This window comes from Sinohyriopsis cumingii, chromosome 17, assembly GCF_028554795.1.
Source record: "Sinohyriopsis cumingii isolate HCF-2022 chromosome 17, ASM2855479v2, whole genome shotgun sequence".
In the NCBI taxonomy this organism is placed as follows: Eukaryota; Metazoa; Mollusca; class Bivalvia; order Unionida; family Unionidae; genus Sinohyriopsis; species Sinohyriopsis cumingii.
The window spans coordinates 33,326,426-33,614,783 of record NC_142977.1 but is presented as its reverse complement, the minus strand read 5'-3'; the positions used below and the strand labels follow the sequence as shown (position 1 = coordinate 33,614,783).

At 35.4% G+C, this 288,358-nt stretch overlaps 4 protein-coding genes across 5 annotated transcripts; 1 reads left to right on the top strand and 3 right to left on the bottom strand.

Annotated features, from left to right (window-relative positions):
• Positions 1–17,760: 17,760 nt before the first annotated feature.
• On the bottom strand, positions 17,761–133,573 carry LOC149778390 (plexin-B-like). Of its 2 annotated transcripts, XM_089939216.1 has the most exons (36): positions 133,416–133,571; positions 106,216–107,158; positions 78,871–79,077; positions 78,360–78,488; positions 76,806–76,909; positions 75,934–76,048; positions 74,743–74,902; positions 73,978–74,074; positions 72,391–72,490; positions 70,624–70,737; positions 67,142–67,243; positions 66,535–66,622; positions 65,519–65,676; positions 63,258–63,409; positions 61,685–61,790; positions 60,768–60,904; positions 60,393–60,566; positions 53,666–53,765; positions 52,575–52,805; positions 44,590–44,784; positions 43,583–43,826; positions 39,720–39,868; positions 39,235–39,347; positions 38,767–38,826; positions 37,132–37,206; positions 36,569–36,635; positions 35,463–35,618; positions 33,803–33,968; positions 33,175–33,348; positions 32,354–32,439; positions 25,757–25,831; positions 25,129–25,289; positions 23,705–23,852; positions 23,053–23,193; positions 22,205–22,279; positions 17,761–21,193 (listed from the first exon to the last, which is right to left on the bottom strand). In XM_089939216.1, the coding sequence occupies exons 2-36, from the start codon at positions 107,137–107,139 to the stop codon at positions 21,053–21,055; spliced, it is 5,424 nt and encodes a 1,807-aa protein (XP_089795342.1). In that variant the 5' UTR covers positions 107,140–107,158; positions 133,416–133,571; the 3' UTR covers positions 17,761–21,052. The 2 variants fall into 2 exon arrangements, 1 of the variants encoding a protein (XP_089795342.1); XR_016415497.1 differs by lacking the exons at positions 17,761–21,193; positions 23,705–23,852 and having other exon boundaries at positions 133,416–133,573.
• Positions 133,574–163,324: 29,751 nt separating this feature from the next.
• LOC149778389 (monocarboxylate transporter 4-like) lies at positions 163,325–238,139 on the bottom strand. The gene is made up of 8 exons (XM_089939213.1): positions 237,870–238,139; positions 215,464–215,519; positions 210,939–211,418; positions 204,415–204,531; positions 195,922–196,065; positions 187,094–187,358; positions 176,868–177,628; positions 163,325–171,039 (listed from the first exon to the last, which is right to left on the bottom strand). The coding sequence occupies exons 3-8, from the start codon at positions 211,279–211,281 to the stop codon at positions 170,879–170,881; spliced, it is 1,791 nt and encodes a 596-aa protein (XP_089795339.1). The 5' UTR covers positions 211,282–211,418; positions 215,464–215,519; positions 237,870–238,139; the 3' UTR covers positions 163,325–170,878.
• Positions 232,229–271,343, top strand: LOC149778388 (geranylgeranyl transferase type-2 subunit beta-like). Its single transcript, XM_089938329.1, has 10 exons — positions 232,229–232,272; positions 240,469–240,514; positions 241,553–241,660; positions 245,627–245,824; positions 247,954–248,059; positions 253,743–253,795; positions 259,755–259,865; positions 265,550–265,661; positions 268,452–268,540; positions 269,280–271,343. Exons 1-10 carry the CDS (start codon positions 232,229–232,231, stop codon positions 269,493–269,495), a joined length of 1,083 nt encoding a protein of 360 aa, XP_089794455.1. The 3' UTR covers positions 269,496–271,343.
• LOC149778387 (MORN repeat-containing protein 5-like) lies at positions 271,337–282,331 on the bottom strand. The gene is made up of 5 exons (XM_089939215.1): positions 282,259–282,331; positions 281,257–281,404; positions 276,555–276,666; positions 274,023–274,154; positions 271,337–272,254 (listed from the first exon to the last, which is right to left on the bottom strand). The coding sequence occupies exons 1-5, from the start codon at positions 282,303–282,305 to the stop codon at positions 272,169–272,171; spliced, it is 525 nt and encodes a 174-aa protein (XP_089795341.1). The 5' UTR covers positions 282,306–282,331; the 3' UTR covers positions 271,337–272,168.
• Between the last annotated feature and the right edge of the window lie 6,027 nt (positions 282,332–288,358).

Here is a 288,358-nt window from a genome sequence, read left to right as displayed (position 1 = left end):
ACAATATAGACTTCCATCCTATACACACGATATAGTAATCAATAACAAAACCCATATTACAATATAGACTTCCATTCTATACACAGGATATAGTAATCAATAAACAATACCCAGATTACAATATAGACTTCCATGCTATACACACGATATAGTAATCAATAAACAATGCCCTGATTACAATATAGACTTCCATCCTATGCACAAGATATAGTAATCAATAAACAATGCCCAGATTACAATATAGACTTCCATCCTATGCACAAGATATAGTAATCAATAAACAATGCCCTGATTACAATATAGACTTCCATCCTATACACAGGATATAGTAATCAATAAACAATGCCCTGATTACAATATAGACTTCCATCCTATACACACGATATAGTAATCAATAACAAAACCCATATTACAATATAGACTTCCATCCTATGCACAAGATATAGTAATCAATAAACAATGCCCTGATTACAATATAGACTTCCATGCTATACACAGGATATAGTAATCAATAAACAATACCCAGATTACAATATAGACTTCCATCCTATACACACGATATAGTAATCAATAACAAAACCCATATTACAATATAGACTTCCATCCTATGCACAAGATATAGTAATCAATAAACAATGCCCTGATTACAATATAGACTTCCATCCTATACACAGGATATAGTAATCAATAAACAATACCCAGATTACAATATAGACTTCCATCCTATACACACGATATAGTAATCAATAACAAAACCCATATTACAATATAGACTTCCATCCTATGCACAAGATATAGTAATCAATAAACAATGCCCTGATTACAATATAGACTTCCATCCTATACACAGGATATAGTAATCAATAAACAATACCCAGATTACAATATAGACTTCCATCCTATACACACGATATAGTAATCAATAACAAAACCCATATTACAATATAGACTTCCATCCTATGCACAAGATATAGTAATCAATAAACAATGCCCTGATTACAATATAGACTTCCATCCTATACACAGGATATAGTAATCAATAAACAATACCCAGATTACAATATAGACTTCCATCCTATACACACGATATAGTAATCAATAACAAAACCCATATTACAATATAGACTTCCATTCTATACACAGGATATAGTAATCAATAAACAATGCCCTGATTACAATATAGACTTCCATCCTGTACACACGATATAGTAATCAATAACAAAACCCATATTACAATATAGACTTCCATCCTATGCACAAGATATAGTAATCAATAAACAATGCCCTGATTACAATATAGACTTCCATCCTATACACAGGATATAGTAATCAATAAACAATACCCAGATTACAATATAGACTTCCATCCTATACACACGATATAGTAATCAGTAACAAAACCCATATTACAATATAGACTTCCATTCTATACACAGGATATAGTAATCAATAAACAATACCCAGATTACAATATAGACTTCCATGCTATACACACGATATAGTAATCAATAAACAATGCCCTGATTACAATATAGACTTCCATCCTATACACACGAGATAGTAATCAATAACAAAACCCATATTACAATATAGACTTCCATCCTATGCACAAGATATAGTAATCAATAAACAATGCCCTGATTACAATATAGACTTCCATCCTATACACAGGATATAGTAATCAATAAACAATACCCAGATTACAATATAGACTTCCATCCTATACACACGATATAGTAATCAATAACAAAACCCATATTACAATATAGACTTCCATCCTATGCACAAGATATAGTAATCAATAAACAATGCCCTGATTACAATATAGACTTCCATCCTATACACAGGATATAGTAATCAATAAACAATACCCTGATTACAATATAGACTTCCATGCTATACACACGATATAGTAATCAATAAACAATGCCCTGATTACAATATAGACTTCCATCCTATACACACGATATAGTAATCAATAACAAAACCCATATTACAATATAGACTTCCATCCTATGCACAAGATATAGTAATCAATAAACAATGCCCTGATTACAATATAGACTTCCATCCTATACACAGGATATAGTAATCAATAAACAATACCCAGATTACAATATAGACTTCCATCCTATACACACGATATAGTAATCAATAACAAAACCCATATTACAATATAGACTTCCATTCTATACACAGGATATAGTAATCAATAAACAATACCCTGATTACAACAAAAAAGTCATTAAGTGATTGAAAATTAGACACAATATCAAGCGTTCTTCGTGTAGTACAGCTTTGCTTGTGAGAAAATCAATTAGTAAATATATAAAACTGCTATCAAACAGTGATGAATATATATTTCGATTTAAAATTTCAAAAGAAATACTCCAAATGAAAGATGATTTCATATTTGGAATTGTTTATATACCACTATATTCCTTTAGATGAATATAATACTATTCAACAGATCAAGATTTTTGATGAAACTCAGGATGACCTTCTGGTCCGATGTCATGAAACTCAGCGTGATTTCTTGAAATACGATTAGAACAACCGGACTTCAGCTATTGACGATTTTATTTCGATATCAACCAGTACTGAAAACACTGATAATCAGCATCGGATTACTGAAAAGACGTCTTAATATTATTGCTATCCCAATAAAATGACATACCTGTGATAAAAACAGGCCAACTAACTACGACAATCGCGTGTCAGAACGTGTAGAAATTGCAATATGTGTATCAGATGACTTGAAAGAAGTTACTAATATTGATAAACAAAAGGAAAATGAGATTTTAGATGAAATTGCAGCAATTCTTTTTGATAGTGTTTAGGAAACATTTGCTTATAGGAATAATAAATAAAATTTTCATCATAAGGTACATAATTTATGACTCTATGGTCTTAAACTAAGTAATAAAATGAGCGTAAACCAACAAATTTTGTGTAAAATTCCATAAATAATATATTTCCCTAGATTACAAAAATGAAAATTTCAAAAAGAACTTACAGTGTTGTAAATTAAATTCAAAATAGCCCTCACAGTTTTATTACAAGTCCAAATTTATGAAGTTCCAGTTAAATGAAAGTGGTATTCCAAATAAATTCCAATATTGAATGTGCTGATTTGCCAGTAGTTTCGAACGTGCTAATGTGCCAGTGGAATGTAGCCCGTTGTTATCAGTCCTTTGATGTATCACAAGAATATAATCCAAAATGTCCTCGACTAAATTCACTATAATTCTCTGTCATCTCCATGGAAAATTTCGTTTCTGGAATGTTCTAAGGTCAGAATCAAGTCGGTATCTATAACACAAATTAAAAGTAAGTATGTTTACAATTACTAATGATCAAAATATTTATTTTATAATCATATATAAATATTAGCTATGTATTATGTTGCTTGCAAAATATATGTCCCTAGTCAGGTAGACCATTAACCTGATTTTGGACAAAGGTCAACTACAATAATACAATATACATAGCATATAATCATTGAAAAAACCAACACAGAATATAAATTAAATATGCATAACAAGTTAACAATTTTGGGTTTTTTTTGGGGTAGAGTGAGAGAATGTAAGCTAACTTAGAATAAATACTATACCACTAGAAAAATCACCAATGACTAAAATTCCTCAAGGTGAGAATGACATGCTTCTGCTATTAAAAATTACAATAAAACAATCAGAAAACTTTCAAACTTACATATCATGAAAACCCATGATAAACTAAGAAATTTGCAAACAGCATTTTCACAACAATACTGGTCAATACTGGACAATGTGACTATATCATATGAAGACACAGCTGTCGAAATGAACACCTTTCATGATTAATTTAGGAACATACAATCATCCAATGAGAATAGTGATAAGATAAGTGAACGTGATGAATCATTCACTATAGAACATTACACAGCGCTAAATGAACCAATCTGTTCAAAGGAAATACTTCAAATGCTGAGAAATTTGAAATTCAATAAGCCGCCTGGTAAAGATACCATCTTGACTGAATATTTGAAATGTACAGGAGAAATTTCCTTCCAGTTTTTATATGCTTTTTAACCTGATTTTATATGCAGGTGTTTCACAAACCAGGACCACATGGCTGATCAAACCGAGATTTAAAATAAGGGAGATAAATCAAGATCCTACAAATTATACACTACTGACTTATCTTACTAAGGTTTTCACTGCGCTCTCTCCTTACCAATACAATCTCGCTTTTTCCAGAAGAAAACAATTTACTAACTGAAGACATAGGTAGGTTTTCGTAAAAGGATACTCCACAACTGACATAAGTTTTGTCTTATATTACTTAATAAAGCTTTTAAATCGAAGATATAAAACACTGTTTTGATTTTTCTCAAAGTTTCGACAACGTTTGAAGAGCTGGCTGATGACAAACGTTGATTAACACTGCTTTAAATGGGAAAATAATACGTGATATTTATGAGATTGATTTATTGTATCTTCCACAATGGAAATATATCAGGGCTATTGACTTACCATGATGGCCTAAATCTTTTTCATGTGTTATTTTCCCTGTATCGAAGTGACATCTAAAATTATTTATTGAGCTCAAATTGTCATGGCATGGCCGTTGATTTACTCGATGAAAATATAATAAGATATTTAGATCTATTTATTTTACTCCATGCAGATCACTATATCATTGTATTTCAGATGATCTGAAAGATATACAAATAAATTTGACGTTTTCTTAATTACTTCCAAAAAACATGAACTTTCAATAAGCACATGCATAATGAAGTTTGGTTTTTGAGAAATCAAGAAATCGACAAAATTTGATTCGGAACTTGAAATTGTCCCAAATTATAAATATTTAGGAATGATTGCTACGAAGAATGGTGAATATTTAATGGGAATCAGTAATCTAATTAGTCGAGCCAGGAAAGCGATGTAACTTCGTAAGAGAAGAATACTTAATCATCAGCTAAAACTTTCTGATATGTTCCAATTTTTACATACACCGCTGAGATATGGGGTTCTGAAAACAAAATATAATAAAGCCGGTTTATTTAGACGTTCACAACCGTATGCTTAAAGTTCAAACATTCTATCCCCACGTATATGCTTTATGGCGAGCTTGGTAGGATCCCTTAACATTTACAAATAAAATGGAGTGTTATTGACTGTTGGGTAAATCTTATCAATGGCAAGCAAACAAAACTGTCTTAGATCATGTATCTAAAGAAATTGCAAGAAGATAAACAATGTTATAGGTAGAAGTAATTGATATAGATAATTCATAACATTAAATATTATTAAAATTATTGAGTTGTACGTTTTTGCAATTAAGCATAGCCTTCGAATAATACAAATTTCCGATAAAAGTGACAATAGCAAAGTAAATGAAACCACATATTCCCAAAAGCCTGTTGTTTGATAGAACTGGGGAAATCACCTCCCACCCCTCAAAAATCCAAAGTAAAAGTCCCGTTAAAGTGCTGGAAGACAGAACATAACAGAGCACCGCAAACTATTGAAAGGTAGAGCGTGCAAGTGAGTTCAATAAGGTGCGGTCAAAGCAGGACGTAAACTTCAAACGCTCTTCGAAGTGAACGTTTGAGTTTATCTGGGCAGCAAGTTTAAATTGACCCAATCATTATGTGATAAGAATTATATTTGTTGAAAAGAAAGATAGCCATGGTCTTACAATTGAATCGTTGAATTCTGACCACCACACATAAACTGTTGGAAACTTGGGGATAGTTTTAGAAACGTGATTGAAATCATGCAGCTAAGTATTCTGAATCAAGCTGTGTAAAAATGATTGAATGAAGATTCGTGCTGCTGCCATAAAAATTGTAATTCAGTATGGAATATTTTCGCAAAGTTTTATTGAATATTTTGTGTTTATGTCATCAAAATAAAAATAACGTTCGTATATCTCCGTAGATGTGTCAACCACTTGCATGAGAATGTGTACAATGTACCAGAGTGATTGGTATGAGTAGAAGCGAAAAAACACAATAAATGTCTTGACAGAACTCAGCCGCTTTTGTCTTGAATTTACGAATAGATTACACCATCCTTTAACAAAGTACAAGTTTCTTTGCATTAAGTATGCTTTGCACTAACTATCCTGCACATTTGGAGACCAAACACTTGCATAGTTCTTGAGATACACTCTACGCGCATCAGTACTCTTTTGAAGAAACAGCAATACCGGTCTGGAATAACATTTCATTCTTATTTAAGGAAATTCACCAACAGTATGTACTCATGCAGAAGTATTCGCAGTGTACTCATATTATAAAACCCATACAGTTTTAGCAGACACCACATATTCTCGTCCATATTTATCTCCTTTAGTACCCTTAAGCAATATATTTACTTCGAAACATTGTCAGTAATTACCCCCCCCCATTCTTGCATATAATAATAATAATAATAATGAGGACTTTGTATAGCGCCTAATCTTTAGAAGCTCTAAGCGCTTTACAACATTAGACAACACCTATAAGATAAAAAAAACATATAATAATATTATTACAAAAACAAACACCATGAAATTAGAAAAAACATTAAAAAATGAAAAAACATGCTGAGAATATTTCAGATAGGAAACATTATTAGATCTTTAAGTTTGTTCTTGCAGCCAAAATAAGTGAGTTTTGAGAGCCCTCTTGAATGTGATCCCTGTGTCTTTGTGTCTAAGTTCAGTGGGCAATTCATTCCACGTTGCTGGGCCTTGGTGTGCAAAAGAACGCTGTCCATGTGACTTTGTAATGAGTTACGGATTAACTCTGATGAAAATTAGCTGCGTTACCTCGTTTTTCCACGTGCTGTCTACCACAGTAATAATTTAGTTGTTTCATTAAGTAAATCCATAATTTCACTGGAAGTTTTTAGTTTAAACTTAACACGCACAAACCTTTTAGAACTTGGAAAAGGTCGACGAATTGCTCATATTTAAGTGAGGGAAAAGTGAATAAATAGAAACGAAAGGTTAAAGATTTATTTAATCATCACTCATCAAAATCATTTTTTGGGTAAATATATGCTTAATATGTAATAATACTTAAGAATTTTCAAGTGTAAAATGTATTGCTTTAAAAACAAGAGACTTTGCTACTATTTGGGCGTTTTCTTTAATTCATATACATTGGCTTTGTTCTACGTGTGTACTCTCCTTTCTTATGAAAATGATTTCAAAAACAATAATGGCATTGGAAATCCTTTTCACACATTAGTTTGTGCACTGTTTGAAAAAGCTTGGCCTTGTTTCGTTAGAATAACAACAGGTAGTGCCAGGCGCTATGTACAGTACATTGTTGTGCTCAGTGTTTAAACCTGGAACAAGCCTAAAATGTGCACCATGAATTCACCCCCGAGTGAACAGTAGTTAACTTCTACAGTTTAACTCCGAGTTAACAATAGTTAACTTCTAGAGTGTAACTCCGAGTTAACAATAGTTATCCAGCTACTGATCTTCTAGTACACTTCAATTTACATTGACCAAGAATATAGCGGTTATCTGTGCATATTGTTATGTATATTTAATTTCATTGTTTGTCCGTTAGTTTTAAATTTGTTTATTTCATTACATGTTATTGTAATGTAACAGTGTTTGCTGGATTTGACTTTGTCCAGCTTTGAGTTCATTTCTGCTTGACCTGATTGACTTTTTTTTAAAAAAAACTGTTTTTGTTTCATTTCTGTAAACAACTAATAATATATTCATTATTCTCTATGTGTATGCGCTTATTAACCGAAATATTATTCAGGTAAAGATGTTGACTTGGGTCTGGGGTTTGGAGATTCCAAAGTGAATTTTATAGGCTATTGTGTTGTAAGTAAACAAGGTTCATTAGATCATTCTAGAAGGATTTTTCCATTAGGTAATGGTTGTTTTTAGACAATGCTAATTGTGACCTGAGGTCAAGCATATAGCTATATTATCTTGTGACTGTGAGGATTTTACCATTCGTACTTTAACATATAGCACTTAAAATTGTATTATGTTGTGACCAGTTTGGGCAGAATTTTATTTTCTTCAAATTATTGAATTCAAGTGATTATGTTCTCTGGAAATACAAAACTGCTCCGACAAAATTCTTGGATAAAGACATTCACTAGAATTTAAACTGAATTCAAACCTGTAATATAATTTCCGTGATTCAAGAAGAGGATGTTGACACATCAGGACTTCGTAGGCTATAGCATACACTTTTTGATCTCTTCGGGACTTGAACTGAGTTTCATTCAGGACTTTTTATTGCTAGGACTTGCGTGTCTTTAATTCTTGGATTATTTTTGGATTTAATTTGCAATACCGTAAGTTCTATTTTCTCATTTGCACTATTGTGTCCTAGGGAAATAAATTATTTGTTAAATTTTACAAAGCTTGTTGTCTTCGCTCTTTTCTGTAACTTACTTTAAGAGCATATACTCGTAACAACATGCATTTATTAATTAGAAGTCCCTGAATTATGCCAACTGCTGGAATGGTCTTCTAATGTAACGAAATAAATTAAATAATTTTAGTTCGATGGCATCACGCCTGGAACCAAGATAAGGTGGACAGATGTCACATGATTTTCAAGTCACACAGTTAAGGTAATAGGTCAAAGATAATCAAACCAGATCATCTAATGTCGATATTTTGTATGACTTACATCAGTAGATCTTGACGAATTATTTTACCGACGTGACAAATTACAAATATATCACATTAAAATCGACATGTACACAGAAAGTACAATAAAACAGATTGTATACATGCAAATTACAACAATAACAACCGAAAAAGACAAAATATATACAGCATACACATACATTTGTAAAACATATTATAAATGACACGTATGTGTATATATGACACACCACAAATTGTTTTGCTGGTTTATGAAATTGTACCAAAACATGAAAAACGCCAAAAATATTTCCGAGCTGTATTGAAACAACCCCAATATATTTACAGAAGATCACATACATAGATGATTGCAACTGGTAGAGGTCATGTATTCAAACCATAGTGGTCACTGATATCAACTCAGTTTTAAAACCGCATGTTTAAAGGTTCAGTTGAAAACTGAATGTGCATGTGCTAAACATTTAATTCAGACAAAATTTATAAAATGTTATAGTGACATCAGAATAAATATTTTTCCTATAATTGTTATAATTATCATCACGAATCATATGTACGTCGCATCCTATTTCTTCGAAGCCATAAATGTACATTGATATTAAGATGGAGGAGTGGCATCGATGTAAGAGACGGGCACGACGAGATAAGGGTTTGGTTTCGTTTATGTGTGTGTGTGTGATTTCGATTTTTAACGTAGCTTTAACAATTTGTCTGCCATATCGCTAGGATACCTGCAGTGTAACAGTTTATAGTGATGTCTATCACTGGGACATCATGCCGCAGACATGTAGCATGATGTCCCACCCAGTCACATTATCTTGATACCAGGCCGACCAGTCCTAACATTAACCTCTTCATGCTGAGCGCTAAGCGAGGCAGCTGCTGGTACCATATTTAGAAGTCTTTGGCACGACTCGGCCGGGGTTCGAATCTGCGACCTCCCACAACGGAGGTGGACGCTCTACCACTTAGGCCAACGGAGCGGTCGGGTTTTGGGTTTAATGTCATTGTTCAGCATATTGTTGGCTGTAGATAGCGACCAGTATATTTGACAGAGTAAGAACCCGGGATACCTGCCAAGTTTTTATACATTCCCACTTTGGCCGATCCTAGTCTCGAAACAATATTATTATTTATTCTGCAATGCGCCGATGTAAGAATTAAGTTATTTTACAACATTAGTTGTTTCTAATATTGTTGTGATGCAGCCTTGGTCAATTTATCAGACGATGAATATTGCTTTGTGTAATCTGCCCAGTAAGGCAATTTATTAGACGATGCATATTGCTATGTGTATTTTACCCAGTAAGGCAATTCACAAGACGATGCATATTGCTTCGTGTATTTTGCCTAGTAAGGCAATTTATTAGATAATGCATATTGCTTTGTGTATTCTGCCCATTAAGGCAATTTATTAGACGGTGCATATTGCTTTGTGTATTCTGCCCGATAAGGCAATTCATTAGACGAAGCATATTGCTTTATGTAATCTACTCAGTAAGGCAATTTATTAGACGATGCATATTACTTTGTGTATTTTGCCCAGTAAGGTAATTTATTAGACGATGCATATTGATTTGTGCATTCTGCCCAGTAGGCAATTTATCAGATGATGCATAATGTTTTTATAATCTGCCCAGTAAGGCAATTTATTAAACGATGCATTTTGCTTTGTGTAATCTGCCCAGTAAAGCAATTTATTAGACGATGCATATTGATGTGTAATTTGCTCAGTAAGGCAATTTATTAGACGATGCATATTGCATTGTAGATTTTGCCCAGTAAGGCAATGTATTAGACGATGCATATTGATGTGTATTTTGCCCAGTAAGGCAATTTATTAGACGATGTATATTGTTTGTGCATTCTGACCAGTAAGCAATTTATTAGAAGATGCATATTGTTTTTATAATCTGCCCAGTAAGGCAATTTGAGTGCATGCACGTGACCTCATCTGATAATTAGCAAAATCAAGTTGTTCAATTTTTTAATCACTATTTTCTTGAAAATATCATAGAATAGTATTACTTATCTTGATTGCTAAGTAGGTCAAAGAAATCTTCAAGTCATATTGCCATTATTCCGTTTAAATATTATATATTTCTCTTCCTTAATTCCTTTCCTCGTTGTAAAACGTATCAAAGTATACACATGTTCATTTTGATTGTTTTGTTCCAAATATTTTGATATGTTTAAGTACTAATTCTGTAATAATAAAACGAACAAAGAAACAAAATAAAAGAAAATAAAAAAAATAAAAATGAAAATAAATATTATCAAAAGCTCAGTCAGTTAACCAGACACCGGTCCGGCTGAATGATGGCATTTTAACTTCCCAGCAAGAACAGAACATTAACAGTTATGATCGGTTGGTTTTGCACCCAGACGTTCGTGATGACAGATTCTGGACAGGTTCACCCGTGATCTGGTCAACTCCCTGTGACCTCTGAGACTATGCCCACAACGAAATGTACGCAGTTTTGTTGTATATTTAGAGGTACAATTAAATACTTCATTTTAGATATTTTTTCTTTCTTTTAAACCCTCACATTCTTAATCCTATGTTACAATAAACATACAATTTACAAAACATGACCTAGTGTTATGTATATTTAACTTACATTGTTTTTTATTTTTTTATATTTATTTTATTGCATGGCATTGTAATGTTACATTGTATGTTGGACTTGACCTTGTCCAAAATTTAGTTCATTTCTGCTTGGCACGAATTGAGTTTTATATTCTGTGTAAAGAACTAATAAAAAGCTAATTTATTTCCTATGTGTATGGATTTAATATCAGAATTATTATCAATAGAAGTAAACATGTTTATTTGGGTCTAGGTCTAGGTTTTGGAATTTCCTTAGTGTATTTATTTCATTATAAACATGATTACATCTGGTCTAGATAAGTATGGTGCTTACATCGATGATTTCATCATCTACAACGACACTTGAAAAGATCATTAAGCAACAATTCGGAAATCGGTTGACAGATTTACTGATGCAAATTTGACAATTAATTTATGTAAAAGTGAGTTTTGCCATGCCTGTGTAACATTTCTAGGACATGACGTGGACATGGACAAATCAAGCCTATAGATACTAAGGTCAATGGTATCTCTGAATCCCTTGTGTAACTGATGTGAATTTCGGGGGTGGTTGGACACTATCGGAAATTTTGTTCCAATTTTTCCATAATTGCTGAATCCCTGACAAATATATTGAGCAAATAAGCCAAGTTTCATGGTTTGAAAAATGTCAGGAGGCTTTTGATAAGTTAAATGCCATACTTAAAAGAGATCACCAGTTCTTTGAACTCCAATTTTCAGCCAATCATTCAAATTGTCTGTTGATGCAAGTGATGTTGGTCTTCGTGCATTATTGATTCAAGAAAATAATGGTGTAGATCATCCAGTGTGCTATTTTTCTAAGAAATTAAATAAGCAGCAGAGACGTTATTCCACAATCGAGAAGGAATGTTTGGCATTGATATTGTGAAGTCTGTATTAGTTCAGCTCCTTCTCTGATTATTGCGTTTAGTGATCACAGCCCCCTTACTTTCACTGGCAAGATGAAAAACAAAAATCAGATATTTTTTAAGGTGGAGTTTTCATGTTGCATGAATATAATATTGACATCAGGCACGTTAAAGGAAAAGACAATTTAATAAGAGATGCACTTTCGCGTGTATAGAAATATATTGTTTCCTGTATACTTTGTGTTATTTATAAGATTTCATCTTATGTATAAAAAAGTACATGTTCATTTGACTAATAGTAAAGAGAAAGCTTTATTGCGTAAATCCTTCTATTTCTTTACCAGGGGAAATGTTATGCATATTCAATTTATATTGTTTGATAACTAATTGTTTTAATTTTTTTTATATATATTTCATTATATGCTATTGTAATGTAACTTCGTATGTTGGGCTTAACTTTTCCGAAATTGAGTTCATTACTGATCGATCCGAATTGACTTTTTTATTCATTGTAAATAACGAATACATTGTTTTACCATACCAGAACGTCTGAGTATTTCGATGTGAATGATTGCGTGACCAAAGAAATTTAATAGCCGTTATCTGATGATAGGCTGGGTGTAGTGTGAGATGAGAGGGCTAAGGAAAATATTGTACTGTCTGGGGGACAGAACTTCTGGTTCAGTTATGTCCCGAGTCTCGAAGAGGGAGACGGAAGTGATACTAGTAGAACAGTCGGAGTCAACGAGTCTAGTCGGTGGAAAGAGTCGAGGAGGAGGAGGAATAGGAGTCGAGGAGGTGAAAGTGGAGAAGGAGGAGGAGTATAGAGAAGTCGACGGGGAGAAAAATTTGGAGAAAGTCGGGAGGAAGAGGAGGAGGAATTGGAGGGATATTAGAGAAGAATACACAGATGAATAGAATATAAGGACAGGTGGAAAGCTATCTCACACTACTAATCAAATGATGGAATAGGCTATCGAAGGAGAGTACTTGGGAAATTCTAATCATTTGACTATTGAATTGTCATTAATGTGTTATTCGTTGAATTACTTTTGTATATTCAATCTTTTAATCGTCGACATTGCTGACTGGGGGCTCAGAGCTCTACATCTATCTTTCACTAATTTAACTTCCAGCCAAAATCAAGCCTGGGTGGGACTTCTATAGTAATTTAAATAAAATATTGGGAGCACCCCACCCCAACCATAACACACATACCACAGTGGCTGCATAACAAACCCCGTCACGCCACAGCTTAGTTTACTTTATAAATATATATCTATATCTATACATAAATTACACATATTATATATATATATATATATATATATATATATATATATATATATATATATATATATATATATATAACACAGTTGTTAATACATGCATGAATAATTCATATATGTTCATATCTGTTTATAAATTCATGCATTGATCGTATCAGCCAAAGAAAGGTACGATTTTCGTATCTGTTAGTGAACTTAATGTGCATGTGTAGGATGAACGGTTATTAGTCTAAGTTGCCAGTAAGTATGCATATGTTACTTGTATCATAAATAATCTGATTTACGATCTCTTAGTACGAGTCTTTGTTAAATCCTAAAGATCCTGGTGTCGGAAGTGAGACTGGATTAGGCAGAGAGTTACCATTGGTTTCTGTAAGTCTTGACTTTTTTGTACTTATCTGTTTCAAACTGTGACCTTCCCGACATGATAATGCTAGTGGGGCAAGTGATATATATATATATATATATATATATATATATATATATATATATATATATATATATATATATATATATATATATATATATATATATATATATGTATGTATGTATGTATGTATATATATATATATATATATATATATATATATATATATATATATATATATATATATATATATATATATGTGTGTGTGTGTGTGTGTGTGTGTGTGTGATTGTGATGCAGTATAACTAAGAGAAAAAAGAAAAGAGACAGACGATAAGTGAGGCAAAAAGTGAGGGTGGATACAGGGAGATAGAGAACATGGATTATCTGACGATTGCCAATCCAAGATGAATCTTAAGATGATTCCTATGAATCGTTCATACATATTTCATTTCGTATATAAAAAAGTAGCGAATTATTGTAATCTGAAATCAGCATATACAGTTTTGCAGACCTTTATTCAGTTTCTGTTGATCGTCTAATTTTATAATTACTTAATTTTCACTATTTTTTTAGTTTGTCATCAACTGTTGTTATTTAAAAATATTCCGACGCAGGTAATACTATTTCTTAATCAAATTTAGTCAAGAAACCCTAAAGAATTCCCGTTCAAAAAGGTTATTAAATTTGTCACCCAAAATATTTTAATTTTTGGTACATTTTCTTTCTTCGTATTTAATTATTATCCAACCAAACAGTGTCAAAACATAGGTTTTGGTTTGACGTCCTGAATCCCAAAATTGCTAAGTACACTCTTTTTCTCGGAAATTTGTGTAAATATTATTCCAGTGGAAACCTGTTTTACATATTAATAAATGTCTATTAGCCATTGTGTTGGCAAAAGATGACTATTTTTGTTTGTGTTTATCTATGATGATGGTTTCAGTATAATGCATAATGTCTAAGTCACGGCATTTTTCCATAAATCCTTTATTTTGAAGAATTAGCTTTATATACATTATCAATTTATGACAAGAAAGGGTCAGAATCAGCATCTAAGATCATCATTCTATATGACATTATTTTATTATATATCTTCCTTTCCACTGATGAGTGGTCTTCAAAAGTTAATCACTGATAGTGATGTGTAGTGCCTGCCGGAGTAATTATTCATGTAATATATAGACTTGAATACTTTTTCATAAATATATTATTGTACCAAATATTCATTATTGATTTTTCGATTGGATACAGCTTTTTCAGATTTCATTCCCATGGGGAAATATTGTTAATATGGTCAAATAAATTTAAATGCAGAGCTAAAGGCAAATCGAAGTTCCTAATTGTCTTAAATAATACATTGAGAACCTCACTGTCTTGATCAACAACACCGATTGTCCGAAACCAAAGGTTTTTGTTCAAAGAGTAGCGGTTGCTATTGAAGTAAGGGACGCTCGGGAGTCGAGAGTATGACGATTTTTAGCTTGATTTTTTTGGAAAGAATAACGCTAGAATAGTATCTGATTAGCGGCAAGTGAGAAAATCAATTGAGATTGTTATACAGTCGATCAGCATTTGTCATTGTCACCGAGGCTAGGATACCGACAGCTATCGGAACCACTAACGGTCAAACAATAAGTCTGGTGCAACACTGGGTGTAAGGGTATTCTGGTAAAACGTAATCTAGTTGTGGAGATTGAATAATTGGTTGGAACTCCATATGAGCGATTGCACTGTGTTCCTGTAAGCGCGCGCGCGCGCGCGTGTGTGTGTGTGTGTGTGTGTGATTTGGATTTGAAAGAAGCTTTAAAGTTTTTGCTACGTCTGCAGTGTGGCAGTTTATAATGATAATGATGTCGAGCACTGGGGCAACATGCCGCATACATGTAGCATCATGTCACACCCAGTCACATTATCCTGAAACCAGTCAGACCAGTACCAACACTAACCTCTTAAAGCTGAGCGCATAGCGAGGCAGGGGTTAGTTAGTACTGTTTTTAAAAAAAAAAGTCTTTGGTATGACTCGGCCGGGCTTCGGACCCACGAATTCCCGCATCTGATTCGGACGAATTAACCACTTTGACTACCGGAGCGACATAAAGGTCTGCTGATATCGGCTTGCGTATCAAGTTCTATGCAAATTTTCAGATATTCAGTGCTAGGGTAGTACTGCTGTAGTTGACATTACATCGCTTTGCCGTTGCGAGATTAGAAATCGAGACCGGAGAACACCGACGCGCTAGGCAATGTCTCAAAGTTGGAAATGTCGAGGGTTTATGATTCCTTACAATGTCAGAATTTCTTTTTCCAACTCTATATGCGGTGGTCAAAACCAGGTCGCATGCGCGGTCGAGGAAACAACCACTCCGCAAATTGTAGGGTAAGAAAGTTGTGTTCGATATTTCGTGCGATGTGCGAGATGGATACCAGAATTAGAACGAGAGGTAGGCTGAGAATATTTCACGCAAATATGTTTTCAAAACGTTATATAACGAGGTCCGACGGAATGGTATTAAAAGGAGTATTGATCATAGAATGTAATGCGCTCATCGAGTCGGGTGGTAAGCTATAAGAATAACTCCAATACAGAAATTACCCTCTAGTGCCCTAAATGGCTGATAATACAACAATTAGATACGGTAAACGTAAGCCGAAGTTATTCGAAGATCAGCGTCAACAGATCGATGAGAGCTTACAAAGATGCTCAGACATACCTTGTCATACTGAGTTAGTACAACATGAGATACATGTAAGCACGTCAGAACCGATCAGAATCAATGGACGAGAGACAATCGAGGCGGGAAGTAAAACTGTTTGACATGAGGGTTGATTGAACCGTCAAACTACATGTATCCATCAAAAAGAATGTTAACAGGTTTTGCATTCTTCAACTGAATAAAACTACCTTACTGATGCGTAACTGATGCAAGATATCGACGTTTTTCCCCCAAGATTGGCAGAGAACCAATATATTTCGACATTAGATATCACTAATAGATATTGGCAGATGCCCTTCACTGATGATACCCTGCGCGTTAATGGCATTCGCTACCCCTAGAGGTCTGTAACAGTTTAAAGTCATGCCATTCGTTTTGACCAACATACTGTCGTCTTATGCACAAATTATCAAATGAATAGAAACGCAGATAGTTTTGTTGACATGTTCTGGTGTATACACATACCTGAGGAGAGCATATTAACGTGTTTATCAAGATGTTCAACAAACTTGATAATGCAAATCTCACAGCGAGACCCAGTAAGTGTTGCATCGCGTACTCTGCTTTAGAATATTCGGATCGCCTAGTGAGTGGGTTTTAAACAGTCGGAACCCCACCCCTACAAAATTGTAGCGATCACGGACGATTCTGCTCCACAAATCAAGAGACGGTTAGGATCTTTTCTTAGGTTAATAGGACTTTATAAGACATTCGTTGCAAATTTCACCGCTATAGTCAGTCGGTTCAGGGACTTGACTACAAAAGATAAACCATTAAAGTTTCTTGTGGTTCATGCAGGGCTTTTAACGCCCTTAAGAGAAAGGTAATCAGTGCACGAATACTAAAATTACTGGAGTTGAATAAATCATTAGCATTGAAGACTCGTGCCTCAGACCTTTGTTTAGAAGCAGTTTTGCTTCGTGTACAAGAGGGGTTCAATTTACCCGCCGCTGATGCGAGCAGAAAATTGTTTCTTCGGGATCAAAACTACTCCATGATCGACAAGGAGTGTTTGGCTGAGGTATGGGAAACCTATATCTTTTCAGAATGAACTTTGTCCGTGAAATGGATCACCAGTCGCTCAATTATTTTAACAAAGTTACAGCCAAAACGTTGACATTATGCAAAGAAAACCATGCTACATAATTACCATTTTTGCCTAATTAAATATATTTTAACAAATTGGAGAGAGAGAGAGAGAGAATACACATGGATATGGTGATAATCATTAGAGGATGTTACTCATGTGTTTGAAGAAAAGTATATTTAAAACATCCGATTCAAATATAGTTTTATTTCTATACAGCCAGTCATTTCGTGAACAAAAGGGCTCATCGGATGGGGAATATAAGGACTTCCCTAATACATATTTTGAATACCCCTGTTCTGTCTTTGACATGTCATCTTGTATTCAAATTGGTTTTTAATGACAAAAGACACTGTTGAAATCTGCATGCATAGACGCATTCTTTACATTCTATAGTACACTACAGTGGAGAAACGTTACAAGCAATTGTTCATATATTAATAGGAATAAGAACTTAAATGACATATTTAGGAATAAAAAACACAAAAAGTTGCTGATATAACAAATGCAGCAAGCAATTAGTAGAAACTTTCCGCACTTTTGGAAATAAATATGTGATATATTTTCGATATATTAGAAGTTGTTTGTGAGAAACAAGAGTAGGTATAACGATTCATTTTTTGCAGCGCCTGAATTTATTTACCTCTGTACAGAAAGCACATGTACACACAGTGAGGTGTTGTAATCTCAATAGTGAATTCTTCTAACATCAGTAGTGAATTCTGCTAAACTCAATAGCGAATTCTTCAAATATTGAATTCTTCTAACCTCAATATTGAATTTTTTAACCTAAATAAACGAATAATTGTATATTCAGAGATGTGACACCACATTCAGAACTATCGATATTGTCGGAACATGAAATATAAGTTTAGACATTGTACCGATAATTTCGATGATATTTGTGATGTTTTCTATTTGCATAAATTTTCTGAAACAGTCAACATTTACAAATGGCACAAATGTGTACTCCAAAATCGTAACAGCCATTTAATTCTGGGTGCCGTCAGATCTACTGGTCTAGTTGTGAAAATACGCAAACCTTTCCAGTATAAAATGCAGGACTTTGAGAAATGAATAGATTAAAAAATTCTGGTTAACCACATCAAAATAGAAGTTATTTCCAGGAACACTTTAAACAATGATAATTTTGTGAGGCTGTTTTGATCAATAAACTATTCTGTATGGTACATAGAATCTTATAAGAAGAACGCTTGATGGGTTCTGGATTAAACCAGAGAATTTCAGACAAAACATTATAAAAGTTTCTATCTTGAGATAGCCATATGTCAAATGCCGAAAAAGGCCTACTATTCATTATTATCTGGTTAAGTTCCCATATATGAAAAAATGTAATAAATGGAATTTAACATGGATACTCCAGAAGGATGACAACAAACTAAAAGTGCAGACATTAAAATATACTCAAAATTGACATTTATACATATACAAATATGGCTGATTTTTTTTTAATGCACGAGACCCTCTAGACATTTCAATCTAAAATCATTTTGATATCATGTAAATTTCAGAAATACCAGGAAATTTGTATCCCTTGTGTAATTCGTGTCTAGCTATACGACTTAAATCGATCCATTTGAAATGAATTTTAGCATAAACTTGCCTTATCGTTCTATCTGACAATTAACCACCATGAGAGTTTCGTTTTAAAACGTGATTATGGTAGGAAAATGTAGCACCCACAAGCAGCATTTATTATATGTTGTTTACGTAATATTTACAAGGATTACATACTACTTGGAAAACAATTAAATGGACGAAAGTCGGATTCTGAAATATTTTGATGCATGTCGCTGATTTAAAGGTAACTGTATGATATATGATAATTGTTAAACACTGGGAAATGAATAAAATAAACGTTGACAAATCCTTCACCTGTGAGTATAAACCAGTGAATGAAACCAGGAAGAGAAATGAAGCCACAAAGGAAAATGACCATACAAATCAACAATAAGTGTTACCCACTCAAAAGATCGGACACAGACTTCTAAGAAACAGGCACCACCAGAGACCACAACGGAAACTCAGACAAAAAGGGGGAAAAAGCAGAGAAAGACAAACTACTATCGATTAGATTTTGAAGAAAGCTTTTAAATGCTAATAGACAGTTACCAGAAATCACCGTGAAATATATGAAATATGCGAGATACCACCATACAAAGGGAAAGTGAACTAGTGGCATACTATAGCAAAAATAAAAGAGACACAAAAAGGACACAGAAAGGGTGGGGGAACAGAAACAAAAAGCAAATGATATTAGGTAAAGTAAAAAAGTAGAGAGAGAGAGAGAGAGAGAGAGAGAGAGAGAGAGATTTGCAAACATACAAAGAACAGTAGAATAGAGAAAGTATAACTCACAAATCTATTCTTTACATATACATTTTAGATAGCATTATCTATTGCCTATGGTTGTAAAGAACCAACATAGATACCAAGGAAACAAATATTTCATGCGATTGCTTTGAAATATGTCATATTTTGTTTAATTGTACTACTCATGATGGGATATTATGTTTTGGGTAAGCTAACATTTTCTCAGGGCAAATAAATTTTCCAGTCAACTTACTGTTATGAAATTTTAACAGCTGCAATACCACACATGTGGAAGAAAGTCCAATATTTGTAATCAATTTTAACAACTGTAACAACAGTCATGTGGAAGTAAGGTTATATAGCTAACGAAAAGTACACGAAACCTTTGGAAATATTTAGCTAATCGGGGGCACATGCATTCTGTTGCTGAAACCGATGTGATCTCAATAACACAATCATAGTACCATACTGTGAAACAAATCATTCACTAATATTTGAGTATTTGATAATAGGAGTCTGTAATCTTCGACTCATTCAAATTTGGTGAATTTGTAAATAGTCAGGAAACATCAATTAACTATTATTTTGTAGTAACCGTGACTTGGGGGTATATATTCAACTAAACATAGCGCATGAAAATGCATAACAATCTGCACATAGTTTGAAATGATTCTACCTTGGCAATTAAAAAACAAAATTAAACATGTTAAATGCTATATTGTTTCACAAGCGAACATACTTAGGTGCGGACAAATAACTTGACCTTTTAATCTGTATGATTTGGACACACATCATAATATGGACAGTGCTACAGCAAAGACTGTCAAAACATCTTTAATATCAGCGTATGTTCCTAAGAATAATACATTAACGATTCAAGATATCTATGGCACTCACAAAAGCAATGTGTGATTTACTATCAAGTACATTAACGATTCAAGATATCTATGGCACTTACAAAAGCAATGTATGATTTACTATCAAGTTCAGTCACTGAACAATACAGTGGCTACAAATGAAGTAATTCGAGATAAATGTCTGTAGAACCATATTTGATGTCAAAGAAAATTATATGGCAGTCATTATAAAGAACATCATCGTAACCGCTCCATCGTAAGTACACAGAGAGCCAATATAACTTTGTATTCCCTTAAAATGGTGAAGTAGCCTGTTGACCACGCGCTGGGAGTTGTGGTCCAACACCATCGTACACCTGATGTAATCTCTTAATAAGCTCTTGCGTTGGCACTGAGCACGATTTTTCGTCTGATCCTTCAAGGGCGGCCATCATCTACAAGTATATGTTGGGTAAATTGTTCAAATATAGCTGCCTCTGATCCCATACTAAGGCAGTGATATACTTAATGGATGTACGCGATAGATTTAAATCGTGTCTTACAAAAATGAGATTTCAATGATTCCTTGAAGAACTTAATCACGAATTTAATACGAAATGTTTCGAAACTGTGCCTGGACTTAATTTGTTAGTGTGAGTGCGTTGTATATTTAAGATAACTATATACATTTGAGTTTGAAATCATTATAAATTCAACATTTTTGCATTCAATATTAAAAAAGTGTCATCTTGATGTAATTTACTCATCGAATCCTTTCCAAAAATAAAACGTGGCTTTGAAAGAAAATAAATGATATCGAGTAAACGGTACAGTGCTCATGTTCTTAGATAAGTCAGACTATTCAGAGCATTCGCATTCATACCTTGATATAGCTAATCCCCAGAGAATGATTATTTTATAGCCCATTTGTGTTCGCATTCGTTAAATATGTATTTTTAAGACTCCGATTCGTATCTGTGTCATATTTACATAAAACTGTATACCTGTTTTGTTCCGAGTCAGCAAAAAGAACAAAAGCAAACGGCTATGTCGAGGCCGTCAGCAGTGATGTATTCAGAGGCAATATTAAACTAGTTCTCTCCCCCAGTCAGGAACAAAACACGAATGCGGTTTTGTATTTATTACCTAACCACCCCAACTTGTATGCTTTCATAATATATTTAGCTTTACGAAATGAATGAATGAATGAATTAAATAAATGAATGAATGAATGAAATTTGAAACGCATTAGGGTTTATAAAAGTTCTATTAACTGCATCTAAATATCTATTCGAGGAGTCAAAGAGGACACCTGAGTAATTCAAATTTGGGCGTGTGATACAGAAGTACAGAGTTAATAACTGTATCAAACACTAGATGAAACATGTAGGATTAAATGCATATGTAATACTAAGAGGTTATAATCACTTTTCTTTATAATAATTAATTGTTCGAAGAAGACTTACAGCTTGCTTGATACTGTAAGCGTACTTGTACAATTCCAGTAACGCTGACGATGGATACAGTTTGTCGGACACATTCTGGAAGAGAAAGTATAAAGATTCCATACACTGACACTATGTACACATCACATTAGTGTTCTCTGCATTTTGAACACCAACCATAATCTTTCCATACTTCTTGCATTCGACGCATAGGTTTTCTATACATTTAGTAAAAGGACAAGAAAATAATTAAATCAGATATTTACACAGTTATTTAGTAAGTAGTATAGTAAGAATAAGTATCCATGGAAGTAAGTAATATCATCAGGGTGTGTGTGTGGGTGGGTGTTTTGGATTTTTAACGTAGCCTTAGCAATTTTTCAGTCATATCGCTACGATGTCTGCAGTGTGGCGAGTTATAGTGATGTCTAGCACTGGGTATCATGCAGCAGACATGTAGCATGATGTCCCACCCAGTCACATAATCTGACATCAGACCGACCAGTCCTAACACTAACCTCTTAATGCTGAGTGCCTGATGCAGCAGCTGTTAGTACCATTTTTATAAGTCTTGGGTATGACACGGTCGGGGTTGAACCCGTGACCTCCCGCATCCGAGGTGGACACTCTAACCATTGGGCCACCTGACCGGTCAATATCACTATGTAAGTAGGTATCTAAGTACATTCATTAAAATCAGACAAGGTGCTGAAAGTAACTCTGCATTAAGACGGGTGTGTACCCTAACTTGTGATAAATTGTGATTTTTACATACTGGTATATTTGTAAAATCATTGAATAAAAGAATATTTTATTCCTCGGTAAACATATTTTTCGAAAGGTAAAACTGTTAAAAACGTATCCACTACCTTCGAAAGATCATTCAGGAATGAATTCATATCTTGATCACTGACTGAAGGTTTCTGTTTTACACTTTGGAAATATGCTCGAACCATGCCTTTGTATCGTGGTATATCCCTGGCAAATAGAAGCTTATTTGATGGTGAGTGCTGTAAAAAGAAGTTGAAAAGTTAGGTCAGTTGAATCAATAAGCAATACTGATTGTTTCGTCACGTGATTTGTTAAATGATATATGATTCTGTACATAGCCTATGTATAATTGTTACAGGGAATGATCAAGTATTGAGGGAGAAAAACTGGTGTCAAGAAATGAAAAACAAAACAGATCAAAGTTACCTCTCAAGATAAAAGAAATGGTTCTCTTGCGATGCAGTGGGGCATGAAATTTAGTTCAAGAAGTCAACAATGAACATTCTTTCGAAAATTGTAAAGATGGTCATACGCGTTTAGGAAATGCTATACAACAATGTTTTTCAAATAATCCAGGTATTCCAAAAACAAGATGGAAAACGCTACGACAAACATGGTGGATTGGAGTATGACATCTTCAGAGGAGTAAAACTGTAATCAGTTCGACTGTCTCCATCAATCGCTCATTATATCTCATAGTCGTGTTGAGTAAACTGTCTCATTCTTTATTTTTTAATGTATTTTACGCACCTTGCCTAGAACCAGCTCTGATGTAGAACAACTGTCCATTAACGTCTGCGCGATGACACTTAGGCAGGAATTCATTATGCTTGACTTATGGATGTCGAAGATAAATTCAGGGTTTTTGATGATATTTACCCAGAACCGCAATAACAAACTTCAAAAAGAAGAGATAAAATATCATTACACATCATGCGATTTTTGACAGATACAGAGGTTAGACATAGTGTCTAAAAGAACTATATAAGCTTCATGTATCAGAGTTGTAGCGCTTGATTATTCTGCATTGAGAAGATAAAAGTTAAGTTCTTATATTTCAATATTAATCATAATAAATATATTACAAAATTGAACGTTTGCCTTTATCATCGAGAAAAGCCTTTGCTAGTTATCGTTTTAGTATAGTTATTCAAATAGGCTTGATAAAAACTAGTCCTAACGAACCGATTTTTTTGCTTAAACAATACACTTTGCCGGTGTCATGTTTATCATTCTTTATTTTTATTTACTGAAATTCAGGTGGAGTGTGTGAATAAAGGCCAAAATATTTGGCCCAAGTCAGTAGATGCTTTTTCAAGCAATACTTTCATATTTTTACATTATTTTCCAATATTCAGTCCAGATACCTATTTTCACTGCAACAGTTTTGTGGAATACTATTTTTACCATATATATTCAATATCTCTTCTTTTTAAGTTACCATTGTCTCCACCCCCACCTGCATCGTAATATGTAATTGCTAAATCAATAATTTTCCGAGTATTTATAACATTCCTTTCTTGCTATAGAAACTAACGTTTGGTGCAAGCTAACCAAAAGTTGGATACTTTGAAGTAGTTAGTAATGTTGAAAAGAACGTTGGCACACAAATATGTAGAACATATAATACCACCCAGAACTTTCATCAAAATGTCGTGAAAAAACATTTAAAAACCAGACAGGTTTTAGATATGGACTTCCTGAGAAAATGTAAGATTTGTACGATGATTTCTTTTTATTCAAGATTTGTACAAAATCCTAAATTTATCTTTGAAAGAAGCCTTCGTAAAACTTTGAAGGGATCACTTGAAAGTTACTGCTGTCTTACGAACTTATCAACCTAATTAAAAGTTGTACATCCGCTACTGTGCAACTTAACTATAGATGACATTGCCAACATGTTTACAGTATAATATGTCAATGGGCTGTAGTAAGGACCCTTATCTATTTTGTATTAAAGACTAAAATAATAATTAAGTTGTGCTATTTAGGTAACTAAAACATCTGAGTCACGTTCAAAATTTGTATATCAACGACTAACAACCTATTCAACAAGGAAACACCCCAACATACACTTTGTCTCCGGTAACAAGACACAAAGGTTAATACCAAACAATGGGATGAACTTTTCTTGATAAAAGCCTGTTGAGCATCTAAAGCCCATTTCTACTTACCTGTTACATTTCCAGTTGTGAAGAACGTCAGGATCAGTAATGCCATGCTTTTGGGCACAAGACTCAAAGAAGTCAAATAAGTACTTAATTGCTATTGGCACCTGGTCATCAGCGGTCAGCATCTTTTCGAAGAAGTCATCAATATATACCTGCAGTGTTCCCTGTAGATGCAAAAATGTATTAAAATTGAATAACACCTTAGGCAGACACTGTAGTTTAGTTGGATGACCCAAATTTAAACTCATAATCCAGGTGAGACCCGGTCGGAAGAGCATTGGATCCCATTGATAGACAATATTATACTAAAATAATGCCTTTAAAAACCAAGCAAGCAGGAATGACGATTAATCCTGTTGACTAAATTAACTGACCAAGGATACAGGTAAATAATTGATCATCGTTCAATGAGGAATTTAATAACAAATAATTATGTCTGTCTCATTCGATATTGAGTGCCTGTCAATCATAATTTGACCAAACTTCATTAAGAATGGAAACGTTTCCAAGAAATTTACTGCTAATTCCTTCAATATGTAGAATACAGATCTTTTAAAAAACCAAAAATTATACTAAAATAGTTTAAGCATATTGGTCGTTTAAAATAACCTAACATACAAAATATAGATACCTTTGTGTTCAAAAGTGTTGGCAGAAAGAAGTCACTTGACAATCGCATTCCCTCTGTTTCAATGTGCTGTTTGGTCTGCAGAATAAAAACCCGTGTCACGTGTGCTATTAGATCGATTTTAGTAAATGCTTCATTACTAACAAAACAAAACAATCTGAAACATGTCCATGGAGGGTTTGTTTGTTTTGCAAGAATAAATAATTAACACCAAGCCTTCCCAAAAATTATTAAACATTCCTTGGAATGTTAAATAATCTCATTTAGAAGGTACTTTTGAATATATTGACTCAAATACAGGCGGTGAACGGGTTAGTAGTTCATCCATAAAATTTAGGAATGTTTGAAGGAAAAGTTTGTAAAATTTTCATTGCCGTTTTAGATTACATCCTTACCATGGCGGATTTCTAACAAGTAATAATCTTTACCGTAGCGGACTTCTATCAAGCAATACACTTTGCTCAGTCTTTACCGTGGCGGATTTCTATCAAGTAATACACTTTGCTCAGTCTTTATAGTGGCGGATTTCTATCAAGTAATACACTTTGCTCAGTCTTTATAGTGGCGGATTTCTATCAAGTAATACACTTTGCTCAGTCTTTATAGTGGCGGATTTCTATCAAGTAATACACTTTGTTCAGTCTTTATAGTGGCGGATTTCTATCAAGTAATACACTTTGCTCAGTCTTTACCGTGGCGGATTTCTATCAAGTAATAAACTTTGCTCAGTCATTACCGTGGCGGATTTCTATCAAGTAATACACTTTGCTCAGCAATACATGGCCTACAACGAAGAGTCCATATCAACTTTCATGGTAGTTCTAAGTTATATAAATATCATAATCAAGATTGTCGAAATAATGAAACGAAACTTAAACAAAACTGTTTTATAAATATAATAAAAATTGCAAATTAAGGCAAATTAAAGAGAATTATATCAAAGGTTCATAATCTCAAAAAGAATCAACAGGGAGGCTGGATAGACCATTAGGTCTACAAAATAGAGAACCCAATTAGAGAAGAAGTCAAAAATGGACATACAAGGTCGAGAAGGATAAATCAAGGCCTCTAACGCGTCAGGGAGGCTGAAAGGTAGATCCGTGCGATGTCCATCTCTGCTGCTGTTTATGATCGGGGAAGGAGAGGTGGTAGATCGTCATTGATTGTCTGCGTCGCTGTTTACAGCCGGGTGCTGGACCACGAACAGAATAATAGTCGCTGCGATGGCGACAGGCCTGTAATTAAATCGTCACTGTGATACTAATGAGTGATTCGGCGCTAACCATGGAATATCGTACAGCTAAAATAGCTCGGCAACAACTAGAGGCGATTTAGAAATATCAGCCCTTCCGTGATTCTGTCAAACAGCAACCGCAACAACGTCAGGAGGCCAGAGAGGGATTTCCGATAAGTTCAGCAGTACAGCAGAGTTGTCTAAACCCGTCACGGATGCTACTAAAGGTCATCTTCTCACGTTAGAGCCAACCGTTATAGCGGCTGAAAAATCGTACAAAGAACCAAAGCTACTAAAAAGATTATACGAGATCTTCCAACTGAAATAGCTGCTGCTCAACCATAATTACAAGAAAAAATACAAGTAATTGAGGGTATCGGCGATGCGAAGGATACTTCTGCATCAAAACCAAAACCAAAACCACCAGCCCGATTTATCTAAAAGGGTCCTCAACTACTTGAAGTGAAAACTATAGCAGTTGAAGCATTCGAGTATTCAGATCGTGATAAATTAATAGATCAAAACACCGCCAGTTTCTCGGAGAAAAATTGGGTTCCACTTGTATTTCGAATCGCTGGTGAGAATATGAATGATTATGCTATTGTTGCGAATTAAGTCGAAGAAGTTACAAGAGCGCCATTACTTGGAGATATATTATCGCCCCAAATCACAATTTAGGCCACCTAGTATTGAGGAAGAAGAAATAACTGCAAGTGGTCTTGCCATTTGTGGGTTTTTAGCTTACTCGCATTCCCACAATCTGTTTTGTTTTATATTCGCCAGATAACGCCAATCTAATTTGTTCTATCGCCGTTGCGAGACGAACGAATTGCAGAGTTTGTGTATCATCAGTGACATTAGCAAGAGAAATTCTCTTTGCCCACTGGAGTAATTTGATAAACCTGTACTCGTATTGCGTATCTTCCTTCTGATTTTTATTCCTGTAATGTTTCAAAATCACATGTGATTTTTTAAGCATTGAGTTGGTTAGTAAGTTGTATACCTGTATCATGTAAGTTTTCAATCGCAGAAATAATAGCATTATTTTCGTAATTCATTATATAATAAAAATATTTTTTAATAGAAATGATTGATGTATTAGCACAAAAGGAGATGCCCAGCCTCGGGTGATGCCGCTTGGCAGTATTTCATGGGGGTTAGGCATACTGCTACCGTAAGCTGTTATTGCTCGTATTTTATTTACGTCCAGCAGCCTTCAGCATTAATGTATGCATAGACACTACCCGCTTGTAAACCCCAGATAGTCAAATGAAATTCTAGCAGGTTCAGATGGTGATCTAAGCAACCTGACTTTCCCCGGGAATTATATATGCATATAGTCAGATAACTGAAACCGATCAGTATCTCACCAATGTTAGATTTCAAATTATACCTCACAACACATAACTAAAGCCCAGCCGTCCCCTAAACAATAGAGAAAAAACTTTCGTCATTACTGTGATTCGAACGTGTACTGATAAACTGATTAGGCAGTTAGAAACACTACCACTGTGCCACATTCCTAGTCTTAATTTTATGTTCTCGTAAGTTGTATATACGATTTCACACTGCTGAAAAAATGACGCAATCCTCTGGCACCTTATATGGGCATTGTTATTACTTATCAGTTTCGCCGAATCAATTATAATGGCGGCTTCTTTTGATACCAAAAACCTGGGCTTAATCATGTCTATAACGTGACTTATTACTATACTAAAACCAATCATATATGTTATTTGTAGTTAGTAATTTGTTACGAAACGTCGAATCGTAAATCGCTAGCGACAGTTGGGCCGCTTAGGGTCTATAGGCTAGACATGAAATAGCCCGTTAGATATATTGATGAGAAAAAAAGCCTAAGTCCCCTCATGTTCAAACACCAGATTCTACCCGGGGTTTAGGCAGCAGTATCAGACTTACAAAAAAGATATGCAAGCACAAGTCATGAAGGAACTCGTATCCTGATTTTGTGTAACGGTGTAACATATTCAGACAAAATCAGAACACGTTTGATTGCAAGTAATCCCGACTTCTTCCTCATCGATTTCCTGGAATAGGGGGCGTGTCTTGATGATAATTGCTACCGTACTGTTTAGCCTTAGCGGAGTTATCTTCATTGAATGCAACCAGTCAGATACACCTTTCGATGTATGATGTGAGATAATTACATTTTACCGTTCTACTGAATATTAAAATTGGGGACTGGTGGAAACTCTATTTCTGCCTGTGTATCGCTAGCCTCCTCCATCGTGTTTCACCTTTCTTACCATTCTTGCTCTGAGTAATAGCCTGAGGATTTCCTGAATGTATCAAGTCTATCGCAGGTGATGTGGTCAACAACAAGACTGTCATTGATCAAGCTGTTAAAGCACTCATAAATAAACATGTGCGAGTAATTTATTTTTTCACAACCAATGAATATGAGATAATCAGCATTACCAACAGGTCCAACGGGTCTTCTTAATCGACGGTTCCTAATCACACCAGCACGAGAGGTCTCGTAATTCTTCATGATGGGATGCCGTCTGAATTCATCGACGTTGTTTCCTTGCTCCATTTTTATAGTATATTTTATCTGTCTAAATTGTAATTCTATATCACTAGGAAAAATTATTATGTGGTTTGCTCGGTTTGCTTTGTAATAGAACACGAGTGATCCAATTACTTAGAAAATCTATTGCCTCCTTTATTGGACATGGACTGCTGCTAGTAGCCGGACTACTGATAGCAGTCTGACCACTAGTAGCCGGGCCAACATTTTTTAAAATCTTAATACCGTTTCCTAGCTCTGTATTTTCTTTCACCACACGCTATGCATAGTTTTGTTCGGCCTTTTACACCAATTTCATATTTCAAACATGGAATTGGCCCTAATCTACCGTGTATAACACTCTGCTATTGATAACCGCAAAATTATAATAACATCGTTTGCTACATGGGTTAGTTGATCCAATCATTAACCATTTGCAACTATTCTTTGCTCATTATGTCATTGTAGACAAACCTAGGTTGACGTCTAATTCAAAGATATGTTTGCCTTAATTATATAATAGAGGTGTTTGCAAGATGATCTGCGATCAAGACTTCGAAATCCATGTTCGATCTCGACAGATGAACCAAGACGGTCTGCGAGCACAAAATTTGGAATTACTCAATCATATCCACAAGGCCAAGAACGAGTTCACGGGTGATAATGCAGAGCATGTTTGGTCAACATTCAGAATAAGGGAAGATGATATTTTCACCGGTGCTACGATGAACGACGGACAATCATCAATTATCTAGTGGTCAGACAAAAATACTTTTTCAGAATAAAATGTGTTATTGCAGTCAGTGACGACGTTGACGTTGACATAACTTAGATTATCCGTGATAAAGGTGATCCTTGTTTGGGAATCACAGCACTGCCAGAGCATTGTTGTGTTAGATAGAAATTCGCGACCATGGATGCTGTTATCGACAGACCGTATTTCGAGCGTGCATATCCCGTGACTGCAGTCGTCTACGCAATTTATCCGTTAAAGGAACCTAATGTTGATGCTCTTCAATCAATGAGGAAGACCAAAATTATACTCAACTGCGTAGCCCAGAGAATCACAGAACGCTTCATGAACGCATTACGAAGAAATAGTCTTACAGTTCTACGACGCATAAAAAAGTGGGTGGATAACATCAGAGAAAATTTAGAAACGATATTGAAAATAAATTTAAATTCCCAAGTGAGGTAAGAACAATAATTAATGAGCGATTGTTTACAGCATTTATTAATCGAAGGGTTCTCCGACAGTAATAATTGACCATAACGCTCACGCATAGATGTCGAGTATAATAATATTCAGTCCAATTGCAACAACAATAATGGATTTGATTAATTTGTGCCACTGTCTGGTGAACTTTATCGTACTGAATCTCTTCAGAATCAGATGACCAAGTTTGCACTAAAATACACAGCCAACACATCTAGAAAAACAATTGCAGAATAATTGTTTTACATCTCATCTGACATCATCTCGATTGATATGGTTGCGTGTTAGCCTGGAAGCTTTCTTGGAATGAGTGAATTCAGTATGCATTTTGAGAGATCTGGGCATCCAACACATGAGATGACTCGATTTATGATAAATGATCCACTGCCAGCCAATGGATTTCGATTTAACTGGATTTGTCCAGGTCGAATCATTCGAATTTGCTGCCAATATCCATCCCGTCATCGTGGCTTGTTTTGTTATCATTTTAACGAATCAAATCAAGGGAAAAAATCTCATGGACTACTGCGCGAAGAATAAACTTGGTTGGGCTCCAATAGAGCTACTGAGATATAAACTTGATGCAAAGACAATCAACGACGATCTACCACCCTTCGTTCCCCGATCATCTACAGCAGCAAGGTCCAGCCTCCCTGACGAGTTACTGTCCTCGATTTATCCTTTTCGACCTTGTGTGTCCATTTTAGCCTCCTTCTCTAACTGGGTTCTCGAATTCGTAGACTTAATGGTCTGTCCAGCTTCCCTGAAGAGACTAAGAATGAAGGCAAGTCGTATCTCGTTCCGTGTGAAAATAGCCCACTGATAGCTAATCTAAATTAATTTGACCTCAGTCTGTCCATGGTCTGTATGCAGGATGAGTTCAACCGAGTTAAGCAAAAGTGCATCATATAAGGAAATAGAAACAAAGCAAATTTTGATAACAGTGTGGAAAATAACAAAACCTTAAGGTAGGCACACTTTAATATGAAATGATTAATGCGACTGTAATGTGTTTAGCGCATCCTAAAATACTTTAGTGTAATACATTAAAAGAAAGAGAACCGAGATATTTATCATTTCAGAAAATTTGGCACAATGAAGCTGATATATTTTATCTACACTATGGTGATATTGTTTTGCAGTATGGGCTTTGTTTTATTGGACACCTTTAGCAATCAGTAAAATATAAACCAGGTACCAGTTTTTCCACAATCTCTTAAGATAAGTCATCTATTTTTAAAGATGCATCCAATGATCTATTAGAACAGATGACATTAATATTTATTCTACAAGCACATATAAGTCACTCCTATGATAGAATACTTTCTAAGGAAATGTTTCGTAAATAATTTCTTTCCTGATTTAAGTTTATGAATTTGACCACCTCCCTTTATTTGGACATTTTCACGCTATGAATGAATTACATTTTTCCTTCTTTACGTGTTTATTTTTTTCCAGCATTAAGCTTCAGACCCACAATTTTGCACAAATTTACTATCATTATTTTCAGAATAAATAGCTATCAAAATATGCTTGTCTTGAGACATAAAAGTGAGATACATTGTTAAATAAAGTGGGTTTTTTCCTTCATTTTTATTTTTTATTGGAAGACATACATACCAAATGCCAAAAATGGGAACCACTGATCGTTCTCATTATCGTCTTCTGTCTTTTGATGGTTGAAGTGAAAATTAGCTCCGGTTCCACTACACGAACAAGAATGCAAATAATGTCATTTTATTATAATTTTCCATGACATACTTCAGGCAAGCAATGCTTCTGGTTTCACAAACGATTAGTTCCTTACAACCATTATTCTTAAACATTGTGGACAATGAAACCCCAGAAATGTAATCCAAAACCTTGAAACAAGATACGCTGCTGAGACTTTAATGGTGTCATCGATATTGGGCATGCATACAATTGTCAATGCGAGGCCAATCCAAAATATATTACAACTCTATCTATCTCTATTTTTTTAAAAATGGTTTGTGACACAAAAGAAGATAATAGTGTCAGCTAAAACTTTACATGAAAAGCTATTTTTACTTCAATTCTTCATCTGAAAGCTTAAAGTGTTATGATCTGAGTAACAAAGGCGTCTGCACCTACTTCATCGGAATGTTAATTGAAACATCATGTAGTCTGAAAAATAAAACCGTCTGCATCGACTTAATCAGCACGCTAATAGAAGATGGCATGGATAGCAAAATAAGAACATGGTGAGGAAGAAAAAAACCTAATTTGTTACGGGGTGTTATCTTTCAGTTTCTTGCACCACACACCTCTACTTCTACCGGTGTAGATATTATGCTGTTATGTTCTTTATAGTAGAACGTATTATTGCCAAGCTAATGTAACCTGCCAAATATAGTTTGTTATAAACAAATGAAAAACATTTAGCAAGCAATTTTTCTGGTTAGAAATATACTAAGCATTACCATCTTCCAACGCAATATCAGAAGAACGAATTTGACTGCTGAATGACAATCTCATTACTGCTCCATTAGGAATCCCGTAATGCCGTAGGGTGTTTAAACATTTCCACAATCCATCCTTCAAATTGGTATCGTCCTCGTCTTGTAGAGAGAGACAATCTTCTCCATCAATTTGCTCTGAAATAAGGGAAACGAGCTAAATGATTCTAAACGATACATGAACAGCAAGATTCTATACCGTGACCAGTGCGATGAATGTTCGATTGTCATTTGACATTTACATAACAAATAAACAAAAATGGGAAAATTAGTCTCTTACAAATATATCATTTTGGCATCGTGGTTACACCATCATGATGATTTGTCATTAAATGTAACGCATTTGTTTATTTGTCATTCAGTATTGCACAGTTGTGTTGATTTGTCATTAAACAGATTATTTAAATTATCTACAGCGCAACATAATGTAAATTGAAGAAATCTATGAATTAACTATTCTACGATTATTGGTGTTTGTTTTCAAGTAAGGCAAGTAAAAATCAACATTTTATTTTAACATTTTTAGATACATCTGCAAACCTTATCCAGACAAAATGTTGTAGAAAATATTAAATGAAGTGACTGTGCATACCAAGAACGGTTGTATGCACAGATGGCCGCTGTGAGTATGGAATGTTCTTGTAGAACGTATCTAATATCTTCATCTTTGCCTGTGAAATCGTGTCACAGTCCAGGACGGTGCATGTTATTGTCTTTTCCTCGTCGTCAGTTCGCATCCGGTGTTTTACTGTCATATTCTGGAAATGATCAACGATAAACAAGAAATTATATAGAATAATTGTGCTATTGGATTTGTTCATAACAATACCTTAACTAGAATTACCATGAAAATATTAACACCATATTTTGCTGTCAATGAAGGAGGCAATAATTTACCTTAGCTCGCACAGTAGACATAGTAATTAGAAGCACTTGAGATGACTTTGATTTCTCAATTTGGTGTTATAACACTTAGGGCAGCATATTATTGGCTTTATTATGCGGAGGAAATGGGTACAAGGATACACCAAGGCAGCCAACCTGGGCAGGTATCGATCCTGCAATGATGAATCTGACGTTTCTATCCTCCAGATGCCTGTGGTCTGTATTTTTAAAAAAGTACGTTTTTAAGTATTAACAATTCACTAAACAATGTTTTTCCTCAGTACGTGGAACAATTGTTGATGAGCAAACGGATAAAACTTTGAAGTCATTGTTCACTTTGGGAGTGTCTTAATTTTCCGGCATACAGGCAGAGAATCAGCAGGTACACTTTCATGGAGTATTCTTTTAATTTAGCATACAGGCGGAGAAAAAGCATGTACACTATTTTCAATTCATCAACATAGTGATAAAAAGGTAATATAATGTTCTGATATTGCACATATGTCACTGATGAACCTCAAAATAAAAGCGTTTTTTTTGGCGTACGATTCCTTCGAAAGAACATATTTCTCATTAACTGCAGCTAGACATAGAACTAAATGATAACGACTACAGTTATATTGCACCCTGTTGATCTATGTTCTTCGATTAAGGCGATTACTTTCTATATTATTTTTTTTCTTATGTACTAATACTGTAAAACAATAAAGTAAAAATTTACTTTCAACTTCCAGTCTTGTTATCTAGTTGATATCTTTCAATATATTTTCGTAGCTAGTATTACGATTATATGGTTTAAAACTAAGAACATAGTGAAGCAAAGCCATCAAGACTTAAATAAATGCTACAGGACAAAGCTTAACCTATATCAGGATCCAGTTTATTTCTGCATGTTGCATCGATTTTTGTTCTAATTTGAGTTTAAATACTTTTTCGGGGGGATAGAGGGTCCTGTGCAAGTTGAGTCAATGATTATAACATTTTGAAATCTTTTATTTGAGTGATGTTTATGTCAAAATTTAGATCTGCATATTCAAGGGTTTTCCCTCTATCCTACTCATGGCTATGGGTCGCCTATGCGGACAAAGCAACGATGACCTAAGAATTATATCAAACCTTCATTTGTCACCGATGCATGTGATATCATCTCAAGGCTAAATATTAGGCAATTGGAGCCAAAGTACGTTAGTCACGCCTCGCCAAAAATCGAAGTTTTATTATTTCTTGCTCTTACATTTTTACACTGGCTAAACCTAGCCGTGTATTAGTATGCCAGTGGGAAAATCCCTATGGTCCGATTTCTTTTGCATCATACAGCCAAAAATGTGGTAAAGGTGCTTTGAAAACCTGACAAACGTCATACCCACCAATGATCTCGGTTGAATATCTTGATCTCGCCCCGTGAATATTTTCTCTTCAGAAAGGGTGTATTTAGCACACCCAGTGATGTAGTCCACCGGTCCTTTTTCTACTTGAAATCTGATTGCTTTGTACAAGTAGAATAGCGCGGAACCCGTCGAGTGCTGAAAGAAATGAAAAACCAGCCAGATTCATTGAGTGCTAAAAGGGATGCCAACTTACAGCAAAATCAGTGAAAACCTTAAAAACTTAGGATATAGTATCAAAATATTAATTTGGGGGATTTGTGCATATATTATTTCTTTAGGTACAAAGGTGCTGACTCTGCACCATATAGTTAGTGTTACGATTCTATGGTCTAAAATAAATCCAAATTAAAAACTGAACGCAGCAATAAGTCTGATTCCACTTCGGATGTTAACAAAGGAACGAGTACCTTCAAAGTAAACAACAATTATATAAAAAGCTAAGACACAATAATTAGCCTGAATGTAGGTCAATTTCATTTCTAAAACATTCAAAATTTCAAGAAGAACAGGAAAGTGAAAAACTAATGTCCTACAGTAAGATTCAAATAAACATGTTTAACTCCAATAATAATGATCTTAATATTTAATCTATAATCACAGAAAAATATTGGATATTTTCTATTAAGGTCAGTTACAAAATACAGACATACACAGCATATAATTAAAGAGAAAATCCAACACACAACATATATCAAATATACATAACACCAGTATTTTGCTGAGCAACATATGCATATCAATGATAACATCTCACTCGTGAAACACTAGTGCACACATGTTTAAAAGTACCCACCACAAAGACCAATATTTACATAACATTTTACATTAATTATAAACTTTGATGAGGTTTATAAAAATGAATATCAGCAAAGAAATCATTGATTACAAGAAACATTAAGATGTATTGTTTATGTAACAGAAGCAAAAACAACGAAGAAAAGGAGAACCATTGGATAATGTTGTCACACAGTACAGTTTGACAATATCACCATCAGTCTGGAGAATCAAAATATAAACTTTGTTCGTCTCTTCATAAGGGATATACACAATTACGTGTTATGCTTCTATTATGCAAATTAACTCACCTTCAAGTAGTCGTAGAGACACAAGGACAGCCAGTGTGTCAGTAGTTTTTCTACAACACATTCAGACCTAACAGAGTAAAATATTCTTGCTTGTAAACATTTTCTTACAGATGAATGTGGACAGATCATTACAGTTGACAGATTATTATAGTTGACAGATTATTACAGCTGTGCCTAACATATTGAGAGCAAATGGCTGCTTATGTACTTGACATTGATTGTTATGCAAACTGCATTGACTCCAGTAGTATTAATCGTTCAATTACTCATTAAGGCGATTTTTCAATTTGTGGATAGATACATGTATATAATGACTTTTTCTTCAAATCTCACTATTTGGCTCCATGTGGCGCTCTTATGTCAAAAACTGACTCAAGGTACAGAAGTTATCAAGTATCCAGCAGTAACTATATTTCTCAACATAATTTCATTGAATAAATTCAACTATAATTGGATTGTAAATTTCCTGATACATTGATTAAATGTAGCATAAGCTAGACATTTCTATAGCTGTTCCTTACCAATTCATGTTACTTCAAAGATTTTAAAATTTAATCCAATACCTTCTCAATAAAATCTTTTCATTTCGCGAAGCCACAGCGTGGTCGATGAGCTCTTCCAGCAATGTTTTCATTACACTGGAGCAGAAAAATTCTTAGTATTAACTTGAACATGGATCACAAGTATATAAACAGGAGGAAAAAACAAAATGGAAGAAGATGACTTAAAAGAAGAATGGCAAAAGAAGAAGATGAAGAAGCAGGATGCAAAGGAGTAGACGGAGGTAAAGGAGTGGGATCGAAACGTGGAAGATAATATCATTTTCGGGAAATAAATCTTTAGTGTATTAGAATGTCATAAAAGACAATACAGTTAACTCTGGAATAGTTGTTTATAATTTAGCAATTGTTACGAGTCTATGCTTTCAAAAAAAGTAATAGAAAAGAGCAAATATAACTAAGCTTTATAAAATTCAAAAAATAACTTATTTTTCTAGAATAACAAAGTGAAAATGAAAAAGGGAACTTACGGTATTGTAAAATAAATCCCAAAATGATCTTAGAATTACAGACAATAGTACTAATAATTTAAAGTTCTGAATAAACTTTAGCAGAACCCAAATTAAGTCCAACACTAATGCTGTTAGTGTGCCTGGGGCGGCCAGTGTATACAATTGTTGTACCAGCAATCTTTTGTCGAAACACATATATATATCTCCAGGTTTCAATTCACTAAAAATCCCAGTGAATGTCACTGTGCGAGAATATTATTTTTCATGAGTAATCTATATTTCCAGAGAAAATTTGCTTGAATTGAGCAATTTCAAGAAATAAACTAAATCCCAAATGAGCTACTGGACACAATAATAATACAAATTGATTAGCTAGATCTTATTCACGAATGAATAATCTTTCCAGTAACAACATTATATAGTCTTCTACTTGACCTCAGGTCACAATTAGCATTTTCTATAAAAAAAGAACCCTGCATAATGGAAAATACCCTTCTTGAAAGTTCATAACGTTTAAAAAATAAAATGTTAGTTATTATTAAAATGTCTTTTACTAAAATTATGAAAAAATAACCTGAACAATGTTAGATACGCCGGATAAATTGTAGTGGAATTCCAAAAATCTAGAACCAAACCCCCAAAAAACATATTCATTTCTGTTAGTAATGATCCTGAAATTAAATCCATACACACAGAGAATATTTTAGCTATGTATTAATTGTGTACCGCATAAAACATATCAATAATTCAGGTCAAGTACAAAATAAACTTGATTTTGGACAAGATTAAGTTTAACATACAATGTTGCATTACAATAGCATATAATGAAATAAAAAAATTATAAAATAACTAGCAAACAATGCAGATTAAATATGCATGGCACAAAATCTAATAAAATTTCAAAATATTATTAAAACATACAACGAAGTTGAGAGTTATAATTTTCCTAATTAGCTAAGTGACAATATCATAGACTGACAGATTTAATCTTTTTTGATATCTCATTACAGGATAAGCTTGAGTGGATCGCTATAGTCACAAATATTGTCATCCAGTAGTGTAAAGAGATCATCCTTGATATCCTGGAGGGTAAAGAGATAATCATTAATAGCTTTCATCCGGCACGAATATTTATTTATAACGAAATAATTTGTCATCTACCAATACAGACTTTTGTAATGCTTACTCTGTAATGTATTGCATATTGTCCTGATTAACGACCACTAACAACGATGCTATCTCAGACCTGAAAATAAAAGTAAAGATGGCACAAATGTTTGAAATGAAAACTTAACTGACTTTGCTTCGAAAAAGGTCTCTGTAAACGTATACATGCAAATGAACTTGCCTTTGCCTTTTGCTCTGATATTTGCAGTTGATGAAGTTTTTGTATTTGCTTTTGCGCTGATTATTGAAAGTTAAGACCCCTACATCAGCGTAGATGATTAAAATTTGCTTTGATGCCGAGGAAGAATAGCTTCTAAAAGTTAAACTCAATAAGGTAATTGGAACCATTTACAATTTTTTACATTGTCAGTATTATACAAACAGTATATGTGTATCGACAGGACGTACTACTTAATGTTCTGCTGTGCAACAATTATAATTCCTGTGCCAATAGTTGTCAGTTTCATAACAAGAAATTACTACTTACTTCACTTTAATATCTGCTCCTTCGGTTTCAAGAGTTTTGATGAAGGTCAGGAGAAAATGCTTATTTCGTAGGAGATTTTTAAATATCTCTAATCCTCGATGGCTGGATTTCAGCTGAAAAAAATATTGTCCAGTAGATTTCAAAAGGTATATGTCAAGTTTGTTCGAGATTTTGCGAGCCTTTGAGCTTTCCTACGGAGCATTATGTACTGGATCGTACAAAAGGCATTCGTTATTACCAAAAAAAACAAGAACAGATTAAACATTCTTTAACTAAACAATATTGCAAAAGAAAGTATAAAATTATTTAATAAGCGAAAATCAGGGTTTCCAAAATATTCAGTTCTTATTGGAAAATTGCAATTTTCCCTCATGAGTATGGCACCTTTTGAATGAAAGAGATATGCTGATTGTTAATATGTCTTTATTTGCGATATGTCATATTTTCTCGCATCATGCACAATTGGTCTAAAAAGAAACACCTGCCTCTAAAATAGTCTGTTGCAAGACTGGGTGATCTTTGCGTCCGGGAAAAAGAAGGTTGTAAGTGAAGTTGTCATAATCTCTAACCAGGACATTGCCTCCTTCTAACTCATTCTTCAAGTCCGTCATAGCAGTTTGCAGTTCAGCAAATGCTACAATACAACGAAGAATATTATCATTTATTATTTTTTCAATAAGACGAATCAAAATATAAATATATGATGACGATTGAAAACAATAAGTATGATAAAACGACATTGACAACTTTAAATTATAACAACTTTATATTATAACAAACATTACAAAGAAACTAAATTTAACATATATAAAAATATTACCTGTTTATCTTATTTCACACAGTTCCAATTGACATGCAGCCTATAGTGAGACAAAACCACATTTTAACCTGTTATGTGAGATTAGTACATGAATAATAATTTTATAAATACACAAGTTATCTATACGCACAAATAACTATAGACACCAACATAGTCGACGACCTCGGATTTGATTAGTTCCAAATGACCTAACTGTGAATGCAAGCTACCAGACCTAACATTTAACAATGACACAAATGTTGAACAAAAAAACCTGGATACAAAACTTATCTCCATTTCTACCAAAGCCATGTGTTCCTCGTGGATCTTCCCTTATAATGAAAATACAGTCATATATTTATTTTTTTTTGTATTGCAAATTGTGTCTGAAATATAAAGCTCAAACTCCTCCCAACAAATAAGATACCTGATCATGCCAAGCAGTATAAACTATTCCTAAGCGAATTAAATTCCTTAAATATTTCATCCAGCGCATTTGTTAAAAGACCAGATGCAACAAGACTATTTTGCTTACATTAGGTACTAAACTGGATACAACATCTACAAAATCAGCATCAACTATGTTGCAATTTTTAAAATTGTTACATTTAAATATAACGACTGGAACGTTTAGGGCAAATAATCTGTCACACTGTATGCTTTGTAATTCTACGCAAAAGCGAAGACCCTGAACAAAACCAACATTTAATGCTTTGTCTAGGCTTTAATGCTGAACACCATTGAATGCAACTAACATCTATCCAATGCAGCAGATATCATGGAAAAATCGAAGAATAACCATTCATGGTTTTCTTAGAGATTGAAATAGAATCCAATAACAGCCCATTGACCCACTGAGTGTAGTAATAGCAGAAGAGATTACACAAATTTCACCTATTCAATAAATTTGTTTTCTTTTTTATCAATAGAACTACTGTACAACTCCTAAGTTTTTGGTTGCATTTCCTCCAGTGTTCAATGTATCTTACACGGCACGGGTCTATGTGGAGGGTCATGTCATGCTCTGGGGTATAAATGTCAAGTCCAGACACAAAAACTAATTTACCACACTCATCAAATAATGAAGCATCTTTGATATGTTTCGTTTAGTTACGATACAATTTTACTAACACGTTATTATACCATTTGTAAATGCTACGTTTGTTCAATTTTGGTATGTATTGAAATATTTAAATTTTAACAAATTCTACAATTTAACCAACTTTAGCCAAAATTTCCATCCACGTTGTTCGTGTAGAAGATAAATGATACAAAACTTCTTAAAACGTTACTAATGTAAAGAAAGTATTATTTTTGTGGCACTAAGATGGAATAGACAGTGTTTGAGATCCTTGTGTCTTATCCATAAATACAAATCAATGCGTAGTTTACAGTGGCCTAAACATTTCGCTTTAGAATCAAAAGGAGTGTAACAAGTATACTTTTGTCTTGAGTTCCAATTTCCAGAAGATGCTTAATCTGTTGAGTTCGATCTGAAAATCTAACAACTTCAGAACCCAAACGTTGGAATATTCCTCAGAATTAAACAAGCCAGTAGCATCAATGTATATCACTTTAGCTATACCTCAAAGGGTCAAGAAAGCACACTAAAATACCAATTATTCAAATTAAGTCTGAAACAAGTTCCGAGTTATGCATCAATGTAAGTACAATATGTGTATTTGCAAGAAAGACAGCTGACGTAAATCTGATACAATTTACGTTTTAATACAAAACGCTACATTTATACGCTTTCCATGGAATTATTGGAAACTATAACATCAATTATGATGATATGAACATGATTTCCAAGGAATTCTTGGAAACTGTAACATCAATTATAATGATATGAACACGATTTTTATAGGAATTCTTGGAAACTGAAACGCCAATTATAAAGGTATGAATATGCTTTCCATGGAATTCTTGGAAACTATAACATCAATTATGATGATATGAATACGATTTCCATGGAGTTCTTGGAAACTGCAACACCAATTATAATGATATAAATATGCTTTCCAACGAATTCTTGGAAACTGCAACACCAATTATAAAGGTATGAATATGGTTTCCATGGAATTCTTGGAAACTATAACACCAATTATAATGATACGAATACGATTTCCATGGAGTTCTTGGAAACTGCAACACCAATTATAATGATATAAATATGCTGTTCAAGGAATTCTTGGAAACTGAAACACCAATTATAAAGGTATGAGTATGCTTTCCAAGGAATACTAGGAAACTATTACACCATTTATAATGGTATGACTATGCTTTCCATGGAATTACTCACTTATATAAATAAAACCATAACCTAGCCAGTGTCATGGTTTCTTGGGAAAATAATGTATATAAATAAGTTTCGAGAGTGTCTGCACGATTTAGTGCCGTATATAAACGGATACCAAAACATCAGTTTTTTTGGTGACGTGGAGGTGGCCGTGGTAGTATGGGCACTGGAAAGTGCAGGCAGGCGATAGTTGTCTTATCTTGCATAAAGAGATCATAGGTTCGATACTAAGAAGAAACCCAGTATGGAACGAATTATTGAAATTGCTTGTTTAGTGTTAGGGTGTCAATATTTTGTAGTAATATTTGTTGTAATCAATGTCCCTAGATTCGTCAGCCATAAGGATTTTAATATCATCAACGTATAATATATATCAGTATATAGTATTAAGAGTAATTCTCCTTAGGCCAGTGCTAGGAGTCATGCTACATTACTCCCTTATTTAAATAAAACCTAACCTAGCCAGTGCCAAGTTTTCTTGGGACAAATAATGCATATATCTAAGTTTCGAGAGTGTCTGCACGTTCTACTGCCATATATGAAAGGACACCAAAACATCATTTTTGGTGATGTGGAGGTGGCCGTGGTAGTATGGGCACTGGAACGTGCAGGCTGGTGATAGCTGTCCAATCTCGCATAAAGAGGTCCTAGGTTCGACACCAAACAGAAACTGAATATGGAGCGAATTAATGAAATTGCATGTTTAGCGCTAGGCTGTCAATATTTGTAGTAATATTTGTAGTAATTAATGTCCCTAGATTCGTCAACCATAGGGATTTTAATATACATCCTCGTATAATTATATTAATAAGTATACAGTCTCAAGAGTAATTCTCCTTAGGCCAGTGCTTGGAAAAATGCTACATTACTCCCTTATATAAATAAAACCAATTATAAAGATATGAGCATGCTGAAAATGGAATTCGTCTAACCGGTAATAACATTACAACAATGCGAACACGCTTTCCATTGGACTTTTCTATACTGTAACATCATATGTTATAAATAAAATGTATGTGTAGAATACACGAAGCATGTTTGACCTATCACTTACCACTCGGCTAGCCTCGTTTCCTTAGAAGGAAAACTGTATCATTCTTGTGGATTATCAATCATACAGCATAACACTATATACATTTACTACATCAAACTATCAGGTAACGATACAGTGCACAGAGGAGCTGCATTATATCTACGAGCTCTGTACGCACACTGATCTCTAAACCTATCAAAGTGTTTCTGAAAACTACCTTCTCTGCACTGATTTCTGACTTCGCCTTCAATCCGATCCATCTGGAGCATGAAGTCCTTTTTCTGCTTCGTTGTTTTTCGTTTAATCACGATACATGCAATAAGCATCGACATTACCAACAGTACCACCACTAGGAAGACAGCAGATCCAGCGGCGATAATTATATTAAGTTTTGATTCTTCGTCTGACTGAAAACCGTAACGGAGACATCCAGCAAAGAAACTTATGTCGCCAATTTTGACCTGTGATGGTATATAAATATTTTGGATGAATATACTATTATGTCAACAAATTCTTCTATGTTTTGCAAGTGTTAAGTGAAAAAATATATAAAGACATACTGCATTTCAGATCATTAACATTTTTTTAACATTGTCAACTACTTCGTTGTCCTTTTATCTGAATTCGACTTTAGTTTTCATTGACACGTATGAAAACCATTCACTGCAACATTATTTTGTAACTGCTAAACGTTGTTCTTAACGAACCGCTGTAAATCGAGTACCTACACTTAAACATATACCCCATGTAACACTAGCCAGCTTAGCGAGTCCCTTTTTGTTATAATTGCTTGTAGACGTAATTAAGTGCACATGTATCATTATTCACTCTCCGCTTTAGGATTTACTATTTAAACATTGCCAAAACGTCGAATTTCTGAAATTTTCCAGTACTGTTATTGTTGTTCTTCTTTTTCTAGGACGTTAATAGAAGCATCAATATAATGCCTGCCATGGCCAGGTTTATTTTATATGAGAATACCAATTAGGAGTATCGCTATATTTGCGTGCCCTGGCCTGGTTTCAGTAGCGTCACTAGGGTTGGTGTCACCCAATGCCATGGACCTCCTTAGTGCACAAATATTCAAAAATTGTACAGACTATCATTTTGGTGTCACCCCCTCTGATGATCTCACCCGGTGCGGTTCGCACCCCCGGCATCCCCTAGTCACGCAACTGTCTGGTTATTTTACATGAGTCTATCAAATATGGATAATATACATACGATAATTTTCATATCAATTGCGGACGTTGATTTCTGCTGGTCTTCGGTAGAGTTGTCACAAGCAGCACCTTCAGGCTTGTCCGACGGCGGTCTACATAGTATTTCATCACTATTTAATGCTGTTACGTTGCAGGTACCATTTCCAACCAACACAGTAATATCACCCTTATCAGCGGCATCAGTTAGGTTGCTTCCCTAGAATTTAAGTACATGTTTTTTTTATTCAAAATCTGATATTCCAAACCTTCAATAATAATAATAATAAAACAAAATACAATTTTACCTGATTGCAAAAATTGGGTATGCCTTTATTTTATTTTTTTTAAAATTCTTTATGACTTTATATCTTTTAGTTACTTTATTATTAATATTCCATAGATCAGGAATTGTTATTTGAATTGCCCTGCTCATAGGTAATATACCTATTACACAATATGAGTGTAGGACGAGTTGTTGTTCCTAGTATCAATCGATAAAATCAAGAGCCTTCAAAGCTAGGTGGACTCGGGTCACAATTATTACCTCCGGTTAGGTACCCACGAATATTTTCAGTGTATCTTTTCCTCTCTCATTTTGATGGTGATATAATGGTTAAATTTAGGCATTGTTAGTATTGATTTATTATTATCCGGACACAAGGAAAGTTCTGTACTGAGAAACAAATGTAAAGACTATTTAGGAAAAAAATGTTTCATGAGATCTGTCAGTAGTATCTTCCAAAACGTTTCAAGTGGTATAAAATGTTTATCATTAATGACACATGAAATTTTCATTATATTGTGTATACTGAATTTAAAAAGTTAGAATACTGCAATTATAAATTAAAAAATTAATGTTTTAATAAAAGTTCAATACATTTTAAAAAAGAATTAATTTTTTTCTTCTCCCAGAAAATGCACATAATAGTATATGTTAGGTGAAACTCATTATTAACAGCATATATGTATTCCTACACCATATACAAGCTGCAACGGTCTATATGTTTGAAATTCGATCAGAGAAAATACCGTTCAAAGTCAGAATGGGGCCTTTATTCAAAACAAGTGAGTATATATTTCCCGCCGATCATTGCATTTATGTCATTAACGCTATTTATTTTGGTTCCAGTTAGTTAATGTATGTGTTTGTTATGGGGTGATTATGTGACTAACACATGTTTGCTTGTATTGTTTTCAGTAACTGTTTATAAACATAGTTATATGGTATTTTATGATAGGAATGAGATGAAAACTTGATAGTACAGGCCACTCAGGTTCTCATTTGTCATTTTAAATATCAGAGAATGAAACATGTTAAAACAAATATAGGTAAAAAGGGATAAAATATACTTTCCCCAAGACTATTTACCTTGGACGTAAGAAAACAGCAAAATAAACTAAGTCCAAAACAATGCATTCTTTTTTATTGTACATTTTTGTTAAGACATTGAATGTCAAAGTACTTAATTTCGGCATAAGCTGATATCCCATTCTTATGAACCATTTTACTTTATGTATTATTAATTTCTAATGATAGTGTTAACTGACACTCTAAACATTACATCATACATGTTCAAACAGATTGTTTGAATTTAACTTTGTATGTAACATGGTTACATATCACACATGAGCGAATATCCATATATCTGAGATTGTTTGGAATCGGAAGTTCACATAGGATCTCATTGTGCCGATAGTTGATATGTTAGGAATATATTTTGCCGTATACACTTAAAATATCCCAAACAGTATTTCGATCATGAATATGGTCATGTATGGAAACATATTTTAAGTTAGTGCTTTGACAGAGTGCAGTATTGTAGCATCAGCTGATATCACATTCCAGTGAAGCATTCAACTTAATAACTGATAATGGACACTCTTATAAATACAACAAAACTGTTTAATTAGACCACTTGAATTATGCTTCTCTAGTTTATCTTAATAAGCACATTGTTACGTATTCCACATATGCACATGCCAATCCTTGTCTACAAGTTTTTGGGATCGGAATTTCACATGTAATTTATGATATAGGATCTTTTAGTCCCTATAGTTGATCTGTGAGGTACATAATTGGCTGAATTCACTGAAAATATCCCAAAATATTATTTCCATCATGAATTAGCTTCCCTGTAGTAATATCTCTTGATTTACTGCATTGTCACTTAACTTCTCTCTATACTGATATGTACCAATTTTTGCACCAATAATCAAACCTCACCATCGCCATACTACATTAACTGTATGATAGCTAGTGCGCCTTATTAGTTATTTAGCCTGTACATGGGTGAACATAATCAAACAAACACTTCTAGAAACCTAATATACATTTGGTATAAATAGTCACTTTAAGGCATACCCATTGCTACCCATTTATGAGTGTGACTATGTCAAGTGTCATTGTTTATTCATGTGCTCGTACCCCTCGTGACATTTTTAAATCTCCATATATAACATTTTAATTTCATTTATGAGTGTGACTATGTCAAGTGTCATTGTTTATTCATGTGCTTGTACCCCTCGTGTCATTTTTAAATCTCCATACCTATAACATTTTAATTTCATTTACCTACATGTTCCTGATCTTTTAGATTAAGTGAGCATCCAGTTTGTTATCTGTAACAAGGTGGACGAGCTGGATTAGTTTGGAAGCTGTCCAGTAGTCAGGTGGTGATGTCAAATTTCATTAAGACATGTCCAATGCACCCGTCATAACTGACCAGGATTAGTTCATATTACCTCACTGATATATAGCACCTCAAAGACATGGCTTAGGTCTTTATGAGAGAGATGAGCACCATTGTTCAGTAAAGTAGAGCCTCACTGGAGTGGTATTTTCCTATTATATTGTGACAGTTTTGTTGGTATTTATACTGAAAAGCAATGCAGTTTTGCTAAACAAAATCCATGGTACTTGACCCATTAAAATAGAAACTTTGAGTGCGCTATTAATCATACTAACAATTGGCTGGGTACCTGACACAGAAAATATAGAATATATCAAGTATCACGCAAATTCTTTTGAAAAGTCATATTGCAATTTACTGAAAAAATTAAAGTGAGCTATCATGCGTCACAATCATTTTACAAAATGTTATACGTTGTAAGACCCAAGCTTCCACTTCTTTTAAATACCATTGCTTCCACTTGTTTTAAATACCATTAGTCTACTTTGAGGCTTAAAATATCTATGGAAATAAAAGATTTGCAAAAATATAATTTGTTAAATTCAAATGTTTCTTTAAAATTCTATAAAACATTATTTTATCAATGCTTCTATTTCAAACATATTTACAGTTAAAAATAATCTCCTATTACAATTAAGTGCTTACTGTATTAAAAAATTTGTGTAATTAAGGGAGATATAACAAATGTATTTTTGGCTTCTTAAGATCACTAGGCACAAAATTTGCACCTTGTAGAACACCAATACTACACACTTTCTCACATGTTTCACTCACCTTGTAAGGTATGAAATTTAAAAAGACTTCGTGTGTAAAGTTGAAGTTGGTGTGCTATGCGAATATAAAGGTTAGACTAAAATGGGCCATAAATAACTTGGCCTGATAGGAAATGGGCCATAAATAACTTGGCCTGATAGGAATTGGGCCATAAATAACTTGGCCTGATAGGAATTGGGCCATAAATAACTTGGCCTGATAGGAATTGGGTCATAATTATTACATCCGGCTCAGTACCCACGAGTGTAGTCCCAGTCTATTTTACATTTTTCCTCTCTCATTTTGGTGGTGATGTAAGAGTTCGATTTAGGCATTCATGGTATTGATTTTAATGTAATTATTAATTCGTTAGAATGTGAGCATTATGACGTGGTTGTCTGTGCGCATTTCGGCGACAGTGCACAGTGAGTACTGAGGCGTTGATGTTAATCCGAAAGTGAAATTTGTGAGCCACTGTACAGTACTTTGTTTATTGAACATCCTCTCAAACCAAGTGACAAATAATCTATGCCAAGAACTTCGGTGTAAATCCATCTTTAAAAGTATTTTAGATTAAGATATGATTTATTATAATTAGACACAGTGAAATGTTCAGTACTAAGAAAAAACTTTTGAGACTATATAGGAAAAATAATTATGACTTGTGTCCAGGTGTAGTAGGTTGTTTACATTGACCAGAAAGTGGAGACCAGTGTTTGAAATAGCTTCTAGTTAACTAAACTGTTCCATTTTTACTTTTACACAAACCTGTGGGATTTTGGCATATGCTTCTTCAATAGAAATCCGTGTTAGGACATTCAACTTCTAAGCACCCGCAGCTATTGTGATTAATATTTCATCTACACTTGCTCTAAATCCAGACCTGGCAAACTGACCATTATCTAAGCCTCGATTTGTGCATCATTTCTGTTTTCATCTTTGTATATGCGGAAGGTCTTAAATGCGCAATGGCATTTGTTTATAGGAAATAGACCGAAATGCAATATGCTGAATGGATCATACAAATATTCCTTTTTGTATATCTGTTGGATTATTAACATAAATATTAATACTGTGTTTGCTATAAGGTACATATGTTGATCATATTTCCTCAAATTGGAAAAAGGATTACTTTTGGCGAAAGGGAGATTCATTATACGAAAACAACCTATTACGTAAATGTAAATGTGGACTAGAATCATAAACCTTTTTTTCTTAATTTTCCAACAATACGAAATGAAACCATGCCTGGAAAACTGATACTGGCTTGCGAAATTAAATCATAAAACTGTTGCTTTCAATTTAAACTTGAAAGTCTATTATGATACTAATAAATTTATATATTATAAGCATAATAATACAATTGATTACAGACGTAATTTAAATTTGTAAATTCCATTCGCATCACAAAGACTGAGCCCGTTATGTTAATGTAAAATGTTATAACGGTTAGTATTCTATTTTATATTACATGTAAATAATGTTTTATTAATCAAGATATTAAAGAATGGAGGTAAGGAACGTGAAACGTAATTTACTTAGTTACTTATCATATATACTTGATTCATGTATGTGTGTTCTTGTGTATGTGTGTATTTGTGCATGTATTATTGTGTATGTTTGTGTGTATTTGTGCGTGTGTTATTGTGTATGTGTGTGTGTTCTTTGCTCTACTTGCCTCCACGTAAATCTTTTTCCAAAATTGTATCAGCATTTTACAACACAGTATTGTTGAATTAAAGCAAAATTTCGAAACATTTTTATACAAGGGAAATACTATAATTCTATTTCGCATAAACTGCTCCATTTCACTCCATGTAATAAAAGAACTCCATTGCGCGTGTAAGACCTACCGTTCTCTCTCTCTCTCTCTCTCTCTCTCTCTCTCTCTCTCTCTCTCTATATATATATATATATATATATATATATATATATATATATATATATGCTCTGTACCCTACACTGGTTATCCATTCGATCCAGAATCAAACACAAAACTTGTTCTCTGTGCTACGTTTCACTGTCGGACTCTAGTCTAACATACCTATCAGACCTCACCCATGTGTACACACCAGCAAGATACTTACGCTCCTCTTCTGACAATCGTATACTCATTATTCCCACTATGAAAACAAAGTCATATGGACAGCGTTCTTTTGCATAACAGGGCTCAGCAACGTGGAATGAATTGCCCACTGAACTTAGACACAAAGACACAGTGATCACATTCAAGAGGGCTCTCAAAACTCACTTATTTCGACTGCAAGAACAAACTTAAAGGCCTAATAATGTTTCCTACCTGAAATATTCTCAGTATGTTTTTATTTCTTAATGTTTTTCTAATTTCATGGTGTTTGTTTTTGTAATAATATTATTATATGTTTTTTTATTATCTTATAGGTGTTGTCTAATGTAAAGCGCTTAGGGCTTCTAAACATTAGTCGCTATACAAAGTCCTCATTATTATTATTATCATTACTGCGTTTAGTTCATTGACATGACAATATTCAAATGCTCCAGAATTAAAGCTTTACTATAAAATAATTTTCCCAACACTATCTGCGTTTTTGCACCTTATTGCTTTCCGACAATTGATGTTGTTAGTGTTGTGTTATTTAACTCAATATCTGAAATAAAATCAACATGTTTTATGCATGCATATAGTTTGCCTGTGTTTGTACTCGTACAAATAGGGCATACTATGATATTAATTTCTCAGCAGGGAGCTCCTAGTTTTGAAATTTCATTTTAAAACTGGCCATTGGATTCTTTTGCTTTATAAGATGATTCCAATCCTTCTGCAGTGCCTGCTGTACAAGGACGGAACTTCTCATGCATTCGGTGATAACAATACAGACTGTGTCAGGTGTATAGCATTCCAAATGAGAACACAATAAGCCCAAATGATTTTATCTTGCAAAAAGGGAATACGAGGTATTATAGATTTGTTATTGATACGAAAACGACAGAAATGCTTGGCGGAGCTTCATTTCTTATAAAATCAATGTCAGTGATAAACTAAAATAAACACTGAGTAAATATACAGCTGGAAAAAGCCTAAAAAGAACGCATAATCCTTATCTAGTTTGGTTTGGTTATGGTGAATTGATGACGCTGTAATGATTTCACTACATCACAGTCTATTTGAATCAAAATTCCATTAATCCTTTACCTCAGGCAAGCGTCTTTGGACGCCTCTAATCCATTCGCATGGAAGCGCCTTTTGACGCCTGCTGTAAACATCAGCCATTTTGATCTGGTTTTCGTAGCGCCACCTTCGGGGAAAACCCCACTATTAGATACTACATTCATTTCTGCGAATGACGATTACGTCAGATCACGTGGTCGCTGTTTATGCACTGGTTGATATCTGCTATTTAAAGTAACTGGGTCATAATCTCCACTCTCCAAAATGGCGGTCACGGATTTCATTCAGTATTTACAAAGTTTTCACAATTAGAATCACAACTATGAAAAATTCAATAACTCAGGTAAAGGTTCTGATATTGATGACATGACGATGAACGAGTTCACTCAAAATTTTAAAGCACATACAAAATTCTTCCGTGAAAAATAATTACACAGCTATAACAATCGGACTTTGATCTTAAATTTTTTCCACATATAATAGATGTGTACCAAAAATGTAAAATGGTTAAAACTGCTGTTAAACGTAACATACACTACATTGCTTAACAGTTCACAGGCAGGCCTATGCGTATGCTGTCGACTAGGCAACAGGTGTTCTATTTATAGCATGCTGCACTTTGTCACCATGCTCTATGAGGTAAAGGGTTAAGTCATTCAAGTCAAGGTATTTATTCAAAGCATGAATTACCTTTCAATAATGCCATTCAAGTCAAAGTATTTATTCAAAGCATGAATTACATTTCAATAATGCCATTCAAGTCAAGGTATTTATTCAAAGCATGAATTACATTTCAATAATGCCATTCAAGTCAAAGTATTTATTTAAAGCATGATTACATTTCAATAATGCCATTCAAGTCAAAGTATCTATTCAAACCATGAATCATAAAGGCAGTTGTAATACTGTTCAAAGTTTCGCGATTTGGCAGATAAATATATAGGTAACATGGAAAACTGATTTCATAATGAGATATACAATGCAGAACAAACATATGACCTTTTCTTCATTTGGATTATTTTACAATTGAATGAAGAACATAGGGAGGTGGCAGTGGAGAATAATTCGCCGTTTAAATTCTGTATTAGAATACCCAAGTTCATAATAATTATCAGTTATCTGCATACCTACCTAACTACTTACATACATACACACATACCTAAATACGTAGACAATCAGATAATCACTGATATGCTCTTCTAGATTTGTAGACGGTATATATATATATATATATATATATATATATATATATATATATATATATATATATATATATATATATATATTTGTGTGTGTGTGTTTGTCTATGTATGTATGTATATATGTATGCATGCATGCATGCATGCATGTATGTATGTATGTATGTATGTATGTATGTATGTATGTATGTATTTGACAACTTTGTGGAATAATTACCTTTATGCTGAGAATCTCTGTATTCGCCATAGGAGTTTTAAATTGGTTAATGATGGGGTCATCTAAATATGTTATCTCTGAAGATATGTTGTGGAAATAGTGTGTTAAGTTTTTGACAGACTCAACTTTGTCCATTATGAAAGCCACCCTAGGTTTATGGTCTTCTGAGCTCTTGTGTATGTTTCTCGGGCTTGGGCACACAATGGCAGTGGAGTTAACATTTGCACAGACCTTGAATGTCATAAAAAAAGATTGTGTACATATATGTATTGAAACAAATATAATTAAACATATTTGAGAGTTTAAATTCGTTCCAAGGAGGAATCGCCTAGTTCTCATGCACGAGAGCTCTAAACCACTCGGCCAAACACTAGTTCTCTAAATGGATTAGAGCGAGGTCGAATAAGAGGGCTCTAGGTTCACGAGAACCAGATTGCTAGATACATCCATCCATGAATGATGTAATTTTCATATTTTCATCTGCAGTAAAATATAATTGGGCTTTGAATAATAATGCAAGTCATTTAAAGATACAAGATAAACTGTTGCAAATGGGATGTCTTTTTTGAGATGAATTAATGATTGTTATTGTCCATAAATTTGGTCTATTGAATGAAAAGTGTGTGTGTATGTGTGTGATTTACATTTTTATCGTAGCTTTAACACTTTTATCATATCAATAAAAAGAAATATAGACTTCTAATAAATATTTTATTGAAGTATAGAAGGCACGTAGGAAAATTACTTATGCTTTCTGACCTTGAATTTACGTATATTCTTGAACAGTATATCAAATATCATCATGAAACATTCATGACTTTTAATCATATAGGAGTTGATAGTATCATTTAAAATTAGGAACTTACACTTTCTGCATATTAAGAAAAATTGCTAAATGGTTTTTTATATATATTTTTTTATTTTTACAAATGCCTATAATGTAAATCAAGTCACAAGGTCATTCATTCTTTTGATATATGTACAAATATTCTGATGAAGTAATACTGTTATATCGGAAAATATAGACTTCGTGTTGCTTTGCTTTCGGTTATGGTACAGTTTACATTCTGATAGGAAATGGTTATACTTACTCGTGTAGGCGTTTCTGTCCCATTGTTGTACACAAGATATATCATTGGTTGCTGAATAATGTATAAGTCTCCACCAGTAACAGTAATCTTTCTGCCACCACTGTCCAAAAAGGAAAGTATATTGTAAGCATTGAAAGAATAATAGTTATTTATTAAAATTATTATTATTATTAATTAATTATTATTAATAACATGATTTGATATAATTTTAATATCTTTTCTCATAAGCATTCCATGCAACCTGCTAATTGTAAATAAATCTTTCCGCATAGGTGAAAAGGTACGATCTTCTGATTAACACAGATCCATAAGTATTCTACCAAAAAGAAATCCTCAGAATAAAAGAGTGAGTACAAAGTTTTGTATGAAGTGTAAGCATAAGTCCCTCGAAAGTAGTGATGCACTACTGACAGAACGGAATTTGCGGGAATCCAAGAGAAGTTTATTTTGCCTGTCCTTTAAGTCCTTAAAACGTGGAGTATTTAACCATTTCAGATAAGTTTAAGAAACTCCATTATACCAGCAAAATATTTTCTTGTTTTACATATTTATTCATAAGTTCATAAGATACGTACAAGACAAAAAGCATGTAGCCTTGACCCTGATATCATGTGTACTAGATCACTAAATTCGTCTCAGATACTGTCAGTGTATATCCTTGTGCTTAGATTAATTACAGTCTTTATTATTATTTTAAAAAAATCAATTTTTTAAACATCTTCATTCAAGATATTCGTCAGAAATATTTACAAACTTGGTTTAATAACATCCCATCAATATTTGTATGTGTTATCAAACCCTGTGACACTGAAAACAATATCAGAGTGTTGCCTATAGACTCTTTCATCCGACTGCAACTCAGTACATATCAGATCAATATTCACTATGTTCATATTCATTTATATACGTAAAAGCCACTGTGTTCATTTTCATTTATATAAGTACAAGCCACTGTGTTCATATTCATTTATATATGTTCAAAGTGGCATATTCATTTACATATGTACAAAGTGGCATATTCATTCATATATGTACAAGCCACTGTGTTCATATTCATTAATATTTGTACAAGCCACTATGTTCATATTCAGTTATATATGTACAAGCCACTGTGTTCATATTCATTTATATATGTACAAGCCACTGTGTTCATATTCATTTATATATGTACAAACCACTGTGTTCATATTCATTTATATACATACAAGTCACTGTGTTCATGTTCATTTATATAAGTACAAATATAAATACAAGTCATTGTGTTCGTATTCATTTATATATGTATAAATCACTTTGTTCATGTTCATGTATATATGTACAAGCCACTGTGTTCATGTTCATTTGGATACGTACAAGCCACTGTGTTCATATTCATTCAGATATGTACAAGCCACTATGTTCATATTCATTTAAATATGTACAAGCCACTGTGTTCATATTCATTTATAGATGTACAAAGTGGCATATTCATTTATATATGTACAAGCCACTGTGTTCATATTCATTTATATATGTACAAGCAACTGTGTTCATATTCATTTATATATGTACAAGCCACTATGTTCATATTCATTTAAATATGTACAAGCCACTGTGTTCATATTCCTTTATATATGTACAAAGTGGCATATTCATTTATATATGTACAAGCCACTATGTTCATATTCATTTATATATGTACAAGCCACTGTGTTCATATTCCTTTATATATGTACAAAGTGGCATATTCATTTATATATGTACAAGCCACTATGTTCATATTCATTTATATATGTACAAGCCACTGTGTTCATACTCATTTATATATGTACAAGCCACTGTGTTCATACTCATTTATATAAGTACAAGTCATTGTGTTCATATTCATTTATATGTGTATAAATCACTGTGTTCATGTTCATGTATATATGTACAAGCCACTGTGTTCATGTTGATTTAGATACGTACAAGCCACTGTGTTCATATTCATTCAGATATGTACAAGCCACTGTGTTCATGTTGATTTAGATATGTACAAGCCACTGTGTTCATATTCATTTATATATGTACAAGCCAAAGTGTTCATGTTTATTTATATATGTTCAAAGTGGCATATTTATATACATACAAGCCACTGTGCTCATATTCATTTATATATGTACAAAGTGGCATATTCATTCATATATGTACAAGTCACTGTGTTCATATTCGTTTATATATGTTCCAAGTGGCATATTCATTTATATATGTACAAAGTGGCATATTCATTTATATATGTACAAAGTGGCATATTTGTTTATATATGTAGAAGTCATTGTGTTCATATTCATTTATATATGTACAAGTCACTGTGTTCATATTATTTTATATATGTACAAAGTGGCATATTCATTTATATATGTACAAGCCACTGTGTTCATATTCATTTATATATGTACAAGCCACTGTGCTCCTTTTTATTTATATATGTACAAGCCACTGTGCTCCTTTTTATTTATATATGTACAAGCTACTGTGTTCACATTCATTTAAATATGTACAAGCCACTGTGTTCATGTTCATTTAGATATGAACAATATAAAGTATAGAGAAATAAAATAACAAGTATGATTAAAGTTCTGCAGCAGCAAAATCTCTAAAGAGGTATGTTTCTCTATTCCACCAGTATCAAAAAACTTTGTTAAAAAATGTCTCAGTGAACTTGATACATGACTTGATGAGATTGAGCCATGACAAATTAGATCTTTTGCCTCTGCTATTGTAGATAGCATAACATTCATAATTAATTTAAGTATTGCAACTTCATCTGTACCCAAAATATGGAAAACTGCAAAAGTATCTGCTATTCACAAATCTGGTTCTAAGGATGATGCTGATAACTACCAACCAATCTCAAAACTACCAAACTTGTCAAAATTAATTGAAAAACATGTCCATGACTCATTCATGTCATATTTAACCAAATGCTTGCTTTTACACCCTACTCAATCAGGCTTTAGACAGAAACATTCATGTGAGACTGCCTTGATCTCCCTAACTGATAAATGGCTTCAAGCACTTGACCAAGGTAGAATAATAGGATCTGTGTTTGTAGATTTCAGGAAAGCTTATGACATGGTGGATCATGAAATCCTTTTGAAGAAACTGAAAATCTACCAGTGTGATAAAAGAACAATTAGATGGTTTACTTCTTACTTAAGTGAGAGAACACAACATGTTTACATAAATAATTGTTCTGTCTGAACCTGAAACAATTAGATATGGAGTACCACAAGGCTCAATTCTAGGTCCACTACTATTCATTTTATTTATTAATGACCTACCACTTTTACTAAGAGACTCAATATCATCTACAGATCTCTGTGCAGATGACACAACATTGTCAGATATCCAAAACACAAAGCATGAACTCGAAATTTCTTTACAGAATGCCCTAAGCAAACTGGAAAATTGGTGCACTAGTAATGGCATGGTGGTAAATACTGGTAAAACTAAAATATTACTTATCTCAATACGGCAAAGAAGGACAAATCTTGATAGTGATGAACTATGTCTGACAAGGAAGGATAAAAATTTGCATATGGTCTGTCATGATAGACTACTTGGTGTTCTGGTAGATAATAACCTATCATGGACTGAACATGTCAAACATATCAGTAAAAAAAGTCAATTCAAGTGTATGTCTTCTCAGTATGATAAGACATTTTCTCCCTGAAAGGCACAGAAAACTATTTTATAACAGTTACATACAACCCAATTTATACAGTATGGGGTAATTCAAATGATAAAAACATAGCAAAGCTTGAACATCTTAAAAGAGAGCATTTGGGCTAATATCAATCCAGAAAGAAAGCAGTGAAAATTTAACTGGTAGGTTAAAAATATTACCTATTATAGACCAAATCCTTTTGAGAAAAGCCAAATTAATGTACAGGATATCTCATAATAGTGCTCCTGAATATTTTCAATCACTATTCCAGTATAGGCTACCTGGTAATAACCCCCACCTGCGATCCATGTCTACCAAACAGTATAAAATTCCCAGACGAAATAAGGAGTTATTTAAAAAAAGTTACCAGTTGAGATTAGAAATGCCCACTCTATTTCCTTCTTCCAAACCCAATATATGCAGTGGCTTCAGAGATGCAGCTAAAATAAATAAATTCCTTTGTATGAGGGCCTCAAGGTAGATTAGCTTTTAGCTAATTGTGTTACCCACTTGAAATAAAGTCATTATTATTATTATTATGTAGAAGCCACTGTGCTCATATTCATTTATACATGTACAAGCCATTGTGTTCATATTCATTTATATATGTACAAAGTGGCATATTCATTTATATATGTACAAGCCACTGTGTTCATGTTTATTTATGTATGTTAAAAGTGGCATATTCTTGTATGCACATACAAGCCACTGTGCTCATATTCATTTATATATGTTCCAAGTGGCATAGCCATTTATATATGTACAAAGTAGCATATTCATTTAGATATGTACAAACCATTGTGCTCATATTCGTGTATATATGTACAAGCCACTGTGTTCATATTCATGTATATATGTTCATAGTGGCATATTCATTTACATATGTACATAGTGGCATATTCATTTATATATGTACAAAGTGGCATATTCATTTATATATGTACAAGCCACTGTGTTCCTATTCATTTATATATGTACAAGCCACTGTGCTCATATTCATGTATATATGTACAAAGTGGCATATTCATTTATATATGTTCAAAGTGGCATTTTCATGTATATGAGTACAAAGTGGCATATTCATTTATATATGTTCAAAGTGGCATATTCATTTATATATGTACAAAGAGGCATATTCATTTATATATGTAAAAGCCACTGTGTTCATATTCATTTATATATGTACAAGCCACTGTGCTCATATTCATGTATATATGTACAAAGTGGCATATTCATTTATATATGTTCAAAGTGGCATATTCATTTATATATATACAAAGTGGCATATTCATTTATATATGTACAAAGTGGCATATTCATTTATATATGTACAATCCACTGTGTTCATATTCATTTATATATGTACAAAGTGGCACATTCATTTATATATGTACAAAGTGGCATAATCATTTATATATGTACAAAGTGGCATATTCATTTATATATGTACAAAGTAGCATATTTATTTATATATGTACAAAGTGGCATATTCATTTATATATGTTCCAAGTGGCATAGTCATTTATATATGTACAAAGTAGCATATTCATTTATATATGTACAAAGTGGCATATGTATTTAGATATATACAAAGTGGCATATTCATTTATATATGTACAAAGTGGTACATTCATTTTTATATGAACAAGGCGCTGTGTTGATATTCATTTATGTATGTACAAGCCAGTGTTCATAAGTACAAAGAAGTACAAAAGGCAAGCAGTGACCATTTGACCTAATCCAATATCAAGAAGGTCTGGTTTTCAGACGTGCTGTTGCTTAGATGCGTATAATTTGATTTAGAATTAACTTACATATTGCCCAAGATGTTTAAGTAAACAGCCTAATATCAATGTCTCCATAAGATGAAGAGAGGTAGAAATAACATGATGTATGCAGTGACACGTCTGAAGATTGACCAGCATATTTTCATTCAATACAACTACATCGATGCAACCTTCAGTTCAGGAGATGAAGGCACAGACAGATTTTCAAGATGGCCATCCGGTAAGCCATCTTAGAAGGTAGATTGGCGTCATTTTAATATGAGACCAATTACATAAAGCAATCAGTATTTGGAACGAGAGACAATCAGTAGAGGAGAAGAGGCTGTCAGAAGATCACAACAACGGCCATTATAGCAGACATTTCGGTTGGTCAAATTAGCATCATTTTTACTTAGGACCAACTTGATGTTGCAAGAAGCATTCGTGTATAGACCCTAAGTCGCTACCTGTAAAGAAGGAGAAACAATAAAAGAAACTGAGATCGACGCAGTTGCAGCTATTGTGCCTTGTCAGATAAAAATCATTTAATTTTGAACACATTACATATCAGAATATCTGTTTCAGTGTAATTCCATATCAGTATGCCATCTATTCAAGAGAAGGAGCGATAACAATATTCTCAAGACGGCCGTAGAGTCACTTATTTGAACAGCAGCTCTTAATCGTTTTAAAGTGTGATCAATTGCATATGATAAGAAATGTTTTAGCGAAAACTCTTTGTCGATACGACCATCTGGTTAAGATGGATAGCAAGAACACGAATTTTAGTAAGGAAGTCTGTTCAGAACCATTTTCATATAGAGTCAACTACGTATTACGTTAAGTCTTATGTTGGAAGTCCCAATTCAATAGGCCATTCGTTCAAAGCACCAAAAAAAGAAACGATAGTTTTTTTGTCTCTGCTCAGTAGCGCAGAAACTCCAGATGAATATTACATAAGAATATATCTACCTTCATGGTGTATATGTTCGTCAGGACGACATCATCGATGAGTAAAACTTTTTGTATGGGGTAACAAAAAATTATTTATATCACTATTTTGGCACAAAAAAATTCACAGGAAATGAACCTAATATCTGGACTATTAATTTTATACAATTCCTGATTATCAGAAGAAATAATCAATGAAAATCTCATTGCATTCCTGTTTTGCAGGATTCTTAAATGGTCCGTAAAATTTTTCTTGATAATTATAACTTTTGCCTACTAATGACGGAGTAATTTTCCTTCACTTTATTTAAATTAGGATTACCCGTTAAAACTTTTGAGTGGGTAAATATTCCATATAGTAGGGTCGTCTTTGTACTCAAATGTTACGTTTTTTCCGATCTCAAGAACACCACTGAAATTCATGGACACAATATGTGCTGAAACATTTCCTCTGTTTGCTTCTGTCTCACAGGTGACGCTTGACGAAGTTTCTTGACTGAAATATACGTGAGCAAAATTTTTTAAATTTGACGAGTAGTTTAAATTTAGTAAGCAATAATCAATAATTAATGAAATTATAATAAATCAGTTTTTATTACGCAACATACAAATAATATAAATGGTATGTAAGGATATATTTGTTCATACAGGGGAATATATAATCGTTATATAATGTACAATATATAATCAAGCTAACCTAATGTTCCGGCAGATCATGTCTCCAATAATGACCGATACGTTATTCCCGGTGTCTAACAACTGGCCGGTAATTCTTACACGAGAACCACCAGATTTTGGTCCGAGATTTGGAAAAATCTTGGTTATGATAGGTTTCTGTGTTAAAAAAATAATATAATATAATATAATATAATGTAATATAATATAATATAATATAATGTAATATAATATAATATAGTTAATATAATATAATATAACGTAATAATATAATATAATATAATCATTATGATAATACATTATTAAGAATATATTCAGCTAAGTGCTTGGGGGAGACACAATCTGACTGTCAATTCATATTACTGGGTTTGCATATTTTCTTGATGTCTGTATTATTTTATCACTTAGTAATATTTGCAAATCGCTTCAAGTATCGAAACAATTTTAAAATCCTTAACATCAAGGATAATGAAAAAGTACATGCATTAATGTTTTCCTTTAAAAATAACACTTATCTAACGGTTTGGATAATGTGTTTCCAAATTTATCGTAATCATCCATGTACTTTAAATGAAGTATAATCGAGCATTTAGTGTGTGATGTGATGTGATGTGATTTTGATTTTTAACGTAGCTTTAACAATTTTTCAGTCATATCGCTACGATGTCTGTAATGTGGCAGTTTATAGTGATGTCTAGCACTGGAGCATCATGCCGCAGACATGTAGCATGATGTCCCACCCAGTCACATTATCCTGACACCAGGCCGACCAGTCCTAACACTAACCTCTTAATGCTGAACGCCAAGCGAGCATTTAAACAATCCTTGTTCTGTGTTGTCATAGTCAAGGGCGTAAATCCTAGGTCGTATTGTGCAACTCTGGGAATTAATAAAGGACAAAACAAATTAAAAAATGAAAGGAAAAGGAAAAAGGCTTACTTGAAACGAATATTGCTCTGTGAAGTTCACATTTTCTTTGCCTGGAAGGCTCACGGTAACACTGACTCGGGTCTGAGTTCCAAACGGCTCTAAACGACAGACTATCCTGTTTGGTAAAAAAGTGAAATGGAATAAATGAAACTTTGCAGATGGGCATTTTCTATATCTGAATAAAGTTCAAGTATCAAATAATAGATTTATTTATTAGATTTCCATATTAAAAGCTTTGATGCAGTAACTAGAGGATATCAAGGATTATTTATACGAGTAATTTTCGTCTTTCATGTTAAAATGACTTTAAGGAACATAAAAATCGATACTGAAACTTGTTTACATGTAACCAAGATTAACCACATAGGAATTCTCTTTTAAAAATCAAGTCTTTCATGCTGAAAAAAAACATTTTCACTCAATATGGTATAATATGTTCATTTAAGCTGGAAAATGATTTCATTCCACCTGGTAAAATGAAATACTAATGGTAATTTACACTGGGTACTATTTTGTGCCTGGACATTCAAAATTTTGTGCCTGGGACATTCAAAAGTTTGTGCCTGGGACATTCACAATTTTGTGCCAGGGACATTCTGCCTTTCATTTGTTACGTGTTTAGGCTTGAATAAACAGTAACACAGAAAGAGTGAGGACAACAAGCTTTTTAAAATTTAACAAACAATTTATTTTCCTGGAAAATTCTCTAGAAATGAAAAAAAGGAGAAGAACTTACGGTTTCAAGAATCAAGTCCAAAAATAATCTAAGAATAATCCACGAATTAAATTATAAAAGTCCTAGTAATAAATGTTATAATAATTTCAAATTCGAATCCTGATGTAAAATCCAAGATGGATGACGATGACGTATGATGTAGTCAGTACTGTGCTTATCTACAGTTCCTTGTAGAAATACAAATAATGGCACTCCGATGTTGGAAATCCAAATTAAATTAGTAAGCAATACCTTTCCAAAATTTCTTTGTGAGCACTCCTCAAAATATTTCCAGAGAATAAAGAATGAATCCTTTTGAAATCCAAATGATCTGAAGATAATTATAACTTAAAATCTGACTACAACAAATTAACTTGGCATCAGTGTGAAAAGCCCCAAAACTTAGAAATCTTTCTCGAAACAGAGATTATACTGTATCATAAGACGCAGTTTCGTAATTCCCCCAAGTTGCGAAATCAGAGGTGAGGGGGTTACATGATCATGTTTATATCACATACACAGAATATGGCTTTGATTAGACCAATGATTTTATTTCCAGAATAAAAATTTTAAAAAGTGTTTACTTCTTAACCCACGTAGTCCCATCATGACCTTGACAACAACCGATCAGTTTAAAATAAAACAGAACTTTGTTTACTAATTTTGAACCCAGGTCAGAATTTAGATCAACACCTGTTGTTTATAAACTAACAGGCAAGGTCAAACAATTTTCTGCAAAAGTATCATCTGTAGTGAAAAAAATACATTATAATAGAATACAAAATTTAAAACTAACAAACAATTAAATTAAAAATAAACCTGATTAAATCAGATATACATTACACAATTGTCACATTTTAAAGTTACCTTTTAGATGGTTTATATTCTTTCTCAATCGGCGAACATCGTTTTCCTCCAACTGTGACTGAATTGTTCACGTCCACAAATTTGACGCCTAAATTTTTTCCCTCGATGGTAATGACAGCACTGGCATTGAAATGGGCAGTCAGGGGTGTCACCTGCTCAAAGCATACATAAATAAATCAAGCGCTTATCTTGAAGAAAGAAACGAAATAACACAAAAACAAACAAAAAATGAATTCTTACTGTTTGTATTGTACATCATTTAAGTTCAAGATTGATTTACATTTACGTCTTCACCAAAGCTGGGATTCTATAAAGGCAGAAGTTCTAAAAACAATTGTACTTATGGTTCACTCTCTCTCTCTCTCCTTCAAGATACAAACCGTGGAACCATTGCAAAAGTGGGCGACATTGACTTCATTTTCAAATAATATATCACATTTTCAAATTTCAATAAACCTAGAACAAAATCGTTTGACACCCTTGAAACAAACATTTCACAGAAATCTATTTTTAAATAAGCATGTCGTTAATGTATTATAATGACAGTAATATTGATATAATGTCTACTTATTTCAGATTAAGCGCTTATGTAATATTGATCGTATGTGTGCTTATTCAGACTGAGCATTTGTGTAATATTGACCTAATGTTTTGTTTAGTTTAGACTGAGCATTCGTGTTATAAGGATCCAATGTTTGTTTATATCAGACATTGCATTTGTGTAATACTGACCTAATGTTTGCTTATTCAGACAAAACATTTTTGTAAAACTGACCTAACATTTGCTCATTCCGACATTGCATTTTTATAATATGGACCCAATACTTATTTCATATGGACCTAAATTTTGCATATTTCAGACATTTAATGTGTGCGTATCATGAACCTAATCTTTGTTAATTTCAGACGTTGCATTTGTGTTGTATGGATCTAATGTTTGCTTATTTAAGACGTAGCATTTGTTATATGGACATAATGTTTGCTAATATCAGACATTTAATTTGTATAATATGCACCCAGTATTTACTTATTTCATATGGACATATATTTTGCTGATTTCAGACATTGCATTTGTGTTATATGGACCTAATCTTTGCTGATTTCAGATGTTGCAATTGTGTTATATGGAAATAATGTCTGCTTATTTCAGACGTTGCATTTGTGTTATTGGGAATAATGTCTGATTATTTCAGACGTTGCATTTGTGTTATATGGGAATAATGTCTGATTATTTCAGACGTTGCATTTGTGTTATATGGAAATAATCTTTGCTTATTTCAGACGTTGTATTTGTGTTATATGGGAATAATGTCTGCTTATTTCAGACGTTGCATTTGTGTTATATGGAAATAATTTCTGCTTATTTTAGGCGTTGCATTTGTGTTATATGGAAATAATGTCTGCTTATTTCAGACGTTGCATTTGTGTTATTGGGAATAATGTCTGATTATTTCAGACGTTGCATTTGTGTTATATGGGAATAATGTCTGATTATTTCAGACGTTGCATTTGTGTTATATGGAAATAATCTTTGCTTATTTCAGACGTTGTATTTGTGTTATATGGGAATAATGTCTGCTTATTTCAGACGTTGCATTTGTGTTATATGGAAATAATTTCTGCTTATTTTAGGCGTTGCATTTGTGTTATATGGAAATAATTTCTGCTTATTTCAGACGCTGCATTTGTGTTATATAGAAATAATGTCTGCTTATTTCAGACGTTGCATTTGTGTTATCTTGAAATAATTTCTGCTTATTTCAGACGTTGCATTTGTATTATATAGAAACAATTTCTGCTTATTTCAGACGCTGCATTTGTGTTATATGGAAATAATGTCTGCTTATTTCAGACGTTGCATTTGTGTTATATGGAATTAATTTCTGCTTATTTTAGGCGTTGCATTTGTGTTATATAGAAATATTTCTGCTTATTTCATATTTTTAGTCATCATGATAGCCTTTAAAAACCGCGAATTGCACTAAATATCCCATTGTAATCTCACGTCATCAAGTTACACTACAAATCAGAGTTGCACTATAAATCTCCTAGTACACCCGCGCCATCAAGTTACACTGTAAATCACATAGTACATCCTCACACTAGATACAAAGGAGATAAATGAGAGAACTGTTGTGGCAACACTCAGAGCGTCATCGCTAAAGCTATATACTCGACCGCAAAATCATTTAAACATGCTCCGTCCATAAAATACAATGGCGTTATTCCTGGATATCAAATGTGCGAAAACATAAAGGTACCTGTGTGATGGAAGGTGGAGGACAATCATTTTCTTTACATGATGTCTTGGTTCCATATTGGCACGTGTTCCCACACCATCGACATTCATAATCGGTGGTGTAGCTCTTACATAGGCTACAGTCATTTCCAGCGAGGTTTTCACACTGATATATTTTCACTGCATTGAACAGAGTATGGGAAATGGATTAGTTTACCCGTGACTTAACATGCCAACATTTTAGGGGCTGTTAATGTTACATTTGTTAATTGTAAGACTTACTGACTTCACCCACGTACAGAACCAAAGATGGACAATAAATAAATGAGAGTTTATGACATTTAGCAGGCATTCTTGTCGTATAAATAATTAAAAAATTAGCATACGCAGCGAGTAATTCAGCACTGCAGTGGAAAACTAAAAGGAATACTGTTGAACAGCAGTGTGAAAAGAAATGGTGCACAATTTAAGTTTGTATAGCAATACATATTAAACACAGCGGAACAAAACGTGACAGTAATTGATTGAAATGGCTAAGGCAAGATACGGCGCATAAATGTCGTCAGAGCTCCATAAAAAGATGAAGTGAGTGGTTGCTGTAAATATACAATCAGTCCTGCATAAAATGACATTAGATACCTTCTTGAAAACAATACATTTTTAAAAAGGTGTCAATTTCCATAGATTAGATTATTATTGACATCAATCTCCATTGATTATATTATTATTTACGTCAATTTTCATCGATTAGATTATTATTTATATGTCAATTTCCATAGATATGAATATCCTTTACCTTTTCTAGCTAATTTCCTAACATGATACTATTATTCACCTTTCAAATAATGTCAATTTTAACTGATAAGATGAATTTTTGTCTTTCAAATAGCGGCAATTTCCATTGATAAGGTTATTTACCTTTCAAACAGTATCAATTTCCACAGATAATATTATTTACTTTTCAAATAGTGTCAATCTATAAGATAATTATTTACCTTTCAAACAGTGTAAATTTCCTTAGGTAGGAATATAATTTACCTTTTATTTCGCTGGTATTATTGATCTCAATTGAAATGTTGGGTGTTAGAAGTATATTCAGTGAGACAACAATAATGCCGTCAACGATCTGAAATTAAATTTCATAACTGATTGTACAATGACACCGGTTCAACTTTCGGGGATGAGTACATGACGGGGTGAATTAGCGCGCTGGCACACTCATGGCATGTGTTCAATTCGTACACAGAACGAGTTATAATTTTCTAATGCGTTTGCGTTTTTCTCTCTCTCTCTCTCTCTTTACCTAAAAAAAACAAACAAACTGTAGCAATATAAAATATTACAAATTTGATTACACCAGTTCGGTTATGATGCATATTCTGCCCATCATTATTATTATGTTCATATTAAATAATAGCTTTCATGTGCGATATGCATGAGTGGTTTCAACACTATCACGATAAACAATATATTCAAAACGCATACAATAAATGAAAAAAATTGGACAAGATATATAATAAATATGACAATTTTAATAGAATAAATACATTTTGCTGAGTAAACAAAAGGAAAATACACGTTAAATGAAAGTTAGTACATCGTATAACTCTGAAAAAAGTCAAGAAGAGTTATTTTTGTAACTCACCATTGTAGTGTTTACGGCAAATTTACAACGAACCATCGTGCTATTTAATCTCTCTCCGTCTCCATAGCCATTAATGAGATTAAGTTTACATTTGTAGGTGCCCTGAAAAGACAAAACTCTCAAATAACATTTCGGTCATTCAAAAAAGACACAGGTGATAACGTAATTAGTAGATTTTGCCAGACAGCAGTGTGTGTGTGTGTGTGTGTGCAGATTTCTACTATCATATTTAATTCTCGTTACAAAAATGATAAAAACTTTCTCTCAAAAGTGAGGATTGTAAAAGCTGGTAATCATCTGCCACCCACTCATTTTTGACAATTTTCCCCGACCCATTTGTTTCTACTGGGGGCTACTTTGTAATGAAGCCCATACCTATTTGTATCTACTGGGGGCTACTTTGTAATGAAGCCCATACCCATTTGTATCTAATGGAGGCTACTTTGCAATGAAGCCCATACCCATTTGTATCTACTGGGGGCTACTTTGTAACGAAGCTCATACCCATCTGTATCTACTGGTGGATACTTTATAACGAAGCCTATATCCAGTTGTATCTACTGGGGGCTACATTGTAATGAAGCCCACACCCATTTGTATCTAGTGGGGGCTAGAAATATCTGGGGTGACAGTCACTCGTTACCATCTTATTAGTTGGCATTTATGCCCCTTTGGTCACTGTAAACTTAGTCTAAGAATTAAATGGGAACAGTCAAATGTAACAGTTGCAAAACAGACAAGAAATACAAGACATATAATGATACGGAAAAGTCTTTGTACACCTTATACCGTATTTTCTGTATATTTTGTGTTTGCATAAAATCACTGTAAAGAGATTTGAAAAAGTACTTCAATATGAACTTTAATATATTTTCTTTAACATTTGTTTGCGTCACGTGTGAAATTATAAATGTCTTTGCTTGACCCACTGTGACGAGTAAATGAAACATCTAATTAGAATATGATGATCATCGAAATCTGTTGCTAATTCTGGGGTCTTTTAGAAATACGAATAATATCCTTGTCCTCATTAGTGATAGACAACTTAATGTTTTTATTCATTGCTACAGAAACTTCATAAAGTTAAAAGAACTGATGCTCTGATCATCCTTAGAGTATGAAGAACTGAGCACACTTTATCCTGCTCTGTAACTTTCACTGATTACCTGTTAGATCTAGACTCAAACACAAAATATATTCACTATGCTACATTTCGTTGACAGATTCCAGTCAAAAAATGTACGTGCTGTCAAATGACAAAGTACCTGGGGCAGGTGATATACCAGAGGGATTCTACAAAGCCATAGGCTCAAACCTGGAACAAGAACTGACTAAACTCTTTTAGTCAATGTGGACTCAAAGAACTACACCCTAGGAGTACCAAGATGTTTCCACTGTCTACATGCACAGGCATAAAGATAACAGACAATCCTGCGACAATCATCGGGGCATCTTCTTGCTGTCGGTAGCCGGCAACATCCTTGCCAGAATTCTACTGAGTGGCATTGTGCATCACCTTGATCAAAGGATTCTGCCCTAGAGTCCATGTGGTTTCACGGAAGAACAAGGGAACACAGATATGGTGTTAGATACTCATCATCTCCTGCAAAAATGCCAGGAATAGAACTCCTACCTGTACATGACATTTATCGATATGACAAAAGCCTTTCACAAAATCAGCCTTTGGTGATACTCGAAGATCATGGCAAAATGTGCTTGTTCAGAGAAATTCATTGTAATAGTTCAGCAATTATTTGATGACATGCTTGTTCGTGTCGAGGACGACGGTGAGTCATCTGAACCACTCCTAGTCTTCAGCGGAGTCAATCAAGGCTGTGCGTTGGCGACAACCATCTTCAGTATGATATTCGCTTCTATGCTTACTGATGTCTTCAGTGACTATGACGCTGAAATTGACATTACATACAAGACCAAAGACAAGCTCTTCAATCTGAAGAGACTATGGGCAAAAACAAAGTTACAATTCGATCTTACTTCTGCTGAGGATTGTTCCCTGAATGCCAAATTTAGGTCTGATATGCCTCTTCTCTTCGGCTTCCGATAACAACGTTGTCACAAACAATGCAAGAAAACAGAGGTGATACACCAGCCTGCATCAGGAAGGCCTTACATAAACCCTACATTCACAGTAAATAGTCAAACTTCCTTTTCCAGTGTGTTCGCCTATATCTGATGAAGCCAAAGCTAGAATTGCTAATACAATTGTGGTTTTCGGTAGACTACCGACAAATGTTTCGGAGCGTATAGGGTTCAGTTTGGAGAGAAAATTTAATGTCTACAAAGCGAGTGCATTGGTCATCCTGCAGTATGCCTGCGAAACCTGGACTTTGTACAGATGCCATGCCAAGAAACTAAACCATTTCTACTTGGGATGCCCGAGGAAACTAATGAAGAAACGATGGTAGGATAGTGTCCAAGACACTAAGGTTCTCACACGGGCAAATATTCTAAGCATCTACACTCTGCTGATAAAGTCACACATCATACTGACAAGCTACATCACCAGAAAGAGCATCTACCGCTTACATTGAGCTGAATGAGGTAAAACCATTCCGAATGAAACGCTTCAAAGATTCCTTTCAGTCATCATTTAAACACTTCAACATTAACTCTGAGTTTTGGGAAGATATTGCACATGATCGCTAAACCTGACGGAGTCTCATCCAGAATGGAGCTATAGACTTTGAACGAGCAGCGTAAATCTCATAACTGGTTGTTGTTGTTGTAGGGTTTAACGCCATTTTTCAGCACATGATAGGCTATACATGGTGGCCAGTATTAATGGTGGAGGAAGAACCCCGGGAAAACCCCGGAAAACACACCGACCCACGAGAAGCTACCGGCAAGCTTTCTCACATATCCACATTGGCCGAACCCGAGACTCGAACCCGCGCAGACAGAGGTGAGATGTCAGTAATCCGTAACAGAGAGCGCTTTAGACCACTCCGCCACTCGGGGCCCCCCTCATAACTGGAGCACATCCTCTATTGATCAAGCAGCCTCAAGTGATCTCCTGTCCAGTGTGCTACGGACAATTCAAAGCACAAATTGGGATAATCAAACAAATCATAGAAACCAAATCAGTGAAGTCGTGATCATCTACAAGCTCAAAGGAGGAACACAGTTTTCGGTTTGCAATACTTTAGTATTAAAGTAAAAAATTCCGGGTAATACTATATTCTGTCATTTTTTCTCTTGTTTGTAGGTGTTTTCGAATATATGGTCTCGTTATAAACTAATTCTCAGTAGATGAAAGTACGTATTGATGACTCACAAGCAGCCTTAGGTGAGTGGCTATTTATTATCAATAATCCCACTATGTATGTGATATGGTTCTCACATATTTAAATAGCATTCATACAAACAGATTAACTTATATAACAAAATACTCAACTATACCACAAGAATTATATTTAATTTGCTAAGATCAAATAAATCAAACGAAAGATGAAACAACATACGTCTGGGAAGTTTACTCCGTGGATATATCGAAAAACGTCCGGGATTCTATTGGGCACACTGATTACTCCTGTATTTTCAACATTTATATTTGGACATCCGTCGGTATTATTTACCTGTTGAAAAATATATTATCAATAATGTTATAAATAGAATGGGCACTCAGCTTAAATCTCCACCAAAATCTATTTTGTATTCTTTGATTTGTTTGAAAACACTAATTGCATAAATATAAACCCATAAATTAAAATGTGAGAAAGGAGGCATATGTTAAAGCTCTGCAAGAGAATACCTGATAATGTGAAGTTATTCTATGGAAACTCCAAAACAAAAATTGAAACTAAACAAAAATTCGGTCTGACACAACCCTCACCAAATAAAGAAGCAAATTTCAAATTATAGAAAAAACATGTTACACAAATCCGATAGAGAACTGGTACAATGCACATTTTCAAATTACGTACGATGTCACCCCACAAAGAGTAAATATATGAAAATAAAAGTAGATGAAAGACTATATCAAAATCTGTAAACTATACGAGTAGATGGGTTTGAGTCAGAAAAACAGAAGTTAATCAAATGAAATCAAATGTAGAACGATCTACGGAAATGTGTGTTTCTCTCTCTCTCTTTATATATATATATATATATATATATATATATATATATATATATATATATATATATATATATATATATATATATATAAAGCTTAGTATTGGAAAAAAGCGAAATCAAAAAGGTTTCGTAAAATTCAACAAATACAAATGATTTATTTCCATACAATAAACAGTGAAAATTGTAAAAGTGAACTTACATTATTATTGCTAATTAAATCCAAAATTGTCAAAAAGTTGTATCACTTTTTCCTAATGAAAAGTTCTAATTAAATTCCAATAAATGGTGTTCGAAGTAGGATCCAGCGCTGAAGAATTTGATGTTCTTTAACCTTTACTGTACTAATATATCTACAGTCTGAAGTGAGATGATATATCACGTTTTCCAATTAATCACACTAATATAATCCAGGATGTCCTTGTCTGAATAAGCTATAATTCCAAATTAATGTTTTTGTCCAAGTATTTTACGAAAGAGCACTTTGTTTTTCCAGTGAAAAATATCTGAGTAAATAATTTCACCCAAATCAAATACTGAACCCAACAAATACATGATTATGCTTCAAGATCTTACAGCAAGAATAAATAATTTCTAGAAACAAGATTTTTAAACCCTCTACATGACTAGGTCATAATTAGCATTTTCTGGAAATACTATGACTTAATGCAATTATCCATTCTAGAACATTCCAGAGTATTTTTACAAGATATTTTTTAAACTAAAAGTATAATAAGGCTGTAGTAAACATCAGGTAGGCTAGGTGAATTTTATGGGGAATACCAATGTCCTAGACACAGACCCAAATAAATAGGTTTACTTATATTGATAATGATACTAATATAGAATCCACACTCAAAGGGAAAGTATTAGCTGTGTATTATTTGTTTACTAAAATAAAAGTTAATGGTCAGGTAGAAAATGAACTTGTTGGTGGACAAGTCCAAAACAAAAATATATCTACAATATAATCATGGAGAAAAAAATAACAAATACATATAAGGCCAGAGAGTGAGAGAGAGAGAGAGAGAGAGAGGCATCTATTAAAATATGTTTTAATGTAAAACAAACAAAGCAATAAACATTTGTTTTCCATCGCTGGAACTTTAATTGTCTATTTTTTGTGCTAATGAATGATGATTTGTTGCTGTTACCATTTTGTCTCCGTCACTGCAAAGTTCATGTTCATTGATACACTTGTGTTCCATAAGACACCATGCGCATGAAAAATCAGTCCTCGTACACTGAGTACATCTATAAAAAGGAAATATTCCAGAATTGCTGTCAATGTTCAGGTATAAATGTAACAATATTTTAATAGAAATAATACATCAGATGAAACGACTATAGTCACACATACATACATACATACACACACACACGTACGTACGTACATAAGCAAGCAGTGATATTCTTGATCACACAAACTCTTTTTCTATATATCAAGCATCATTGCTCCAACTGTAGCCATTTACCAGCAGGCAAATTTACATATACACACTTTAGTCCCGTTATTAGGTTTACCGGCATAGATAAATTTGTCATGGTGCAAGTTGTTCTTTCTTTGAACAATTTTACTGCTTTAAGTTTAAAGAGATACCAAATGGATCATAGCTATTGCAACTTGTCAAGGATCCTGTCCTTGACAATATGGAATCGAATATATTTGTAATGAATTCATGGAACATGATATAGTATATTCTCAAACAATAAATATGTTTGTAACGAATTAATGGAAAATGATTTATTATATTCTGAAACAATAAATATATTTGTAACGAATTCATGGAACATGATATATTATATTCTGAAACAATTAATATATTTATAACGAATTCATGGAACTCGATATGAAACAGAGTGATGTGTAGAAAACAACGAAGTTAATAAGAACAGTATCATAGTGAACTAAAATAATGCTACAAAAGTTAATCAATGAAAATTCACAAAAATCGTTTCCCCTTAATTTAAAGCATAGTTTTATTTAGTATAGATAACCTGTCGACAGACGAGTAATGTTAACGATAGAAAACCCTGTCGACAGACGAGTAATGTTAACGATAGAAAACCCTGTCGACAGACGAATAATGTTAACGATAGAAAACCCTGTTTACAGACGAGTAATGTTAACGATAGAAAACCCTGTTTACAGACGAGTAATTGATACCTTCACTTTACTATCTGAAATCAGAAGCATTCCAACAAATAATTTTTGTTTGGCTAAAATTTGTAGTATTCTAAGAAAGGAAACCAAGCTGTTGATCAGGCGGAAGCCTGTTGAGTTTTCAATAGCCATTTAACAGTAAAAATCCTATCTCACTTTAAGCAACTTAATATTTAGTATTTTATTGACCCTGGTGAAGGATACTATTTCTATATTTTGGAGTATGCGATTTTTCAATATGCCCGAAGATATCGAATATCTATATGCAAATGGGGAGAGAATCCCAACTACGCATTCCATTTATAATTCAGAGATACCTTAACAAAAACCTTTACTTAGAACAATGTATATAAGCTTAGGTTGACTTCTTTCTGTGCGTGTTGTATATATTTATATAGGTCTGCTTCGGTCCGTATGTCAGTAAGTCTGTGTCTCCCTTTCTATGTGCATTGAGAGTCATAAGCATGTGTTTCAAATGTAGTTAAATCATAGTGATAGTACGATACTACGAAAATTAAGCGTTCAATATATGATTCCAACTCTTCTAAAAAAAATAGCACAAATAAAAAGAAAATACCTTGTCACGTGACTGCATTCATACACCGTCAGATTACCAGATACCAATGGATCGTCAGACCAGGTGGAGAAAATGCTTACATTTACCAAAATCAATCCTTTCAATAAATAAAATGCATTGTCAATCAAACAAATATAATTCACTGTCAGTCAGATAAATCAAATGCTCTGTCAGTCAAATAAATAAAAGGCATTGTCAGCCAAATAAATAAAATGCATTGCCAATCAAATAAATATAATGCACTGTCAAACAAAAAAGATAGAAGGCACTGTCAATCAAATAAATTAAATGCATTGTCAATCAAATAAATAAAAGGCATTGTCAATCAAATAAATTCTAAGCAGCAAATGAATGTCTTAATGAATTTTTTCATTGGACAATCTATCCATCGGTCCATCTACTTATTAATTCTACCATTCATCATTTAAACATCATTCACGTTTTAAGCAATTAATTGATAACCGGTCTCAACTAATGAATTGATTCAGGTGAAATTTATACTCATAAATGACAACTAAAAAGAAATTTTACTGTTAAATATTCCGAACCTGAAAATGACAAAATATCAACCAAAGATTAAGGACAAAAGTTAATTTAGGTTACAAATTATTAAAAAATATCATGTAGTAATTAAAATCTTTCTTCTCTAGCCTTTTCTTTTTCTTTAACATAATGTTACATACGGATGGAAACGGAGAAGAAAGGAAATGCAGGAGAAACACGCCATATATGTGAAATGCAATGTAAAATGTGTTATACCCATACCCTCATCAGAAAGGCTTGAATAGTTCCAAAGGAAGGGAAGATCACACGATGCAGTATCTTCTGAAATGGTTGCTGTTAAATTTTCGTCTGAGTATGATAGTTTACAAAAATAACTGTAGCCATTCGGTAATTGTTGGTTATGTTGTATCTTCACGCGCCTCTGTAATTATTAAAACGAATAAATTAGACATTATCACGTTTTGGAGGGTGATATACTAAAAGAATTTGACATTTTTGTTGTTGTGTCCATCTTTATTGTCAGTTGTTACAAATAACACAACAAATGCAGTAAAAACTTGAAATTTATGAAAATTTTGTATCATATATGAGTAGACTATGCCCTGTCCATTTTTGAATTTTCTGTTCGAATTGTTTTTATTTTAATCTATATAGTATTTTGGGGATTCGGGTGTGGCGATTGATGGCCCTATCACAGCTTTTATCTTAATTAAAATACAAGACTCAGTAAAGGATTACACAGCTTCAGCAATGGCAGCACTTTGCTTGCTTCAAGGATGAGTAGCATGATTGCATACACGCCATTAGCCTGATTGCATACACGCCATTAGCCTGATTGCATACACGCCATTATCATGATTGCATACACGCCATTAGCCTGATTGCATACACGCCATTAGCATGATTGCATACACACCATTAAAAGATCGACAGTTAATACAGTCAATCAGATTCTATCAATACAATGTCCAATCTACTGAAATACACTTGTAAGCTAATTCCTCAGATTTCGTTGTAAATAATAAATACATTGGTAAACATTCATACTACACATTTACATATTCTTTGAGACTTACCTACATAGTTGCATATTCTTTGAGATTTAAAATACACATTTACATATTCTTTGTGACTTAAACTACACATTTACATATTTACCCACCCTTCAGATTATTTTAGAAATTCCCGGTGTATATTTCTGCACATGCATATATTTTTGAGTGCCTTAACTCCATTAGTTTGGAGGATTCGAGAAAATAATTTACATTTACATATGAGAATTAAAAATGTATCTTTATGATGTCTTAATCTATTATTTAAATGTTAGAACAGTTGGAAAGCAATTCTTTAACTAATCCAATGCTCTGAAAAAAGAAAGACGATGGTGTATTGGCCTCCTCCTGAATATTTCAGAAGATACTCTTGCCTTAAACGAACTCTGCGATGTCTTACCTGTGTTGAATTTATGTGAAGTGCCGGTGGTGTAATCTTTCTCACTACTGGGCACTCTTGGTCTGCTGGTCCTTGCAACCATATCGTGGATTCACAGTCTTCAAGTATTCCACATCTAACCGCAGAAACAACATAAATATATTATTAGATATCACTTCGATTGCATTTGTAAAGAGCTTCCGGTAGTAAGAGCCTTACTTTTCATGACCTCTGATCTCTAGTCTTGTACTCTCAACCTTTTGAAGTTGTGTCTTTATTTTTTTTTATTTGCTGGTTTCCAAATTTTGAATGTCTAGTTGTGACTAATATCCACCCTTCATATTTTTTAGAAATGCCCGGTGTATATTTTTGCACATGCATGTATACTTGTGTGCCTTAACACCATTATTCTAGAAGATTCGAGAAAGCAACGTACAGAGAAGTGAAAATGGCTATCTTGGAATGTGTCAAGTCGAAACAAAGCAATGGCATTGCACTCTCCATATTGCGCCAAGTCGAAACAAATATATGAGATTGCACTCTCCATATTGGAAAGTGCACTGATCTCAGTGTTGAGATCACTTATCTAAATAGAGACACACATCTTTATGACTAGCAAAACTATCATTTCTTTAGCTAAATGACTTAGTTGGAGTAATGCTGGAACATTTATTATTTATGATGGCATTGAAAACCCAGGAAGATATTACATATTTACAATTTATTTAAATAAAGTAGTTTTTGTCTCAGAGGCAAAAGTTAAAATCATGTTCAAACGTTTAGAAGAAATGTAATACCTATACTCCGTGCCTACCAAAAGCAGTCAAAAATGCCTATATTGAGTCACATACTATATTCAGTTGTTTTGTTAAAATGTGAAATTATGAACTCACTTGTTTTGGAGAAGACACCAGCCACAGACTGCATGGTTTCCAGCTGCTATACAGGAATGGCAGTATTTGTACTCATCACAGTTGTGTAGCTGATACCTGAATATCTGCAATATTTGCAACAATAATAGTGTAATCGAAAGTTATTCACTAATTGATGTAAAGGAATGAATGTGACTCGACCCTTTTTTTTTGTATATCTATATGATGTATATTATTATCATAATAATATTTTTATTAATGTCATTTAGTTAATGACATGTTCCATTCATAAGTTCTATGGTCAAACTATAAGTGGAAGCAAACATCAAGTGATCCGACAAGGACAGGCGTTCTTGGAATGGAGGTTTCCAAAATATAGACCAAGCTTTATACAGCCAGTTTGAAAAACTTAGCTGCGCCCGTGTTTGGTGACCATGACCGTTCACATTTGTGAAGCTTGACAAATGGTCAGTGACACTGTGTCATATTCATCTAACCATCGTGCTTTAGTCTTACATTCAGCTATGTTCTAAACTGGAAGCAATTAAAGCATAGCTTCTGTATAATTTGATTCGAACTGAGCATAGGTTGTCTATTTATTTTGTATTTGATTTCCTAAAAATAAATGAAACCTTGTTGAAAGGAAGTGATAATGAGATTTTCAGTGTTATTCGCGAGATATCACTAGGAAGAAAGATAACTCAGTTACAGGAACAGTCATGTATCAGTTTTGCTGGAAACAATTTGAGAACGGAGCAACCATATTATTGTCTATGTTTCAAGACAGTCACATACGAATAGTATATTTCGCGTTACTATGTTTTTACCCCCTTCAATCTGTGAATTCTTTTATGAAATCACTTATTTGATTGGTGTGCAAGTTCTGGGCTTATTCTGATTGTAAACATCTAGTTTAAAACCTATATTTGCGGAGATGATAATATCTTACATTTAAATGCAGTTTAGAAATACATATATATTTTTTAATGACTTTCTTCGTAGATTTTGACTTCCATGCATCCATCAAGTACATCGACTTATGTGTTTGTTTCATTCTTGATTGAAAATTGTGGGGAGCACCCCATCATAAGTATTCTCAGTCTGGGTCTGCACAGGCTGTACCTGCATATGGAATTAAAACAAAATACACTATATACCTTGCAATTTATTTGCGTCAGGCTTATACGTTTTAGTGTTATCCCTTCAGAATGTACTGACATCATTGAGACTATAACGCCATTATGGGCATAACCTTAAAATAGCACAGATAAATACTCTTCCTTACTAAGACAAGTTTTAACCAAGTTTACATGAAAAATGTGATGTAGCATGCCTAGTTTTCAATCTAATTTTTTTAATCTTTGTCAAAGCTCACAGTGTCTCACTATAATTTGGGACGTCTTGTTTTCGTTACATATTCTTCATTTTTTATTTTTATTTTTTTTCTCTCCAGGCATTAGTTTGGTTTTCGTTGCTTAGTGATGAAAGCCGAAACGATTCAGGTCACCCAGGCTAGGTATTTCTCCGCATTGTTTCACACACTGACCCATTTAATGCGTACGATCTCATTCTTACCTTTGACTTTGAGAACACGTAGAAGTGTCGACGACCTGGATCAAACAAAATATCTCTTCCTGTTTTACTTGATGTCCCGAGATCAAACAAATTCAATCTTGACCAGGAACCATTTGTATTTTGGATAATCTACGACAGAAAGCGAAAAGAGATATACAAAGTGTTACATAACATTTTGATATTTTTTCCGTTTATCCTTTCTTGGTATCTTTCCTTTTATATCGATAGCGGAAACTAAATTTTGTCAATTTTCATAATCTTTAACAAAACTGGACAGGAAAAAAATGACAAATCGGAGCATTATTAATGTTGCTAAGGATACAGACCAATAATCTGATAGTTCCATGTTCTCTCTTTATAAACATTTTACACATATAAGCCCATTAATCGCATTCCAAATTAAAGTTAAAAATAAACGATAAACTAGTAAAAGAGAATATTGCCCATGTCAAAATTTAAAATATTAATAAGTAAAAAATGGTGTCTTGATATTAAGTAAAATAGATTATACCTCATCAACTTGTCCATCCAATGATCCCAATAATACAATAGTTCTTCTAGAGATGTGAACTACTCCTACAGTGGCCAACGGCTTAAATAAATTTTGTCCATCATATGAAATAACTTCGCCGACAGCAGGTGATTTACCAATAACTTTTGTGTATAATATTAGACCGGTGCACAAGTAGACAGAGGAGTTCGAATATGTGTCGTTTTGCTGTAATGATAAATTATGAATCTTCCAGATCAGTACGTGGGAAATATATGTATATCTGTATTCATATATCTTTTCGATATATTAAGAAACAGAGTGAAATTTAAGAAGCTGAAAGCAAAATCGAGCGTTCACAATCCTGTATTCTCCAAGTACCAACCATACAGTTCAGACTTGTTTAGTTTATTGGCATGTTTCTATATAGCTGTCACTTATGAATTCTGAATTCCAGTCAAATAGTAGAAGTTGACATTATTAAAAATTCATGTCGAAAACAGGTCAAGTGAGCCATACCGTAACCATATTTCCAAGACATTTCTCTAATCGTAGGCTAGTCATTGATCTACAATATATACCATTATCGGCTATTATTTTATACACTCACCCAAAAGCAGTATACTTTAAGCGAAGACCATACACTTGAATATGGCAATATAAATTGGCTAGAAACCATCAACCATAATTTTCGCTGCTTCTGCTACTTCGGCTATTGAAAATTAATGGAAACTGTACAACGTAGTATGTGCGAAAGAGAGAAGAATCAGAGATGATATCAGTTCTCATAAAAACAAAGCAGTGATCACGGATATTTGATCATTTATAATTTTATATCAAAGGCCATTGGTACTAATAAATTTACCTGCAAATTTGGTAGGCAAACGTTGCAAAACAAAAGTACATGACAAATAGCAGAGCCAAACAAAATTCGATAAGGTCCGAAACATTTGAGACTCCTAAGATTGAACATAATATACGAAAGATACAGAATTACCCAAACTTATGGAAGAGGAAAATAAAGAATCAAATGAACGCGAGAGGAAATAGCTGTGTTGATATTGTTGAACTTGAAAATTCAAATTTCATTTGTACACGCGTTTATTGACGTTCGACTTTAGTTTGTGAGGCAAAATTGTTTGCTTTAATCTACGTAAATAAAACTCTAAAATATCCAACTCTTTGTGTGAATTATTAAAATTTTCTTTGCTATTGTCTTTTCTTATTCGCCGTATCGTTCTTATGCTTATGGTAAGAATTTAAATACGGGGTTCCATGAAGGTCTAATTATCCACAGAATGTGTATATATAAACGTATTAGAATATATTAAAATTTTAAAAGATGGTTTTATGACATTTTGTATATTGAACTAAATAGATAAATAAAGAGTAATTAAATTATAATAATGAATGACAGCTGATAATTATTTCATGACACAATAGCTGCCATAAAGGTGTGAAATTTCAGGGCCGGACCAGGTCAAGTGGTGGTGGAAGGGTTCAAAAATTTCAAAAGAGCGTTGACTTTTCTCGAAAGAGCGCTAAATCAAAAGTCAATGTGTCTCTTTTCTAAAAGTGTGTATTATACCCAATAAATGTGCGCAAGAATAAAACAAGGGTCAAATTGCAAGCGACAAGTGACTGTACATTAGTGTGCAAAATTTTTATCCGGGGCTAGGTCCGAAAACCCTCGAATCCACTAACCTACCCACCCCCATCCGACCCTGATACTAAAGATTTTGATGCTGACAGTTATGCATTTTATTTGGATATATATATATATATATATATATATATATAATAATAATAATAATAATAATAAATTCATAAATGTATTCCTTATATAAAAAGTCAAACGGGTCATGTAAGTGCATGTACTGGTAAAAATTTAACAACTAATTTTAGGTCAAAAATTTAATCGTAATATAGTTCTAACAACGATTGTTGAGTGATCTGCATAATACTTGTCATAACAAAATGTCTAGACAAACATTATCGATCTCCTTGAGCTAATGGCAGTTCTGCATCAGACAAGGTCAAGAAACTTGATGTTGGATTGAACAGAGGGAATCAAAGTATAGTCACGTGAACAAGTCGCGCGCATTTTCATCCATCTCTTTCATGAATGTTCAAATATGAATAGGCCAAACGAGTAACATATCTTTTTGTATGTACATTTAATTTTTTAAATTGTAGCATGACATTTCTTCAAAACTTTAATCTAGCATAATTCAAAATTTAACTTAAATAAATCTGACTTTACTGCCGCATCTCTACTGTCTTTTACGTATATGAAAGAAGATGTTAGTATGGGAAAAATAGGTATTATGTATGATTATTTACCTCCAAGGTTTTGGACTTGTTTTCGCAAGCTTTGTTTTTAAATGACGACATTGTCGCGTCTCTGCATATATTTGTAGTACAACATCTTTCCAACAGTAGGCGCTCTCCCTGTTACGTCTCAGCGCGCGACAGATACCGATTAAACATGATCACCCTTCTTGGTAATTGCGTCTAAACTGGTGATGTAAGCTCTCACTGAATTTGCTGTTAAGCATTTCTCGAAGAATTTATACAATAAACTTCAGTGGAATTTTAATGAACAAGGAGCGAAATGAAGTGCATAAACGCCATTTAGAGGTATATGTAAATCCGATTTGCAGCAAAAAGTGACTCGGAGCTTGTGAGTTGTACTATAACAATGTTTTATGCTGATTCATTCAAAATGATGAACGTAAATAACCAAATTATATAATTTGATAAACCACGGATTATTTTGGGCATAATAATGAATTAGAGTATATAGCTTATTTCATAATCTCCAACAGAAATCGCTTTTTAAAAAAATCTTAGTTTTATCTGCGTACATGGCATAGTGAGACAAAAATAAAGATTTTAGATTTCAACTACTCTAACATTGTACCTTAGAGTCAAGCTATAAGTGTGCCAAACTTGTGTATCGTTATACCGGGATACTAGAATGTATGTCCTGCGATGCTTCGAATTATGACATAATCCGAGAAAAGAGAACACGGTTTAAAGGTTAGAAGAGAAAATATGATAAAAGGTCAATAGTATGATGAAAGGTCAATAGTATGATGAAAGGTCAATAGTATGATGAAATGTCAATAGTATGATGAAAGGTCAATAGTATGATGAAAGGTCAATAGTATGATGAAAGGTCAATAGTATGATGAAATGTCAATAGTATGATGAAAGGTCAATAGTATGATGAAAGGTCAATAGTATGATGAAAGGTCAATAGTCATGATAAAAGTAAAAGTTTACTATAATAAAGGACTTCAAAAGGTTACGAAATACAATTAATAAAATGGGATAAATGCAACAAATGAAGAGTTAGCATCTGATAATTCATTCTGAGGTGATGATAGGAGGCGAAGAGAACAATCGATAATGATTGCAACATTCCAAATATTCCGTCTTTAGTTCTGCTCTTAATGCTATTGACTGATTTCATGTATGTACCAGATTTAGCTCTTCTTCAACGATCCCTGATTTAAATCAACCATATTTCATCTACTTTACAAATCTCAAACGAATTACATGTACCTTAGAAATGCAACATGAAATTTTGAAATCTATTTAACGATCTTGTATGTCAAAACAACATTTGTAATTTGACAACACTTTGCACAAAGACATTGATAATGGTACAATCACTTTTCTCGTCTCTTTTATAGTACATTCTGAGAGAGCAAGAGCCAAATAACTTTTGCCAAAGCATACTGTAAGAAACAGTGCGTGCTGTCTTTTACATAATGCTATGGCAAAAGTAGTAGAGTATTTGCAGATTTGGGCTCATTAAACCTATTCTATTAAGTTTTTCCCACTTTAAATTGATTTTCTATTTTTTAAATTAATATGTGGCCATCCGTCTTGCGGATTCTGGGCCAGTCGTGATCAATGTTTTATAAGAAAACCTCGCTCTGTAGTCGTTTTTTTTAAACTGTGTACATATTTTGGATCAGGGGTCATCAAATTTTGTACGAGTTAAACATGGTTCACTACGCACAAAGAGTTGTTCTGGCTGACATTGTTTACTTCATATAGAATTTATGTAGCAACTTGTATTATTTAATTATATATTGTTGTCTTTCTAAACGTATGGTGTAGTTTTAGGCAGTTTGTGGGGACTCATTTTTATATGAAAAATAACTGTGGAGGAAACCTGGATTTGAATTCTTAACATTTTGGTTTAATGATTCGAGCAATTTGTCCATCCGATTAGTTTGTAATACTATAATTTCTAGAGTAAATGAGGATTAAATATATTTCCAGTCTGCTTACTAGGCAAATATTTTGTTATTAATAATAATTACATAAAGCAGTCGCTTCCAGGAATATAAAACATATCCATGTCCATTACACGTTTTATTTTATGACAGAGAAAAAGCTATTCAAGATATCACATATCATAAATTTATACAGTTTAATTATCTCCTAGAACAAACAAACATTTATTATATTCTAATACGTTACCGTGAGTCTGTGATATAAGAGAATCAGTTCCATATACATGTGGTTTTCGTAGAAAATTGAGGTTTATACGACCTAACTTTGCTAGTTCCCGCGGACAAGTGAAGGTCACTTGCACACTTGTATAAATATCTCGATCGCGTTTTATAACTCTTATTATTAACAATATATATATATATATATATATATATATATATATATATATATATATATATATATATATATATATATATATATATATATATATATATGGCTGTGATAGGTGTCTTTTTAAAATATATATTGGATAAGAAAGAAAAACACAATATGGAGAAGACATACAATATGCCATTAAGGAAGTATTTTAACACAAACAGGGCAAAATACATTTCGATGAAATACAGAAATTTTTCAACGTAAAGATTATGGAAATATTGGAGAAAGAAAATGTAGCATTTTTATTACCACTCACTCGGGCATAAGTTGAGCTATAGTGAAAAGATTTAATCAAGCTAATAAGTATAGATTGGGGTGGTGAGATAGTTTGCAACAAATAAAACAAGAAAATTAGTAGATAGATTAAAATATTGATTGATGGATACAATAAATCACGCTATGGGCCTCTAGACATGTCGCCAAATGAAGCCAACAGGAATGAAAATAGATCTAAATATGTGGAAACTTAGCTGACTATCTTTTAAGAGATGTATATAAACCTAATTATAAAATATCTGACTAAGTCAAGATCTGAAAATAGAAGACTTTTTCTAAAATCTATGTTCCTGTTTCTCATGGAAGGTATCTTTCTAATTTGAAAAGCAATTTGAGAGAATCCTATTCAAGATATTAAACTACAGACAAGAAATAGCATCACTTTTGGAACTTGGAATGTCAAGACATTAAGACCAGCAGAGAAAATCGATGAGCTAACCCGTGAAACTGGGAGATACCAACGGCACATCATTGGACTCTGCGAGATGCGCTGGAAGAATTTCGGAAAGAGATCAACAGATAAAGAACGCATGATTTTCTTAATTGGACACGAGGATAAGCATGAGCATGGGGTCAGATTTTCGGTACATATGGACATTGTGAGTGCAGTCATGGGTTGTCGACCAGTGTCTAAAAGGATGATTACCATCCACCTGAGGAAATCTGCTATGAACATCACCATCACAGAGGCTCATACCCAACATCTGATCATTTATGACGAATAAATGGATGGGTTCTACGACCAGATTCAGGCTCTTATTGACCAGACCCCCAAGGAGGATATTCTTGTTATACAGGGAGACTGGAACGCTAAGATAGGAGAAGATGTTCAGGAAGACTGACGAGACGCCTGTGGTATATACTGTAACAAACAGACCAGTGAGAGAGGACTGAGTTTCTTGGACCTTTCCACCTAAAATAACCTAGTGCTAACGAATACCCTTGGCCCCCACAAACCATCTAGAAGATAGACCTGGCACAATCAAGATGGAAGACACCACAATCAAACTGAATACAGCTCGGTGCGGAAGCGCTTCCGGTCTAGTGCTAACATTGCCAGAACACGTAGCTCTCCAAGAAGCCACCAATACATGCTACTGATGACTTTAAAACTTCATCTGAGTAACATCAACAAGCCACGACAGTTTAGGATCAGGATTGATCTTGAGAAATGTAATGTTTCTATGCGTGGCACAAACATTTGAGGCTTCACTAGGCGGCAAATTTGCACCGCTCACAATTATGGATGCTGAATAAACAAACACAAGACTTTGTGATCACCACCGTCAACACGGCAGTAATAGGCACAAAATGCGAGAGAGCCCAGGCAAACAACGTAGGATAAATAAGCCCCGGATCACAGCAGATGTCCTCCACCTATGTGATGTGAGGAGAGAACTGAGGAAGAGGCGGGGAGACCTTGAGGGAACCAAAATGAGCTTAGAAAGAGCGAAGGAAAACTAGTTACAGGACCAGTATAGGGAACTAGAGCAATGCCTGGACCAGAACAACAATACAAAGGCATACCAGTAGATGAAAAACATGACAACAGAGAAACGGCCGAGATCTATCACGATTCAAAACAAGGCTGGCGAGAGTCTCACATAAGACCAAGAGATACTTTACAGATAAATGGAATACAGTTCAGAGCTTTACAACCAGGAGACCTCTGGAGAAAAAGCTGTGCTAAACTTCCCATTGACCACAACAGATGCTGACCACCTGATTCCCCGGGAAGAAGTAGAGGCTGTAATAAGCGTAATAAAGAAAGGGAAGCCTGCTCGGGTAGATAACATACCAATAGAACGTGTTCAGAGAAGAGGAATCTCCTTGACAGATATTCTCACAACAGTCTGCAACAAAATCTGGCAAAACAGAAGAACGTCCCACCTCATGGTCCCAGTCTCTTTTCATCACTTTCCCTAAGAGACGGAATCAGGAGCTTTGTCAGAACTACCGAACAATCAGTCTGTTCATTCACTCAAACAATGTTACGCTTAATATCACCCTCAACTGACTGAAATCCCAACCAGAGTACATCATTGCCGAAAAAAAGGCTGGTTTTAGAGCATGACATAACACTACAGAACAGATCTTCAACGTTAGAATCCTCCGTGAAATGTATCTGCAGCATCAACAGGACCTCTGTTATGTCTTCACTGACTTCAAGAAGGCTTTCTACAAGATATGACATGTGGGGCGCCATGGGGATATACAAAATAAACGCAAAACTAATTAGCACCATATAAAAATGTATATATTATGTGTATATGTCTTTGTGTCGGTGTGCGCGTGCGAGTGTGTTTATGAGTTACAATCACACAGCAAATTAAGGTCTTCTAAAAGCAACGGATGTAAAAGAGATCGTGTTGATCAGGGAAATAATGAATATGACAGACAAACTGACCAAGTGTGCAAAACTGGTGCGAAACACAGCACCAGCGCTCTCTAAATCTACTGATCCAGTTTTCAGTGGCACAAAGCCTCAAAAGATAAATACACAAACGACAACATAACATAACACTCGAGTGCTATACAAAGTCAAAGTTGTGTTTGCTGTAGATAAGTACAAATAAATACAAAATAAAAGTTGAACGGTGTTGAGTGTTATTACTTTGTAGTGGTTTCAAGGCAGCAATGGATAATAACAATTTGAAATGTGATGACAAAATTATGTAATAAAAGAAGTATTTTAATATTTCAAGACGTCAGAAACGAAACAAAGACATTTATAATCAATTAGATACCAATTCTGAATGAGAAACAGGGTTTTTGAATCTGAAGAATATTGATTATTTCAATAAGATTCAATACAATGCCTCTCTCCTACTTAGCTTTTACATCAAAGCTATTAAATAAAATAAGTGATAGTCCTAAAACGCGAAATTATGTTATTATTTCTAAAGAATAAATGGGGTCATTGCTTACTTTATTCGAAACATTGACATCTATTGTATTTCTATTCCACCTACTGCCCAAAATACATAATCATACCTTAATATTGGGTTATCCAGGGTGGTGTATTATATCTGCATATAATTCATATATGGAGAACCAATTCAAATAGGAATTTATTGCATTGCAATCTGTAAATAAATTCACCGCCAAATCACTCCCTTCACAGTTCAATATTTGTGAGCCAAGAAATAACATTATTTTTTTTGAAACATACCACTTGCAGATGGTATTCAATCGTGTACATGTTTTCTTGACAGCAATACTAATACATATAAACTACTGAGTCAAGATAATTTTAATTTCATAAAATGTCAACCATTTACAAGGTAAGGACACAAATCACATACGAATACAGCTTTGCAATATCCTGTGTCCTTTTTAAGACTTCCTTTTTCGTGGGTAAATTATTATTATTATTATTATTATTATTATTATTATTATATATATATATATATATATATATATATATATATATATATATATATATATATATATATATAATTTGGCTTTTAAACTGTTGGTATAAAGCAATATGATAAACCAATACTATTGGTATATCAAACTGTGATCCGCCCATGGCGCAATAATACGTATATGAAAACATTCTGGCGAACGTATGCAGTTGACTCTGGATCATCGATGACTGTCTACACATTAATCATTAGTGTCGTATGAAAATAAAGATAAAAAGTATTAATAAATGAATTTGGAGTGAGAGAGAAAAGTAATTTGGGCTGGAATAAAACCTTGAAATAGAAATTACACCAAGTAACCTACAAGAACTTGGTTCATCGTAACGATATGTGTGCATTTTATTTGTGATTTAACTACAGTGTTTATTCATGATACAAAGTTGCAAATCATGTCCACATTATACAATAAATTTTTCGGTTAGCTGGTACACATACTGTGATATCTTTTACGTTTTGATGCTGCAGTTGATGTTGTTTCTTAAACACATTATGATTTTTTTAAAATCAATTATTATAAATTAAGTATGAAATATCCAAATCTCTCTCTCTCTCTCTCTCTCTCTCTCTCTCTCTCTCTACACCATCATAGCAAGATACGGTCTAAAATCGATGTAGTGACGAGCGGAGAAGATTTTCGTTTTTGTCATCCCACGATGTCTCTGGACTCATGAATGATGGCAACAGTTAAGTCAAACCAACCAAAGGTGTGTGTGTGTGTGTGTGTGTGTGTGTGTGTGTGCCGGCCGGTAGATGTGAATGGCGTCGGAAGTCAAGTGTCTGCAGTGCTCTACTTTCATCATTCAAACCATCTTTCATGTTGAAATCATCAGCGTGTATTATAGTGATTTAACCAATGTGAAGAAAAACTAGAAACTAAAAATACAAAACAATCAACTTGTCAATATGCAAAGGTGATTGTAAACAGCCACATAAGCAATTGAACTATATTTTGTAGCGGACACACTCGCGGATGTGAGGAATTCATACACTTGGCCAATACACAGCTGCCTGTAGTAAATCTAAGTCCATTCAAAGGGTAAATATATGTATTTTATGTGACATAAATAAGATAAATGTATAGTATCAGTGATATACCACTCGTTATATACAATTTTCACGAAGAGGGAACTTGGAAAGCCTTGCTTTCTTTAAATGAAAAATGTATGCATCTCGTGGTATATTATATATATATATATGTGTGTGTGTGTGTGTGTGTGTGTGTGTGTGTGCGCTTATATATATATATATATATATATATATATATATATATATATATATATATATATATATAATAAAAAGAACATTCACATTTTAAGTAGTTTAAGGAAATATTTGATCCATGAAAGGGAAATATTTTGTATTGTCACTGATAACATCACCTCTTCAGTACTCATGCGTCTTTCTTAAAGTTTAATATCCTTAAATGTTTTGACAATGTTTTGTCAGTGTTACGTACATCTGAAATAAACTAATATCCATCAGCATGTGGAGTAATCGCCATGTATATAATGGTTATACAATTCTATAATAATAATAAAAAATTAAACTTACGTCTAGGAAATTAACTATTCTATGCATGTAATGATTCTTTTTTTCTAATACGCATGTAGTGTTATCAAGGACAAGGCTCTTAAAATAGTATATCATTCAAAAAAGTAAAAGCAATTCCTTTCGTAATATAATATATTCCTTTTTTTAACCTAATATAGACCTTAAACTTAATAAATGTTAGGGTCCCCTCAACTTATGTGGTGATGTGGTTGGGAGACGTACCATAAAGGTATTTGTTCAAATGCCCATCTGTATGTTTTTTATTTGTCGATTTGTCTGCTGCCTTACCAACCCACTCAGTGATAGATAAAGGATGAGGGAGGGTAGAGCGGCCTTCGAACATTTAATATTAACTAATATGTTTTTGAATCCATATCAATGGGTTTTACAAAACATACAGAAAGAACAGAAAACAAACAAAAAAGTATTAACTAGATTACAGTATGTTGTATTCTACCTTACAAATAAATGTACCTTACAAATTTTGACAGGCTATTGCATTTTTGTATCACTGGTATTGTGAACACTATTAAAATCCCATGTAATGTGTAAACATAACCGTTAAGAAGTCCCGTGTTCTGCTAAATAACTTGGTGCAAGTTCAGTTTTATTGTTATATTCACTCTACATAGTCCACCGTATTCTCTCCCTTGTGCACGAGAGAGAGAGAGAGAGAGAGAGTGGAGAGAAAGATAGAGTGTGTGTGTATGTGATTTTTAACGTAGCTTTTACCATTTTTTAGTCATATCGCTACGATGTATGCAGTGTGGAAGTTTATAGTGATGTCTAGCACTGGGCCATCATGCCGCAGACATGTAGCATGATGTCCCACCCAGTCATATTATCCTGATACCAGGCCGACCAGTCCTAACACTAACCTCTTAATGCTGAGCGCCAAGCGAGGCAGCTGTTAGTACCATTTTTGCAAGTCTTTGGTATGACTCAGCCGGGGATCGAACCAAGGACCTCCCACATCCTGCACGCGCGCTCGCGCGCGCGCGAGAGAGAGAGAGAGAGAGAGGATTTCGATGAATTTCTGCACCAAGTTTTAGTTCATGTAGATAACGGGAATTATTAATTGTATCGTGATTTTATTACAACGCTAATGATTAATCACTGGAAATTGATAATAGAGTTAGAGAGTATATGTCATAACCTATTGTGGAAAAAAACTTAATAATGAAAATATTTATATAAGCGTATTTTAATGCGCCATGGGCGGATCACAATTTGATATACCAACAATATTGGTATCTTAAACTGCTTTATCAGCAGGTGGGGGTGGACCTGCCAACAAAAAAGTTTGCGGCCGACACATTTTTGTTACCTATCAATAAAATCTCCATTGTGGAATCAGACGCTTTTATGAACAAGGAACAATTTTTTGGGGGGTCAATGCGTTAAATTTACCCGAGACTCAGAGAGTCACCATATTGTAATCTGACTGGGGGAAAAAATAGAAAAAATAAGGGGTGAGGGGTGATCTACCAAATGGCGGACAGAGTGGGTTGAAAAAATGATTCAAAAAATAAATGGAACCGTTGGAATGACCAACGCATGGTAACATAAACTATATGTGACACATAGTGATGTTTTGTATGTTCTATAAAAATTGTATTTGATTTTTTAGTCAGAATATCAACAGATCATGACATAGCAAGGGGTAAACAGAGGAATATAGTGGCCATATCAAGTGAAAATAATGACGCAAAAAAATACATTACTGATGGAATGCCTTGTATGAGGGCGCGGTAGGAGAGATATTTATTTTGTGATATACTCAAATTTTCTGTTTTGGTTAAGTCTTTTTGACATGGCTGAATTTTGTATATTGTCTGCAGTAAATTGTATTGATTTGTAATTTACATCGGGTTGTTTTCCATTGGAATATAATGATGAAAAGTCTTTTATCTCTCTTGTCTCTAAATTTATTGACATAACTGGTCGTGATGTTCTTTTGCATTTGCCTTTTTTCACGTTTACTATTCTCACTTTGCGTGACAGGTTGTAAGTTTTCTAACCTATTATCTTGTTTATCAGAATTCTTATGATCAACAACGAGACCATCACTAATAGGACCATTTAAACACTCGAATATAAATCTGTATGAGCGATACGGTTTTTTTGTGTGGTTTTTTTGTGGTGCTTGTTGGAATTCCGATACCTATAGTGAAGTATTCCATCTTATGGCCATTTCCAAGAGGATTTCGAGACGACAGTTCCGTAATTAGTAAATATCGGATGGCATCTAAATTCATCAAAAGCAATATTTATTTCAGTTTGCTCCATTTATAAAAAATTATCTTCTTCTAATATGACATTAATTTCAGGAAAGGAACACTTCTCGAGATAATCTTTATATCATCAGTAGCATTCCCCCCCCCTCATAATTTCGTTTTAAAGCGCCATATATTTTCGTCGACACTTCAGACATGGTTGTGGTCCAATACGTCCAAGGCGAACACTGTCTATGTGATATCCACAGTACTCTTCACGACAATTTGTTTACAAGGTGTGACTGATCAGATCATGAGCCATCGACAACTGTTGTTTGCCTGATGCATATTATGTTATCGGATAAAGACCAATTGAACATAATACTTTTCCTAACTATGTAGACGATTAATCATACTGTTGCAAAACAACTGCAAGAACAGTATTTTAGTCTAACCGGGATAAAACCAGCTTTCCTAAGGTCAAAAATTGCACAAGAAAAATGACGAAATTAGATAAAAATCGTTATGATTAACAGCGAGTGAAATTAAGAGATTAACAAAAAAAAAATAGAACCAGATAAGAGTAGAGATAAGTTTTTTGAACGAGAACGAAAAAATTTATCGGAGATTGAACCATAACACACTACTAGATTTGATCTAGATAGATTAACCAGAGATAAGAAACAATTACCATTTGTGTTACAGTTACCTGGTCAACTTTTTAAATTGAAGGTGATGGGATATTTATTGATGCCACAATGGATGACAAACGAGCGTCTACTATTACTAACGATCTTGTTGATGACAGCAGTATATGTTCAGAATACAATTTATTGTCGAACGTATCAGCGAAGATGGTTCTACCTGGATTATTCGTGATAAAATCGACCCTGTCAAGGAATCACTGGGCCATAATGTTGTCATAATAGATATAAATTCTAAACCAGGTATTTTCACCGGAATCGACAAACCATACTACAATAATGCATATCCAGTGGCCGCTGTTGTTTACGCAAATGAATCGTTTAAATGAACCGGAAAAAATTGCTCTTGCTCCGGTGAAAACAGGCTCATTAAATTGCGTGGCTCAACGTGTAAGAGAGCATTTTTAAAACTCAAAACACGGAAATAGACTTACAGAATCAAGAATAAAAAGAAGAATAAAAATAGCACATTGGGAAAACTCTCTTATCAACGGAGCTAAGATAGATGACGTGATTATTTGAGAGAAAACACAAAATTCCAATAACTGTAAAAACAATAACAAATGAGATTTTGTACAATTCTGGTAAATACTGTATTAAGGGTGTTCGAATAATTTTATATCATCATAATTCACATACGTGGACCGACTCGGTGACAAAATTTGTACAAGATTATTCATGGATCCAGCCTAATTAGATTTTGTTGTCAAGGACAATGCGGCAAAATGTAGGTGTCACGGATAAATGCAATTATGCAAGATGGATAAAACGTAGGATCAATAGTTATCTACCACCAGGGCAATTTTCCTCAGTTTACTCATCTGAGATCATCGATGTTAGCATACTCGTCAAAAAAACCTATTACTGGTGATTAACAGGTTTCCTAATGACGTTATTAGAGTCGCCACAGATTCATTTTATATTAGTCGTTGTAAAATGGATCTTGTAAAACCATTTATGGATCATGCTGGCGATGTCTTTTGGGGTTCTTGGCGATTAAAACGTGAACAAATACGCAATTATCTCAACTCAGATGATGTTAAAGTACCTGATGTTTATTTTTGCAACTATAATTTATCAGAACCATCATCATTATCGTCAGTAAACAATCCAATCACGAGATATATCACATCACGGTCTATCTGAATGGTGCTGTTGGTTCTGGTAAAACAACACCTGCGATATATGTATTTAAAAACACTGACATGATTGTATTGACGCCAGCTCACCGGCTTGCCAAAGAGATGAGACAACTTGGTCTCAGCGCAGGCATGTATCATAATTTCATTAGATTACGAGGTTGTGCATGTACCCCCGAACGAATGGGTGGAAATATATCCCAAGAACAATTATCTGGGATGAGATTTGTACAATACCCAAATATGTTTTAAAAATGTTTCTTGATTGTTTATTAATAAAATCTACTGCAATTATCATGTGTGTCGATCATGGACAGCTTCCACCGTTTACAGGAGAATCACTACACGATTGGTTGATCAACTATCTTAACCACTATCAAGACGTTCTGTACGACTATCGATCACAGGATGAACAACTACGACAACATAAATCGTTAATCAGATTACAACCTGACAAACATTCAGTGTAAAAGACTGCGTAAAGTAATTTTAGAGACTCCAATGTCAGATTTCGGGAACTTATGGTGCCCTAAAGATCTAATAGTGTATCCAGGAAAAACGTCCCTGATTCACTTCAGCGTAAATTATTTGAGCTTCGCAAGAAAAAATATCGCGATCAACTAGTTCCATTAAGTTATCCACCAGTATATACACAAAGATAAAATATACTTGTTGATATTTCAGAAGCAAACGGAGTTTGCCGAAAACAAAATCTCGTTCTTAATGACATCGTCGAGGTTCCCGTAGAGGCTGTATAACAGGCGTTGTCGGCGTCGGAGACGCAAGATGCAGTCGCTCGACGACAAAAGCCGAACACATCGTGTTGGATTCTGGGATATACGGTAGCAATTCATTCCTCTCAGGGATTAACAATATCAAACACCAATATCTGTATTGGCGATGCTCGCATCGAATAGTCAAATTTAGTTTATCTGGCTGTTTATAGAGTTTAAAAAATATAACAGTTGCACAGGGTTCTCTACATGTTGAAGTTGCCAACAGTCACAAAGAACAACAGCGTCACTTGGAATTATCGACGTAGTGAAAAAAAAAAGCTGGTTATGCGCGAGATGACACAAAAAACAGCGCCCTTTGAACTGGATGTGGAATTTGTTATGACGCTGAAACAACGACAAAATAATCATTGAGCACGTGAGATAATTTACCGTAGACAGAATTGACAGTGCCTCGGCCAAACACACAAATATGTCTCCTTGACATGTCCCGAATATAACAGACGTATAGGAGCTTCATTCCATAACACGTGTGACTCTTGTTAGCGTTTCGTGTTTGCGCGTATCCGATCTGGTGGTAACTGGGTGTTTTTGGAATTGCCTATAATTGTTCACGTACAAATCCACGTTCAGGAGCTCTTAAATCTAATGCATAGATTGGCGGCTGTCTAGTAGATCTTAACCACGCTGAAAATTTTATGTGTTTTTACACCTCACACAGGATCAGTTGCTCTTGCTGAACCACCCTCAAGTTCACCAGCTTCATATAAATACATCACTAATAAATACATCATTATTACTTTACTACCCAACACTGGTTGTTGCAGCTGATATGGTAATTTTCGTCGAGGTATGTGTTATTGTTTTCGCAACTGCATCGGCAGGTTTCATATTAATTCAACTCGTGACCTCGTTGCTGAATACGGCCACCACATGAGGTAGTCTCGCAAACCATTCACAATATCTGTCCTGAATGCCCAGAGTTCCGCTCAATACTTCTTGAGCATATTGATGCCCCAAGAGTCGCTGTGCAAGTGTTTGATTCAATCGTTCAACGATTGCCTGATCGCGATGTATCGCGATGTATCCACGTCTGATTTTAAAGTTATGCTGTTACTTCAGCGCCGCTACTGTACCGAGAAAGTCTTTGCCAGAATCAACTTGTAGTAAATGTGACCCCGCAGGCCATAATTAGGCCCGGGTCCTAGCAAAATAAAGTGTTAAATCGTTGTTTAGACTTCAGCTGCTGTTTTAGACAATAAAGGTTTATCCTCTTTGCATCTACTTTGCAACATCGACGACAGTCAACGCGTATTTGTATGTGCGTCTTTTATGTACGTCATGTGGTAAAAATAAGATATCTACATGATGAACTTCGTTGGGTGCGCTGACATTAAACTGTCCATGTTGAATCGTTTTGGGACATGGAAGATAAATTTGACATTTGGCCTGTCGTGACAACCAATCTGTGGCTACAGCTAGAGTTACAACTGTTGCATCTGCCAGTTTTTAATTCCTGCCATACCTCTCCAATATCCTCTTGGACGTTAATAAATCGACTCCATTATGCAAGTCTTGGCGATTATTTTTCATCGCCGATCTAGTCAACTGTTTAGCGACTGATTTTCTCATGTTTTTAAATTTTTTTAAAGAATTCAGCGTGTAAACTAACTTGACATCCACGAGGTGTCGTTGTTGTAGATCTGGAGTTTAATACGCGACATCATGAATATGGCACGCTAGTTCACTCGCATTTACCGGAAATTCGCCCGGTTTCGGTTGATTTTGATCGTCAAGTCTAATACCAAGGCGAGTTCCAGGACTACAATAATTATATCCTGGAAGATGTTTCTCCCCAGATACTTAGCCCATGGTGTTCAGGGTATTTTCCCGAGTGCAACAGGAATACTCACAACTTATATTTTTGTGCCGCATTTTACACATTTACCTGTAAGTGCCGGCGTGTTATTTCTCAATGTGGTTCCTCTCAGAAATTTTGTACCAGTGACTGTCTTGCATCGAACACAATATAAACTAATGATTATCAATAATATTACATTTGTACAATATGAACGTGATTGACTTTTCAGTATCATGCGAGCAAACATCAGTCAAGCATCATCCAGTGTTACCAAATTCAATTTGAGCTACAATAATTGGTCCATCTGGGGAGGGTAAAACTCAGCTGCTGATCAACCTAATAAAGAGGTGGGTCAAATGGGATAAAGGTTTTAGTACTACCATCCGTGGATGGCCATCGATGCTATAATGTTCTTAAGGAATTTAATGAATCTTTAGCGGTTGAAGACGATGATATTGAATTTATCACAGACATTGATGAAGCGCCGTTCGTTGAGGATCTTAATGGATATATCAACAATTTAGTGGTCTATGATGATGTTATGGTTGACAAACAAGCAAAATCAGCCAGAATATTTTCACGGGGCAGAAATAAAAACACAGATGTCAATCACGTCATTCAGTGGTATGCTCAGATTCCCAAAGTGATCAGGGATAATTGCACATTTTTGATTATTTTTAACGGGGTTGAGACACATACCATGCTAAATATTCATCAGACATGGTGGCCTGGCGACATGGATATAGATAAGTTTAAAAACTTCTTTGCACATGCTCAGGAAAACCGGCATGGGTTTATATAAATTTACACGATTCAGCAACACGTCATCGGATTGGTCTAGATAAAATCTTTCGTTAAAGAAATACAATTATTGTATAATTAACCAGGAAAAGATTAGCGAGATTATCTCTACGATCGAACAATTTCAGCAAGATAGTCTCACGGTTCAACTCGATGTTGAAAAAATCAATGACGGTTTTTGAGATGATACAGCAGAGACGTGAAAAGGACACATATACACTTGCGGTTGAATATAGATTTATCAAATTACTCGAACGCGAAATGGAATTGTCGTTGGCGGATTTACACAGACAACATGAGCTAAATTTGTTGCATTGGCAAGTGCCACTGAGAAAATACGATCAGATTTGTCTCGGCAATATGAAACTCAAGCGGCTATAAGTGCACGTACGAGACAGCTAAAAAAGAACTTGTATTGGAATCTATTTAGATTCCTGCAGAATGAGAAGAATAGCCCAAAATAATTTTTTTTTTATGACAACAAAATATTAACGACTAAAAATGTTATTTTTTGTTGTCATTGGCTGAGACAGGCCGTTCAGGGTCTGTCACGCACATACAAACTAACGATCAATTCTTCACCACGTGTGTCCAATAAATTACTATTTTTTTTCGGTTAGACGAAATCGTATTCGCGGCAGCGAAGGATTTTGACATGAAAACGATGGAGTATGTCATCGTAAATAAACAGGATTAGTGGGCACCGACACAATTTAATGACCCGACGGGACATCCGGAGAAAAGCTATAAAGAACATATTCCTACGGGGCCTGCCCTTGTAATGCTTGCCCATAAGCGGTAGGGCGACCGTCGACTGCGTTACACACTAGATTTACAGAAACCATCGATGTTGACAATACCCGGCGATACATGATGACCGCCACCTGTTGGATCGTTGTCATATCGGATAATATCTGGAGAGTCTTTTATTTTCTTTCATACTGCAACAAATTTCGTAAGATATTCGTCAGCTATATCATTGATAGTCTGCTTCATCTTATCAGAATCAAGACTGGGTAGTTTAAACATATCCGATTGGTCCTTTTTAGTAATCATAAAATGATCATAAAATGATTAATGTTGATCGGGATCCTTCACACGTCTGGCTACCGCATAAACATGTAATGCTAAACGTGAAGCATCGCAACTCTGACCTCCTAGATGATTCATTATACTATTGATATTTGATCTAATAAATTATTTAGGACAGTCAAGTATACACTACTCAAACTTCTCTCTTAGTTCTCGCTGTTCTCTTTCGTACAACCTGTTGATGGCGCTGGCTATATTTTCTCCTTGAAGAAGTTTATTATCCAGATGCTGAAAATTCCCGAGTAGATCTTCATACTATGTAACTAACAAGCTATAAGGACGGTCTTCCGTTTAATAAAAATCATCTCGTTTTGGATGTTGTGTATTAAAAACAGTTGCTGTTTCCAGCGGCCATCCCAGCACAGTTCTGAACCGACGACTTGTATATGTGAACAGTGTAATTGGACTCCGCAGAATTCGCCGCCGATATATCTTCGAGGCACTCAACGTTGGTTTGATAGAGACCTTTGATTCTTTTCCTCTTATTGATTTAATTCTGCGTTGAAGTTCATCATTGATTTGTTCGATTTTCTATATCCTTTTGGGATGGTAACGAATTCTCAGATTGGGACTTGCTTGTCATGTTGCATTATGTTAAACAAATACCAGTGAATTATTAGCGTTTAATCTACCAAATGGCATCTTTCTGATATTTGGCAAACTATAATAAAGCCGTAATTGTGCCGGTGCAATTTCAAGTGACCCACCATTAGGAGCTTTCATCGAAGCTGGAAAACCAGTATTGAATTACTGCTGTGAGGAGGTCGCCGATATCATTGTAGTCGGCGGCGGCGTTCATTTTCTGATATATTTCTCCAGTCGTGTGGTTATTTCTGCGGTCATTAGTATTTATACGATGGATTCTAAATGTGGCTTTGGAAAACATGGCAACAGCATGTTTGCGTTCTTGTCAAATCGATACTAAATATCCCTAATTTCATCAAATTCATTGTCTGATATTGCACCGTCGTTTAACCCCACTGACAGTATCGATGATATATTTATACACGCATATGTCGCAACATTAATTATTTCTGTGTACTCAGGCAATATTTTACGGGTACATGTAGATATTTTTTCGCGATAATATTGAGGATACCAGCAACACCAACAACAAGTGAAACACGGATTCCATCCACAGACCGTATCACATGCGTCAATGTTAATGCACCGATAACGTCATTGTTTCAGCGACCAGCGAGGAAACCACGTATACAACATTGTCGATAACGATAATTCAGATGCGACATTGTCTTTGTTTTTTCATATACTCGTCTTTGATTTCTTCCAGCGATGCCTTCCACGCGCGTGCCTGATTTTGTGGGTTTGAGTATGTGTTTGCTAATTTACCAATTAAAGTGTTTGCGCGACGAATTCCAGACACCACCAATATGGTATCATTGCGGCTAGGGCTTTTTCTTCTGGAATCAGTGTGAATGATTCGACAGTGTTTTGATTTAACACAGCTGAGACGGTTCTGAAAAATGTATCGGTCGGAATGACGCCATTGATATCTCGCATATTCCTCAAATTTAATAACGCTTAACACAGATAGCCTATACACTCCGGTAACCTCAGCGGTATATGTGATAGAGCTGTTTTGCGGTGAACATGTTGCTGATCAAGACGTAAATGTGTATACCATTTGGATCAGCGGAGTCGTGTGAATTACACCTTCAGTAATCTTTTTCATTTTGTTGAGTTCAGTGTTTATCGAATTGATTCTTGAGTTGATGTTAGTGTGCTCATTGTTTATAATTTCAATTGTTGTTTTAACGTTGATTAGATCAACAAGTTGTGTATTAATTTTAAAGAGCTTGGTGTTGATCACCGTTGGATTTCCAAAGAAATTATATATGATCTATTTATGTTTCTACGAAAATTTGTAAACACGTTATATGATTAGTATAGTCAGATCTGAACGTGTTCATTCCATCATTGATTGTCCTTAACAAGGTCATCATTGAGATGCTGCTGTTGTCCATGTATTTCTTCGTTGCATCGTCATGGTTTGATTTAGGTTCTCTTAAATTAGCAATGCTATTTCCGCTCATGTTGAGATTTACAGTCATTGTATCACCGGCTTAAGCAACGCATTTACTGATCTCCGTTGTTATTGTCCTCGTACTTTTTTATAGCCACGTCATCGTCTGATTTTGTTTATCTCACATTGATAATTGTATTTCTGCTCATGTTGAGATCGCTATACATTATATCTCCAATTCTTCTAATACGTTCAGTAATCTCTCAATTGATTATAAGAAGTGATTCCTCTGAGTTTTTAATTTCACCGGTTTAAGTCAAAATCACTAAGTTATCTTTGGTCGCATCTGGAACTCTCAGAATACTATTTGTCAACGGTATTTTGCACGTCTTTAACCAGCCTTGCTGATCCTGTAAAATAACAACTTTATTTGTGCCAACATCTGAGAGACAGAAAAGATCAGTAAGTTCATCGCGGGTTGCATATTTGGATAAATCAATCCCACCCTGGACCTCGCCGCTAGGGGCTGTACGTAAATATCTACCACTATAAACTACTCATCTGTTTAAAACGACGGGCGATATACTGATGCACAACTTTATGAGGCGGTGCTGGTGACCTTGACACAGGATTAAGTACAGCAAGTACTTCGGGACCACATAATGGTAGATCCGTTATTGTCTGTGTCCATACAAAACCAATATATACAACTCCACGTGGATCAACCGCGTATCCAACCCAATGAGTACCTGGACCAGAACGTCCATCGAGAATAATGATGCCGGTTTCAACACGATTTTGGTTTTACCGGTGATTGAACACACATGGAAACACCTCTGAAGTTTTTATGTTGAATCGCCACGCAGCATCAAGGAAATCAAAATCAGACATGGGAAGCTTTAACGAAGCATCCCCGGTAGTCTCAGACCAAGACCGTACCGAGTTCCTGGTAATCTTAGACCCCGTCCCTTTTTTGAGGTGTTTATGCTGCATCTCGACGCTCCGTGTCCTGTTGCTTTTTCCATGGTCATACCGGCAGCTGTTCTAACAGCTCCAATTGTAGCTGCTTTTTCAACAGCTGCAGCCACTGCTGAAATTAGCGGTTTTTATCGCCGCTAGAAACGAAAATATATCGCCGGGGTGTTTTTGTGTGTTGCTGATCGCATTTGCAGAAAGATCAAATCGAACGACAGTTTGAGTTAAATTAATTGAACCCTGCAATGTCGCTGTTTTCAGAGGTATTTTTCACCAGAATTCATCTTTGATGCAAATTGTATTTTTTTAATCTGACCAGGTGTCAGAGTAACATTGACGTGATAACATGACGGTAGAATATCATGAATGATCAAATTACAGATCGCTTAGGATCCAATTACATGTTTTCAACAGACGTATATTAATTACTTGTATTCGTCCACCGAAACCTTCAAGCAACGTTCTTTTGGTCAAAATTGAGGATTATGTCTTCGGATGGTTCTTGACGTCCATTTAGCCTCAGCGAAATTGTAGACACCGCTAATCTATCAAACACCATTTAGTTTTCTGTCTGATCATTTTACCTGGTGTCATGCTGAAATGCCACGAATATGTGTCGTGGTGTTAAAATTCGCTGCTGTGATGGGATCTGCCATGAAAATGTTCTTATTGTACATGGAGCTGTGTCTGTGGTCATTGTCAGCCACGACAGTCTTTACTTACCGCCGTTATTCGTGAACGAGACTATTCGTTGTTCTTCTGTCAACGACGGCGTCATCGTTGGCATCAATAATGCTAGTTTTGTTAGTGTTACTTTACCATCACCACGCCCCATCAATCCCAGCACGCCAGATAGCATTGTTGTCTGTGGCCTATTAAACATGTCTACAAAATCCGAAGATATGCGACAGTGGTATCACACATGAAAATCCACCATCGGCGTTAATCTGAGATCTTTGTGCTGAAAATCACAAGTTGAAATTTGTGATTAACACTCTGGAGTGTCGCAAATGGAGCGACGGGACGTGATATCGTTCCATTTGCTGCAACGTCAGAACTAGCCTACGTTATGTGTACCATGAGGTGCTGCCTATCGTCAGGATGGTCAGTAATGCCTTTCGCTGACATAAGAATGGACCAGCGAACCGTGAATAGTCATCAGAGTATCTTGCAAGACCCATAATTGTCGTAGTAACAACAACGTTATCGAGGCATACTTCGATTTCTCTACTACCAAATATATAGCTTGCACCGTTAAACAACGCCATGATATCCTTGTAAAACGAATCCACCTCGTTCATTTGCTGCATATGCGGTATCATCATTTTTCACAAGTTTACTATGAACTTCCATAAATGCCTTGGCGGGCTTGAAATACCTTGATATATCTTGGACTTTTAATTCGATTCATCCACGTTAGTCTGGTTCTCGTGCTGCATAAGAATAATACTGATAAACACGTACAGACTTATCTTTAAGTATTGGTGCATCAGTGTCAAATGCTGGATCAGATATACATTTGAACATTTTTATTATATTCGCAGCTGTCTAAAACCATGTTCTAACACTGATCAATAAATGGTTGATCAGCGACGACGACGGGCCAGACCACTTCCCGCTATTAGGTATGCGGTTATGTTTTTTTCTTCTATCTCCTCGGCAGCTTGTTTTGCCAGAGATGGCCCACCAGCTAATTCTTTCTTCCGCTCATTTGAAGCTTGATTTATTGTTTTGGTGACACTTGCTGGCATCACTTCGGTGTTGGGCAGTTTTACTGGAATGCTTACTTCGGTGCTAGTTTTCGTCGTACTAATCTTGCGAGTCTGTCTTTTATCGCCGAGAATGCTTTATCAGAAACATTACCAACAGTGCCAATAGCCTTATCACGAACAACTTAAATGGCTTTCACGCCATAATTTTTTTGCAATTTGGATAGCTTTTGGGGCTATCCTTCTAAATAAACCTCAAACAACATCGCCGAGTCTATCTCTGTAGATAATTTTAAAAACCAGTCATTGTGAATTTATCACCCTGACGTTTTCATGTTCACGATAGGTATTATGTATAATTAAGTTATTTTGTTAAAGCCGATCTAATTGATCAATCGCTGTAGTAATCGTCGGTAATTTCATTGATCAGCGCCTGATAGACGCTACTGTCCATGTCGCCACCGATAAAGAAATACAGACAAATATCAGCTGCTTCATTGATTATTTCGTGGAAATTATTGCCGGCTCGTCTTCCATCAATCAAAATTTCCAGTCGATCAACATCAGCGAGGATGTTATTGGGACAAAGTTTATCTTGAATCACCAACGATTCAGCGATCACACTACCACCTTGTTTCCTACGACGTTGATCGCGAGTGCCAAGGTCACTTCCGGTTGCTATTTCCTCCCCTACAAGAGGGGTCCATGTTGTGATCTTTTGGCTATAATATATCTCCAAATATGTGCATTCTCTACTTATTTCTCAAAATCTTCAAATAAACGCTTAATTTCATCACTAATTTGACTTGTACCATGGTAATTTCGAAACATAAAACGAGTCAAGATTTTTTGTTGTTGATCATATCAGTGGTCAGTTGATCTAATAGTTCTCGATGAATTCGATATCCTGCAGCAGCAATCGAAGCATGGTTTTCTAGAAGTATTCAACGACCTTCTTCGGTAAATTGGGCAGGTAGTTTTTTCAACAGGTTCCGGTTCTTGTTTTGGTTCAACGAGATCACTTGTATCACCAATCTCAGCACGGACTTTATCGATACACTCTCTTGCTTATTGTATTTTTTGTCGTAATTGTGGTTGAGCAGCAACTATTATAGCTAAAAGTTCTCAAAAAAATACCTTTTTATAGTTCTTTTTGCTATTTTTTCGGTTGATTTGGCTGTTTGTTCGGTTGATTTAGCTATTTTCTCCAAGGACGGATGAAGATTTTTAGTGGCTTTTGTCATTGATTTAAATAACTGTTCTGTACCCTCTGTAAATTCCACATGAGCATCCTGGCGTTGTTGTAACTGCTGTTTTACAGAATCACGGACTGGAAGATACTTCTTAATTGCATCTAGTCGTTGCGAACTAGTTTTGCTGTAGGAGATTGCATAGTAAGCGCAAAATCACTCATTATTATTATTACAACAACGACTGAATTACAGATCACTAAGTCAGCATATATACAAGGTTTTACCGTATTACAGCAACGTAACGTATTTTTTAAAACTACAATGAATTACCTGATCTCAATTATACTCACAGTTGAGAAATTTCTCTGGTCACGTTACTGCGCTAAAAATACCTATGTGCTATTAATAAAACGTAGGTTTTCCCAAATGAGGTCGCTTGGTTGAGGTCACGTATCTGAGTGCGCTAATACCCTATGCGCTATTAATAACTTGCTGAGATTTTACAAGGAAAAAATCGATAATTGTATGCTAGCTAGAGAAATATGTACATGATACATTAAACATAAATTTTAAAATACGAGAATACTTAATAAATAAATTATATGATCTAAATACCTGTGTATGTTGAAGTTTTAATGTTTGTATATCGGTCTGTTCACCAATATAATATACTGATATATTCTCTGTGAAAACACCCATTTTGCACTAGACTGTTGACGAACATTCTCGAGTATGGTGATATCAGACCTGTTTCGCTTGACTTAATCTACACGTGGACTATATATGCGGATTATTATTCCCCCCCCCCCTCCGGCAATATACGTAGTATGAATTTGGATATATTATTTATTTATTGTAAATAACACTATTTATATATATTATTTCATCTGAATATTCTACAGGACTTGATAGTTATAAATTATCTAAAACATTATTGATTTATCGCTACTAGGGAATGGTATACTACGTGGGTTATCTCGAACTCAGCATATTGCTGGCGGATTAAACCTGGGGTTATTTAAGGTGGGGGACGCAGCCCAAGCATTCGAAAGTCATCCGGAAAACGTACTGTTAGATGACAATTTGCGCATATCCATCACCAGTCGAGACGGGGTGGTGGTGGTGGTGGTGGTGCGGTATTGCACCACCTCGGGATCGCCTGGGGGTTGGTATGCAAACAATTGTCAGAAAAAAATGCGTATGCTGTTCACCTTAGGCTGCTAGAAATTTACGGACAGCCTTCTGAATTTCTAGCATTTCGTTTCGTATGATAGAATTCACCGGGTGGTATGTCCATGTGACCATAAAGGGGAAACGCCTTCCACGCCCATTTATCGAAACATAGAGCCCAAAATAGCCAAAAATAAATATAGCCAGAAATACGTGGAAAATCAAAATGTAAAAATAAGTCTCATTGAAAGGTACCCCATGAAGGCAGAAATTGGAAAAATGAGAAAACGTCATTGAAGGATACCCCATGACGGGACCCCATGAATGGATATCAACTGGCACAAACAATAATAACTGGCAATAAATTTGCAACTAAACTGGTACAGACAACAACTAAAAACTCAGCCTTTACTGTCTATTTGTATTGCTTAAAATGATATAATAATTAACTATATACAAGTCTTTTTTTCACAACTATGGGTTACTGAAACAGAGCCTTGTATATTTTGTGAGTCAATTTCACCAGGTCGATTATTCCCACCTCTTGCTATGTCATGATTTGTTGATATTCTGACTAAAAGATCAGATAAAAATATGCACATTTTATAGCACATACAAATCGTCACGATGTGTCACATATAGTTTATGTTACCATACGCTGGTCATTTCAACGGTTCCATGTATTTTTGCGTCATTGTTTTCACGTTCTCTGTCCGCCATTTAGTCAGATCACCTCACGTCTTTCTGTTATTTTTTTTTAAGTTCAAATCACAATATGGTGACTTTGGATCTCATTTAAAGTTAGGTCATTCGCCAAAAAAAAATTGTCTCTTGTTCATAAAAGGGTCTGATTCCACAATGGAGGTTTTATTGATGGGTAACAAAAATGTGTCGGCCGCCATTTTTTGTTGATGGTCGGACCACCTCCATCTAGCTGCTTGCTGATTTATACCAACACTTTAGAAGCCATTTTATTTTTAATTATATATATATATATATATATATATATATATATATATAGAGAGAGAGAGAGAGAGAGAGAGAGAGAGAGAGAGAGGGAGAGAGAGAGAATTTTTCAGTTGTTGTGCGCCTTGTGTAATCTTATAAACTTATAACCACGTGTCATGCTGACTGTAGCTTGTATGGCGAGTGATGTCTTTGCCTGTAAGATGGTTGTATGAAACATGGGTGATGAAATAATACATCTCCCTCTACATTGACAGATTGATGTCATTAGAGACCTGACAGTTGCCCAGTCTCTATCAAGAAATAAAATAAATATATATATATTCGACTTGTTTGTGTTTAAGTAAACTGGAAATCTATATATCCGACTTGTTTGTGTTTAAGTAAACTGGAAATCTATATATCCGACTTGATTATGTTTAAGTAAACTGGAAATCTATATATCCGACTTGATTTTGTTTAAGTAAACTGGAAATTTATATATCCGACTTGTTTGTGTTTAAGTGAACTGGAAATCTATATATCCGACTTGATTATGTTTAAGTAAACTGGAAATCTATATATCCGACTTGATTTTGTTTAAGTAAACTGGAAATTTATATATCCGACTTGTTTGTGTTTAAGTGAACTGGAAACTTTGAAATCATTTGTTTATCACTGAAAAACTAAATCCCATATATTTTTCAAAATATTTTCAGATATGTCACCTCAAGTCCCCAATGCCCCTAAATACTTATTGATTATAGAAATTGCATTCAGAAAGTGGAATAAAATACAATTGAGTTTTAGCTTTTTATACCAATAACTTACCTGTTTACATGTTCCATTTGTTGTAAGGTATGGTTTCCAGTTGTTTTATACCAATAACTTACCTTTTCACATGTTCCACTTGTTCTTTTAAGGTATGATTTATAGTTGTTTGTTCCATTGAAGCATTCTTTAATATTATCCACCATGACTTTTTCAAAGTCAGAGTATTTAAATAAGCAGACAACAGAGCGGGATTCGTTTTCATTAGTAAACACGCCAACAAGCAATCCATCTGTCTGGTTAATCCTTGTGTATTGCATCGCTTTCAACACTTTATATCCCTCTCCATGACAACGAATTGGCATTTCAGAGTAGGCATGTGGAGCCTGTTGACAAACTTTAGACACGGTCGGTCCATCTTTTATTTGGTTCATAAAGTAGTAATCCAAATTTCCGATTGAGAACCCATAAACGAAGTTTACTACGTTATTTGCCAAGTCGTTATTATAGAGAATAGTATCTGCGGTGTATATGTCGCATTTCATCAGTCTTGTTTTGTCTTCTTTTAGCTTTGCATTGGAAATGCCTGCTGTTAAAATTACACTAAAGAGCTCGTAGGTCGAACCCATCCGAATACATCCGTCTGGTGAAAATAGGATAGGATCAGGTTTACTTCCAAGTCCACTCGTGTCTGTTATGTTTATGGATTCTATTATATTACTGTATATACTTATGTTCTTGAGATTTCTCATCTGGCAGCCTGACATGAATGCACATGTCATTAAGCCCATGTCTGTCGTGAAATTTGCAACTAAAAACAAAACATTCACGAAATCTTTCATCACCACAGACGAAATCCGTCCGAGTTCAGAGTCAAGGTGATGGGTTTGGTTTACTGTTCCAACATAAATATCCCCACATCGGGATGCAGCCATGTGTGATATGTTTGTGCCAAGATCCACGCTTGGTTTCTGCGTCTGTATGCTTCCTGTAACCATTGCCACCAGGACGAGAAAGGATGTGACCACTCGTGCCATCGTTAACATGTCATCAGTACGAGTTAATCTGTAATATTATTTTAGAAGCTATTTCAATGATGCAACCAAGAAAGTTACTCAATAAACATGTATGAGTTTGCAAATACCATTCTTTTCTTTTGTGATTCGAATTCGTAAAACCTGCCATTCTAAAAATCATGTTCTGCACAGTTGCTTAATAAATATCTTCTTCCTAGAAAATACCTCATTTAAAATAAAATATATCCATATCTTTTATAGCATTTAAATTACTATCTACATTTTTATATCACAAAAGCTTATTGTATGATGATGTATTTTCTCTCACCCGGCCTAAGCTGCAAAGTTTTCCTTTCTGTACTTTTTCCATTAAAAACTTTAGATCCCTTTTTGAATGGTAATATTTAACTTTTTCTGTATTTTATTATACATGTATATTTCAAAGATGGACGCCATAAAAAGGTATCCACCTTTTAAAAACGAAAACATCATGAGATCTCTTCTTTTTTAAACGGTCAATGATTCAAAGTTACAGTACCGTCTCTTTACAGATATTCCTTTTATAGTATTTCGTGGAATTTTAAAAGTATCGTCACTATTTTATGGAGTAAAGGTTGCAAGTGTTATATATTATTTTCTCCACATATTTCTTTTTCTTTTGAATTATTGAAAACCTAAACACAAAGAGCCTACACACAGGGCCAGATACGGTGGGAGTGAGGGATGTTCTGTGGTTTTCGGACCCCACCCCGTCTACTCCCACCCCAAACAAAAGAATGCACACACACACAAACTTACGGTAACTTCTCACTTGAAATTTGAACAATTTATTCTTGTGCAAGTTTATTGGGTATTACTCACACTGAGTTTATAGACTCACAGACTTTTGCTTTCGTGCCCTTTCGAGGAAAGTCAGAGCCTTTTTGAAATTTTGGAAACTTCCTACCACCACCATTTGACTTGTTTCGGTCCAGAAACATACGATTTTTTACACTTTGGCACAAATGATATTAATATTTAGAAAAACAAATTACAACAAAAACTACAAAAATGTCTGAAACAACAACGTGGGATTTCTGTTCAAGGAAATACGTGATCATTTCAGCAAGATTTGTACGAAGAAACTTCCACAAAGGTTATAACACGGACCCTGACTTCAATATGGACAAAACGTTTTTGGAACCGTACATTTAACAATCAGTTTATTTCCATAGAGGACTTTAAATGAACAAATGCATATAAATTGTTTCAGTAACCAATCATAATAGAAAAATGATTGCTTTCATTAGTTTGATTGATAAGATGAATACAATATTCTACTTAAAATATGGGGATTCTTTACAGTTTCGATACAGCTAGATAATTCATTATTTAATAATAATTGCGGTATTGCTGGTACGGGCAAAAGGGGTCTTGAATGCGCAATATTGAGGAGAAAGCAAAGCATCCTCTTAAAATATCCTTTATACTTGTAAAAGTGAACAACAATTTCAAAAATTTTATCGGTAAAAATACCAAATAAAACATTCCGATGCATCTGTTCTTTTTAGAAACGCAAGAATAAGACATCGTGGCAGAATTTCGTGGTGTAGTACAGGTGAAAAGGCCTATTCTGGAATATTTAAATTTTGAAGTTTTGCATTAAATCATATAATAAAGCAATTCTAGACTTTTCTTTCGGTAACAAATTAAGTCTGCTGAACCTATAAATATATCGTAACGACATCCACTTTGCATCCGTCAATATCTGATTTCACTGATTTGTAAAACGTCATATTCAGCTCTTTATAATTATATGATAGTGTTCTTTTGTTCGACACTTGTATAATTTATTCAGCCTTTTTGTATTATTAATTACTGCTGAGATCTATGAGATTTCTAGAAGTGCTGATTATTAAGAGCCAGATAATGTATATGCAGATCAATGGAATCCTTTTCTTTAAAAAATCTTTCTAGTTACAACAAAACGATTCACGACAGGCATTTTAAAACTCATTTGTATGCCACGTACAATGTGAGCATAAAACAAGGCTACCAAGAAAGAACCCATCCATTTATCCATCGTCTCATGGTGCCCGTGACCCAAGCTAATTATGAATCTAATGGAAGCATGATCTGAGATGAGAAGACACTGTGTGTGTGTGTGTATGTGTGTGTGTGTGTGTGTGTGGTTTGGATTTTTAACGTAGCTTAACAATTTTGCAGTCATATCGCTAGGATGTCTGCAGTGTGACAGTTTATAGTGATGTCTAGCACTGGGGCATCATGCCGCAGACATGTAGCATGATGTCCCACCCAGTCACATTATCCTGACACCAGGCCGACCAGTCCTAACACTAACCTCTTAATGCTGAGCGCCAAGCGAGGCTGCTGTTAGTACCATTTTTGTAAGTCTTTGGTATGATTGGCCGGGGATCAAACCCACTACCTCCCGCATCCGAGGCGGACGCTGTAACCACTAGGCCACCGGAGCGGTTGAGAAGGCACTGTTACTGGGACTGGGGACAATATAATTAGAGTATAGCAGGGTTAAAATCAATTTGGGTGTAGGCGATATGAGAGTATTCATTCATGGGTATATACCTACGTGTACTAGCAGTATACACTCGTTGTATTGATACCACTCGAAATAAGTGAATAATAAGGCTTCCTTGACATTAATGATGTCAGAAGTGGGATCAATAAAGGCAAAACGATTAACGTTGATGGATTCTAAGGGGAGCAAAAAGTAAAAGGCACAGATGAGACAGTATTAAATTGTACTTTGACAAAATGGAACAGAAACATTTAGCCATAACACCTCCAAACCTTTTTGGAGAAATTAGCATGAACGATGACCTTAAAGTCTGACATGAAACATGCATGAGGATATCTACAGCAAATAGATGGAATAATGCTAGAATCCGGGTCTACATTCAAGAACAAAGGCCATGGCTAAAGAGATTTGTTATGTTAAATGATTAAAAACTCTTTGAACATTAAGGACAGCAACACATGAGGGCTGTAAAGAAAATCTCAGTCGACCTCAATATGTACAAACCTTGAATTGTGATACTCGGATCGATGACAAGAGTCAAACCTTAACTGAAAGAATCGAGTTTTCACCAGGTGAAGCTGCTTCTCTGAGAACTCGGCCTCCTCCATTTCGAGGTCGAGGATGGGGCTATATAAAAGATTTGAATGGATGGGGTTGTGGTACGTTCTACGCCAAGGAATATGAGAACAACAGAGGGCATACCAGTATGGAACTGTATTCAGTGGGTAGGACACATTAAAAATGACAGTGTTTTAAAAAGTATAACCAAGGGGAACTTTTAAATAAAAGCCGGTCCACTTTCACTAAGGTGGTCAGGAAAATTCTACGATAACATTTCCCGAGACCATGACCGATGCAAGTGCGTATTGCAGACATCAACCAGACACAATAATTACCTCTGTAACAGCCAAGCCCAATATTTATTTATTCCAGGGAGACTGATTGGTCATATTATTACTCTATGGTCTTAAAATAAGTAATATAAAATAATGAAAACGAACGCATTTTGTAAAATTCAGCAAATAATTTATTTCCCTAGAATACAATGTAAAAAAGGAACTTGGGTAAAGCGAATTAAATTCCAAACAATACTAGAATTACAGTCACAAAGCCTAATGATTAAATTTCTGAATAAACTTTAGTGGCAATCCAAATTAAAGTCAACGCTAAAGGTGCAATGCAATCTACTGGAAAAATTGTTACGTGAAATCATTGTCAAGTGAGAAAAAAAAATTGCTAAGAAATCCTGGCTTTTGAACATAATAAAAAAAGGTTGAAGTACCGGCCCGTTCAAAAATGCAACTCCGGGTTAAAATGGACAGTGAGAAATTTTGGATTTTGGATTGATGGAGCCAAAACAAAACATTATAGATAGATACAGTGTGGGGGTGTAGTGGTTGTCTAGGGGTGGGGTTCTTCTTATAGACTTTAACGAATTATGAGAAGTTCCCCTGGTCCTTATTCAGAAGGTTAATTCTGGACACTATATTATTTATTGACTAAATATATTTATGGCTACGAGCCCCCAGTCAGCAATGCCGACAGTTAAATTAAAAGAAATACAAAGATGAAATTTAAACAATAACAATTTAATAAATGAAATTTAAAAGAATTTAAAGTAATCAATGTCTCTCTTTCACCCAATGATCCCTTTGATCATCATTTGAGTTCACAGTGTGAGGAGATTTTTCCCTTCTTGAGTGCTACTCATCTAAATCTCTTCGTTCCCTTGTCTTTCTCTCCTTTCGTGATCTCCACTTCCGCTTCCTCTTCTATTATCCTTGTTCCTTGCCGTTATCTTGACTTCCGGTTCCTCTTCTAGTATCCGGAACCCTTGACGATATTCCTTGAGGTCACCCGAAATTCACTCGGTATCTCTCACCGTCACCCGAAATTCTCTGAACTTCTCTCGTCCCCCGAAATTCTCTGAAATTCTTTCGTCCCCCGAAAGCTTCCTGATCGAAGCTATTTCATGAATTTCCTAAATTCCGCCAATTTTTACGAATGGCTAACGGAGTGTGTGTCACTGCGACTCTTAAACACCAACTGACGAATTTCAGGCTTGTACAAGTCTTATTCCAGCTTCTCGAATCAAGTCCCACCTACAACGCATCCCGATTGGATGGCGACGGACTCTGGTCATTTGATCGAACTGTCAATCATAAAATGTCAGTCTGTGTGTCCCCATGTACTGTCCAGCCTACCATTGTCGGCTTCCGGCTCTTTGAAGTTGTCTACGTCACGTGTTCCCATGTACAAAGATTCCCGCCAGATTTCCACTCAAGAGCTCAAACAAAGACTGGGTTACGTAAGAGGATTAGCCAACTTAGGCACTTGGAAAAACAAAGCTTACCTGGCTCCACTTACAGACTTATAAATACATGTATAATACAAGGGGTTGGGGTAAAACATCACATCCCCCCACGCTTGAGAATAAAATCAGGATTTTATTCACTCAAACTAAAAAAGCAAAAGTGTTACACGATATAAAGAACAAAATCAGCAAAATGAACTAAATGCTAAACTGAGTATGAACACGAAAATATAACAAATGATCTATATCATTTCGGCGCTTCTACTCATGAAATCTGCGCCTACGTTTTCAGATCCTTTCACGTATCTGATCTGCATCTGGTACTGCTGTAAGAACAGCGACCATCGCATCAATCGACCATTGGACAACTTTGCCTGCGCCAGATAGGCGAGTGGTTGGTGGTCGGTCTCCAATATGAACTTACGTCCATATAGGTATCGCTCGAACCGTGATATGCCGAACACGATTCCGAGACATTCCCTCTCCGATACTGAGTAATTCTTCTCGGCAGCAGACAACTTCCGGCTGCCGTATGCGACAGGAAAAAGCGTCTTGTCATGCTCCTGGAGCAGTACTGCTCCCAGTCCCGTGTCGCATGCATCGGTGCGCAGAACGAATTCTTTATCCAAGTCCGGTAGACGAACAACTGCGTCGGATGTAAGTCTATCCTTTAGCGTTTGGAATGCGTGCTCACACGCATCTGTCCAAACGAACTTACTCGGGGTCCGTTTCTTGGTTAGGTCAGACAACGGGCCCGCAATCGCGCTGAAATTAGCGACATACCTCCGGTAATATCCGGCCAGTCCCAGGAATGACCTCACTTCCGTTTTCGTGGTGGGGCGTGCGGCGTTTCTCAACTGCTCCACCTTCGACTTCTCTGGAGACAGCGTGCCTTGGCTCAGGGTATGTCCTAAATAGTCTAATGTCCTGAAACCAAGGTGACATTTGGAAGGGCGGGCTGTCAAGCCCTCCTGACGTAGCCGCTCCAAAACGTCAGCTAACAGAGCGAGGTGTTCACCCCATGTCTCTGTAGCTAACAAGAGGTCATCCATGAAGTTGTGGACACCCCTATCGCGCAAGGGCTCCAACAACTTCCGCATCATTCTGGTAAAGACGCTGGGCGCGTTTTGTACCCCGAACGGCATCACCAACCATTGGTATGTCCCGTCGGGAGTAGCAAAAGCAAGCTTCGGTCGGTCTTCTTTCCTTACCGGAATTTGCCAATACCCCTTGGACAAATCCAGTTTGGAAAAATATTTCGCTTTCGAGACCGAAGCGAAGATATGTTCGGGGTCAGGTAGCATTTCAACTTGAAATTCTGTCACCTGATTCAGCTTCCGGTAGTCGACGCAGAACCGATGGGTGCCGTCCTTCTTCTGCACTAAGACTACTGGTGAGCTGTACGGAGAGTCGGCAGGTTCGATTACTCCCAGAGCAATCATCTGCTCGATTTCTTCCCTTACAACTTGTCGTTTCGCGTGGGGCAAGGGGTAGGGTTTACGCTGAACTGGTCGGTCGTCCACCATCTTTAACCCGAACTCGACAAGCGTCGTCCTCCCGGGTTTTTCTGTTAGCACGTCGGAATATCCGGCCAGCAAGGTCTCTATCTCGTTCCGCTGCCCTTCAGTTAACATGGGGTCACACTCCACGTCCGACGGAGTCTCGGCCCTCGTTAATGGACAGCTCGGGACAGTGTTAGCACCTTCCGTATCGCCTTCGATATCCTCGGTGACTATCGCTGCGACAACAAAATCGCTGGCGGTCTCCCTTTCCCGGTACCTCTTGAGCAAATTGGCATGGTACAATTTCTCTTTCGTCGGTAGCTGTATCCGGTAGGTTTGACCTCCGACCTTCTTGGTGACGACGTATGGACCCCTCCAGGAAACTTGCAACTTGTTGTGTTCCTGGGGCAACAACAACAACACTTTGTCCCCTACCTCAAACTGACGTGGTTTTGCGCGCTTATTGTAATTTTTCGCCTGTTGCGCCCTAGCTCGTTTGAGATTTTCTTGCGCGAGAGAACAAACCTCTTCCAGTTTGTTGCGCAAGTCCGCGACGTACTGGTAGGTAGTGCGTACTTCCTCTACAGCGTGGTCGTCTGTCCACAGCTGTCTCAGTACGGCGATTGGGCCGCGTACGGTTCTCCCGTACAAGAGTTCAAAGGGAGAGAACCCCAAACTCGCTTGCGGTACTTCCCGGTATGCAAAAAGCATGGCCGGAATATACCGGTCCCAATCCTTGGGGCGGCCTTCGCACAATTTCTTGAGCGTGTTTTTCAAGGTCCCATTAAACCGTTCGACCAATCCGTTACATTGGGGGTGATACGGTGTAGTCGTGAGGTGTTTAATCGACATGAGACGATTCACCTCCGCCATCACACGACTCATAAATTGTGTTCCTTGATCGGTCAAGATCTCGTCGGGCACTCCGACTCTTGACCAGATCGCAAACAGAGCTTCCGCGACGGTTTCCGTGTCAATGTTACGCAACGCAACGGCCTCCGGATAGCGTGTAGCATAATCGACAACCGTTAAAATATATCGATTTCCGTGCGCAGACGCGGGTTTTATCGGTCCGATTAAATCCATGGCAACACGTCTAAATGGTTCATCGATAAGGGGCGTACTCCCCAAAGGGATGGGTCGCTGATCCGTTTTCGGTGCCATTCTCTGGCATTTGTCACAGGAGAGACAGAACCGTTTTACGTCTCCCTGGACCCCTGGCCAGTAAAACTCTTTTACAAGACGGTCACGCGTCTTAGCAATTCCCATGTGTCCACCCATGAGACTCTCGTGTGCAAGTTTCAGTACTTCGCAACGCTTTTCCTTTGGCACGACGACTTGCTTGAAGTGTTCGTTGTGTTTCCTGGCGTGGCGATACAAGATTCCCTTCTTGTAGACAAACTTCACCGCGCCGTTCGGAGTTTCCCTTTCTGTTCCCGCTTCTGCGTGTTTGTGCAACTGCGCCAGAGTTGCGTCCTCCTGTTGCAGCTTCCTTAACTCCGCTGGAATAACATTACTAACCGGTGTCGATGTAACTTGGATTGGCTTTTGTTTCGGCTGTCGACTCATGGCCCTGGTTTCAACAGCACTCACTGGCATAGGTGTGCAGGTTTCGGGGTTCGGCTGGGGTAACACATAACGGCAACCCAATATGACGTCATGTGATAGCCCCTCCAAGCAAGCAGCTTCAATTTTCCCCTTCACGTATGGTGAATCGAGGTCAATGACAGCTACTGGTAATGAGTCACGCGCGCAGTTCGCGTACTGAACTTCTATTACCTCCCCTGTATAGTCCTCCGGCTTGACATATTTCTTGTCGACAAGCGCGGGGACGCTGCACCCAGTGTCATACAAGATGGTGGCGCCTTCACCATTGACAGTTGCGGCCGCAAGGTTGGCTGGGTTGCGACTCGCTTCCGGCACACATTCCTTCTTAGCTACGACATTCACCTGGGTCTGCCTGCCCTTGGGACAGTCCCTGGCAAAATGCCCCAGGCGCTTGCAATTAAAACATGTCGGCGGCCCTCGCCGACTTGCAAGTCCTGGTTTCGTGGGTGAGGCCTGTCCAGGTCGATAGGCGGCAGCCCTACCTGTAGGTGCCCCTCCGACCTTCCCGTCGCCCTGACGGTTACGGACAGCCGGCTCAACCTCCCCCATACGACGCGACTCAGAGGGTCGGGGTCGGTCAGCAACCCCGGAACCTCCACTCTTCGAGTGCGCCTGCTCGTATCGCTCCGCCATGTTAGCGATCTCTTCGAGCGTCCGGTGTTCTCTTTCTGCCAAGAAAACTGTCAACTCGCGACGGTAAGTACCCAGGACATGTTCCTTGAGTATTACCTCGCGTAGCCCTTCGTACGTGCGTTCGACTTCGGCCATTTTCATCCACTTCTCAAATAAACCTCGAACACGGTTGTGGAATTGAGAGTGGGTCTCTGTTACCTTTTTCACCGAGTCCCGGAAAAGTTTCCGGTAAGTCTCGGCGGTCAGCCGATAATGGCAGAGAAGCGCCTTCTTGAGGGCAGTGTAGTCATCAGCCTCTTCTGCAGTTAAGCCGTGGTAGACTTCCCGAGCTGCACCTTGCAAAAAGGCTGAGACACTAATGGCCCAGTGCTGTTCAGGGACCTGATGAGCGCGTGCGAGTTTCTCAAACTGGACGAGAAAATCGTCAATAGCCTCCTCCCTATCATTGAAGCGTGACATGTTGATCTGGACTATCCGGTGGTCGATGAAAGGTCGGCCGGTTGTTCCAGAGCTTGTACTGGCGTCGTCCCGTCCGTTGGTCCTAGCTTCAACTCTGACCTTTTCCATCTCCAGAGTGTGAGCGAGTCTGGCTAGCTCCAGCTCTTTCTGGGCGTCTCGGTCCGCTGCTATCTTGGCTAACTCTTGGTCCGCTGATATCTTGGCTAGTTCTCTCTGGGCTTCTCGGTCCGCTGCTATCTTGGCTAGTTCTCTCTGGGCTTCTCGGTCCGCGGCTATCTTGGCTAACTCTTGGTCCGCTGCTATCTTGGCTAGTTCTCTCTGGGCTTCTCTTTCCGCTGCTTTTTCGGCCTTCCATTCCTTGATCCTTTCTTCTACAAAGGTTGCCAGGCGATCTCCCTCGTATCCAAGATCTTCCGACCCCATGGCGCGGTATTCCTTTATCATTTGTCGTTCGGTAGCCATTATACTAATGTAAAGTGATACCTTGTCTCAAAATTCAAACAATATACAGATATTTGTAATACCAGTTTAAATACTTACCTGTCGACAACAACTAGTTTCGTTCAGGTAAGATATTTGTTCGATATCTGCTTCACACGTACTGCTATGAATGGAAGATCTACAAAGCCTGCACATATGACAATAAAAATACAAGATGAGAAAATCACAAAATTTCAAATACAAAGAATGGAAAATATCTCACACTGTTCACTAATACTTCTACCAATAACTTTAAGTCCCAAAATAATATATATGTCTAATTCATATCCCGGACGAAGCGCCCACTGTGGGGGTGTAGTGGTTGTCTAGGGGTGGGGTTCTTCTTATAGACTTTAACGAATTATGAGAAGTTCCCCTGGTCCTTATTCAGAAGGTTAATTCTGGACACTATATTATTTATTGACTAAATATATTTATGGCTACGAGCCCCCAGTCAGCAATGCCGACAGTTAAATTAAAAGAAATACAAAGATGAAATTTAAACAATAACAATTTAATAAATGAAATTTAAAAGAATTTAAAGTAATCAATGTCTCTCTTTCACCCAATGATCCCTTTGATCATCATTTGAGTTCACAGTGTGAGGAGATTTTTCCCTTCTTGAGTGCTACTCATCTAAATCTCTTCGTTCCCTTGTCTTTCTCTCCTTTCGTGATCTCCACTTCCGCTTCCTCTTCTATTATCCTTGTTCCTTGCCGTTATCTTGACTTCCGGTTCCTCTTCTAGTATCCGGAACCCTTGACGATATTCCTTGAGGTCACCCGAAATTCACTCGGTATCTCTCACCGTCACCCGAAATTCTCTGAACTTCTCTCGTCCCCCGAAATTCTCTGAAATTCTTTCGTCCCCCGAAAGCTTCCTGATCGAAGCTATTTCATGAATTTCCTAAATTCCGCCAATTTTTACGAATGGCTAACGGAGTGTGTGTCACTGCGACTCTTAAACACCAACTGACGAATTTCAGGCTTGTACAAGTCTTATTCCAGCTTCTCGAATCAAGTCCCACCTACAACGCATCCCGATTGGATGGCGACGGACTCTGGTCATTTGATCGAACTGTCAATCATAAAATGTCAGTCTGTGTGTCCCCATGTACTGTCCAGCCTACCATTGTCGGCTTCCGGCTCTTTGAAGTTGTCTACGTCACGTGTTCCCATGTACAAAGATTCCCGCCAGATTTCCACTCAAGAGCTCAAACAAAGACTGGGTTACGTAAGAGGATTAGCCAACTTAGGCACTTGGAAAAACAAAGCTTACCTGGCTCCACTTACAGACTTATAAATACATGTATAATACAAGGGGTTGGGGTAAAACATCACATACAGCATAGTACCAGCTTGATTTCTAAGGACAGTGAAAAGTTTACTCAAAAGACTATTAAACTCAAGTGAAAACCTATAGGCTCATTCGAGGAAATATCTCACTTATCTGAAAACTAACCAGAACAGTAACTTTGCAATGAAAACTTTCAGAATAAAACCGCTAAATTTAATGACCAGGACCTTGATATCGACTAGAACAAATATTCTGCAGAACAACAAGTCAAAATACGTCTAAGTCTTTACTCGTACAGTGATACTATACTATTGCAAAAGCTGAGGATCTAGGAAGAATAGACATGGCGAAGCATAGGATGGACGCTGAAGATAGTCCACCAATTATAGAGACCGTACAAGCATCCTGACTCTTAGAGAGAGGAAGACACAAATCAAGTGCGCGATTTATTTTGTGTAATACGGCCTTCAACCAGTCCTTGGTCAAGTCATGTCATACTAGTCAGGAAACCAGACGGAAAACATCGTTTCGAGGTAAACCATCGCTATTAGAATTTCGTTTGCAAGAAAGAGGTATATCCCTCTACCCCCCCCCCGAAAAAAAAGTGCTGAAAGCTTTCAACAACTGTCAATACTTTATTTGTTTAGAGTGTTTGAAATTTGAATGGGCATCAACGGGTAGTAATTATGGAAAAAGAGAAAACTGCATTTGTTTGCTCAGAAGCTTATATGTGTTTAACACAATGGGAATCAAACAGTGCACTAATCCACGAACCTGCCAACAAATTAGGGATCTACTACTAGCAGGAACTCAGTAGAAATGTGTTCTGGTATGCATAAATGATATTGTAATCTTTTCTTCCAGCCTTGATGACCACGTGCATCATTTACAGAAAGTGTTTCAGAGACTAAGAAAAGCATCTTCCAAATTAAAACTGGCCAAATATACAGTCTTCAAACAAGAAGACTAGTTTTTCGGACATTTGTAATTAGTTTTCGGATTTATGTTTCTGATGACAAATTTATGGTCGTGCTGAAGTTTCCAACACCCTTACATCAACAGACTTTACGTAGTTTCCAACACCCTTACATCAACAGACTAAACGTGGTTTCCAACACCCTTACATCAACAGATTTTACGTAGTTTCCAACACCCTTACATCAACAGACTTTACGTAGTTTCCAACACCCTTACATCAACAGACTTTACGTATTTTCCAACACCCTTACATCAACAGACGTTACGTAATTTCCAACACACTTACATCAACAGACTTTACGTAGTTTCCAACACCCTTACATCAACAGACTTTACGTGGTTTCCAACACCCTTATATCAATAGACTTTACGTTTCCAGCACCCTTACATCAACAGACTTTACTTAGTTTCCAACACCCTTACATCAACAGACTTTACGTAGTTTCCAACACCCTTACATCAACAGACTTTACGTTTCCAACATCCTTACATCAACATACATTACGTGGTTTCCAACACCCTTACATCAACAGACTTTACGTAGTTTCCAACACCCTTACATCAACAGACTTTACGTGGTTTCCAACACCCTTATATCAATAGACTTTACGTTTCCAACACCCTTACATCAACAGACTTTACTTAGTTTCCAACACCCTTACATCAACAGACTTTACGTAGTTTCCAACACCCTTACATCAACAGACTTTACGTTTCCAACATCCTTACATCAACAGACATTACGTGGTTTCCAACACCCTTACATCAACAGACTTTACGTAGTTTCCAACACCCTTACATCAACAGACTTTACGTGGTTTCCAACACCTTTACATCAATAGACTTTACGTTTCCAACACCCTTACATCAACAGACTTTACGTGGTTTCCAACACCCTTACATCAACAGACTTTACTTAGTTTCCAACACCCTTACATCAACAGACTTTACGTTTCCAATATCCTTACATCAACAGACATTACGTGGTTTCCAACACCCTTACATCAACAGACTTTACGTTTCCAACACCCTTACATCAACAGATTTTACGTAGTTTCCAACACCTTTACATCAACAGACTTTACGTAGTTTCCAACACCCTTACATCAACAGACTTTACGTAGTTTCCAACACCCTTACATCAACAAATTTTACGTATTTTCCGACACCCTTACATCAACAGACTTTACGTAGTTTCCTACACCCTTACATCAACAGACTTTACGTAGTTTCCTACACCCTTACATCAACAGACTTTACGTGCGTTTCTCGGTCTTGCCTCGTATTACCGCAAGCTTTTGAAAAGGTTCGCAAATACTGCACAGACACTGACTCGGCTTTTGAATAATAATGTAACCTGGGAGTCGAATGATAATTGTAAAATGGTCTTTAAAAATTCTAAAACATAAACTGACAGTAACTGTAGTGATAGGTTATCCGGACGGCTAAAGACCATTGATTCTGTCTTGTAACAGTTCTGGGTTTGCTTTGGAAGTTGTTTTGGCCAAAAAAGATAAAACTAGTATCGAAAGAACAATAAGATATAATAGCAAGCAATTAAAGAAAAATTACAAACATTACTCTGCAGCTGAAAGAGAAATTCAAGTAGTAGTTGGGATATAAACTTTTAGACAATACATGTTGGACACAATTCCACGGAATTAACATGTCATTTCCCGTTAAAATGGCTTATAGGAATGAAAAATCCGAGTGGTGGCTTAGAAAGACGTTCACGTTCCCCTCAGGAATATGAAATGACAGTGGAATATAGGGCTGGAAAATATCCTGGAAATTCAGATTGCCGAGAGTGGCGATTTAAATGGAGACGACAAAAATGGGAGGAAAACTGAAAAAGTTACAAGACATTAAAACAGGCTTACAACTACAAAGAGTCTGTGAATTGCATGAGAAATTCAAAATATAAAACCGTTAGGAGTTTCTTGTGTGGTAATACCTTGCCCGAGAATAGAATAATCAAAATAAGTACCTGTTTTAATATTGGTTTTATTTGCCCAGTTGGATAGGCTACTTTTACAGAGTTATGAGTATGTCACGTTTGCCTGCCCGCGATTATGTAAGTCAGGAACAAAGGAATGGGTTAGCGCAATGCGTTTGTCGACCCTGCACTGTTACGGCGATTTTGTTTGTACAAGAATCCTTCGTTAGGTGTTATCGCTCGCATATAGATATTAAAAGCTTTGCTCTAAGAACAAAGGACCCTCGATGCTATTGTAAATCTCTCCGCTTGACAGATGACCTGAGGCGCGTCTGTTAAGTTGGACCGACTGGGGGTAGAATTGATATCAAATCAGAACTGAGGAAGGGTGGGGCCATCAATTCGAATCAGAACTTAACAGTCATTTGAACTGATAACGAATTAGTGATTTGTAAGCCGTCGTACTGGTAAAGCAGAATATACTCACTCCGAGAGAGCCACTCGTGATTTGGCGGGAAAACTCTTAGTACATTCTAAGGACAGAAAGCTTCGTAAAGGTCAGTGAGTTATTTGCTCGATTGTTGCAGAATGTTACGGCATTGTAATTGTAATTAAGTGCAGTATGTATATTTACTTACTAGAATCGTTAGCACGTAGAATTACCCTTGTATTGTTTAATTTACATGCGTACTTGAGAAATGAGCTATGATTATGTAGATTGCTCGCTTGGCAGAATTAATATTGTATTTCGCTATTTAGTTACTTCGTAGTAAGCTAGTATATTTATTCATGTGATATTCTAGATTTTGCCATTGTGAATTAAATGGTTGCTTGTAAAATGGCTGCAGTGTGTAAATTTAAATAATATGAATATTTGAATATTTGTGTACACTTGTGGGAGTGTAATGTACAGAAATGCGTCGTATTATTGTGATATTGTTGAGAATAATGAGATTAAGAATATATATATATATATATATATATATATATATATATATATATATATATATATATATATATATATATATATATATATATATATATATTGATGTGACGCAATTTAGTGATTTCTGTATGATAAGTAGGATACCGCTCTTATTGCAACGTTGTTTCTATAAGAACGTGTGTGTTTTTCGATGTGCATGAATGCGTGACCAAAGATGTAGATAACCTTGATCTGATGATTGATTGATTGTTGATTTAGTGTGAGCGAGATGGCTAACACAAATACTAACGTCCTTGTGTTTTTCGTAGGAAGCTTTTGGGGACAGAATAGTGAAGTCCCAAGTCTCAGAGAGACAGGATAGAAATAGGCGGAGAACGCCGGAAGGAGAAGTAGAGAAAAGAATTAGGCGGGGAACAAGCCTCGTTGAAGGAAAGAGAGAAAGAAAAGGAGGAGGAGAAAGAAAGAAAAAAGGGGAGGAGGACAGGAAGAATCGGAAGGAGGAAAGCAAGTGGCGTAGTAAACTCAGATGAGTAGAAACCAAGTACAGGGTAAAGCCATCTCACACTAAAATCACGTGATGAAATAGGTTGTCACATGGTCGAGAGGAAGTAGACTGGTTGAGAAATTAATATCGTTTGATTTGTATTAAATCGTTATTCTTTGGATTTCACCTTTGTGTTCTTAATAATTTAATTGTCGGTATTGCTGACTGGGGTCTCGGAGCTTTACCTCTCTCTATCACTAATTTCACTTCCTACAAAAACGAGCCAGGGTGGGAATTCCACAGTAATTCAAATAAATATTGGGAGCACCCCACCCCAACGCATAACAGTGAGTCACATAGAACTTCACAGAGTACCTGAATAAAGCTAAGGGATCACGGTAGATCCGTTATATTATATGATTATTTTCACAGTTTTCTCTTAGGGATTCGTGCTTATCTCAAAAAAGGTTAGGGTTATAGTAGCTGTCCTGTGTGTGTTTGCCATCCGGCTACATCACACTCCACGTTGACGCAAGCTTGGAAACTCGTATAAATAAAATACAATAATGTCACATAAACGTTGCGCTTTAGCTCTTGGTATTCAGTACAGTTCCCTTCTTTTTCTTGTTACGTATATCTGATTTAATTCATATTGTAGTAAATTTAGAGTATGTGCACTTGGTTGTAGTGCCCCGTTTTAAGCAATTCTTAGATTTGTGTGATTACTTGTTTGATTATTGGAATTCGGCGCCATGGAAATATTCCTGGCCCGAACTAATGAGCTAATTAATAGGAGCAAACGTCAAGAAAATTTATGGTGGCTAGCGATGGGATATGTGAATAGTTATGTGATATGTTGAAAGTGTATTATGTATAGAACAGGCTATTCCTTCGCAATTTGGAAAGAAAGATGAGTCCTATAAAATTAAAAAAAAAAATCATAAATATTAAAAATAGATATAAATGATACAACACTTTTAAAAATTATTTTCATTATTTCGCAATATTTAGTCTGCGAAAGTAGTTAGATTTATTTGCTCTTAATAAATTTGTTTAATTTGAGTACATATGTCCAGTCGAGACGGAATATTTTATCTAGGACGTAATGTCAGCAGTGATGCAGCCAAGCAAGTGAAACTGGAGATGGCTCTCGGATAAACGAACGCGGGTCAGTCACAAGCATCGTGTCACATTGCTGAGACGTGGATATAGAATTGGGCAAAACGACTGATTATTCCCGAGATAACTAAGCTGAAATGGTCTAACGTTATCATAGTTTATTTGGCAATGAAATTCTGTGCATTCCCGATTCATGAGTTTGGCTGTATAATTATTAAATAATAAGAGAAGAACCGTGCGTAAGATCGCGTGTTTGATACCCCCCCCCCCCCCCGAAGTAGCATAAACACAGATTGGACCAAAATAATCGTCCATCTCGCTCTATTTACGTATTAGTAAAACCTCATTATTTCTGTTTTGACAGATCTGCTACTTTCTCAGTGAACTGAAAAGTACACACATTGGTCTGCGTACTTGTGACTAGCGACCATTAATTGGTTTAAAATAAAAAAAAAGGTATTTGAAACCTCCCCCCTCGCCGTATTGTGTTAAGTCGATGAGTTTAATATTGAATTTATTAACATTTCGTAACGGATTTGGCGAAACAATAACAACAACAACAACAACGAATACTTCTAAGCCTGTTCTAAATAGCAATTGGTAGTTGCAAAGTTTCTTTTAAAGTTCATCGCGACAGGCTAATAGGGAATTATTATAAGTTTTTATAATGGCTACTGGCAGAGGTACGCCTACCTCTTTAATTGATACGCCTTTACCACAGTCTGTTCACTGGCGACTGTTATCGCCCTTGTCGCCTACTATAGAGAGGCAGATAAAACATGTGGACGTAGACAGTAACGTCCAGTTTCTTGTGACCTCGACTCCGTGCGAGGCCAATAAAGTTGATGGCGATGCACGTGCATTTGGTGGCAAGTCGGATGATCTGAAGTTCGAAACTTTAAAGGAGGGTACGCCTGAGAACGTGAGGTCTGACGCTTACAATCGAGCTACGTATCCAATATCGAAAAGACAGTTAAGTCCGCCCACTGATAGTCTGCTAGAGACTATAGATACCCTCATCATAGAAAAGTTCGAAACATTAGGAACAACCATAGATAATTTGTTGAGAGAAAAATCGGTCGGGAGCCACAGTGAGATAAACAATGGAAAAGTGACGTCAGGCTCACGTGTAACCAAGGGAGATGACACGGGAAAAACAGGGTGTAGTGCCCCTCTGTCTCCAACTCGAACAAAGACAAGAGTTAAAGCAGACACTTACGATGGTTCGCAACCTTTCCTAGAGTATATGACACATTTCGAACACTGCGCAATGATTAACGATTGGAGTGAAGCTGAAAAAGGGTTGCGCTTAGCTGCGTGTTTAAGGACAGATGCTCTCCAAGTCTTAACAGATCTCCAAGTCCAGCCCGGTCAAGTGGAATTTGAGAAGTTGAAAGCTTCCTTGGAAGCTCGCTTTGCGCCTCGTAACCAAGATGAGTACTACAAGGCACAGCTCCGAAGCTGTTTCAGGAGAAGGGGGGAAACACTCCCTGAATTAGGTCAAACAATACAAAGACTGGTTTCGTTGGCATATCCCTGTTGCCCACCTGATATTCGCGATAGGCTGGCAAAAGACCACTTCTTAGGGGCGGTACAGGATGAAAATCTGAAGCTTGAAATTTGGCGTCATCGCCCTAGCAGCTTGCAAGAAACCATCAGGGTAGGGGTCGAATGGGAGGCTTTCCTGCGTGCTGGTGCAAGGCAGAAGCCAGTAAGTTCTGCTAGTAAGGATTATGAGGAGTCTGCAGACAGGTGTAAGGAGAGCACATATAAAACTACAATAGAACAACTTGAGGCAAAGATAGAAACATTAGTGGAACAAAATAAGAAGTTGAATAAACAACAGCAGGAAACATTAGATCGTTGGCACCAGACGGAATGTAGGCAACGCGAGTTAAGGCGATCAGGGGTTCAGTGCTTGAATTGTAACAGATGGGGTCATTACCAAAGCGAATGTACTAAGCCTCTCAACAAATACAACGAACAGTGGAGAAAAAGAGACCAACAAAAAGGGGACTCTAAAAAGATAAGCAGTACAGACATTTCCAAGCCTGTACGTTATTTAAACGAAGAACCGGGACTGTACACACAATGTCTTGTTAATGGGGTGGAGCTCGCTTTGCTGGCAGACACCGGTGCTGCCGTTTCCATTATCAGCAAAAGGCGGTATGAAGCACTATGTCATCGAAAGCCAAAACTCAGCACTGTGGATAGCCAACTAATCAGTGCATCCAGTAACAAAATTGAAACTTATGGTCAGGCTGAATTTTTGATTGCTTGGAAAGGCGTAATGTTTTCGTCGTTGCTGACATTAGGCCTGATGGAATACTTGGGTTAGATTTTTCCGTCTGCATAAATGTGACATTAGCATAACACAGTGTACACTGCAAATGTATGGACTAAAGCTCCCGTGCTACTTTGCGGGGTCTTTAGGCTGTCGCCGTATCACCTTGGCTGAAAACATCATTGTCCCAGGTGAGAAGGAAATTATCACGCGAGGTTGGATGGCAAATGCCGGCTGTGGAATGCTAGCTACCGAGTCAGTGCTTGAGCCTCTATCATCATTTAGACATGAAACAAAAATCCTTGTCGCACGAGCCGTCATCAAGACTGTAGACGGAACAGTGCCAATACGGTTGCTAAACCCGACTAAAGAGGCGGTGAACTTGCAGGCTGGTGTTTGTTGTGCTGAAGCCAGTGCAGCCATATCTACACAAAATGTCGATTGTTCCAGACAGGATTCGAACAGCAGTCTACCGTTGTATTTGTCTGAATTATTTGAGAGGTCAAGCGTCCATTTGAATTCAGATCAAGCAGCCGCCCTAAGCAGACAGTTAAGCGCATTTCGCACAGTGTTTGCTAAAGATGATGACGACTTGGGCAGAACAAACCTTATCAAGCACGCTGTCAAGACAGGGAATGCCGCGTCAATTCGAGTACCACCTAGAAGATTACCGTTCCAGCTACGATAGGAGATTGACATACAAGTGGACGACATGCTGAAAAAAAAGGTTATAGAACCGTCCATAAGCCCCTGGGCTGCCCCTGTGGTATTGGTGACAAAAAACGATGGGAGGAAGAGGTTTTGCGCGGACTATAGGGCGCTAAATGCAGTTACAGAGAAGGATGCGTATCCTCTTCTTAGAATCGATGATAGTCTGGATTCGCTGTCTGGTATGAGCTGGTTCTCGACATTAGATTTGATGTCGGGATACTGGCAAGTTGAACTTGAGCAGGCTGATCGGCCCAAGACAGCGTTTGCAACGCGAAGGGGTCTCTATCAATTTAACGTCATGTCGTTCGGTTTATGCAACGCGCCAGGAACCTTTGAGCGACTAATGGAAGCCGTCCTAGCCGGGCTGCAATATGATGTTTGTCTGATTTATCTCGACGACGTGATAGTTTTCGGAAGCACGTTCGAGCAATTGCTAGAAAGACAAGCACGGGTCTTTACCTGTCTTTTAGGGGCCGGCCTAAAGTTGAAACCCAGCAAATGTACACTCTGTGCACGAGAGGTTCGGTATCTGGGTCATACTATTTGAGCGGCCGGAGTTGCCACTGATCCTGAGAAAGTAGCTGCTGTTTTGAAATGGCCCACTCCGAAATCAGTAACCGCAGTGCGGAGGTTCCTTGGGTTTTGCAGTTATTATAGGCGGTACGTAGGTCACTTTGCTGAAATTGCAGCTCCCTTACACCAACTAACGACAAAGAATTATGTTTTCCGCTGGACAGGGGAACACCAGGCGGCATTCGAAAAACTACGCAAAGCGCTTGCCTCTGCACCAGTGCTCTCTGTACCGGATTTCAATAGCCCCTTTATACTTGACACAGATGCGAGTGGTGAAGCCATAGGTGCTGTCCTGTCCCAGAACATAGATGGGAAAGAAAGAGTAGTAGCTTACGCTAGTCGGTGTCTGGACAGGACCGAACGCCAGTATTGTGTCACTCGTCGTGAGCTGTTGGCCGTCGTACATTTCATTCGCCATTTTAAGACCTACCTTTATGGCAGAAATTTCAAGGTACGCACTGACCACAGTAGCCTGCGATGGCTCATGAGCTTCAAAGAGCCAGAGGGACAGTTGGCTCGTTGGCTGGAGCATTTGTCAGAATATGATTTTGTGATAGAACATCGCCCTGGAACTCGACATGCCAATGCTGATGGTTTGAGTCGCTTACCGTGCAACGGGTACAAATACTGTAGCAAATGTACCGTGGGGTTTTCCGCTATACGGCTAGACAGTGGGATACATTTCGGAGAGATACAGAGACAAGATGCTACTTTATCACGAGTCATTAGTTGGGTTGAGGCACAGAAACGCCCTGCTTGGGAAGAAATATCTGGGAATAGTGCAGACGTTAAGGCTTTATGGGGGGCATACAAATTATTAGAGATGTCAGACGACATGCTTGTGCGAGCTTGGCTAGATCGTGCCGGTAAACCAGTTAAAAGATACATCGTCGTACCATACAGTTGGCGGAGAGAAGTCCTAAAACAATGCCATGATGGAGCCGCCGGGGGACATTTAGGTGTTGACAAAACGCTCAGTAAAGTGCGTCAACGTTACTATTGGCCCGGTATGAGGGATGATATTCGTGACTACTGTGCGACGTGCTCCGTCTGCGCTCAGTACAAAAGTCCCAAACAGAAGCGCCGAGCGAAACTTCAGGGCATAACGGCTGGGGAAGCAGGAGAGCTGGTAGCCCTAGATATTTTGGGACCTCTTACGAAAACGAAAGAAGGAAATGCATACATCCTTGTAACTGGAGATCACTTCACTAAGTGGACTGAGGCGGTGCCTCTGCCTAATATTGAAGCCACTACGGTCGCAAGAGCGTTGCTGGATAATTTTATCTGTAGATTTGGCGTGCCTCATGTGCTGTTATCTGACCAAGGCCGGCAGTTTGAAAGTGCCGTATTCAAAGAGCTGTGTGTAATATTAGGGATTAAGAAGACGCGAACGTCTCCCTATCATCCACAATGTAATGGGATGGTGGAACGGTATAACAGAACTTTATGCCAGATGCTAGCAGCATACGTGGATGATAAACCAGAAAATTGGGACCAATACCTTTCTCTTACGAGCATGGCATATCGTGCATCTGAGCACACTTCCTCCGGATTCACCCCGAACAAGCTAATGCTGGGCCGAGAAGTGATTCTCCCTACGGATCTTCTAGTTGGCAAAACACCAGACGAGGCCCCAAAGAATCTGCCTCGATTTGTGTCGGATTATAGAGAAGCAATGTGGGAAGCCAACGACGAAGCCCGAAAAAAAATAGGCACGCTATTCGGCATCAGAAAGTCGCTTATGATCTCAAGGTTCATGGTCAATCTTTTAGCGATGGTGACCTAGTGTGGTTGCACCATACGCTACGAAAGAAAGGGAAGTCACCTAAATTACAGGTCAAATGGACTGGACCGTGGCGGATTGTTAAGAAAGTAACGGATGTTACATACCTGATCGCAAGAAGCAATCATAAGGCGACTCAGATTGTTCACTTCAATAGACTAAAACCATGCTTGGTGCGACCAGAAAGTGAAGGTACACACACCGATAGCCACGAAGATATACACGTTAGTGATGATGATACCGAGGAGGAGGAAGAAGTATTGCCATATCCAATTACGGCTCAAAGAACTAAACTAATGGAACAAAGAAGGGCTGGGTGAGGAAGTGTCACATTGTTGTGACAAGTTACAGACGTGTTTTTAAACTGAGTACAGTTATTTCATGAACTTATAGCACTGACCGGTGATAAACTATGGGTGGGTAATAATCGTGTCCCCGTGATTATTAAATTGGTTGGGTACTGACAAATTGTCATAACGGGTTTGAAAACCAAGGCCACGCAGTTAGAATCATAATAATCTGCGCCCGTCGGCTGTGTAAATAGTGTGATTCTAGTAAATTAATTATGTGATGACAGATGTCCAATCTTTTTTTGTATTATGTTCCTATGGATAAGATGTATATGTTGATCGTGTGCAGAGTTAATTCAAAATAGTTGTAGAAGTTGTTTGCTGCTTGAATCCATAGTTTGGTAAATTAGATCTATTTGTTTGGTTTGTGCTTGGTGTGAAGCAAAGCTACATTATGAAGAGAAGAGGGTGATTTTATGATGATTATTTGGAGATTAGTGGACTGTTTTTTTTTTCTGTCACTGTAGAGTTAGTACAAGTGGTGAATAGATGATGGAAAAGGCAGTGTCACGTGCGCTCGGTGGATGACAATGTGTATCGCGTCAGTTTGGCGTTGAAGTCATGGTTGACTTGTATTTGAGGTTCGTAAGAGACGTGTTCTTCTCTGAAAAGCGCATTCTCTAACCTCGTTGTACACAGGAAGGTCCGTGTGTTTTCTTGTCATTGAACTGCTAAAGACTTGCCAGTTGAGAATTGCTTCGTACAGTGTGTGTTAAAAATTGTTCACTACCATCCTGACAATCATAATGATTCGGTGTGGTTTCCATCATGCGTAGTTTGATTTGTCTACTTGGATGGAAAAGTGTCCATTTGGAAAACATGTCAATTAATTAGCAGCATGAAGTAATGACATTGCACACCACAGTTTAGTGAATCGTTTATATGATGGTGTTCTAAACGTTTGCTTTTGGGAGTACGTTTTATTTTATGGCTATGTTTGGACGCTGCAGCATTAGTTCATTAGTGGTGAGTTAGTTGTAAGAAGATAGAATCGTCTGACACAGACTGAGACGAAAAAAAAAGAAATATGTGTACGCGCATAACAAGGTCTATTTGGAGACGTGTATCCTGGTGGGAACGCAAACTCCAGACCTGAGTTATTTTTGGGTAAACAGGAATGGTCCTGTGTTACATTTACTGTCTTGTTGTTAGAGACCTATGTATAGAAAAGTCTTTCCTGCAGCGAATTCCGAAGATTGTTTTTGTTTTGAGAGAGTTTGAACCCGAACAGCTTGTTGGAACATTTTCATGTTAGATTCAACTTGGTTAAATTGTGTTTATTGTTGACATTTAGGTTACTTATAAGCAAGCAGTGGATTCAAACAGAAAAAGAAAAAAAAAAAAGAGTTAACTTATGGATGTTGAGTGAGAGGCTATTAGGAACAAGTCCATTGATTCAGAGTTTTGTTTTAATCATCTTTGGGAATCATTAATCGGTTGGGTGGTTGATTTTGGGGAAAACAATCAATTTTGATTAGACCACAGAAGTGTGACGTTTGTGTCACTCGAGGTCGAGTGATCTTTTTAAAGGCGGGAGTAATGTAGTAAATTTAGAGTATGTGCACGTGGTTGTAGTGCCCCGTTTTAAGCAATTCTTAGATTTGTGTGATTACTTGTTTGATTATTGGAATTCGGCGCCATGGAAATATTCCTGGCCCGAATTAATGAGCTAATGAATAGGAGCAAATGTCACGGAGTGAAGTGTTAGTGTGTTTCCATGATGTCCTGGTTCACTAGTAGTGAATTCCGACCAAAACCGAATGAATGTCCCTGTCGTAAAATAGTACATATTAAAATCTAGTGGTATACATTGGTAGCGTGACTGCAAGGACAGTACCTACGGTACTAAACCGGTAAATTGCACAAGGGCATAAATAAAATGGGACTTGACAGACACCGTTTATGTCGCCATGTGGGCGAATATGGTGCAGTTATATCGGCGAAATGTGCCTGGAAAGCATCATTGACTGGCCTAAGGTGGCGGAGTTAAAGTAGTTCCCATTGTTAGGGAGTATTCATATATGTTCTAAGGCGTGAACGGTTGGTGGTACGGAAACATAATGAAGCCAAAACACACAGATGTACGGTTGATAGATAGTTGGCAGTTTGGTTTATCTGTGGTCTTGCATTAATTAGAGGAAAATTTAGGTATAGAATGGACACGTCGGGCTTTCTGATTTACAACTGAGGTTGTATGGAAGTCTTTGGAAAGTCGGGGAAACTTATGACTTCTAGCGAGAATCGCGCCAGGGTTTGACAACCGCTCGGTCAAGTAAATATCCGTGTGCGTGTAACAATATTTATTTTTATTTAATTGTTTGTCAGTTTTAAATTTCTATTCTATTATATGCTATTATAATGTAAATTTATTCACTGGAGATGATATTTTTCCAGACAATTGGTTGACCTGAATAATTTTTTTCATAAACACCATGTGTTGGCCTTGATTTAAAATTAGTAAACAAAGTTCTATTTTTATTTTAAAATGATTGGTTGTTGTCAATGTCATGATGGGGCTTTGGGTTTAAGATGTAAACAACTTTTTTATGTTTTTATTTCAATGGGAACATTATTGGTCTAATCAAGGCCATATTCTGTGTACGTGATATAAATATGATCATGTGACCCCCCCTTCTGATTTCGCAACTTGGGGGAATTTTGAAACAGCGTCTTATGATACAATATAACCTTTGTTTGTTTGTGAGAGAGAGATCGAAATCAGTTTGGGGCTTTTTATACCGATGTCAAGTTATTTTGCTGTAGCCAGATCTTGAGCTGTAATATTCTTCCGATCAGTTGGATTTCAAAAGGATTAATTCTTTATTCTCTGGAAATATTTTGAGGACTGCTCACGCATAGATTTTCGAAAGACATTGCTTACAAATTTAATTTGGATTTCCAACATTGGAGTGCCATTATTTGTATTTCTACAAGGAACTGTAGATAAGCACAATACTGACTACAGCATACATCATCATTATTCATCCTGGATTTTCCATCAGGATTAGAAATTATTAGAACATTTATTACAAGGACTTTTGCAATTTAATTCGTGGATTATTCTTAGATTATTTTTTGGATTTGATTCTTGAAACCACAAGTTCTTCTCCTTTATTCATTTTTACAGTTTTTCCAGGAAAATGAATTATTTGTTAACTTTTAAAAAGCTTGTTGTTTTCACTCTTTCTGTGTTACTGTTTATTTGAGCCTAAACACGTAACCTTCTAAATTACAGAAATTGTTGATTGTTGGAACAATGTTGTCGCTCCGAGTAGGAGAGTCGCACCTGATCAACTGTACATCGGAAATCATCACCTTGAATCCCGGAGTATCCGAGTGTAAAGATGAAGACATATATAGTCTAACTACGTCGACATTACAGTGTTTTATCTTCCTGGTCTCTGCGTTAGTATATATCTCGATTAAGTTGTTTTATTTGACTTGCACACATCTACTACTACGAATACTCTCTATTATATTAATGGCTGCGTACATTTTTAATAAAAAAACGACAATATGCAAATTGATCAAAAAAATCGTAGAAACAGCCCAACAACGATTGAAGTATGAGGCCCAAAGAACAGAATGACACTCGGTAACTAAACCTTACAATTTTAAACGGATTTGTTCGTGCCCGATCGACGGTTTTCGAATATCTCTACAGCATAATGAGGTCACCAATGTAAACAGAAGTGAGCAGATTGACTGTGAAGTCGGTTAACAAAAATGGCGCGACCTGCTACGGTCAATTGACTCAGTGCGTCATGGGAAAATGCCCTTGGTTCCTATCCCTCGACATGATATAGCCAATACCATGGTAAAAGTGCTGCTGAAGTAAACAACAACAACAACAAAAAAAAAAAAAAAGGAAAAATCTCAATCATTTCATTATAAGCGATGGATGACAGCTAATGTGTCCTGAATACAAGGTTATTTACTGCGTATTGTCCAAGTGTGGTTATCTCAATGTGAGAGCAATTGGCTAATGGAAGTTTCACTGAAATTTTCTCAGGGACTTATATATTAATATTCGATACACAAGCAACTGTTATAATGTAACATGTACAGACTCAAATGGTCATTATAACTTCTACATTTTTAATAAGCTTTATTAAACTATTTTACGTATTTACACAACTCTTTACCGACTGAAAAATAATTTAATTTCATACGTTATATTAATGAGTACGCTGGCCTATCACCGCTCTGACGATAGATAAATTGAATGCGCTGCTGCACCTGCAGTCTCAAATGTGCTAATGTGCCAATGGCTTAACATAAAACTTAAAAATAAAAATGAAGAAAAGCGCTCACCTATGATGGTGTCAATGCCTGGTTTTCTTTTCCATCATGTTCCTTGTAGGTATTACTCTACGTGCGGCAGTATGTGTGAGAATATTACACACCACCTCTCAAATATATGATTCATATCCTATATCTTATTGTTCAACTGTAAATACCGTATAAATAAACATGGATAAACATGGTCTAGCTTTTTTCTAGTGTTCCCAATGAGTCAATGACCTATGGATCCAATTGTCCTTTTCTGTTGGCACTTTGAGGTCTTAAGACGAAAGGAAGAGAGGATGACAAAACAGGGAGAACGGTAAATGTATGAATGAGTAAACGAGTAAATCAGTCAATTACGACGAACCAGGAAAGGAAGGACGGAAGAAAGAAAGGATGACAAGACATGGAGAAAGGAAAACGTATGAAGGAGAAAATTAGTAAATCTGTCAATTATTTAATTTGCTTTTTAATGAAATGATTAATATTCATAGTAATTAATACTATATTCATAGTAATTAACACTATATTCATAGTAATTAATACTATATTCATAGCAAATACAAAGTGATTTTAATTCATTTATGCTAAGGAGAACTCGTTTTTATCATGCAACCAATAATTAATGTTACAATGGACTAATTAGTCCTCAATTTTCGGAGATATCGGATTTTGTAGCTGCTGACACTGTATGGTACTCTGTGATTTATACACTATTCCTTACATAATCCTCGCTGTCTTTTAATCCAGGTTAATCTCCTGTATTGTAATGGATGCAATCAAAATATTTTTGACTTTCCTTTCAGGATCGATTTGCGATTTTACGTCTGGTGATTTATTTCGGAAACGATCATGTGCCTTTTGTGTCGCACGTGATATATTTGTAGCATGGTATTGGTCGAAATATGTTAATAGTGACATTAGTAATCAATACAAGCCGAGTTGTATTACAGAATTAACATGGGTATGGCCATATTCCAATTTATCTCAATAACAACGCTTATTTTTTAGTTATATATGCATTTTGTTGCATAAGGAACGAAATACACGGCTACAATCTCCCACGGGTACAGTGTAAATCAATGTCGAAGACCGTGAGAGGGACTTTTCACATATCAAGAAGGATGAAGAATGCAAAGAAAGCAGTGTTGTTAAATGAAGAAAGAAAAAACACCAACAAAAAACATAACAAAACAAAAACAAAAACAAAACAAAACAACAACAAAAAACCCAGAAAAAAATAAAACAAACAACAAACAAGCTTCTTTCTTTTCTATTTCTTTTGATGGAAAATCACAGCAAATAGAATTTGCACAAGTCGGCATGTTATCCTATCCCATATGTTATACTCCGGTATGGCACTGGATGTTATAGTATCCGATATGGCACGGCATGTTATAATGTCTGATAAGGCACGGCATATTATATTGTCTGATATGGTACTGTATGTCCTATTGTCCGATATGGCAATATTTAGCGAGAATCAGAAACGTCAAGCATACACAAGTACGAAGGATTTACAGAAATTTTAAAATAAAAGTTATCAACGGGTTGAATCAAATTTTGTAAGTTAAGACAACACAAAGAGAAAATTCAGTTATAACTGGACATACAACTTTATTATATATATACCTCATCCATCCCATGCATAATCTGAACAGTACTCTAACTGTTGGAAGGTTTATAGGATCTAAACCAGCAACCATTAACTGCTTTAACTGCCACACCACCGAAGATCTACACCACGTATTCAAAATATGCCCAAAATATCAACCCACTAGGAAAATATTTATCAAAAACCAAAAAGAGATTGGATCACCACACACATACCCATGGACTCTAATAAAAATAAACAATCAGCATATAAAAATATAAATAAATTCATAGACTCAGCAGGACTTAGGAACAAAATATAATTACTATCCTCACAAAACCAAAAGACCCAGTAACTAGCTAAATAAAGTTAAAAGCCCCCACATAAAAACCCGTAACATATCATTCAATTTTATAAGAATATTAATAAATAATTCACTTACGAAGCACCTATCAAAAACTAAGGAAACCGCAAAATCGGATGTCCTAGATGTCGTTAACGAACCGAGTAATCAGCTAGGACTCCAGTTCTAGATGTCCTTAACAAACCGTGTAATCGGCTAGTACTCCGGCCTCTTGCTAAATAAAGTATAAATAACATTCAATCTCTAAAAACATTAATAAATAAATAACTTAAAGAGGCAATATCTAAAAACTTATAAATAACATAACATAGGAAGCACACCTTAAACACTTCGACTAATAATACCATAATAACCTTGTTGCAAATCTCTCTTCATACATGATTTCTACTAACAACCTCTATAAACAGCATAGAACACCACCACCCTTTTTTTAAGAACATTTTTAAGAAGAAAAAAAAGAAGAAAACCCAAGAAACACCAGCAAATGCAACAAGAAACCAGCGATGTGAAGCAACCAGGACCGTTCCCGAGCTCTCCTTCCCACTAATGACAGGCAACCATTCAACTGTAGGGACCTTTATGGACCCACAGATTGAGGCCAAACTATCATGGTTCCTTGAACCCATAAAAGCCTGGGGGAGGTGGCAGCATTCCCTTCCCCAGGAACAACTAGCAGGCTGCGGTGCAGTCAGAAAAAAGTGGCACATGCACAATTGTGCGTACGCCACTATAATTAAACTCAACAACAACAACAACTCTAACTCCCTCACAGTTTAATCAGCAATGGCCAGAACTATCCTTGAGAAAGATCGTTGTCGTGGAACCGGACTAAATACAAGAAATACTAAATGTTCTCCGTAGTAGTACATATAGTTATTGGCTTATCCTGTCTATATTTTATTTTAATGATGGGAATACAACAGATGGTTTACAATCAATCCAGGAAGTATGCTAACACTTTAGAAGGAAGATGTTAGGATGTGTCTACTTACGATAAGAGTAGTATTAGCGTGCCATGTCTCAAATCTTCTCCAAATATGCCCTGAGTAGAGTCTTCCGGTTTTCCCTGATGTTATATTCCTAGCTGGGATGGTATAGGTTCTATTACTAGTTTCATAACTGATATTATTCCAACACCATTCAGAAAACTTTGTACTTACACAAACTTTAGTCGAAAAGAAATTTTGAAATTGTCCAAAACGTGTATATGTGTATTTTGTTTCCATAAAAAAAATCGAGCAGTGGTTCCCAACGTGGGCGGTACCGCCCGTTTGGGGGGGGGGGGGGGGCGGTGGGATTAGCCGGGGGGGGGGGGGGAGGGCGGGCGCTAATGCTGATTAGTGCTTTTTACGGGGTAATGAGGTGGCGCTGAGGATAGCCAGGGAGGCGGTCGACCAAAACGGTTTGGGAACCACTGAATTAGAGCTTTTTTTAATAAAAACAAATATGTGTAAACTGGTCATAATACATAACTTGTCTTGTCTATTACGTTAGTCTTATTTCGTTCGTTTTCTCGTCAGTCTAAAGCGCTTACCGTTCCGGATCACTGCCATCTCACCTCTGTCTGCGTATGTTCATGTCCAAGGCTCGGCTAGCGTGGGTACGTGGGAAAGTTGCCAGTAGCTTCTCGTGGGTCGGTGGTTCTTTCGTGGGTTTTCCAGGGTTCTTCCTCCACCAGTTATACTGGCCGCCATATATGGCCTATCTTGTGCTGAAAAATGGCGTTAAACCCTAGAACAACAACAACAACAAATTCTCGTCAGTCTGCATTAAATACAGTACTTTTTTCTTTAAAAAAAATCCAGTTTAAATGATGGAAAATCAGGTGAAATTTTAAAACAAAGTATCCATGATCCTGATATAGGCCTAGAAGAGAACAACGGAAAACAGTATAAAAAGGATAAGAGGTTAGTTCAATTTTGATACAAATTGTCTACTAAATAATGTTCTAAAGTCAAAGGCAAAATAGAAAAAAATATGCACTAAATTAGCAATACTAGGCATAATACCGCCGTACAATAAAAGACACAGAGGAATTATAATAATGCAAAAATATATATAAACTGACCTTACAAAATTTCACTTTACTTACCAAAAGTTAAAAACAGGAATATTAGATAAGGTGACAAAACGTAGAGCTATTAGCGCCGGTAGAAACGTATTGACATGACCATGCTTTCAGAAGAAATGAATAAAACAAGAAGTGAAGGATGGTCACCATTGCTATTGTATAGAAGATTAGATCAGTAAAATTTCAATTCAGTACCATAAAAACGTCAAACACATATTTCAGTCGAAATCCTACATCGATATGACTATAATTCAGGCAAAGTAGTGATGACGCTATTTTAAGGATGGCAACCTTAGAGTCTATATTGGAGATTTGGTGGCACCATTTTGAGATATGACAAACTAAATCTTAGGGTAAACTGTATGCCAGGTTTAATGAATTGACTACAAGTACTTCAAAAGGCGTAGTTATAACAAACAAGTGCTAACGGACGAGAAACATATGGATGCAGGCCCATCCCATCAGCTCTTCTGGTCTTCAACCAGAAAATTGAGAAACTTTTTGAACAATTTTTGATTACATTGCAATAAATCTCGTGCTTGTTGTTCGTCCTTTTAGTTGGAAGATGAAAATGACAACACTAACTGGTTCGGTTTCTGTGAGTACCTAAGATGTCCATTTCTTCTGAGATTTCATCAGTAGAATGTGGATGCTTGCATTGCTTACTCGTGTGAGAACCTTAATGTATAGGACTATGTCTTGCCATGGTATCTTCATCAGTTTCCTCGCGTAGCAAATATGAAAATGGTTTAGTTTCTCTGTATGGCGAGTCTACACTGTCCTGGTTTCTCGTCGGCAACATAATAGCGTTGAAGACATTCATTTCCGTTTGCAGAGTAATGCCTCTGCGTACCCACACATGTGCGCATAGTCTGCTAAAAGCCACACTTGCTTTAGCAATTATGGCGTTGGTGTCATCGATGTGGACTGCATGTAACTGTGTGCTGCAGAAATAGGGTAACTTGTAAAATGTCAGGAGGGTTTGGTCATTTACTGTGGTGGTAGGCTTTATGTAAGGATTTCCTGGAGCTTGAAATTTCCGAAAGAGGAACATAAATATTACATACTCTGCTGCATGGCAAACTCAGTTTTACATTCAAGGAGCAGTTGTCGGTAAATAGGAAATCACGAACAGTCGCTTACTACAACTTCGTCTTTGCCTGTAGTCTACTTAGATTGGGGAACTTGCCATCAGTACAGTATATGATGCTGGTTCCAATCTCATTGTCACAGCGGGCATCAGTTAGCAAGGCAAAGAAAGCTATACTAAAGAGCTTCGCTGGACTCCTTTGGTGACTGTGAATGCTTCAGATGACATTCAGTCTTCCACGAAACGAACGAGCATGCCATCATGGAGTCGTTTAACTATTACGATACATTTTGCTGGGCAAAATAATTTGGTATAGTCTTTGAACGGCTCCAAGGTTTTCTGTCGCAAAGTTTTTGTAAGGTCGACGAATGTCGTTTACAGGTTTGAATGCTCTCGGCATTTCTCCTGGAGGTGACGAGCTGCAAACAGGATGCATATGTTTTCTTGTCCTATCCTGAAGCAGGCAAAAACCCTTGATAGATTTGCTGCACAATGTGATTCAGCATATTTCTAGCAAGGATAGTGCCAGCTATTGACAGCAAGGAGATGCTCCCAAGGGTATCACATAATTATATATTGCCTTTCCGTTTGTTAAAGTAGACGACGAATGCATCCTTTTACTCATAGGGTGTAGTTCCTTGAGTCAACATTAAGTGGAAGAGTTCAACCAGTCTCTGTGCCGTATGCGTGCCTCCGCATTGTAGTTTTTTGATTTTTCAGTTTCAGTGAGCGTTGGAGGATCAACAAGTGAAATGATGATTTTCACGTAGGGCAATCAATCAGTTGCCTCCTCAATGATTGCTCACTGTTGATTGAGGATGCTTTGAAGTATTCGACCTATATTTGAAGTATCTTTTCTCTGTCAGTGAGCAGCTTCGTGCTGTCAGCTTGAACAGTATCTTCAGCGCTTCAAAGAGGCTCCTCACGTCATTCCTGGCAGCTTGTACAGTATCTTCAGAGCTTCAAAGAGGCTCCTTGCGTCATTCCTGTCTGCGTAGGATAGAAACGTTTCTGCCTTGATGCTCAGTCCTATGTTTTGCAACTGTCTGAGTTTTCATTGGAATACTTTTAATGTTAATGAAGGCTGCCTTCTTGGATGATGAAGATCTGGTTTTCAAAATGACCCGATTTATCCATTATTTCTCCTTCAGAAGTCTCTGTATGATAGCATCGTTCTCATCAAATCACTATTGATGTTTACATGTGGTGAAAATGGGGGTTTTGAATGCAGTTGAGTATACAGAGCCTCTAAAGGCTGCCCACTTTTCCTCGACATTCTCGAAGTTCATATCACTTTTAACTATCTGGCTGCACAGTTCTTGAACAAATGTCTGTTTCACATTCTCCAGCTTCATTTTAGAGACATTAAGCTTTTCGGACACGTTTGTGCGCTGGGGTCGGGATATTGTGCTTAGAGAATATGACCCTGTGATCAGTCCGGCATTCTCTAAGTCTCATAGCCTACGATATTCCTACATCCTCTCTGTCTCTGAACTTGAGATGTCAATGCTTTTAGCGTGGTGAATCCAAGACAGTTTGTATCGGTTTGGCATGCGGAAGACTATGCTGGTGATTAGGAGGTCGCATTCATAACATTCTCGCAGTAGGAGGACTCCGTTTTTGTTGTATTTGCCAAAACCATTTTTGCCAACGATACCTGGACATGTATGTTGAACTCTAGCATTGAAGTCAGCAAGGGTGATGAACTTGTCTGACTTCGGTACTTCTGCGATAAGATAATACCATCGATGTTCTTGCAGGCTAAAGATCACCTTTCATGAAGAAGAATGGGACAAAATACTTTTGGCTGTCACAGAACATGTAAACCCTAACATCTCCTGCCAGGAGATTCCCCTGCTGTAGTCTGGAGCCAACAGCTCTGCCTTACTCTTGGATAGTTCCAAATCCCTGACAAGGTCATTCAGTTCACCTTGTGTTATGATCTGTGGTTCAGAGGCGGCGAATGGGAGAAAATATGGGTCATGTGACATTGATGGTTCAGGACAAGAAATTTCATCCTCTTCCTCAGGAAACGGCAGTCCTCCTCCGTGGAGTACTGGGCGTTTAACTGATGCAATGTTTAGATAATACATGGTCCACTTTTTCATTTTTTAACACCTTTCCGAACTGAAGGCATCATACAGAAGTAATAACTGGCACAGTAAAAGGCGTGTATTTCCTTATACTGTTCAAACGCAGGCGAAGATGTGTTGCACAATTTTTTCAGCATATGTGTGGGGTCCACCTCTTGTCACGGTCTCCAATTTTGCAGCCACAATAAGGATGATAGACCTTGTTAACCATAGTGATTATACTGCGCTTTTGTGATGCAAAAATCACTTCACCACAAACATAGCGTAAGTTATTTGCATTGTTCACACAAGTACGAGGCATCTCTATTCACTTTGGCTAAATAGAAGTGTGTCCCTTTGAAACATCAAACATTGACAAATAAAAGAACAGGACACTGTATGATTTCTAGTACTTATATAGGTAATTTGTTCCGAGTGATATAAGCTTAGGTAGGATTGCATCATCAATGACTTATAGGACTAACATTTTGCAATTCGTTATCATGTGTGACTCAATATCAGCTACAGACTGCATCGTTCATTGTTTTGCCTAAAAAGCAAATACTGTCCAACCCAGTCATATGCATATTCACAGAGGCAGTCAAAGGCGTATTTTAGCCATTTCAGGTTTAAATGGAGATTCTTTCCCTTTATAACTCACTTATTCTTTGCCATTCCCAAGTCAAGGTTCGTATATACTGACCCAGTATCATATCTTTAGAACCAGAGCAATCAACAATTTTACGCATCATTTTCGATCTCAGTGACCCAGAATTAGTTGTTGTTGTTGGGTTTAACGCCATTTTTCAGCACACGATAGGCTATGTATGGCGGCCAGTATTAATGGTGGAGGAAGAACCCAGGAAAACCCAGGGAAGAACCACCGACCCACGAGAAGCTACTTGCAAGCCAGAATTAGTAAAGTTTGACTACATGTATTTCGGAAGCATTTTGGCTTTAGTCCAGTGTACGTATTGGCGCACGGAATGAGGTATGAAGAAGGTCATTTACCAAAACTACAGAATCGCAGACAAACGGTCGTCATAGCTATTGATTTAGCCTTTTATATGGAATAGATCTTTGCTACCTCTTCGTCATTCATTACTGCCATTCCCTCAAGGGTCAGATAGTGTTCAATGCATTATTTGGCCGCATCCGAACAGTTAATTTGTGATAACATCTCACACTGCAAGGTTATTTGTGAAGAATGACAAGATATGTCTCATTGTTCTAGTACATGAACTTTCTCGGTCGGTACGTTATCATACAGTTCATCCGGTACCATATCAATATATATGTCGCTTATTGTAAGCTGTTATGCCATGATTATTATTAGTTTCCGATGACTCGCCATGCGTTTAACTTTAAGTGACCTAGAAATGAAATAAGTTGAAGCTGAAAGCAAAAAAGCATTGCAACTGATGTACAAAATATGCAGGTCCCACATGCTAGCAAAGATGGCAAGATATTGGCGGGTCTATGTGTAGGAGCACCCTGCCAAAAACGTTCTCCCGTTAACCTCCGTGCGCTTCGCGTCTTCCGCTAAGGAATGTGCCATTTGCACTTTCTTTAAGGTCAATAAACATAAATGACTGTACAAATATTATAGCATTATTGTAGGCAACGGTATAATTAATCTCTGGAGGTGTGATATCCCTCACAAATGTGAGAAGGGAGTAATTAGACCGGACAAACCTTCCACACTATAATAATGAAGTTATGTTGTTGCTGTGGAATTAAAACCATATTTCAACATATGCTAGATTATACATGGCGACCAGTACATCTGGAGGAAGGAAGAACCCAGGTAGAACAATGAACCCACAGGAAGCTAATGCCAAACTTCTCACATAGCCGGAGACTCGAACTCACGCATACAGAGGTGAGATGTCAGTGATCTGTAGTAATAACAAAGGTATATATGCAAAACAAGGTATACAACCACCAATAGAAGATAAGCAAAGCAACGCTCATACGCTGTTGTCAGAATGAGGTGAGCTTTCATTAAACTCAAAGAGACTGATAGATACCGAGCTACTTACATCATCAGAATCCGGCGCTAAAAGAAGAGGCGGAACTGGAATCTGATGTGAGATATTATTGGCCTAAACAAGGCACTTGAGACGTACTATGGTGCGCATTAGCTTGTCATCGCAAAGACCAGAGAGTTCGATGAACATTTGGCCGCAAGTGGAAAAAACTGACAGAAGCAGAAGTAGAAATTACATACCAGAATATACAAGAGATCATTACAGATATTGAGCTTGTATGCGATCATCAGCTAACGATAGCCAACGATTTAAGAGGGGCACATTGCAAACAACTGTGTGCTATTTGGGAGACCACAAACTCAATTACTAATGCAGTGGCTTCAAACACTCTTCAGGTGATTGTACGGGTGTTTGCATAAGCGAGTGAATCAAAGCTATCGTTTCTGCTTTTCTGGATACTGTTTTTGTATTGCTTGTTGACCAGATTTCGACTGATCAAGCATGCATGCTGCCCATCCATTTACTGCATTAGCACCTGTGAATAGTGGTAAAATCTCATTTCAGTTGAAAAATAGATTGTTTCTGGAAATGTTCTTTTTGGACTAGAGAATAGTAATACATTCCAAATTTAGTGTGGTGAATTTGCCTCTAATATCAGATTATATTGAAATTAAATTCCATAGAAGAAGAAAAAAACTATTCGTAGGTGGTCTTGTCAATAGCATTGTTAAATGCATTCTAGCAGGTCTTGACTTGAAGAGGAAGAGGGTGACACATCTCTTTGAGAATCCTAAGTTTGAAGGCTATTGAAACCAGTTGAAACGATCTTTCACATGTTGGACATTTTGAAAATAAATGTTATTTGTACAGCATAAAGAACAACTTCATTAGAAAAAGCGAGTTATAAACAATTATTATCGACGTGATTGTAAAACGAGCATTCGGTCATTAGAAAGCTCAGTTCCCTATCCCATCCATGAGGTTATCTCTATGCAAAACTGTATTTTTCCCCCTCAAATTTTGGAGGTCCTTGGTAACTCGCGCCCTCGCTAGTTAGCGCCGTCTATGCTTGTGGACCCCGTTGTGCGCGAGTTATCGAGGGAGAGGTGAATTAGGTCAAAACATATTGTATCGCGGTGTGATACAAGAACCCACTCGTCTATTATTTTTGCACAATTTTGTATTGTTATATCTCGTGTTGTAAATTGCCCTTAGTGATTCTAACATAGAAAAGTCCAGAATATTTCTTAGATTTTGTGTTAAGTGTCTGTTTTGTATGTATGTAAGTTGTTGTACAATGCCTTTTCTCTTGACGATGAGCGTCTTTAGCTCGTAACATTGGAAAACTTTTGAATTTGAACTGTTATCAATTTATCAATGATGTTATAAAACTAAATAAGGTAGGTCTATAATAAATTTTGATCAACATCACTATGCAATATACAGCTGATTTAACATTTTATATCTTATTGCTGGTAAAATAATAAAATTAATTTTGAAGAGGTAAAAAGGAATGAAGAACTTCAAGGAACAAAACATTTACCAATTAAACTATTATAGTATAAAATAATAAAAACATATTATTTAAAAGTCAATCATATCTTTCAAGGCAATTCCATTTAAAGTTGATATTCCTTATGCTTTTAATTTAGCTTCAATTATTTGCAACATAAAATGACAATTCATTAACGATGGTGTGAAAAAGCGTTATGACTATGTCTTAAATACAAGGAGAAAATTTAAGTGACACTAATGATATTGTGAATTACATGACACATGATCCTAAATTTTCTGTCACAGCACCAACATATAATATGTTCCGAATGAATTCCAATAGTCTTGAATGTATTGATAAAGATGCAATCCAGAATGTTTTTGAACGTTCACAATAACGATGTAGTGTAATAATTAAAATGCCAATAACCATTTTAGTAATTCCAATGAATAGTTTAAATAACTAATTCCTCTAAAAGAATATCTGATATCAAAATCACAACCGCATACTCTGGCCATGGATGGAATCCCACAGACTAAGAATTGAATTCTTTATTTATCAAATCCCTATTTATATACATTTTCACCTGACCTAAATGTGAATTATTCCTACGTAAAGTTCTAATCTAATTATAAACATGACTGGGCTTGGACTGTTCCGAACTCAAACTTATGCAAACATTCTTTCTACATTATATAAAAGTAAGCACGCAGAAAAATTAAATATCTATTACAATAGGTAATTGGCTATAAATATTGGTAACATAAATTGATAATCTTTCGCGATGAGGATGCAACGGTAATTATCTTTAAATATTGGTGACATAAACTGACAATCATTCAAGATCGGGATGGAAAAGGAAGTCAACCCGAAGATCAGCAATATCAAAATTGTTTGTCCATGTCACCGTTTGGTATTTATGAATAATGGCAGAGATATAACTAATTCTTAAAAATGTTACGCAACATTAAAATATCTTTCTTTACATATCAGTCGTTTATATCGAAATAAGAATTAAAATGAAAAATTTGATATTTACACATTTGTAGTCTTCTACATTAGTTCCTCATCCAGTTAGTATTGAATAAAACTCCTCTACTGATGGTAGCTCAGTTTCATTATATCTTTAAATAAAATCCAACCCTGAAATTCCTGCTTCCATCCATCATTTAATTTCATGTAACATTTTGATCGCTTAGATTTCGGTATTTTAGCATTGGGAGATAGTACACACTTATAGATCTAGACAAATTTTAAACACCAAAGCTAAAACGATCCAGTTTTGTGCTGATCGAGTTCTTTAGAAACCTTGTCATAATTAAGCAATCTCTTTAATCCTATTGGAATTCTGATCACACAGTTGAGGAAAGGTCGACAGCTAATAAACACCAATTTAATGTCTTTTCAGGTTTTAAAATAAGTAATAGAAAAGAGTGAAAGGCAACAAGTTTTGTAAATTTCAACAATTAATTTATTTCCTTAAAGAGAAAATGTGAAAAAAGGAACTGACAGTATTGCAAATTAAATCCCAAATAATCCTAACAATTAAAGTTCTTAATAAACTTTAGTGGGAATCCAAATTAAGTCCAACGCTGAAGTTGTTGATGTGCATGTGGTGACCTGTATTGTGGTGTTGTACCACCAGTCTTTAGCTGAATCATAATAACACAATTCCAGGTTTGAATTTACTATAAATCCCAATGAATCTCTAAGTCTAAGAATCTTATTTTTATGAGCACTCTGTTTTGCCTGAGAAAAATCACATAAATAATCTGAATCCAAATGAATTGCTGGACACACCAATAATACAACTGATTCGGCTAGATCATTAAGCTTAAATTAATATTTTACCAGTAACAAGATTTCATATTACTCTACTTGACCTCAAGTCACAATTAACATTTTCTAATAAACACTAGTACCTAATGGACAATTTCAATCCAGAATGTTCTAAATGTTTATAAGATAAAATGTTAGTTGCAATTAGAAGGTCTGTTGGTAACATCATAATATAGAACCTGTAATATGTCAGGTATGCCACGGGAATTTCAATAACCTAGAGCCAGCCCCAAATTAACGTTTACCTCTATTAATAATAATCCATATATTAAAACTATTGAGAATATTTTAGCTATGTGCTAGTTGCTAGCAGACTAAACAAATCAATAATTCAGGTCATGTAGAAAATAAACCTGATATCGGACGAGGTTAAGTCCAACATACAATGTTACATTACAATAGCATATAACGAAATAAACAACAAACCATGCAAAATAATATACATAAAAATTCCCCTCATATAGAAGAAGAAAGATTTATGTAATAAAGCTTTATTCCACTATAAGTCAAATATAAATGTGACAACAATTACATAAGACGAAATCTTATGAATGGCACAGAGTACGATATTGTCCAGAAGAGTTCAGTTCTGTTTGACTTGACTGATTTTTTTAAATAAATTTGTGTTATCTAGTTCCTGATTTTGTTTCAAAATCAGTGACAGTTTTAGTAAACAATTTTTATTACATTTTTTTAATTATCCTTCTCAGAGTAAGAACCATTAAGTTTATTCAAGGCCACAGCTGGTCTACGTGACATCAAGCATGTATGAATTGATAAACTTTTATTTTTTTCCCGAATGATGAACTCTTGACCCGCATCCGAGAATCTGTTTTGCGTTTCAGTTAGTCTTATAACTGATGTAATGATAATAATTCTATCAGTCGTACCTTAACACTTGAGACGTCAAGTTCTTTTATGTTATGTCCAGTTTAGACCGAGTTTTTATTTTCTTCAAATTATTGAATTTAATTGAGGGTTTTCCCTGGAAATACATAAGTGTTCTGATAATTCTTGGACAAAGACATTGGATTGTATACAGAATTCAAAAACTGGAATAATATTTTCTGTGATTCAACAAGAGACTGTTGACAAATCAGTACAACACTATTACAGACGTCATCGCCTTCTATTTTGGATTTTCATTCGGATTTGAACTGTGATTCACTTAGGACTTTTCATTCGTAAGACTTGTGTTTTGATTCTTGGATTATTTTTGGATTTAATTTGCAATACGGTAAGTTCATTTTTTCTCATTGTTTCACTTTTTCTTCTAGAGAAATAAATTATTTGTTAATTTTTTTTTACAAAGCTTGTTGTCTTCACTCTTTTCAGTGATTCAATAAGAGAATGTTGGCACATCAATACAATGCTGACTATTACATAAGTCATCGCCTTCCATCTTGGATTTTCATTGGGATTTGAACTTTGATTCACTTAGAAATTTTCATTGATATACTTGTGTTTTAATTCTCAGATTATTTTTGGATTTAATTCGCAATACCGTAAGTTCTTCTTTCTTATTTTTAACTTTTTCTTCTAGAGAAATAAATTATTTGCTAAATTTTACAAAGCTTGTTGTCTTCACACTTTTTTGTTACTTTTTTGAAGAGCATATACTAGTAACTCCTCTTAGAAATAAGACCATATGGAATAGGCCTGTCTTGATTCTGTTTGTTTTTCAATTTGTATCAATTGGAAATAACGTGCTCTTCCTTCTTGCAATAGGTACACATAGGTAGGAAGAGACAAGGACTTCTGATCAATCTTATCAGAAATTTGATTCCTACAAGTTGTGCCATTCTGAAATTTTAAAGTGGTCGTATTAGGCTTAAAAGGCTTTTTACCAGAAGACTGCATAATGGAATAGTTACACAGAAAAAACAACTTTATGAGCTAAGGAATAACCATCAGCTGTACAAGCAGCATTTTCCAAATTTTTGACCTTTTTCTCATCAACTAAGTTTTAACGTCAGTATGAATGCAAATCTTGAACTCTTCAACTAATGAGTTGTCCGAGATTTTCGTAATCCTGGCCAAGTTTCTTGGCTAAGCACCATCCATCAAATAACTGCTCTTTTTCTTTTGCAAATTCAATATGGGTTTTCCAGGTTCTTTTTTTTATAGTTCCTAAACTTTTGTTGATAAACCTTGGGTACCAACTCATAACCATTCATGATGCATTCCTTAACCAGATCATAATCAGCATTTTACCGTACTGACAGGGAAGGGTAGACATCTCAAGTTTTGCCAAAAGTGCATTTTGTAATAAGGCTCCCTTCAAATTTTCAGCAATTTTTTTTTTAAATGAGAAAAATGTTTATCTACTTCATTTTCTTTAAAAGAGGGTGCTAACTAATATTCTTAATAACATCAAAACTTGAATTTGTATTTAAAGTGGGATCTTGCTGTTTATTTGCAGCTCATTTCTTTTAATCTAAGCTGATATTTCCTTTCTTCCTTGTCTTTCTTTCTGCATCTGCATTTTTTCTCTTTTCCTCTGATTACAATTTTCTTCTTTATGTAACTGCATTTGCATCTCTCTCTCTCTCTCTCTCTCTCTCTCTCTTGACTCTAATTCCATCTTGCAATTTAACTTCAATTCCTTTACTTACAAGTTAGGGTCTGATACAGACATACTAATCAAAGCAAAAGCACTTTTATCAAAAATAATTCTTTCCCATCAAATACTGGACCAAACTTTTTTTATTTCTTACTTCATTAGAGAAGCCTTTGCCTCAGATAGATCAATTTCTGGCAAGCTTGTGCAATTCATCCCTTTTCAAGGGGTCAAACTGTTCTTGGGTAGGATCTGAAATAAAGTTCTCCACTTTAGATGGCATTGTAAAAGCTTGATGGTTTCACTATATACTTCTGAAATGTGACATACCGGTAATACCTGGGACTTAGAAAATACCAAAACAAGGTGAATCTAAATTTTACTGGACCAGTCAACATGGTTTCAAATATTATGTCCATTGCAACATCATTAAAGTATGAATATTAATCAGCAATACGTCCTAACCCTTTGTAAATGTGATTGTGAATCATGTGAAATGAATGAAAATCTTGGTTTCAAAGATAGGGTACATAATGGTAATCAAGACAGAAAGTTAGTAGTGAAGTAAAAACTCAACGAGTCGACACACACAGACTGGCATAAGGATGAGTATTAATTTCAGGATTATATGCATGATCCTGATTCCAATAATGGATTCAAACGAAAATGGGCATGGACTTCAAACAATACCAAATCCGGTTCACACAACATGAACAAGGTGTTCCTATCTCTGGTACAATTCTCAAGGCCATGGCAGAGAAAATGGCAAAAAGCATGGATAATGACTCTGATTTCATTGCATGCCATGGATGGTTATGGATATTCCACCTCCAACATGGAATAAAACAAAATTGATTGTCAGAAGGGATATGCACAGCGAATCAGGCCAAGCAATGTGAAGTGATACTCGTCAAGTGTCACATACTGCAAATATAATATTTCCATTTTTTTAGATCCTTCAAATTGATGTTTGGTAATGAATTAACCTCTGTCAATTTGTTTAACATTCTACTGTAACTAAGTCTATTTATTTATCTATCAATCAGTCAAGTGAATGAAGAATAAAATAATGAAAACAACAAAAGTTTTGACATTCAATTCTGAAAATTAATGTCAATCTTTTGGAAAATAATATATCTCATTTAATTTTGAATGAACAATAAAATTAGAATGCATCCAGTTCAATATAAAAAGCAGTGACATAATAAACAATGTGTTTAGTGGTACACATGTTAAGTGTACAGAAATACGCAGGGGTTTGTTAGACAGAAAATTAGGAGTATCCATCAATGAATTGAGGGCTCAGGGATCCATATGCAGCAATATAGGTTGGGCACCCACCCACCCCAGTCCTCAACTCACTGACATACTCCTGAGTTTCTTTGTAACAAGCCCTGTGCAGAAACAATGTGGAATGTTTTAATGGTCTCACTGATAGAGTTAATACTGAAATTAAAGGTAATTTATTAAGAAATACTGAAATTAAAGGTAATTTATTAAGAAAAACAAACTATACCATTACAAATAAACATTTATTCAGTTTATTTCAACATAATTACAAAAAGAATTTTCAACAATGTAACCTGCCACCCAGCTTACTCTAATTTCACCTCCTTCTGTTGATTTCCATCTCTTTATTTGTTTTATATAGGTCCCTTGCTAACTGGAGCCCTCACTTACAGTGCTGTTTTTGGACCTTGTTGTGCATGAGTTACTGAAGGAGTGCTGTAAGTAAACACTTAAATCTGAATGACTTAGATTTTGGCACAGTTTTGATTATCATAAAATTGTGTGCTTTACTGACATGATTTAGCAGTTTTCTGTTTGATTTTTCCATTTCATTAATGTTATATTTATAGTAATTGGTAGCCTGATTACAAAATATGTGAATAATGAACCATGAGGAGTTTTTTGCACGTGTGTATAATGAGATTTTATAGCCACATCTTTTATGTGTGTGTGATTTGGAGTTTTAACGTAGCTTTAACAATTTTTCAGTCATATCACTACGATGTCTGCAGTGTGGCAGTTTATAGTGATGTCTAGCACTGGGGCATCATGCCGCAGACATGTAGCATGATGTCCCAGCCAGTCACATGATCCTGACACTAGGCCGACCAGCCCTATCACTAACCTCTTATTTTTAGATTGCATCTATGGGTGAATATCCCACTTTAGAAGTCCCTTCCCTGGGTCCCATGTATGTTTTAATGGAACAGCCCCAATCAGTAACAGTTATTTCAGTCAATTAATTTCATCCATTTAATAACGGTACAACAACATTTATCAGCTTTTTAAAATAAGTCATTAACCATATCAAGTAACATATTTTCCATCTCAATTTCATCATGACATGAAAACAGAATCATCTATCCACCTGTGAATGATTCTTTGCTCACAAAACAAATTACAAATGGACCCCAAAAGATGCTGGATGTGACACTTCATGCAATACCAAAACTACTCCAATAACCAATTACCACTAAACACCTACATAAAAATCTGTTAAATACCAACTGATTATAAAAATAACAATTATGGTATATAATATTTTTTTCATACAATTATTCATTCAGAAAATAATTTCTAAAAATGTAATAAATTACTATGCAAACAACCATAAAATCAGAATACAACATGACATATAAAATAGAACAAAAAACGTTCCACATAATAAATGTTTTGAAAAAAAAAACATGCTCAGATCACTCTCTACAACAGTGATCTGGATTTTTGGTAAGGGAACTTTGTTTTGAGTTACTGAGGTATATTCCAGCAGGAGTATGTCACAACAATACATAAAAAGGGGTATGTTCCAACAGAAGTATGCCATGACAGTACACAAAAAGGGGTATGTTCCAACAGAAGTATGTCATGACAGTATACAAAAAGGGGTATGTTCCAACAGGAGTACTGGTATGTCATGACAATATACAAAAAGGGGTACGTTCCAACAGGAGTATGTCATGACAGTATACAAAAAGGGGTATATTCCAACAGAAGTATGTCATGACAGTATACAAAAAGGGGTATGTTCCAACAGAAGTATGTCATGACAGTATACAAAAAGGGGTATGTTCCAACAGGAGTACTGGTATGTCATGACAATATACAAAAAGGGGTATGTTCCAACATGAGTATGTCATGATGGTACGTAAAGGGGTATGTTTGAAAAGGAGTATGTCATGCCATTACAAAAATATGGGGCATGTTCCAACAGAAGCAGGTTATAACAGCACAAAAAAGGGGTATGTTTGAACAGGAGTATATCATGACATAAAAAAAAATGGGGTATGTTCCAATGCAAACAGGTTATGACATCACACAAAAAGGGGTATGTTCCAACAGGTGTATGTCATGATAGTACGTAAAAGGGGTATGTTTGAACAGGAGTGGGTTATGAGAACACACAAGAAAGGGGTATGTTCCAAAAGGAGTGCGTTATGAGAACACACAACAAGGGGTATGTTCCAACAGGAGTATGAGGGGCCCCGAGTGGTCTAAAGCGCTCACCGTTCCGGATCACTGCCACCTCACCTCTGTCTGCGTGGGTTCGAGTCCAAGGCTCGGCTAGCGCAGGTACGTGGGAAAGCCTGCCAGTAGCTTCTCGTGGTTCGGTGGTTCTTCCCTGGGTTTTCCAGGGTTCTTCCTCCACCAGTTATACTGGCCGCCATGTATAGCCTATCTTGTGCTGAAAAATGGCGTTAAACCCTAGAACAACAACCAACAGGAGTATGTCATGATAGTACATAAAAGGGGTATGTTTGAACAGGAGTATGTGATGATATTACAAAAATATGGGGTATGTTCCAACAGGATTAGGTTATGACAGCACAAAAAAGGGGTATGTTTAAACAGGAGTATATCATGACATTACAAAAATGGGGTATGTTCCAACAGGAGCAGGTTATGACATTACATAAAAAGGGGTATGTTCCAACAGGAGTATGTCATGACAGTACCAAAAAGGGGTATTTAATGATGTGAAAACACATTATAGATGTAAATGAATGCCAACAGTTGAAATACATAATGTAGCAGTAATCAAAATAAGACACCTGTTTAATGGGATATATTGCCATCAATGTGAATCATGGGACTGTAGTATACTGAGAGGGATTACAGTGAGAGACCACTGTTACACATAATGGTTAAGGTTGCCTTGTAGTGAGGCAGGTTTAAATCTATGCACTGTTCAAAATAATATATATCATGAAAAACTACAGTCTGAAAGTGTATTATTGAGTCTACATTTCATGGCATTAACATTGGTCAGGGTCTAAGGAATAAATTAAACCAGATTCAATCAAAAATGAGAACAATGACTATATATGTGGCACTGAGATCAATGACTATATGTACTGTATTAAAATCAATGACTATCAGTGTTGTACTAAGATCAATGACTATATCAGTGATTACTAAAATCAATGGGGGTCCCCGAGTGGCTGAGTGGTCTACAGCACTCACCATTCCGGATCACTGCCATCTCATCTCTGTCTGCGTGGGTTCGAGTCCAAGGCTCAGCTAGCGTGGGTACGTGGGAAAGCCTGCCAGTAGCTTTTCGTGGGTCAGTGGTTCTTCCCTGGGTTTTCCAGGGTTCTTCCTCCACCAGTTATACTGGCCACCATGTATAGCCTATCTTGTGCTGAAAAATGGTGTTAAGCCCTAGAACAACAACAACTAAGATCAATGACTATATCAGTGTTGTACTAAGATCAATGACAATATTGGTGATGTACTAAGATCAATGCCTATATCTTTATTGTACTAAAATCAATAACTATATTAGTGATGTACTAAGATCAATGCCTACATATGTGTTGTACTAAGATCAATGACTATATATGTGTTGTACTAAGATCATTGACTATATCTGTTTTGTACTAAGATCAATAACTATAACGGTGATGTACTAAGATCAATGACTATAAATGTTGTACTAAGATCAATGACTATATCAGTGATTACTAAGATCAATGACTATATCAGTGGTTACTAAGATTAATGACTATATCAGTGCTGTACTAAGATCAATGACTATATCAGTGTTGTACTAAGATCAATGACTATATCAGTGTTGTACTAATATCAATGACTATATCAGTGTTGTACTAAGATCAATGACTATATCAGTGTTGTACTAAGATCAATGACTATATTGGTGATGTACTAAGATCAATGACTATATCTGTGGTACTGAGGCATTTCATACTGAGGGAACATTTGTTAACAATCTTAATAATGGATCACACAAACAAATGATGATGATGACAATGAAGATCATGATGATTCAAATGTAACTCAATAAAATGTGGACTAAAACTAGAATTAGAATACAAATAATGAAAAACAGACATAAATTTCAAGAAAAAAATGGAAGTTTACATGGACTGTATATTAATGTTGGTTTCTTATGATCACAGCATGGAAATCAATAACAATATATTTATTACAGATCCCATCATAACACAGTCCCTGATACAACATTGGTATGGACATAGATCCCATTATAACACAGTCCCTGATACAACATTGTATGGGCAGAGCTCCCATCATAACACAGTCCCCGATGGTATGGACATAGATCCCATCATAACACAGTCCCTGATACACCATTGGTATGGACACAGATCCCATTATAACACAGTCCCCGATGGTATGGACATAGATCCCATAATAACACAGTCCTAGATACACATTGTATGGACACAGATCCCATCATAACACAGTCCCCGATACACCATTGGTATGGACATAGATCCCATTATAACACAGTCACCGATGGTATGGACATAGATCCCATTATAACACAGTCCCTGATACACCATTGGTATGGACACAGATCCCATTATAACACAATCCTAGATACACATTGTATGGACATAGATCCCATCATAACACAGTCCCCGATACACCATTGGTATGGACATAGATCCCATTATAACACAGTCCTAGATACACATTGTATGGACATAGATCCCATCATAACACAGTCCCCGATACACCATTGGTATGGACATAGATCCCATTATAACACAGTCACCGATGGTATGGACACAGATCCCATTATAACACAGTCCCTGATACACCATTGGTATGGACACAGATCCCATTATAACACAATCCTAGATACACATTGTATGGACATAGATCTCATCATAACACAGTCCCCGATACACCATTGGTATGGACATAGATCCCATTATAACACAGTCACCGATGGTATGGACATAGATCCCATTATAACACAGTCCCTGATACACCATTGGTATGGACACAGATCCCATTATAACACAGTCCTAGATACACATTGTATGGACATAGATCCAATCATAACACAGTCCCCGATACACCATTGGTATGGACATAGATCCCATCATAACACAGTCCCCGATATACCATTGGTATGGACATAGATCCCATTATAACACAGTCCCTGATACACCATTGGTATGGACACAGATCCCATTATAACACAGTCCTAGATACACATTGTATGGACATAGATCCCATCATAACACAGTCCCCGATACACCATTGGTATGGACATAGATCCCATTATAACACAGTCCCCGATGGTATGGACATAGATCCCATTATAACACAGTCCCTGATACACCACTGGTATGGACACAGATCCCATTATAACACAGTCCTAGATACACATTGTATGGACATAGATCCCATCATAACACAGTCCCCGATACACCATTGGTATGGACATAGATCCCATCATAACACAGTCCCCGATATACCATTGGTATGGACATAGACCCCATTATAACAAAGTCCCTGATACACCATTGGTATGGACACAGATCCCATTATAACACAGTCCCTGATACACCATTGGTATGGACACAGATCCCATTATAACACAGTCCTAGATACACATTGTATGGACATAGATCCAATCATAACACAGTCCCCGATACACCATTGGTATGGACATAGATCCCATCATAACACAGTCCCCGATATACCATTGGTATGGACATAGATCCCATTATAACACAGTCCCTGATACACCATTGGTATGGACATAGATCCCATTATAACACAGTCACCAATACAACATGGGGGCCCTGAGTGGCCGAGTGGTCTAACGCGCTCTCTGTTACGGATCACTGCCATCTCACATCTGTCTGTGTGGGTTCGAGTCTCGGATTCGGATGGGTATGTGAGAAAGCTTGCCAGTAGCTTCACGTGGGTCGGTGGTTCTTTCCGGGGTTTACCCAGGTTCTTCCTCCACCATTAATACTGGCCGCCATGTATCACCTATCGTGTGCTGAAAAATGGCGTTAAACCAGACAACAACAACAACAACAACTGATACAACATTGGTATGGATATAGATCCCACAATACTGGTGAAATTCTTCTAAATGATGTATCCAAGTTGATCCATAAGATGACCTCATCGATATCACTCTATTTGGTTTATGTATGTACAATGCTTGCTTATGGTAAACATCTAGTCCAGTCACTGTACTTATATCATGTATGTATAATGCCTGCATACGGTGAACATCTAGCCCAATCACTGTACTTAGTTCATGCATGTATAATGCCTGCATACAGTGAACATCTAGCCCAATCATTGTACTTAGTTCGTGTATGTATAATGCCTGCATATGGTGAACATCTAGCCCAATCACTGTACTTAGCTCATGTATGTATAATGCTTGCATACAGTGAACATCTAGCCCAATCACTGTACTTAGTTTGTGTATGTATAATGTCTGCATATGGTGAACATCTAGCCCAATCACTGTACTTAGTTCATGTATGTACAATGCTTGCATACAGTGAACATCTAGCCCAATCACTATATTTAGTTCATGTATAATGCTTGCATACGGTGAACATCTAGTCCAATCACTGTACTTAGCTCATGTATGTATAATGCTTGCATACAGTGAACATTTAGCCCAATCGCAGTACTTAGTTTATGTATGTATAATGCCTGCATATGGTGAACATCTAGCCCAATCACTGTACTTAGTTCATGTATGTATAATGCCTGCATATGGTGAAGATCTAGCCCAATCACTGTACTTAGTTTATGTATAATGCTTGCATACAGTGAACATCTAGCCCAATTACTGTACTTAGTTCATGTATATATAATGCCTGCATGCTGTGAACATCTAGTCCAATCACTGTGCTTAGTTCATGCATATATAACGCCTGCATACAGTGAACATCAAGCCCAATCACAGTACTTAGTTCATGTATAATGCCTTACTTAGTTTATATATGTATAATGCCTGCATATGGTGAATCACTGTACTTAGTTTATGTATGTATAATGCCTGCATGCAGTGAACATCTAGCCCAATCACTGTACTTAGTTCATGTATGTATAAGGCCTGCATACAGTGAAGATATAGCCCAATCACTGTACTTAGTTTATGTATAATGCCTGTATACAGTGAACATCTAGCCCAATCACTGTACTTAGTTCATGTATGTATAATGCCTGCATATGGTGAACATCTAGTCCAATCATGTACTTAGTTCATGTATGTATAATGCTTGCATATGGTGAACATCTAGCCCAATCATGTACTTAGTTCATGTATGTATAATGCCTGCACACAATGAAGACCTAGCCCAATCACTGTACTTAGTTTATGTACGTATAATGCCTGCATATGGTGAACATCTAGCCCAATCACTGTACTTAGTTCATGTATGTATAAAGCCTGCATACAGTGAACATCTAGCCCAAACACTGTACTTAGTTCATATATGTATAATGCCTGCATATGGTGAATGTCTAGTCCAATCATGTCCTTAGTTCATGTATATATAATGCTTGCATATGGTGAACATCTAGCCCAATCATGTACTTAGTTCATGTATGTATAATGCCTGCATACAGTGAAGATCTAGCCCAATCACTGAGCGTACTTAGTTTATGTATAATGCCTGTATACAGTGAACATCTAGCCCAATCACTGTACTTAGTTCATGTATGTATAAAGCCTGCATACGGTGAACATCTAGCCCAATCACTGTACTTAGCTCATGTATGTATAATGCTTGCATACGGTGAACATCTAGCCCAATCATGTACTTAGTTCATGTATGTATAATGCCTGCACACAATGAAGACCTAGCCCAATCACTGTACTTAGTTTATGTACGTATAATACCTGCATATGGTGAACATCTAGCCCAATCACTGTACTTAGTTCATGTATGTATAAAGCCTGCATACAGTGAACATCTAGCCCAATCACTGTACTTAGTTCATGTATGTATAATGCCTGCATATGGTGAACATCTAGTCCAGTCATGTCCTTAGTTCATGTATATATAATGCTTGCATATGGTGAACATCTAGCCCAATCATGTACTTAGTTCATGTATGTATAATGCCTGCACACAATGAAGACCTAGCCCAATCACTGTACTTAGTTTATGTATATATAATGCTTGCATATGGTGAACATCTAGCCCAATCATGTACTTAGTTCATGTATGTATAATGCCTGCATACAGTGAAGATCTAGCCCAATCACTGAGTGTACTTAGTTTATGTATAATGCCTGTATACAGTGAACACCTAGCCCAATCACTGTACTTAGTTCATGTATGTATAAAGCCTGCATACAGTGAACATCTAGCCCAATCACTGTACTTAGCTCATGTATGTATAATGCCTGCATACGGTGAACATCTAGCCCAATCATGTACTTAGTTCATGTATGTATAATGCCTGCACACAATGAAGACCTAGCCCAATCACTGTACTTAGTTTATGTACGTATAATACCTGCATATGTTGAACATCTAGCCCAATCACTGTACTTAGTTCATGTATGCATAATGCCTGCATATGGTGAACATCTAGTCCAGTCATGTACTTAGTTCATGTATGTATAATGCTTGCATATGGTGAACATCTAGCCCAATCACTGTACTTAGTTCATGTATGTATAATGCTTGCATATGGTGAACATCTAGCCCAATCACTGTACTTAGTTTATGTATAATGCTTGCATACAGTGAACATCTAGCCCAATCATGTACTTAGTTTATGTATAATGCTTGCATACAGTGAACATCTAGCCCAATCACTGTACTTAGTTTATGTATAATGCTTGCATACAGTGAACATCTAGCCCAATCATGTACTTAGTTTATGTATAATGCTTGCATACAGTGAACATCTAGCCCAATCATGTACTTAGTTCATGTATGTATAATGCTTGCATATGGTGAACATCTAGCCCAATCACTGTACTTAGTTCATGTATGCATAAAGTCTGCATACAGTGAACATCTAGCCCAATAACTGTACTTAGTTCATGTATGTATAATGCCTGCATATGGTGAACATTTAGCCCAAACACTGTACTTAGTTCATGTTTGTATAATGACTGCATACAGGGAACATCTAGCCCAATCACTGCACTTAGTTTGTGTATGTAGAATGCCTGCATACGGTGAACATCTAACCCAATCACTGTACTTAGTTTGTGTATGTATAATGCCTGCATACGGTGAACATCTAACCCAATCACTGTACTTAGTTCATGTATGTATAATGCCTGCATATGGTGAACATTTAGCCCAAACACTGTACTTAGTTCATGTTTGTATAATGACTGCATACAGGGAACATCTAGCCCAATCACTGCACTTAGTTTGTGTATGTAGAATGCCTGCATACGGTGAACATCTAACCCAATCACTGTACTTAGTTTGTGTATGTATAATGCCTGCATACGGTGAACATCTAACCCAATCACTGTACTTAGTTCATGTATGTATAATGCCTGCATATGGTGAACATCTAGCCCAAACACTGTACTTAGTTCATGTATGTATAATGCCTGCATAACATGAAAATATGTACATATATATATAATGCCTGCATACGGTGAACATCAAGCCCAATCACTGTACTCATTTCATGTATGTATAATGCTTGCATACGGTGAACATCTTGCCCAATCACTGTACCTAGTTTATGTATAATGCTTGCATACGGTAAACATCTAGCCCAATCACTGTACTTAGCTCATATATGTATATTTCCTGCATACGGTGAACATCTAGCCCAATCACTGTACTTAGTTCATATATGTATAATGCTTGCATACGGTGAACATCTACCTCAATCACTGTCCTTAGTTCATGTATAATGGCTGCATACGGTGAACATCATGCCCAATCACTGTACTTAGTTCATGTATGTATAATGCCTGCATATGGTGAACATCTAGCCCAATCACTGTACTTAGTTCATGTATGTATAATGCCTGCATATGGTGAACATCTAGCCCAATCATATACTTAGTTCATGTATGCATAATGCTTGCATATGGTGAACATCTTGCCCAATCACTTTACTTAGTTTATGTATAATGCTTGCATACAGTGAACATCTAGCCCAAACACTGTACTTAGTTTATGTATGTATACTGCTTGCATATGGTGAACATCTAGCCCAAACACAGTTCTTAGTTTATGTATAATACTTGCATACGGTGAACATCTAGCCCATAACACTGTTCTTAGTTCATATATGTATAATGCTTGCATACGGTGAACATCTAGCCCAAACACTGTTCTTAGTTCATATATGTATAATGCTTGCATACGGTGAACATCTAGCCCAATCACTGTACTTAGTTCATGTATGTATAATGCCTGCATATGGTGAACATCTAGCCCAATCATGTACTTAGTTCATGTATGCATAATGCTTGCATATGGTGAACATCTTGCCCAATCACTTTACTTAGTTTATGTATAATGCTTGCATACAGTGAACATCTAGCCCAAACACTGTACTTAGTTTATGTATGTATACTGCTTGCATATGGTGAACATCTAGCCCAAACACAGTTCTTAGTTTACGTATAATACTTGCATACGGTGAACATCTAGCCCATAACACTGTTCTTAGTTCATATATGTATAATGCTTGCATACGGTGAACATCTAGTCCAATCATGTACTTAGTTCATGTATGTACAATGCCTGCATATGGTGAACATCAAGCCCAATCACTGTACTTAGTTTACGTATGTATAATGCTTGCATATGGTGAACATCTAGCCCAAACACTGTTGTTAGTTCATATATGTATAATGTCTGCATATGGTGAACATTTAACCCAATCAATGATGATAGTCTGTTGCATAATGTACTGGAGGATCCATGTTTATGCTGTTCACTACAAAACATAGGTGTTAGGAATGAGCAATGTAGACCTTGATCAGGTGGATTATTAACCTGCTAACACAGATCAGTGTATATGCTGTTCACTACAAATCATTAAATTTTATACAGAAACAACATATACCCTGATCAGAAGGGATATTGACACAGATCAGTATCTATGCTGTTTGCTACAAATCATTAAGTTTTCTACAGAAACAATGTAGACCCTGATCTGAAGACATATTGACACAGATCAGTATCTATGCTGTTCACTACAAATCATTAAGGTTTATACAGAAACAATGTAGACCCTGATCTGAAGGCATATTTACACAGAACAGTATCTATGCTGTTCACTACAAATAATTAAGTTTTCTACAGAAACAACAGAGACCCCGATCAGAAGGCATATTGATACACATCAGTATTTATGCTGTTCACTATAAATCATTAAGGTTTATACAGAAACAATGTAGACCCTGATCAGAAGGCATATTAACACAGATCAGTATCTATGCTGTTTACTACAAATCATTAAGTTTTATACAGAAACAATGTAGACCCTGATCAGAAGGCATATTGGCACAGATCAGTGTCTATGCTGTTCACTACAAATCATTAAGTTTTCTACAGAAACAATGTAGACCCTGATCTGAAGGCATATTGACACAGATCAGTATCTATGCTGTTCATTACAAATCATTAAGTTTTCTACAGAAACAATGTAGACCCTGATCTGAAGGCATATTGACACAGATCAGTATCTATGCTGTTCACTACAAATCATTAAGTTTTTTACAGAAACAATGTAGACCCTGATCTGAAGGCATATGGACACAGATCAGTGTCTATGCTGTTCACTACAATTCATTAAGTTTTCTACAGAAACAATGTAGACCCGATCAGAAGGCATATTGACACAGATCAGTGTCTATGTTGTTCACTACAAATCATTAAGTTTTCTACAGAGACAATGTAGACCCGGATCTGAAGGCATATAGACACAGATCAGTATCTATGCTGTTCACTACAAATAATTATGTTTTCTACAGAAACAATGTAGACCCGATCAGAAGGCATATTGACACAGATCAGTGTCTATGTTGTTCATTACAAATCATTAAGTTTTCTACAGAAACAATGTAGACCCTGATCAGAAGGCATATTGACACAGATCAGTATCTATGCTGTTTGCTACAAATCATTAAGTTTTCTACAGAAACAATGTAGACCCTGATCTGAAGGCATATTGACACAGATCAGTATCTATGCTGTTCACTACAAATAATTAAGTTTTCTACAGAAACAATGGAGACCCCGATTAGAAGGCATATTGACACAGATCAGTATCTATGCTGTTCACTACAAATCATTAAGTTTTCTACAGAAACAATGTAGACCCCGATCAGAAGGCATATTGAACAGATCAGTGTCTATGCTGTTCACTACAAATCATTATGTTTTCTACAGAAACAATGTAGACCCCGATCAGATGGCATATTGACACAGATCAGTGTCTATGCTGTTAACTACAAATCATTATGTTTCCTACAGAAACAATGTAGACCCCGATCTGAAAAAAATTGAGTTTTTTAAGCACTTTTATAATTTAATTCTGAAGTATTCCAGGAGAGAAAATTGTTTTTCCTTTTTAATATTAAATAACAAATACGAAATAAAAATTCAAAACAGATTGAACTAATGGCATACAATATTTGAATAATAATAAGATAGAAACAACAAATATTTCAGTGGCAATACTATTCTGAAATGTTTTGTTGCTTTGGTTAGATTGGGGTGGGGTCACTGATTTATTGGTGTGCATTAAGAGATGCACAGCACTATTTTGCTTTTGTTGGGCTTAGCCTCCTTAGAGGTTTTTTTGTCTAAAAGGCACTGATGACTTCTAAGACACATGAAAATAAAACGTCTTGTCAAAATACACAACAACCTCATTCACAAGACCGCATGCAGGATTTCTCTACTTAGAGGGTGTTATTCATTATATTTCTATCTTATATCATCCCTTCATATTTTAATTACAGATTATTCAGTATTTCTATCTTATATCATCGCTTCAGATTTTAATTACAGATTATTCAATTTAATCACTAAGTTTTGTTATTTTGTTAATCAATGTCTCTTGTTTTATTGACATTTCATACAGCTTAATAAATTAATTTCTTTACATCCATTTTAAATTTTGTCTGCAAGGGAAAAACTCCATTGTACTCACCACATGTTAACATTTCCTTAATAGGCAAATTGGCATGGAAAGGATGCTTTCTATTAAATTTAGTCAAACTGTATTGAATAGTGTTTCTTCTTTTAAAGTTCATTAAATTGTTTTCTGTGCTTAGCAATGACAGCAGAGCAGCATCATTTACCTGAAAGCTTTCTCTGCTAGGAAGCTTTATCATTAATTTAGTCCAATTTTATTTAACAGTGTTAAATAAATCTTTCAAATGTTTTTCTATTTTTAGTAGTGGCAGCCATATTTGATGGTGGATTGGCATCATATTAACAAATTTTAAGTGCTTAATGCCAGGATGATTTTCTGTTAAATTCTGAGGAGTGGATTTTGAAAAGTTGTAAATAACAAAAGGGAATGGATGACACATGCTAAATGAGACAATAGATGATGAATGATCCACAATGAAGGAAGAACAAAACCATAAGTTCACTTGGATTTATTGCCAAGTGAGTTAAAAATACATGATTCTCAATGTCATCAGAAATATCTGGATAAAATGTAATGAACTTTTGATAAAATTAGGCATAGAAATCTCCTGTTCAACCCCTTGTCCAACACATGCAAGGGTCTAAGTGGTTCCTCATCAAATTCAAGTTGTTACCTCCAGGTTCTCCTGTTTCCTACACATTACATGACATATAAAACAACCGGAGTGCATGCATAGGTTGGTATAACTTCTTGCACCTCTGATGTAAAATAAACCTTTCATAATTAGCTAGATATCTGTCGATAAAACAAAGATGTCACCACAAATGCATTGCATTTTAAGGACAAAGTTTAACAGAGGTAATAAACTCATACAAATTTTGTCTGAAAATTGCAAGCCTCAAACATAACATTGCATAGTATAGGGTTTAACTGCCTATCAGCACAACCAAAAAAGTTCTAAAATTGTAAAGATAAAGGACTGTAACAAAAATGTTAGCATGCCAAAAACCCTCCACACAATGTAAACACATAATATTACAAGATAAAATATAAATGGTTAAGATATTAAAATTCTGGTATATACAAACATCACCAAGATGGTAGCTTGTCCTATTGTAAAGCCTTGTATTAAATTTGCTTTTAGTAGCAAGTTATCGAGTGGAAACAAAATTTATAATGGGGAAGACATGATATGAGTTTGTTTGTTTATTTGTGGGTTTAATGTCATTTCTTAGGACATGATAAGACTATACATGGCAGCCAGTATAATTGGTGGATGAAGAACCCAGGAAGAATTTTAAGCTACTGGCAAGCTTACTCATATATCCATGCTGGTCAAGCCTAGACTCCAACTCACTGGGACACTGTAAAGAATGATCTGTACAGGCTAGTGCCTTAGACCCACCTGAAGCCCCCATGATGGGGGGAGGTGGTCTTAATGACATAACATTGTGTTAAGTACGGGCCATGGCAACAATGTATGCTTTCTCATTAGATATTGTTGGATCAGCAAAAAACAAGGGTTCCATGAACACTATGGATCACCTGCAAACATCATTAGGATCAAAATTAACTCTAAATATACAAAACGTAACCAAAAAAATCTTCACAGTGTCTTCCTATATCTTACTATTAGTTTACAAAAACAGAAATGCAAATGCTACAGGGCTCTCAAGCTTTTTAGGTAGCACATTCCAAATGGCTCAGACCATGAATTTTCTGTAGACACTAATGTCAGTATTTGAGAAAACAAAGTTTTTTATACACGAAGGCCCAGTATACAAAATATGAACTTTTTTTAATTGAATTCAGCGCAAACTTTCTGAACAGTCAAAATGGTGTGCATCACAGCCTTTCTTGAGATAAATGTGACATGAGAGGGTACCAGTCAAAGTTACTTTAATGAACAGTATCATACATGGTAGGCATGACATAATTTTGGCCTGCTGTAAACAAATTAAAATCCTCTAAATACAGAAATACAACCCATACAGATGAATCTGCTGGTGAAAATCTCAGAAAAATTCCATCCTGATATTAAAGTTAATGGCCCAATCTTAAAGCATTAAACATGATATTCAATGTTCCCTGCCTTTGAGACTGGTACCCTGCTTAATTATTACTCACAGGTTAAAGTGCAATATATTTCAAAAAGAGTATTCTTGATCACACAAGAACAAACTATAATTATTATCAGCATTTTAATAAAGTCAACAATATCCAAATTTTCAAACAAATATAAATATCTATTTAACAAATGTAAAACAAGCATATTATATGTGTCAATCTACAATTCAGACATAAAGGATATAAATCCAAAGAAAAAAATGGACAAAACTGTTCCGTACAATTCAGATCCTCTGGGAAAACAGAGCATTTATTGATGAAATAAACATGCTGACAAATAAGTGCCGATCTGAATAACTAGATATAAAGAATATAGAGTGATAGACCAATATAGACTTATACTATGTGATCCTTGGATATGTAGCTAGAGAATGAAATGACAGTTATATACACTGAGTCAATACAGCTTTTACTCTCCCCATCATACATATTTTTCAAGCAAATAAGAACACCAATTAAAACATTTCTTGAAACAAATGACAAAATAAGCTCAACTAAATATTTGTCAATCAATAAAACTCATGAAAACAAATAAACATATGTAGAGACACAACAATGAGATCACCATGTCTAGTATTAAAATGGACAGATGTATGGACATGCATTTGTACTGACAAACAACAATGAGTTCATGTGTCTAGTATCAAAATGGACAGATGTATGGACATGCAACTGTACAGACAAACAACAATGAGATCACCATGTCTAGCATCAAAATGGACAGACGTATGGACATGCAACTGTACAGACAAACAATGAGATCAAGTGTCTAGTATCAGAATGGACATATGTATGGACATGCATTTGTACTGACAACAATGAGATCACCTTATCTAGTATCAGAATGGACAGATGCATGGACATGCATTTTGTACAGACAAACAATGAGATCACCATGTCTAGTATCAGAATGGACAGATGTATGGGCAGGCATTTATTATTTTATACTGACAGACAACCATGAGATCACCATTTCTAGAATCATAATCGACAGATGTATGGACAGGCATTTGTACTGACAGACAACAATGAGATCACCATGTCTAGTATCAGAATGGACACATGTATGGACATGCATTTGTACAGACAAACAATGAGATCACCATGTCTAGTATCAAAATCAACAGACGTATGTACATGCATTTGTACTGACAGACAACAATGAGATCACATGTACAGACACCAAAGTAATCACTGCACTGAGCTTCTGCATAAGAACTTGACAATACAAGAAATGTCTCTGATTAAGCACAGAGTTGAACCAAGGGTATAGATTGATGTATGAATTTATGTTTGTACAGACATACACCAATATGATCATTGTGCTGAATTTCTGCCAAAGCAAGTTTGACAAAAGAAAGATGTCTATGATTAAACACTCTAAAACATTTTGTTTCCAAAAACTACAAAGTTTCTAGATTAATAAAGATATGGACCTGTATATATCTCAAATATTCTCAGCATGTTTTTTATTTTTTAATGTTTTTTCTAATTTCATGGTTTGTTTTTGTAATAATATTATTATATGTTTTTTATCTTATAGGTGTTGTCTAATGTTGTAAAGCACTTAGAGCTTCTAAAGATTAGGCGCTATACAAAGGTCTCATTATTATTATTATTATTATTATATATCTCAGTTTCACTTTATTGTGAGTAAATCTTATACAAAAAATTTTTTGTATACATAGTTCTTATTAACATATAAGAAAACTAGATTTATCTAAGAAAACTAGATTTATCTAGAAGTGACACCCCACCACCACATTCTCTGCTTATGTAAAGACTCCTCTTGAAAGTACCCCTTGTATTTGGTTGTAATAAATAAGACTCAAAATGTACAATAATTTCTTGTGTGTATATATAGCATGCACTATGACAGACAAATGCCCTATGCTCTTTCATTCTCAATAGTTATATTAATTATGCTACACTTTGTTTCCATGTTGTGTGTAATCTGGTTTTTTAATGCAGCTTTAACAATTTTTCAGTTATATCGTTATGATGTTTGTAGTGTGGCAGTTCATAGTGATGTCTAGCACTGGGGCATCATGCCGCAGACATGTAGCATGATGTCCCACCCAGTCACATTATCCTGACACCAGGCTGACCTGCCCTAACACTAACCTCTTAACACTGAGCACCATGCGAGGCAGATGTTAGTACCATTTTTACAAGTATGAATTGGCCGAGGTTCAAACCCACAACCTCCCGCATCCAGGGCTGATGCTCCAACCACTAGACCACCAGAGTGGTCTGTTTCCATGGTAACAAGAATACAAAATGCAGAAAATTCAAATTACCACAGGTACTCTCCATGCAAATTGCCTGACATATACTGTATGTACCAAGTTTCTTTCAAATACCTTGAATGATTTGATGTGCTCTAGATATGAACTGTTTATAGACAGACAGACAGACAGAGAAACAGTCAGACATAGCAATAGCCATATCTCTCTTAATTGCATACAGTGTGGGTGGGGTTAATAATGTATCATATCAACAGCAATACAAAATCTGTAATTATTTTATAAACAAACAGAATGATTTTTTAGTCATCATTCTACAACATAATCACTAAAAATATCCCATGAAAAAGATTCATTAGATACAAATATCAGAGAGTTCATAATGAAATCTTTCCACAACACAAGGAACATTAACACTCATCAACATTTTTCTAGAGAATCATAGAACTAGTTCCATGAATTTCAATATTAATTAGTCTAGCAGATGGCATGTAGTGTACAGGTTCCCATTTATATTGCAAATGTGAATATGAATTACTGTTTTCACTAATTTTACCTTTTCTTGTTAATATAAATAACTCTTGCAAATATATGCTGCTTCTGCAGAACATGGTCCTATGAATGGCATTATAATTATGTAACACTATGCTTAGCCACAGGACAGCTTGGTATGAGTACATGTCTTAGGCACACAGTAATATAGTATCAGTTATAGTCAAACAGCAAATGATGTTGAGGATACATAATTTTTGAAAACTATACATGGAATCGTAACCTTTACACCATGGACAGTGCCACTGCAGACAAGACGGTGCAACCTTTAGGCACATTCACCTCGTCCTCTATAACTCATGCCCGGATAACTCAAAAACCCACTCATAGCACATGGACAGTAATGTATTCAATATTTTTCTCTCTAAATTACCAAAAGGATCGGCCCCTATTTATTGAATGTGTAGAAAATCACAATAAAAACTAATAAAAGGAACTCTGGTATACAACTCATTTTGTTACTGAATATAGCTGTTAGTGCCCGAACTCAACATTATGAAATTCTAAACTTTTAATAAGAAGTCATATATTTTGCTAAATTGTTATATTTTTGTACCAAATTAAATTCGCAGAACACGGTAAATAAGAATATTGGTGGATAATTCCATCCATTTAAAATGCCAGTAATGTCTACTGGTGGCAGCACTTTGAGAAATAAATACTATTTAAGTTTTGTCAAAGAAATGTTTTGTTTTAGTTCATAATCTTTAAAGCTGCTTTCAATGTACCCTGTAATGATCATAAATGCTATAAACCTTCTTCGAAGGTGAAAAGTGTCAATCTATTGTCACAACTATCTCTTTGAGAATTTCTGAGAATCTAATTACCGATTTTGTTTTGATTTCCAATTTGCAGAAACTCTGTTATATTGTTACTATCGAGTAAAAGTAGACATGCTTTGTATCATTGTTACGAAATGCCCGATATGGCTCATTTAGTCTTCCATACTTTTCATATAATCAGGTTGTCTTGTTTCACGCGCCGTAATATTTCTGTAAATGTAATTTTTTGTCGTATCGCGTGAAGCTTTTATTGCTCGCGCAGCACGTGCGAAATAATATATTATTGCGCACTACTATATATATTGGGTAGAGATATTGAAGGGCACAGCCAATATAGAGGGAAGCTCTAAATATATTCAGCTGTCGGGCAGGTGCCATTGTAATTTAGTTAGAGCCAAACAGTTGGGTGAGTCGAATGTTTTTTAGTCAACTCTTTTTATTATTTACAATAATTATTCAGTTTCGCAAAAGCACATTCATTGTTGTATTATGTGGTCACATCGTTTATCGTATTTGCAATTCAGTTTATTAAGATATACCTAGGCAATGTGGTAGCGAGTTAATTTCATCTAGTCGCTATCACGACTAATTTCAAAAACATATTATGTATGTATTAATGTCATAGCATTATGTATATTTATTTTTATTGCATAGCATTCCTATGTCATACTTCGTACCTATCGTATATTCTTAAAGTAGTTGCAACAAAACCCATTCCAATTAAATTAGACTATTGGAAAGGTGTGTTTATTTTCCATATTCAGCTCGCCGGTTATGAGCAGACGGATGGGCTTGTGGATACCATGACGTCTGGTGTACCATTACTAGTATAACCCACCAATTCAGTGCCAACGTACGGGTACAAGTGCGGAGGGGAAAGTGACCGTGCCAGAGAGAAGGCCGTGTCAACCTGTATTTTCCAATCAAGTAGTGATATGACTACAAGTAAAACACAATAACAAGTAGTGTATTGACTACAAGTAAAACACAATAACAAGTAGTGTACTGACTACAAGTAAAAGCATAATAACAAGTAGTGGTTTGACTACATGTGAATTGTGACAGTAGTGTCTGACTACATAAATGTTTGCAACCAGTAGTTGATTATATAGGTTTGCAACAAGCATTTGTTTATATGAAAGTTTGCTAGAGATATTTGTATACATGAAGTTTATATAGAGTTGCTAGAACTTTTTGACTACATGAATGTGACCTAGTAGTCAAAGTATATTTCATATGTGTTTTATATTCATTTTATATGCTTTTCTGTGTTATTTTCATATCATTAGTACCAGTGTTTAATATATTGTCATTTGTCATCCATGAATATGTTTATTGTTTCTTTAAAACCCTGCCCGGTCTCAAAGGGTCAGCTCGACTACGTTACACTCATGATGTTCATTACATCTTTTGTATCAAATCAAATAATGGGGAAATACTAATAATAAGTAAAATGTTTAAAGGCTTGCAAATCATACACTTCTTTATCAAAAACACTTTAACAATGGAACCCATAAACGCTGACTGCATCATTGTCAGAAGAGAGCAAGAGACAACCAGACACCGAGAAAAAGGTTTTAAAATATTTTGAAAAATATTTCTATAAATTTGCAATAATCATGATGCCGATGTAAAATTTCCATGCATTAACCATAGTTCTCAGTGATAAGATGAGCAATATTTCATTTAACAATTCCGATCATAATTTTGTCATTTTAAGGAAGTAGTAAAAAATTGTCCACATCAGCCACTGCATTATACATGGGTTTACAAATTATCAGGGCACACTGAAATGAGGGAGTGTTGTATATAGATCATATGAAATAAACATTTGGGTGGCAGCCTTACCATACATAGAAAAATGTGTGAAACAATTTGGACTTTAAATACGTTTAATTTGCTGGAAATCTTGGGTATTTAAGAAAAAGACGTACTCTAAATAAAGCTTTCAAACTGAATGATACTGGATAATGTATATGTAACTGTTTATCATGTAATAACAAAATTGAAACCGCCTTTTTTGATACAGTTTGTAAGCTGAAACACACTACCCTGGAATGTATAAGTAATGGAAGCAACTAAACTTATGATTTCCAAAAGCTTATGTGTTTCATGGACAAAAATAAGAGAATAGCTGGACTCTTACATAGGTTCATGTGGATTGGAATATGTCATTTGTGGCACAAAAAATTATTTTGGAAACATTTCTAGCATTCTTGTGTAACTATTTCAGAAATCTCTCTCTCTCTCTCTATCTCTCCATGTGATTATGATTTCTTTCCTTCATACTCTCTTCTTGGTATTGTTATCCTTTCATCTTGTTGTCAAGGTTCCTTTGGTTCATGTTGTTACATTGATTTCCGTTGCTGTATCTTTACTTCTTGTATCACTGCATATTTTCCAGACATTTCCAGCTAGTAAGATAAATGCCCCAAGCATCATTCCAACACCTCCCAAGTAAAAGGCACCATCATAGATACCAAAAAAATCTTTGAGGAAACCTAAAAGAACATAAAGTTAGATTACAGTATATTGTGTATCATAGTGAGGTAATTTCCATGTGCTTTTACTTTTGCAGCTTTCATGGTCATAACCAGAGTTACTCATATTCAACATTACAAAATTTGGCGAGTGCACAATTTTTTCCACCACAAGTGATAACATGTTCAAAACAAAGAAACATACAATGTGTGGAATATTAAAACTCGTTAATGTGTAAAATTAAAACAATGAAATTTCTCCCATTATACATTTATATAGTAACTACGCATTATTTTTGTATTTGGTAATAGGAGCCTTCTGTATATACCCATTAAAAAATATAGGGCAACTGAAAACTGAAAAGAACGTGATCTGTATAATAAACCTCACGGACCCTGATTTACCGATGCATTATGTGACAGCAGGTCAGGGTCAATGCTTTTTGCAGTAAGTTGTGGCTTGTAAGTATACTACTGCACACTTGCAGAGTTGACTTTTAGTTTTGCACTTGTTCAACCATGCAATTAGCACCTACAGCACTGCACATTTTTAGAACCGACAATTGTTTTTGCAATTATACAATTATGTTATATACCCGTAGTTACCTATACTACTACACACTTTTAGACTTGGCTTCATCTTCCTCATGCTTTTGTGCAGTTCTTCATTTTTACATGCTTTAATTTTTACCTTTAGTTGGGACAATATTGACACTATTGAGCTTTGGTGCCATAAAATCTCACCCCCACCCCCACTATTAACTGAAACATAATGTATATATCCAATAAAATAATTTCTACTATGATGTGTGTAATATGATGTGAAACCTGTATATTGTGGATGTGTAAGGACCACAAAACTGTGTCCTTTAAAGACATGTAGCCATTATATACAGATAAAATTAGTATACAATATTTACAACACTGTTTCCAAAGCTGTGTCCTTTAAAGACATGCATCTGTTATATACAGATAAATTTAGAATGCAAGATTTACAACAATGTTTCCAAAACTCTGTCCTTAATAAGCAGGGTTGTTTTAAATTTGGATAGCATGATGAAGACAAACAGGGTGTACTAAATGTCCTCTTGACCTTTGGGGATTTTAAATATGGTGAACATATTCTTACATTGAGTTGGAATAACATTAAATATTTTAACTTTCAAACCATGCCCTTCAAAGACTAATAAATAAATACTAAGAGCACCTGCCCCAAGAATATCTATGTTATTTAATCTATATTAATGGGTCAAAATACATGTCAGGCATACAACATTCAAGGCAAATTTCATGCAGCGAAAGGGGTTGGGGGTTGGAAAGTGCTTGTAGAAGATTAAGAAAAAGTTCACATGCATCTCTGCATTCTGATGGAGTGCCAGATTTATGTAGAAAATAGCCGTGCACACCAAGCTTTCTTTGGGATCTGTGTCTATCAATTAAAGAAGAGTCAAGGTGTTACTGATAAAGTAGTGCATGGAGAAAAGAAAAATAGCCTAAGCTACAATGAGCTATGTTCTCCAAGCCTCTGTTACATGTCATAATTTGGTAAGCTCTTCTGTGAGCAAAATAAATATTTGGAGTAGTTGTTGTTGTTGTTGTAGGGTTTAACGCCATTTTTCAGCACATGATATGCTATACATGGCGGCCAGTATAAATAGTGGAGGAAGAACCTGGGAAAACCCTGGAAAGAACCACTGACCCACAAGAAGCTACTGGCAAGCTTTCTCACATACCCCCATTGGCCGAATCGGAGACTTGAACCCACGCAGACAGAGGTGAGATGGCAATGATCCGTAACGGAGAGTGCTTTAGACCACTCGGCCACTTGGGGCCCCTAATATTTGGAGTAAAATAGATATGTTTCATATTCGATGAAACTAATCATCAAACATTTGATTAGGCTAGCATTATGCATCATGTTCCAAAACATCAGAACTAGGCGCACAATCCTAGTGTACAGGCTGCCAGTGAATGGCAATGGGTGACAAACACTAACAGTCAAGAGAAGGCATTCAACGCATGCAAAGCAATTTTGTTTCTTCTTCATGGACATTATCCAATTATAATATATAAAGAGGAATCAGCATTAAAAATCCTGCCATTCATCTCTAGAGTGGAAGTGAATATTATGATATGTTGGGTTCCTTCTTCAAATACATTACCTGATACATTACAATTACAGGTAAGAGGTGGATGGAGCTGCATCCCCTCACCCAGGGAGTTGACTCTGGTCTCCTAACACATCAGAAGCAGCTTCAAGTCTTGTGTGAGATAAAGGCTAAGCTTAAGAAAGATCAATAAATGGACAAAAACAGACAAATTCAGCTACTAGTGGGAGCAGAGTAGCCCACATCATGAAGAAAGCTCTTAAGTGAATTGGGATGAAGTCTGTTGCATTGATGAGATAGTTTCCCATAGGTTAAACTGATTCCTTTAAAATGAAAGGTCTCTGAGACACAAAAGGAAAATGTTGCCAAACACATCTGAGCCAAAGTCAACTTTCAGAAAATTTTCGGATAAAAAACATCCTATGATTTTCAAGACTGCACTTGTTTATTGTCTAAATTTTACATAATTTTTTCAAAGTCCATTAAATATTTTCTCGTTTGTAGAGTAAGTGTGTTTCATGTTTACTGCTTTCCCCTTATTATACCAACAGTGTAGCTAGTAAACTTTTTGCATCAGTATGCACACTTTTGATATTTATCAACAGGCTCTCAAATGTCACTATGATGTCTTTAACAGTATCATCTATAGTGTAAACTTAATCCTCCCTCTTTAGTTACGGCTTTTACATTTCAAATTATAAAACAGTTAACATACACATAGCAACTTCATCTACTATAAGGTGATGGCCATTTAATTGTCAGGGTAGAGGGGTGGCACCATGGCTTTCTTTTGAGCTGAGATGTTTTCTTTTCTTTTATCCCAAGATAACTAATATTTTTTCCAAACGCTCCAGTGGTCTAGTGGTTAGAGCGTCCACCTCGGATGCAAGAGGTCATGGGTTCGATCCCCAGCCGAGTCATACCAAAGACTTACAAAAATGGTACTAACAGATGCCTCGCTTGGCGCTCAGCATTACGAGGTTAGTGTTAGGACAAGTCTGCCTGGTGTATCACTATAAACTGCCACACTGCAGACATCATAGCAATATGACTGAAACATTGTTAAAGCTACATTAAAAATCCAAGTCACACACACACACATTAATATTTTTTCCAAATGATTTCATGAATATAATATGGTGTTACTCCAAATGATATCATGAATATAATATGGTGTTATTCCAAATGACATCATGAATATAATATGGTGTTATTCCAAATGACATAATGAATATAGTATGGTGTTATTCCAAATGATCTCATGAAAATAATATGGTGTTATTCCAAATGATATCATGAATATAATATGGTGTTATTCCAAATGATATCATGAATATAATATGGTGTTATTCCAAATAATATCATGAATATAATATCGTGTTATTTTGCTATAAATCAGAGGAAAATATTTTTCAAACTGTTGACAGGTAGAAATTAAACAAAAAATTGTCAAGCCCCTGCCCAAAAATATTAAATTGTTGGTCCCCAATTTAATTTTGGCATACCATGGTACATATCAAGTAATGTTCAGCAATACCGCAGAACCCAGCTTTACTCCTAACTAAAAGCAGGCTTCAGTGTATTAAACTGGGCCATCTAAACTTCATTGTTGAAAAACTGTTAAACTCTGTAAGATAATCCATACAATATTATTATTATTATTTATTAGTAGTAGTAGTAGTAGTTTTAGAAGTAGTAGTAATTACAGGGTATAACAGTACTGTCAGCAGAGCACTGGTCATATGGTGCCAATTAAAAGTAAAGTTCTAAAAATGTAAATATAAAGAACTGCACAAAAAAGAGGAAACTAAAGCCTTCAAAAACCTCAAACAAAAACATTCAGTACTAAAGGGTAAAATTTCCAAGAAAAGAATTATTAAATTCTGTAAAAGGTACAACAAAATAAATGATAAATGAGAAAACATGCAGAAATGAACATTTTGCATGAAGAAAAGAATCCCTTTCTTGTTTTTTTTTAATGAAGTACTACTCCATTTCTATGGGGGTGATAATTTCAATTAAATCACCATGAGATACTATAAAGACACCAATTACCACATAACCAGTGCATTTAGACACAAAGACACCATCAACCACTTAATCAGTGGTGTTAGACATCCATAAATAAAAACACCATCAACCACCTAATCAGTAATGTTAGACATCCATAAATAAAATCTCCATTAACCACTTAATCAGTGCTGTTCTACATCCATAAATAAAGATACCATCAACCCCCTAATCAGTGCTTTTAGACATCCATAAATAAAGACAAACCTAATCAGTTCTTTTAGACACCCATAAATCAAGACACCATCAACCACCTAATCAGATCATTTAGAAACCCATAGACACCATCACCACCTAATCAGTGCATTTAGACACCCATAAATAAAGACACCAATGACCACCTAATCAGTACTTTCAGACATCCATAAATAAAGACACCATCAACCACCTAATCAGAGCATTTAGACACCCATAAATAAAGACACCATTGACCACCTAATCAGTGCTTTTAGACACCAATAAATAAAGACACCATCAACCACCTAATCAGAGCATTTAGACACCCATATATAAAGCTATCCAAAGTATATATAGTAACTTATCAAAAGCTCTCATGGAACTAATTGCACACCAATGAATTATTGTTACACTGTATATATTTAAAATCTTAAAAGGGAGCACAACTCTAGAACGAGAGTTAATGAGACGGACTTATGTTCCAGTGGCTGAAAGAAATGCCAAGAAGTCAAGAAAAGATCGTTTATACTTTTAACTGCAGTGTTGAAACAATCTATGATAATTTTAAGCAATATCAAGATTATTAAATTAGCCACTGTGGCAGCCATATTGGAAGATTGGTGCCATTTTCATTCAGGACCAATTAGACATCATTGAAAGTCTTCTGGTTAAAATTCCATGTTAATATAATGATCCATTCAGGACGAGTAGTTACAGTAAGATTTTTATAGTCTTATAATAGACACCATGGCAGCAATATTGGAGACTGACCAGCACCAGTTTAATTTAGAACCAACTAGACATCACAGGGAGTCTTACAGTGAAAACCCCATATCATTATGACTTTCCATGAAGGAGGAGTAGTGATAACAAGATTTTCAAGATAGTGCCAATATTGGATGATGGAATGGCAGCATTTTTATTTAGATCCAATTCAATATCATAAAAGGTCATTTGGTGAAAACCTTGTATTATTATCAGTAGTGATAACATGATTTTCAAGATGGCCACTGTGGCAGCCACATATAAGGCCAGATCAGCAATATTTTCATTTGGGACCAACTAGATATCATAAAAAGTCTTCACATTTAAACCCCATATAAATATGCCATCCCATAAGCTGTTGGTTTATGACCAGTCAAGCTAAGAACACTCTTGAAAACAAAGCCAAACACACATTATGTAACAGGCATTGTTACTCTTGGTGTCAACCTAGTGTTAAAGTTTGTGTGCTTGCTAATGTTCAAGTTTTTGGTTAAGTCCAAAACTCATTTTGTCGTGACTAAGAGAAAGTTGATAGGATGAAGCTTAAAATGAGGAATACATAGTTCCCTGTATAATACCTGTACTGTACATACAGGACACTTTATTTCTGATTGAAATATCTTTCTTAAATAATTATAATTAAATTTGATACTAGTCAAAATGTATGAACCCAGTCAGGGCTAATTTCTAAATTTAAATTACAAAAAAAAATTAAAACAGCCATCTTACCTGAAACTGGTGGACCAATAAGAGTGCCAACTCCCTGGAACCAGAGAAGAAGTCCAAAAGAACTAGTGAGCTTATCAACTCCTAGGATGTCGATGATGATGATAGACTTCTGGGATACATATGACCCGATCAAAAGTCCATAAAATGCACAAATCAATGCAAACCCTGTAAATGTACTGACAGAAGGAATCAGTAATGAGACGGTTCCAACAACAAACATAATTCCATTATATATAAGTAAGCGATATTTCTTCATATTCTTCAGATCAAGAATGAACCCAGCTAGAATTCTCCCTACAGCATCCACGGCACCAGCAATTGAGACTATGTATGCAGCTTCCAATTCTGTCATTCCACGTTCTTTTATTAGTGGAGGTAGAAATACAAATGCAACATTAAATGCCATTGTGAACAATGATATTGCAATGCATAATGAAAGAAATGTCACATTTTTAAGCAGCGATAATTCCAACAGTGGTTTCTTTTTCTGTGGTTCTAGATTTTTTATGGCAATAAATGTTTTGGCAAGTTGAATAGTTTTTGCCAACCTTGACTTTTCTCTGATATTCTGTAAATTCCCTTCGTTAGATTTCACATTTCCACCATTCCTACCTATAACTAGAATATCATTTTCATTTTCTGGAGGCATTGGCTTAATACAACAAGATTCAGGTTTGGCTGAATTTACACACAATTCAGGTTTAACTGTTTGAAGTAAGTGTTCTTGCTCTGCATGACTGTTGCCATTCTTCTCTTCTTTTCTGAAATGTAAGGGAAATTACAGAATTGATCAGAAGATTGCATAAGCAGGACAGCATATACGGTCTCATAAATAACATGCCTTACATTGCCTGACAAGCAGGATAACATGGACAGTCTTATAAATAACATGCCTGACATTGCCAGACAAGCAGGATAACATGGATATTCTACTAAATAACATGCTTCACATTACCTGACAAGCATGATAACATGGACAGTCTCATAAATAACATCCCTTACATTGCCTGACAAGCAGGATAACATGGATAGTTTCAAAATAACATGCCTTACATTGCCAGACAAGCAGGATAACATGGATAGTCTACTAAATATCATGCTTCACATTACCTGACAAGCATGATAACATGGACAGTCTCATACATAACATGCCTTACATTGCCATACAAGCAGGATAACATGGACAGTCTCATAAGTAATATGCCTTACAGTGCCTGGCAAGCAGGATAACATTGATATATTTATAGTCTCATAAATAACATGCCTGACATTGCCTGACAAGATAACATAGTATCATAAATAATATGCCTTACAATGCCTGACAAGCAGGATAACATGGACTGTCTCATAAATAAAGTGCCTTACATGATCTGACAAGCAGGATAACATGGATAGTCTACTAAATAACAAGCCTCACATTGCCTGACAAGCAGGATGACATGCATATCCTAATAAATAACATGCCTTACATTGCCTGAGAAGAAAATGAAAAAAAAGGGATGCTAATAAATATAAGAGAATACATCTTAAAAATATTTGCCAGCTTGAAAAGTAGGTACAACAAATTTCATGTTGCAAATATCACAAGAACTGATATATCCATTTTCAATACACAGGTTTTTGAAATTTAAGACCTAAAAATTATAGCAAATTTTGTACACCAAGATCTCATCTTAAATATCATTTCTGAAGAGCAGGATCTACATCTTATTTTTTTTTTTAATGTTGTATCACATGATAATTACACAGGAAAATTCCAATACACAACAACTGCAAAGACACTGATCTGCTGATGCATTATGCAATGGAGGATCTGGGTTTATGCTGATTACAGTTGCAGAAAAGAATTAGACGCCTTTAATCAAAATACTGTGACATTTTTCATTAGATTAAGGAAACGACTATCAAATGCTATTTGATTTAAATCCAATTTCAAATAACTGTGCATTCCAAATTTATATTCTAGTCATTCACAATGACATAAAATCTCTATAGTTCACATTTGTGACTAAATGATCTGCACAAGCACAGTCAACCAGTATTTAACTTGGTTTTGACAAGTTTTCATGGCTGCTAAGGAATAACCTTTTCCCTTCAGACTTTGGAACACTATTGATCCCACCCAATAAATCATGGCACTGACAAACTAAATAAACTACAAACTAAGACACAAATGGCAGGGGAGCGTGGTTATGTTTTGTTAAGTATTTAGTTTCACTGCTGTTGAATAATATAATAATAATAATAATAATAGTATTAACTGATTCCTCAGATTCAGGAACTATTTACCTCATTTTCACTTTTATTCTAATTACTGTTATTGAATTATAAAATAAACATATTCTTAGTCCATTAGTCCATTTACTTTTAGAAGTAAGTCATCATATATAGTTCTTAGTAGGGTATCTTACATTTGTGAAAGTTGGACAGATGCTTAGGTACTTGGAAAATATTTATTCATCATTTACTTCATGTATATGCATCAAGTTCAGCATATTTCCCAATTAATAATTTCCCAAGTAGCAATATGCATATGGTAGGAAAGTGTTCAAGTCACTTTATTATAAAAACTAGAGTCCAGCTTGGATTCAAAATGTGAAACAAAAGAACCATATACATTGGCCCAAAGCACTGGGGTTTCAGATGAGATTTTGAATACAAAATGTAGATTTCAAACAGGTTATTATGACTTTGAACCATGGAATTAAGTAATGATTGTGCATATTTTCTGCTAATATATATATATATATATATATATATATATATATATATATATATATATATATATATATATATATATATATATATATATATATATATTTCACAGTTTACATGCTTGCACAGGTAAATACTACAGGAAATTCTGTGAAGTAAAGCTTGAATAAATAGGACATAATAATGATCTTTAATTAATCACCAACAATAACTTTATGAAATGAAGCCAAATAATGAGTGGACACATTATTTTATTTGCCTCAAACAACAGTCAAACCACGATATCTTGATTATGTAGGGGATGTCAACAAATCTTCAACATAATAGGGTCCCAAGTTATCAGGGTTTAGTTGTTGAACCTACTGCAGAACAATGATTACACATCTGAAGTACCAAAAATGAGGAGTTTTGTTTCTAAAAAGAAATGGAATTTCTAATCCACAATACAAATAATAATCCAGTCATGCCAGGTTGCAGAAAAAAAATTGGCAGTCTCTTAACATGGTTCCCATGCTTTTCTAAAGATAAATTTCCAGTTCATTTCCAGGATGAAATTAATTTTTTCAAGGTTTACATATGACAATTACTGAATGGAATTAAAGAACATTTAGACTATAAAAGTTTCATTTTCTAAATCTAAAGATGGTTCTCTTTCAAGACTCTCCAAAATATCTAAGCCAGAAAAGATGATCATGTAAAAAACCACGAATGCATCACACATAACAAGTCTGATTATATTCCTACAACGTGGTATGTAAAGTCATTTCAAATATACAAAATAAAAATTCTAACTTTTTTTGCTGACCTGCATTATGCTGCTAAGTGGGAACAACATAATGAACATATATTAGTTCTGCTTCATTCTGTTTGCACTAAAGAATCTGTAATCATTGCACACACATCGACAATATATATATAACAATGGAATGGTCACCATGGCTTTTTTAAATACCATTTGTGCTTTTATTTACTCTTGCTAAAAACAAACTAAAAACCATGTGTTTGTTGGTGGGAGGAGGGTATCAGCTTGGTTTGGAATTTAAGATTGTAAGTCATGTGATCTAGCATGCTGAAGTTGAAGGCTTACCCTCACACCAATTATGGAAATACTTTAAATATTAGGGGCCCAGAGTGGCCGAGTGGTCTAAAGCACTATCTGTTATGGATCATTGCCATCTCACCTCTGTCTGTGTGGGTTCGAGTCTCAAATTCAGCCAATGTGGGTATGTGAGAAAGCTTGCGTGGGTCGGTGGTTCTTTCTGGGGTTTTCCCGGGTTCTTCCTCCACCATTAATACTGGCCGCCATGTATAGCCTATCGTGTGCTGAAAAATGGCGTTAAATCCTACAACAACAACAACAACTTTAAATATTTACATTATAAGTGAACTGTGAACCAAAGTTGTTATTTGTGTATGGATTAAGTTAGTGACTGACTTGTGACGATATTGGAATGGGATTACACTATAGTTTGTTCCACAAAGCATCATGAAATTTAGGTTATCTCTAAGTCTGTCAATTTTCAGGATAGCATCATTAAATTTAGCTATAAGTACTAATTCATTTAAATAGTGTAAAACGAATTAGGTATTTTTAGCTACATTTAATGATGCTGATCTGACAACACAGTGGAACCCCGCTATAACATGCCCTGATTTAACGCGAATTCGGATATAACATGGTCGTGGCATGGCTCCCGAAATTTTGTATATTCGCACATTAAAAAAAATTTTTTTTCTTCTCCAAAGTACATGAAATAGTGTATAAATAAATCAGTTTCATTATGGAGAGGAGATCGCGTATGGATTCCAATTTAATATGATCGTGATGTGGTTCCTGAAATAGGGTGTAAAACGTTTATTATCATTTTGGGGGAAGAGTTTGTGTATAAATTTTAATATAATATGATCGTGACGTAGCTTCTGAAATTTAACAATAAAACCAGGTTTTTAAAGTGTTATGACAAAAAGAAACATTATTGGAAATGTTACTTATTACTGATCCAGTAAAAAAAAGAAGCTGCCAGCATGTTTGCTGGGCTTGGTGGTGTTATTAGACGCAATCAGTTGACCAGTAAATAAGGTCCGCTTTATTAGCTGGAAATTGAAAGGGTATGAAATTGTACATGCGTTCAGCTTTTAAAAAAAATATATAAAAGTAACTCATGACATTTGCAGGCCAACTACACTCAGTTCTTGGGTTTTACATGTGCATGGGGTTGGCTTATGAACTCGTTATTAATTTCCTATTTTTTTATAAAAATATTTTACAGTTATGGAAAAGCAAGTTCACAAATGCAATTCGTTCTCTGCACTTTGTGCAAAAAAACTGATTATCATTTTGGGGAAGAGATTGTGTACGAAATTGAATACAATAAGATATATTGTGGTGTGGTTCCTGAAATTTTAAATACAGTGGAACCCCGCTATAACGCGCCCCGCCATAACGCGAATTCGGATATAACGCGGTCGTAGCATGGCTCCCGAAATTTCGTATATTCATTCACACATGGAGAAAAATAAAAAAAAAAACAAAACAAGAAATTAACTTCATTTTGGGCATGAGATTAGTTGTGACTTTTAAAATAATATGATCGTGGCATGGTTCCTGAAATTTGAAATTCATTTACGTGTATTTTTATCGGACCGTGAAAATATTTGTTTAACGTACGAGAAATAGTGTGTAAAATGTGGAAGAATTCGCGTATGACTTTTAATAATAAACGATCGGAACTTAACAATTTATCCAGGTTCTTTAAGTGATTTTGGAGAAGTGATCGTGTATGAATTCTAAAATAATACGATATATATAACGTACGAGAAATAGTGTGTACAACGCTTGGCTTCTGAAATTTATCAATTTGAACAGGTTGTGGTGAAGCTCCGCATTCTACTCTAGAAGAGAAAACTGGTTTCATTAGGTTTTTGAATTGTTAAGCCGAAGTAAACATTATCGGAAGTGTTACTTATTACGGATCCATGAGTAAAGCCAGTAAATCGTCTTTGTGATTGTCTTCCATGAATTCTGTATACAGTCGTTGCTCAAACAATAGCCGACATGGGCTTCTTATTTAACTGCAATCACAGCCAAGCAGCAGACAAAGCTGTGGTTGATACAAGAGTCGCACAATTTAATAAACATCAAAGGACGAAAGCCGCCAACATGTATGCTGTGCTTGGCGGTGTGATCAAACAACAAACAGTTGAAAGTAAATAATATCCAATACAGACACCGTATGTAGACCCGGGAATAGCTGCATGCAATGACCGTACGATATCAGACGGCAAGTAAATGGTTTCAATATTTTGTTCATCCTATATTTTACACGACGAATTCAGACTATTACAAAATTATTGAATATTTTAAATCTGTACGATTTTCAATGAACTTACATCCATTATGGATGAACTGCATGCCACGACGGCACGGTAGCATACGGTGTTGATACACTTTTCATGATATAGCGATAGTCTGGTATTATCGGTCAATCTGTATTATCGTTCAAACAAATAAAAATTAGTAAATGTTTTTAATGCACAGTAATAACCTATAAATATATTAGCCATCGATTATTTTGAATATATCTTAATTAATGCATTCCAGTTAATATTCATCTGATGATAAGCCGACTTTTGATCATTGTACATGTATACACGTATATGTTCTCGGAAACAAAGTTAAATATTGTAAAACCCCGCATTAACGCGACCCCGCTTTTACCGCGATCCGATTTTATGGACCCCGATCATCGCGTTATAGCGGGGTTCCACTGTACGTGCATATTTTTCTTGTACCTGGAAAAAATACTTTTTTTTAAAGTAAGAGAAATAGTGTGTAAAACGTTTATTATCATTTTGTGGAAGAATTCGCTTACGAATTTGAATATTATAAAATCGTGGCTTGGCTTCTGAAATGTAACAATTTCACCAGGTTCTTGAAGTGTTATGCCAAAACAAACATTATCGGAAATGTTACTTATTACTGGTCCATGAGTAAAGCCAGTAAGTTGTCTTTGTGATTGTCGTGAATTAATTCTGTATACAATCATTGCTCAAACAATAGCCGACATGTGTTTCTTTAACTGCGTACACAACCAATCAGCAGACAATGCGGTGGTTGATAAAAGATTCTCACAATTTAATAAACATAAAAAAATGAAAGCCGCCAACATGTTTGCTGGGCTTTTCGGTGTTATTAGACGCGATCAGTTGACCAGTAAATAATGCCCGCTTTATTAGCTAGAAATTAAAAGGGTATGAAATTGTACATGCGTTCAGCTTTACGTTTTTCATTAAAAAGTGATTCGTGACCAATGCAGGCCTACTGCACTTAATTCTCGGGTTTTACATGGGTATGGTGTTTGTTTATGATCTCATTATTAGTATCCTATTTTTTTTATAAAAAATAATTTACCATTATGGAAAAGCAAGTTCACAAATGCAAATCATTCTCTGCACTTTGTGCCATGATTAGTAAAGTAGTTATCACCATGTTTCTTTCGATAGTCACAAAATCTGAAGTAAAAGTTACATGTACGCTGAAAGCATGTGCTGATTTGTAATTATTCTGTTGTAGTCATTCAAACGAATAGGCTTACAAGCGTTAATTATTGGAAATTTGCAATGGGTAAATGTACATGGAAACGCATATGAGAAAATTTTAGCAGTATGAAATTTGTACAGACACCGATCATATATCCTGTAACGTAATGAACCGTACACATGCTTCGTCTTGCTTAACCAAATTTTGCTGTCAATTTTTTCCATTGAATTCAGACACATAATGATGTGTGACAAAATTATTGAATAGTTTAAATATGTATGCAATTTTTGCAATGGAATTACATATTTTATGGATTAATTTCAAGCCCTGATGGTATGATATCAGATGGCAAGTAAACGGTGTTGATACTATGTTTATGCTACATATTAGATGTTGAATTCAGATACAATGATTAGGGGAAAAATACTGAATATTGTAAATCTGTGTGCAATTTTTCAGTGGAATTATATGCATTATAGATGAAGTGAATGCCATGATGGCACGATAGTAAACGGTGTTGATACCCTATTCATCATATACCGTAGACATGAATACATGTATATGTGCCAATGAGTTTTTCTCGCAAAAAAGTAAAATACTGCAAAACCCCGCATTAACGCGACCCTGATATTAACGCGATCCAATTTTGTGGACCCCAATTATTGCGTTATAGCAGGGTTCCACTGTATACTGAGTTATAGATAAGATGTTGTGTGGAATTAAATGTACTGTCATGGATATTGACATGTGCCACTGTCCATTATCAACACAGCTCCTGTAAAGGTCAGAAATGCATTCATTCAATTTCCTTTCTTAAAGTATTGTTTACAACACAATTTTCTTCACTCTATGCAAGTGATAAACCATGCATTGATGCGATTAGTTGATTAGCATTTGTACCGGTAAAAGTTGGTATTGTACTGACTTTTTCCATCTTTGCTGGTACGAGGTACTGGTAGTTGTGGAAATGCCAGATCATTTGTTGTAAAATTTCTCCGAGATGGTCATTAAAAATTCCATTTCATCCATTTCACTTCAGACCAAAATTTATGCTTGACATAATGGGGTTTTATCGACTTAACAGGGATCGAGATAAGCGAGGAAAAATTAGTATAACAAAGAAGGACTTTTTCAATGCCAGACCAAAACACTCTTCATACAAGGGTTCTTGAGATGACCGAATTCAAAATAAATGAGTTTGACTGTATTTAAATGGTTACTTTGGTAGTATGTGCCCTTGGCAACTGTGACAGAAAATCACTACTTTTATTTTTCCCCCTTTACTAAAATTAAGATTTATGTTATGCCTACTGCCAAAATGATATCTCTTGACTGCATAAACTAGTCTAGTTTTTTTTTTAATTCTTGAGGTTTCCTAATTGGATTGTTTAAAATTACTTGTATTATATTCTGTATTATGTATTTATTATATTTTAGCAAAATCATGAAACTGAAACTTAAATGATGTCACCTCGCAATAATTTTATATACAAGTACTATGATCACTGCTGCTGCTGAGTAAGTTTTCCAGAGACATTTACAATGGTCAATTGAACTGAACAGCTGCATTAATATCTGTAACATAAATTTCAATATTGGGCTGGGCTAACCATTAAGACTGGGATACTCATCAACATTGGGCTGGGCTAACCATTATGACTGGGATACTCTTCAACATTGTCAATATTGGGCTGGGCTTACTATTAAGACTGGGATACTCATCAACATTGTCAATATTGGGCTGGGCTAACCATTATGACTGGGATACTCATCAACATTGTCAATATTGGGCTGGGCTTACCATTAAGACTGGGATACTCATCAACATTGTCAATATTGGGCTGGGCTTACCATCAAGACTGGGATACTCATCAACATGGTCAGTATTGGCCTGGGCTTACCATTAAGACTGGGATACTCATCAACATTGGGCTGGGCTTACCATTAAGACTGGGATACTCGTCAACATTGGGCTGGGCTTACCATTAAGACTGGGATACTCATCAACATTGGGCTGGGCTTACCATTATGACTGGGATACTCATCAACATTGGGCTGGGCTTACCATTATGACTGGGATACTCATCAACATTGTCATTATTGGGCTGGGCTTACCATTAAGACTGGGATACTCATCAACATTGTCAATACTGGGCTGGGCTTACCATCAAGACTGGGATACTCATCAACATGGTCAATATTGGCCTGGGCTTACCATTAAGACTGGGATACTCATCAACATTGGGCTGGGCTTACCATTAAGACTGGGATACTCATCAACATTGTCAATATTGGCCTGGGCTTACCATCAAGACTGGGATACTCATCAACATGGTCAATATTGGCCTGGGCTTACCATTAAGACTGGATACTCATCAACATGGTCAATATTGGGCTGGGCTTAATATTAAGACTGGGATACTCATCAACATTGTCAATATTTGGCTGGGTTTACCATTAAGACTGGGATACTCATCAACATCATCAATATTGGGCTGGGCTTACCATTAAGACTGGATACTCATCAACATGGTCAATATTGAGTTGGGCTTACCAATAAGACTGGGATACTCTTCAACATGGTCGATACTGGGCTGGGCTTACCATTAAGACTGGGATACTCATCAACATTGTCAATATTGAGCTGGGCTTACCAATAAGGCTGGGATACTCATCAACATGGTCGATACTGGGCTGGGCTTACTATTAAGACTGGGATACTCATCAACATTGTCAATATTGGGCTGGGCTTACCATTAAGACTGGGATACTCATCAACATTGTCAAATAACTATACTACTCTTGATGTTTTAGATGCAAATGCTAGGTTTATCTTTCAGCTGAAGAAAATGTGAAACTCACTGAAAACCTAACGAAAAAGCAACCTTTTCATTATTTTAAAATAATTCCCAACAGATGATCCATGATACTGCTGTAACAGAATTTACTAAGTAAGCTGAATAAATTTTACCTAGTTTGACTTATTGATGACCTGACTGGAACAACCGGTCTGAACAAAAAGGCAGCAATAACTGCATTCAAAGTAACACCACTGAGAATTAAGCATGCTCCTTGGAATCCATAATGGACAAACAGTACCCCAAAGAGTGGTGGAATGAGAAAGGTGCCCAGTCCAACCCCTGCAGCTGAGAGCCCTACTGCCAACCCCCTTTTCTTGTTGAAGTATTGTGACACGATGATTAGGCTGGGTGCATAAATAAGACTGCTTCCAAATCCTGTAATGAAATAATTGTGAAGGGACTCATTAAATAATAATTTGACTGCAGCTGTACATTCAAGCATTTGACAAATATTGTTAAAATAATTTTTAAAGTTTAAATTCTAAGTTAATAAAAGACTCTCCAAAACAAATTTATACAATATATCTTCTCTGGCATTTTAAAAAAATTGGTGTAAAATAAGTTGTCAGTATATATATGTATGCATGTACAGTATGTATGCTGTATCAATGATATACCATGAGATATTTACATTTTTCTTTAAACGGAAACAAGGCTTGAAGAATGATATTGTAGGTTACTTGGTCCAATTTAAGTTTCAAGGCTTTTTTATCCTGTCCCAATTTCTTTTTCTCTCTCACTCCATATTTCTGCATAGTTTGTCCCTTGTGCATGAGAGGGGAGGAAAAACAGAAAAGAAGGGATTGAGATTAAATTGTGTACCCTGTTAAATTCATTTAGAAAACAGGGATTATTATTACTCTTTATTGTCATTTTCATACCTCACTAATGATTAATGAGTGGAAATTCATCAGTGATCTATAGGAATATACCCAACAGCACACAGTTCCAAGAATGTTCATGTATGCGCATTATCGCGCCATGGGCAGATCACAATTTGATATACCAATAGTATTGGTATATCAAATTGCTTTATACCAACACTTTAAAAGCCATGTTATTTTTAATGTATGTGGTATATATATATATATATATATATATATATATATATATATATATATATATATATATATATATATATATATATATATAGAGAGAGAGAGAGAGAGAGAGAGAGAGAGAGAGCGAGAGAGAGAGAGAGAGAATTATAAATATACACCAGACAGAACAGAAAGTGCTATCCCTGGATTCTACAGAAGAATGCTTGATAATAGTAGGCAGAATTAATATTTTAATACAAATAATACTATCATGCAGGTTAGAGAATTTTTAATTTGTACTCTACAGAGATTCAAACCCAGGTCCATGAGTACTAAGCACACATCACCAAAAAATGTTGTTACTCAATCTATGTTATATGCACTCCTGTGTAGCAGACACACATTCATGATGACCTAGAAATTAATTCTCATGTATCTACACAGTCATTATGGATTCAAATGAAAGAAATCAAGGTATACAGAATTAATTACAGAGAATTATAAATATACACAAGACAGAATGGAAAGTGCCATCCCTGGATTCTACAGAAGAATGCTTGATAAAAGTAGTCAGAATTAATATTTTAATACAAATAATACTATCATACAGGTTAGAGAATTTTTAATTCGCACTCTACGGAGATAACCTGTATGATAGTATTATTTGTATTCATACATATATATATATATATATATATATATATATATATATATATATATATATATATATATATATATATTGTAATAAAGAATAATGCAGTGAAACTGTGACCACTTAAAGTGACCCAGACTATTGTCATTTGTTTCTTTTAGGTCACAGGCAAAATAATCCCTTCATTTCAGGATTTTACAACTTATCTGATGAAATTGTGAGTGACTTTTGATTGAGTAGTCAGAGCTTTAGGATACCTAGTGACTAAACGGATTAATCTGCTAAGTGAATTATGTCTGAGTTATTGGAGCTTTAGCATACTTGGTAGTAAAGGATCTAAATTTCAATTTAATTAAAGCTAAGATTCTGAGTAATGATGTTTGAAATTTCCAAATTTAAGTGTAGCAGCAACCTGATGATATATATAATAAGTACCTATTTTTTTGTAACCTAACAGTACTAAAAGATAAAAGAGAAAAAGTACAGATGTCAAAATTTGTTAAAAGATATATAAATAAAAAATAAGCACAAAAAAATCCTTGAGATATAGCCCAATTTTGAAACATAAACCACATCCATAGAAAGTCAAGACTCTCTTTGGCGATATATCATCATAGAGATCCTTAAATGAATTCATATTTAAAACAAAAATAAACAACTTTTGGAACACTGGGAGGAAATTATACACTCCACAAAAATGTGTTCAACTGCCAGTGGCATGGTATCCACTCTGGTCAAGGTTCACATTTTAAGAGGCATGCATGAGTCAGGTACTGTCCTGTATAATTTTGGCACAGAAGTGCCTCATTTTTCAGATGTGTTCTGATTTGCATAAGTCAGATATGTAAGAGTATGGTATCTAAGCATTTTTAAAGTAAGAGTCAGGTATGCATAAGTAACATATGTAAGAGTCTGGTATGCATTAGTAACATATGTAAGAGTCTGGTATGCATTAGTAACATATGTAAGAGTCATGTATGTAACAGTCTGGTATGCATGAGTGACATATGTAAGAGTCATGTATGTAAGAGTCTGTAAGAGTGTGGTATGCATTATTAACATAGGTAAGAGTCATGTATGTAAGAGTCTGGTATGCATTTGTACCACAGGTAAGAGTCATGTATGTAAGAGTCTGGTATGCATTAGTAACATAGGTAAGAGTCATGTATGTAAGAGTCAGGTATGCATGAGTGACATGTAAGAGTCATGTATGTAAGAGTCTGTAAGAGTCTGGTATGCATTAGTAACATGTAAGAGTCATGTATGTAAGAGTCAGGTATGCATGAGTGACATATGTAAGAGTCATGTATGTAAGAGTCTGTAAGAGTCTGGTATGCATTAGTAACATAGGTAAGAGCCATGTATGTAAGAGTCTGGCATGCATTAGTAACATAGGTAAGAGTTATGTATGTAAGAGTCTAGTATGCATTAGTACCATAGGTAAGAGTCATGTATGTAAGAGTCTGGTATGCATTAGTAACATAGGTTAGAGTCATGTATGTAAAAGTCTGGTATGCATTAGTAACATATATAAGAGTCATGTATGTTAGAGTCAGGTATGCATTAGTAACATATGTAAGAGCCATGTATGCATTAGTAACATATGTAGGAGTCATGTACATATAAGTCAGGTATGCATTAGTAACATAGGTAAGAATCATGTATGTAAGAGTCAGGTATGCATGAGTGACATGTAAGAGACATGTATGTAAGAGTATGGTATGCATGAGTAACATAGGTAAGAGTCATGTATGTAAGAGTCTGGTATGCATTAGTAACATAGGTTAGAGTCATGTATGTAAAAGTCTGGTATGCATTAGTAACATGTATAAGAGTCATGTATGTAAGTGTCAGGTATGCATGAGTGACATGTAAGAGTCATGTATGTAAGAGTCTGTAAGAGTCTAGTATGCATTAGTAACATATATAAAAGTCATGTATGTAAGAGTCAGGTATGCATTAGTAACATATATGAGTCATATATGTAAGAGTCAGGTATGCAGTAGTATCATATGTTAGAGTCATGTATGTAAGAGTCAGGTATGCATTAGTAACATAAGTTAGAGTCATGTATGTAAGAGTCAGTTATGCATGAGTGACATGTAAGAGCCATGTATGTAAGAGACAGGTATGCATTAGTAACATATGTTAGAGTCATGTATGTAAGAGTCAGGTATGCATTAGTAACATATGTTAGAGTCATGTATGTAAGAGTCAGGTATACATGAGTGACATGTGAGAGCCATGTATGTAAGAGTCTGTTATGCATGAGTGACATGTAAGAGCCACGTATGTAAGAGTCAGGTATGCATTAGTAACATATGTTAGAGTCATGTATGTAAGAGTCAGGTATGCATTAGTAACATATGTTAGAGTCATGTATGTAAGAGTCAGGTATGCATGAGTGACATGTAAGAGCCATGCATGTAAGAGTCAGGTATGCATTAGTAACATATGTTAGAGTCATGTATGTAAGAGTCAGGTATGCATTAGTAACATATGTTAGAGTCATGTATGTAAGAGTCAGGCATGCATGAGTGACATGTAAGAGCCATGTATATAAGAGTCTGGTGTGCATTAGTGACATAGGTAAGAGTCTGGCATGCATTAGTAACATAGGTAAGAGTCATGTATGTAAGAGTCTGGTATGCATTAGTAACATATGTAAGAGTCATGTATGTAAGATTCTGGTATGCATTAGTAACATAGGTTAGAGTCACGTATGTAAAAGTCTGGTATGCATTAGTAACATATGTAAGAGTCAAGAATGCAGGAGTCTGGTATGCATTAGTAACATGTAAGAGTCATGTATGTAAGAGTCTGGCATGCATTAGTAACATGTAAGAGTCATGTATGTAAGAGTCTGGCATGCATTAGTAACATAGGTAAGAGTCATGTATGTAAGAGTCTGGTATGCATTAGTAACATATGTAAGAGTCATCTATGTAAAAGTCTGGTATGCATTAGTAACATAGGTTAGAGTCATGTATGTAAGAGTCTGGCATGCATGAGTGATGTGTAAGAGTCACGTATGTAAGAGTCTGGTACGCATTAGTAACATGTAAGAGCCATGTATGTAAGAGTATGGTATGCATGAGTGACATGTAAGAGTCATGTATGTAAAAGTCAGGATGACATGTAAGAGTCATGTATGTAAGAGTCTGGTATGCATTAGTAACATGTAAGAGTCATGTATGTAAAAGTCAGGATGACATGTAAGAGTCATGTATGTAAGAGTCTGGTATGCATTAGTAACATGTAAGAGTCATGTATGTAAAAGTCAGGATGACATGTAAGAGTCATGTATGTAAGAGTCTGGTATGCATGAGTGACATGTAAGGGTCATGTATGTAAAAGTCTAGTATGCATTAGTAACATATGTAAGAATCTGGTATGAATAAGTGACATATAAGGGCCATGTACGTAAAAGTCATGTATGCATTAGTAACATATGTAAGAGTCATGTATGTAAGAGTCTGGTATGCATGAATGACATGTAAGAGTCATGTATGTAAGAGTCAGGTATGCATTAGTAACATGTAAGAGTCATGTACGTAAAAGTCTGGTATGCATGAGTGACATGTATGTAAGAGTGACATGTGTGAGTCAGGTATGAAAGTCTGGTATGTAAGAGTGACATGTAAGAGTCAGGTATGCATGAGTGACATGGAAGAGTCATGTATGACATATGTGAGAGTCAGGTACATAAGAGTGACATATGTAAGAGACATGTATGAAAGAGTCTGGTGATGTAAGAGTCAGGTATGCATGAGTGACATAGAAAAGTCAGGTATGTAAGAGTGACATATGTAAGAGTCTGGTATGTAAGAGTGAGATGTAAGAGTCATGTATGTAAAAGTCTGGTATGCATGAGTGACATGGAGAGTCAGGCATGTAAGAGTCAGATATGAAAAAGCCAGGTATGCACATGGTTGATATGCATGCATTAGGTATATAAGAGTCAGGTACACATGAATCAGGTAGAAGTCGGGTATGCACAAGTCAGGCATGTAAGAGTTGGGTATGCATGAATCAGGTATGTAAGAGTCAGGTATGCACAAGTCAGGTATGTAAGAGTCAGGTATGCACAAGTCAGGCATGTAAGAGTCAGATATACATGAATCACGTATGTAAGAGGCAGGTATGCACGAGTCAGGTGTGTGTGTGTGATTTGGATTTTTAATGTAGCTTAGTTTATAGTGATGTCTAGCACTGGGACATCATGCCGCAGACATGTAGCATGATGTTCCACCCAGTCACATTATCCTGACACCAGGCCAACCAGTCCTAACACTAAACTCTTAATGCTGAGCGCCAAGCGAGGCAGCTGTTAGTACCATTTTTGTAAGTCTTTGGTATGACTCAGTCGGGGATTGAACCCATGACATCCCACATCCGAGGCAGACACTCAAACCACTAGGCCACCATAGCGGTTGTGCATGAGTCAGGTAAAATCTGAGATACTGCAAGGCTTTTAGTAGAGAAAATGAATCAGAAAAGTCAATGAAAATTTTTTGGGATACATTTCGAAGTCGTTCAAAGATTTCAGTATGGCTGTTATTTCTGTGGCAAAAATGGATGCTTGATACAGTAACTGGCTCAGGAAGATACTATGGAGTGTTTGTTGCAAAAGTACCAATAAACCTCTTAGAAAACAAATGCATTACTTTTTAATATTGGATTCCATCAATACATTTAAATTTGACACAGGATGCCATTAAATTAACAAGTGAATATTCATCCAAGTAAGGTACATTCCCAGACAAAGGTCCAATAGCAGCTGAGTGGCTTTTCCTCTGCTGAATTTGATTGGTAATGCAAGCCAAGAGACAAACACTACTGCACTTTATCTGCACTACAATCCCATCCTCTCACCATAGAGTCAACTTGATACATACATTGTCCATTTCACATCTGTACAATCTCAGTGACTCAGATTTGACAAACATGCAAATTTCACACTCAGTCCTATTAGGATTAATGTAATGAGCTATTGAGAATCATTATAGCTACTGTTTTTTGTCTTCTTCCTCTTAGCATTATTCTGACACTTGGCTTGCATGTTGGGTTATGAAGAAGTTATGTCCCTTGAATTAAATGGTGCTCTAACTTGTTGAAATTTTTGCATCATCCTTTCTCTGTTTGAACAAAGAAAATTGGATGTATGACCATGATAGCCAGCTGTATGACAATGATAGCCAGCTGTATGACAATGACAGATATCCGACAATGATAACCTGCTGCATGACAATGACAGATATACAACAATAATAACCAGCTGTATGACAATGACAGATATATGACCATGATAGCCAGCTGTATGACAATGACAGATATCCGACAATGATAACCAGCTGTATGACAATGATAGATATAGGACAATGATAACCAGCTGTATGACAATGACAGATATAGGAAAATGATAACCAGCTGTATGACAATGACAGATATAGGGCAATGATAACCAGTTGTATGACAATGACAGACAGATATATGACAATGATAAATAGGTGTATGACAATGACAGATACAGGACAATGATAACCAGCTGTATGACAATGACAGATATACAACAATGATAGCCAGCTGTATGACAATGGTAGGCAATTATATGATAAGCATAGCTAGATATATGACAACTAGGTTAATTACACATCCTAGGTAGAGAATACAAAAAAAAAATATTTTAAAAATAAAAAACTGGGACTAGTGAGTTTGAAGGAAAGTCTGATGATCAAAATACAAAAAACTTATTTATAATAGAAAAATTTGGGATGCTACCACAAGTTTTAAACCCACAACCTCTTGTATGGCAGCTGGACACAGAAAGACAAATGTTAGTGTCTATGAGACAATAATGAGATGTATGACAATGACGGAGAGCATATATGACAATGATAGCCAGATGTATGACAATGATGGAGAGGATATATGACAATGATAGCCAGATGTATGACAATGATATACAGCATATATGACAATGATAGCCAGATGTATGACAATGATGGAGAGTATATATGACAATGATAGCCAGATGTATGACAATGATAGAGAGTATATATGACAATGATAGCCAGATATATGACAATGACAGAGAGCATATGACAATGATAACCAGATATATGACGATGACAGAGAGCATATATGACAATGATAACCAGATATATGACAATGATGGAGAGCATATATGACAATGATAGCCAGATGTGTGACAATGATGGAGAGTATATATGACAATGATAGCCAGATGTATGACAATGACAGAGAGTATATATGACAATGATAGCCAGAGCCAGATATATGACAATGATGGAGAGTATATATGACAATGATAGCCAGATGTATGACAATGATGGAGAGTATATATGACAATGATAGCCAGATATATGACAATGACAGAGAGCATATATGACAATGATAGCCAGATGTATGACAATGATAGACAGTATATGTGACTATGATAACCAGATATATGACAATGATGGAGAGTATATAAGACAATGATAGCCAGATGTATGACAATGATGGAGAGTATATATGACAATGATAACCAGATATATGACAATGATGGAGAGTATATAAGACAATGATAGCCAGATGTATGACAATGATGGAGAGTATATATGACAATGATAGCCAGATATATGACAATGACAAAGAGCATATATGACAATGATAGCCAGATATATGACAATGACAGAGAGCGTATATGACAATGATAGCCAGATATATGATGACGACAGTGAGTATATATGACAATGATAACCAGATATATGACAATGACAGAGAGCATATATGACAATGATAACCAGATATATGACAATGATGGAGAGTATATAAGACAATGATAGTCAGATGTATGACAATGATAGAGAGTATACATGACAATGATAGCCAGATATATGACAATGACAGAGAGCATATATGACAATGATAACCAGATATATATCAATGATAGTGTATATGACAATGATAGCTAAGGTATGTCATGATTTTAGTGCAAATGGTACAGTCTTGGATCTCACTTCATGTACATTCCATTTCATTAAACTTTTTTGGAAGGCCTCCTAGTTAATAAAAACAAATAAGAGCCAAACTTGTAAAATGTTTGGGACATTGTCAGATAGGGATTTAAATCAGAGAAATTTAGTACATTTACCCACATGCTTTCAACAACAAATTTCTGTAATTAATTAGCTAGTTAAATTTATTTATCAAATTGTATAACATCACACTTCTGGCTTACCTCCCAATAGTCCATAAAGAATGTAGACAACTGTAAGATTTGTTGCATAACCGGTGACCAAAACACCCAATGCAAACAGTAAACTTCCAACAAATACCACAAACCGAATAGTAAACCGGTGGCACATGGCACTGGCAAGAGGACCTGTTAAAGAGAAGAAAACAAAAGTGACCAGAATATTTAAACTATATTAATTCCTGTGAAGGTATTACTTTTTGCGACTTCCAACTCAGACTATGAGATCAAAATGTAGAAAAACTAAATCTAAACCTGAGTACAATCATGAATGCCAAAGCCTTCATCCTTAACCAATTATTCTTCACAGTTATAAAGACTATAGAGATTTTTACAAATTACTTTTGAACTCAGAATTTTAACTTTGCTAGAGACTTTTGCCCAGATATATATTCCAAAGTATTCACAGTAACAAAAAACTAAAAATTACAATGGTTTCAGTATTTACAAATTCTTCCGATGAATACTTATTTGCATAAAATCCAAGCCAATGATACTGATAAATGTATAGTTTGCAATGGCTCACCAGAAACAATGGTGCATTTATTTTTGGGAGAGTAGCATCATTAATAGATAATGGAGTGATGTATTTCACTGGATTCGATATGTACTAAATACTACTTACTCCAAACGTCAAAATGGTTTTATTTGCAGAAATAGATTAAGAGCTTTTGAATCAAAAACCTTTATATTTTATTCTTCTATTTACCAAGTACTACGTATATATATACAAGATGAAAAGAGACATACCTACATTAAATGGCCTTAAAAGCTTGCTGAAAGAATACTGTATGTGAGAAAAATACATTGCAATGAAAGCATACAGAACAAAAGTTTCATGAAAATTTGGAAACTGGGGGGAACCAACACTTCTTTCCAAGCAAAGTTACATTTTGTAATATGATCTATATACACAATTTTACAAATGTGTAGAGACCAGAACACAATCACTGACTCACATGCTCTCCGTCTGTCTGTCTACCTGTATTTCTATACTGTGTTGTGATGTATTGTATTGTATCTATTGTATGGTAACTTTACATTTCAGACTCCTGGCTGGCTGTGGTGTGGATAGATGCAGCCCAGAAATATTGCTTTATATGATTAAACATTACGTGCTGATATACTTTCCAGACAGATTGACTTTACTGATAACTTTGGTTGTATATCAACATAGCAACTGTTTATCTGACCAAGTTCACACACATACATGATGTCAACAGATAACACAGATGAAAGAATCAACACAAGTGCTGCAAATGTTTGAGAAAATACAGACGAAAGCGTTTGGATGTCATTGCTAAATGTTTCTTCGCCCTTAAATTGTGAGTGCTCAGTCAAACTACACAGGTAAAGGGCAAGTTTAAATAAGTTAAGAGTTAGCACTTTAGAAAGGCTTAATATCTGAACAGTGAATTTGAGGCCTTGCATCGGTAAACATTATATTGATCGAAGGAGAAAAACATAAGCATCTCCATAAAGAAATGTAAAGGAAAAGACAAAGATGATAAACAAAGTGGTCAAGGACTTGAAGAAAAGTAAATTAAGAACTGGCAATGCTGATCAAATAATCTTGTAGGCCCTATCAGAGTACCTTCAGAGTCATGGACAATAGGTTTCATCATATACCTAAAGAATCATATACATTAGGTTGCATCAATGACTTTCAGAGTTATAGACTATAGGTAACAGTATGGACCTTCTGAATCATATACAATAGGTTACATTATCGACTTTAGGAGTGATATACAATAGGCATACAAAATATGTGTTTCCATCAGTTGGCCAGAAGTTCATAGTCATAGACAATAGGTTACATTATAGACCTTCAAAGTCGTAAACAATAGGTTACATTATAGACCTTCAGATTCATAAACATTAGGTTACATTACAGACCTTCAGAGTCATAAACATTAGGTTACATTATAGACCTTCAGAGTCATAAACATGAGGTTACATTATAGACCTTCAGAGTCATAAATATTAGGTTACATTATAGACCTTCAGAGTCAAAAACAATAGGTCACATTATAGACCTTCAGAGTCATATACATTAGGTTACATTATAGACCTTCAGAGTCATAAACATGAGGTTACATTATAGACCTTCAGAGTCATAAATATTAGGTTACAGTATAGACCTTCAGAGTCATATACATTATGTTACATTACAGACCTTCAGAGTCATAAACAATAGGTTACATTATAGACCTTCAGAGTCATAAACATTAGGTTACATTATAGACCTTCAGTGTCATAAATATTAGGTTACATTACAGACCTTCAGAGTCATAAACAATAGGTTACATTAGAGACCTTCTGAGTCATAAACATTAGGTTACATTATAGACCTTCCGAGTCATAAACAATAGGTTACATTATAGACCTTCAGAATCATAAATATTAGGTTACATTATGGACCTTCCGAGTCATAAACATTAGGTTACATTATAGACCTTCAGAATCATAAATATTAGGTTACATTATAGACCTTCAGAGTCATAAACATTAGGTTACATTATAGACCTTCAGAATCATAAACATTAGGTTACATTATAGACCTTCAGAATCATAAATATTAGGTTACATTATGGACCTTCAGAGTCATAAACATTAGGTTACATTATAGACCTTCAGAGTCATATACATTAGGTTACATTATAGACCTTCAGAGTCGTAAACAATAGGTTACATTATAGACCTTCAGTCATAAACATTAGATTACATTATAGACCTTCAGAGTTGTAAACAATAGGTCACATTATAGACCTTCAGAGTCATAAACATTAGGTTACATTATAGACCTTCATAGTCATAGACAATAGGTTACATTATAGACCTTCAGAGTCATAAATATTAGGTTACATTATAGACCTTCAGAGTCATAAATATTAGGTTACAATAAAGACCTTCAGAGTTGTAAACAATAGGTTACATTATAGACCTTCATAGTCATAGACAATAGGTTACATTATAGACCTTCAGTGTCATAAATATTAGGTTACATTATAGACCTTCAGAGTCATAAACAATAGGTTACATTATAGACCTTCAGAGTCGTAAACAATAGGTTACATTATAGACCTTCATAGTCATAGACAATAGGTTACATTATAGACCTTCAGTGTCATAAATATTAGGTTACATTATAGACATTAAGGCTGAAAAAAGTGTTTCTGGTCAGCAGATCATCCCTATTTCTCATTGGTGACCCTAGCACTTTTTTACCCCATGGTAAAATAAAAACAATGACCTACCCACCCTAATTTTAAAACCAGGACAATAGGAAACATATTTTTGGGAGACCTTAGATTTCATCATAGTCCTTCAGAATCATGGACAATAGGTTCAGAGTCATTTACATTAGATTGCATTATAGATCTATATAGTCATATATATATTAGGTTACATCATTGAACTTCATAATCATAAGCAATATGTTCCATTATAAACCATCTGAGTAATATATATTAGGTTGCATCACTGACCTTATGAGTCATATAAATTTGGTTATATCAAAGTCCTTGTGAGTCATACACATTAGGCATAGTAAAAAAAAGTTCCAGTCAATTACAAAATGAAACAATCCATCAGATTCCATTGCTTTAATTTAATTTCAGTACTGACTTCCTCTGAAGAAAGGTTCTTTGCTTTTAGTGAAGACTGTAGTTGGCTTTTTTTATGAAGGGTGCATGCATTTTTCAAGTCACCACTAAAGGACAGCTTTGGAGAACCAAAAACATGCCCATTTCTTATTGTGACGGTAACATGAAATAATTGTACTGCATGAGTGAGACTGATTTTTTCCCCATTTGCCCAGCATGTTTTCATAACAAGTGGTGCTTCAAAGGTAGTTTTTTCTTTGAAATTTCAGCAAACTAATTTTTTTGGTACATTTTTAAAAATTGAATTGGCCATCATATGGTCAATTGTAGTTACTGATCCTCCCTGCTATTGAATAGATATGTACGATCTTGCTGGGATTTTTGTGGTTATTTTTACATCTGTGGTAGTGGACAAATGCTGCCTACAACACAAAGCTTCAGAAATTAAGAGAAAGGGTCAATCGACAATAGAGATGCAGGTGTTCTGGTCTGATGACAGGGATTACTACAGAAAATGTGAATGTTCTGAAGGATTTATTTCAGAGAGAAAAGAAGAGGAATTTTACTTACCATCTACATACAAATGTCAGTCTATGTAAATATATTAATAACTTGCAATTGGCCGAAAATCTGACAAAAGATAGATTATGAGATAATGCCTCATCCGGTTGATCTCTGCTACCAGAAATGTAAATTTAAAAAAAGGTGATATATTAAAACATACAGTACTCATGCTAGATGACTACCTAATCTCCTTAAAACGATCTAGTTAAAAATCCATCATTAAAAAAAAAAATTCAAAAGGGTTGATTTAAATTTTGACAAAAGACATTCAAAATTATATACTGTTGTATAAACAAGGACTGAATTATTTGTAAAATCAACTTGTCTTGTAATTCATTAAACCAGTCCTCAAACCTGTATTGATACAGGGGCTCATATCGTTTTTAATATATAACAGACAACAATTCATCATCTCAGCTTTGAGATTCAACAATTTGGACTACAAATTGGCTTAAAATGAATAGCAGTCCATTTTCTAATCAAAGTTTCCTCCGAATATTTCCAACCCATTTTTCATATTTGAACATTTAGGTTGGGATTTGGGGTCATTGCAACTGCATATTGAAATTTTGGATTTTGCCATCATCGTGTGGCAGCAACATATGGTAGTCACTTACCAACAGGCCTAGAAAATTTGAACTAATGTTATATCAACTCATACCTGCATGAAATCAATATGAAAATGATTTATTTTCTCAGAAATAGCAAGTATTATAATTGTTATGTCATTAATTTGCTGACAGACAAGACGAAACTATGGTGTAGATGAAACCTGACCCAGTACTCACCATTTACATTACTAGTCACATGACTTCACAAATCTCAAACGACGATATCAGAAGTCCATAGGTCACGTCATATCAACAACAAACTCCATTTTAATGCTGTTGTACAGAAATTCAATCACAGTGTATATTAAATGAAAGTCAGATACTTTTGTATAAACCAGCAATCTGGCCAGTCTGATTTATCAAGCAGAGAGCACATTTCATAATTGCTGATACAACGGAGAGGCACATTTATAAGTCAGAATAATGCTTACTTATCAGACGGAACTAAATTAGGAACAACTGTGAGCTACACTGATGGTGACTCACCACAGTTTACTCATTTAAGATCTTTGATGTTCGTGTATGCTTCAATAATCTTATTATCAATGATAAACAGATTTCCTGATACCGCAGTTCAGAGTTGCCACATATTCACGTGGTAGTCACATGATACAACAAAACTCCATAAGTTGTTCTTGGAATACATAAATATGGAGAATTTTGTGCTTTCATTTTTGTATTTTTATTAAAACCATTATACGACTTTCATTTAATGCTTTTTTCTTAATTTCTCTACAACATTTGAAAATGTGGGCTTGTTAGATTTGTGTACTCATGCAACTAGCAATGCAAATCGTGAGTACCAGGCCACATTTCATCAAGGCCATAATTTTATCTTGTCTTTCAGCAGATTAAAGACATAACAATTTTAATACTCACAATATCTGGGAAAATAGGTAATTTTTATATCGATTTCATGCATGTCTCACTTGATCTAACAAAGTTTAAAGTTTGATATGCCATCCGGTAAGCAGCTGCGCTTTGCCATCACCATGCTGGCCTCTTGTGATGCTAGACTGGTTTTCATACCTTCCATGTAAGGAAAGATACAGATATCGAGCTGACTTTGAAAATAAAAGTCTACTAGATGAATCTAATCCACTCGTCATTTGGATTGACTTAGCAAATATGTGTACTGCAAGCAACCAAATGATCCATACTGCACCCTCCAAATATTCTGGCTAGAACTCAATAAATTTAACTCACGATCAGTTTAGTTAGGACTCAGTTACGTGATTGTTTCGGGCGTCAAGTGGTGGCAGAAAATTCCCAGGTTATTCCTGACTTTCATCAATATTTGCGAAATTCAAAGACTTTTCACAATCAGGAAAAAATTATCATATCTCCCAACTTTTTTCTGATTTCCCTGTAGTGTGGGAACCCTGGTGTGGTTAAATATTAGGATCATTATCAATGAAGGTCAATATGTTTATTGGGGTCTGGGTCTTGGACACTGGTATTACCCATAGATAAGCCTGTTGTAACTGATGTTTACTATGTTCTTTATTATAATTTTAGCAATAGACCTTGTCTTGTTGACAACTTTGAATGTTCTAGAATACAAAATTCCATTATGTGATGGAGTATTTCCAGTAAATGGTAACTGTAAACTGGGTCAAGTAGAGGGGTTTTAATACTTGAGAAATTACTCATTCTTGCATTTAACATCTGAAGCAGAATCAGTCCTATTGTTGTGTTCAGTATTTCAGTTGAGTGGAATTATTTACTAATTTATTATTCAGTGGAAATTCCATTAGTGCTCATCAACAATAATAATCCTGGATAGAGACATTAACTTGGAATTATAGTGAATTCAGACAAGGACATCTTGGATTATATTATTGTAATTCATCAAAAGACTGTTGGCACATCTTCACATCAAAGATCACTATAGACATATCAACAAATTCAGAGCTGAAGCTTTTTTCCAACACCACTGGGATTAGAACTTTACTCATCTGGTCTGGTGATAGAACTTTTTGGACTATACGGGATTTAATTCACAATACTATAAGCTCTTTTTAAATTTTAACTTTGTATTCTAGGGAAATAAATTATCTTTTGAAGTTTATAAAATTTGTTGGTTTGCACATACACAGAATTCTATTTTATTTATTTATCTGGGAATTACATGGCACAGACTGAAATACACATATATTTTTCAATGCTTGGGTTTTCAAAGCATTTGGAATTTTCAATTTCTATTAAACTGAAAAGTTCACCACCAAATTTATTGGAAAAGGTCCATTTATAAAAACTTGACAAAAAATGTATAGTTTTTATTGTTTTAATCTTCATACATTTCAGTGTATTATTCACACAAAATCTAATCATGTTTTTTTGATATCTGTAAAGTCAGCTTAACAGACTGCCTTCTATGGTCAATATTAATGAATGTCATTTAAAATGCAATTAATTCATCCAACAATCTTAATAATTTCACAAGCATGGGCATATTCTAGATTTGTATCAGTTTAACCTGTCACAGTCTGAATAATTTGACATGTATAGCGTATTTCAAATCTGCATAGTTTAACTCATTAACCCCTGGCACCAAGTTTACATGGCAGGAGGCAGTAGCCTACTGCCGAGCTCTGTAGCATCAAGGTCATGTAAGATACACTAAAGTGGGTGGTATTATAGAAAGGTAGACAGATGTAGCTCTACAATGTTACCAAATAATCTGGACGTTCTAGTTGCACTACAAAATACAGATGGAAAAACCTCATATTTGGGACCCAACATTTTTTCCACCCAAAATTCGCCCGCATTCGGAATCTGATTTTTGTGTCTGGATTTTAGACTTTTTGGCCTCATATCTAAGGCTGACTGGTCTCAACTGCACAAAGACAGGTGAACCTTTGCAAAAAGTAGGATAAGATGGGCATTTGGAATAAAGCAAAAATGATAGGTCCGTTAAGCGGAAAAAAAAACAAAAAAAGAATTCCAACTTAAACCCAACTGCTCAAGCACGAGTGAAATAGCCTATGAAAAATTATGTTTCTAACACAACTAGGAACTAGGTTAATGGAAAATCTCTTGGAAGTCAATGTATTAGGATGTATTCTGAAATAGCCTCCTAAAATGCGTTTCTTACTCACATTTCAGGCAAAAATGACAAAAACCTCCAGGGGTTAATGAGTTAACCTGTCACGGTCTGAATAATTTGACATGTATAGCATATTTCAAATCTGCATAGTTAAACCTATGTCAGTCTGAATAATTTGACATGTATAGCATATTTCAAATCTGCATAGTTAAACCTATGTCAGTATGAATAATTTGACATGTATAGCATATTTCAAATCTGCACAGTTAAAGTGGTGACTTCTAAAAATGGAACTAACAAATGCATAGCTAAGTGCCAAGCAGTAACAGGTTAATGTTAGGACTGGTTGGCCTGATGTCAGGTTAATGTGACTGGGTGGGACATCATGCTACATGTCAGCGACATGATGCCCCAGTGCTAGACATCTTTTCAAACTGCCACACTGCTGACATTGTAGAGATAGAACTGCAAAATTTGTAAAGTTACGTTAAAAATCCAAAACGCACACAAGCACACACAATACTCATTAGGATGTAGTCATACCAAATGATGTTTCATGATGGTCACTAAGACATATAGCGATAAAGAATACAAAAATGCATCCTAATATACCCTAATTTATTGAAACAGAAACAGAACATTTAGTTACCCATCATGAGTCGAGTTGTGGAAAATATTGCACTGACCCAGGCAGTGGTACTTGCCGATTGACCAAACCTATCCCGCAGTTCAAGGAAGAGAACTCCAGATGATCGCTCAAAACCACCTAAAAAATAAGAGCACCATGAATGGCACATTGTATGCCTGCCCCATAGTCAACAGTCCTCTACATACCATATGCCTGCCCCATAGTCAACCGCATGATTGCCCCATAGTCAACAGTCTTCTGCACATCATATGCTTGCCCCATATTCAACAGTCCTCTACACATGTCTGCTTGCCCCATATTCAACAGTCCGCTACACATCGTATGCTTGCCCCATAGTTAACAGTCCTCTACATACCGTATGCTTGCCCCATAGTCAACAGTCCTCTACATACCGTATGCCTGTCCCATATAGTCAACAGTCCTCTACATACCGTATGCCTGCCCCATAGTTAACCATATGATTGACCCATAGTCAACAGTCCTCTACATATCATATGCTTGCCCCATATTCAACAGTCCTCTACACATCGTCTGCTTGCCTCATATTCAACAGTCCTCTACACATCGTCTGCTTGCCCCATATTCAACAGTCCTCTACACATCGTATGCTTGCCCCATATTCAACAGTCCTCTACACATCGTATGCTTGCCCCATAGCAACAGTCCTCTACACACTGTATGAGACCCCACACTGCTCAAAATTGATCATCTTGGTCCACAGGGACAAGTTTTTGCCATTACTGGAATTGAAAGATCATCTTAAGGGTCTCATAAACAAAACAAGATCAGCTCTTGAAAAGACACAAGAGATCAAGACTAAACCGTCTTCCTCAGAAGACAAACTTGACTTAAAAGGCATTTGAACTCTATGCCCAACTAAATGAAAAGTCTGGGATGGTATGAGGAAGGATTTGTCATTTTGGACAAGGAATCCTAGGCAACATGAGTAAAACAAGAGGTTTCATGTCTTGGTACAAAAGTTGGCGCTTGTGGAATGTTGTCCAGGACATTGAAGTTGTTCTAAGTGTGACACAAATGAAGTCCAAAGGACTGAAATTCTGATCAAACGCAAATACCTTGAACTGGTATCTGGTCTCCCTAAGTGTTAACATAAACAATTTCATGGAAAATCTGCGAATGAGAATATGTGGGTACACATCCTTAAAGGCTATGCTTACTCACATATCCAACCTGAATGCGGCCAAAAATTGTAGCAAAGAAATTGTTGACAGTGGGTAGGATCACTTAACATGATCTTACGGCCCTCATAGAGTCTGTAAGAGCCATTTACTATCAGGGCAGCCTCTCCCATTCCATGATGAAGCGAGGAAGCTTTACTCCACAAGAATATCAGGAAAAGGCAGTATCAACATGACATGCTTTTCTGTGAGAAGTCTATAAAACAGAACATGCGAGTCAAAACCAGTCTCTAATTCACTTGTTTCGTCTTCTTTGGCTCTGAAAACCTAGGCTCTTGCTAAAACAAAAGGCCTTCCTGATAGGATTCCATCATGTTCTCAACATGAAAGTGAAAGCTGGGCTCTGAATCCTGCCCATTTCCCAACCTCCTCTGTCTAGCTGTGGAATAGGAGTTTGAATGAGATGGTAGTGGTGATTGTGACATGAGAATGGACTTATGATGATCTTCTGGCAGTGTTGATAAGGACAGGAATGCAGAAATTGAGATTAATGGAAATAATGTTTGGGAATGGAGCATGGGCATTAATATGCCCATTTAGTGCACATGCAATGCACAAGATTGAATCCTAGGTATGTCTGACACCAGAGTTACTAATAATGGTGTCCAGATTATGCTCAGATAACCGAAATATTGCTGTAAGACAAGTAGTGTATGAAGCCAATTTGCTGTGAAGTTACAAACCAAATGCTACATGTAGATAAAGTATTTATGGTACACGCATGTAGAGGAAAGTTGTAACATTGCCAGGCTCATAATATCCCTGCTGACAGCTGGGACTTACGTGTACAAGACCAGCACATTTTTCTTGGTTGAAGTTCGACTGTACAAGTCATCATTGTGAGAAGAAATGAAAAAATGCTTTCCGATTCTTGGGTGATGAATAAGCTTTCCAAGCAGTGTCAAGACTGTGGTTACTATTTGAAATCATGCTGTTAAGTATTCCTTCATTATACTGTCCATATGTGCCATGAATTATACTACTAAATACATGATACAGTATTTATTATAGATGCAGGAATTCAATATGAGGTAAATAATGGAGCAAGAAAAGGCCAAACCAGGAAGGCTTGTTCAAAGGCTGAACATAAAGCCCAGCCCTCCCTTGGTACAGAAGAATTATGGAATAAAACTGGTGATTGTGAGTACCAATCATCTTCAAAACTTAAAAGAATGGGATAACAATGAAGCCTCCTGCAAAGAAAACAATGACTGAGGTGGTGAAAGTGGTTGCCAGGGTTGTTATTTGAGGCTTTTAGTCAATCCATTATGGGACATGGTGGCCTCCAGATGTTCACTGTGAGTGTCATGAAGTGTCCAAGAATGGTGATGCATGTCCAGAAATGGGGAGTTACTGTAACCAGTATTGGCTTACAATGGAGCTGGCACAAGTGATGGACCTGTCCAGTGTCAGTCTTCCGTGTTTACACACTACCCATACTGAATTGTGTGGAATAATGATTAACATAATAGTTTGCTGGGTAGCCACCAAAATTAAAACTGGGCTGGACTTGGCATGACCAAGTGATGAATGCTGTCTTGGGTCCAGAACGGTGCATGACAGATGGTTCCATATTCAAAATGTGGCAAACGAAATGTCCAAGACATTTCCAGTTGGTCAACATAATAAATTGGTACTGACCTTTAGTCTGTGCTGTCATGGTATGTTCTGGTTGTGGCACTGTAGATGATGTGTGGTGAAACCTGCACTGACAAATGTAGTCATTGCATGATCTTTTCCTGAATGGACTATCATTCAACCACCAGAGACCAATTCTTGAAGAAATTGACCAACAATTCTCTTGGCATCCACACCATTGTGTGTCTATGTCTCTTGACTCTCTTTTTTTCCTGGGATAAAAACTGCTTGGAACAAATTTGCAAGCATACTTCAACCTGTGCCCTAAAAAACTTTGACAGATGGAGTGATTATCATCAGCTTGCTTAGATCACTTGTACACCCTACTTCTAATCCAACCCATTGTTGTTGCTATGTGTTGACAAGTATTTTGGGGTGGGTGGGATAAAACTAACTTTAATTATGCAATACTCACCCACTGCCATTGTATAGCCTATTCTTTTCTCATGCTGAACATCCTCATCTGTCCCACAGAGTTGTTGTTGTCGTTGTTATTGTTATTGGGTTTAACATCATTTTTCAGCACAAGATAGGATACATGGCAGCCAGTATAAGTGGTTGAGGATAAACTTGGGGGAAAAAACCACCAACCCACAAGAAGCTACTGGCAAGCTTTCTCACGTAGCCACACTGGCCGAGCCAGAGACTCAAACCCAAGCAGACAGAGGTGAGATGGTAGTGATCCGTAATGGTAAGCACTTTAGACCACTCGACCACTCAAGGCTCCCCAACCCACAGAGTGAAAATTGTTAATAAGACATGATCCACTAACTTATCTCGTATGTCCATATTCAAAACTGTTATCTTTTCATATATGATGATTATGACAAAACATAGAGCAGGGTCGGGCATTTGACAATAGCGATGGATTAACAGCAGCAATACATAACAAATGACTACTATGTAGCTGACTTTGTATGTACTAGGCAATGTGATAAAACTGATCAAAAACTGAAAAATGGAATGTCCTCACTGTTCATGAGAGTGATCCACATTACTGAATATTGGTGCCTCTCTGAGCCACACATGATGCCAGAAAAAAATGTCTTCACTCTCTTGTGCTAAAGAGCTGAGGCAGAAGGAAGGGAAGGTAGTAAGTGATGGCCAAAACGCAACCTTCATGATGTCCTTCAAGGAAGAATGATTAAAACATTCTTATCAGGCAGTCACAGCTCAAGCTTTTAGTTTTGTAAAAGAGATGTATATATCAGTAAAGGAATGACAAGTCCTTTTGATGGTAGAGACAATCCCATGTGAGATGATGCAAGCTAAAATATCAATGGAACCTTTATGGTGGCCTTAAGATAGAAACAGTTTCCAAACTGGACATACAATCCTATCTTATTGATCTCAAGCAGAGACTCGACAGAGATTGGAGATCTCCATAGGGAATGGGACTCTTGAAGGTAACTGATGTTTTGCTAAAAAATCTCAGACAACAAAGGAGATAAACAGATTCATAATTCCCATCAAACAGAGACATCTTTTGTCAACAGACATGGCATGAAGCCTACTCCATCTTCTTGCAATGCCAAGGTAAATAATTATAGCTTTAGTGGAAGGAAGCATCACTCAATGGTTCAAATGGTTCATATGGGGTTTTAGTTAAAAACCACAAAACACAAAATAGGTTCCATCCAGGCATAAGAGAGCAGAGGACATGTCTCTGCAGCTCCAAATACTTAACCAGATCAGCAAGGTGTGACTTCAAAGCAACTGTTGTGCCCTGAGTGAATTTAAGCATCTTGGAAATGGAAGCTCCATAGTCCTTGATAGCTGATACTGAACATTTTTTGTTCTTGAAAAGAAACAAAATGAAATCAGCCATGGAACCCACAGAGGGCCAGCTAGGACAATGCATTTATTATTGCATCAATCACACAAGATTCTCAGCCTGGTATCAAAAAGACCTTGGATGCTGCTGTTGTTATTATGGGTTTAACACAATATTTCAGCACATGATAGGCTATACATGGCTACCAGTATAACTGGTGGAGGAAGCACCTAGAAAAACTCTGGAGAACCACCAACCCATGGGAAGTTACCAGCAAGCTTTCTCACATACCCACACTGGCCAATCCCAAGACTCAAAGCCATGCAGACTGATGTGATATGGCAGTGATTGGTAGAGTGAAGTGCTTTAGACTAGTAAGCCACCTGGAGCCACTACAACAGATGTAAAGTTTCTCATGGCCTGAATGATGCAACTGGCAACCTGGCTTAAAAATCTTGTACTGGTAGATTGATCACTTGAGATGAGTAAAGTGTGAAGGTGGAGAATGTGCGGACTATTATGTAGGAAGGAGTACATGTGTTGTGAGGTAGGGACCTGGGTTGATCTATCAACAGGCATTGAACATTGTTTAACCACAATTGTTTGAGCCAAAGAGAAACTATGAGAATGATATGAGCAGTGGAAATTCTAACTTTTGAAGAAGTTAAAGTAACAGTGTGTGCATGAATAGACAATTCCACTCACAGCTGAATGCATTCAATGCCAATGCCCTCCAGTTTGGGACTAGAGAAACACACAAATGGTGTCAGTTGTTCAGCCTGGTCACAAACAGGTCCACCAGAAGCTTTCTCCATGGTGAGAAAAGAGACTATTATGGAGAAGTGTAGAGACCATTCCATGAAGACTGATCTGCCTGTCACTATGCACAAATACATTATTCTTTGCCAGGAAGTGGAGGAGGTTGCAGACCTCCACAAAGAGAGAAATGGCATGTGAGCTTCCTTGATATTGGACATACACTACAGCAAACATGTTGTTTTTGGAGATCATGATACACTGACCTCTTCCTCTGTTAATATACCTGTGCAAAAGCTCAAAATACAACCTTCATTTCTAGACTATTGATGTGAATGGATAATATGTCCAGTGTACAATGACCCTGGAGAATTAAATCCTTGGGTTCTAAATGAGTGTCCCAGACATAATCTAATGCACTGGGCAAACTGACAGGAGTGGGAATTGGCTGCATGCATGTGGACCCCGGACAGGAATCTGTCATGATTCATCCACTAACTCAAGTGGTGATGAAAAGCTGCTCCAAATGAAATCAGATTTGACTAGAGAATCCTGGTGTGCTTTCCCCTTTGTGAGAAGAAACTGTAGATGGCATATATGGATATGCAAAACTGTAGATGGCATATATGGATATGCAAAACTGTAAATGGCATATATGGATATGCAAAACTGTAGATGGCATGTATGCATATGCAAAACTGTAGATGGCATATATGGATATGTAAAATAGTGGATCATGATCAGGTAATATCTATGAAGATGAAAGAATAGGTCATTTAAACATGTCATGCCAAACAAGCAAATTTCATTGACCAAGCAACTGTGTATTGCCCTTAGATGACAAATTTAAACTGATCACTGAAATGTTACATAGCTGGCCCATTCAAAATAATAAATTCAGTTTACCTGTTCTACTTTCCTTATAATTTTAAAACGTTTCTTCCCAGTGATATCCTTGATAAAATAGTTATCAAACTCAGAACATGAAAATTGCAATTTAAATACTTTATTACATTACATAAACATACCCATGTAATTATTAGATCACATTCAATTAATATACCCATGTAATTATTAGATTACATTTCATTAATACAGCCATGTAATTATTAGATTACATTTCATTAATACAGCCATGTAATTATTTGATAACTCACCTAACAAGATATGGATCAAAGCTGAACCAAGCACCACAAACCATCCCCAGCCCCCGTCTGGAGCTGAAATTTTGTTTGGATCCTCCTCTGTTGTATTGGCTGTTGTAGCAACTTCCCCTCCATTATTGTCAGAAGTTGTGGATTTCACTGAGTGTTCCACTTCGTCCTTTCTATCAAGCAGTTCTCTGTCTTCAATGAGAACTCCATCTTCACTTTCCTCTGTTGGAATTGTAACAACTTCTTTGTCTGAAAAATCTGCCTCGCTAGTTTTCTGCGCATTCCTTTTATCTGGTCTATCCATTACCATCACAACATCACTGCACTCACAACTGTTTCCTTCCATTTGTTTAGAACAGCTCAGAAATACTAGAAATGTTATATTTCCTCACTTATTATTTAATAACTTAAATCAAGTTTTTCTTTAAACAAATTCAAGACTGATGTTTATTTGCTAACATATTGCAAACTCCTGGAATTTGCCTGCAAAAAAAACAACATAGGAATTATGAAATTCCCTCACCATAATGCTTTCCATGTGATTTAGAGTATAAAGCTGTACAGTGAGACTGCCTTATAATGAAGTACATGAAGAATATTTCCTCATTATAAAACTGTCCATGTAGGCGATAGAGTATAATGATGTACATTTAAACTGCCTGATAATGAAGTTCATGAAGAATATTCCCTCATTATAAAACTGTCCATGCAGGCAATAGAGTATAATGCTGCCTGATAATGAAGTACATGAAGAATATTCCCTCATTATAAAACTGTCCATGCAGGCAATAGAGTATAATGCTGCCTGATAATGAAGTACATGAAGAATATTCCCTCATTATAAAACTGTCCATGCTGGCAATAATGCTGTACAGTGAGACTGCCTTATAATGAAGTACAGAAGAATATTCCTTCATTATAAAACTGTCCATGTAGGCAATAGAGTATAATGCTGTACAGTAAGACTGTCTGATAACGAAGTATATGAAGAATATTCACTCATTATAAAACTGTCCATGTAGGCAATAGAGTATAATGCTGTACAGTGAGACTGCCTGATAATGAAGTACATGAAGAATATTCCCTCATTATAAAACTGTCCATGTAGGCAATAGAGTATAATGCTGTACAGTGAGACAGCCTAATAATGAAGTACATGAAGAATATTCCCTCATTATAAACTGTCCATGTAGTCAATGGAGTATATTGCTGTACAGTGAGACTGCCTGATAATGAAGTTCATGAGCAAGTATATCCTCATTATAAAACCACACAAGTGTGCCATGGAGTGAGGCTGCCTTATAATGAAGTTCACGATAAAGTGTTCTCTCATTATCCTGTCCTTATATGCCATAAAGCATATTGCTACACAGTGAGACTGCCTTTGAACGAAGTATTCCCACATCATAATACTCTCCATGGAAGACGAAGCATACTGTTGAACACTGAGACTGCCTTATAATAAAGCACATACTAAATTATTCCCTCATTATAACACTGTCCATGGAAGCCATGGAGTATACTGCTATACAGTCAGACTGCCTCATAATGAAGTACATGATAAGTAGTCTGTTATCATGCTGTCCATGGGAACCATGGAGAATACTGCCTTATAGCAGAGTGCCTTATAATGAAGTACATAATACAGTATTTATAGGTTACTGCATTTGGATGGGAAAATACGAGTTTTTTGGATGGAATATTGCACGATCTTGGGAGTGCAGTATATCCATCCGACAAAATGAGTTCATATTTTCCGATACAAATGCAGTAACATTTTTATTATATGCTCATTTTCTTATTCTACCCAAGGCTTAATTATATAAACAAAATACACTACAAGAAACATCGTAAATGAATGTATGCCATATTCCAAACTAAATACACAAGCGCAGATTTAACGTTACACAACATCATTATTAATGTGCACATAACTCTGCCTAGATAAATTTGAACTTAGTCACACGCTCGACATAACTTTCGAAAGAAAATGGCATGTCTAGTTAAAATTGAAATTTGCAGTCATATTGTGAATGAATGCGCATTGCAACAACCTTTCCATCTGATCTGGAATGAATAGATTTTGGTATTTTGTTTTGATTCAACGAAAGTGTGTGATTTTGGACTGGATTCATCTGTGCAAATTGTACATGAAATACACTGGATTGAAGTGGCGTGGGAGAAACATGTTTACATCTGCAAGTGTGTTTGTTCTGTCATTGACTATCTGAAATCATGATGTGGGAAAAATATGAAGTGTTTCAATTGCAATTATCAAAAAGATGCTATTGAATTTAACGTTTATTTCATTTTGAGTACAGTAAGGAAGATGTAATTGCACTTGGAATATAGTCGAAATTACAGTACAATTTCGAAATGTGTAATCAAGCTTGAGAACTCATGACATGGCTCATGTAATTCGGATTTGCAGAACTAAGAAAGTTCATTTTGAGGAAATTCTGGATGTAAAACTAAGTACATGTTTTTTGCCATTCTTATTACCAGCTAAAGAAGACAGTTTATGCCTTTATAGCTTGCATGTTATTTGTAGGTACCAAGCAAATTTATGAAATCTGGTGTCTATCGCAAAATCTGAAACAATGTATCAAAATGTTAACGTGGAATGTAGCAAAACAGCTGGTATGGTGCAGTCCATGAAACATCTGCTTTAGTTCATTCAGAAACAAATTTAATCAACCAAAACGTATTGTGCCTACTATGCGAATGTACATGATTTGTTTACAAAGTAGTTCTTAATACACTATTGGGCACATGTGTCCTGCGCGTTAGTACAATATGAAGGTGTGCAATATTGTAAAATATTGAACCATTCTGATAATGTAAAGTTAACGGTGAAACAAATGAGCATATAATAATCCTACATTATATCACAGTCTATGACAGCCATAGAATATACTGCATGATACTAAGAATGCCTTATAATAAAGTATATAATATAATTTCACTACCACTTTATCAAACTGGATCAACAAATATATCTTATAACAGGAACTGTGTTATAGTGAAGTGCCTTATTGAGGGCATACTGAAATGCAGTCATATTGGGTGAAAATGGATGCTTTTGACACTGTGGCTAATGTGGAAATATGTAAAGTAACGACAAGCAGTTTATGGGTATTTCATGGTATTTATGGCTGAGAAATTATCGTTGAGACTGACAATATTGTCAACCAAATGTTTGATAATGAGAAAACTTTACCCTTTGTTTAATTAGACACTTCGTAAATACCTGGTTACTTTAATGAAATAAATTTTTGTACCATGAACCAGATACTTTTCATAGTTACAACACAGCTATAAACAGACCATGAGGGACAGTAACTACTGACATCACAGAGAGGAGACATTCCACACTGTAAATCATCTAAAAAACCAAACTCATCCAAAATCAATTTCAGCTTCAGTGTTTCAAAACAAGGGTCTATTGAATTTTTCTTTTAAATATTTCTTTTTAAGAGCAAGTCTAAGTGGAAGCACTTTCAATTTGTCTATTAATATTACTGAGGAATCAAATCTGTTTAGTAAATCTGAGGATAAAACTGAAAAACATTTGCACAATAAAGGTATACATATCACAGTGAGCAGCAGCTGTTTTGACCGATGTCAGTTTAGAATTACATTGTGTCACAATGTTGTTGAGACTGTTCCATTGCTGGAGAACATGCAGGGAAGTGTATGTTGGTTTACATGTTAAATTCTTGTGACTGTTCAATTAGAAAATTAAGAGAAGAAAACAGAACAATATTGTTAGAATTATCTTGCTTAAAAATCCAATCCTCATCTTTCAAAGATACCAAATCTTCATTTTCAAAAAAATATATGCTTAAATTAACACCTTTAAGTTCAATGCATCAATAATTTCTTGCGTTAAATGAAAACATAAAAATATTGTTTGAATGTACTGTAAATTAATGAGCCTTTTTGGTATAGAAATGAATGCATCAAATACTGCTAGTCTGAAATTTGCCCTGAAATTTTCTTGGAAGAAGAATGTGTGTATTCAGCAAGTAGGGTGTAATAAAAAGGGTCACTTACAGTCCAAAGCCTATGTTCCATTTTAGAAGTAAGGAAAAAATTAACTTTCCTGTGACTGCAGTTTTAGTCCATTCATAAGTCCTTAATGATATTTTTATTCAAAACTGGAAGGTAAATCACCATATCTGCAGTGCAGACAGACCGATGACACAATGACACTGTATATCTCTAAGCCTAGCTCCCGCTACACACATGGGGATTTTTCAGAGAGTTGTACAATATCTTTCACAAAAAAGCCAAAATTCATTTTTTATGCATACATGAAAATAGTGTAGGTATATTCATATGCCATATCAAACACATTCTTCACGCCCACTCAAAACAAAATTCATATGTAGTATCGTCTATGTACCTACTTTAGTTTATGCCAAAACTGAACAGTATGCATTACGTATGTTTATTCACTAAATGGCATATTTTTCTAGTAAGTTAGTAACAACAATTTAGAAATGAAGGAAAAGATTATACTGACCAACTTCTGAGACATAAGATATATCCTCTACCCAAAGCACAGCTGTCCATCATCAACTGAAAGAAAGGACATGTAATGTAGTCTAACAGAATTTCCTCACATGATTTAGTTTCTTCATCAAGTATAATGACTAATATACAGCATACAAGTACACATATATTCTCAAGCAATTCTCAACTACATTCCATCAGTGATGGACTCTTATTGATGTGTTGTATACCCTCATATTTAAACTCCTTGCACACACACTGATGCATCTGAAGACTTTTGTTCAGTACAGGACAATGCTAGAGAATGCTGGAACGAGTCCCTACCATGCTGTAACCAGAGAAAAATGTGATCTGATGTAACACAAAAATTCCAATCAACTGAGTATACTGGATGATATCAATGTCCTACTTGTTGTAACCCTAGATGACCCAAGCCACCATATCTATCGGTTACAATGCAGGACAAGGTGAGAATGGTTATCACTGCATCGGAGGTAATGGCAGTACTCCACATCCAGCTATTTATTGTAAGATTTAAGCACTTTAGGTTCCTCTTGCTTTCACTGGATTCACTATTTTTCATACAGCATCAATTTAGGTAGATTTTTTGGTTCCTTCAAACAAGAAATTTAAAGACCCAGCAAAAAATAACCCTTTTGTGAAAATATAAGGTCTCCTTCACTAATTTGTTAAATCAAGAAAAATTTAAAGTTTTCACAAATATAAAAATAATATTTATGAAAATAAATAATTAACAGTATCACATGCTAATAAGGCACCTACTCAGTTATATATATATATATATATATATATATATATATATATATATATATATATATAACATGCAGTATCATAAGGGCATAAACCCCAAAGGTCATTATAAAGCATGCAGTGTCATAGGGCCTCAAGGCCTCTACTAGGTTATCTATACAACATGCAGAATCATAAGGTCCTAAAACCACTAGTAGCATGCAGTGTCATAGGGCCTCAAGGCCTCTACTAGGTTATCTATACAAAATGCAGAATCATAAGGTCCTAAAACCACTACTAGCATGCAGTGTCATAGGGCCTCAAGGTCTCTACTAGGTTATCTATACAACATGCAGAATCATAAGGTCCTAAAACCACTACTAGCATGCAGTGTCATAGGGCCTCAAGGCCTCTTCTAGGTTATCTGTATTCTTTACAAAAGTTATGAGTAGAAAACTGGTTTCAATACTTTTTAAGAATCTGGGACTCTTCTAAAAGGGGTCAAATGAAAACTCAGTTCCAGTTAAAATATCTCACATGCTGGTAGTAGAGTGGAAATGGAATAAAATAAATTAATTACAGTACTTACATTCAATATACACAGATTTCACATGCAAGTTTAACTTGAATACAGTAAATTAATGGGCACTCATGAAGGGGTGTAGTCAGATAATAAAATCATATGCACTGACAGATTAAAGGCCCAAATAGGGTTAACATTTTATGGATTTTGCATAATCACGTTAGCTTGCAAATGTAGTTCAAGCTTTTATGAAATCACATATTTCTTGTCAACTTATTTAAATGTGAAATATGGATATTTTCATTTAAAGTCGTATACTTTAAAGTTATACATTTGATAATTATCAGCCCCAAGCCTGTTATTCCTTGAAAATTCTTTTGCATAATTCTCAGTTTATTTTTTTGCAAGAGTGTTCATCTTATTCAAGTTGGAGTATGGATTACCTCCTCCTGATACGTGTATGGTGTAACTTTGTAAAGATAAACTCACTAAAGCACACATATAATATTCAAGATTTTGTCTTAAATTACAACATAAAGAGTAATTTTCTAAATTAAAGAAAAAGGAATGGCCAACAAACACCACTTCATATACCCAACCCATTGCTATAATCAATGGGAATGACTATTAATACTACATATAGCTAACCTACATGTTATTTGGCCATTGATAGCTATGCCATTATACTAAATTGCAATGACTAACTCCAACTACATATAAAACATAAATATTATTTAGCCACTGATAGCTATTATAAATGGGAATTAATAACACTACTACATAACGGCCAACTTACTTTTATCCATTGATAACTACCATAAATGGGAATGAATATTATTACATATAGTCAACCTACATGCTAATTAGCTACTGATAGCTATAATAAATGGGAATAACTAACACAACTACATATAGCCAACCTACATGCTAATTAGCTACTGATAGCTATAATAAATGGGAATAACTAACACAACTACATATAGTCAACCTACATGCTAATTAGCTACTGACAGCTATAATAAATGGGAATAACTAACACAACTACATATAGCCAACCTACATGCTATTTAGCTACTGATAGCTAACCCATTATAGTAAATACAGTGATAGCTACAATAAATGGGAATAACTAACACAACTACATATAGCCAACCTACATGCTATTTAGCTACTGATAGCTAACCCATTATAGTAAATACAGTGATAGCTACAATAAATGGGAATAACTAACACAACTACATATAGCCAACCTACATGCTATTTAGCTACTGATAGCTAACCCATTATAGTAAATAGTGATAGCTACAATAAATGGGAATAACTAACACAACTACATTATAGTCAACCTACATGCTATTTAGCTACTGATAGCTAACCCATTATAGTAAATACAGTGATAGCTACAATAAATGGGAATAACTAACACAACTACATTATAGTCAACCTACATGCTATTTAGCTACTGATAGCTAACCCATTATAGTAAATACAGTGATAGCTACAATAAATGGGAATAACTAACACAACTACATATAGCCAACCTACATGCTATTTAGCTACTGATAGCTAACCCATTATAGTAAATACAGTGATAGCTACAATAAATGGGAATAACTAACACAACTACATTATAGTCAACCTACATGCTATTTAGCTACTGATAGCTAACCCATTATAGTAAATACAGTGATAGCTACAATAAATGGGAATAACTAACACAACTACATTATAGTCAACCTACATGCTATTTAGCTACTGATAGCTAACCCATTATAGTAAATACAGTGATAGCTACAATAAATGGGAATAACTAACACAACTACATATAGCCAACCTACATGCTATTTAGCTACTGATAGCTAACCCATTATAGTAAATACAGTGATAGCTACAATAAATGGGAATAACTAACACAACTACATTATAGTCAACCTACGTGCTATTTAGCTACTGATAGCTAACCCATTATAGTAAATACAGTGATAGCTACAATAAATGGGAATAACTAACATAACTACATTATAGTCAACCTACATGCTATTTAGCTACTGATAGCTAACCCATTATAGTAAATACAGTGATAGCTACAATAAATGGGAATAACTAACACAACTACATTATAGTCAACCTACATGCTATTTAGCTACTGATAGCTAACCCATTATAGTAAATACAGTGATAGCTACAATAAATGGGAATAACTAACACAACTACATTATAGTCAACCTACATGCTATTTAGCTACTGATACTAACCCATTATAGTAAATACAGTGATAGCTACAATAAATGGGAATAACTAACACAACTACATATAGCCAACCTACATGCTATTTAGCTACTGATAGCTAACCCATTATAGTAAATACAGTGATAGCTACAATAAATGGGAATAACTAACACAACTACATATAGTCAACCTACATGCTATTTAGCTACTGATAGCTACAATAAAATGGGAATAGCACAACTACATATAGCCAACCTACATGCTATTTAGCTACTGATAGCTACAACAAATGGCAATGTTAATGAAGTAAATGATGTACAATGATGTGAAGAATTACAGCCATATACTATGAACATATGCAATGTCTTTATAAAATGCATCAGGTGTATTTTAGCCCTTTTTGTTAGTATAAAGAGGAATTAAGTAATAAAAGCCTTATTTTGTCAAAATGTTTCCTAGACAACTCTTTCAGGATAAATTGTCAAAAAGTCTGTAGTAAATGTAGAAAGCCTTTAAAATATCACTAGAACATGATATAGTTCTTACAAATATGGAAAACCTTTTGATATTACAAGACATTTCTTACAAGTATGGAAAACCTTTTAAAATATTACTAGATAATGATACAGTTCTCAAAAATATTCAGCCAAGTTCTGCATTATAACTGATACTTGTATATCTCTCCTTAGTTATTTGGCAAAACAAAATCAAAAGCAACCAGAAACATACTTTCAAACTCATCTTGGCTCTTATGGATTGGCACAACATATTTGTCTCTCTTTTAAATTTAGTATGGCTACACATATTTTGAACAAAGTTTATATTTATATCCAGAATTTCAAACCTATCATCTTAAGATACTTTTGAGTGCAAAATCTCCAGAGCTGCAAATGAACTGATACAAGTTTATGTTGTTTATGCAAAGAGGCTACATAGAGAGAAAAAAGTCTTAACAAATATTTGCCATTTTGAGAGAATGAATACACCATCAATGTTCTGTAATGGAATATCAGCCCTGTTGTTCTTTCCTACTTCATCAAATAGTCTGCAAAATGTCAGTCCTATTCTTATTTTTTATTAGTAACTTTTCGTGTATTTTGGCCTCAGGTTTTAACAGCATCCAGTATTACCAGAATAATCCAGCCTGATTGATGATTTAATTTTACTCAATCATTGTTAAGGGTCAAGTTGAATGACTATATTCATAAACTAGAACAATAGTGAGCAACTACTTTACATAAATATACTCCAACTCCACCAATATCTCACTGATATACCCCTGCCCCTCTTATATCTCACTCATATACCCCTGCTCCTCTCATATCCCACTCGTATACATAATGGAGATAAATCTACAGAAGCAAGCACAGACCTCATATCCCACTTGTACACATAATGGAGATAAAAGTACAGAAACAAGCACAGAACTCATATCCCAATCTTATACATGATGGGGATAAATCTACAGAAACAGGAACAGACTCCTATCCCACTGCTACACATGATGGGATAAATTTACAGGAACAAGAACAGAAATCATATCCCACTACTACACATGATGGGATAAATCTACAGGAACAAGAACAGAAATCATATCCCACTACTACACATGATGGGATAAATCTACAGGAACAAGAACAAAAATCATATCCCACTACTACACATGATGGGATAAATCTACAGCAACAAGAACAGAACTTGTATCCCACTTCTACACCACAGGTGCTCGATGTCAGCATGATGTTGAGCAAAACAAAACAATAATCTGAAGGAAACAAAATCATAAAGTGACAAAAATACCTTAGATTTTTTTCTCAAGATCATGCTTGCATCAAGCACCTGTGTCATACACATGATGGGTATAACTCTACAGGAACAAGAACAGAACTCATATTCCATTACTACACATGATGGGGATAAACCTATAGAAACAAAAACTCTTCTGAAAGTAGTATCAGTACTGTGATTTCTTTTTGTGGGTTTAACACCATTTTTCAGCACAACTGCAAGCTATAGATGGCAGCCAGTATATCTGGTGGAGGAGAACTCAAACCCATGTGGACACTGATCTATAAAATGCAGTGCCTTATATCACTCTGCCACTGGGCCCCACAATGACTTAACCCCATACATATATTCTAATGATGACTATTATATGTGCAAAGTTTAACAACAATCACAAAAATTCTGCCATACTGTGCAAGTCAAAAAGGGCAATAACTCTTGCAACAAATGAAGGAGCCTAAAGAATTGTCAATATGTGCATAATTATAACCATAATGTAGTTTCACGACCATAAAACAACACCTGCAAAAGAATAACACAATTGTGAGGTCTACTATACGTGATTTGCATCTTCAAGTGATGGTCATAGTATTTACAAAGTTTCATCGCAGTCAATCAAACACCGCAGCACTTGCGTATATACTCACTTTTAAGACAACATTGACCCACCCACTTCTTGTTTTCGGGCTAAAAAAATTAAATCCAATAAAATCTATACCGTTTGATTTTTTAAATCAATTTATACGACAAGTCTAAAAATTTAGTGATATGTAACATATAATCCAATTCACACTATCCCGTAATGTTCAGTCCACGCGTCTTACAAATAATCAAAGAAAGTTAAGTCCGCATTTTTGTGATGCAAATTATCCTACAAATTTCACTACCTGATGTCGTCGTTAAAATTTAAAAGAATTCATCATCATTGTCTGATAAAGTTCCGAAATCATCTGCTGTCGTCTAGTCATCGTAAATATCGTCTTATTTCATTTCCTCGGCTTGACTCTCATATGCGAGTGCTTATGTGGAGACTGAACACGTGCTCGGTAAATAACACTTTGATCATACGGTCGGCGAAATTTTATTAAAGGCTGCAGATGTCCATGTGATTGTTGCGGCAAGGTCACAGGGAGTTCAAATAACCACACTCTGTTCAATAACGGCCATAGCGAATGCGGGGGTCCGATTTTAGATTATTTTGGCGGCTTGCCCGAATTTACGCGCGTCCTCCTGTAGCACGTCATTTGGAAATAAACTTTTAAACAAGCTTTATATGATACTGAACTTAAAAGTTTCGTCCATCGCTTTAAAATTACCTTCTAGATATATTTTAAAAAATTGAAGAAGAAAAAAAAATACTAACGCGCGGGGCCCCTGTGAGCATGGGGTCCGATTGGGCCAACTCGGTCCAATCGGCCGAAGACCGGCCGTGCCTCTGTTACTTTGCGCGGCACGTGGGAAAACAGAGGGTCTTTTCTGTAAATGATACCATGGTATTTAAGGTCAAACATTCAACGGAAGCTATAGACCTCTACAGTATGGAAGGCCGTTGCCGCCAAAATTAAAACAAAATAAGTAACTTTCAAATAAACCAAGTTTAGATTCGCAAAACTGTGTAACCTACTGGACAAGGTGATGATAGTTACCATCACCTGATTCTTTCTTTGTCCCACAGACTAAAAGAGCAAAATATATTTAAGCCGGAAAAAAATATATACAGATGGAAGACTTGGTATAAAATCTTCACCGACTATTTCTAAATACAAATTATATGGGTGGCAGTTTTTACACATATTCAATTCAATACAGACCTCTCTATTTATTTAGAAAGGTCTCTAAATTCGATTAGAGACCTCTCTAATTCCATTACTGAGCTCTCCAATTCTACTATAAACGTCTGCAATTCGACTAAAGAGGTCTTCAAATGCGACAAAATATTCTAGTCTTTAAACGAGTTAGGTCTATAACTCATATATATAACTCTCTAATTAAATCGTAGAGAGAGGTCTTTAGATCTCTCTAAATTGAATTAGAGGTATCTCAAAATAAATAGAGGTCTCTATTGAACTGAATACATGTAAACATGGTCGCCTATATCATTTGGTTTACTCAGGTCATATCCTTCTTCTTGCCTTACAAGAGTCTAATTTCGTCATCAGAGAATTCTTCAAAGCGAATCTGGAAAATCTTTGGAATAAATTTCAACATGTCATTCGTTATAAATATCTAGTTTTAGAAACAAAAATAATATGTCTGAAGGATTTTCTTCCCAATAAAAGGTCTAAAAACAGAGTTAATCACCCACTCTAGTGAGTCAGATAGCGGTGTTCGATTGGATGAATGTCAGTGATGACGTCAATTTGAAATCATCAGTGAGATTTTAATTTGTTGCCAAAATAAAAATCATCCATATGGCTAGTATGCAGAGGAAACCCATAATCAAGGGTAATCCATATAGCTCTCTCTCTCTCTCTCTCTCTCTCTCAGTTTTCTGCACCAAAATGATTTTTATTTTCCTTTTTTTTTTCTTTCTTCTTTCTAGGCGATTTTAAGGAGAAAATGACAAATTTCAGGGTTCTTTCAAAAGCGATAATTTGATGAAAGACACAATATTGCAGTTGAAGGTACGTGAGCAAATATTTTTTAGTTACCGACCTAACCATGGCTACCTGCATAAAATATGACGATCGTTGCAAAATTGTTAAATGCAGTGGAAAAAAAAAACAACTTATTTTCTCATACAAAATTTTCAGTTTAACTGTTTAATCTCAAATTCCAGGACATTTTATAACAAAAAGTAATTTTCAAGGTTTCCGTGATATTTTCGTTGAATTAAAATTCTAATTGCATTCCAGGACCTCCTTAAAATTGAAAGGGCGCGGGAACCCGTTCTCTGTCTGTCTGTCTCTTTCTCTGTCTCTCTCTCAAAAAAGGTTCAGGATTTAATGAAAGCACACCAAAAGCAACTGCAAGACCCTCTACACATTCACTGGCTGATTTATGAGGTTGTAATGAATTGAACCGAATTGATTAAAAACGAAAAATAAATGTTACACAGCCATTTGAGTTTACTTACAAAAAAAACTTCAAAATAACTGTTTTCAATGATGTTGCCCTATTACTTATTATGGAACGTGACAACAATTCGGCTGCAGGCCCGGCTATAGGGCAAGGCGAACGAGGCAACCGCCTTGGGCTCCGCGCTTCTTCGCAATGCAACTTTTTTGCTCGGGGCCCCGCGCTCATCGCTTGCTGCATTGGGCCCCGCAAATCCTAGGGCCGGGCCTATTCGGCTGCTTCATTTAACAGCATTACAGCGTTAGTTATATCGATTTGTTCCCACCGGATGCGCCATGTTCAAATGTTCTGAGCTCTTGGCTTTATAAGTGTAATCTTCCCTTACAATGTAGGAGCACCATATGTTCTTTTCGTAAAGCTGGTCATTTGACTATGGTGTGTCGTTCATGTGTCAATATTGCTTGCTTTTGTGTGTTGTATATGCGTTTGTTTCTTTACATTTTCTGCTGAAACGTTGTTTTATTTTACTTTAGCTTAACTAGCTTCATTTTTGTTTCTTTCATTTAATACATTTGTTTCCTTCATTTAATACATTTTATTTCGTGTTGCTTGTTTCATTCGAGTTTTGTCTGTTTCTTTTCGCATTCGTCTGTTTCGCTTGTGCCTCGTTTGTTTCATTTGAGGATTGATTTTATTGTTTTAAATACAGTTTATTTCATTTGGTGTTTGCTTGTTTCAACAGTAATGTTTGGGGGGTTTCTTAGACATTGGCATGTATCGTTTGAACCAGATTTGTTTTATTAGAGCATTGGTCTAATTGTGTGATCTTTAATGTTGTTATTTTACAAGCACGCTTGTTTTATTTCAGCTTTTCCTGGTTTATTTGAAAGTTACTTATTATGTTTTAATTTCATATTTCTGGCGATAGGTTACCATACTATTTAGCACTAAACATGCATTACATACGTAGCTCGATCAAAAGGAGTGTGAACTTGAAATTAAGTGAGCGCTGCCATGTAGGGTCACGTGCACTGGCAGAAAGCTTGGGAAATATCATTTGGGAATTAAATATAACTTATCTAAAGGGTAAATACTTATTAAATCAAAATATTTATTGCATCAAGAAACGGATAAACACCGTGCATACCATATATGCATAAATATGAATAGTGGCATGAAAAAGTAAAAAAAAAAAAAAATGTTTTAAATGATTGTTTTTTTTTTTTACTGCAAACATCTTCCATACTACCACTAGATTTATAAAAAAAATTGATGTCGCACTTACAAGAAGCTCCATATCTTGCATGAATATAATTTTCGGTACCCCCACCTCCACCCCCCAAAACCAAAACAAACAAACAAAACGTCGATTTAAAAGCTAGTACATATGGTAGTTCTGCTACCATTGTGTCAGACAATACAGACAAAAAGAGCAATAATTCCGTCAAAAGTTGCATCAGCAAAATGGTTTCCATTGAAGTGTACATCTTCTGTCAATGACCATAATATTGATCAAATTGTATGACAATCTATCAAAAACGTGAGACGGGGGGGGGGGGAATGGGCTAACGTCAATAAGATTGTTTTATATACGGCTCTAAGTTATAACATAAAATTGGACATTATAAAGAACTGTGGCAGTGAAGTCGTTTGCCACTATGCCCATCTTCATGTCATGACCATAATTTTTACCAAGTTTCATCGCATTCCATAACAAAAATGCTGAATTATTGTATTTATGAGTACCAGACAGACGGATTGACAGACAGATATGAGGAATGCAATACAAACATGGGACTATAATTCCATCATCTAAGTCCAGCATAAAGTTAGCATTTCTACAATTTTTCAAACATCTGTGTGACATGATATGAGAACAGTATAGTAACCACTTAATCAGATAATAATAAAATTGTTGTTGGAAACATTTTCTATAGTATTATTATAGGCATGATAGATAGGGGTCTTTCAAATTGCCAAAATTCTAGTTCAATAAAAATAAGGTTCAATAAAATCAATGAGGTTAAAAAAAAATCATATCTGTTCATTAAAACAGTACCTCTTTATTTTAATATCTACAAGAACTCAATATTCATTCCCACCATTCAGAAACTTCTTCGATTTCAAAAATAAAAATACATAATTCCCTTTATATGAAATGAAGGCAACGTCTGCATGTGAAGCTGATTAAGAAATGTCTTGGAGTTTTCTTGGGAATCTAACGTGTATATCCATGACTGACAATTCTGGAGGCGTAGCAAAAACAAGACTTTCAAGATGGCTACCATGGTGGCCATATTGGATGTCAGATCAACACCATTTTCATTCAGGACTAACTAGATGGCAAAATTCCCATGTTGATATCATTATCAATTCAGGATGAGTGATGATAAGATTTTAAAGGTGGCCACTGTGGTGGCCATATTGATTGTTTTGAGTGGAACCATTTTCATTTAAGACCAACAATATATTATATAAAATCTTGTGGTGAAAATACCATGTTAATATGACTTTCCATTTGGGCTCTCATGTGGCCCGATCTGAGGTCAGATTAGCACCATTTACTTTCAGAATGAACTAAGTATCATAAGTAGTCTTCTGGTGAAAACTTTAATAATACAATTTTCAAGATGGCTGCCATGGTGACAATAATTGATATCATATCATATATCAGTGCCATTTTTATTTACATGTAGAATCCACTTGACATCAAAATATGCCTTCTGGTGAAAACCCCATGCCAATATGAATTTCCATCTAGGAGATGTAGTGGTAATATTTTCAAGATGTCCATTCTGGTCATATTGGATATGAGATTGGTATAAATTCTACTGAAGATCAACTAGACATAATAAGAGGTCTTCTGGTGAAAACACATGACTTTCCATTAAAGAACAGTAGCAATAACTAAACTTTCAAGATGGCTGCTGTGGTGACCATTGTGAATGTCATATCAATACCATTTTTGTTTAGGAAAAATCAGACATACAAAATCTTGTAGTGAAGACTACATGTTGATATGGCAATTCATTCAGGAGGAGTGGTGATAAGATTTTCAAGATGGCCACTATGGTGGCCATGTTGGATGTCTGAGTGGAAACATTTCACTTAAGACCATCAAGACATCACAAGAAATCTTCTGGTGAAAACACCATGCAGATATGACTTTCCTTTCTGGAGGAGTTTCTGTAACAAAAACAAGATTTTCAAGTCAGCTGCTGTGGCAGCCATATTGGATGTTCAAGCAGCACCAGAAGTCTTTTAGTAAAATCCCCATGTCACACCACAAATGTTCCCCCTGTGACCCTTGGTTGCCATGACAGAAGTCTTTTAGTAAAATCCCCATGTCATACCACAATTGTTCCCCCCGTGACCCTTGGTTGCCATGACAGAAGATAATGCATATAAACACCTGCCATACTTGCCAGGACTTGGACTTTCCACCTCGGGTTAAAAGTCTGCATAATATGGAAAATATAGACAATAAAATGTCTTCAGAAAAGGCAGTTCAGGGAAATATATCATAGAAACAAGTCAGCTGGATTGGTGAGATGTCTAAGTTGCAGAGGCAAAGTGCACATATCAAGAGTTGGGGGTTCCTAGGTTTGCGTCCTAGTCAAGTCATATATGTTTCCATTGTGACAATTAAATTCTAACATTTTTTAAAATATTTTTTTACTCATTTGTTTCCCATGTAAGATGTTTCATCACCATCTAAAGAGCTTACTACAACCAATATGTGGAAAATAATTTTAATTTTTTAATGCAGTAATATTTTAATTTTAGCACAGTAATATTTTTTAGCTGAGTGACTATCAGTTTTTCTAAGGTGACTGTCACTGGTTCAGGTGACTTTTAAAACAATAATACCAACTATGACAAGCCAGGTCCAAACTTAACACAGAAACAGATGCTCTTTGACTCCCAAATTCCATGTCACTCATTGGAATTTAATCCTAACATTCTGGGCTGGATAAATGAAGATGTGAAATACATTTCTAGGTATGAATTAGAATAGAAAAGGACTAAATCAGATATGGCCATTCATTGCCATATCAAACATTCAGCATTACAATCATTAGTATTCCGATGTACAGAATAAATTCCTAACATGACTTAAATAATTCATTAAATAATCAATGAAAACACATAAAAAGACCAAAACACCTATAGAATATATTACTTAAATCTTTTTAAAAGCATCAGAGGCATTCAGATCAAATAATGTTGCTATGGTTACATTATCTGCTGCACTACAGACACCTGTCATTCTAAAGGTGTACAATTACTTAAGACATATATGACAAATACCATTACTAACTAGGTCATCTTCATTGTGTACATCCAACATTTTACATCATAAAAAGGGAAAAGTGTTGAAAACACACATTAAAGTACATAAACTTCAGTTTCTTTCTTGTGACAACAGCAAACGGCCGCTGATGACTATTCTGCCTCAAAGCCTTATCTGCAAATGGTCACTTCTTGCTGTTGCTGTAGTAGGGTTCAACGCCATTTTTCAGCACACGATAAGCTATACATGGTGGCCGGTATTAATGGTGGAGGAAGAACCCAGGAAAACCCCAGAAAGAACCACTGACCCATGAGAAGCTACTGGCAAGCTTTCTCACATACCCACACTGGCTGAATCTGAGACTTGAACCCATGCAGACAGAGGTGAGATGGCAGTGATCTGTAACAGAGAGCACGTTAGACCACTCGACTCAAGGAAATGGCCACTGATGACTATTCTGCCTCACAGCCTTATCTGCAAACTGCACTTTGTAAGTGAAGATGACTATGAACATCACTTCATTCTTCATTTCCTCTCTGACCCATTCGCCTTCCAAGTGCATATAAAAGTCATTTTTACAAAGAAACTGTCCCAACCAAAATCAATTAGCAATCCTATCAAAGGACACTTGCACTAAACATTGCTGGTTGTGACACACTTAAACAATTTCTTTCAGTGCAATGACACATTTAAGTGTGTTTTTTTTTTGAAAAGGAATAAAAACAATCATAAGATCATGAAGAAATATCAAGTTAAAATAAAAAAAGAAATCTGGATATAATGTTTCATTTTTATTTTATGTAATTTATATTTGTTATCAAGCAAATGATGCTTCTTGTGTCAGTTAGTTTTAAAATTGTGTAGGTACTAGTACCTTTTCAAGGCAATTTGTTCATAAAATAAATATTTTCAAATACATTGCAGTGCTGTATAAACTGATCCTATGCTTTTGCTCTCACCCTGCTCTTTGTTTTTTACTGACCCCACATGAGTTGTTTTTTATATGCGCACCAATGTTTTCCATAACTCTGATTATATGCAATCATATTCAGTAATTTTTTACAGTTTACTTTCATTATACAGGTTCTCAATTTCATCTATATTGTGCTGAAAAGTTCTAAAAGTTAAACGGTCAGTATAGTTATTTTAAATTTTCCCTCATGTTGAATTTAATTAAATGGGGATGCATCTTTTAGACATCTTATTTTAAAGCCTTGCATAGCAAGCAAGTACTGGTAAAGTAATACAAAAAGATTATCAAACTTATTAAAGAATCCTGGCTGCAAAGTCAAGTAAGGGTAGTCATTCAGACTTTGATTTCAAAAGCATCAAATTATTACCTATCTGTTTAATCATTTCATTTTGTGAAATGTGTAATTGTTGTTGGTTAGTGTGGGGACTGGGGGTGTTGGCTGGTGGGGTTGATTGGCAGATTGCACCTTCTTACAAGGTGTTCACTTTATTTGGTTATCATTATCTAGAGGGTGATCACCCTCGGTGTTGTGGCCTGGATTGAGTAAATATTAATATAAAGTGTGAAACTTATAGACGGAATAAATAGAGATCTTAGCATATATATATAGAACAGAATGACATGAGCCCCCATACATGAAATACAACAATTTAATCAATTACATAAACAACTGTGATAATACGTTACATTAGGAAGATACACTTCTCTTTTGAAATAAATCATTCACCGAATTTCAAACACAAATATACTTATATAAATAGCTGATCTGTTTTAAATGATAGAATTGGTTCATCATAGAATTGAGTGAACAATCGAAGTCACTGCCTTGCAAAACTTCATAGCCTGCTTATTTCTGGTTCACTCCAACTTCACGGTGGCTGTTCTTCATGGTCCTTTCACTTTTTTCTTCTCCAAACTCTCTATCGTCTCGCCTCTTTCAGCCCTCAAACTCTGTGTGGGTAGGTGGATATGTAAGTACATAGATACGTAGATACTTGGATAAGTAGGTACGTGGATATGTCAGTGGAGCTATTTCCCTATTCATAAAAAACTGAGAAGCAACCTAAATTTTCTGTCAGATATCCTACTGGGAATAGATCATTACTCCCCTCTTGTTATGTCAGATATCGTCCTATTGGAATTCAAATAGATACCAAAAGCTATCTGGTCAAGCCAAACATGGCAGACCATAAACAAACCAAGTTCATAAGATTATTGCACTTCCTAATGGCTATTTCATCACTGACTTGCATTAACACCACACAAGACCTAACAGTTCTGTTCTCATCTCAATTACACAAATGAATGAATAAAATTCATTACATGTATTAACTATATTATTTTCAGCGAATACACACATTCAAGTCTTTAGCATACTTTAAATCATACTTCATGGCTTAACAACATTAATTTCAGTCAATACGCACTCAAGTCTTTATCATACATGAAATCATCTAAGATCGTAGAATTCACAAGGATTCTCGTAACTCATATCAACTAAAGCAATGCATGAAATTCTTCCTATAACAATCAAGACGACAAATTCAAACAATCTGTCAAACTTATATAAAGAAGATCATTGTACGAATTCAGACAGATGAACTCAAACACAAAACACAGTTATACTCATATCAAGAAAATTGATCAATGGATTTAAACAAATAAATTCATGCAAATATAAGCAAATAAATTCAAGCAAATCATTATATTGGTATCAACTAATTACACGAGATTGATGCAAAAACCTTGTGCTTTCAAGCTTTGCTCACTTCAACTGCTAGAACTGTGTCCATCAACTTTCCAGACATCTAGACTCTCGGATAAATGTTTTATGAGAGAATTTCTTCTAAATTCAATCTTGGAGTCTCCTACATTTTTTTCCCTCTTGCAGGAAAATGTAGACTGACTAAATTTTTCGATGAGGCATATTAAAACCAAGAAATTTCATGTGGGAAACATGCCCCTTATATAGTGTAACCAACCAGGATTCAATATATCTACCACCTTTTATAACTAAGCACCAAAATTGTGGTCAGCCTGACTTCTAGATTTCCAAAAAACTGATTCTGGACAATTTCAACTCTGACATGTCAATACAAAGAATAACTTCCTCTCATGACACAGACATTAAAAATCATTGCAGTATAGCGATTTAACATGCACCTGTCCCCATAAATCTAATTAACTGTTCTCTTGCCCAAATTAATATGCGCGTTACAGATCGACAGAAATCTGCAACCTTACAGTTAGTGTCATTAAAATCCTGAATATGAGGTATGTACTGCTATCCCACAACAAAACCACATTATTTTTTCATGTTTCAAAGTGGAATTTAAAGTTGAGTTGATATTTCATAAAATATAAGTTTTCAAAGCCCCCCCCAATGATAAGCTTATTACCATTTCTTTTTTGAAAAGTTTAAATTCCGTACATTTTCATCAGTTTTTAAAATTAATGGTTCAAAATAAGTTCTAATTTCTGAAGTTACATCACTAAATTAATATAATTCAGAATATCTTTTTTTCCCCTTCAGTATTTGAGTTTTGGTCTAAAGGCTTTCATGTTACTATTTTCCTTATCACTCTTAACACTGATGTTAACAGCTATCTATGGCCCAACTGTATGTGCAGCACTACTCAACTCCATGTGATTGTACATCTGGGTCATGACTGTGCTATCCTTAACAAATTAAGCACATCTGCTATCATTAAACTAAAAAACTATACTAAAACATCTTAAGAATGACACTGTTAAGTCAAAGTTTACATTTTAAAAAAACAATTTTTCAAAAAGCATTTTTTGAAAAGATTGATAAAATTCCTGATAGTCAGATTCACCTCATTACATCAATGTTGTCAAGAAAAAAGTTCTGATATTACCTGCTACTGTTCAATTCAAACTGCTACAAAATGACATATTTTGATAATTATTATGCAAAATGTTTTTCAGATTTATTTCTGATGCCAATTAATACAATTTTATGATAATGTAGTATAAATATTTCATTTGGATTGTGAAAGTCATTTTCTAAGATCAACAGATCTATAAATTAATACAATATGTTGCAGTCAACATACAGTAGATGTGGCATAACCACAGCAAGTACTTTTTCAGACACTATGATTTAGTGGTAATTTGTGGACTTACATTGGCCCAAGTCCAACCTTGTACTTTGAGGCAGTGAATGCTGGCTGATTCGGACAATGGCTGATTCTGCCCAAAGGCCAGGTTCATTCTACTATGTGACGTAAGAAAAACTATGGAACACACATACCTGATTCATTTAATAGTTATAAAAAAAACAACTAAATATTAGAATACTTTTTAAAGACCAGTCAATATAGTCAAAAATAAATTGACTGCATTGACTTTTTTTTGCTGTTAACAATTTGCGGAATATTCAATGATACATTATGATTTCAAAAATAAGTATATGGTGCTTTAAAGAAGGTGAATTAAATACATCACCCCATTTTCACTTTTTTCTATATAAAGTCACCCCATTTTCACTTTTTACTATATAAAGTTTATTAGGACCATTAGTATGTAGTACACAAAATAATTTATACAATAATCTAACATACCAGACCAGTATGTATAGACTAATACTATGTAACCAAAGCATCATCGAATATATTGGACCAATATATATATATATATATATATATATATATATATATATATATATATATATATATATATATATATAAGAACAGATGCTACTGCATGGACCAAGTTTTCATGATCTTTTGCAGTTAGCAATTTGCATACTATTAAATGATTTAATAAGAATTTGTTGTTGTTGTTGTTGTGGGGTTTAACGCCATTTTTCAGCACACGATAGGCTATACATGGCGGCCAGTATTAATGGTGGAGGAAGAACCCGGGAAAACACCGGAAAGAACCACCGACCCACGAGAAGCTACTGGCAAGCTTTTTCATATACCCACATTGGCTGATTTAATAAGGATTAACAGAAAACAAATATTATACTGTGTTTCAAACAAGGATATCAAAAATATATTTCATCTTTCAATTTTTCAAGTGAAGTAATACTACCATTTTTTTTTACCATTGTCTCTGTTTTAATTTTTACAATGTCCACTGGATTTGCAGATTATGGAATGTACTGCTGACATACGATATTGTATTGAATTTGATAATAAATCTGACAAGACCCAGTGTAAGGTTTTAGTATATATATATATATATATATATATATATATATATATATATATATATATATATATATATATATATATATATATGTTATTTAGCACTAATAGAATATATGTACAGGATAAATAATAATAATAATAATAATAATAATAATAATAATAATAATAATGACTTTATTTAAAGAAGAAGCTGACTTGCTCAAGTGACCAATCTTCCAGGAGGCTTTCTACTATGACATTTGCAAACACACAAACAAGTTTTGATAACGCACAATTTTTACAATAAAAGGCAGTGTCTTTAGACAGCAATTTCTATTAAAAACAAGACAACTGATCTACTGCTACAATAAAATATGCACAAGGCTTCAATGATTTATATGAATAGTAGTAACAAACATGTGTATTTTATTTTATTTTGTTCACAAGATAAAGCAATGAGTTAACTTTTTATGACCTTATCAACTTGTATTTCCCATCAGAAGATATTGTCTATCATGATATAGTTTTTCATTTTCAGGCTGTTGTATATCCATTTCTTTTATCATTACTTTGAAATCATTTTTCTCAGATTTTACTCTTGCTCGACTACCTATGATCATGGCTTTTGATTGTCTGTACATCTTCATATATTCACACCAGTCATTTATTTTTACCAAATCTTTATTTAATTTAGTGTTAATCTCATGGCCTGTTGATCCAATGATATATGATGTCATGTCATCAGCAAAGATGTTGGTGGTAGATAGATCAATGTGATATGGTAAATCACTGATATACAGCAGAAAGAGCATTGGTTCAAGAACACATCCTTGTGGAACACCTGACTTAATCAGGTTTATTTAAAATAGAAACAATTTAAAATAGAAACATGGTACTGTCTGCATTCAAGATAGGTCTGAAACCAAGTTAAGCTTTCATGATTATCTTGATATATGCTGAGCTTCTCCAGCAGGATTTGTGATATACAAGGTCAAAACCCTTTGTAAGGTCACAAAACACTGCCTACAAGGTTACCTTGATCTATTCCTGTCAAACAATCATTCACCATTCTAGTTAGTGAAGTCTGGCATAAAAAATCTAACAGAAACATTAACATACACAGACCAATATATATATATATATATATATATATATATATATATATATATATATATATATATATATATATATGTATATGTATATATATATATATATATATATATATATATATATATATATATATATATATAGGGAGAGAGAGAGAGAGAGAGAGAGAGAGAGAGAGTGAGAGAGAGAGAGAGAGTGATGTGATGTGATTTGGATTTTTAACGTAACTTTAACAGTTTTTCAGTCATATCATTACGATGGATGCAATGTGGCAGTTTATAGTGATGTCTAGCACTGGGGCATCATGCCGCAGACATGTAGCATGATGTCCCACACAGTCACATTATTCTGATACCAGGTCTATCAGTCCTAACACTTACCTAGTAATGCTGAGCGCCAAGCGAGGCATCTGTTGGTACCATTTTTATAAGTCTTTGGTATGACTTGGCCGGGGATTGAACCCATGACCTACTGCATCCGAGGCGGATGCTCTAACCATTAGGCCACCGGAGCAGTGCGAGAGAGAGAGAGAGAGAAAGATGTTGCTGCATGAGTCCTGTTTCTAAGATTTGTGTCAGTGTTAGTAAAAGGGAAACTGAGCTGTTTTACAAATCTTTCATCATAGATTTGCCAATGTAAGATAAATAGTCTTCATTATTTCATTGCATTATATATATATATATATATATATATATATATATATATATAACAACCTGCATAAAACCCCAGGATTTTGTTTCATTAAAATAATGAAGATCAGCATACCTAGGAAATAATGAGAAATATAATATTTTAAATAAATCTAGATGTCACATTTAAATCCAGGATCCAAATAAGCCTGGCATTCAGTCCTAATCAGCCCATAATCTGGGTCAAACTGGCCTGTAATTTGGGCTGAATTTGCCTGGTCCGAATCAGCCATGGTTCAAATCAGCCTGTTACTGATGCAGAAATCTCCCATGATGCTTTATGTTGATTAATAATATTCAGTGCCAACATTAAAAAGAGGGCTGCCCATTCCTGTTTTACCAATTAATGCTGTGAAATTACTGCTCCTGTCACTTCAATAAGTTAAAGATGCAGTATGTTGTATTTTTATATTGTGCATACATGCTTTGTTATTAATTTTATTTCTGATTAAACTATCATTATATCTGTCTATAAGTTACCCTACCATGAACATATATCTCAAACATATTTATATGGATTTTTTTTATTAGGTATGCTGGCATGATGACTATGTCATAAACATCCATCGATACATCTATCCATAGATATTTGTTTTCCAATCTGGTATCTTATATATTAAACAGAAGTCAACAATAACCTTGCATATTCAAATTTTAAAAATATACTCAATATCTTCTTATAGTTTAAAGAGTATTTCTTTTGTGTGACTTTTCTAACTTTTTCTTCTAAAGAATTTATGAGATTACACAATTGTCCCAGCAAACATGTTCTAAAAAGTAGTATGTATATATGCATAGGATTTAATGGCATGTTAGCAGAATATTGGTTATATAATGATTACAAAAATGCAATGAAATGCCAAAAAAAGTTAAGCAAACAAGGTAAACCCAGGCATTTTCATAGGTCAGTTTACATGGGGCCCATGGCAGGCTTTCCTAATCAGCCGAGAGCTGGGTGATTTACCTGGCTTAACCTTTACTTTACACCCGGCTACTTAAAAAGAAAACCATATCCATAGTTGGGGAGGTCCCCCAAACCCTTTGGCAACTCACCCTCCACCTGTAAATCTCATGGAAGGCCCTGCATGGACGTGGGGATAACTCCACTCAATCTGACTAAAATGGGAAACTTACAAGTATTAAATATCATAAACTCTCACTTTTGGCAAAGATGCCAACACAATTTTAGATATTCAAATATTTTAGATGTCCCAAGAATTAAAACCTCAACATATGCCAACAAATCTTTTAGATATACATCTGCCATTCTATGGCTGCCAAGTCGCTTTAGGGAGCAATCAGATTTTAATTCTATCTTGGAATGGTAATGTCCAAAAATGTAATATATGTTTAAACCGCCCCAACCCCACCGCCTCCATAATAACAACAGCCAATGGTTGTGTTCGTGTTTTTGTTTATCTATCCTTATCTTATGCACTATCAAGTACCCTACTTTCTGTTCTTTACTTAAGCTGTACTCTTTTTCTAATCCTAATTTGGTGCTTCATTTAATTTAGACTTAAATTTTCACCAATGACTTTTTATGTGAAACTATCCTAAATTGTTAATTTAATTTATCCAGATTCTAAATAGACTTTTAATCACTGCTTATTAGGCACACAAAAAGTTGTTTCCACTTGACTGACCATCTCTGTGTGTTGATGCTGACCCTAGCCCTTTTTTTCCCCCAAAGGGTTAAAAAAAAATTAAATAAGAAAAAAACTGATGACAAATTCTAAAACTGAGTTGTATATCTAAAATTGAGCAGGTTTTGCACAATACTTGAAGCGCTTAATGTATGTTCTCTCTCTCTCTCTCTCTCTATATATATATATTATATATATATACTAATCATTATAATATATAATGTTAAAAAAAAAAAAACTACTAGTACCTACCCTAATTTTAAAACAAGTGCGATAGGAAACACAAGATTTTTCTTCCTTAAAATGCTTTGCTTGCTCATGTTTCAAGTTTGTGATGAGTGTGTTAAGTCCAATTACGTTAATGTATTATGCTGTGTTTGTATGTCTTGCAAATCATACATTATGTAATGACTGGTTTGTTTTATGTACTGTCAGTAAAAAGTTCACTTGAGCTTATGTTGAATTGTTGTTTTAAATCATGCTGATGTTAAATGAATCTGATCTTAACTTCAAAATAAAATTTACCTTTATTTGAATTTGGAATTTCCCAGTCAAACTTGGAAAGAAAAATAAATTTGGAACTTGGAATGGGGCCCATATTCATCTGCAAAACTGACTAATGAAAGTCACAGAAACCCTTACAAATAAACGCACATATGGAGTACCATACGGTAAAAGATAAATGGCAATTCGTTAACAAGTTTATAAAAAAAACTGCAACGTTGTTTCAATGCACTTGTGGATTGTGTGTGTGTGTGTGTGTGTGTGTGTGTCTGTGTGTGTGATTTGGATTTTATCGTAGCTTGTGGTTTAATTGAAAGATACTAAATTACCTTCGTTTGCGTTCTATTGTTATGATCTATTTTTATCTCTTAGGCCTACTTCCGAGGAAGTTAAAAAAAGTATGCTATTTTATGTAATATCTTTTAGTAGAGGTTACATTTTAAGTTTTCTTTACTGATACAGTTTCAAGCATACATCTTAAACTGGCACACTACGTGGAGAAAAAAAATTAACAACAACAACAACAACAACAATAATAATAATAATAATAATAATAATAATAATAATAATAATAATATTATTATTATTATTATTATTATTATTACCATTCGTTCTCGAGCTTGCGTCATCCTCGAAAACATGTTACTAAACAATAATCTTTCGGATGAATATATGGGGCGCAACAAGTAGAGAATGATTTATGATATATCTGCAAAATAAAAAGCAAATGTACACAAATACCTTGTAAAATTTTCACCGACGTCAAAAGAACAACAACTGTCATCTTGATTGCAGTTTGACATTGAGATCAAAGGGAAGTGACTCATACCACTAAATTTATCGTTTGTACGTAGTTTTATTTGGAGTAATGCCCTTGTCATTTCATTTTTGTTCGCCTGAACATTGTTATAATCAATATCTTTTGGGTTTGTTAGTTTTTTTTTTATTATACACAAATCAAGTTTACTTGCCTTGAATCTTAATGGAAAGACGCTAACTTTGTGCCACCCGACATGGTAAGAGAAAATTAGTATTGAATATTTTTCTAAAATGTTTGGCTAAAACAATCTGCCTTGATGATGTGATGCAGGGGGTGGGGTGCAAGTAGTCCTACAATGTAAGACGCATCACCCGATATTTTTGTTTGGGGAATGAAAAAACATAGGTAGCATGTGATACGTCTTACATTGTAGGACCAGGGTGCGAGTAGTTCACCAGTGTAAGACATCAACCCGGATATTTATATTTTGGGTCACCGCCGTACTGCCTAAATAACGGCGTTGTGTAGCGTGTGTAACCTCTTTTTCGACAGGAAACTAGAGGCCATATTGTAGGACTAGGAGTAAGACGGAATTTGATCAAAAAACAAGGCTGATTTGGACCATGTTATGATCTGAATCGGACCATGTTATGGGCTAATTCGGACCATGTGTACTATACTATTAGGTTTCGTCATGGAGTTAAGTGTGATATTTATATTGGTTTCAAATATATCTCTCATTATTACCAGATACACTGAACAGGTCAAATCTGAAACAGAACCCTGATTTTATTAGATATTGACTTTGCTTTGTATACAAATGAAATAAAATGATACTGTTTAGGGCATAAAATATGTTTCCTATTGCACTGTTTTTAAAATTAAGATTGGTATGTATTGTTGTGAAACATTATATATATATATATATATATATATATATATATATATATATATATATATATATATATATATATATATATACACTGTTGTGAAACATTATATATATATAAATATATATATATATATATATATATATATATATATATATATATATATATATATATATATATATATATATATATATAATGAATAGTATATATAATGTACCGCACTTCTAGTACCGGGTTAAATGCAGTTGTTGTTGTTGTAGGGTTTAACGCCACTTTTCAGCACACGATAGGCTATACATGGCAGCCAGTATTAATGGTGGAGGAAGAACCTGGTAAAACCCTGGAAAGAACCACCGACCCACAAGAAGCTACTGGCAAGCTTTCTCACATACCGACATTGGCTGAATCCGAGACTTGAACCCACACAGACAGAGATGAGATGGCAGTGACCCGTAATGGAGAGCGCTTTAGACCACTCAGCCACTCTGGGCCCCGTTAAATGCAGCTAGATGAACAAATCACTTTTAGGACTTTAGTTTTCTTATTGTGGTTTTTGCTCATGGGGGAAAAAGTATAAATAAACACTGCACTAAATAAAATGTATATAAAAAAATCAACCACTCTGGTTGCCTTGTGGTTAGAGAGTCTACCTCAAATGCGGGAGGTTGCGGGTTTCGAACCATGGCCGAGTCATACCAAAGACTTATAAAAAATGGTACTAACAGCTGCCTCCCTAGACACTCAGCATTAAGAGGTTAGTGTTAGGACTGGTCGGCCTGGTGTCAGGATATTGTGACTGGGTGGGACATCATGCTACATGTCTGCGGCATGATGCCCCAGTGCTAGAAATCACTATAAACTGCCACACTGCAGACATTGTAGCAGTATGACGGAAAAATTGTTAAAGCTACATTAAAAAAGCAAAAACTGAATTATATTTTATACTATGAAAAGAAAATCTTTACCATCTACTGCAGCTTATCTCCTTTCCTGATTTTTGTGTGTTTAATATACCTAAAGAACATATACTGAGTATATTTTGCATATCCGTTATAGTTGAGTGAATTTGGGTGTTTCCTGTAACAGCTAAGCTTTATATACACAAATACAAATGAGCAATCTAGAAAGCCTAAACACCTGTCAAATATAAATATAATTTTATTATACAAACGGTAAAATAATGATTATGAAATCAAAAAAGGTTTCCTCATCACAAAATTGCATAATTAAAATTGCACAATCTGCACATCAAATTAGAAACTTTACTGTATGCAAGCAATGGATAGGGTCCAGTATACACCCAATCGAACGATGAAGATGCTAGATGCACAACATCCCTGTTTCTCTACTTCCCATATTAATAAACAGCCTTTTCAGTCTCTCAGCAAGTTTACACAAATCTACTTTAAATCAAGTCTACTTTAAATCAGGTTTATTCCCTATGACTCTATATAAAACCATGTCTCCTCTCTATAAGTTTGAAAAGAATTCGTTTCTACAAGTCTGTTTGAAAACAAGTCTGCTTGAAAACACGCCTACTTTGTACAAGTCTACTTGAAACACATTTACTTGAAAAACAAGTCTACTCATCTGCTCTCGACAAGTTTATAGATAGATTAGTTTTACTTGAAAAAAACTTATTTGAGGTGTACTACCAATCCCTAATATGAATTATCGTTTTGCTTTTCAGGAGATCTTTACTCATCTTCTCCCAAACAGAGACCAACTTTCTCATAGTAAGCTTGTATCAGTGTATATATGATTGAACCAAGTCACATGACTTCCGGTGATGTATTATCTATCAGGCACCTCAGAATCTACACTACAAACACTTATGGAAAAAGTGAAAATCTATGTCCATAGCTTGAAATAATTACATTCTGGTACTAAAATTGCTTTAATGAAGCTAATGTTGTTCCTAAATGAAAATGGTGTGAAGTTGGCATCCAATATGTCCATCACAGCAGCTAATCTGAAAATCTTTTTATCGCTGAAGAATGTCAAAGATGGTTTCAACGCTCATAGTTAATATGAAGAAATGGTCTTATCATGAATTTCTGGAAATTCTATATTCATCTGCTGCTAAAGACTGACTATCTCAGCCGAGTTAGGATGCGGGTATATGACAGTTAATAGGTGTACAGTTTGAATAACTAAATAAATATTCATTGTTTCTTTTTTCTTTCTTCCTTTCTTTGTTTTTACCAAATTCCATTTTGTTGTTGTTGTTGTGGGGTTTAACGCCATTTGTCAGCACATGATAAGCTATACATGGCGGCCAGTATTAATGGTGGAGGAAGAACCCGGGTACACCCAGGAAAGAACCTCTGACTCACGAAAAACTACTGGCAGCTTTCTTACATACCTATATTGGCCGAATCCGAGATTCAAACCCACGCAGACAGAGGTGAAATGACGGTGATCTGTATCGGAGAGTGCTTTAGACCACTTGGCCACTCGGGGCCCCAAATCCGTTTTGAGTTTGTGTATTACATGAAGGGCTTGAATAGTAACATTCTTTTTTTTGTGAGTGGGGGAGAATGTAGAAGTGGGACAAAAAACTTCATGTAGTAATTTGCTTAATATATCAAGAATATGTACAGCTGCCTCATTCTCTCCGCTGCCATTGTGGTTGTGATGAGGGTTATTTTGATGATGATGATGATGATGATGAAAGAATTTTCTAACAACAAACAAAAATGATGCTTTTAATGAAATGTCTTGAAATATTATTTGAGTATGTTGCTGAATAGCTTTATGAAATTATTTTGCAGGGCAGTCCAGTAAAGGATGTGACAATATCGGAGAATGCCCCCAAAACCCTACTTCTCCAGAAACACTGTGACTACATAGCAGCCTATGGAAGCAAGAAGGATGAATATGTAACTAGCATAATATTGATATAATCATTCTGCATTATTTTAGCAGTTTAATATAGAGTAATTGCTCAAAACAGAATACATTTTGACAAGGTTTAAATTTCAGTTTTTAGAGGTTTTTGCTTTACTGTTGGTATGACAGACATGGAATGATGTATTTTATACATAATGAGATGTGTAAGCAGATCATAAGTGATATACTGTAATGTTTTTCTTAAGATTGGAAAGAGATCAAGAGAGAATTTGTGTGTGCCTGTGCACAATAAGGAAGCACTCATATGACAGAAGCTTGTTGTTTGACAGCTTAACATGCTAATGAGAACAAATGCTAATCGTGGTCACTGGAATACATCTGTGTTAAGATATTTCTTTTTTAAAGCTAATTGAGTGAATATAACATCTAAAATATACTGTTTTGTTACTATCCGTTTCAAGTTTCAAAAGTCAGGACACAGGTCTGGTCATTAATTCAAAAATAGCAAGGCAACCAAGTGAAACGAATACTTCATAAAATGAACAGCTTGGTTTCAAAGATACAGACCACTGGACAGTCAATTTTCAGAGAACTGACACTTAGAGATATCTGCAAGATGATAAGAAGTTTCACTATTACTTTAAAGAAATCATAATATCAATATTGTACTAACTGAACAATACAAATATTAAGTTTTGATGTAGAAGATCATCTCAAGAAATAAATGTCTCTAGTTTTTGAGAAAAGGATTCTTATTTGGTGGTTTATCAACAGATAGTCTAGTTCCTGGCTACCTGGACTCCTGACTTGGTACTATACTTATCTATTAAATACCACTCCAGGAACCAGACTAATCAACAAAACAAAAAGCAGTGATGTAATACACAGATGTTTTCATGTTGTTTAAACCAGTTGGAACAATCTTTCACATGTTGTACATTTTGAAAATAAATGTTATTTATACAGAATAACGAACAACTTCATTAGAAAAAAACGCGTTATTAACAGTTATTATCAACATGATTGTTAAACAAGGATTTATTCATTAAACAGCCCAGTTCCCTAACACACACACACACATGCACGGTTTTTTCAATGTATAAGCAGAATTGTTTCAATTTTTAGAGGTCCCTCAGTAACTCAGACCCTCGCTTATAGTGTGGTCTATGTTTGTGTACCCTGTTGTGCACGAGTTATCGAGGGAGAGGTGTATTTATTTCTTAAAGTTTTTCCACCAGTAGGCATTAGTGACATTCACAGTGTTCAAAAGTTTCTCAGAGATAGTTATTTACAGTGTACTGAAAGTATTTTGTGTGAAGAAACTGTAACAAAATATAAGACTTTTTGATATAAGTTGAGAATTTCATGATGTTGATTCAGATTTCTGGAAACTAATGACTGTTTTCGATGATAATGTGAGCAGGATATGATTATTTTCTTTCTCATCGAATAAATAAGGGTAAATTCTTTAGGCATATTCTGGAAAAAAAATGGGATTCCTGCCTGCCCCTGTGTTGTAAGACGGTTTGTGAGCTAACTGGCTGCAAGTTATAGAGGGGGCAGTCTACCTTAAAAACCAACTCATCATTAAGGTGCAAAGACTTTGGATTAGTCTGTTGATTGTCCTAATCCATGTCATGCACATATTGTTTTTACCTCATGATCCCTTGGGCCATCTCTGGGTCAGTGACTCACTAATAAGCCTATGCTAGTATTAGCTCACCAGAGATAATCAGGCCCAGCATGTAGCTGATTAATGTAAAAATATCAAGATTAAACTGTATAACCAGTTGATAAGTGTAAAAACATATTAAGTACTAATTAATGTAGTAACAGTAACTCTCAAGAAGGTCAGATCCAAAATAGGCACATACAGTTCCATTTATTTTGGAAAAGCAGTTCACTGTATGTACTTATTATTTCAATACCACTCATTATGCAGGGAAATGCTTGGAATACTCCAGGTCTTAACATTTGGCAAAATGCTGCAAGCATTTCATGAACAGGATTATTTTTTTATATCAATTTCAATTTTTTTATGTTTTTAATGCAGTCTTATTGTTTGAAAACTTAATATGTATAAAAAAATGGTGACTTTTTCAAGGCCGTTAAACCCTGTCCATTCTTGAGTACCCTTTTGCATTAGTCTGACTTGAGTCATATTTACCTATGTACTGCAAATGGTGGTTGGATACATTCAACCTTGGAATATAACTTGACATGGTTTAAGTATGAGTACTGCAGCCACAAATTGTCATTCTTCTTGTGCTGGTTCTGTAATTACAATGACAGACTTGCAGTCAGTGGGTTGCAGGTTCGAGTACTATCCAAATCAGCCCATTTCACAGTAGTATCCCCACACAAGGCACTTTACTACTGCCCAGACCAACACAGCTGGCACTTGTGTCTCCAGATGAGACACTCTGCTACTGCCAAGAACAACCTGTCTGGCAGTTGTGGTGTCTCCGCACCAAGCACTTTACTACTGCCCAGAGAAACCAAGTTGACTGTTTCCACACAAGGCACTTTACTTCTGTCCAGACCAACCTAGTTGGCCAATGTGGTATGTCTCCACTCAGGGCACTGTACTACTACCTACAGCAACCTAGTTGGCCATTGCGGTATGTCTCCACACAAAGCACTGTACTACTACCTACAGCAACCTAGTTGGCCATCGTGGCATATCTCCACACAAGGGACTGTACTACTACCTACAGCAACCTAGTTGGCCATTGTGGCATATTTCCACACAAGGCACTGTACCACTACATGCAGCAACCTAGTTGGCTATTGTTGTATGTCTCCACACAAGGCACTGTACTACTACCTACAGCAACCTAGTTGGCCATTGTGGCATATCTCCACACAAGGCACTGTACTACTACCTACAGCAACCCAGTTGGCCATTGTGGTACATCTCCACACAAGGCACTGTACTACTACATACAGCAACCTAGTTGGCTATTGTTGTATGTCTCCACACAAGGCACTGTACTACTACATACAGCAACCTAGTTGGCTATTGTTGTATGTCTCCACACAAGGCACTGTACTACTACCTACAGCAACCTAGTTGGCCATTGTTGCATATTTCCACACAAGGCACTGTACCACTACATACAGCAACCTAGCTGGCTATTGTTGTATGTCTCCACACAAGGCACTTTACTACTACCTACAGTAACCTAGTTGGCCATTGTGGTATGTCTCCACACAAGGCACTATACTACTACACCCACCCACTCCCAATATGTCATAGTTGCATATTACAGCAACCTAGTTGGCCATTGTGGTATGTCTCCACACAAGGCACTGTACTACTACCTACAGCAACCTAGTTGGCCATTGTGGTATGTCTCCACACAAGGCACTGTACTACTACCTACAGAACCTAGTTGGCCATTGTGGTATGTCTCCACACAAGGCACTGTACCACTACAGATGGCAACATAGTTGGCTATTGTGGTATGTCTCCACACAAGGCACTGTACTAGTACATACAGCAACCTAGTTGGCTTTTGTTGTATGTCTCCACACAAGGCACTTTACCTCTACTATTGTCTCAGTACTAAACCATCTTTATGTGTTATTTATGCCAATTCAGGCAATGTTGCAGGAAAAACTATTTTGAACGACCAAACTCACAGACATAGTTTGGGTTTGCAAAAATCTCAAATATGCAACTATGACATATTGGGAGTGGGTGGGTGAGGAACCATTATCCAGCACTACTGAAAGGCCTCCTTCAGAGGAATATCTTGATTTCGGAATATTTTAGCACTTACTAATGCCATCTGCAGAGTATCAACAAGCACTTAACAGTTTTAAATAGAAATGGTATGTAGTAAAATTAATATTTACTGTAGCTGACATAGAAACTATGTCCTGTCCAGAGATGGGTAAAAATTTGCAATACAAGTAACAGACTGTATTATAGCTTAGAACAGTTTTAAAAATCAATGATAATATCTGGAATTGTTTTCTCATTGTTTCAGGAATATTGTATGACAGAGTATCTGCGCATGAGTGGAATCTATTGGGGTCTGACTGTGATGGACCTAATGGGTCAGCTGGACAGAATGAACAAACAGGAGGTGCTGGACTTTGTACAACAGTGTCAACACGAGTGTGGTGGGGTGGGAGCAAGCATTGGTCATGATCCACATCTACTCTACACTCTTAGTGCTGTACAGGTAATGAAAAGATGTCTGACAGTCCATCGTTGAAGAGAGATAAAAAGCTGGTTTAGACAGAATCTGTGTGAAAAACTGACTCAGAATGTAAGAATTCATTTAATAGATGACATAGCAGATCTATCTGACTCATGTAGATTCATGTTATTTTTATGCACATTAATATTATTAGCTTAAGTTATTGGAGTACAAACTCTAAATTTTTTTCATTGCCATTTTCTTTTAAATTAACCAATGGGGATATTTTGATACTCTGTCAGTCCATTCAACCAAATGTCTCAAATCTGCTGGTCTGAATAAACATAGTAATACACATGTTCATATCACCGCCACAACTTTATCAACTTATTATACATTCATCACAGCCAGACACACTGTATATGTAGTAGATTATTGTATATGTCTCCAGTATAATGGCCTTAGATAGAGACGGTTTATGTCCCCTGTTTGATGGCCTGAGTTGCATAAGGTTTATGTCCCCTGTTTGATGGCCTGAGGTACATAAGGTTTATGTCCCCTGTTTGATGGCCTGAGGTACATAAGGTATATGTCCCCTGTTTGATGGCCTGAGGTACATAAGGTATATGTCCCCTGTTTGATGGCCTGATATCACCATTTATCTCACTTCAATTTAATCCTGAAATATATTACCAGCCTTGTCATATTATATAACTATTGAGTAAAAGGTCAAGGTGACCATCTATATGTAAATGTATTATCACAGAAAAGGAGATTTAAATGACAGAAATTACCTAAAATTCTCCTTAGAAGACCTGTAATTTGAAACTAAATTAAGGTGGACATAAGTCCATTAAAGTACAAAATGTTCACTGAAAGAAATTAGTCGGATGCAAAGTCATGAGAGGTCATCACCATTAAACATGCTGGAAGAGACCTAAGTGGTCATTTCTGAAGCATTGTTTCAAAACACAGCTAGGAAATGTCATACTTCTTACCAGAATTATTCTATAAATGGTAATTTGTATAAACTTTATATATGTAATTGCAATGTGCAAAACACTCCAACTAACATAGTCAAATCTACACACTGCACCCCCTCCCCCCCCTTCTTGGCAACAGTTGATATATCTGAATATGTGTTTAATATAACACTGAAAGTCACGCTGGTTGTAAAGTTGATTGCGCTTGCTTATGTGGAGCCACTGCATTGTTGTAGATGTCTGTAGGACTCATGGTACTAATTCAGTTCCCATAGTAAACCTATGTAAACATCATGATATTCAAACTTCAATAACTAAATTTCTGAGTGCTCATGATCAAACCTGTATATTTATTAGTATAGATGAAACCTGGATGACAGGTTCTTTGTAGAGAAAAGGATATGAGCCACTGCATTTTCTGGACCTACATGTGTTTGAAACGTGCTTTCAATTCCGCATCAAAGAGTCGGGTACTAATTTCAGTAATGAGTGTTCCAAACTGAAGACTGTTAAAGGACTGAAATTCCATCAAGAAAACAATGTCTCTAATTTTTTTAAGTTACAACTAGGATAAGCTCTTACAAGAATCTTTTCCTTCAAAATAACTTTCATTATTCAACTAATCATGGCCACCCGACCCATATATACTCTATTTTATGTTTACCCATTTCCAGACTGGTTCCTATTTCTCCATTCAGTTACTACTGTGTGTCCTTTCTTACCTCTATTTTTTGGCCCAAGGTAGATGAGGTTTAGGTACCATGGTTCATAATTTGAGGTAGGTAAGGTAATTAGGAAGAGGGGAAGTGTGCTGCTGTTTTTAAATTAGCCAATAGAAAGCTTTGGGAATTTCACTGATAAGCAGTCAAACCTACTGTAGTTTAAAGCTAGATGCCAGAGATTACTCATGTCATAATTATAGACTTTGTAAATCCAATGATTTGAATAGGGATATCACCATTCCATGAATGAAAAAATGAAAGCAAATAGGTGTTTAGATGGATTATGATTTATGATGAGCTACTTGAAGTAAAATGATTCTGACAGTCCTTAAGCTGAGTTAACTCTATAGTAACTACACTTCTCTGCTGTTGTCTTCGGAATCCCTACCATTAACGAACTAGGGCTTCCCCCCTACCCAGTCCAAAAGTAGGTCTTAATTATGTGAATGACTGTATTTGATTTCAGATAGTAACACTGTATGATGCTCAGGACACCTTAGATGTAGATAAACTTGTACAGTTTGTAAGAGATTTACAACAAGAAGATGGCAGCTTTGTAGGGGACAAATGGGGTAAGAGTCAGTTTTACACTTTGGTGTTTATCTTTTTAAATAATGTCTTAAAGTAATAAAATGACAGTTTCCATTGTTGCCATTAATTTTTGAAAGCAGGAAAAAATTCAAACAGAAATATTTGAGAGTTATAAAACATAGATTTGATTGTAAATCTATTTAAATTTATATCTTGGTGGCATAATCTCACCACATACAAGTTAATAAAATGACATAGTCCAAATGACATAGTCTATAGGTTTTCTTTAACTCTTTCTCAGTTTATTCCAAACAAACTAAATGCTTCAATAATTGAAACTCTTTTTGATTTGAGCACTTTTGTTTCTCTGGTGTGTACATTACTGGATCACTTCAATAAAAGAAAATAATCTTCATTACCTCTAGAATCCAGCTCTTCCCTGAAAGCTGAAATTGTCATCTTTATTGTCTGTTAACCATATAGATAAGTAGAGAAAACTCTTACCCATTACCCCTCCCCCAACACACACTATCTCAAGGTGACTAGCCTATTCGTTCAGTACCAGCATTGTGCATGATTTTAAATTAAAATGACGATCTGAAATCTAATATGGCCAGCACAGTGGCTATCTTGAAAATCTTGTTATCACTAATCCTAAATGAAAACTGCTCCAGTTGCCTAGTGGTTAGAACATCCGCCTTGGATGAGGTAGGTCGTGGGTTCGATCTCTGGCCAAGTCATACCAAAGACTTAAAAATATGGTACTAACAGCTACCTCACTTGGCGCTCAGCATTAAGAGGTTAGTGTTAGGACTGGTCGGCCTGGTGTCAGGATAATGTGACTGGGTGGGACATCAAATTACATGTCTGCGGCATGATGCCCCCAATGCTAGACAACACTATAAACTGTCACACTGCAGACATTGTAGCGACATGACTGAAATTTTATTAAAGCTACGTTAAAAATCTAGATGACACACACACACACTCCTAAATGGAAAATCAAAATTGGCTTGTTTTTTTTTTTTTGCAGAAGACTTCTAATGATGTGTGTTGGTGTTAAATGATAATTGGTGATGTCTGGACATAGAATATGGCCACAACAGTTGCCATGTTAAAGAATGGCTACCATTAGACCGATAAATCAGCCCTTCACCCGTGATGAAATTGATTTTCGGGTGAGGAGCTGATATCACCTATTCCCTAAAAGCTGTAATTATCTGCATCCAAATTTGGCTGGACACATCGATGTATATTTTATACACTTAGCAGTATTTCTTGTGGCTGTGCAGCTACCATTGGCTGAAGGGTTCTTTTGGTGACATGTAGATTATATTTCCTGAGCAAATCATATGTTTGGTGACTTGTAGTAAGCATGGAATAGTACAACCATCTATCCTGTGGCCATTTTGAATTTTGTACTTGATATGGCTGTTACCAATTACTGGTATGTGTCTAAACAGTACGCGGGTTTGTGCCGGAATGATTTGCATGCAGCAGAATTGCATATTTTAATGAACAGGTGACATCAAACCCACAACATCATCCATCAGGATCATCACAGATTTGTGGGGTTGATTTATCGGACATGGCTACCATGACATTCACTGTGAAAATCTTGTTATTGCTATTCCTACAAATGGAAAATTACACCAGCATGGGGTTTTCACCAGAAGACTAATTATGATATTTAGTTGGGCCTTAATTGGTGCTCATCTGATCAAAAGATGGCAGCCGCAATAAACGTTTTGAAAATATTTTCACCAATTCTCCTGAATGGATGGTCATATCAAGATGAGGTTATCACCAAAACGCTTCTAATGGTGTTTGCTTTGTCCTGATTGAAATTAATGCTGATCTTATGTCCATTATCTCTGCTTGTCATGTTGCTCAAGAATATCAGAGATGGTATCGTCGCTCAACAGTTACAAAGAAGAAATGGTCTTATTTTGAATTTTTGGAAATTCTTTTAGGACAGTAAATTCTCAGTCACTTTGAGGTACTCGTGTGGTTTTTTTGGGTCAATATTTGTGTGCAGTTGTTTATTATTTTGACCTTGTTCTCCAAAATGTTGGTGTTTGTTGTAGATTGTTTATGCACATACACTACTGTTTTTTATTGCTTGTTTAAGTAAGAAGAGTTGTTACATATGAACACTTTCTGGTTGTTATTGTTATATATGAACACTTTCTTGTTGTTTTTGTTATATATGAACACATTCAGGTTGTTTTTGTTATATATGAACACAGTCTGATTGTTTTTGTTATATATGAACACAGTCTGGTTGTTACTGTTATATATAAACAATTTCTGGTTGTTTTTGTTATATATGAACACTTCTGGTTGTTTTTTATATGAACACTTCTAGTTTTTTTTATTTATATGAACATTTATGTTTTTTTAATTATATATATGAACATTTCTGGTTGTTATTGTTATATGTGAACACTTTCTGATTGTTCTTTTTATTTGGACACTTTCTGGTTGTTTTTTTTTATATATATGAAAACTTTCTGATTGTTTTTGTTATATATGAACTCTTTCTGGTTGTTTTTTTATATATATGAATGCTTTCTGGTTTTTGTTATGTATGAACACTTTCTGGTTGTTATTGTTATATATGAACGCTTTCAGGTTGTTTTTGTTATATGTGAACACTTTCTGGTTGTTATTGTTATAGATGAGCACTTCCTGGTTGTTAATGTTATATATGAAGACTTTCTGGTTGACTTGTACCTGCAGTGTATTTGCAGTTAGGGGGATTTTGGCCCATGGTTTTGTGTAAGACCTTGTAAAGAGAAATGGGTCAAGTATTGGTTGATGGAATTTAACATATTGGGTCGTCACCCTATGTTCATCACAAATTTCTAGTAGTGGCTTGGAGTTAATGGGAGGATATCCTCACTTATTCTGGCAGCCTTTTGGGTGCAAGCCTCCATGCATGACCAAAAATGACATTTGGACATAGGTACTTCCATCCTTTTGTTCTTTATGCTCATGTCCCAGCTGTTGACCATCTAGTTAGCTAAACAGGCTGCTGTAACTTTTACTTGGTGACCAGAAGTCCATTATATGAGTGAACCATATACCAGCCAGTCCGATCATGGTAATTCAGAGTCATGGAGGGATCCTTTTTGTTAGTCCAACTGTTTTACCGTACATTCCGTTTTCAAGCTGACTATCCAGCAGGTCATGGAAATCAGATGTTCAGCCAATTGCCTAGCACACTTTACAGCTGGCTGTACGTGCAAGACAAGCCATGTTGTTTGCCAATTGAGTTTGCAGGCCAGCTATTCAACTTCATTATTGGCAGTGCTTTAGCGATTTCACTGAATTCACCCAGATTAATTGTTTTGCAGTTTTTTTACCCATGTATTGCTGTCATGGGTTATGTGACCATTCGTGGTTATGTCCTCATATTAAGAGAACAGTTGATCCTTCATGTGGGGAATAATAGAGCCATTCCTCCCTCTAAAAGTGTCCATAGTAGAAGTTGAATGCATACCCAGTCACATTACTGTTGAACTTTCCCATACCTCCCCACAAATTTGAGCATCCTCATTGTTTTATCACTGACCTTTTATAACTGGCAAATACGTTTGATGGGCAACCACCTAACAATGCTAAGGGGATGTAATGAGTAAGAGTTTCTTCCCTTTGTCTATATAGTATGTACATGTATGGAACACACCAACTTTTTCATCTTTCTTGGAATGTCTGAATTAGAGAGGTTGCAGAGTTATTTCATAATGTTAATGTCATTGGGCAATGATTTTCCAAGAAACAAAATTTGCTAAAGCATTTAATTTCTACCTGTATGTTTTTGATTTATAAGGAATCTAGATAAAGTATATGCTTGAAGATGTCAATTAAAAACGATGAATTATTATTCAGAATCAGACACTTTAAATCAAGATGGTAATCACATGCAGAAAATAAATTGACTTTTGTTATTTTATTCATTATATTAGTGTAAAAAAATCAGAATCTACAATTCCTTTTTTTAACAAGAATGGTCTTAATCACATGAAATTAGACTATTTATCTATTTAGGAGACTTGCTGTTATTACTGCCTTTCTTTCTTTTGCTCTCTCTCTTCATTCTTCGGTCAATAATTCTTATGTTTATGCTGTCAGATCTCATCAATCATTCTTATGTTTATGCCGTCAGATATCATCAATCATTCTTATATAATATGCTGTCAGATCTCATCAATCATTCTTATTCAGTATTCTGTCATATCTCATCGACCATTCTCATATGATACGCTGTCAAATATCATCAATCATTCTTATATAATATGCTCTCAGATCTCATCAGTCATTTTCATATGATATGCTGTCAGATCTCATCAATCATTCTTATGTATTTATGCTGTCAGATCTCATCAATCATTCTCATATGATATGCTATCAGATCTCATCAATCATTCTTATATAATATGCTCTCAGATCTCATCAGTCATTTTCATATGATATGCTGTCATATCTCATCAATCATTCTTATATAATATGCTGTCAGATCTCATCAATCATTCTTATGCAGTATTCTGTCATATCTCATCAATCATTCTTATGTTTGTACTGTCAGATCTTGTCAATCATTCTTATGCAGAATTATGTCGTATCTCATCAATCATTCTCATATGATATGCTGTCAATCATTCTCATATGATATGCTGTCAGATCTCATCATTAATTCTCATATGATATGCTGTCAGATCTCATCATTAATTCTCATATGATATGCTGCCAGATCTCATCAATCATTCTTATGTAATATGCTGTCAGATCTCATCAAATATTCTTATGTATTTATGCTGTCAGATCTCATCAATCATTCTCATATGATATGCTATCAGATCTCATCAATCATTCTTATGTAGTATGCTGTAAGATCTCATCAGATATTCTTATGTATTTTTGCTGTCAGATCTCATCAATCATTCTTATGCAGTATGATGTCGGATCTCATCAATCATTCTTATATAATATGCTGTCAGATTTCATCCATCATTCTTATGTTTATACTGTCAGATTTCATCAATCATTCTTATATAATGTACTGATATAATATACTGTCAGATCTCATCAGGAAGCATAAATACTCCAAATTTATATAGGTATATTGTGAATTATTTCATTGTGGTTATATGCATAACAAATAGAAGCAAAAAGACCTGGTTTAAAATGTAAGCCTAAATGCTTATTATCAAGATCTTACAGTATAGTGGTAAAGAGAGTTCTGATTAATGAAACTTTGTTATATTGAAGTAATTCTATGGTGTCAGAAAAGTGTTATAAATTTTAGCCATATTAGTTATAGTCCTACATTTTCATGGAATGCTGGAAAGATGCTTATTTTTTAGGCTCATCTTTATTTTCATGTGTACTGTTTTAAGTAGTCAACCATTTCTTTTATAATTTGATATTGTTTTTGTTCACTGGCTTTATAAAGAAAAAAGATATATCCCAATGCTTTCTTTGTTAGAGTTTAAATATTAAAGTAGCCCTGTAAAATAGATTGGAATTTGTTAATACATCATATGCAAACAAAAATTTACAAAGAAAAAAAAAAACATGTAATGAGTTTGTTCAGTGCAGTAATTTCAACCATAGGGGCTAATAGGCACATTTTAAAATTCCAGAATGAAATGAAAGATTTAAATGAAAATGTAAGCAAAGTTTTCATGTGTGTATTCATTTTTTATGTGATACTTACAGGTGAAGTTGATACAAGATTTTCCTTTTGTGCTGTGGCTTGTCTTGCCCTTTTGGTAGGTATCTGAGAGTAGATTTTGATTGCAGTTTTCACATGTACTTGATGGCTTAAAGGTTTTACATATAATTTGGTATGATCCTGACTCTGTCATGCATTGTGTGTTGTGCCTTTTTTTCTGCATATGTCAGTCTGCCATCCAACATGGCCACCATTACTAAAAATGAAAACCTTTACACACTTATCTCTGACCAAATTTGACAGAGATCAAACTGCAAGATGGTCTTTCAGTTTTTTTTTATTATAAAAGATGCATCTTAACATGAAATATGACTGCCATTACCAAATATAGAAAACTTTGAAATTACATTTCAAAAACCACTCAACAGGATTTCGTCAATTTTAACAGAGTGCATTCACTGTATGAAGGCCTTGAATTTGTAAAAATGATGCTGAGCCATCCTTTTACAAAAAAGGAATGCTTATTAATTAGGCCTAAAAAATTGCTTTTCATAGTTTAACAGAGTGACGGAAAGCATCCTGGGATGAAACCCTATTCTTTTTAACAAATCTGTTGATCTATGATCCCATATGGCCATTATTACTAAAGCTAGAAAAACCTTTACATTTCTTATGAAACACTGCTCAACAGTAAATTTACAGGAAAGTATAGTGACATGAATAAAGGCCACTTTCTGCCCCCTCCCCCCTTTTATGACAGAAAGAAATGACACCCCCCACCCCGAAATAGGCTTGTGATATAGAACTTACAGCCAAGATTGTGCTGTTGTACCACGAAGCCCTGTACATGCATGCACAGTGTTTAAACTGAAAGGAAATAGAGGAGTTGTCACCCCACCCCATAAAAGGCCTGTCCTTCTGTTCCAATGTATGCTTGTCTGCCCTTCTCAGTGCCTGTTTGAATTGCAAAATTTTACCATCTTTATAAATATGCTGTCATTTTTCCCGTGCCTTATTAGTTATATTGGTGGTTTTAATTGTTTCTCAGACTTGAATTACTTGCTTAATTGCTTTAAAGCAAAATTACATTCTACTTAATTTAAACTCCAGTTGGTAAGTTATGTCTTTGTCAGAGCCTGTCATTAAGATCAGATGGCATTGCCATAAGCAGTCATCTATCACATTAACCACAAAGATGATTTCATTTGTTTGTTCTGCAACATTAAGCATCAAAGTCTAAATATTCAGGCAAAAGTCATTTGTTTTAGAAATTGTATTAAAATAGCCAGTGCATCTATAAACCTTGCCATTATGAGAATGGCTGGTTGTTCAAGGGATTCAAATCTTTGTTACAGCCATCCAGAGTGAAAACAATTGACTTTCTCAGATTGAAAATCAGAAATGAAAATTAGCAAATTAGCCAAGAACAACCAATCAGTAACATACTGCTTTTAGTAAACAACACCTTGAAGACATTTTCTAAATTTCTTTATGGAATTGAGCTGTTGCTATTTGTCTCTGCCAGCCATATTACATGATGCATGACGCAGTTGTCAGCCTCAATTTGACATGGAATGAATAGATATTGAGAAGCTGTACAAAAGTCATGTACTTGGCAAACACAACTAGAAACTTTTCTTTGTTCCCTAATATATATTATTATTGCTTAATAATTGTTGTTTTCATGTATACTGCTTACATGGCATCATTTAAGGAAAATGTGTACAAGGTAACAAGTTCACTGTACAAATTATAAGCTGTACAAAGTAACAAGTCCACTGTACAAATTGTGAGCTATACAAAGTAACAAGTCCACTGTACAAATTGTGAGTTGTACACAGTAAAAGGTCCACTATTTAAAATATCAGTTGTCAACTTGTACTTATTTATTTTGATTCAATATTTTAAGAAAGAAAAAAACACATGGTTAGCTTTGATTTATTTCATTTTCTATATGAATTAAACTAGTTTGATTACAGTTTTTGAAAAAGATATAATGGTAAATTTCCATTTTAAAAGTATAGTTACCATTATGGCATCACACCTCCCAACAACTGCCATTTCTCCCAAAAATGTGCCCTTAATTTCCCCACTCTGTGGGGCTTCAAGTGGCCGAGTGGTCTAAAGCACTTTCCATTACAGATCACTGCCATCTCACCTCTGTCTGTGTGGGTTTGAGTCTCGGATTAGGCTGATGTGGGTATGTGAGAAAGTGTGCCAGTAGCTTCTCATGGGTTGGTGGTTCTTTCCGGGGTTTTCCTGGATTGTTCTGCCACCATTAATACTGGCCTCCATGTATAGCCTATTGTGTGCTGAAAAATGGTGTTAAACACCACAACAACAACAATCCCCACCTCTTTATGATTTTCTGGCTGACACACAGACACAATACATGATCATTTTCAGACTGTGTTCATGTGTCATTTAATGTACAAATGAAACTTTTATAATTATTTTGTTTATAGATTTAATCCATACAAAAAATAACAGTTGAATACAAGCTTATATATTGGGAATTATGGAATATATGAGAGTTCAGCAACTTAAAACTGGAAATTATGGGCACAGGCTTACTCCTTAAGTGAAGACTTGCTTAACGAACACAGGCTTACTCCATGAGCAAAGATTTACTCCATGAGCAAAGACTTACCTTATGAACAGTCTTACTTCATGAGCAAAGACTTACTCCATGAACACAGGCTTACTCCTTGAGCAAAGACTTGTTCCATAAACATAGACTTACTCCATAAACATAGACTTACTCCATGAGCAAAGACTTACCTTATGAACAGTTTTACTCCATGACCATTCTTTCTCATTGAGCAAAGACTTACACCATGAATGCAGTCTTACTCCATGAGCAAAGACTTAATCCATGAACAGTCTTCCTCCATGAGCAAAGACTTAGTCCATGAACACAGGCTTACTCCATGAGCAAAGACTTACTCCATGAACATATTTTGACAGCTTCTGTATCTATTATGATGAAACTTGTATTCAATATATCATCAAACAGCAAAATTGCACTGGTGTACAAAAATAAAAATAAAAATATTATGATGTAGAATCGGTATTTTGTTGCTCTGCATCATATCTGTCATGCAGTTAGAAACTGCTCTATATAAAGAAATTGAACTGCAATTTCTTTTCGTGTCTTTGTTTCTTATTTTTATTTACTTTTATTCCAAGGAAAAATAAATGACCTCAGACCAGATAGTTTCCTTCCATTTTATATATCACCATTCATGATTGCACATTTGTTACTACAACTGATAGATCATTGTTTCTTTCTGCACACTCTAACTTATCTTAGTGCATGAAATTTTGAAAATTTCATTGAGGATTATATGGTCTCAGTTGTGCATTAACACTTTAAACAGACTGACTCCAGGGAAGTGATGAAAAAGTGTCTGAATGCCATGCAGTTGGATCACACTTTACACCTCACTGTGTTCATTGCAGGGAAGGCAGTAATAAGTCAGCTATGAAGCACTTTACACCTGCCTCACTGTGATCATTGCAAGGAAGGCAGTAATAAGTCAGCTATGAAGCACTTTACACCTACCTCACTGTTCATTGCAGGGAAGGCAGTAATAAGTCAGCTATGAAGCACTTTACACCTACCTCACTGTGTTCATTGCAGGGAAGGCAGTAATAAGTCAGCTATGAAGCACTTTACACCTCACTGTGTTCATTGCAGGGAAGGCAGCGATAAGTCAGCTATGAAGCACTTTACACCTACCTCACTGTTCATTGCAGGGAAGGCAGTAATAAGTCAGCTATGAAGCACTTTACACCTACCTCACTGTGTTCATTGCAGGGAAGGCAGTAATAAGTCAGCTATGAAGCACTTTACACCTCACTGTGTTCATTGCAGGGAAGGCAGCGATAAGTCAGCTATGAAGCACTTTACACCTACCTCACTGTGTTCATTGCAGGGAAGGCAGTAATAAGTCAGCTATGAAGCACTTTACACCTCACTGTGTTCATTGCAGGGAAGGCAGTGATAAGTCAGCTATGAAGCACTTTACACCTACCTCACTGTGTTCATTGCAGGGAAGGCAGTAATAAGTCAGCTATGAAGCACTTTACACCTACCTCACTGTGTTCATTGCAGAGAAGGCAGTAATAAGTCATCCATGAAGCACTTTAACTTGGTACACATTTTTTTCTAAATATCTTCTGATCCTGGTCCACCTCCAGAGGAAGTGAAATATTTTGTTGTTGTGGGGTTTAACGCCATTTTTCAGCACGATAGGCTATACATGGCGGCCAGTATTAATGGTGGAGGAAGAACCCGGAAAACCCCGGAAAGAACCACCAACCCATGAGAAGCTACTGGCAAGCTTTCTCACATGCCCACATTGGCTGAATCTTAGACTCGAACCGCCGCAGACAGAGGTGAGATGGCAGTGATCTGTAATGAAGAACGCTTTAGACCACTTGGCCACTCGGGGCCCCGAAATAATTTGTTGCCTGATACAAAATAAGATCATATTAAAACAGTTTCAGTTTTATATATTTTTCTTTCGATTTTCAATTTGCTTTCTTGTGTGTCTTGATTTTTCTTTGGGAGGGGAGGTGCTGTGTGTAATTATTCAAAGGAAATGAGCGGTGTTCTTTGAAATTGTATATTGTTGTGTAATAAACTTGCACGTTGCAGTCTTCTCAGATAAGTTAGGTGATAACTATGAGGAAGATAAATATAGCTGTCTGGTTAGCTTGAAATTGAATGTAATAAAACAATCCATGTATAAACCATGTGCTAACCCTAGCACATATCTGACATGACTCATGGTTCATGTATTTTTGGATACCATTGACAAGGGCAACTCTAGAGTAAAGGGATTAACTCCCTCATGTCTTCTTATGACCTGTTATGATCAGATATCATGTTTGATAAAGAAACTAATTTAAAACTGTTTCTTGGACAACACTTATACAGTCATAATAGTGGCACACATTACAGTCAAATTGTCAGCACAACTTCCAAAGACCCCCCCAAAGCACTAATTGATGGAATTTCATGCTGATCCTTCTAATCCAAGGGAATACCATTCTAGTATGAGTTATAGTTTGGAAAGAATTGATTTAGCATGTCTGTTGCAAAAACAAGCCTAAAGATGTAGCAGATGTCAACTTTTGACCATTGTCAGGCAGGATTTGGGGAATAGTTTGTCAGGCAGGATTTGGGGAATAGTGGATGTACTAATATTTTATTGAAGAAACATACTTTACTCCAAAAATTAGTATTTATATAATTGGTGACCCTGTTTACCATGAAAGTCCTTATTTCTCATCAAATCCACTTGCAGTTTACAGACATGTTTTGTTTTAGGTATATATTTTTTACATGATTTTTGTTATATTCTTTTATTTTACACACAGGGTAGACTTAATGCAATAAACATAGACAAAGCTGTAGACTTCATTCTATCTTTTATTTTACACACAGGGTAGACTTAATCCAATAAACATAGACAAAGCTGTAGACTTCATTCTATCTTTTATTTTACACACAGGGTAGACTTAATCCAATAAACATAGACAAAGCTGTAGACTTCATTCTATCTTTTATTTTACACACAGGGTAGACTTAATGCAATAAACATAGACAAAGCTGTAGACATCATTCTATCTTTTATTTTACACACAGGGTAGACTTAATGCAATAAACATAGACAAAGCTGTAGACTTATTCTATCTTTTATTTTACACACAGGGTAGACTTAATGCAATAAACATAGACAAAGCTGTAGACTTCATTCTATCTTTTATTTTACACACAGGGTAGACTTAATCCAATAAACATAGACAAAGCTGTAGACTTCATTCTATCTTTTATTTTACACACAGGGTAGACTTAATCCAATAAACATAGACAAAGCTGTAGACTTCATTCTATCTTTTATTTTACACACAGGGTAGACTTAATGCAATAAACATAGACAAAGCTGTAGACATCATTCTATCTTTTATTTTACACACAGGGTAGACTTAATGCAATAAACATAGACAAAGCTGTAGACTTATTCTATCTTTTATTTTACACACAGGGTAGACTTAATGCAATAAACATAGACAAAGCTGTAGACTTCATTCTATCTTGTATGAACTTTGATGGTGGCTTTGGATGTCGGCCTGGAAGTGAATCCCACTCTGGACAGGTAAACCATCCCTCTCTCTTTATTTCTCATTCATTCATTCTGATTAATTTTTTTCTTCTTATTCTCCCTTAGCCTCTTATTTTTATACTTCTTCCTTCTTCATTCATTCATTCATTCTCATTTTTTAAAAAGCTTGTTTTATCTTTGTATTCCATTCTTTCTTTCTTATTCATGTTTCCTGTCTGTCTCTCACATTTCTGGATTGTATAAAGAATATATTTATACGTGAAATAACCCTAGGGTCATACGTTTAGGACTGAGCATGGTTTATTAGAAATGTAAATACAATACAACCTGCTATGAGAGACCGCTCCTTCTGCTTACCAAAAGCAGTCTCTCAAGACAGGTGGTCTTCCATAAGAGGTGTGTGAAAATTGGCTGGTTTCCAGTGTCATTAGTTCGCTTTATGGAAGAAGAAAAAATGCCCATATTCACTGTACATGTATCATATCCTTTATTAATAAATCTTGTTAAATATTGCATGCATTCCTCCAAAAATAACTTTATAGAATAAAGATATACATCTATCAAACAATGTGAATTATTTATATTTAAACATCACATGAATATGTACATATAATAGTACATGTACATGTATATGATTTGTGAAATGAACAAAGGTAATATTTATCATATTCATAAGGTAACTTCACATGGCCACAACTTTTAGAGTTGTTTCAAATGTAACAAAAAAAACTGCAGATAGCTTTGACATATCTATTTCTTTAAGAAATCCATTATACTTCATTGTTGACATTTTTTACCCAGCTGTTTGGCCTGAGCATGTATCTCCTTTTCTGAGCAAAGAAGCAAAGGTTTGGGATTGTCATGTTGTAAAGCATATTCTTTAATCTCCTTTAAATGTTCTATAACTGTAGAATGTGAAATGACCTGAGCTAGAATTTCACAAGCAGATGACTCATTGTCTTTATCACTGTCCACAGTTGGAGAAATACCTGATTTACCTGACTGCTATTTTGCGAGCGGTCTCCGCTTTTTCACTTCATTCAAATTACAATAATATTTTCTTCCAGTGTTAGAATTTGTCTTTTTTTCATTGGCGGTTCTGCCATTGTTATTAGTGTAGATGTAATAATGACTAGATGTATTTCGGTTTTTATTAGGTTTTGGGGAAATGTGAAATAAATATATAATATGTACCAATGAATGAAACCAAAAAACATGATAACTCATCAAGAAACAATACATTTATTTTGAGTCATAGTTTAAATCACCAGCGTTATAGCTCGAAAAACGAAGGTTGCAACCATCTGCACCCAGGTAGACAGATGATGGCTTGGTGAAGCACTGTAACAAAAAAAAGGATTCCCAAAATGATTCTCACTTTCTAGTATTAAAGACAAAGAGCTAATTCACCCCCCCCCCCAGGTATTATGGATTAACTGGAAAGATAGTGTACTCAACCCTACACTGAAGCCCTTTCAAAAGATTTCTTACTGGGACATTAGGACTACCAGCATTGTGTGGGTTTTCACAAAGATAAAGATAAAATACAAACCTCTAAATTGACTGCGTATGTCCATCATTACTCCCTTTGATAAAAAAAATGGTTAATCTTACTGGCTATTCACATGACTTTGGCACTACAATGGCGGTTAGTGCCGTACATGTACTTTAGTCTGGTTTACTGCAGGTTACAAATGACACTAGTCAATTCTTTTAAAAAAATGCCTTATTAGAACAATCTTTACTATTGTGGTCTTTGTTACAAAGGATTAAATGATGGGTAGTGATGTTTATCTTGCTGTATGATTGTTCAGCTGTAGTGTTATTTATTGTGCACTTTGTTTGCATACTCTGTGTATACTGAGCTCTCATGTTTGCAAATGATTAGGTCAAGTTCAGTGGTGTTGATCGGTTTTTTTTTCTTCTTGCAATGTGGTCATTCATAGCAGTGTCAAAATGCATATTTTGCGAAGTCATCGCGGTCACTGGTCATGTTCAGCAGGTGGTCACTCATAACAGAGCATTTATGTAATAAAATATATCAGTGCATTACATTTGTGGTTGGAAATGACAGGTGGTCGTTCATAACAGTTTTTACTATACAAGTTTTATATCTATTTTAGAGTTTTGAGATCTTACATGATTTAATATTGATATACAATCTGGATATATGTGTGGGTGACTTGAATTTTAACAGAGTTTTAATAAAAAATTCAGTCCTATTGCTACGATGTCTGCAGTGTGTCAGTTTATAGTGATGTCTAGCACTGGGGCATCATGCCGCAGACATGTAGCATGATGTCCCACCAAGTCATTGTTATCCTGACACCAGGCCGACCAGTCCTAACACTAACCTCTTAATGCTGTTAACACTATGAGGTCATTTAACTGTTAATGCTGTATCTTTAGAATGTGTTACTTATGCAAATCATGAGGTCATTTAACTGTTAATGCTGTATCTTTAGAATTTGTTACCTATGCAAATCCCAATACTCTGAATGTTTTCTTGTTTTAAAAAGAGCTTGAGGATTATACACTTAAAATTTGTATGGAAAAAAAGATTAGAACATTACAAAGGCATAAAATGAGAAACAGCCTGATACGTATTTATTGCTCAGACAGAAAATTCCATAACATGTTCTGATTTTATTCTAACAGACTATTTAAGTGTGACCATAAATCAACATGCATAGATTGATGTACATTTTCTTACATTACTCCTGGTTGAATAATCTATCTCATGTAAACAACATTACCTAGAACAGTATGGGGAAAAAAGTACTCATTGATTGTCAACACAAAAATGGCTAAATGAACACTTACATCAGCATTTAAAAATTCATCAGATTTCGTTGAATATGTAGAATCCTTAACATCTACACTCAGAAATGTAGCAGTCAGTGAATAGATACCATATACACCTGCTTATAAGTCAAGTCCAGCTACAAACTGCACAAACCCAGGTATATAATTGAGTTGTGTACCTGCAGATCTGGGTATATGCACTTTGTAGTAATCAGTAGAAAAAAATGTAAGACCCTCACCTGCTGTTGCAGTAATAAATGGCACATATGGGTCTGTGCAGTTTGTGTTTAGTCTTGATTTATAGGCAGATGTGTCCAGTATTTGAAGTATGACTTATAAGCAAATGTATATGGTATTTTAAGTATGACTTATGAGCAGATGTATACATTATTTTAAGTATGACTTATAAGCAAAAGTATTCAGTATTTTAAGTGTGACATATAAGCAAATGTATACTGTATTTTAAGTATGACTTATAAGCAAATGTATACAGTATTTTAAGTATGACTAATAAGCAGATGTATACATTATTTTAAGTATGACTTATAAGCAAATGTATACAGTATTTTAAGTATGGCTTTTAAGCAAATGTATACTGTATTTTAAGTATGACTTATAAGCAAATTTATACAGTATTTTAAGTATGACTTATAAGCAAATGTATACAGTATTTTAAGTATGACTTATAAGCAAATGTATACATTATTTGAAGTATGACTTGTAAGCAAATGTATACAGTATTTTAAGTATGACTCAGTTAATTAAATCACATTTGTTTTCTCTAACAGAAATTTACTGTAGTTATAAATCACTAGAGATTTCCCAAACTTGTATATACTTCTTTTCACTTGTTTCATCCTGGTTTTAGTAGTACAGAATTGCTACTGCAGTTATTGAAATTATATAAGCATTGTAAAGGACTGCTACTGCATAAGTATAAGCATTTTTTCTTCTCATTATTTGAAAGTTGAAACTGCAAAATGTGCATTCTCATTGTAATGCTAGAATATACTTGGACCATAAGTGATGTTATATCAATGACATCTTAATGTAATGGTCACATCATTTCAAGCTGTACTGCTGGTGTTATCTCTACTTTCATATCAATGACATCTTAATGTAATGGTCACATCATTTCAAGCTGTACTGCTGGTGTTATCTCTACTTTCATATCAATGACATCTTATGGTAAGCTCATTTCTAGATGTACTGTCAGTATTGATTATGCTGTCATATCATTGACATCTTAAGGTAATAATCTCATCATTTCTAGCAATACTGTCAGTATTGATTATGCTGTCATATTATTGACATCTTACTGCAATGATCAGTGTAGATTATATATTTATATCAGTGGCATCCTAATGTAATAATCACATCATTTCAGACATACCCCAGTGTTGATTCTGCTGTCAGATCAATGAGATCTTGATGTAATGATCATTGTCGATTCTACTGTCATATAAATGACATCATAATGTAATGATGACATCATTTAAAGTTGTACTGTGTTATGTATATTAAATTTGCATTTTGTTATATTTTTAAATTCATTATATGCTATTTATAATTGTATTTTGGACTTTACCTTGTCCAAAATCATGTTCTTGTTGTTCCTGACTAGAGACTGATGATATTTTTATTTTGTAAACAAATAATACATAGATAATATTTCTCTAGGAGTGTGGGTTATATATTAGGATCATTATCAATAGAAGTAAACCTATTTATTGGGGTCTGATATGACTGAATTTTTTTAAAAGCTACATTAAAATCCAAATCACACAGTACACACACACATATTTATTTGGGTCTGGGTTTAGGACATTGGTATTCTCCATAAAATTACATAGCCTACCAGATGTTTACTACAGTCTTATTAGGAAAACAATATGCTTGATTCCTATTGTATTGTATATATTATAATTAGTATATGTAACATACTAAGCACATTAAGTACTGGGCTCAACCAGCTCAAGTAGATACACAAATCAATTTCTGGATTTTCTTTGGCCAACAAAAAATCTCCGGTATTGTCAGACTTCTTACTTTGTACACATTTTCCTTATAATTTTAGTAAGAGATTTTATCTTGTAAACAATTCAGAGTGTTCTAGAATGGAAAATTCCACTAAAAAGACAGTATTTCCAGAAAATACTAATTTTAACATAGGTGGGGTAGATGGGTTTATAAATCTTGTTAACTTGAGAAATTACTTGTGCCTGCAATATCAACTGATGCAAAATTCAGTCTTATTTTTGTGTTTTGTATTTCATTTGGGTGGAATTTATTTATTCAGATTATTTATTCACTGGTAATACAGAGTGCTCTTAAAGAATATTATTGACAGAAACATTAATTTGGAATGATAGTGAATTCTGACAAGGACTTCTTGGACTACATTATTATGAATAATTGGAAGCCTGTTAGTACATCATCACACTTCAGGGCACTGGTATATTAGTGTGTTAAAGAATACATGCACTGGATCTTATTTCAAACACCACTGGAATCTATTTAGAACTTTATACATTAGGACTGGTGATATAACTTTTTGGACTAATTGGTATTTAATTTGGAATAAAATTTTCACTTTGTATTCTAAGGAAATAAATTATTGTTGAATTTTAAAAAATTTCTGTTACTTAGTTTATGACCTTAGACTCACAGTCTCTGTCATTTTAGATTCTACTGTTACATCAGTGACATCTTAATTAATCTATAATTTCAAGCTGCCCTATCAGTGAAGATTCTACTGTCATATCAATGACACCATGATGTAATACTGATCAGTGTAAATTCTGCTGTAATATCAATAATATTTTTATGCAATGATCATGTCATCAGTCTATACTGTCAGTCTTGATTCTATAAAAGTGGTCATCGTTAACCTAAAGTTTCTTGTCACTCAGATCTATTGCTGCCTTGGGATGTTGTCAATTGTGGGAAGACTTCACCATGTGAATGCAGACATGCTGGGCTGGTGGCTGTGTGAGAGACAGCTTCCTTCTGGGGGACTAAATGGTTTGTATGATAAAAGACCATGCCTAGAGATATTAAAATTCTCATTGCCTCTATGACTTCCAAATCAATCATAGCCAGGCCATGAGTTACAGTCAAACATTTGTAATTGTATTCCTCAGGAAATAGTGACAAATTCTGCATTCCACTGACATTGACCTTTTATGAATATCTCACTGTCAGCTCTTTTATGAATATCTCGCCATCAGCTCTTTTGATGAATATCTCACCATCAGCTCTTTTGATGAACATCTCACCATTAGCTCTTTTGATGAATATCTCACCATCAGCTCTTTTGATAAATATCTCACCATCAGCTCTTTTGATGAATATCTCACCATCAACTCTTTTGATGAATATCTCACCATCAGCTCTGCAAGCCAAGGTAATGCAACTGAAGGTTTTCAAATACAGTTCTTCTGTAACAGTGAGTGAAAACTTGACTGGCCACAAGGCTGTATATGTGTATATGTAAATTATATATGTAAAGCTGTGTAACTGGGAGGCAGTAACATGAAAGGTACCTCAAGTTTTTCACATGATTCATTGCAGGAAAGAATGAAGATAAGTAAGTGATAATAACATTCATAATCAATTATTTTCATGGTCGAGGGATGTGTTTACCATTTTTTTTAAAAATCTCCAAGATTTGCACTCCGACTTTTAATTCAGCAATAATGTCAGTAAATATTTCTTCCAACTTAAGAACATTCCTCTGTATGGGTAAATAACTTGCTTGTGAAAATGTGTCCCATGTCCATCATGGCGTACGGCATCAGTTGAAACAAAAACATGTCCAACAAGCCTTGCTCACTACTGGGTTTTCACCTATTTCATATTTGTAAATTAAAAAGATTGAACAATGATGACTAAAATGTTTTTTATGAAGATAATAGAATTGGCCTTCAGATTTTATAAGCAACTGCAGAAAATAGGTGATGTGGCAATTCATATATACTGGCAGATTTGAATGTATGGATAAATGCTTAATGTCATGCAACTACACCTACATCATTTCAGTACAAATGTGAAATTTTGGGAATTATTAAAATATTTGGTCATACAGTCATTATTAAGTATCAATGGGGTTAATGATAACTGAGAAAAGCTTGGGAATTACATCTATTCACAGCTGTTGATAGGTTTTTGCTCATAAGAACAAAGGCCAGCTGAACTTATGGTTGGCTTTTTGTCAGTTGTCCATTTGTATGTCAACACTTGCTTGTAAACAATCTAAAAGCTGTATTTCTAATCAGATTAGTATGAAGGCTTATGTTATAAAGATCTCGGATGAGTTCAAGTATGTACGTCATCTGTGCATATTAATGCGGTGATCTTGCATATAATTAGATGAGCGTATGATCACTCTGGAGGCCATATTTATGATCAGAGATTGCTGAAATTTGGTGTCTGAATTTATGTCGTCAAGATCTCTGGTGATTTCATTTATGAGCAACATTAACAAATATCTATGAAGTGATTTTGCATGTAACTAATTGAGCTCGTAAACAGTCTAGAAGCCATATAAAATAATTATTTAGGCTTTTAAATTTATGTCATCAAGACCATAGATAAATTTGATTATGAGCAACATCTGCACATATTAAAGAGTTGATCATGAATGTGATTAACTGAATTTGTGAACACTGTGTAATGCACATTTCTGATCAGATTTAAATAAGACTAGGTTTTTAATCCTGGATCATCAAGACCTGGCAAGTTCATTTATGAGAGACATCAGCATATACTAATAAGGTGATCTTGCATCTGATTGCCTGAGCTTGTTAACACTATAGAGACCATGTTTTGGATTAGATTTTCATCAGATTTGGTATGTAAGCTTACATCACCAAGACTTCCAGTGAATTCATTTATGAGCAACATCAGTGTATATTAATGAGGTGATCTTGACCTGATTGGCGAAGCTTGTTACCATTCTTGAGGCAATATTTCTGATTTGATTTTAATAACATTTCCTTGCAAGTTTGTTTTATCAAGGTCTCTGATGATTTCTGTTGCAAGCAAAATCAGTACCTAATAATAGGGATCTGGGTGGAGATTAGACTCATAAGCTCTGGTCCTATGTCCAACACCATATAACCACTGAGACACTGCAATTCCTTTGGATGGAGATCTCATTGGTTTCAAAGTTAAGAGTCAGGGGTGGGGCCTTGGGCTGGGGATAAGGACATATGCAATAATCCATTCTGACTGCACATATTTAAATCTCTTGTAATACTAAGTAATTGTATGTGTGCTGAGGGTGGAGCTATGAACAGTTTCTAAGTTACGCACCTGGGCCTAGTCCCCATATGCTGAGAGGGATCCAGGGGAGAATGCCAGTTGTAGAAATGAGTTGTCTCTTTTATGTCAAGAAAGTGATTCTATATACATGAAACCAACATGAGTTGTCAGTGTAGCAACTAAGCGTTTCTTTCCCTCAAATCATATGTGAATTTGCATTTACAAGCTGACATTCCCACTCGGGCCTCTTGCTTCATGTAGTTTGAAGATGGTGAAGTTTATTTTCAGGTTTTTTTTCTCACAGGTAATTCAGTTCTAAGAACATTATATGGATGATGTTTATTAAGAAATTGTTTATGGAAGAATAGCCTAATGAAATGAAACACCTATATAGTAGATACTTGACTGTACCAAAACAATTATTTTTATATATGTAAGGAAGAAAGATTAGTCATTTCTAAATGGGATGACACTTTTTTCCCAGATCTTCTTATTACCATAATAAAATCATCTTTGCACAGTATCACAGGTAATTGATATACCTTTCAGGTCGACCAGAGAAGCTTCCTGATGTATGTTATTCCTGGTGGGTTTTAGCGTCATTAAAAATAATTGGGAAAATCCACTGGATAGACAAGGTAAGTTTCCTATTAGAGTTTTCACAGAAACATACTTAAAATACATACTTAGCCACAGCTCCTGTACTATTAGCCTGTGTTATTAATGAAATTAAATTCTGAATAACTTGGGGGGGGGGGTTCAGTGGTTTCATGTGTGCAGAAAGCATTTAAAGTTTGATCCACATGGTTGGCGTTTATGAGGGGATGTGGGGAGCAATGCAGCTTGTATTCAAGAAGAAATAACTGACAAAGGCATAGAGGCATCTAGTATTGCTTCAGAGAAAACAGTTTGGATTTTGGTGTCTCATTCATGAGTCCAGCAGTAAATTATCATCATTGTTTATCTGCACATGCTGTTTTGCAGGTCATTTGAATTTTGTACTGGTTGGAATTCATACCAAACGGACCACACTGTAGATCCAGAAATGTATAATGTGCTGACATATAAAGGTTTCTGCTGTCTGCCACCAGTCGTAGAACCTAAAGTGTAGTCTTCTATAATAAACATGCTTGCCGCTATGTGGTGATAAATGCCTAAAGTGTACTCTTCTATAATAAACATGCTTGCCACTATGTGGTGATAAATACCTAAAGTGTAGTCTTCTATAATAAACATGCTTGCCGCCATGTGGTGATAAATACCTAAGTGTAGTCTTCTATAATAAACATGCTTGCTGCTATGTGGTGATAAATACGGCTCTGCTTATGATTGCATTTCATGCTGGAAAGTACAGGATCATCTTAATTTCTATTTCAGGAAAAGCTGGTCCAGTTTATACTAGCATGTCAAGACGAGGAGACTGGAGGTTTTGCAGATCGGCCAGGTGATGTTGTTGATCCATTCCACACATTGTTTGGAATAACAGGACTATCTCTGTTAGGGGAACAAATTCTAAAGCCAGTTAACCCTGTGTTCTGTATGCCAGAAGAGACCATTAGAAAAGCAGGAATAAAACTGGAGCTTTTACCATAATGTTTTTGGTTTATGTCACATTCATTTAATGTGTATAATAGCAGCGGTTATGTCCCATTCATTGTTTATGTAAGAGAAGGTTAATAAAAGCCAGTTAAACATTGAACTTGCATGGAGTTAGAGATTAAGTTAAGATTTCATGGGTATGTATGTGGGAATATCAGTGAGCTACAAGAAAGGAATGTAGCAATTGCATCTTACTGCATTGATGTCTGGGTTAAAACCTGTCATGAAATTATGTACAAGTCACCTGAACTATTTCATGACATTTCGGAAAAACCACAATGAAAGATAATCTCAGTGAATTTTTAGTTGTAAGGCATTCTTTGCATTGAGAAAATGTCTTTGTTAGGGCATCACTCAAACTTGTATAATATCACATATAGCTAGGACCTGCCAGTTGTTGTTAATAAGTTGAAATGAAAATTTGCCTTTTGAAGATGATGTTATAAAGATAATTGTAGTCGTTCTTGTTGTCAGCTAGTCTATAGCACTGCATTTTTTTCTCTCAATAATAGCACAAACTAAAGATTATGGAAAGAAAAGTTGTTTCATTTACTGGCTTTTATTAACCTTCTCTATACTACTTGAAAATGTAGAATGCACTTTCATTTATTTTCTTTATTAAATTTTTGTAGACAGGATTGATTCATCTTTATAGTACTCTGAGTTGGGTAAATGCAATTAACTATATATACGTCCTTTTTTGTCTGTATATGTAGAGTGTGTGATGATACCACAGTTTTTAATGATGACAATGCTAAGGTTTTGTATGACTTTGTATGCAGAGTGTGTGATGATACCATAATCATTAATGTTGACAATGCTAAGATTTTGTATGACTTTGTATGCAGTGTGATGATACCATAATTATTGGTGTTGACAATGCTAAGATTTTATATGACTTTGTATGCAGAGTGTGTGACGATACCATACTTATTAATGTTGACATGGCTAAGATTTTATATGACTTTGTATGCATTGTGATGATACCATAATCATTAATGTTGACAATGCTAAGATTTTGTATGACTTTGTATGCAGAGTGTGTGATGATACCGTAATTATTGGTGTTGACAATGCTAAGATTTTATATGACTTTGTATGCAGAGTGTGTGACGATACCATACTTTTTAAAGTTGACATGGCTAAGATTTTATATGACTTTGTATGCAGAGTGTGCGATGATACCATAATTATTGGTGTTGACAATGCTACAGGTTTCTGTTACACTTTATTTGAAGTCCTATTACACACAACATTTTCATACAAGAGATAGTGTTCTGTCAGTCCTTTGTACTGCTTCTTGTCAGTGTAAATGAGTCATGCTGATTTAGTATTTAGGTAAGTAAAGTCATTCCATGTAAGTATGAATAGTATAGATGTATGTATACATGCATTGTATAATCCTCTGTAGCATGTTGTTAAAACCAACCAGGTGTAAGAAATGTCCGGTGCTTTCCATTTTGTTTTATAAAGGTGCCGTGATGAAAATAAATATATTTTAGGAACAAAATAAAGTAGCTTTTTACAGATGCAAAACATGAGTATAAATTATTGTTAATGATTTTGAAAACTACATTTAGCATGATTTTAATATTTCTCATTTTATCCAATGCTGAATGGAAGAAAAAAAAAGATTTTTTTGATGTCTGTTTAAACATATTTGATTACATTTTAAAAAGATGTATTTACAGTTTTTAACAAATTTTTGCTGAGTTGTAAAATGTGCTTAATTTATTTATAAAGTAGTGATAAAATCTAGGATCATTCATTGTTTAATTGTGACATTTTGTATCAAAATTTGCTTTCGTTTAAGCAAAGAAAGAAATAAAATGATACCAGTTATGTATTTTTATTCTTCATTTTGTACATACATCAAACAGCAACATAAGTAAGATATCTCGCACGCATTCTATAAATATCAAGGAGCACTATGAAGACTGTATAAAGAATATGTTTTTTAATATATCCCTTCTAATGAGTCCCGTCTGTTGATATTTCCTGGCTCTGAGAAAAGGATTATTAGAAACATGGCATTTACTAATTTTGTGTACTTTCTTTTGAAAATAAAAATAGTAAAGACATAGTGTGATGGGGATGGAAGCTAGCAGCAAAATAAATACATACATTAAATCCATTTTATACATTGTATATATTATATCACAAACTAACATTGGTAAGACACTGTAATACCAATATCCAGGGTATGATTGAAAGGGCAATAAAACCAACTTGGATTAAATGACATTCATTAATATAAATTCTTTTCAGTGGAATATGAAGATTTCTTGATATGTTTAACATCTTTAAGTATATCATATCATGATTAGATAGTCATTAATGACATTCATTCTCCATGCAATACAACAAAAACTGATAAATGAAGAAAAATTGCACACTTCACTTTCAAATGTTACATCCTATTGTTTTTCTGGGTTTTTTTTACCCATTTCAGACATTTCTTTGTATATTATCATGGAATAGGAAAGTGTTGACAAAGAAAGCAAACACTTGCCATAACTCAACTAGGATAAAAAAAAACTTGTCATAGCTTGCCAGATTTTACTAAAAGGTTCATTTTAAATTATTGCATTTCTTTGTTCAGTTGAAATGCAAATAAGACAAAGTTTCAAGCCTTCTGTAGCACATCTACTGATGGAAGTCTCAGTCTCAGACAGTAGTTTGTTTCTTGTATCCAACATATTCATCCCAGCCTTTCCTGCATGTCCGTACAATCCATTCATTTTCATCATCATCTGAAATTTAGGAAGTGGTAACTAGGCTACTTGCAAAGTATCTTATTCTGGTTTTTATTTCCAAAGACAACAACAATATTGCTATCACTCGTACCATTAAGGTAAACAAGGACCTATTCAGCTTGGTGACTAACTTTCACATGCAATTTTGTTTTCATTGCCTTAACCTCTTTCTCTTCTTTCCTTTTGATTTTTTTCTCTCACTATTTCATGCAGACAGATACTTAAGTTTTTGTCAATATATGGCAGGGAAAAAGAAAGTCTCTTGAAAACCTTATTACAAGAATTGTGGCATATTTGTTAAAAGATATTCTTTTAATACAAAGTATATTGCTGTGCATTTTCAAGTTCCTGTCGGTTTCTGTAGCAAATAAAATACCATCTTTACATCAATGACATGTAACTTAGCCCAGAATATCTAGACATAGTTTCAGACATTGAATGGTAAGGTTGCATTTATCTGCAATAAATGTTGTAATTGGCATGATAACAGTGTTACAAAGCCATTGGATTTGCCAGTATCTTTGTCTTTTAACTGTCAACTTTGGGTTATTGCTTCTGTTGTCTCTGACTTTTCATTAAAAAAATGCAGGACATTAAATTGGGCCTTCTGTCTTTCCATCTTTCTGTCTTTTCCACTTTACGTCCTTTCTGCACAAGAATTGTCTTATTGGATTTAAACCAAATTTTGTATGCAACTTGATATCGATTGGACCTTGGCAGATTTGGTCTGTGAGCTTTCTGAGTCATGCTTACCATCAGAGTCAGAGTTATATTCCCTGATTGTCAGATTCATCCCCTTACATTTCAACAAAGCACCTCTCTTAATTATTATTTGAGTTCAACCAAACTTGATGTTTGATATTACTGCTGGTTTCATTTTTTATTGTTTGATCTGCATCATTTAGCAGATTTGTGGAAAAACCCACTTTGTTTCCAAACACTGGAATTCAAGAAAATATTATTCAACTCTGTTCCAATATTATTTAAGCATAATTTGATATCAGCTTTCTGTGTCATTATTCAGTAGAGTTATATCCACTTAATAAATGCTTGACCAATATTTTGAATGCAGCTTTATCTTGATGAGACCTCACCTTTGTTTGATGTCAGTGTTCAGTGTTATTAGCATTGTACCATGTCACCAGTCAGCTAGACCTTTACTTTATAAAATTACATATCCTATATTCAATGAAAAGTTACAGAAATCAATTCATGGAATCTGCTTCTTTCATTTTTCCCTTACTTCCAAACAATTTTTCTTTCTTCAATAATTCACATCTCATTTGGTAGAAAGATTTACCTGGCAACATTTACCTGGTAACATGTATATGCACCATTAGGTTAGCATCAGGTTCAATGGTAATTAGTTGCTGTAGTACAGGATTCGATTGCAGGAGACATATCAAACATTGATTTTGGGAAATAATTGCATGGGCTTCTAATGGGCCTCTATAATGAGTGTAATAATGGGAAGGGGAGTATGGTTGCAGTGACTGCACAAGAAAACTATGCTGAATTAAGGATCTGGATTTTCACTTGTTTCTCATGAAGGGTTCTGAATTACTTTAAGCCAGAAGAATGATACTGAGTAAAAATAGTTGATTCCTAATGATTTCCACTAGGCAATAACCTTATACAACCATGCATTTTTTGCCACCAGTACGTGTTCCTAACAGAAACCCTAAGGAGAAAAAGTTCCTTAAAGGGCAACCAGTAATTTAACCAGTTCAGAGCCCTATTATCCAAAATGCACTTTTAAACTCACCAGCATTCCTGAGGAACTTAAGATTGTAATCCACAATAACTCTTGTCCTTGGATCATAAAAACCATCTCCACAATCATAACAGCCCTCAGGAATTTCTCTTGGTGGTACTCTATTTGTAAGCTGTGATCGACCTGAAACAATACACCAGAATGTCAGACATTGTGAATATATGCAGCAAAACACTGTAGGAGGAGATTTTATAACAAGAAATGTATCAAACAATATTCACATTTATCTGCAATATGTTGTCATTTTATATAAAATGTATGTCATACTGTAACACACAGCAACACATATCAACATGAACAAGAAACTAAGTCTTTTCTTTTGTACATGAAAGAGACTCAAACCCTGTTTATCAGACATTAAATTGATTACTTTCAATTAATTATCCTGTATGCAATGTGCTATTTAATAAAAACGGATTATATTATTCAACTTATGCTCTTTAATTAAAGAACAATGTCCAAAATGAGGTTATCAAGGGGAAATCTGCTGTTGATTAAATGTGTGACAAAAAGAACTTGCAACCACATGTGTCCGATAATGTTGCAAATAAATGTCAACCCAGTTTAATTTACTGGATAATGGAAAACAAAGTTATAACCCCCATACATGTTTAAAACTTAATATTACACATCAAGTTAATTCATTTTACTGAGAATGTGAAGTGTCTACATCAGGTCTTTAGATATATTGCAAAGTAATTATGAACTGTGGAGCACATCAGCTGTTTATATTGCTGCCTATTTAGAACAACTAAAGTAAATCCATGCAGTAGGATGGATAACTATCTATTATGATGATTATCTATTCAAACATCTTTTTTGATTACAGGTAAAACATCGCTTACTTTAAGTTCCAACTTGAATACTTTACATACTTTACTTTTCCATCGTCTTTAAAAAAATGCTGAAATTATTATAAATGTTTATATATATATATATATATATATATATATATATATATATATATATATATATATATCCAGAAAACAGGAAGGACAAGGTATTTAGGTTAATTACGATACGTGCGGTCTCATTCGCTAAAAGACATGAGATGTATATGAGTAATAACTACATTCTTTGTTTGACAAAGCCAATACTAGTACATTATATACATGTAGAAGGTTGCATAAAAATAATGATTCAGTCATAGGGCTTATATCTACCATAGTTTGCATCTGTTCTGGTTTAATACACAGTTCTAGTATTCATATTGACTGACCACATGAATCCATTTAAGATTATGTACATATTAATAATACTGTAATCACTGATTCTTTAAAATATGTATGAGTACTAACTATAATCTGCTTGGTATTAATTGAATCCATGATTTCCCAATCTTGTTACCATATTATGTGTCTGGGTAAAATAAAATAAAAATGTCTCCATAATCAAAAAAGTTTTAAAATATATTTAAAGTTCTAAGATCTCAAATTCTTTTGAATATTATAAAGCACAAAATCTTTATTGTATATGTACACTCTATATAGTTATGTAACAGGAAGTGTCAGGTGCATGGATGGCTCCGATGAATTTATCACCTGTTACCAAAAGATTAGGGCCCCGAGTGGCCGAGTGGTCTAAAGCGCTCTCCGTTACGGATCACTGCCATCTCACCTCTATCTGCGCCGGTTTGAGTCTCAGATTCAGCCAATGTGGGTATGTGAGAAAGCTTGCCAGTAGCTTCTCGTGGGTCGGTGGTTCTTCCCGGGGTTTTCCTGGGTTCTTCCTCCACCATTAACACTGGCCGCCATGTATAGCCTATCGTATGCTGAAAAATGGCGTTAAACCCCACAACAACAACAACAACAACCAAAAGATTAAAAGGTCGAATTAGGCACTCTTCATTTTGTCATTAGAATAAAAGTGCAATAGATACATGTAGGAAGTTGTATAAAACAAGTCAAATATGAGGCTTCTAGCTACTATAATTTGCAACAATGTGGGTTTAGCACACCTCATGACAAATTCTAGTATCCCTACAGGCTGACTACAGGTATCCATTTACGACAGTATACATTTCCCTAAGACTTTGGAATGCTTCACTTGATAAGGGGATTATACATGTTCCAGTGGGCACTACTGCCTGGTGTCGACATAGATGACATTGCTTGAAGTTGTGCAGATCTATTATTCTTTCTCCACTGGGAACTGTTCTCCTTTAGTTTTGTCTGATGGAGTAAAATACCTGAGTTTGTCTTTGGCTTAGGCATTATACCTTACCTGAGCCTTCTATGGCTTGGGAATACCTCACCTGACAAAGTGAGAATTAAAGCTGCCACAGAAGAAGGCAAGAACAGAATAGTAAAAGTTGACTTAGAAGGGCCTTTTTCAGAAAATGTACAAACTGTGCTTTGATTTAAAACGCATATCTCAAAACTTATATTTCAATATCACCCTGCTTTTAATACAAAATACAGTGATTGCCTAAATATCTCATTTCGTTGGAGATTCAGCTGAAGATGTGTAATTTGATCAGTTTGCAAACTGTCAGAGTCTGTTAAGTGAATTGAGTATGCTTACCTGCTGGTTTTAGACCATTACAAATTTCTGTGTAAAATCTTCTGTCATACCCATCACAATATTCCCAGTTTTCTTCTTCATATTTCAAACCATCTGCAAAAGTGTATTTCCCCTGAAAAAAAATTCCACTTATTTTGTATGGACAAAATGGAGTCGATGCTTATCTATCAGAACCATCAAGATCAACATTATTTTCTTAATGTGCTCTTTGTACTATTATATTTTATGGTCTTGAAATATACTACATCTATCTAAAAATTAATTTTAATTCCCTAAATAGATTCTAATGCAGTGGTTCATCACACTGACATCTCATAATATCTTGTAGCACCTTTGAGATAAAGTTATGCTTTAGAATTTTTTAATAGGTATTTGTCTGATATCAGAACACTAGCTCTGGGTTTTTATTTTAGTATTTTACAGAAGTTGTCCCCTGCTTTTCTCAGATTCTGAACATTTCATTTTAGGATTTAGGTATTTATCCTGTTAAAATGATGTAACATTTATGATAACTTATTTTTTACAACTTGATTTAGCTGGAAATGGCAGCCATTTTCTACAAAGGTAGGAGACAGTCATTGATGTTAATGTAATTTTATGTCTGTAAATATCATGAAGTACATTTGAATTACAGATATGTTGTGTAGTCTATTGCTTAGTCAAATAATTAAATGTACTATTTACCCACCACTAGTCATTGCCCAATCAGCATACTTGCATCCGTCTAATTTTGCTCATGCATGTTTTGCAAGTTAAATGTGTTAATATATGTGCATATAAATCCCAGCAACCAGATCTCTCTCACTGATACATAATCATGTGATTCTTCTTAAAAAGATAGAAAAATGTCCAATGCTTTATATACAACATGGAACATATGATTTTTACCATCAAAACTGGGACATTTTTATTTCAACAAATTATGGGTGATAAAAATCTATTTTACTATGTATTTGATAAATACCTGTCATTTGTAGTTGATTTGTGGTTGATTTCCAAGAAACACTGTATCAGAATCTTTACCATCAGAATGGGGACACACACATATACACAGTGTTAAAAATTATACAATCAAATTGGGGACATTAAATAAGTATGTCTTTTGATTCTAAATAAGGATCAATTCAATCTAAATACTGGTGTAATCTCACTTCATGCACATAGTTCCCATCCATATTAACAAAAAAACTGAAATTATTTTGACTTTTTATATTATGTTTGTTGTATATATAAATACAAATGTACGTCCAGGAGTTTGAAGAAATTCAATTGCCAGAATTGTGTGAAAATACAGAGATTGTGTACCTTTTTCTAAAGTGAAATAATCAAAGATCTGCATGCCAATCTTCAGTTAAAATAATTTTATTGGCAAGAATACGGTTTAGAATTTAAAATGTCCCATAAAATAACACATTTTTAACTTTTGTATACTAAACTTTGCCACTTTAGTGCAATCCCCTTCATCAGTAAGCCAATGCATCATAAGATCTCATTGATATGAAACACATCAAATTCTTTTTCCATGATGGCATGGTTTAGTTTTAGTGAGCTCAGGTCAGAGCCACATAAGTGTCCTGCCAAAGAGTCCCTATTAAAATTGAATTGTGTGGATTGATTGCGTGACTCCATGTGCAGTATTTATGAGAGGGAATGGAAAATCATACAGTGGAATGATTGAGAAGGGACTGTCCCGTTATCTGGAGATGCTTTTTAATCTTGCTGTGATGGTAAATATGGTGTAGAGTTACAGGCAAATAGAGACTTAAAATCATGATTTGACTGACTTAAGGTAGTGTAGGAAAAATAGTTCCTGGTATCTGGTGTTTGGGTTGTGACTTGTGTTTTATGGTAGTTAAGTACCATTGTTACATTAAGGAAATGTAATAAGGAGAAACCATGCAATTGCAAGATTGACAGGCAATTGTGATGCTGTGATGTAAATGTGTAATTGTGATATTGGTGGTCATGCATTAATTAGAGGAAAATAATTATAGTCTATTTTATTCATTCACTTAAGGGACCCCTTGCATGTAACAGTATTAATGTTCTGTCTTTCGCTTAGTGTATAAGCCAATTGTGAAGTAAAAGTTGCGTATTTGTGGTCATTGATGTGTGTGTGATTAGATTTTTAACATAGCTTTAACGATTTTTCAGTCATATTGCTATGATGTCTGCAGTGTGGCAGTTTATAGTGATGTCTAGCACTGGGGCATCATGCCGCAGACATGTAGTATGATGTCCCACCCAGCCACATTATCCTGACACCAGGCCAACCAGTCCTAACACTAACCTCTTGATGCTGAGCGCCAAGCGAGGCAGCTGTTAGTATCATTTTTGTAAGTCTTTGGTATGACTCAGCCAGGGATCAAACCCATGACCTCCCGCATCCGAGGCGGACGTTCTTACCACTAGGTCACAGGAGCAGTCCGTGGTCATCGATTGATTAGAAAACACTGTTTGACAACTGTTGTCATCAGGCCCTTAGAAATAGGGGAAAACAAAAGAAATCAAGCTAGCAAGAAGGAAGAAAGGCAGACAGAAGGAACAGGGCCAAGAGAGAGAGAGAGACAGACAGAATTTAAAAAGGTACTGACTAAACAAGGAAAGAATTAGAAATGTTTGATAACTTACATCAAACAAAATTTATATGATTGTTTTGTTTCACAGTATTTATATTTCAGCCAGCATGTACATTTAAGATACATCAAGAAACACTAAATATGGGATGAAAACTGAGAGAGAGAGAGAGAGAGAGAGAGAAAGAGAATATAAAAAGGTACTGACTAAATGAGAACAAAATGTAAAATATTTGATAATTTACCTCTGAGTCAAAAAAAAAAAAAATTTCTGATTGTTTTCTTTCACATAATTTATAATTCAGCCATCATGAACATTTATGATACATCGAGAAACACTAAACCTGAGTATAAAAACTTGTATTTTCAGTGTCATGACTGGTGCCATGTACAGGTACTTACAAAACTTCTTTTTATTTCCTAATGGTTCAAGCTTAACTTGTCGGATTTAACTCTAATGTGGTTAATTGGAGGAAAGAAATGGTATTATGCTTTGCTTACCATTTAGACTGTTCATTATTATGCTTCTAACCACATTTGAATGAACTAAAATCTATGTTGATATTTTTCAGTGTATTTTTTATCCAAATGTGAATGGCTCAGAGTCAAATAGAAGATAAAATATACATGCACAGATGAATTGCTATATTCTCTTGCCTAACATAAAAACCGTGCATAATATCTGCATGAAACCTTTTATTCAGTTTTCTTGTGTTCACGATCTAATTTGGCGAAATGTGTTATGAACATTGGACTACCCATTAATAAACACGTATATTGATATTGCTCTATGTGTTAAAAAAGAAAATATGTCATATATATTTGTCTATGTTTACATAAGCGATTTAAATCCTGTAAGCTCTTCTTGATGCCTTTTCCATTGTGTAATTCAGAAGCAAATTGGGCAAACCATCAGCAAAACAGTGTTAATTTTTGCTGTGTAAACGGTGATAAGGTTTTCCAACTAATGCACGCGAGGTTTTGAGTCGAGTGAGATGTGTATTGTTGTGTATAGCAATATCTGAAAAAATGCTGAATAAAATGGGGAAATGCTCAGATATGCTTATTTCAAGGTTTGTATCGTTAAGTTAGGTCTTGGCATTACACTGAAGCCAACATTACAAAATGGTGCTGTCCCCATTTTGAGGTATGTCCCTGGTCTGTAGGTGTGTTTTCACACTGAAGTCCCTGTTTTGCGCATTGTACACACACAAACACACAGAGTTATCAAGTGTCATCTAACTGGCGGTAATCCTAGAAGTACAGCTACTGAACATTAGCTGAGCTTTGCTTGAAGCTTTTTGATTTGTAATTCCCTCATGTTTTGTAATCTGCTTTGTGATTGGCTTATGCAGGAGGTATATATTTGACTGCTCCAAAAGGGAATTAAAAGCTGCATAAGCAGTCAGTTTGGTCAGCTTGCTTGCTGAAGGCAAGTCTCTCATCACTTGTGCAGCCCTATTGGATTATTTTGTCCTTGCTTCCCAAGTTTTAGTCCTTTACACTAAAAACAGTTGTTGCTTGGATTTCCTCTTTTGAAATTATTAGTGCACAAACTGTTCAAGTGGTTTATTAAGCCCTTTTCTCCCCATGTCTCATGTAAGTGTTTATTCAGGTTTGAGATAGTTTATGGGATGAAATTTGCAATGGATTCTCAATGGGACTTGTTTCTAACTTTTCCCTGGTCATATTTATGCTCCGAGTTATTTCACAATTATGTTGTTATAATAAAGTGCTTAAAACAATTTGCATATACCTTCAAAATAAGCAGTAAAACTACCCTTGATAGTTGTCTGTATTTGACCCCATACTTAGAACTGACCATTTCTATTCAGACATAAATTTAAATCAAAGTTGTGATTTAACAAGATATGAAATACATGTAAATCCAACCTGAGTAGAATGTACTCATTCTAATTATATAACAGTTTGACACAATATGAAATAATTATGTCCTGTTACATGATAATTAAAATAGGTGGAAATCAAGAAAATAGAGATCTCTTCAAATACTGAGATGTATATGTATGAAATAATTCAGTTCAGATTATAATACTGAATCTAATGTACCTTTTTTATAGTTCACTACAATGCATGATCACCAGTAATTAACAAAATATCCAAACCTCAATCGCTATTCCATTTTCCCATTTGGCTTCATATTTGCTTCCATTTGGAAAGAACAGTGTGCCCTTTCCATGAAACATTCCATCTTTCATTTCACCATCATATCTAGTCTCTGTAGGAAAAGTGTATTTTCCTTTACCTTCCATCCTAAAGGTATAAAAAGAAAGCACTTCATGATGTAGCAAGGTACACGTTTTGCTGACACTCAGCATTTTTAAGATTTTGTAAACGAAGATAGTCAAAAGTTTTAATCAGACCTTTCTAAAACGAATTGTGTTTTGCATATGCATGTGTTAATAAATCATTTAACAAGTCAAACTTTATGATAACATTTAATTCCAAAATTAACAAGTAACATTAAAGAATATGTATTTCTTTTAAAACTACAATTCAACTTAGTTATTAGTGATGGTCTTGACTCACAGTCATTTTGTGGAAATATGTACATTTTCCAAATATGAAGTGAAAGGGCCACTTATATATATATATATATATATATATATATATATATATATATATATATATATATATATATATATATATATATATATATATATATAATGATGCATGTATCTATTAAAAATTATTTTAATTACTGGTAGGAAAGTATATAAAATGCAAGCAGGGTCTTTTACACTTTTTGAAATACTATGCAAACTTGAATTTGCTAATGTTCAACTCATACAACTTTGAAGGGAACACTCGAATTGAGATGTCCTACTAAAAACCTGGACTTGTGTGTATTGCTGTAATCAAATTAGCTCTTTTGCACAGCAATTACCATGTTTATATGACCTTACTGAGTTTACCTAAAGGTCCCTTCCAGATATCAAACCCAAACACGCCAAAAATCCAAAATATCACTGAAAACGAGAGAGAGACAGACAGACAGACAGACAGCGAGAGAGACAGAGAGATGATGTTTGTACAGAAAGATAAATAAAATTAAAGTAAAATTGGAATATTATTTATTTTACAAGGATATGCTGAACTATATTTACCTTCCATTTTTGTAATCTCCATCGTAGTCGCTTCCTGTGTACTCCATGTTGGCGTATTGAATGTTGTCATAGGAATTGTAGACTGCTCCATTAACAAATATATTTTCTTTCTATAAGATGCTGTTGGTAAACCAGTCAACTTTGTGGTACGTCCTACTTTTATTACCACAACTTCGGTTCCGGAAATGGTCCGAATCAGGTCGCTTGCGGATAAGTAGCAGTATTTATTTGGTAAAATCAACACATACAAATGAAGCCTATTAAAGAACTTGTTATAATGACGTAAAACTGAAAAGATTACAAACACATGAACATGATAGTTGATGTAATTACAATCAAACAAAACCACATACACACTAAATAGTTCAACAAGACAGAAGTAGGTGGAAGACAAGACAATAAAACGTGGGAAATGGTGTTATTTTGGAAGAATAGATGCAATAAATTCATTTTAAAAAATATTATTTATTAAAAATAGGCAAGTATCCGAAATAAATAAAAGAGAAAAACATTTCTTCAGTAATTTCATCCAGTTCGGTTTAGTGAAACTTGTCTGTTTTAAGTACTCGGGCATCTTATTCTTTTATTACAGTACGATAAAAAAAAAACTTAAAAGGTTGTGCTATTTGCTCCAGCTAATAAAAAGTTATAATTGCTGTCTCTGGTATTCTAATGGTGATATTACTGATACACTAAGGACATGGCTTGACAAATTGGCTCGACCACGATTGCTTAGAATGTCATACAAAGGACTTAGCCTGAATTGTCTAACTAGGTTTTCCAATTTTACCGCCCTACTAACACCCCCAAAAAATCGCCGAGGCGCAAATAAAGAAACAATAAGCTTCTAGGGTTATAAAGTACTATCTATATTAATATTATTTAATTTAAACATATTTAATGCGAAGATGTATCAAAATTTAAGGGAAAATAAGTACGCCCTGAAACATGAACTGGATTGTTGACGAAGAAATGATGCAGCCATTCAAACGGGTAGAGGACATCTCTTTTGAACATATTAGACAACGAGACGCAAATTAAATAAGAAATAAATGAATAGATCGACAGGACATACAACTTCTCAACCTTTATTTTCTTTTGCCGATGTTAAGAAGAAACTATATCAAATCAACGGATAAAACGTAGAGGTTTTCAGTATTAGTACAAGTTAACAATAAACAACATGAATCGGAAATATTCACGGTGTGATTTCGATCCTAGGACACAATAGCCTGACACTGTAGTGTATGAGAAATGCCTTTACGGAATTCTAAGTGGCATCGTTATACCAGTTTTATGTTACATTATACTGTCCCCTCATGTGATACCAATTACACCTTATTCAATTTCTATTTCATATGATACCAATCTATGCTTATTCAATTTCTATTACATAGTATACCTTGCTCAATTTATTCAATTTATATCTCATATAATACCACTATAAACTTATTCAATTTCTATTTCATATTGTGTGTGTGTGTGTGTGTGTGTGTGTGTGTCTCTGTGTGTGTGTGTGTGTGTGTGTGTGTGATTGCGTGTGTGCGTGACTGCGTGTGTGATTTGTATTTTTAACGTAGTTTTAATAATTGTTCAGTCATATCGCTACCATGTCTGCAGTGTGTCAGTTTATAGTGATATCCAGCACGGAGGCATACTGTCGCAGACATGTAGCATCATGTCCCACCCAGTCACATTATCCTGACACTAGGCCGACCAGTCCTAACACTAACCTCTTAATGCTAAGCGCCTAGCGAGGCAGATGTCAGTACCATTTTTATAAGTCTTTGGTATGACTCGGACGGGGTTCTAACCCGCGACCTCTCGCATCCGATGCGGACTCTCTAACCACTAAGCCACCGGAGCGATTTTCATAGTATTCCAATTTCATCTTATGAAATTTCTATTTTATATTATCCAAAGTTTAAATTATTCAGTCATTACACAAATGGATGCAATATGAAATGGTTGTTTATTAGATTAGCTTTCCAAGTTACATTTAAGATTTTTGGCTGATCTGGAGGAATATCTGACAGGGGTTATCAAATTACTGTGGTGATAGCATGTCAGTATCTATGTTGACTGACATCTGTTGAAAAAAGACGCTCTCCATACATACAAAGGGTATTTATAAAGCCCTGTCCAACAAAGTTGTGTGTTAATGACAGTATATATCAAGGCATCAAAGCAATACATATACACGGTGTCACGTTTGCTCAGCCTCAGTTCGTAAGTCGTGTATAAACTAAGGCATTATTACAAGCCATGGTTTGATGTCTGAACATTGCCGCAGGCTAGAGTTAATCTCTTACGCAAGGTTACCGTGACCAGAGAGAAGACTCGACATCTTGGATCGGCACAGGCGTTAGATTGAGTAACTTCCCACCTATGTGTTACAGCTTAGTCCTAAGATCAGAGGAACCGCGAGGAAACGGGGCGTGTTCTAAATCCGTCTCCATGTGGACAGACAGCGAGAAGGACATTGTCAGCTAAGTTTGATTGGATTGGGTCAAAACGACACCCAATCGGAATTGTCATAACAATATCGATCCGAATTATAACTTCTAACTAGCAAGCGAAAATTGGTCTCGCCTAGGAAGATTGCTGAGCAATATAGGGTTACTCTGAGGAAGCCACTCGTAATTTGGCAGTAAAACTTAGAGAGGCGATTCTAAGGAAAGACAAAGCTTCGTATAGGTCAGTAAGTTATTTGCTCGATGTTTGCAGAATATTACGGCATTGTAATTATAATTATTTGTATAATGTATACTTAATTACTATGATCGTTTAGTACTATAAATACCTTTGTAGTGTTCATTTACAGACGCATTAGTGTATTATGTAGAGAATTATGTAGATTGTTAGCTTGTGGTCAGAATTAATTTTGTAATTCGCTATTAGGTTACTTCGTAGCAGACTAGTGCATTTATTCATGTGATATGTTAGATTTTACACATGCTTAAATTGTCAATTTGGAAAATGGTTGAAGTGTGTAAGATTAGTTAATATGGATGTACGGATATATCAGAGCATGAATATTTGCATATTTGTGGACTTTGTATGAGTTGTAATGTAAAGAAATGTGTCTGATTGCTGTGAAATTGTTTAGTATAATCGGATTAGGAATATGTACTGATGTGACGCAATTTATTGATGTATGTATGAGAAGTAATTGATATTGTGCTTTTATTACTACGTTGTTTTACCATACAAGAACGTATGAGTATTTCGATGTGAATGAATGCGTGACCGAAGAAATTTAATAGCCGTTATCTGATGATAGACAGGGAGTAATGTGAGATGAAAGGGCTAAGGAAAAAATTGTACCGTCCTTGTGTTTTCACGGGAAGCTTTTTTGGGGACAGAACTTCCGGTTCAGTTAAGTCCCGAGTCTCTAAGAGTGGACACGGAAGTGAGACTAGCAGAGCAGTCAACAAGTCTAGTCGGTGAAGAGAGTCGAGGAGGAGGATGAAAAGGAATCGAGAAGGAGAAAGTGGTGACGGAGGATGAGTATAGAGAAGTCGAGGAGGAAAAGGAATTTGGAGAAATTCGGGAGGAAGAGGAGAAGGAATTGGAGGAATAGGAGAGAAGAATACACAGATGAGTAGAATACAAGGACATGTGGAAAGCTATCTCACACTACTAATCAAATGATGCAATAGGCTATCACAGGGTCGAGCGGAAGTAGAGTACATGGGAAATTTTAATCATTTGTCATTAAATTGCTATTCGTTGAATTTTACTTTTTTTGTATATTTAATCATTTAACCGTCGGTGTTGCTGACTTGGGGCTCAGACCTTTACATCTAACTTTCACTAATGTAACTTCCAACCAAAATTTAGCCTGGGTGGGACTTCTATAATAATTTAAATAGAATATTGTGAGCACCCCACCACAATCATAACACACCTACTAGTGGCCGCATAACAACCCGTCACGTCACACACATGTACGTATTGTCTTAGTCGGATATTCTAATTATTAAATGTTATTTTGTATTTGACTTTTGGCATGTTCTTCAAACTGGAAATTGCACTTCCTACCACTTGTCGGCTTTAAATCGTTTGCCCTCAGCAAATCTTGATAACGGAATTCAACTAAAAACCACTTGGAGCTAAATCTGGGCTTTATTGAAGATTGGGCAAAGTTTAGATGTTGTGCTCTTTCGGAATATATGTCATGACAGCGGATTTATGCTCAGTACGTTGTCATGGAGTAGATGGATACTTCACCGATGCTTAGACCGGGGTGGTTCATGAGTGTTCTATAGCTTTTGGAACACTTTGGAGACGTAAAAGTATAATCGCAGACAATATGGCTTTTTTCCTCGACATCTAATGCATATTGAAACTGTCTTGAGAGTCGGAATAGTTCCAGCGATTTGTAGTCTGTTCTCGTTTTCTCCGATCTAAAACTTTATTATTTTCTCTTGAGTCGAGTTCTAAAAATGTAAATCCGTGTTTAATCACCTGTGGCAATTTCATTCAAACGTTTCTGTTCATTCATGACCTATTTGGCGAGCACCTGTTTTGGCGGTTTCAACCAGACTGTGTTTTAGATCAGTCGTCAACAAACACGGGATCATTTATAAACCTTTCTAGGCTTCAAATGATTCCTCAATATCTTCAAAACCGATGACAAATTAACATCTGTGATAATACAAATGTCTTTTACTAGTTGCTGAACGGCTTCATCAAGCGATTTCTTAACAGCAGCCACATCCCGCTCACCAATCGCAGACAAGAGTCTTCCACGATGTTGATTATCTTTGACGGCTTTGCTACCAATTTAAAAAAAAAAAGGAGAACGAAAGCACCTCCAAAATGTACGATACGGTTTATTTAGCCAACAGAAGACTGGTGGAGACAAAAGCTAACTTCGATTCCATGGTGCAAATGTCAAAACTGAAAGATGGCAGAACACTGTTACTCAAACTACAAGGTCAAGTTGACCACGACTTTGGCGCCTCGGGAGAAAGGTGGCAGATATATTTGATTCTGATTGGTTATACAAAATAAGTGGCGTGTTTCCCACACTAACTTTCCTAGTTTTAATATCTCCACATCGAAAATTTTAATCAGTCTAAGCTTTTCTGCAAGAGAAAACAAGTGTAAAAATACTCCGAGAGCAAATTTGAGAGAACAAATTTGGCAGTTTAAGCGAGGAACGCTGAAAGCTCAAAGGTATATGTGCCAATTCCACGTAATTTGTTGATGCCATATATAATGCTTTGCTGAATTTATTTTCTTATATTTGCATGAATTTAATTTCTACATTCGTGTATCAATTTGCTTTATGACGTATAACTGTGTTGAGTTTATGCTTAGGAAGTCGTACATTAGTCTTTAGATAAGTTAGACGAATTGTTTGAATTAGTCGTCTTGTTTGCATAAGAATTAGGTTCTAAGAATTTCATGCATTCCATTAGTTAATATGAGTTACGAGATTCCGTGTGAATTCACCGAATTTAGATTTCATGTATGATTAAGGTTGAGTGTGTATTCGCCGAACATGACGTAGAAACCATGTAATGTATTTCATTTATTCACTTGTGTAAATTGAGGCTGGCTCGGAACCGTTATGCCTCGTGTGGTGTTAATGTGTGGTGTTAATGCATGAGGAATTAGCCATTAAACTAACTAGGGTCATTATAGGACATGTGGAGCGGACTGATAGCCTTAGCATCTGTTTAGCACCGATAGTAAGATCTGATAACGAGAGGGGAATAATGCAAGCCCCTGTTATCATAAACAACAGAAAATTTAGGTTGTCTCTGTTTATATTATTTTAAAAGGGAGAAAATAGCTCCTGCGATGTATTATCTCTGAGACGTATCCTGTAACGTATTATCTATGAGGCGTATCCTGAGACGTGTAGTGAGACGTATTATCCTGAGATCCATGTATCTGTGAATCTACGTGCGACGCATAGAGTTGAGGACCGAAAGAGGCAAAACAGAGGGATGTCGAAGGAACAGCTACAGTGGCAGTGGAGTGAACGGAGAAGCAGGTTATGCCATTGTACAAGGCATTGAATTCGATTGTTCACTAGATTCTATGATGAACTAAATCTATCAGTAAAACAGATCGGCTACTTTAT

Bases quoted from the DNA above. Each gene is read 5' to 3' on its own strand.
- LOC149778387 (XM_089939215.1), bottom strand. From the start codon at position 282,305: ATGGAGTACACAGGAAGCGACTACGATGGAGATTACAAAAATGGAAG. The intron at 281,405-282,258 runs GTAAATATAGTT...TTATACCTTTAG, and splicing joins GGAGATTACAAAAATGGAAG to GATGGAAGGTAAAGGAAAAT. The intron at 276,667-281,256 runs GTTTGGATATTT...ATTTTTTTTCAG, and splicing joins AAAATGGAATAGCGATTGAG to GGGAAATACACTTTTGCAGA.
- LOC149778389 (XM_089939213.1), bottom strand. From the start codon at position 211,281: ATGGAAGGAAACAGTTGTGAGTGCAGTGATGTTGTGATGGTAATGGAT. The intron at 187,359-195,921 runs GTAAGCCAGAAG...ATTTCATTACAG, and splicing joins TCTTTATGGACTATTGGGAG to GATTTGGAAGCAGTCTTATT. The intron at 177,629-187,093 runs GTAAAATTTATT...CTTACATTTCAG, and splicing joins TCATCAATAAGTCAAACTAG to AAAAGAAGAGAAGAATGGCA.
- LOC149778390 (XM_089939216.1), bottom strand. From the start codon at position 107,139: ATGTTAACGATGGCACGAGTGGTCACATCCTTTCTCGTCCTGGTGGCA. The intron at 60,905-61,684 runs GTAAGCCTTTTT...TTTTTAACACAG, and splicing joins CAGAGCAATATTCGTTTCAA to AAACCTATCATAACCAAGAT. The intron at 39,348-39,719 runs GCAGGTGTTTCT...TATTTTTTTCAG, and splicing joins TGCAACAGACTATTTTAGAG to CTGAAATCCAGCCATCGAGG.
- LOC149778388 (XM_089938329.1), top strand. From the start codon at position 232,229: ATGGCTGATTCTGCCCAAAGGCCAGGTTCATTCTACTATGTGAC. The intron at 232,273-240,468 runs GTAAGAAAAACT...TTTGCTTTTCAG, and splicing joins GGTTCATTCTACTATGTGAC to GAGATCTTTACTCATCTTCT. The intron at 245,825-247,953 runs GTAATGAAAAGA...ATTTGATTTCAG, and splicing joins ACACTCTTAGTGCTGTACAG to ATAGTAACACTGTATGATGC.